We start from the raw sequence: 228,711 nt of genomic DNA, 5'->3' as shown, positions 1-228,711 counted from the left end.
CACCAGATCACCATCTGATGTACCCAACCACCTAGCGTACTCAGTTTCCCCTTACTGAGACGCAGAAGTTTGATCAAGACTTCTCTTCCTCCTAATTAATTGGAGGGCCAAAAATCCCTTTGTGCACTTACCCTTGGTTGGTTCCCTGTTTCCCCCGGTCCGTCGCCGCCAGTGAGCAGGGTATCAGACAGACGAGTCTTCTGCGTTCCCCCTGGAAAAAATTACCAGTGCGCGCTTTGGGTAAGCAGTTGTCCTCTCTCTTGTACCCTGCCCAGTAGGGCGAAGGGGCTGCGTTCCAGCAGACCACTGATCCGAGTCACAGGGCACCATAAAATGTAGCACCCTGCTTGTGGTTAACGCTTAGCTGGAATGAAATATTCAACGCAGCAATAGAGAAATTAAAATAGTAATTTATTTGTCAGACAAATAAATAAGAGGCTCAGTGGTACGTGGTTACCAAGCTCTGGCCTGGCCTCCTGCCATTCTGGCCAGCACTTATATTCCCTTAATCCAGCCCCCTTTGCTCCTCCTGTGGCTGCCTCTGTCCAATCAGCCTGGTTGAAATTCCTATTGGCTGTTTGCTAGAGCCAATCACAAAAGATACACCCACAAAAGATACACCCATTTCCTTGCCCTTATATGGGAGACAAAGAGCTATATATAAATGACAAATAAGTAATAATATATCTTACATGGAATCTTAATTACCAGCTCACCTCTTGCCCTTCTTGCCCTATTGCCTTCTAAAACAAATGGTTTAATCTTACATTTTATGTTCAACAGATGTCAAGGATCTTGAGTTTCACATCAACATTGAAAGATTTCCTTCATTTAATGTTTCTAAACAAAATGCCTGACAACTATATATCAAGACTGCCCGGATGGCGTCTTCTGTCTGGCAGGGGGGGGGGCTGGTGGCTGACTTAATTTCAGGATAAATACAACTCTTACAACCATATGAAATAAGAATCTAGCATTCCTTAAATCCTTTGCATAATTACATTTAAGCCAATATATTTAAGCTAATATATTTCATACATTTATCATAGGTAGCCTCTTAAAAGAATAAAGCTTCTCAAAGTGAAAAGGAAGGAACTCAATAAAACACAGCTTTTAAAAGAAGCCTCTTCAAAAATGTTCTCTTTCCAGCTAAATGTTTCTCCCCATTTGCTCCTGGCCTTTTAACCTTAGAAAGAAGATCTGGCTCATTTTACTGGGAGGCACATTAGTATTATCTTTCCCCATTCCTAATGGTGTTTTCTCAGCCTTGGGGCAGCATATGTAATTCTCCCTTTTTATGACTTTGAGAATTGTTTTTCTACTATAAATCAATGGGGCCCTTCTTGTCTTAGGAGGAAAAACATCTTGCCAAGGTTCTTTTAGGCAGCTGGTCTTTTGCCTGGCATGAAACATTTGAAAATCCTTTTTTTAAGCTCATTTTTAAAATGCAAGCCCTGATTAAACATATAGAAGCTTTGATAAAAATGCAGGCTTATGATTAGATGCCTCACAGCCTCAAGGACCGTAGGTTTAATCCCCACAGTTAAGAGCTGCCCCTCTCCTGGAGTCCATATACATATGAAGTTACATATTCCTCTTGAGCTAGAGGAGCATAGCAAAATTTAGCATTGGAAATTACTTTTATTATTATTTATTAAATTTTGTATATCACCCTCCACCTGCAGATCTCAGGGCAGTTCACAACATTAAATTACAACATAAAAACCGCAAAATACATAGTAAAAATAAGAATAACTTAAAACATAACATAAAACAAAAATATCTAATAAATCTAATGCCACACAGGTACAGTCCAATGAAGTTCTTCAAAGTCTCCTTGGCTAACAAAGAGTTAAGCATGTGCTTGATTGAAATGGCCTGCATATTTGTTTGCTTCCCTGCTCCATCACTGTAAATAATTAGAGGGCCTCAACCCATTCTTGTTTTGGTTCTTCCGATTTCTGATTTGCAATCATGTATTATGGGGTAATCACCTATTTTCTGATAGAACTCATGTGCTGTGAACAACTGCATACAGGCAGAAATTCAGTGGGTTTCTGACACTGTACTGCAATGTCTATTTGTCGTGCAGCTGCTAAAAGTAAAGCAGAGAAGCCTTGCCAAGAAAACAGGTGGCAGCCAGATCCGTTTGCATTACCCAACATGCCCTTTCAATCACAGGGTGCGTGTGGGCTGCTCCTTAGCACTTTCCCTCTGCCCTGCCTCCAATAAGGAAGTGCTTGCTGCAGGCCTCTCCCTATGCACAAACATTCCTTCACACACAGAACGTCCCACCCCACTGGAGCTCAGCTGGCCACCCTCCCTCCCTTTTGCAAGCAGGTAGCATACCTGAGGCTTTCCTTGCCAGGGCCACGTCAGCTTCTTCCCTGAGCAGGCCCACAGGTAAGTCGAAACAAAGCTGGGGGCAGATTATGCAGTGGGCGTCTGCTCCAGAGCCTCATGCAGGAGTTAGAAGTTTTGTGTTTATGGTTTTTTTTAAGGGATGGGAAACTTGCACCTATTCAGGGTCTCTAGCCACAAGATTGCTGTTTTGTGCTGGTGAGAATAGACAGGTCAGCCTATGGCTAGAACCTCATAACTAGGCTGTACTCATCATTGGAGTAGACAGATTTCTTTTCCATATGCGAATATAAGTGGGGATGTGGGGATTTCAATCCATCACAGATTTGTGACTGAGTGCAGAATCAGGGTGGCAGAGATGATGGTTTAAAGGGTGCACACAAAATACACTTGGGTGAGCTTGCATCATTTATAATTTCCTTTCACTACACTTGGACAGCCTAAAAATCACTCTCCTATCTCCCCCTGCCCTGTCTCTGGAACCTGCTCTGTTTATTTACTTTCCCTGATCCAAAGCCTTTCAGCCTGTCCTCTGTCCAAATTCGCAATCCAGTTGAGGTTAGGACTTAACACTGATGACCGGGAAAAACTGTCTGCGGACAAACGTCTGCTCCCTCGGCCAGTAAAGCGAAATGAGCGTCGCAACCCCAGAGTCGTTCGCGACTGGACTTAACTATCAGGGGTCCTTATCAGGGGTCCTTTACCTTTACCTTTTAAGACAGCCAGCCAGGCTGGTGCCAGTGTGTTTGGAGGAGTGTGGTTCCAGCTCTTGATCAGCTATGAGATTCACTGAGTTAGGTTTATCTCTGTATAGCTTGCCCTTTGGGGATTTTGGCAAGGATAAAAAAGGGAAATAATATGCTATTTGATCCACCTACATAGAGGTGATTTGCTTTAAAAATGGAGGTTCCAGAATGCGTGTTTGCCTAGAAGCCACATCATCTGAAGAGAGGGATCACCTTTTCCTGATCCCAGAAATGTTGGGACTGACCATGGTCATCTATAGATGAGAAATGTACTACTTATATATTAAGGTTCCCTGCTTATTGTTACTGTACATGTTTCAAGGCTGTTTGTATAGCCTGCAATTTCATGCTTTCATCATGCAGGCACCAATTTCTTTTTATTTCTTTTCCTAGCCCTTATGGTTACAAATTGTGTGGGCAATACCTGGAAAAAATATTAGAAGCCTTGTGGAGCATTGAGCAGGATTTGCACTGGTAGAGAGGCTCTCTAACCAGCAGAATATGAATATGCAAATGTGCAAATATATGCAAATTTGATTATTCATGTTGTAGAATTCGGGGGGGGGGGTGGCTGGTGAAATCTACCTTAGTGTAGATTTTCATTTTTCACACACAGTACACACAGTCTGCTGATTTTAGACTGGAGTGGTAGCTCTCCTTCTTCCCCTGTTTCTTACTCAACCTGGGTGCAAATTGCAAACAGTTAATAGCCCCAAGTTGTGTTTCTCCTTCACACCATGCACAGGGGTTAGATGTTCTGGAATAGCTGCGCCACAGCAGTGGCAAGTAGATTTCAAGTTTGCAGGATCCACTTTGTTTTTTCCTGGAACCTCAAAGTCCACCAGCTGAGGTGCAAAAGAGTGGCTTAACTGGGGGCTGTGCTGGACATACGCTTGGAATTAAGGGATATGGCACCTCTGAGTGCATGTCTCAGCCCAGGAATAGAGCTCACGGTCCTTTCATTCAACAATCCATTCCTGGTTTCCTACTCACTCCCACTTCACAAGCTTTGTTTCAGCAACCCAGCTTGGTAGAAAGTCATTGCCAGTGCTTTTTTCTGGGGGTGCGTAGGGGTACACATACACCTAAACATTTTGTGAATCTTTGTACTTTTGTCCATTTGCTGTATTTATTTTCCCCGATTTGAACTATAAAATGGTGTTTTTCTTGAGTCAAAAAGAGTACCCATAAACATTTTTTTTTTAAAAAAAAAGCACTGGTCATTGCTATAGTTAAACTACTGAGAATCAGAAATTCTTGGTGATCTGTTTCATGCAAACTACCCAGAAAGCTATTGGTAGATCCTAATTTACCTTCTGCCCTCTCTCACTGTGGGCAAATGACCCTTCTAGCCCCATTGACATTTCTCCCCAGAAAAGGGATGGGGAACTTGGGTCTCTCTACCTGTTGCTAAACTGCAACTCCCATCTTCCCTGACGGGCCAGTGGAGGTTGGAGTCCAGCAACACCTGGAGGGCCACAAGTTCCCCATTCATGCTCCTGAGCCACCTGTCTCAGAAGTGGATTCAACAGGGTAACGTAGATCCTCCTGATGGGGTAACTGGAGCCTCATAAAAAAAAAAATGGCGCAGCACCAGCTCTACAAGGCAGACCATTGTATTCACCACCATGAAAGGGAGGGAGGCTGTTGTCACTATCTCACATCTCCTTTGCCTCCTCAAATGCTGCTTTGCTTCTTATGTCTCCAGGAACTGTGTGGGAAGCTTTGGGGGATCAAAAACCCAGTTCCACCATCTTTAATCTACACCACATATCCTACCTGCGCTGGGCTTGTTTTCAGTTGCCTGCGGCTGATTAATAGGACTCAGGCAGCTAAAGCAAGTCTGGGGCATGAAAGGAGAGCCCTCCATTTGTGAAAGATCAAATGTAGCAAGCTGGAGAAGATGCACTTGAGCCAGGACATGGAGCAGGACATAAAGATGGCACAGCTGTGGAACACGATGGACCAATGGAACACAGGGCAGAGACGGGTGGAACTCCAACTCCCATCAGCCACAGCCAGAAAACCAATTGTCAGGAATGATGGGAGCTGCAGTCCAGCAACATCCGGGGGAAGAGGTGCATAGGTTCCCCATGTCTGCTCAGGGGTGACAGGATGTGAGTGGCTTGTCTGGCTTCTCAAATAGGTGATTTGGAATGACCTGGACAAATGGTTTCTGTATACCTAGAATAGGGAAACTTTTTAAGCCCAAGGGCCACATTCTCTTGTGGACAACCTTCCAGGGGAGGATCCACTTAACTTCCCATTCAGAAGCATCCCATCTCAATGTTTAAGAGGCGAAGTGCCTCTTAACACATAGTAGCAGCAATAACAGATGAAATGGAAACCTTGGAATACGACATCATTGGTTACCCAAGGATATTTGAGCCCTGAACCCCAGACACTTCCAAATGAGTATGTTTCCATGAGGGTCCACAAGCAGAAGAGCTTGTCTGCCTGTGGGACATCCTCTGTGCAGGAAACCCAGCCTAATCTTTTTCTACATACAGAGAGAGGTGAATAGAGGACACTTTGCACATGTTCAGAGGCATGCCACCTCCCAGTCAGCTTGCATGTACAGAAAACCATTAACATGAGATTCCTGAATCTGACAACAGTTTCTTAAAGAGGTTCTGATACTTTATATCAGGCCCCATTTCAACATCTGAAAGGATGTCTCTTGTAAACCACACAGAACCATTAACATAGCTTGCCATGTCTGTTCTGGGGGCGATCTCTGAAGAAAGGCTCCTAGCAAAGGAAGGATGTCCATTATGCCCATATATGGGAAGGGGAAAGGAAATTTTTGCCCTTGACGTATTAAAACATTGCAAGGGAGCCTGAAATAACAAATCTCTTGTCTTACCACATAAACAGCACAGCAGCCTGTTTCCACGCAGCTAAGCTGCCCTGACAAGGTGTCATTTGAACATCGCATTGTTATTTTGAACATCACAGTGTTAATTTGCAAAAACCAGCTAATGGGCCTTGGAATTCAAATGATTAAAGTCCTTCCAGTCCCCAGTAACAGCAACTGGCCCAAAGCTTCTCAGATCTTCTGTGACAGCAAGCAGTTCAAAGCATGCCTCCAGACTGTACCTATTTTCAGGAAGGATTGGAGCCCTCTGCCACCCTAGGACAGCAGATCCACTTTATGCAGTTAGGAAAGTGGCTGAAAAATGCACTGAAAAGTGTGGGATGAACAACAGTAAGATGCATGAGCACCCTGCAAGCAAATTGGGATGAATGCCCACTGTCACGTAACATCTCTACAAACAAATCAAAATGAATGTTCAGTAGAGACTGAACATATTGTAACCTCCATGAAAACTTTGTGTAAACAAATCAGGATGAATGCTCAACAAACAGATTGTGTGGAGGAACCCTAAGCCAATGACCAACAGTGGCGCTGTGACCCCCTCCATTGCATAGGCTGCATTAAGACACCAGAGAAGACCAGCCATCACTGACCCATTGTCCATATGCAGGAATGTCATGAGATTACAGATTAGTGGCCCACCAGCACTGATGTTATATTGCACCAAACACCATATTAAATCAAGCATCCACCTTAGCTTAGCCTGGACTATGAGCATGCTAGCAGTTATACAGTTGTTGTCTTGAACCCCTGACCTACCTAGCAGCAAGTCAGTAGTCCCCAGTCCAGTGTCAATCCACAAGTCCAAAGTCCAAACCTAAGCACAGAAATCCTGGAGCCTTCAAGCTGGGATCCATCAACATGAACAGACACAGCCCTAGAACTCTGCTGCCCTTTGTATGCTGATTGTAGCATCTGGGCTTGATGAGGCATGTGACCCTCATCTTTTTCAAACCTACTCCAGCTGAGGAATCACATGCCTCCTCTCAGAGCTATCAAGCCCCACCTGGCCAGCTAGTCAATTGGGCTGTGGAACCTTGCCTGCCTCAGCCTCCCTGTGCCTCAGAGCCCACCATGTTTGTGGAGCCAGGGGCCCCTCTGACTCTGGTGATGGGTCCTGCTGCTCTGGATCCTGTGCACTGACCCCTATGCCCTTGTCAACCTCCTTCACCCTGTAAGTACTTCCTACACCAAATTCCCCTCCCCCAGCTTGCCCCAGTGTGTCCCAGTTCATGACAGCTGTCCGTTAAGCCTCTAGTTACATTTTGTTGCAGGCTAATGAGAACCTTTGGGTTGGCCTGCAAACTAATTCCTACTTCGGTGAGATTTAACTTGCTTGTAGTGATGGAAGATGGGGAGGGAGATCCTGTGTGCAAAACAACAAGGGCAATTTTCATAGCAAGGGGGCCTGTTGCTATTATTTTTCTGAGATTAAAAGTAAGAACTCAAAAGGGAAAGGCAAGGAAGCAGATAGGCATTGGTCTTTCCAGATTTCTCATCTGCCCACCCCATCTTCTTTCAGCTCTCTGAACAAGAGTGTAGACAACGTGTTGTTTTCTTGCTGCCTTCTGATGCCTTGACAGTGTGAAATACATGCATTTCCCCTTATTTAGCCACTAGATGTCTCTGTTCTGTCTGCTTGCCCAGACAAGGTACAGTATACAGAACCTGGGGGAAATGACAGGACCTAAGGAGGTAATGCCCAACTTTTGTGCATGTGCATGATATGATGATTATTGATTCATAAATATTTTGCCCCCCCCAAAATTAAAGGTAGACTGTGGTTCTGTATTCTAACAGGGGACAGGATAGAGGCTCTTTGGCATTTTGGCAGAGAACATATCAAACTTGCCAACTTGCCAACTCCAGCCTGCATTCGTCAACCACTCTTCTAACCACGTTTCTGTAGAAAACTCTTCCCAACCTGGTGCCCTCCAAATGCTGGCGGACTAGTGCTCTTATCATCCCTGACCTCTGGCTGTGCTGGCTGGGGCTCCTGGGCCTGGAGTCCAACAGCATCTGGAGGGCACCAGGTTAGGATAGAGCCTTGGCAGCCCCTCCCCAGAAGCCAGTGGCAACTGGTGCTCATTGGTACTTGCAGGGCAGAAGACAGGGAGGACAACAGTAGGTAGGACAATTTTCTCACTGTCCTTCTCCCTGCCGAGTTCAGCAAAGGCAAACCTGAGACTAAAGAGGAAGGAAAAGCTGACAGCCATCACCCCTTTCCCTTGGGCTGGTTGTAAGTAAGAAGGCAGGCAGGTGGAGGCTGGCTGAGGGAAGAGGGAAGTTGGTGGGGTGTTGCCCCTTTTGCCCTAGCCTCCACTGCCAAGAGCAACACTGTTTCACCACTATCACCCCAAATCTGCTGTCTTGGATAGACTTCTCACTCGGCTCCATAGTTGTGGCAGTAACCTTAGCACTGACACCACCATCATGTTTGCCTAGGAGGACCCTGTTTCCAAAGAGATCCTTCCATTATCATCATCAATTTATATGCCACCCATCTCCCTACAAAAAACAAATAAAAAAACAAAAACAAACAAATGTAAAAACACAAAACACACACACAAAACTTCAGACTTCTTTTAAAAATCACATCTGCTGGGCGGATGCTCCACAGGGCAGGTGTGACTACTGAGAAGGCCCTCTGCCTGGTTCCCTGTAACCTCTTTCTCTCAGTGAGAGAACCACCAGAAGGCCCTTGATGCTGGACCTCAGTGTCTGGACTGAACAAGGGGTGGAGACACTCCTTCAGGTATACAGGGTCAGAGCTGTTTCGGGCTTTAAAGGTCATCACCAACACTCTGAATTGTACCCAGAAAAGAAGCCGCCCTCAGAAAGGAAAAGAGAGCCCTGCCCTAACCTGGCTCACATAATGCCACTCCCACCCCCACCCCCCACCGTTTTCCTGCTAAACCTCTTTCAAGTAGGCTGAGATGTGGAACTCATTGTGACTGAATGATGCGAGAGGTGGGGAAAGAAATACTACTATAATGCACTATTATAAGAGGGTTATAATACTGTTATATTTTACTGAGATTAAGAAACCCACCATATAATTAGTATTACTGACACATCCAAGAGTGCCCCCTTGAAAGCTATCATGTGTTGGTCTTCAAGATGCAACTATCCAACATGGTTACCCCTTTGGAAATTCATCTACTTACTACTACTGTTGTTTTAAGTTACTAACGTATATACAATTTTGATTCACTATTGTATAGATATTGGGGCAGGTGGAATCGCTTTCCTCCACCAGAGTTATTGAGAGGGATTGGACTGTACATGCAAATACAATTAGTTTATTTCGGGGGGGGGGAGTTAGCAGTAGCAAGTAGTGAATGTACCATCTAAATCTTAGATGAGGTATGTTGTCAGGCCACAACTCCCATGAGCCCCAGTCAACATTGCAGGCAGCCCAAGACCTCTGGTGGCAGGGGTGGCAGCCAATCTGAATAAAATATTGGGGGGGGGGTTTGCAGGTAAACCCCACCCCACATAACTGATCACATGATGCAGTGCATGCACACCATTTGAACGGCAATGCACACGAACTTTCGGAAGGCCTGACCCCCTCAAATATTTTATTGGGGCCAAAGGGACCTTGGCCCCTAAGAGTTGGCTCCTATGTCTGGCGGGCACCAGGTTGCAGAAGGATGGGCGAGTCGATTAACAGATTATCCGATGGTAGCGAAATGGAACCTCTTCATTCAGACATGCTCGACCTCTGAGCATCTGGTACTGAGGACAAATATCAGGGAAGATCGTTGCCTTGCTGTGCTCCCTCTTAGCTTCTGGAAAGCATCTTGCGAGCCACGGTGGGAAACGACAGAAGCCTTTTGGGTGATTCTGCGAGGCTCCAGGGCGAGGAGGAGGATGGGGCACCTTCGCCGCGGCTCCGCTTGTGGGTGGGGGGCGGGGGGGGCACAGAATCACTTTCAGGTTAAAGGCCCATTAGGGCCTCCGTCGGGGCTCGTTTCCTTGTTGGCTCAGAGGCACTGGAGCAGAAGCGCCGCCGAGCGAGGGCTAGGCCAGGCGCTGTGTGTTTGCAAAGAGTTAAGGAGGCGGAAAATGCGAGGGCCGCGGCTGCCTCTCTCCATAGAAACGGCGATCTTTAACGGGGGGAACTTTATTAAAGTCCGATGGGGCGATAAGCGCCCGCGCCGCGCCTTTAATTAAAGCGCAGAGGAAATTGCAGGCGCCCAGGCCCTGCGCCCCTCGCAGGTTGCTTGGAGACTGCCCCCACCCTCGCCGCCGCTCTCCCCATCCCGCGCCCTGCCTCGACGGGTGGGGACCGTAATACATAATAACAACCATCATCTTCCCCAGGCGAAGGCAATAATACCCCCCGCGGGCGCGGGGTGGGCGCAGAGCTGCCATGAGACGCGGCGCGGCCCGGACCCTGCTGCTCAACATGTACCTGCCAGGTAGGGCAGGGACCAAAGGCGAGGGCTGCCCGGCGGCGCCACTGCAGCTTTCCACGTGGTGGATCGGTCCCTTTCCTCCCAGCCCAGACCCGAGGCTCCCACCTCTGCCTCCCGTTTCTTCTCCTGCTCGTTTCCCCTAACTGCCATTTCTCCCCCTCCACGAAGATCGCTCCTTGGCGCTCTTCAGCAGGCGCGCAGAGCCGTCTCTCTCGCCGTCCCTCTTTAAAGCTGCCCCGACGGCTCCCATCGGAAGTCGGATTTCCTTTTTCCTGGACGCGTTTCCTGGCTTCATAGCGGCTTGGCATGGGTGGGGGGGCGAGGCAGAGCGGCAGAGGCGGGCGGCAGGGGGACTTTGAAATACAACCAGGCTCGCTCTGGAGAGAGAGAGGGAGCTTGTCCAACGCGCCCGCCCCCTCCATCAAGTCCCAATTACGGGGAGATTCTTGGGTGGGGACCGGGATCGGTTTGGGTTTGCGCTCATTTTCCCCACCTCTCTTTCTCTCTGTCTCTCTTCTTGCTGATCTTATTTGCAGACCCAGTTGGGGAAACTTTGTTCAAAGAAGGCAAAAGCCAGGCGTGGGGATCACTGGGGCCAGGAGTCCAAAAAGGTAAGACCCTCGCTTCCCCGCCTTTCCGGAAAGTACCGAAAAAGGAGTGCGTGGGGCTACTGGGGCGCCTTTCAAGGCAGTCTGTTGCCAAAGGGCGATCAATTTGTAGGTTCTTTTCGAAGGGCAAATTTGCTAAATATCCAATGGGGGGGGGTTCTTCTCGCATCTTCATCTGCACCTGACGCTAAGCAGAGGATGCGCATCATCCAATGCAACAAAGTCTCCCCTTCAGGGGTTCGGAATCTGCGCCTTATAGGAAGGAGCGCACCCTCTTTTCTCTAGCAAACGCTCTTTAAAGTTGGGTGGGCCCCCAAAACCTTAGAAATAAACGATGGTGTACATGTGTGGTTGCAAAACCACTTCAAAAGCAACGCGGTACCCGAATCAGCTGCGGGTGCAAAATAAGAAGCGCGCCCGGGGCAGGATTTGATCCTGCCTGATATATCTATCATTTCAGTAATAATGCAGTTAGTAGGGTTAGGGTGTGCGCTGGTTGATTTGTACCTCTAAAGCACTTGGAGGCGCAAAGCTCCAAATAATGGTGGAAGAGATCTCTGGCTTTTTTTGAATAAAAAGAGAGAAAAAGGAGGAATTAATATCGACTTCCTTCTCTGAAATCCGATCCTTGGTCTGTCTGGCTCAGTATCGCCTGCCGTGGGTGGCAGCGGCTCTCCGGGGTTTTAGCCAGAGGGTCTTCCTCAGACCTACTTGGAGATGGCAGGAATTGAACTCAGCACCTTCTGTAAGCCAAGCGGAAGTAGCTACAGCCGCTCCAAAACCTCTGCTTTAGCTCCCCATCGCTGTCAAGGGAACCTGCTCCTCAAATGCTTAAGGCGGCGAAGACGTCCTTCATCACCCTGCGCCTCCCGAAATCGGTGCTAGCTTGGATCAAACTGCGCGGAGAGCTGGACCCTGCCTTGGACTTCAGGAGATCTTGACCAGCAGGTTGCCACGGAAAGGAAAAATGGCACCCTTCCTTAAGGCTGCTGGCAGAATAGTAAGCTTTGGTATTGCACCGGGCTCTACTTCAGGCAAGATTGACTACTGCGTTGTTCAAATTCACGGGTTTCAGTGAATTTTTTTTTTTTTAAGAAAAAACACTTTTCGCTTTAGGAGCGTGGAGCGAGGCAAGGATCCCCCCCCCCCCCCAGCTCTGTGTAGCTTGAAAACTTCCTCTTTTAATACACAGTACTGCAATTTTAGTGGCAAGCCCATCTGGGCAAAGAGGGGTCCTATTAAATCTCATTTCTGCCCTCCAAGAACCGGCACCAAACATCCCCAACCCCGCCGCCACCACCAAGCGCCCTTTCCCTTCTTTCGGAGGCTTCCCCAGAAACCAAGCTCTGATCGGCCGGGCAACCCTGTCTAAGGTCGTAGGGACAGAGAGCAAGGGAAAGAATCGAGGGCATATTCGGCAAGGAGCTGCGGGAGACGTCTTGAAAGAAGGTGAGGCTGTTTTCTGGAGCAGAGAACTTAGCCGGAAAGCAGCTCTGAGTTCTGCAGTATCATGGCTGGCTGCCGATTCATTTTTATTCTTATAAGAAGGTGAAAACAAAGTCACAGCCGCACTCCTAAGACTCCTAAGACCCCGAGGAAGCGTTCTGTCCAAATGGCGCTTCCGAGAACTATTTGTATTCCCAACGCCCATCTCTTGCACCACCTCGAAAATTCTCAGTCCCTCCGTTGGACTCTTTCTCTCACCTTGGAGATAAGGAAACAAGAAGCCCAGTTAAGCCCCAGAACTTGGATCCCGTTCTCTCTGAAAGTATTAAATACGCTGAAATACCACTGACTCAAAACACACGTACAGTAACTGTTTAATTGCGTTTCGGGGTTTGGGCCACTTAATTACAAAACAAACAAACGCGGGGAGACTCTCTAGCACCCCAGCCTAACATCAGCCTCGATTCAGCTGCTACTGACCCACGTCCCTCTTGGCTTAATCGGTTCTCACTGATGTGCGCCTCTGGCGCAGTTGGGGACCAGCCTTTGGCATTCGTTTCAGCGGGATCTCTCAGGCAGGTTTTCTAGGAAGTAGTAAATCCCCTGAGTTTAACGACTACAACCGAGGTTGGACTACAACCGAGGAAACCAACTTCTTTCTTAACCTGTTAATGCCAATAGCTGCTACACAAATAATGGCTTAGGAGCGGGGGTGTCGCGTTCATAATTCCCAGGTGGGAGCGTCGGTGGTCCCTGGATCGCGCGGACTGACTGCTTAGAGCAATTTAGGCGCAGTTGGTTAGAGCATTTTTCACACCCCATTTCCTACGGAATCCAGTTTCGCAACAGTAGCAGAAATAATCTATAGCATCTCAAAATCGCAGGTTTGAGGGAAAAGAGGCGCAGAAGTGCCAACTTTTATTTATTTATCATTACCATCACAATTATTCTACCACAATTTTCTTCCATGGAGCTTAAAGTGTCCTACATAGCTCTCCCCTTTTCTCATCTTATTCTTACAACAACCCTGAGAGGTAAGCTAGGCTGAGCGAGAAAGCGACTGGCCCAAGGAGAACCGCTGGCTGAGTAGAGACTTGAATCCTGGCCTCACAGGTCCCAGCGCTCTAACTACGATGCCACACGGGCTAGCGGGTTTGGCAAAAGGGCGAAATGATGAACGAACGCCATAAAGCCAAGGTTATTATTATTATTTAAAATAAATCTGATTTTATTTAACTTAAACGAAGTAACTCGTCGGTGTGCATTTACCAATTTTTATGTACATCTCTTACCCCAAATACAACTCCGAAGGGGGAGAGGAGAGGAATTCACGGTTTGGGGGGGGGGAATTGGCAAGGGATTCAACAAATGTCAAAATCCACAAAACGCGTGTCTTGCGCTGCGGTGCATCGCTGGGCAGATCTCAGTACATCGCGAGTGCAAAATAAATAGTTCCTCTTGAACCGGCCAAGTACCGACTCCGGTAAGAGAGAGTAAATAAATATTTCTAAATTCGGCCAATAGTGCCCAATATATGAATAACGTTAGCGGAACCAATAATTCGTATGCATACAGCACTGTAGAGCGTACAAAATATTTCACGCACCTTATTTTGTGTTGGTGCTATCCATAAAACTGCCCTGCAAAGTAGATCAATATTATTATCCCAGTACAGTAACTGGATTTCCCCCCTCACCAGGGCAGTGTATGTATATTGGATAAAATATATTAAATAACATTACGATATCACTTAAAAGCACCATTAAAACACACAAAAATGCTATAATGCAGAAGGACGGAGGCAAAACCCGATGTAAACAGATTCATCTGCTGAGAAATGTGGAGTGAAGCTTCCTTTAGAGCCGACTCCATCTGCAGTTTATGCATCCTTGCCCAAAAGTAAGGTTGCATTCCTATACTAACTCACCTTGGAGTAAATCCCACGGAACTCAGTGGCTTTCTTCCACGTCAGTGGGTATAGGGCCGAAGCCTACAAAATCGGGTACCGCAGAGGGGAGCCTGAAAAACAAACAAACAAAAAAGCGTGATACTGTACATCAACATCATTATATGTCAAACGTATTTATGAATTGCCTTTCTGCCGCCAAGACAGTAATTACAAGCGCTGCAAGATTAAAAACCCACCAGTTTAAAGCAGAAGAAAACCAGAAAGAAGAATTAAAAAGCCAGGCGAAAGATGTAGGCCACCAGTTTGACCTCCCCAAGGGCGTCCAAGGCAGTCTCTTAGATAAACAATGTTATTTTCTCCGCTTAAGACCGTGGGCTGGAAATAAATGTTGCCCATTTATTGAATCTCGAGGTTGCAGATCAACGAAACACAGCGGATAGGGTTTCTCCTTTCTAAGAGAGAGCGAGAGAGAGCGCTTTTTCGAGAAATAAGATGGGAATAAAGTTTTGGGGTCTTGGGGACATATTTTCCCTCCACAAGGTAGTTTCGTTTGCTGTTGCCTGAACAATGGACTCCGCCCTTCGGTCTATTTGCAAAGTCAGTCTGCCACCAGTTGACAGCGTGCGTAATTTCTAAATAGCTTTGGGCACAATCACGATTTGAGGAGTTGATATCTGAAGTCCGGTTGATCTCAAGAGCGGTGGGGGCGGGAAGCAGGCGAGGTTTTAGGGGGAATCCGATGCACATTTACCCGAACGTAAACTTCACTGACCAGTCAACGACGCTTATTTCTGAGGAGCAGAAATTTGAGCAGGCGTGTTGTAGAGGATTGCAGTGTTAAGGTGAGGCAGTAGTCCCACGGCGATGGGTACGAAGTACTCTGCCTTAGAAGTGCTAAACAACCATGCTCCTTGGGTTTATATCTAGGGCGCACGGGGTTGTACACAAGCATTTGCGTATATGTAACAGTGTGTATTAGCAAGCATACCCACTTTAAGTAAGAGTGCACATTAGAAACCTGACACGTGTTGGAAATCAACTGCGGTTGTCTTGGTTTTTAAACGTTCGATTCCCTTTATAAGAGCGTGCACCCTTACAACATTATAGAGGCTGGTACGTGGTCGCCCTCTCCTAAAAGCAAAAAATGAATCGAACACACTTTTCCGCACCTGGAACTCAGAATTGTGAAGAGGAGGGTTAGCGCTTGGACAAAAGCTCTTTCCTCTTCCGGGTTTCATTTATCTGACTTCAAATGTGCTATAGCCTTCCAGATGTTGAATGGACTACACTTTCCCTTTTCTCTGACCATTGGCCTTGCTGGCTGGGGCTGATGGAATGCAACAACATCTGGAGGACCGGTTTCCTATCCCCTCTGATTCAGCTGTGGTCCTCCCCCCTCAAAAAAAATTGCTGCTTAAGTTACATTTTATATTGGGCGACTGGTTTCCCCAGCAGCAAGTACGAAATACTTGAACTGTGCCTGATCAGGTTAAAACTGTCAGCGCTTTTCCTTGCGGCACCTTAAAGATTAGCAGGTTTTATTATGCCATATATTTTCTTGGGCTAAAATCCACTCAGCGTATGATGAAGTGGGCTGTAGTCAATGAATGTTTGTGCTTGCGTCAGGGTGATAGCCAGCCTTAGTGATACTCCAGCAGCCACATTGAAATCAGTGGACTCCAGTGGCCCCTTGATCTCACTTAGTCTGCTCTGAGTATCACTAACTTTGGATATCACACTCAGTCTTCTAGAGGCTATAAGACCCTTTGTCGATTTTAACTGCCACATATTAACAGGGTTACCCTTCTGGAAATGTTTCATCTTTTATCTGTAGCCTGGCCTACATATGCAGCAGAATAAAGTTTTTGTGGGTAGATGAGGAAAGTCATTTTTTAAAACATTCCCTAAGGAAAACAAAAAAAGCCCTTTGAAAGTAGAAAGCTAGCAGCTCAGGGAGAAAGGTTTTAGCCCAGCCACCTCTCTGCTGTTCTAGTTTTCTACTTGCAAAAGGGTGTGGTGGGTTTCTTGGGGAGGGGGGTTACACAGGGAAAGATTAAGAAATGTGATTTCCCTACCTGGCATCTGAAATGGGTACCATTTATTCTACCATCACCCAGTCTACCACCTCATTCTGTTGCAAGTGTAGAGGAGGCCTCTCTAGACTACAATAAAAAAAGGAAAAGGATTAAGATCAGAAGTTATTTCAGAACCATTTGTTCAGGACAGCAACATCAATAGAGGACATGCATGTGTGAAACTGCTAGCACTGGTTAAATGCTGAACAATATTTTATGTCACTTTATAATAGCACTCAAACCAGTCACTTGTCAATGTTTAAGCTGACACATGTGGCTGTGTGAATCAGCTCTTCTTGTCTTGGAAGAAGTAAAGTTAAAAATTATATCATTAGTAGTGTGAGATTCCATAATTGTACACATACAGAAGGTTGGTTCAGATATTTTATTTATTTAATTAATTAGTTATATGAACTATGTCTATGTTCACTATGCATATTGTAATGTAACCTATCTGAATATCTAGAAACACAGAGAGCATTGATTTTGTTTTTCATTTTCTGACCTCCATTCCTTCAAATTAGTTCAGACAAAGCAACTTCTCAGGTTTACCTGTAGTAAATAAATGTATCAGTTGTATATTTTTTTTACAATTTTTGCTTAAAAACAAAACAAAAATATTTAGCAGGAAGCAACACAATAGGTGTGCCATGCTGTGTAAACCATAATACTCTATAGCGCTTTGTTTGTATCTAATTGGTCACAACAGTCAAAAGAGTGTAAGGCTGTGATCTTCATTGCAAACTAACTTGGGGTATTAAATCCTAGGGTGCTTCTGGATGGGGGCTTAATATTGCAAACAGCTCATTCAGATACAGTAAATGGGGGGGGGGGTGGGCTTTTTTAAAATATCAGATTTTCCAATCCAGATGAAATAGGGGGAAATACGAACTGGTGTTTTTATGCCAATGATGTCATGTGGAAGCTGTGAAAACCTGCACACATAGAGGTAATGATTCTGCAATATACACCCACCTAAAAGCACTGCATCTCATATAGAATGGATTCACTTCCTAGTAAAGGTCTATAGAGAAGAAAGAGAATATGGATACATTTTTTTTAATGAGGTAGGTTTTGGAGTGACTGGGAAAATGCAAAGGATTCAGCTCTGAAGAGTTCAAAGCAGTCAACAGTATGAGCTATTTGGCTTTCTTAACAGACACAGAGGAATAAGAGTATTATTATATATTTGAGGGTGGGACAGTGGTTATGGGAAAGGGATTAAAATATTGTTGTGAGTTTGGGGGAAGGGGTTAGGCTATATAATGCCTAAGTCCCTTCAAATTCCTGGATCCAGCAAGGGTTAAAATCTAATGGAGGATTCTATTGCTGAATTACCAGTAGCCAGGCAAGGGCCATAGTTATCACCTAAGTATGGTCCTTAGTCTGACAAAGAAAGCTGTTCTGTGCCAGAGGGTAAATGGGTGGGCTAGAAGCAGACTGCAGGCAGAAGCCAGGGAGTGAGAGCCATGCTTGATTCCAAGACTGTGTCTATGAAAGAAGCAAGACCACTTGGAGTGTTAATGCTGTAAGCTCCTTCATCTTGAGCTCTGGTTGTATATATGTGTAAATAAGGATACCACAGTCTCCACTGTCCCTCATTCCAAGGAAACGGGACCCTGGGTAAGTTCCTGGAACCCCTGAAATCTTGCACCTCTTTGAGATTGGGGTGGCATGCAACAATATATTTTGAGCTCTTCTAGTGGGAGCCTTAGGTCATAGAAACTTATTGGTTAGTAATTATGGGTAGGGGAAAAATAGGAAAAGAGTTGACACTTCATATTTTGGCTCAGCCAGGAGTCTGATGTACCTTTTGTTTACCTTTAAATGTCCAAATGATAAGGAAGGATGGCAAGGATTTACAGCGAAAGGAACACAGCAGTCAGTGGGTGGACTTCAACATAGCATTAAGTTGGGTATGCAGGAGCAGAACGAGGTTTGCCCTCCCTTCCCCTGTTCTCTCCTCCCCTCCCTTCATGCGTCCCCCTAAGCCTGTTCTGAAGGTTCCCCCAACCCTTTTGTTGCTTGTATTTCCTTTTGTTGTTGCCTTTACTTGTGTTTTAATCTGGAAGTTGCTTTCCAGGCCATTGGGGATAGAAATCTTTTGGGAAAGTGTTACGTTAGACTTGGGCCCCAAATATCTGAAACAAAACCTTCCCTGTACAGCAGCCCTGGAATTAAGATAAAATAAGGAGGGCCTTCTGGTGGTTTTGTTGCTCTCAGTAGTTGTGAGTGGGTTGAGCTCAAGACAAAGCCTTTTTGATGATGGCCCCAAGAGATGCATCTGACACCACTTCTCTACAGCTTCCATTGACCACTGAAGACACATCTCTTTACCCTGGCCTTTGAAATTGGAAGTTTTGATGTTGGTGTCTTTTAACTGGAAGGATTATTGATGTTGAGATTTATTGGGGGTGTTGTTTAGTTTTGACTGTTTTAATATGCTGTAATCTGCCCTGAGCGTTCTGGTGAAGGGCAGCTAAGAAAGAACATTATCATTGTTTACTTATTTAGACTGTCCCGGTAGAGAAGGATCTAGTGGCTAGTTGGTGTCTTCAGCATGTGTTTGGCATAACATTTAGTCTGGCCCTCAGAATTGGCCTGGACAAGCCAAACATAACGCCCTCCTGATGCGGCTGGACTCCAGTTCCTGTCAGCCCCAGTCCACCTGCCCATGGCCAAGAGTCAAAGATCATGGGAGCTTTATTCTAACAACTTCTGTAGCAGCAATCCTGGGCTACAAGAATGTATGGGTCAGCATAAAGGCAGTTTCCTATGTTCATGTGAGGGTGGCAGGTCTGCCCCTTCAAGATGGGCCTTTCTCACTGCCCCTCTTTTGGCTTTTCAGGCAGCGGGCAGATCCAGTTGTGGCAATTTCTGCTGGAGCTGCTTTCTGATCGTGCCAATCTCAACTGCATCGCTTGGGAGGGCACCAATGGAGAGTTCAAACTCCTGGATCCCGATGAGGTGGCCCGGCGCTGGGGGGAGCGCAAGAGCAAGCCCAACATGAACTATGACAAGCTGAGCCGGGCCCTGCGCTACTACTATGACAAGAACATCATGACCAAGGTCCACGGCAAACGCTACGCCTACAAGTTTGACTTCCAGGGCCTGGCCCAAGTCTGCCAGCCAGCAACACCCGACCACACCCTCTACAAATTCCAGGCACCCCTGCCCTTCTCTGGCATTTCCAAACTCAACATCATGGCCTCGGGGGTGACTCCAACCAGCTTCTCCTATTGGCCAGGCTCTACCCCCACTCTGTACCCCAGCCACGGCTTGCAGCCTTCAGCGCCCTTCAGTGCCATGGCAACCTCCCATATCAACAACATGAACAGCCACTACCACTAGGCCTCTCACCACTGCAGGGCAAGGGGGAGGGATGGGGAGAGAAGGGACGGCCCTCAGATTTCATCCTAAGACACTTCCCATTTTGACCAAGGAGGCAACTGTGTGCAGCAGGGAGGGACACTGTATTGAGACAACATTTTAAGATGGGCTGGATCTCAGCAAAGGCGTTGGATGATCTAGGGGGCATTTTGTGGGGGGTAAGCTCCCTCCCCTTTGAATACAGGGCCCTTCATTTTGTAGAGAACATTTCAGGAATGCTCCCAATTTCTCTCTTTCTTTTTTTCTAACCCCTCTCCCACTATATTGAAATGGCTTCAGAACACTCTTGTATGTTTTGAAGTCTGGTCATGGACAGGCGTAAAGACCAGCAAGGGCTCAGCTCAGCAACACACATACAGTCACATATCCTGAGAGGTTGATGATGGAGGTGAGATAGACTTTCAGGTCAAAGTTAGGCATCCTTCTGAGGTGGGGAAATGCTCCTCCTCCTTTTAAAATCCTGCTGGACACGAAGCCCACTCCCTTAGCTTCAGTGTCTTCATCTTCCCTGGATTAGATACATGGACAGGAATCTCATCCTATCAGGAATCCTGTACTGAACAGGAATACATTACATAGCTGCCATCAGATTTAGCTGGCTGATAATACCAACTGAGGGCAGTTGAAATGGACGAATGGACATTTTCACAAAGGGGGAGGGATTTCTTTTCTTTTCTTATTCTTTGCTATTACCCGAAGTGCTGACAAAACCAAGTTTTGGCTCATCCCTATTCAAAATGCAGTTCTGCAGATAGTTCCTTAACCCACAGGAATTAATATTAAAGCAGGAGGACACAAATATTTGAAAAGATGTGGCATGGTGTTCCCCAAGCTCCAAGAATTTAAATGTATCTGCCTGAGCCTGAGGTCTCTGTTCTCACAAACTAGTCTAGGCATCAAATACCCCTCTATGAGCCCCAGCCTAATTCTCAGCCCAGCTGGGCTTCTTCTTTGCCCCCAAACCAAATCCCTTAGTGCTGAACACACACAAGAGTTGCTGCTTCCATGTAGGCAGCACCAAAATACAAGTGTGGTAAAAGTTGTCAATGTATAAAGTTTCATTTTTAAAACATAGCGAGGCAATATAATGGAAATGAAATATTTAATGAAATTCATTCTTTGCCCACTCTAAGTAACTATCAATATCATTATCATCATCATTATTATTAAATGTATTCATATCCCACCTTTCTCCCAAGTTGGGATTCAAGGTGGCTTCCAACATCTAAGAACATCATTATATAATACAAGTAATATAAACTAGTTAAAAACAATACTTAAAACACACTTAGAGCAGCAGTTAAAATAGGGAACTACCATGTATAACATCAGGATCTGTTGCTTTGAACACACTGTAGAGTTTGGGGGTGGGAGCTGTGGCCAAACACATATTTTTATTTATTTATTACATTTGTATACCACCCTAGACCTACAGATCTCAGAGCGGTATACAAATTTAATAAACAAATTTATCAGTACAGCTGTGTCGTCTCACACAATCTCGCACCCAAACTACCCAAGAGAGACACTAAATGGTTACCATTATCAACAGGGCACACATGAAACTTAAAGAGGCTTGTGCTTTAAAAAGTCGAAGCTACATTGGCCAGAAAGTTCATTTGCATTTACAAATGCCTTTCCTCTGTTTTCCATGTGGAAGAGAAATCCACCAGAGGCTCAAATAGTGACATGAGCCTCATGTGTTATTGGCATTTTGACCTCTGAACCCTAAAAGTTATATTGATGACTCCTGTTCAGCATGGAAATGCACTTCAAATGGCATACAGAGATTCTTTTATTTCAATAAGTTATATACCTTTTAATTGCATAATTTCTAAGCAGTGTACAAGAGGGATATGACGGACACCAGAAAACCTGCCAGAAAAACTGAGATGGTAGCTAAAGTCAAGAAAATAGCAATTGTCCTGGAAAACAGACTGCTTCTGCCCCTTCCTTTGCTTTCATGATTTCATCCCCTTTTGTCCCATTCTCAGGTTGATGGACATCATTTCAGGTTTCTGTGTTTGTGTGCGTGACAATGTTCAAAGACCTACTCTTAAATATATTCATGGTAAAATGCAAAAAGAGGGGGAAAAGGAAAAGTGTACTTTAATAGCACTTGTTCTGGTTCCTTTCTGGGGGTTCTTGATTTTTAAAAATGAGAAGAAGACACAAGACATACGGGTGTTCCTGAGGAAAAGTTCCATCGAAAATGAAGCACAGGGGCAGAAAAGCACGCATAGTGCCCTGCACAAGAGGCAACTTGATGGGGTCCTGTTCCAGCCTCGAGGCTTTGCCTATATATGGTAGGGGAAATGTAAACCCTCTTTGAAAATCCCAGGAGAAATGCACAATAGAAATGCAAGCTATTTCATTCATCCAGGGGGAGCTATGTACACACAGAAGCCTAGAGCAGGGGTAGGGAACCTGCAGCCCTCCAGGTGTTGTAGGAATACACCACCTTTCTCAATTCTCCCCTCTCTCGCTCACATTGCCAATGGTCATTTGTTCATTCTCTCTCTCTGGGTCTACAGATCATCACCCAGAGGGAAAGTGCAAGTTGAGCGGAGGAGGATGCCCCATCTTTTCCCGCCAGGCACTTCCTGCATACTTAGAGATGGTAGACAAACAGGCAGTGACAGCAAAAAGGAGAAGGAGACCCTAGGAATCAACAATGAGTCCCCTCTGCAGGGGTGTAGACTTTGGCAGGCACCTGACAATGTCCAACCCTTATTATGGCCTTAGAAGCACACACCTGCTTTCACCAGTGTGGTGCAGTGGTTAAGAGCAGTAGTCTCGTAATCTGGTGAACCGGGTTGGATTCCCCGCTCCTCCACATGCACCTGTTGTGTGACCTTGGGCTAGTCACACTTCTCTGAAGTCTCTCAGCCCCACTCACCTCACAGAGTGTTTGTTGTGGGGGAGGAAGGGAAAGGAGAATGTTAGCCGCTTTGAGACTCCTGAAGGGGAGTGAAAGGCGGGATTACAAATCCAAACTCCTCCTCCTCCAACACCTTTTGAAAGTGCTTCCCCTAAGCAAACACAACCTGGTCCATAATAGTGCTACTGAAAGTGTCTTTGTCTCCCTCACACCAGGCATGTGGCCCCTGGAAGCTTGTGTGGAAGGGAATCAGGACCACAGGCTGCAGAAGGTTCCCCATGCCTGCCCTGCAGTGTTTGTTCGTGTGAGTGTGACACAGGGAGGGAGGGAGGGAGGGAGGGAGGGAGAGAGAGAGACACTGGCCTGCTCAGGCAGCTATCTGCAGCCTCCTAGAAGCCTTCAGGAGAGAACACAGGTCTGGGGTGGGGGATTTAGCTTGCAATCCGTACCACTTACAAATTCTCACACATCTCAGCTGCGCTAAGATATAGTGCAGAATATGGAAGCTGTGCTACTTTCTCCGCTTCTTAACTCTGCCTCCTAAAAACTGCTTTTCTGCCTCTTTTTCCTTAAAGCCTATTTAGGCTTTGCCGCCTGTGTTTATCAGGCAACACCTAGTTTGGCTCAAAATTGCTTGCTATTTCTGTGAAAGAAAGTGCTCTGGTTATGTCCAGCAGGGGGCAGTGGTGAAACACAGATAAGCCACCCCATTGCATATTTGAGAATACTGTTAAACTGTGAACCACTTCCAGGTAGCAGCTATTTTAGTCTACTGGGGCTCCTCCAGACAACCTGTTTACTGAGCATTCATCCTGATCATTCCACACTTTCCTAACCACAAAAAGTTTGTTTGTTTTTAAAGTAGATTTATTGCACTAGGACAACAGGGCAGCTTAATCCGCTTTAGGTGTGCAAACCCAAATTGTGCTTGAATCCATCCTACAACACAGTGACAGTTTGCAGGCACCCTTGAAGTAAAAACAAGCATGAGTCCTGTGGCATTTAAAGGCTTAAAAATGTGCTGCGATCCAGAACCCTCTTCATCAGATGCATGAAGTGTTATCCTCTCTTGGCAGATACATGGATGCAGACAGAAGTGGGAGAAGTTCCGGCAAAGCAAAAAAGAGGTGGATCATATTACTTCTTAGGGCAAAAATGAAAACAAGTATAAAAGATCCCATCAGAGTGGGAGTGACCCACTCCAAACGTGATAAATCAACAAAACAAGGGGACTTCTGATCATCACTATTCTGGAAAATTAAGGTTACGTGATTACAGTTGATTGGGCCAGAGATGTATATAGGCTCCCTTGTGCCCTTAACAAGGAGATGTATTGGTGTGTCCCCCCCCATCCCTTGTGACAGCCCATGCCAATGACAGGATTCTTCCACCAAGGCACACAGAGAAGCCAGTGTGCCTCACCCGGCTGCCCAGAGCAGTGGAGGTGGAGCCCAGGGAGTGTGTGGACAGGCAGGCAGGCTCCTAGCCCCTTCAGTCAGAGTTGAGAGTCCCAATTTTGCAACCACTGGACCTGTCACTTTGGCGAGGGCCAACCTGACCCACCCTTAGGTAGGTACACCCCTGAATTGAAGGGTATTGCACAACACACCCTCTTGCCAAAAAGATTTTTTGCAGTAAGAAAAGTGATGGGGAAAAGGCACTTGAAAGTGTGGAATAACACTTGCTTTGATACAAACATCATCTAATCTCTCCCACAAACAAATCAGGATGAACGCTTGTTAAGTAGCCAACATCATCTACTCTCCCTGCAGTGCAAACTAATTGGGATCAATTCACAATGAACATGTTGACAGGGCTCCTTGAAGAAAGAGCAAAATACATGTGATGCTGCTGTTCAGACGTTACCAATGAAACATCTCATTATTTGTAGCCAGTGCAAGGTTTTGGAGGGGGAATTTCTCATGCTTTGCAAGTACTAAGAGTCACATTGGAACAGGAATCTTAGTCCTGCGGGCCAAATGCGACCTACAGACCTCTCTGTCTGGGACTTTGCCCAGGCCACAGCTCCTCCACCACACTTTCTCTCCAGGCCACACCCTTCACCAGCCTTGGTTCGCACCCTCTGTGTTTGTTTCTGCCTGGCTGGAATGTGCCTTTGCTTTGATAATGACTCTTGCTTGCTTGCTTGCTTGGATGGATGGAGAAAAGAGAGGTGTGTGTGCAGAAACAAGTCTATTATGCAAAGGTAAAATTTACATTAATTGCTCCTCCTTCCACCCCGCCCCCAAGCAGATGACACGTATACACCCAAGTTGCCCAGAAGGGAATGCATCCCTCTAGCTGAGAAAGGTCCCACACCTCTGCAACGGGATACCTGAAATGCTTTATATTCAAAAGGCAATGAAGTAAAATCAAATTTCAGTCTTGCAAAACTTTTCGAATTTCCAGGAAGTGGCAAATCTAGTCTCAGTTTTCCTAAGTACCACGCTTTATGCTTCACATTTTCATTTTTTTTGAATTATAATGTTATCTGTGGCAGTTATCTATGAAAGATAACATTCTGATAAATTTGGGGGTGGGTTGTAATATGTCAGTAAGAAATAATGTTTGTTTGTTTTTTTAATCCAACACTGTAAGCTTTCATTTTTGCCATAAGTGGAGAATAATTTTTGAACTGAAAAATGTTGCACTGTCCTCTGAGCTGGGATGTAATACAAGATCTTACCATAAGGTGTCCCACTACCCCCAGCATCACAGATACAGAAAGAGTCTTGCTGTGGAGTGTGCAATATAGGCAAACAATGGGACTTCTGATGTGTTTTATTATATTACTTGTCCATACAGGGTCCCATGAAGTTACAGGAGTGCTCTTAAACATGATGGCTTCCTCCCCATAGCACAATTTCCTTTTCTCTCCACATATCTAAAGAGTCACCTCACTTATACTGCCCAACTTTTGAATCTCATCACTCTCACGGAGATCCTGTTATATTTCTGCAGGAGCTGACCGTTCATCTCTTCCTATACCCACACCTCTATTTATGTCTCCACACCTGGCTTCAGCTTTCCCCCTTTTTTCAGCAACAAAGAGTCACAGAATTCTAGAGTTGGAAGGGACCCCACAGGTCATATAGTTCAAGCCCCAGCAAGGCAGGAATCCTGCCCACAACTGTCCCTGGGTGGGCTTGAACCACCAACCTTCTGGTTAACAGCCAGACACATTGACCCATTGTGCCATGAATCACCTGGGAGGCTGGTGGTCCATCAACCAACTCATTAAACCTATGGACCTCTCCATACGCTGCATACCCAAGATATCTTTAAAGCACATTCAAAACACACACTTTCTGTCAAACGGTTCTGGGAACTGTAGTTTATCCCTCACAGAATTACAATTCCCAGCAGCCCTCAACAGAACTACAGTGCCCAGAATTCTTTGCAGGAAATAATGCCCTCCAAAGGTGTTTTAAAGGGATAGTGTGTACACAGCTGTAATCCACTGTTGCTGACCTCAGGGGAGACTAATTCATTACCCAGTAAAAACTTAAGTTGACCAAAGAACTAATTCAGAATAATTTCAGGCAGATATTACATTGTGTGTTAAACTTCCATGTTCCCAAAAAAGCTATTCTTAGAAAATACTTCTCATGATTGGCAAATAAATGAGAGAGAGAAGCAATGCGGCCGCTTTCCTAAGTGGCCTTGCTTTTTGAAATGTTGTGCTCTTCACGGCTCCACCCACAGCAGCTGTCACTGTGCAACACCCCCCCACACACACACACTTTCATTGCCCGGATCCTGGCACAGAGCCCCTCCCTGGATTTCCCAGTGCTGACGTCAATTCTCCTTGTGTGCCTTTGTTAAATGGCTATGGCCAGATGCTTCAACTCTATGTGGCTTTGAGCCAAGAACCTCTGAGAGCTAGGGATTATGCTTCAGGGGAGGCAAAGGCAGATTGGGCAGGAGTGGGGAGAGCAGAGACACATTGTCCCTCTAATTGCAGTCACTTTCCAAATTGCTGATTTACAAGTAATCCTGCCCAAGGCCTGATGGGTACCATGGAGACCATTTGAGTAACACCTGGAGCCATGACTTCACCAAAACAGCTAGCGTTGTCAGTCTCCAATCATTACTGTCTGTCTAGCCAGCAGTTACCTGGTAACAGGTGTAGCGGTGGCTAGCTGAGTCAGGTATCCTTTGCTGGTTCTCCAAAATCAATATGCCACTTGGCTGCCCTGGCAGACTCTTTGTTCAAGACAGACTGGTGGCTCTTGGATTTGTCCCTCTCCTCTGGGAACTGAGCCCAAAAAGCAGAGGAAGGCTGTGCAGGCAGGTTGTGAAGCATCCTGTTGAATGGAATCAGGTGTGTGACTTGTCCCAGTCCATCAAAAATGTCTCCCCCATCCCTGCAACTCAAGATCTAGTTTGCCCAATGAGATCTAGCTTGCCAAACCAATAAGCTAAATTCATGGAGAAGAAGGCTATCAGCGATTCCTAACTATGATGTGTATGCTCTGCCTCCATGCTTCTGAATACTAGTTGCTGGAATTCAGCAGTGTATCACTGCTGAAATTCAGCCCCCAGCAAGATACAGTCAGCACCTCCCAGCTGAAGAGGAACACCGTGTATTCATTCTGCTTTCCCTGAGTACATTTCTTGCAGGTAAGAGACGAGCTATGTTGCTTAGCAACTGGGGAGCAGGTTATCTGTTAAGCACCATTCCTTCCTCTTCAAAATGTAAAACATCCCCCTCCCATACACACACACATACTTCACTCTTATTATTAGGGAAGAAGACTATCTGGCAGGAACAAGATCCTTGTTTCGCTATCATACTCTTACCTTTAGAAGAAACCTAGCAACTAGCTGTAATGCCCAAGTTCTACTAAGAGTGTCAGAGGAATACCAGTTGCAGGGAATCTAAAGTAGGAAGAGTCCAGCTGGACTCAGCCTTCTTTCCCATATGCATCTGGCTAGCCAACATGAGAAGGGGATGTTGGACTAGATCAGGCACGTCCAACAGGTAGATTGTTATCTACCACTAGATCACTGGATGTCAGTGGTAGATCACTGGTAGATCACTGGCTCCCCCAAAGAAGCTCAAAACTTTGCCTCTCCTAAAAAAAAGTGGGCTTTCCTTCCTTTCCTCCTCTCTAAAGAAAGCTCAACAGCTTTGACCTGAACCCCAAAAAAGGGGGTAGATCACTGCCAGTTTTTAACTCTGTGAGTAGATCACAGTCTCTTGGGAATTGGCCACCCCTGGACTAGATTAACCCTTTGGCCTGATCTGGCAGGGTTCTTATATGAACTCTGTTCCGGGGGGGGGATCCCATCTGCCTATTTGAATCCAATAAGGATTCTAGGAATCCAATGCATTTTCAGACCCATTTTTCCCCACCTGCCACGTTCCTGGAATTAAACCATGCTGCCATCACTTTGCACCAATGGCCATTAAACACTGGAAACAAAACAGAGCCTCCAGATACAGAGGCAGTATGGTTCTGGGGACAACTGATGGCAAGAGCAATACTCCCTACTGAGTTGTACAAAGGCAACACTGAGACTAGGAGAAGGAAGCTGACAGGCAGCCTCAACCCCAGAGCTAGTTGCAAGTAAGAAGGCAGGCAAGTTGGGACTGACAAAAGCCTGGGTGTAGCCAGGATTTTTGTTGGGGGGGCAGGCCATTTGTTTTAGGGGGGCATAGCCTCAGTTAGCTATGTATTTCTATTGATTTTTATTTATTGGGGTACATCTGCCCCTCCCTGCCCCCCTTGCCTATGCCCATGGACTGAAGGCGGACTGAGGTTGGTGGGGGAGTGCTGCTGCAGCTAGACTGTGTGCATTCTCTCCTTGTACATTACACTGACAAAAGGCATAAGCCACTTCTGTGAAATATGACATGTGGGGGGCAGAGGATAATTTCACATATGAATCAGTGCTTAGGCACAACTGACTTCCTCTAGATTGCACCTTTTGTCTTTTAGCCACTGGAAAGCAAATTAGCACAAACCCCCAGAGAGGAGCTCACCCCCTTCCTGACTTACAATGACTTTTGCCTGGTACGTGGCATCTCTTTCAACAAACTGCCTTCCCTTCTCACCCAGCCCACAATGTGTTTGAAGCTTGCCTGCTGCTCTTGCCCTTGACACTTGCTGTACATCACCCTAGTGATGCGCTGCCTGCTTCTCAGAGGCTCCAGCAATGCACACCTGCTGTGCCCAGGTTGCTTCCTGTATCTGGGGGTGATACACTCTGCATTTCTTTCCAATTATCCGTTGACAGAGGGCAATTGGCATAATGGGGCCAAAGCCATTTGGTGGCTTTACGATAAATGCCTCCTGTCACCTGGTAGACAGGGACACCAGAACATTAGCTCATCATCTGAAAGGAATCTGCAATGCATCACAGGGAGGGGGGCACACTAATTTGAAATATGCTTCTTCGGCTGCTGCTCTACAGCTGCGTGGAAAAAGGATGCTTTGAGCATATTTTATTGTCAGCACCAAAGTCTTCAGAACAGCCTTTGCCAACCTCGTGCCCTCCAGTTATTTTGGACTACGGCTCCCATTAGAAGTTGTAGTCTAAAACTTTTGGAGGGGCATCTCCAATCATTAAGTTGCTGTAGCTCCTTGTTAATATTACCAGAGCTTGCTAAGACTGTTCCAAAAGTTTCCATAGGGATCAATAACCTTGCTTGGCATAAATAAATGAATAACCAGAATCAGACCATTTCCTAGCTTGCTAAGGTAGCCTCCTCTCTGCAGGGGAGCTGTACTCTCTGAAAAGGCCAGCCAGTAGATTAAAGGTGCAAGCCAGATTCCATGATTGCCTCTATCCAAGCTGGCACTGGCAGTGTCAGCTGCTCCCAGCTTCTGTTCATTACCCTCTTGTCCTGCCGCCAACCATCACCTAGTTCTCTGCTCTTTATAATCATCTGTCCTGAAAGGCCAGGCCCCTGCTAACTGTCCATACTTGCATAGTACTTTTTGCATGGTGGCTGTTTTCATCTCAAGGGCTTCTTTCAGGACGCAGCTTCCATTTCCCTCTCCTCCTTCCCCACTTTGTGCTCCAGTTGCCTCCGCTAATGCTCACCATTCTGCCTCATTGACAGGTGTTGCTTTAGTTGGGAATGCTCATTTAAACTTGCTGAAGCTAGAGCTCCGAGCATTATTTCATGCAGCAGATATCTTTGGGGTATTTGTGAAGCAGGGTTTTCCACACCTCTTGTTTTTCTGTATGTTATTAATTTAAATTATTAAATTTATTAAATTATTTTGTACAAGGCAGTGTACAAAATATATAGTAAGGCTAATGCTTACAGAAAAAATAAAATAAGGAGCAAGCATATAAGCCATAAAATACATAGAATTACTCCTATATATTTAGGAGTGAAGAGTTTGGTTCTCATTTTTTGTTGACTTAGTAATATTAATGGAAAGCTGTCTTTTCTACATGAAAGGAAAATGCACTTACAAAACATTTGAAACCAACATCATTTAAAAAATAATAATAATCCATGTTCTGCTCTAGGAAAAGGAAAGCCCCACGAGCTGTACAAGTTGTGCAAGTTAATAAATCATTCCCCCATTAACCATGTTTGAATGGAGAGTGCCTAGCTTTATTAGACCACACAGTCCAGATCACAGTGTGCCACACAGAAAGAAAGAGTTATGTTCAGAACAACAACACTATAGTCACTCTCTCTCCTTCCTTTGAGAAAACCCCATCCTGACTCTAATGCTCTGTGTTTGCTGACATCACTGCTAGCTGCCCTTTCTCTTGGAATCCCTCACCTCCACTCCCCCCACAACACACACACACAATCATCCACACTTGATCCAAGCCAATAAGCTGATTAGGACATAAGCACAGAGCAGCAGATGTTTTTGAAGTTGCCACTTAAAGGGGCAGTCACCATGTTCAGGATAGGCAGCGTGGCTGGGTTGGGGAGTGAAACATGCTTTGAGGGCATGCTGGCCACTTAGCACATGCTGGCATCAGTGCGCACCTCCTTCAGGGGTCTTCATCCTCCAGTTGTAATGTAAGCTGCTTCAGCAATGCTGAGAATAAAAAAAGGTATGTTCTGAGAGACCATGGTTCAAATGATTCAAATACCCTCTCGGTCATCATGTGGGGCGACCTCAGGCCAGTCACCATCTCTCAGCCTGACCTACCTTACAGGGTTATTGTGAGGATGGGGAGAGGGGTACATGTACGCCTCTTTGAGCTCTTTGGAGGAAAGGTGGGCTAGAAATGCTAGAAAAAATATATATTATGGATGGAGACCAAATACTAAGAATTATCCTAGCTAAATCACACAAGACCTTTTGCATTTGTGCAAAAAAAAAAAAAACCTCTTCCAAGGGGGCGGGGGGCAGAGAGAGAGAGAATGTCTTATACCTAGTCAGACTATTGGTCCACCTAGCTCAGTACTGACTACATTGACTGGTCATGGTTCTCCCATGGTTTCAGATAGGAGGTTTCCCCCCTGCCCTACCTGGAGATGCTGGGGATTGAACCTGGGAGGCAAAGCCAGAGCACCACTGAGCAATGACCCTTCCTAGAGAGAGAGAGATCTGTGAGGTGCTTCCCCTTGTTATTATTATCACCCCACATAAGTGGGAAATGTGTAAACACTATAATAACATAGGCAATAATCCAGACAGGTCTTTCCCACCCTGTTTCTTAAAATGTTAGAGGTTAAAGACAATCAGTGGAGGGCCAGAATGATGAAGTGGCTGGAGTGTTGGGTTTATCTATGAGAAACCCAGATTAAAATCTCTGCCTACTAATATGATAAGCCAGTCAAACAGCAGGTGAAAAGATATACATCTTGTAAGGAGATGTGATCACACTGAACTGGAGAGAGAGAGAGAGAGAGAGAGAGAGAGAGAGAGAGAGAGAGGGAGGAAAGGGGTTGTTGGAGGAGCCTCTGCCTTGCTAAAATCAATAAAAGGCTCTTCTTCACTTCAGTGGCGCTAAGATTTTTGCCATCTGTGCAATTTGATTATGCCCTTCCTTGATAGAAGAGACAAGGCACCATTAAGAATCACCTGCTGAGGTTGCTGCAAAAGCAATCAAAACGGTCCACTATTGACTAAAAAAGGTGGGGGGAATACATACTAAAGAAGACCTGGACTTTTAGAAACATTTGCTCTCTTGCACACAAGCTAGCACTGCATGCTAGTAGAGTACAGCTCTGAAGACCTGCACCTTCTTGCTCTTTCTGTCGTCCTGACTGCCTCTGGGTCATGATGGATGCATGAGGGTGATTTGGTCAGACTGGAGTTGCAGGTCCTTGGATACCCCCAACCAGACAATTTGGTCGCTTCCAGACAACTCATTTATTGAGCATTCATCCTGATTTGTTTGCAGGGAGATTAGATGATGCCAGGTATTTGTTGAAATTAATGTTGTAGCACTAAGCAAATGGTATCTCACACTTTCTAGTGCATTTCCCCACCACTTTCCTTATTACACAATGTGGGGGAGGGGATTAGAGGGAGAGCAGGCATGTTGCATAAGACCTCCAAGACAGCTTTAATTGCACAACCTATATTTGCCAACATGTAATGAGAATCTACTGGGGGAGGGGAAGCAACAGTCTGCATGTGCCCCAGTCTGGAATGCAATTGCAACCTTTTAACCATGGGTAGGCAACCTAAGGCCCAGAGAGGGGGGGGGGCAGATGCGGCCCAATCGCCTTCTCAATCCAGCCCACGAACACTCTGGGAATCAGCGTGTTTTTACATGAGTAGAAGGTGTCCTTTTATTTAAAATGCATCTCTGGGTTATTTGTGTGGCATAGGAATTTGTTCATCTCCCCCCCCAAAAAAAATTTAGTCTGGCCCACCAAATGGTCTGAGGGACAGTTGCTGACCCCTGATTTTAACCTTCTTGAATTACTCCCCCAGGCTCTGCCCCATTCCTGTAGACTGGAGAGCTGTAAAAGAGCAGTCCTCCAGCCTAGAATCTCAATCACCTTGTTCCTTGCCTGCACTAGTGAGAGGTCACTAGTGAGCATGAGGCCACTGATATAAAGGGAGGTAGTGACTGAAGAGAATCTGACTTAAAAGGAATTCAGTCTGGAGGCATCTGGCTCACAGGGTTCCTGGCATCAGGGCCCAGGTCTGGATTCAACACCTTGTTCTGCTGAGTCAGAGCCCTGGCTGCAGCTCAGTGTTGAGTCATGACAACAGGTTCTTTCAGGACAACACTTTAAAGGCAGAACTCTTTTATTCTGCCTGGGATTCTCTACACTTTCTCGGATAAGATTGGACTGAGTGACAGATTGATCCAATCCAGTCCAGCCCATGGGCCTAGATCAATCAGGATCTTCTCAGTTGTTTTGACAGGGTTATGAAACACACTCCACAGGGATGTCTGCTTGGTCCCATCTCTGCCCAAGCAGAGGGCATAAAAAACATATCATTTTCAACAGGCTGTGAGTTGACTGATCTGATTTACATTTTTAAAAGAGAGTACTAAGGATGCTTGCTGAATTTTATTCTGTTTGTGTGGGTGTTTTGCACTGTGGTGTTTGAGCTTTAAGCAATCTTTAGTCTATTTTGGTAGTGTTTGATGTCATGTGTGCTGTTATTCCCCTGTTAGGAACTCTGAGTATTTTAAAACAGAAAAGTGAGATTTAAAAGTGCCCTGGTATGTAATAAATAGCCATTACATACCAGCTCTCCTGTGTGTCTGCCCAGGAAAGAAAACGCTTTGCTGAATAAACCACTCGGTGACCTAAGAGTGTCCTGGGATTAAGTGATATGGGTCAGCCAGGACGTCAGCACCATGGACAGGGGCTGGTTTGTTTTACAGCTCTTGGACCCTGCCTTTCGGTGGCACGAGGCTGGCACTTGTGCTTCTAGTAAAGGGAGGTTAGGGTGAGTGGCACTCTCAATTGGTGTCTTGGGGAGCACATCCTCTTGGAGCTGAGGATGCTGAGTAGCTGAGTGCAGTAAATCTTGTAAGCTGGAGAACTTGTAGCAGTGAGAACTGAATTCACACAATAGAGAAGCAGAGTTTGGAGGCTATGAAGCTATTCTGCCATGAAGCCAGGGCTGAAACATAGGAATCATCCTATTGGTCCATCTAGTTCAGTATTGTTTATGCTCACTGGCAATGGCTTTCCAGGGTCTTTCCCATCCCTACTTGGAGTTGCCAGGAATGGAACCTGTGATATTCTTCATGCAAACCAGATAGTTTACCACTGAACTATGGCCCTTCCTTTGTCCGTACTCTGCCCTTCTCCTTGCAAATGAAAGCTTTACACCAGAAAAGAAACCTTCGGACTTAGATAATTAGCTTTACACCAGAAAAAAACCCCTGTGCTTAGATAATTCTAAGTACAGAATTACCTGTACTCAGACCACCAGCCTAAATTACACCATTTTATTTTGTGTTAGTGGTATCTTAAATTCTGAACCAGAAGGCAGATTCCATGTTTTATATTTTGTTACTATGTGTGTGCTCTAGAAATAACCTGTTATGTATGCCAACCCAAGCTTATGCCACGTGCTAGTCTTTAAGGTGCAGAAGAGTCACTGTTGTTTAGAGAGAAGAAGCTATCTAAGGACTCAGGCATGGATACGGAGCTCTGCTCCATGTTGTCTACAAACCCGGAGCAGCTTCCAGCATCCTGCTATCTAGCCCAGCCCCTGGCTCCTTGGGGTGTGTGAAAGAGCTGAAGTACACAGTCTGTTTGCATTATAAGCACCCAGGAGATACCCAGACATTCCAGTGACAGGGGCCAAGGAGATACCCAATTAAAGAGTGATGCCTGGAAATGATACCATGGGGATGTTACTATGGCTACCAGGAATGCTTTAGTTAGAAAATCCTGTTCCTTGGTCTCTGCCTGAATGCAGAGTGCAGCCGTGCACAGATCTGTTCAAGGTTTTAGTTATTCAATGAGGGCTCACTCTCGTTCTCTGTCTCTCTCACACACATATATGCACACACCTTCCTCAGAAAGGGTGCCACAACTGCAGCAGAGGCGCTGTTCTGTTATCCATTAGTCTTTGACCCAGCCCAGCCTCCAAGTGTGGTGCACGTTTCAGTCACTAAACGACAGCTCGGAATAGACTGCAGCAAAATCTAACCAATCAGGAAGCAGGCACTCCCTGGGCCATGTGGAGCATGCCTTATTCACAATTTTTAGAAAGGAATCCCTAATGAGGTTCCCGCCCCACTACAATTAGCTGCTGCAGACTGGAGGAGGAGGAGGGATTCCCCCCTCCCATTTATTTCTCCCTAGCAGAAGAAAATGCAGAATAAATGATTTGATATTAGGGACAGGGGAGGAAGAATGGGATGGAATCCGACACATGCACACCCAATCCCCACATCTGTTTGTTAGATGGTTTGTCTGTTGGGCACACCTGCCTGTCACATCTGGTGGCAAGCTCAGCCAACTGGTTTGATAAGTGATGATGCCGACTTAATCAGAATGACTGGGGCAGAGGAGAAAAAGCTGTCTCCAGTTGCTTCTTGATTGCTCTTGTACTTCATGCTATTATCTAACAAGGAGTTATAATGCTTGAGCCTTTCTAAGGAGGATTTGGAATTTGTTTGTTTTTTTTAAAAGATATAACTTGCATTGTAACCTGAACATTGTAACCTTTACATAATCTGCAGGCTTCATCATCATTTAAAACAGGTTTGTATGATCTAACATAACAAGCACATCTCATTTTTGGTGAAACATAGACCCCTGGACAATGAGAGCGATTAATCACTGGAGAAGGATAACCTGGAGCAAGATAAATTGAGGCCATTCTGCATAAGGAGAAAAAACTAGTTCCTGCTTTATTCACACCCTAGAAAGGGAGGAGGAAAAAGATTAACTATTTGACACAATAAAAACTGATGATATTAGCTGTGCAAAGGATTAGACTGTGAAAAATATGAAAGATCGATGGATTCTGAGGCCCCTTCTATGTTATTCTCCTCTGACTTGACACTCTTTACTTTCTCCTGTCAGTTTGAAGTTCCCCTCCAGAGGGCCTCCTTCAAAGCTAAGTGAAGCATTTCCATGAGGTTTGGCTAAAGCTCATATTGATTCTCTGCACAAAGGCAGAGAAGCAAACTGTATCATTTCAGCCATGAGCCCTGTAATTTTAGGGGTTGAGGGAGGAAAGCCACGAAGAATGAAAGAGCATACACTAGATGTACTGGGTGAATGATGCTATTGTGTTCTGAAACGAGACAAAGGATTTTTAAACACATTATTTGGCTTACCAATTATTTGGCTTACCAATGCCAGAATGTCTGTGTAATCAAAACGTGTTTTATCAAGTATCACTGTTAAGGATGCAGTTGCCACTGTTTGTATTTGACTGCATTTCATTTTCCACTAACCTAACATTTTACAATCCAACACAAATACTTAGGCTAATTGTGGTCCATGAAAGCTTATGCCGTAGTAAATGTGTTAGTCTTCGTTTCTTCGATGGCTTTGCTGCAGAAGACTAACATGGCTATGCCTCACTCCTGCCAGGGTCAAGGGACCGCTAAATGTGATTGTATGTGCAGACTGGGGTCAGTTTTCAAAGAGCCCAACCCCATGCTTTCTTATGTATCAGCAGCAGAACATGGGATCAGAATAAACTGCTGGCACAAAGGGGGCCATTGGCCTATTTAGGAGAAGCTTCTACACAAGGCATGGAGGCCAAATCCAGCCCGCAAGACTTCTTAAATGTCCCCCAGCATTGCCTCTGATCCCAAAGATCCTTCCTCTAGAGTCTAGCATAATGTGTCCATCTACTTAATCCTCTTCTGGGCCACATGGGTATGATCCTTTAAGCCTGCACTCATTCAGTTGTAACAGCAAAAGAGCCTCTTTCAGATTTATACGTCTTTGTTGTTTCTACCATAGGTAAATGGGCTCGAGCCTCTGGGTGCATAATAAGTGGAAAATTCTACCCATACTGCTGATGGGGAAAGGAAGCTGATGGTGAAAGGAGCTCTTTGCCTTTATCTTGGTTTGCATGGAAACAAACTCCGTGGACAGATGAAAAGTTCCTGGCACTTTAGCCCTGGCTTGGTTCTGAATTTCACCCTCCTTAAAAATGAGTCACCAAACCACATTTTCCATGGCACAAAAACCATGATCCTTTTTCAGGATGAAGAGTGCCTGGTAGGGGAGAATGTCCATCATCTGCCCCCTTGAAGCGTCCTGTTGAGGTCCACCATTGGGGTCTTTTGCTCCTAACATCAAGTGTATCTTTATGCTGCACCAGGATCTGAAGTAATGGAGGTTTGCTTCACAATGAACAGCTTGTGGGGTGGGGGGAGAACTGATGATTTGTCTGATTGCGGGTGTTGTTTATAGCTGCTGCACACTGCCAGTAAATGAAATCTGGGGGAATGTAGGAAGTCCTACTACTAATGCAGAAGAAAAAGAAGGCTGTTTTATTTATTTAAAAATCACCAATCACTACAAATGTAGTGTAAATGCTTAGGCATAAGTATGCAAATATTCGGGTGACTTCCTGCCATTTCAAATTCCCACACAATTCAAGGGTGTGGGGACTGCTCAGTCATTACACTTACAGCCCAAACAGATGTGATGTGATGGAGATCCAATCATGGAACTCCCAATCATTATTTTTATTTTAAAATGTAAAGCACCAGAGTTGTCTGTGGAGGGGATACATTGATTGAAAATTTATTGCATTGTAACTGTATTGTAACTTTTGAATAAATGTTGTTGTTGGTTTCTTTAAAATGTAAAGTACACGCAGCATTTGTAAAGTATGGGAACCAGTTTTGACTGGAACAGCAATGCAGGGGGAGGAGGTGTTTTAAGCATCCTTTTGATTGAAATCACTCCACTCAGCTGCTATTAGCTCCACTGGTTGAAAAAAAGATAGGCACTCCCTTTCCTTTAGTGGGGCAGTGTGTGTGTGCGCACACGCACAACTTCAATGGGGGAAATAGTGCAGGGAAAGGGGTTAAACACTCCTTCCCGCAACCAGGGCTCTGATTAAAAACCTACCCCAAGATCTACTGTAGAGTTTAAAAGCTGGGGGGGAGCACCCATCAGATCTCCTGCATTGGATCTGCCTTGATCCTTATCAGCAGCAGAAGCCCAACAAAGCTTACCATGTAAATTCATCAGACCCTAGCAATGATATGAATCTGTCTGATCCTGCCTTAGGGCACTGGGTGGATGATTGGCAGCCTTATAATTCCATGTCTGTGGGTATAGAAATATGAATATAAGTATTTTGTGTGCATTTATGATTCAGAATAAATGGTTCAGAGTCTTTAAAGAATGGCAATCTGCATTATCAAAAGTATGATGTCTGTTGTAAAAACTGGCAGCATCTCCATCTTCCTTACAGTGTGTATTTCTCCCTTTTTTGCATTTGGCTTCATCCCTATTAGAGAACGGGTTCCTACAAATTGCAGGTGAGGATGTAAGGGATTTGCTGTTTTTGCTGTACCACTTCAGAATGCAGACAGAAGGCTGGTCAACACTTCTGCTTGTGCCATAATAAGAATAATAATAATAAATTTTATTTATATCCCGCCCTCCCCAGCCGAAGCCGGGCTCAGGGCGGCTAACAACACTAAAACAGTACAACATTATAAAACATTATAAAAATGAATTAAAATCAAAATTGATGGCAGCCATAAACTAAAGTTTTGTAAAGATTGCCAAAGGAGGGAGTCAGGCTGCGCCCTGACCAAAGGCCAGGTGGAACAGCTCTGTCTTGCAGGCCCTGTGGAAAGATGTCAAGTCCTGCAGGGCCCTTGTCTCTTGTGACAGAGCGTTCCACCAGGTTGGAGCCGCAGCCGAAAAAGCCCTGGCTCTAGTTGAGGCCAGCCTAACCTCTCTGTGGCTTGGGACCTTCAAGGTGTTTTTATTTGAAGATCGTAAGTTCCTCTGTGGGGCATACCAGGAGAGGCGGTCCCGTAGGTACGAGGGCCCTAGGCCGTATAGGGCTTTGAAGGTTAAAACCAGCACCTCAAACCTGATCCTGTACTCCACCGGGAGCCAGTGCAGCTGGTATAGCACCGGATGAATGTGATCTCTAAGCGAAGACCCCGTAAGGAGTCTCGCTGCGGCATTTTGCACCCGCTGGAGTTTCTGGGTCAGTCTCAAGGGCAGCCCCACGTAGAGCGAGTTACAATAATCCAGTCTGGAGGTGACCGTCGCGTGGATCACAGTGGCTAGGTCAGGGCGAGAGAGGTAAGGAGCCAACTGCTTAGCTTGGCGGAGATGAAAAAATGCCGCCTTTGTTATAGCTGCAATCTGCGCCTCCATGGAGAGGGAGGTATCGAAGATTACACCCAAACTCTTAACGGACGGTGCTGGCACTAATTGCACCCCCGCAAGAGATGGGAGTTGCCCCCTCAGTCCCATGTCGTCCCGTCCCAGCCAGAGGACCTCTGTATCCGAAGGATTTAACTTCAACCGGCTCCCACGTAACCATCCAGCCACAGCCTCCAAGCATCTGATCAGTGTGTCTGGGGCCGAGTCCGGGTGGCCGTCCATCAACAGATAGAGTTGGGTGTCATCAGCATACTGATGGCAGCCCAGCCCAAAACTCCAGACAAGCTGGGCGAGGGGGCGCATAAAGATGTTAAAAAGCATCGGGGAGAGTATTGCACCCTGGGGCACACCACACACCAAGGAGTGGCGGGATGACAATTCCCCCCCAAGCGCCACCCTCTGTCCCCGACCGGAGAGAAACGAGCGCAGCCATTGAAGGACTGTGCCCTGGATCCCCACGTCGGCAAGGCGGTGGTCCAGGAGTTCGTGATCGACCATGTCGAAGGCTGCTGACAGGTCTAGAAGAATCAGCAGCCCCGACCCGCCTCGATCCAGCTGCCTGCGGAGATCATCTGTTAGGGCGACCAGAGCCGTCTCGGTCCCATGACCAGCGCGGAAGCCGGACTGGAATGGATCCAGAGCCGATGTTTCATCCAGAAACCTACCAAGCTGTTCAGCAACCGCTCTCTCAATCACCTTACCCAGGAATGGAAGATTCGAAACCGGGCGGTAATTGGATAGATCTAAGGGATCTAATGATGTTTTCTTTAAGAGCGGGCGCACCACTGCCTCCTTCAGTTCCCCTGGGAATGTCCCGGTGCCAAGGGACAGATTGATGATATCCCCCAGGGGGGCCCGCACCTCGTCTGGACACGCTCTAATCAGCCAGGACGGGCACGGGTCGAGAGGACAGGTGGTGGGCTTTCCAGCTCGGAGGAGTCTGTCCACATCGGCTAGGGATATCCAGTCAAAGTGGTCCAATACTGAACCCGAGGACAGTCGAGGGGCCTCCAGTTCCTTTATTGTATCCAAATTGGCAGGGAGGTCATGGCGGAGCAACAAGACCTTCTCCGCAAAAAAGCTCGCAAATGCCTCACAGCTGTGTGTCAAATTGTTATTTAAATTTGGCTGTCCTTCGAGGGACGTTAAAGACCGAATTATACTAAATTATACTAAATAATTGCGCCGGGCGAGAGCTAGCGGATGCAATGGAGGCCGAGAAGTAAGACTTCTTAGCGGCCTTCACTGCCATCTCGTAGGTTTTCATGCCTAGAAACACGGGTCCAAGCAGTTTTCCTCCTTGCTCTGCTTCTTTCCAAGGAAGAACCCACTCATTAGTGATAAATCAGAACAAATGGCAATCTGGGGAAAGCTGCCATTGCCATTTGCTGTGATTGAGCACTACAGCGCAGTCGGGAGCAGTGGGACAAAAGGAAGTGTGGATAAGCCCAGAAGCTCATATGACTGAAAGCTCTTTGTAGCGTGTGAGAAAATGACATAATCCCTGCACATAGAAAATAAGCATAGTGAAGGCCAGTGTAGAACTCTTCACCCTGACACTCTGGCTTTCTATATGCAGGGTGTTCACCACCTGACTGCACTGGGCCTTCATTTGCTAAGGTTGGGCAGCAATGGCACAAATTGCCCTCACACCTGAAGCTTTTTCATACCAAAATTGGTGGATTTGAAACGTAATAGATGGGACCAGACTTCAGCCTGCAGCATCATTCTACTACGCAGTCACTGCACTGGGAAATCCTCTGCTAGGAACCGTTGTTACCCTCCCCACCCCTGAAAAAGGCAGTCTCCATTCACTTCTTTCTCTGAGCATTGCCTAGAACCAGCTAAACACATAAACACACGCACACTAATGCCAGATTAACCACTAATGCAAAGCCATGGCCTCAACAGCTGGGGAGAGTGCAGGTCTTGACAAAGAGCCTTGAGCCTTCCATTTTCAGGGGCAGGGGTGGGGGAAACTTCATTAACAGGAGAGGAAATGATCACTGTGCAGCAAAACATTCAAACCTACTGCTCATTCATTTGTAAACATCCTGAGCCTGTTCTGCCTGGACGGCTCACTTGCTGATTGATTGGGCTCCTGTTGCTGCTGTCTCATGTAAATGTGGAGGCTTCCACACACACTAAGCACCAATTTGTCCTAGGCTTGACCTCTTGCTTACTGTCAGTGGCATGTGAGGAAAAGAATATCCTACTTAGGGTTATTAAGGTGAAAGGCAGAGAGAGCGCGAATTATTTTCTTTAAAGACTACCGGATTGATTATGGCATCAGGGGCGGAGGAAGGGGGTGCGGTGGGGGTGGTCTGCCCCAGGTGTCTTCGCTGAGAGGGGTGACATTTGGCGCACCACCCGCCTGCAATTCCCAAGCCTACCCTGAGCTGTCGGGGGAAGGGGGGAGCTGCACCGCTTTGCTGGCAGTATTCCCCCTTCCCCTGACAGCTGGGGGAGGCTTGGGAGTTGCAGGTGGGTGGCGTGCCGAATGTCTGCCATCAGCAGCTTGCTCTGCCCCCGGCTGCAGGGCACGCATGCCACTCCAGGCACCCAAGCGGCTACCCCACACCCGGGAGGGCACCTGGGCAGTGTGGGCATATGCTCTGCCGCTGTATGGCATAAGGCAGGGGTCAGCAAACTTTTTCAGTGGGAGGGGGGTCCACTGTCCCTCAGACCTTGTGGGGGGGCAGACTATATTTTTGGGGGGGGAAATGAACGAATTCCTATGCCCCACAAATAACCCAGAGATGCATTTTAAATAAAAGGACACATTCTATTCGTGTAAAAACACGCTGGTTCCCAGACTGTCCACGGGCCAGATTTAGAAGGCGATTGGGCCGGATCCGGCCTCTGGTTTGCCTACCCATGGCATAAGCCTTCATGGACTAGAGCCGAACTCACCAGATGCATAACATGTTAACAATGGATAGCAAACAGTCAGAAACACTTTGTTTATTACATTTAGATCCCACCTTTCCTCTAAATTGTTCAAGACAATGTATTTGGTTACTGCTTCTCATTTTTCCTCTCACAACCACCCTGTGGGACAGGTTAGACTGAGAGGTACTGACTGGTCCAAGGCCACCCAAAGAGCTTTATGCTGGGGAGGGGACAATTTCAGGCTCGCTCTAGATAGCGCTATCCAACATTGTAACCACTGCACAATGGTTCTAGACAGACAGACAGACAGACAGACAGACACACACACACACACACACACACACACACATATCAGTGGTCAAATTATTTGGGTATGTGTGTCACAAATGAGGCTCAACTCCTTAACTTTGTGATGAGCCCCTCATCTAATGTTTTAGAAGGATACAGGGGACATGATTTGACTAAGGTGATGAGGTTTAGGTTTCATTAAGCCCTCTATATTTTTGCCATAATTTGAACATTGATACATTCTCATTCTCTCTCTCTCTCTCTCTCTCTCTCTCTCTCACACACACACACACACACGAAAAAAAATGCATACAGGGTAGAAAAGTCATGAAACACTCTAATTCAGATAATTAATAAGGAAACAGGATAAATTCATCAGGGGGGCAGTTTCCTACCAGGGGAGTTGATAGCAAAAGTTTGTGTGCACTTCACATTTCACAGCACAATCTTATACATGTTTACTTGGAAGTAAATCAAACTGTGTTTTGTGACTCTTATTCTCAGGTTAGTAGGCATAGGACTGCAGACTTAATTTCTTCCTTTTTAAAAATAATTTTTATTAAAGATTTTCTTGGTTTTCAAGCCAACCCCTAGTATATGTGTGGTTTTTGTGTCAGTGTCAACTGGGTAGGTTCTCTTTCTATTTGCTTATTACATTTCCTTAGTAGTGAGAGGGATTGGGGGCAGGGTGTGGTTGGTTGTCTGTAGTTGGCTGCAGTGAGGTTTGTTTGCATTTGGAGGCGGGGAGGGATTGTTGTGTCAAGTAAGCCGTATTGATTTGTATGTTTTTGGTGGATTCCTGTTGTTCTCTTGTTGGGCTGTGTATGTAATAAAGGGGAGCCATACTGGGGTGAAGGCATCCTCTTCTATTTGTCCCCATTGTCAGTTTCAGACTGTTAGTTAGCTTTTCTAGTAAGGCTGTTTCCCATGTGATTCGATACCAGTGGTGCATATTCACTTCTGGCAGGTCTCTCCAGTGTTTGGCTATGAGGCTTCTGGCTGCTGAGAGTAGGTGGGTTATAAGCTCTTTATAATGTGAGTGGGCATTATTATCTTGGAAAATGTTCAGTAGGGCCAGTTCTGGGGTGAATTCTAATACCTGATTAGTTATTTTGCATATCTCTTGCAGGACTGCTGTCCAGAAGGGTTGGATTTTGGGGCATCCCCACCACATGTGGAGGTATGTGCCTGTGGAGGTGCAGACTTAATTTATCTTGCCTCAGCATGATAGACATCAAGTGGTCTCTAACAATGCAATTTATACATCATGCACATAGTACAAAGCTCAGGAATGTTTCACTGCTGAGTGCTTGTGAATACAGACAGAAATCTGAGCTGTGCATAAATGACTGCATAATATGAACTAAGATGTTTCTCCATATAGCATTATTAACTTTGTCATGAAGCCCAACTGAATTCAATGGAGCTGCTTTCTCAACAAATGTGTCTAGGGTTGTGCTGTTTGTCTGTTTGCTGGTTATTCCCACTTCCCTGGGGAAGGTAGTTATGTGTGGAGATCTCCAGCAGAGAATCTCCAGCCTCTTCAGCAAACCATCTTTTAGAGCCCTAAAGCAGATGTGGTGTGGTGAACCTGTGGTTGTTTGCCCTCCAGCTCCCATCAGCCTCCAGCAAACATGGTCAATGGTCAGAGATGATGGGAATTGTAGGGCAGCAATATCGGGGGGGGGGGGGGACCAGGCTCCCTATTCCTAACATAAATGACTGAGCCCTGTGTGTCAAGAAGATCATATTCTCTGCATGCAGCCCTCCCTATCCACTGAGGTTGGATGGAGATCATGCCCTTTCATCAGATCAAGTCAATAAATTAGGGGAGGGATTCAGGGACTTCTCAGCAGCGGTTCAGCCAACATTGTGGAACTTCCTTCCTAGCTAGAACCATCTAGTTACTTCCCTCTCTGTCCACCAGCCAGATAAGACTTGCCTGTTTCAGTATCATTTTTGCATCTGTCTTGGGCTGAGATGGAAGTTGCACAGAAACCACACACACACACCTCTATCTTTTTTATGTTCGTTATGTTTTTGTTCTTTTACTTGCTTTATGCATAGCTTCAGGAAAGCACAATGACAAACTGACTGTCAGACAAACAAGAAAGAAAGAAAGAAAGAAAGAAAGAAAGAAAGAAAGAAAGAAAGAAAGAAAGAACGGACATCTCATTGGCTTGTACTTTGCAAATAATTACCCTGACCTTGAACAGTATGGACTTAGGAAGCCAAACTTGGAATCCAAGTATTGCCCCATCTTTTACACTGACAGATCTGGATGTTATCTCAAATGACTCAGTGGGTTTTTTCTGTAATTGGATGTTTTGATATCCGCTTCTTTTTAATTTATTTATGAAAGGATTGTGAGAATGGAATTGCTACAGTTGCTTTCTTTGCAAAAAGCATAAACAAAAGGAAGGGGAGCAGGGAATCACATTGTTTTCATTAGAACCAAACCCAACCCCCATACCAGGCTGGAAACCAAGAGCTGCAATAAACTACTAGAGATCTACACTCTTCTCCTGCACTGAGCTAAAAATACTTACAAACAGGGCTTAATTTGTGGCCGGGAATGACTGGGGCTCAGCATGAGTTTTCAGTGCCATGGTTCAACCCAGGAACAGATGGCAAAACTAGATTAAAATTTCCCTGAGCAGGTGCAGAGTGCATTTCCCAATCAACAGTTACAGAGAGACCCCACATATGGTTGGAGTTTCCAGACAGATTTAACTCTCAGCGTATCTTTCCCCGCCCCCCCCGAAACCAAACATAGTACTTCAAACAAACTACAAATGAATATATCCCCCCCACTCCCCAAAGGTAGGGAATTCCACAATATGACTAGAAGCTTTAGGTGTTGCATCTAATAACTAGAAAATATATCCTCCCCCCACCCCACCCCAACCTAAATCAGCCCTCTGTCCCAGACACATTAACTGATTAGGCAGTCCAAAAAATAAAGCACAGGTTGGAAATAGGGATTGTTGTTTTCTATCCACATCTACACCCACAAGTTTTCCCTGCAACTACCTTTCTTCAAGGTCCAGCATGAAGCAGGACTCCCTGAGGGCTGAGTAAAAGTTGATGACACCTGAGCAGATGAAGAGGGGGGATTTAACCCTTTCTTCTCCTGCTGTGGTCTTGAAGAAAAGCCCTTTCCCTAAAGCAAACATTTGCTTTGGGGAAAATCCCCACTGGTACAACTAGAAAACACTGGGAACCAGATGGGTCAATGGTAACTACACATAACAGTCGGTATCTACCGTAAATCAAACCAAACTATATGGATCCTGGTGCCGTTGCAGTAGCCGATAGATTACCGACATCAATCTATGGACTTACACAATGCTATTTTTCTAGAAAAAGAGGTTCCGGAACTCACTATGAACACCGCCCCCCGTTCTCTTAGAATGGCAATGGCGCCCACCTGAGAGGTGCTGGAACTGAGTTTTGGCTGAAACAAAGTCCTGGACTTACATTGATTTAGACAAAGAGCTTAACACAATTTCCAAAATATTGTATTATTTTTGGTGTTTGTTAATAAAGATAAATTGTTGCCTTTATTAAACGTCCTGAGACTACATATTGGTAACCCATGCTAATTTATTGATTAAGAGCAAGACTCCTAAAAGCACTCAATAACTGGCATCCTTGAACTAAAAAATCATCCCCCTTCTTGTTCTCCTTTAATAGCTAATCTCTGTATATCCATCTGCATACTGCTCTATCTGAAAGGGGCTTAGTAAGCCTGGAGATGTGGAGGTATAACACAGAGGTTTGTCCTTGGACTCTGAATCCTGCTTGTTGGTAGAAAAGCACTAGTTTAGAGACAGATATTTAGAAAACAGGTTGGTGATGCAGCTGACGCCAAGCAAGAAGGCTCTTAGGCCACATTCCTATACTGAAAGCAGTTCAGTATAGCCACCAGTTAGGGGGCTAACCTATAGCCACCAGTTAGGGGGCTATAGGATTTGGTGAAAGCCTCACTGGTCCAAGGAACATGTCAATGTCCCAAACATCGTTGGGCAGCAGGTATGTCTAGGCTGCCATTTTCTCTATATCCTCTTAGGCTCACCTGACATGATGGGCACATCTCTGGGGCAACCCCTGTCCTCAACTGTCCTGGCATGCCCAGAACCATAGTGGCTGGATCTCCATCCTCTGCTGCTCACCACCAGGCATGCACATACCTGGTTGGCATGCCATGGGCTCCCCAACCCACCCAATGACCTTGGCGCAGCAAGCTAACATCCAGCTGCTACATCCTTACTCTAAGACAAGTCCAATAATGCTGTGTCATGGGGCCAGAAGCATTTGGGGTGGGATGACAGTCACTGCAGACCATCAGGATCTTGGCCTTGGTGTGGTGCCGGCCTCCCCTCAGCAACCAGAGTGATCCCAGAAGCATCCTGGCCCAACACTGCAGACATGATGGCCAACCTCCAACTCAGGGTCATGTTGTAGAGGATCATGTGGACCACACACCTCTCTCACACATCCCACAATAAGGAGATACCAGAAATGCAACTTCCACAACCACACATGTTTTCTGGTAGTATTGTCCAGTGAGCCCAGGGCAGCCTGAGTGAGTGTGGCACTGTGTAGGACCTCCTAGCTCCTGCTACTGTGAATGTTCTCCAGTGGCCTCATGAAGTATCTTCTTCCTGTCCGTACACACACCACTTCCTGCAGCTATGGCAATGGATGTCCAGTTGGCTTTTCTTCCCCTGCCCTGGTGCGTCTTCTCTCAGGAAGGTATCTGAAGAAGTGTGCATGCACACGAAAGCTCATACCTAGAACTAACTCAGTTGGTCTTTAAGGTGCTACTGGAAGGAATTTTTTTATTTTTTCTCTCAGGAAGGTCATTGCAAGCAGTTTGCCACTGGTTTTGAGGAGAGTGCCCTAGAATTATTCCCTTGGTTCCTGTGGCTGCTGCCATGTTTTGCTTCCTGGGCATATGGCAATGTAATACATGTCTTTGTTGGCCCTCCAGAGCCTGTGGGCCCTGACAGTCAGATCCTGATGCTGGGCCACCCCCACCCTGATAAAGGTAAAGGTAAATGGACCCCTGACCATTAGGTCCAGTCGTGACCGACTCTGGGGTTGCAGCGCTCATCTCACTTTATTGGCCGAGGGATCCGGCATACAGCTTCCGGGTCATGTGGCCAGCATGACTAAGCCGCTTCTGGCAAACCAGAGCAGCTCACGGAAATGCCGTCTACATTCCCAGCAGAGCGGTACATATTTATCTACTTGCACTTTGACGTGCTTTTGAACTGCTACCCCCACCCTGATATATTGGCCAGTAAAATCCAGGACAACAGAAGAGGGTATAGAAAGCGGGCCCTGGTTGGTGGGCATTGCCAATATTTCCTGAGATGCAGCAGGGGTCTCTGCTGCCATTACAGCATTTTTCTCTTTCCCACATGCATGCCTTCACAATCTCTCCTCCTGGGCTGAGCGCACATTGGATACAGCTGCTATTCTGCCAGTGGAGCAGAGGTGTGCAAAATGTGAGTAAAGAATTCCTCTTTCAATCACTATTCAGGTGCAAGTTGGACAATCAGGCGCCTGAGAAATACTCAGCAAATTCTTTTTTAAAAAAAATTATGAAAATCAGCCCCATGGACAAGGCTTCTTAGATAAAGTAGACCTTCTTGACCGCAGCAGAGACCAAGTTGCCAAGCCCTTATTTGGAGATAACGCCAATACCTTTCATAAATATCTGAGGCAACTGCTGTGACTCCTGCCCAATTCTTTCACCAACCTTTCTGCAATTCTATTATTCTTTCCCAACCTGCTGTAAGCAGTAGAATCCTCCTTCAACCTACAGCAGGTAAATTGAATAAGTAATAATTCCTGCATTGCAGGGTGTTGGACTAGATGACCCTTGTGGTGCCCTCCAATTCTACATTATACTATAAAAAGCAATAAAAGTTTTCCTGCAGTTTCCTGAATTCCACTATTTAAGATTCTCCATGCCTTAAAGTCCAGGGTCAGCAGTGGATGCATCGGTGTCTGGGCATTTGCTTATTTACACATTCATGGGCTATGAAGTAATAGTTGGGCAGCAGCAGGAAGTGCAATGTTCAAGGTAGAACTGGTCCAGGTCCAAGATGCTTCAGCCAAAGCTCGGCTGCCACTACCCAATGCCGTCAACAGCTCAGAACAACAAACCTCCCTCCCTGCACCCCATTCCCAGCCTATTCCTTCAGTTCCTGAGTTGCTTTTCCTATTCAATTTATCTGATGCACAGGGAAGTCTAACTACGGTAGTTTCAGATATTTTCTTGCCTCTCTGCCATGAATGCTTAAGTTGAACTACTCCAAAACAATGGACCCCACCTTGATTTGCTTGGCTCTGAAGGCTCCAAAGGGATGGTGGAACTTCATCAGAGTTGTATGATACTATGAATTACACAAGTTTGCATCACACAATTTCTCCCACACTGCCATTGACTGTGCCAAAAGTCCTCCTTGTCCTGCACTGTGGAACATCAGTGACCCACTATTTTCCGGTTCACAGCAAACATTTTCAGGCAGCATCACAGGTTGCTCCTCACTCAAAAGTAAGTTTTCTAGTCCCTAAACTGGGGTTTTCCAAACTTGGGTCTCCAGCTGTTGTTGGACTACAACTCCCATCATCCCTAGCAAGGAAGACCAGTGGTCAGGAATGATGGGAATTGTAGTCCCAAAACAGCTGAATACCCAAGTCTGGAAAAGCTTACCCTAAACCAGGCATCCCCAACCTGTGGCCCTCCAGATGTTTTGGCCTACAACTCTCATGATCCCTCGCTAACAGAACCAGTGGTCAGGGATGATGGGAATTGTAGTCCAAAACATCTGGAGGGCCAAAGGTTGGGGATGCCTACCCTAAACCATCTGCACCCACAATTTTTCTCATAAACACTCTACAATGCAGGTCACACATCTGGGCACTATGTTGCTGGAGACCCTATGCAAGTCAGAATAAACAATAGTGGACCAGTGGCCTCACTTGGTAAAAGGTCTTTCATATATCCATAGTAATAACTCTATTACGTAGAGTGCAAAGACTTCTGCCTATCCCCAAGAGTTTTGCCATTCTAGATAGCAACTAATTTAAATGATTGAAAAAAGGTCTCTCATACCTTCTCTCCACCCTACTGAGGTAAGCAGTAATACTTGGGAGTCTAGCATGGCTAAACCCTCCTGGGGGGCAGTCTCTGGGCCATAAGTACTATATGAATTGTGGCTCTCGTTTTCTTCCCCGTTGTGGTATTTACTGTTATAGACACCAGCCACTGGAAAGCAAGCATATAAATTGGGGGGAAATAAAATGAACGTTACAAATCGGTCAAAACTTTGCATAGTGCTGAGTTGTATGTGCTTTGGGGGCAGAGCCTATGAGTAGTCCACACACTATTCTAAGAGATCCCATCCAGCGGGACAGGGTCTGCCCAAGATGGAAGCAAACATGGTTTGTGTGGATCTCTTCAACTGAAATCTTCTCTGACATACATGCATAATGAGCTATAGCAAGCAGATAATATACATGGAGCAACATATAAAGTTTCAGAGGTGGATTCAGTTCTCAGAACACAGCTTTCATGGGAAAGATAGTTATAAACATCATGAACTGTAAGCACTGACTTTTCTGAAAGAAGAGGACATTTGCTTACAAAATTAGAATCAGAGATCATGAGTAAGAATGTGTATAGTTATCTCAGTATCATGAGTAACATGTCAGTATTGAGGGTGCCCCAAATAGTCCTTGCTATTTTAAGAATGTGATGAAATTTTAAATTTTCTCCAGCTACATTATTAAAAAATCTATTTTTTTTAAATGGCACCTGCCATTTGGTTGGTTGGTTGGTTGGTTGGTTGGTTGGTTGGCTGGGGGGGGATAGAAATACTTGCCCATTTACCCCCACCCCACCTTGGACCCCAATTAAACCAAACACATGATCTGAGTGGAGTCTTATGTATGCCTACATATGTAGCACCTAGCTTCAAAGTACAGGATTGCAGCCTGCAGCCTTAAACTGTTAGATGCCTATCTGTCTACATAAAGTCTGTTGACTTAAGGAGCGTCCCTATCAGGATGCATACTTTAGACAACAACAACAGCAAAGCAAAAGACACCAGATGCCGTTTGATAAAGACCCCCTGTTTTTGCTTACACAGGAGGTAATTGTCTATGAAAACATAAATAATAAAACACAAAACCAGGCTGCCCCCTTTCAGAACTGCTGTGCTTATTTGCAAATGTATCCAAATTTAAACCAATTAAGATGGATAATCAACTAATATTTAGTTGGCTGTCCTCAGCTATAAGCTTTTATGTGCTTCTCCACTGATTTAAAGCTGTCTGGGGCATTTGAGGCTGAAGGGGAATCCCCCCCCCCCAAATCACACTTGTCGAAAGGTCAAGAGATAATGTAAGCAGATGGAAGGCTATTAAATCACTTTTCTCCATGCTCTCAGAAGCAATGTTTTAAAATTGTCAAGACATAATATTCAAATTATAGAAACATAGGTGTGCTTCAGACAAAACAAGTCTCCACTGAAATTCTAGATCAAATCATGAAACCAGTCCTTAGCAGTTCTAATGCAGCCTTCCCCAGCCTGGTGCCCTCCAGATGTTTTTGACTACAACTCTCATCAGCCCCTGCCAGCACAGCTGATGCTGAAAGGAGTTATTGTCAAAAACATCTGGAGGGCACCAGGCTGGGGAAGGCTGCACTAGTACATGCTAGCTCTCATAGTCAGAATAATAGAAAACCATGCATGAGTAGCATAAACGCCTGTAAAATTGTGGAAGCTATAGGTGCAGTTAGTGGTGGAGTCAATTTGCTAATGCACAAGGCCTGAACTCTGGCCCCCTGAGCATTATGCTGGATCTGGCTGCTTTATCTTGACAGTTTTAAAAAAAGAAGGAATAATGAAGCAGGCATACCTTACAATTCAATCTGTAGTGGCAAGTACTATTGAAACACAGACTGACAGAGCCCATTCTAACATACAGAAAATTGGAGTCTACTGTGAAGTGCATTATTATCATAGTAAGTGTTAATTCTGCATAATCACGAAAACCATCCTTGATCATGCTGGCTCAGGCTGAGATTCTACAACAGTTGGAAGGCACCAGATTGGTTACCTCTCTCATAGACCAGGTGTGGTGGGGAACCTTTGACACTCCAGATGAACTACAACTCCCATCAGCCAGTTTTTTAAATTATTTTTTTATTTGCCCACTTAACAAAAAAGGGAAAAGAAAAAATAAAGTAAGATAAATAAATAAGAAGTGACCAATAAAGCCGCCACCATTTCACAATGTGAATTCAAGAATGCCAATGGCCAGGGTTGATGGGAGTTGTGGTTCAGCAACACATGGTGGGCAACAAGTTCCCCACAGCTGCTGCAGACAGTCAAAAAATGCTTTTGGCACATGACTGCCATAATATATCCAATAAATGTTTGAATTATTCTGCGCCAGAAAAGCAAAACTCAGGTGTCAGATATTGTATCACTCAGTAGAAAACCACCTTCTAAATCTGAATTCATATTCCATAGTTATGAGGGTCTAGTTGACACAACAACAACAAAAAAAGGAATGAAGCTTTAACATGGACTACTCATAGCTCTCATGTCAGAGAAGGTGGTAATACTGCAGCCCTCCATTGTGAATTCCTCACACACACAGTCCAATATCATAGAAAATTGATTGGCTCAGCTTATCTAGTTGCATGTTGCAATTCTGGAATAAAAATCCATTTAATCTGTTCTATTTCAAATTCAAAATCATTATCTCAATTCCTAGCCCATTTCACTAGTAAGGTTAAGGCACAGGCCAAATTACACAAGGGAATTGTATGGCAGTTAATACTTAAAGCTGCCACTGACTTGATCACTGCAATAAAAATCTCCAGTTTTATTTAGTCACATGTCCAAACTACCTTCTAACAAAAAATTTCCCTCTTCAAGTTTCTGTTTATCAACATGTTTTGGACAACTGCAAGGGTGTCTTAATAACTGAAGTGGCATTGTTAGTTCTTTTAAACACCCTCAACCCAGTTCTTTAAATAACCCCCAAAAAAATCCAGGGTGGGTGAGGGGCAGATTGAGGCAACAGAAATAGCCCACAGAATTCAGTACCTTGGACAGCTCAATTTAAAAAATCCATTATGAAATTAAAAATAAAATCTGTATTAAGATGGAGAAGCTGCAAACAGCATCATCACGGCTGTATAAATGCAAGCAGGGAAGAAAATGGTTTTTAAAAATACTAAATAGCGGTGGTGGGGAGATGGAAGGAACAAGACTGCATCCAAAACCATACATGTCTCCTATCCTAATGTAATTAAGGGAATGCAAAGCACAGCATAGGTTGTGGCCCATCAGCATTCTTCAGAGGACTGAGCATTAGGACTGTCAGTCTGCAAACAGACTTCCTGTCTGGAAGAAGCACACAATAAGCTAACAATGTGCTCTTAATATATGCAGCTTTTTTTGTTAGCTGCACTTTGATACATGACAGCCAGGCTGTCTTGTTTGGTCAGCAGGGGACATTCAGGATTGCTTTTAAGAGCTCTCTCTCTCTCTCTCTCTCAAAAGAATGTTAGGCATCCAATCAATTCCTTCTCTGATCTTGTCTGTTTAGAAGATATCAGCCATAGATTATTTATTTTTAAATTCTGCATACTTAAGCAAACAAGACTAATGGCAAGCAATTTCCTTCTTGGTCTTTCTGTACATTTGCAGACATTTTAATTGGAGACTATGCGTGTTTCATTTTAAAATTAGTTCTTGACTAATATTTGCCCGGCCAGATCTCAAGAAAACAGTGTGTGTCCTCATCTAAAAGGGCTCCGGAATAAGATGAACTGCAGTTCGATATCAATTCCCATTAGCAAGTCTGGGATCTCCTGCCAACACAGCCATTTAGGAAATCATCAGCCAAGGGCTAATGCACCATTGATGCTGACCGTAAACCCCCCCAACACAAATTGCCATCCTTTTCTTCCCTCCTCCCTTCTTTGCCAGTCCCAATGCATTCTGCATTCCTCTTCCCATACATCTGCGGTTCTGAATGATCAAAGGATTCCAAAGCTCCGCTTTGACTCATTATTTTTATCTCTTTTAAATATACAATATAAAACAATATGTTATTGTACATTTGAGCAACATTGGCACAGACATCCTGTAAGTCAAACATTGTTCTGTTACATTCAAACACCATGAGACAGCTTGTTTTCAGCTTCAAGAATGTGCAAATGTATGTCGGTCTAAGAGGCTAGCACCCTGGACAGCTCCTAGCCTCTGCTTCAGATGGGAGGGGACTGGGTGGGGGAAAGGAGGAGGCAGGGAGAGAATGGGTCAAATAAGGGCCATTGAAGGATAGCAGCACAGCTTCCCCAGCACTTCCTTTCAGTGTTGGAAGCAGATACACACACCTCACTCTCCCCCATCCCCATCCCCACCACTGCGATGAAGGAGGGAAAGAAATGATGAAAGGCATTTGACTTTGCAGAGGTGGACAGCAGTAGTATATAACCATCATCTACTTTGTAGAACAACCACTATGGCAGAGCCATCAAACAGCAGGAAAGGGCAAAAAACATGCAGGAATTGCTTCACTGGAAAAGTAAAAGTAAAATACAAGACGGAATGCTCTGGGCTGTACTGTGATTCACAGTAGCAGCAAAGAGATCCAAAACCATGGATACACTGGTGGGGCTTCCACAGGTGAGGTCACAGCAGCTGCTTTTTCCTGCAAAAGGCAGAACTTTGTCAATACGTAATGCCTAAGGTTGACCCATTAGTCTAGGAATTCTCCCCATTTGGAAGGAGGAGGAGGGGAAGAACAGCCCCTCCCTCCCAGGATGCACCCACAGGGCCCGAAGTGCACCCAGCTGGGACAAGGTAATAGAGAAGGGGCAAGTTCTGCTCCTAGCCAGAAGGCAACAGTACATCATGGGTCAGACACCATCCCCATCCCCCAATATTCAGGTGCTGCAGTTGTGGGAAGGGGCTGATGTAATTTTGGGTGTGGCCCACAAGATGGAGGGTGAAAGACTGGACTCCAGCAAGTCCTCACCCCCCCCCCAAAAAAAAGCCTGACTGGCTCATGGAGAGCAGCACTCCACCCTGTACGATGGGGTGGGGAAAGGATATGTCCCTAGCAACTCCCCGATCCCAAAACTCCCCAGAGTTTTCCTGCCCCTGTGAAATCCTGGCTGAGAAGAGCTTGGGAGGGGAGAAGAGAGAGAGAACGAGGAGCAGTGCGTCCGGAAAGGTGGAGGGAGGAGATGGCGGGGGTCGGGTGGGGGGTGGTCGGGGCTCTCCTAGCGGTCCAGGCTTATAGTCCAGTGTTTGTTGGAGCCGGAGTCCTTTGTCGGCGCACCCTCGCTCTCGTTCTTGAGGTCCTGGAAGACCTGCGTGAAGAAGTGCGGGTCGGCGTTGATCTGCAGCATCTTGGCGCTCAGGCCCTGGATGATCGCGAGGCAGCGGTCCCAAAAGCGCTCCTTGTCGCCCTCCACCAGAAAGGGCTTGAGCGGGTAGGAGATCTCGTTGCCCATGTAGGAGTAGGCCAGGTAGAGGCAGGTGAGAAAGGAGGCCTGCAGCTCGGCCTGGCTGCCCACCTGGTCGCCCTGCAGCGCCTCGCGGCACAGCAGGTACACGAAGACCAGGTTGGCCGGCGTGATGAAGCCCTGGTCCTGCCAGCCCTGCAGCAGCAGCGAGCGGTCCACGCTGCGGAACCAGCCGATGACCTCGCCGGGACTCAGCTCCTTGAGGCGGTAGCAGCGGCGGCACACGAAGTCCCCCAGGCAGCGGAGCAGCTCGCCCGTCGAAGCCTGCACGATCACCCGCCGCGGGGAGCCGGGGGCGGCGGAGGAGGCGGCGGTGGCGCGGTTGCCGGGCAGCGGCGGGGGTGGCGGCGGCGGTGGCTGCTTGCCGCCCTCCTGGGCGGAGGCGGGCACGGTGGGCACCGGCACGGCCAAGGGCCCCTGCTTGGCGCCGTCGGGCTGGGACTTGCGCGCGTTTTCGCGGTTGCGCTGCTGCACCAAGGGGTCGGGCGCGCCCGCGGAGCCCGGCTTGGGCGTCACCTTCTTGGCGTTCTTCTTCTTTTTGGCCGAGGCGGCCACCAGGCGCTTCCAGGTGAGCGCCGAGATCAGCACGCCCGGCCGCTTCAGGCGGCTCTCGCCCTTGCCGTGCGCCCGGCCCGGAGCCGCCTTCTCGGCCAGCACGCCGCCCTTCCCCGGCGCGCTGGGCGACAGCGACAGCACCGTCCCCATCTTGGCTGCTGCTGCTGCGAGCGAGCGAGCGAGCGGCTGCTTGGCGCCTTTGCTGCGCCGCCCGAGCGCTTACAGCTGCTGCCCAGGCGCGCCCGGCGCACCGGCCATGGGCTGGGGCGGGACGCAGCAGCTGCGCCGGCGCCCTGAGTCGGAGCTTGCGGAGAAACCTCGAGGAGCCGCAGTGAAGCGCGCCAGGACGGACGAGGACTCGGGTCAACCGGCGCTCAGCAGCTCCCCTCTCCGCACTGGCTGCCGCACTAGCCCCGCCGCGCCCCGCCCGGCCTCTCCCCGAGCAGCCAATCCCGTGCCGCGGCTTCCCCGCCCCTCAGCCAATCGCCTCGAGGCATCGACCCCCAGGTGCCTTCCTTTCCCGCTGAGGATGAGAGAGAGAGAGAGAGAGAGAGAGAGAGAGAGAGAGAGAGAGAGAGATCCTTGTGATGATGGTAAGAACAGCTGCACTTCCTGGATCCCAAAATTCAAGAGAAATAATATTGGGGAGGGGAGGGGGGCTTCCAAATAACAACAAAAGAGAGAGCTTGTTTTCCCCACAGTTCCTCCCTGCCAGAGCTTAATCTGAGTCAGCTGAGCATGTGTAGAGTACCTGAGCACCTACTTGTTCCTATGCAGGTTTGATCAGCAAGTAGGTTTACTGTCAGGAGTGTGTTATACAGGCGGATATAAATCCTGGTGTCTCCCTATTAGGAGAAGAACTACAGTATTAGTCTGTCTCTTTTCCTCACTCCTCCAGTAATGGCTTCGAGTTGATGCTTTGTATCTCTTAGGTCTGAGGTTGGCAACTTGCAGCCAGAGGGCCCCCATGTGTCCCCGATTTCAAAAGCTTTATGCAAGTGATCAGTTCAGGCCTCTGGCAACAGCAAGTTGTCCCTTGGCCACCAGCCAGCTGGGCAGCAAGGAAGACAGAGTGGGAGGCAAAAAGAGAAGAAGGTGAGATGTCACCCACACACCCATGATTGGCTTCAGCTGGGCCCACAGTCAGCATGCGGCCCCTGGAGATTACCCATGAGAGGTCCAGTAAGAGGCCTTTCCTGCAGTGGCTCCCCACTTGTGGAATGCTCTCCCCAGGGAGGCTTGCCGATGCCTTCATTACATATCTTCAGGTGCCAGATGAAAATATTTGTTTTTGTTTTTATTGTGTATTTGTGTTCTCATTTTGTATTTTTATGTTGTGAACCACCCTGCGACCTTCAGATGAAGGGCAACGTAGTAATTTAATTTTAATAAATAAGTAATAATAAGGCCTTCATGAGAAAATGGTTGACTACCCTGGCTTAGAAGACATTTCCTAAAGCAGGTGTGGGGAATCTTTGGCCCTCCGTGTGTTGCTTAAATACAGCTCCTATCAGCCCCAGTAAGCATACCCAATGGCCAGGGTTCTCCACACCTGTCCTAAAGAATACAAGGCCTGGTACCTTACACTGAGACCAGAAGTCAGTACAGATTAGCCAAAATGGGTATCATACAAACTTTCCACCCAGCCCCTATCATGATTGATTCCATCCCTATCATGATCTGACTGGCACCTGCAGTCTGCACTTACTGAAGCTTCCAAACTGTCTCCAAGGTGAGGCCCACATAGAACACTATACAGTAGACAATGCATGAATATTGGCAGCCTCAAAGAGCAGGGCTGGGTTCAGGAAGACAGCAAAACTGTGAAATCTAACACAAGAGGAATGCAATCGTGCCCAGAGGCGATAGTCTGACCTCCCCAAGGTTGCCAAAGCTGCCCAACCACAGCAATGGTGTGCGGGTTCAATTTCAATGAACCCCAAGTCTGCCTCTCAACAGGAATTCAGAAGAACCAATGTTGCACCTGAATTGGCTGAGAAAGAAAAGCTGTATGCCATTGATGGCACTTCCCAAATGTTGGACTATCTATTCATGTCAATCATATAGACCCTTGCAGGACTCTTTATAATAAAAATCCAAGGGGGTTAAGCAGAAGCCACTCTTTAAATCAGGGGTGAGATACCCTTTTTCTATCCAAGGGTCACATTAGCTAATGGGCAACCTTCAAAGGTCAGCATTTCAGTGGTGGGGATGGACAGAACAAAAGTGGGAGGAGCAACAGGTTTAAAAGGCAGAAGCTTCCACATACAGTGGTACCTTGGTTCTCAAACTTAATCCGTTCCGGAAGTCCGTTCCAAAACCAAAGCGTTCCAAAACCAAGGTGTGCTTTCCCATAGAGAGTAATGCAAAATGGATTAATCCATTCCAGACTTTTAAAAAAACCCCTAAAACAGCAATTTAACATGAATTTTACTATGTAACAAGACCACTGATCCATAAAATGAAAGCAATAAATAATGTACTGCAGTCACACAATCAATCAATCAATCAGTAGCTGAACTGGGTTCCACACAGTCACACAGAAAAGCTGCAGAAACAAACACACAAAATAAATAGCAAAAATAGACAGACCTCAGTGTAACACTCAAAACAGAAGTGTGGCACTCAAATCGGAGGCATAACACTCAAAATGGAAGTGTGGCACTCAAACTGGAAGTGTAACACTCAAAATGGAGCATGTCTGGCTTCCGAAAAATGTTCGCAAACCGGAACACTTACTTCCAGATTTGCAGTGTTTGGGTTCCAAGTTGTTCGAGTACCAAGGCATTTGAGAACCAAGGTACCACTGTACACACATATAAAATTGTGGTTTTATGTTGTAACCGCCCTGAGACCTACAGATATAGGACAGTATACTACTACTACTACTACTAATAATAATAATAATAATACCCACCACCACCACACACACACCAGATAAGCCAGAGGTGCTATCACAGTTCAAAGATGCATTTCAGCCAGGCAAAAATGCTTGAGAAGGTCATAGAGCAGGGCTGTTGATCTGTATAGCCTGGGGGATGGGCGTGGCTTGTGAAAAGTCCTGGGGGCCAGACAGTAAAGCCTGTAGGGCTACATCCAAATATACCCAGATAGGAAGGAGTAGAACTGCAGTGGAAATCAATCCCTGAACTTTCCAATCTACCAAAGGATTGCACAAAGATTTAGGGGTCAAGAGTACCAAAAGCTGCTGAGAGGTCCGGCAAGGCCAACAAGCTCAAAGTCCCATGTTGATCTCCAGTCAAGATTGCCCAGCAATGGCTGTGGCAGGAACACACTCGGATGTGTCTTGCTCACCCTGCAGCGAAGCAGCTGTAATGACTATGGTAGATACTTGCACAGCGCCAGGCCTTTGCACAACAGCAAAAGGGTGTTTGCTGATAACCTTACAACATGTTTTGGCCTGCCTTGTGTGTTTATCCTATGCTTTACCTTCTCAGTGGCTTTAACAGAGGCTAAGGTCTGTAGTGTTCACACTCATATTGTACCTTTGATGTCTGTTCCACTGCACACCCCAAGGATATTTGTTAATATTTGCTCAACAACCAATTTCTGAGAAAAACATACAAGTCTGGGATTCATCAATCCAAGTAACAGAATTATCACTCTATCCATCTATGCTGTACACATGAGTACAGCAGTTTCTTTACCTCTTTTGCTGGAGAACATGGTAAGAAGGAAGTAGATGGTAATCATTCCCATTTCACAGGCTGAGATGTTTCACGGTGGTCTGTCTTATCAGCTTCAGATTCAGGGAGACTCCCAAGATCATGGCACCTATGCATTACTGTACAAAAGGACCTATCATGAGAAAAATGAAATGCAAAGGATATGTTATTTTACTCTTCATTGGACCTACATAGGTTGGTGTGAGTGCATATGCAACTTTGAGCTTCTCAAAACTCTTAACCAGATAAATGAAACCCATCTGATTAAAGTGCTGTGAGAGTTTAAAAAAGAGCACTCTCCTACACCAGCTTGATAATAAATAATATAATTGTACCTACTTTCCACCATGTATCCTTGGGATCAACATTAGAATAAGTGAATTACTGGGGTACAGGAGAGTATACAAATATTCTAACTCATTCTTCATAAACCAGAGACGGTACTGAAGTAAAGCACTTTAGGTGAATACTAAATGTACTATGTCTTGAACCGGTTTAAACTGGTTAAAAGAATATGTTAGCATGTTTTGTTGGCTGAGAAAAACAAGATGGAACAGCTCAGATCTTATGATAAAGTTAGCAACAAAAAGAGGAAAGGAATTTGTAGGAGAGCCTTGGATGAGGAGGGGTTGTGGCCTCACTGGATGACCCAGAGAAGGCCCCCTGATACAAGAAAAGGAAAAGTGTGCATTTACTACAGATATTACTCAATTCACAGTCAAGTGCCTCAGACAACACTTCACATTGTAGAGCCATTCCGTCACCCCACCTTCGCCCCACTTCTCACAAAGAGTAGTGGTGGTAAGCCTTTGTCTGAACTGTACTATTTCAAATTTTATTCACATGGTAGTTTACCACACAAACACATGAGAGTCCTACAAATTAGGGAGAAGGCAGGCAGACCCTGACATCTAGACCTGCTCTTTTAACAAGGCCTATGCCTAGAGGTTCTTGCTTCAGGAAACTTATCTAGCTCACTGCCACTACTGGGACTGGGAGTTCTTTTCTCCCTTCTCCAGAAGCACAAGAATAATTCATGTATAAGCATGCTGACAACTCTCTCCATCACCAATTAATCCACAAACAATTTCTCCTATTCTAGTGTTTTCCATGCTTTCACAGGTGTTTTCCATCACACTGTAATTCTGTTTCTACTTACTTTAAAGCTCCATTGAAATCAGCAGGATTTACTGCTAAGTAAATGAGAAAAGACTTCTAATTGCATTCCAAATACAAGATCACACACAACAATTTAAATCAAGGAAACACTCACCAGTTAGGTTTCTAAACCACACAAGTTAAAGACTATTCATGTTTTTTGAGTGGGCTTCATCAAACCTAATGTTTGGGATTTTTTGTTCTAACTGAGTTTATGTCAGCCAGTGGCACACAGCAGACACACAAAAGTTCCTTGCAGCTCCCTAAAGACTTACTAGATTTATTATGGTGTTTGCTTTCTTGATTTACACTTCCCTTTATCAGGGATAAAATTGCCCTATCATTTCTTGGCAGGGCCTCTTGTGCCTTTAAAAGCTGCATTCAACAGGTGCTGCTTTTTTTCTCAGACAGTCATGCTGCTGCTACTTTCTGACATGAAAAATTGCACCTCTTGAGACCCTGGCAAGAAAAAAAGTGGCATTCCCTACAGGGGAATTGGGAAGACTGGGGAGGAGGGAATTGTCTGGGCTGGAAGTGAATGACATCAATAAAATGCTGTTTGCATATGAGCTCTGTCTGAAACTGTTATCAGATCCTTGTCCTTCCCTAGTCTTAACTAACCATTTCAAAGGGAATGCAAATACCTGTGTCTTGTGCCTTTGGTGCAATAAAGTAATGTTGCCTCTGTTTTTGTGGTTTTGCGGGCACACGCGCTAAACCCTCTCTGTGGTGCCTACCCCTTTTCCCAAATGATAAGACAAGAGACCAGTGTATGGGTTCAAATTGGCCACAACTTTATTGAACTTCAGAAGTGGGAAACATGGCACAGGCCTTGGCAGGTAACCCTCTCAGCCCGCCTGGCTGAGGATATGCAGGCAGTTGAGGCCCAGTGAGAGGGGACTGCAAAGCGCAAACTTACACAGCATGCCCTTCCACCGACCTCGTCCGGGGAGTTTGACCTACATGCTGCCACTCTAGGGCTAGGGACTCTCGGCTTTGCCCTTTAACGGGCCCTGCAAGCGCCGCCGCATGGGGAGGGAGCATGAATGCACCCCCCAACTTGATGTTAGACTAAAGGCTACCTTGCCAAGGCCTAAAACGGCCAAAGTTGTGACGAAATTGCTACGGGGAAGGCGAAACCTGCCAATGCAGGGAAAATTCCTTCCCAGTTCTGAATACAGCAACCATCTTACGACCGCAGCAGTGCCCGCTGACCTGGAATGCAAGATATTAGCCTGTAAAGAAGGAATCATTAAATTGAAGATCGCTGACCTAAGCTGAAATTAAAAAGGCAAGAAATATTAATTGAGGAGGGTGGGTGGGTGATCCTGGAAGGAAGAAAGGCAAAAGAGGCTTGAGCCCAGGAGTCAGCCTCTTTTCCTTTTGGCCTTAGGCCCGCCCCCGGCCGGCCGTCCATTGTCCTCCCTGGCCGAGGGCAGGTCAAAGGCCAGCTCAGGCAGGTGGGTGCCACCCACCCAGGTGAGCCTCGCTCGGTACCGCAAACCCCGCCCACCTGTGGGGAAGGGAGGGCGGATATTGTCAGGTTGCCCAGCACATAGGTTTTCCTATGCCTTGTTTCAGAAAACAAATAAGTCTTATATTAAATTGATAAGAGCAATGCATCTACGCAGCATTCATTGTTCTTCTAACATATACACTCCACCCTCTAACCCTTCCCATGTTTTCTTAGCCCCAAATTCCATTGACATCAATGGTAGTTACTTCTTGGTTGCAGCACTGTAGCCTGATACTGGAGCAACCTTGCCCTTTAGTCCAGGGATGGAGAACCACTCGACCTCCAGATGCTGTTGGACTACAACTCCCATTTTCCATGACTACTGGCCATGCTACCTAGGGCTGATGAGAGATAGGGCTGGAAGAAGAAGAAGAAGAAGAAGAAGAAGAAGAAGAAGAAGAAGAAGAAGAAGAAGAAACAACTACTCCTTTTCCCTTATGGGTTACAAAAGAGCCCGTATAGAGTCCTCATGTAGGTTTTTTATCAGTAGGAGAAAATAACAGAGGCCAACCAGAGAATATTGAGAAGCAAAGCAGCTAGTAAGCCTGATCTTTATTAAAGCTGTTGCAACATGGTGCTCCCCACACACACAGGAAGGAGGAGGAGACCCAGAACATTGGTGTACAAACTCTTATATAGACATTTGAAATTGCCTCCCCTGTAGCTCAAGACCACCCCCAATACATCATACATACATCACAGAAGGGGCAGTCTACAGCAGAAATCTGAGTGTTGTTTTTCTCCTGTCTGCAGGATACCTAATAATGGACCACTGATTGCATTACCTGGGCCATTTGACCAATATTTTGTGATGATGACTACTTAATTCCTGAATCCAGGTCACAGGCTCACCCTATTCATACACAGACACACCCGTAAGACAGGATTTGTGAACAAAGAGACAGTGGGGAGGCTTTTCCATTTCCTTCCTCCTTTCAGAGAAGTATTTGAGGTGACTGAGTCAAAATGGCTTTAGGACTGTTTTCCTGTCCTGTTTCCAGACATGTGGTTTATATATTTATGTATGTGTTTGCCTTGTACAGTTATGAACATTTATTTTATATATATAAGACCTTAAAATTCCTATAACAGGGTGGTAGTCAACTAATGTGTTCTGTCAGTGCAAGAATTTCCACTTGTGCAAAGGGACTTTTCCTCCCTGTCTTCTCCCTGTGAATGCCCCACACCCAACCCAAATCTGCTGCAAAGGGCTGGGGAAACCCCCAGAGCATATTTGGATGGTGGGGGAAGGAGGTGAGAACTTTCCATTGCAAACAGAAAACCTTTTGCTGATGGAATGTTTGCAGAGTGCTGCTACGCTTGGTACAACTCCTGGAACCCACCAGGGGAGCCCAGCCCATTCTATAGTGGGATTGCAGGCAGGCAGACAGACAGATATTCATTCATTCTCTCTCCTGCAGCCTGAAGAGAAACAGTCCATTCTGCCACTTCAGGACTGTTGCACCTCATCCTCTCTGGATTTTACAGCATGTGCTACTGGTCACTCACTTCTGGTCACTAGCCTGGTTTCTGTGCTTAGCTTGCTTACAACTTCCCTGCTTTGGAGATTTTACTTCCATCTTTTATGCTCTTCTATGGCAGATGGGGGAGAAGGAAACCAGGATGAAGCTCATAGTTGACATTTGAAGAGTTCTGCCAGTGGATATGGTTTGGATAAGCACTCCACTACTGCTGCTGCTTAGCATTTCTGAAGCTTTAGCTGAGTGCTGTGTGCTGTGCTACAGAACACAGAAGTGTTGGTGTGGGTATGGAGGATCAAGCCACGTGAGGCCACGGGGTTCACAAAAGCCTGCCCTGGGGCTTTTTTCCTCCTCTTTGTTCCTGCTTGGACTTGTAGTGTGTGTGTGTGTGTGTGTGTGTGTGTGTGTGCGCGTGCGCGTGCATGCATGTGTATCAGAGACAGAGCGAGAGAAGCATCTGCAAAATGCACTGCAGAGCCCTAGAGATAAGCTATTTCTGTGCTTCCCCTGGTGTGCTCAGCCCTAGAAGCCACTGATGTGTATGTTATGAAGGGCAGCTCGAAGAAAAGGGAGCATGGGGAATGGGAAGGCAACCAAGCTGTACCTCTGGGTGGCAACCAGCATGAAGCGGAGGAGCAACACTTTCAGATGCAAGAGAAGGATGATTGAATCCTTGCCTGCAGCGCCAACATACAGTATACACAGGAGGGGACAGTGTGTTGGCACAGAGGCCATGTCTCCCAGCCTTGGCCTAGTGACCAACAATTAGCTTTCAAGGGTGTTTGTTTCTCCAGCTAAGGGAATACTTTCCACATTGTCAGGACCAAAAAGTCTGAGTCTCTTTGCACCTCACATGGAAACCAGAGGGAGTGAGGCTGTTGGAATGAATAATGCACCTTCTTTCTCTTCTTTCAGCGTCTCATGCAAAGGGAGACTTTGTGAGGTTTCCCTGAAGGGAGAATCCATGTGCTCTTGTTGTGGATATATATCTCCCTCCATGTGTGCATATGTAGATGTGAAAGTTATCCCTTTGCATCAGGCGTCAGAAGGGTGAAAGGGGGAGTGCGGCTCACTTGCACATCCCTTGCTTTGGCCTCACATGTGAGGCCACTTGCAGACACCCACAGGAGCAAAGTGGTCCACGAGATAAAGATCAGCTTAACTCCTGCCACCCCTATGTCAAGTTGCATAGTTACTAGTCACAATGATTATATTCTATCTAGACTGACAGAGGCAATATGTCTCGGAATGCTTATTTTTAACAGGTAAATTTGATTGATTGATTGATTGATTGAATCAAGTGAGTTTGCCAAAGGACTGCATAGTCCTCTTTGAGGGAAAGAGGAAATCTGCTTCATCCATCTATATACTCTCCAAAATTACAAAGCTTATTGTAGCTTCATAGGTATTGCTCTTAGAAGCTTGTGGGACACTGATTTGGTTAAGACTGGGGGAACTCAGGATGTGAGGCTTGAGGGTTTCCAAACTCCCCCAAAACACACCTCATTTCCTATATTCAAGCATTTGTCCACTTTCAAAGCTTAATTTTCTTCCCTATCAATATTTGTAACTGCTACTTTCTCTTTGGAGCCCTCTAGTGTCCATGAGGCTTTATGGCTTTAGGCACTTTCCCCATGAAATTATTACCGTAATATCCTTCAGTTCCTATCATCCCTGACTATTAAAACACCTGCAGCATGTTAGCCTCCTTGCAAAATTTAAGTGCCTTACCACACTACCAATGCTATTGATGGCTACCAGCTACTGGCTTTCACTCTTGTAGGCAGGATGCCCCTGAATGCCAGTGGCTGGCATCACAAGTGTGGAGAGTGCTGTTGCACACAAGTTTTCTTGCGAGCTTCCCATAGGCATTGTGAACACAGAGTACTGGAGAAGTGGACCATTGGCATGATTCAGTAGGGCTTCTCTTATGTCACAGTACTGCTCTATGGATGGAGAAAGAATGATGGGGTCAGCACACCTAAAGACATCAACTCCCAGACTACTGTAATACTCTTCACAGTATCTGACGCTGTTCTGCTTATTATCCTGCACTCCCAGTTTTCTCGTTGCCTACTCAAAGCACCAATTATGCTAAATGTACCAGCATTAGTTCCTGTGTTTCCATCAGGGCTTATCCACATTTGAGCATTATTTAGTTGTTAATCCTTGCTTTCTCAATTAGAATTCAACCAGAGTAATCCAAACCTGCACGTACTTGAATTTATATATGAGGCACAACTTTGGTCTTTCCCGTTCATACCAGTAGGAGTTCCCTTTTGTGTTTGCCCCAGCCTTCTGTTATGTTGCTTTTGTTATGCCAGTTAAGTACCAACAGGGCATGCATGCAGCTAGCTGCTTGAACACATTTTAAATAAACAAATCCCATACAAAAAGTGTGGAAAAGCACGTAGTCAGGCCATTGTAAAATTGCTTGCAGTTTTCTATTTTTTGCAAATCTGAGCGATCAAACGGGGGAGGGGGGCCTTCACTCAAGAGCACACCAAAAATAGTTACATGAGCTCTGCCAAAAAAGAAATGAAAGCACTGAGGAAGCATTGGTCATGGAAGGGGAGTATCAGAAAGCAACAACTGATGCACCCACACAAAAGCACAGAAATAAACTGTCTGCTACCCCCGGTGGAGTAGGTTAAAGCTTGATTTCCCCCCGTTCATTGAATTATCCCTATATTGAGTAAACCCAAATTTACAGGGAAAAGCATTAAAATTTGTGTTTTTTGAGGGTACTGTCATGTGGACTACACAAATTAATCTGTTTGATCAATCTGTTTGACAAGATTGTATGACTGACTAAGGAACTAAAGACCTCACCCACTACCCATTGCTTTATCTTCAGCTAATACTTAAGGTGAAGCTATTGTAGGGTCCATGTTTTCTTCCCCCCTTTTAATTACCTACCGGTATTTACCTTTCTGACTGATGTGCTTCGACTCCATATCCTTGACCAACAAATGTATGTTTTCTGATTGACAAACCGATTAAGATAAATGCATATCTGATAAGTAATCTTACCCATTTTGCTTTCCCTTTCTTATCTCACTCTTAATTGCTTTGTGTGATAAAGATCTAGTTACATCATGCTATTAAGAGTGAGTTATTAATTTTACTCTAGAACATTTTCATGTGTCTTCTGTTACTATAGCAAGTGCTATCAATGTTGTTGCACACTGTATAATTTTGGATTAGGCATGGATGACCTCTCTGTTTTGGGTGGTGTTATATCCTACCTTTCCCCCAAGGAGCTCAAGGTGACAAACAGGTTATCCCTGCTCCTCATTTTATCACTACAACAACCATTTAAAGCAGGTTAGGCTGAGAGGCAGTGACTGGCCCAAGGTCACCTAATTGAATATAATGGTGGCCCTTTGTTTCTATTTAGCACAAGGCAGGGCACCTGATCTTTGTGAATCCCTCTTACTTAATGCATCCCCACTGTACTCCCTAAAAACATTTCCAGAGGGTTTGGAGATCCTCTGAAACAGTCTGGTCTGTGGCACAGAGCACTGCAATTGGTAGGAGGAGATTTGCACACCTAACCCATCAGCCTCACCTTGCACACCTAACCCATCAGGGCTTATTTCTGATTAGAGCTGCCTAGGAAGGAAATTCTTTTTTTATAATTTCTATTGAAATACTTTCTTGGTTTACAAAAGTACATGCATGCTCTCATTTTTTCAGGTTGTAAAATCTTTTCTACAGATCAGTTACATTTGATATGATAAATTAGTGTTGTGTACAGTAGAAGGTTGGGGAAGAAGAGAGTGAGGGAGAGGAGGGGGCTTGTGGTGAAACTGATATTGTTTTACATAGTGTATGTGTGGGGTTTTGTGTCAGCGTCAATTGGATAGATTCTCTTTCTATCCACTTATTACATTTCCCAGGAAGGAAATTCTAATTAGAGGTAAGCATGGTGAAAAATGAAGCAGGGCAGTTTTCACTCTGGATTAGTTAATCCAAAATAGTTTTGTCTGTGGTTTTACCCATCACAGCCTCTAGGTCTGCCAGCTGTCAGTATGTAGACGCAAAGATTACTCTTGAGGAACTGCAGCTCAGGAGATGCCAGGGACTGAGCCTGAGTCCTTCTGCACGCTCTACCACTGAGCTGAGGCCCTTCCCCAATAGAGTGGCGCCCTCTGCTGCACATGAGGACAGCCAGCTTGCTTGAGGAGTAGGTTGCATGGCACATACATACAGCTCTGTCCATGAACCCCCCCCCAACTGCTCCCTGCCCCTCAGCACCTGCCTCAGTTCTGCTAATGGTAGTAGTAGGGTCTCACCTTGCAGTCATAGGTTCATGAGCTATTTCTCTACTCCTGTCACGCTGAGTGTGTTTGCAAAGCTCCTGATTCATCTGGGCTCCCTCGTCTTCAGGCTAACTATATACCGGTACTTGTAAAATCCAATATGCTCAACAGGTGGCGCTGCATCCTCACCATTATTCACACTGAAAAGGTAACACAGAAGCAGCCTTCTGTAGTTATTGCCCAGGTAGTTTATCTCATAGCAACCTTTTCTGGATCTCTTGGGGGCAATTTAAAAGAGCTCGACAAGTAGTCAGATCCCTCAGCAACTACTCTGTTCTTCTGCAGGGCAAACAAACGACACCGTAATGTGGAAACGTTGACTACCTGAAAGATCAGGGATAGCAAATGCAGTGCCCTCCAGAGATGCTTTGGACTACAAGTCTGATTGGCTATGCTGGCTGGGGCTAATGGGAGTTGTAGTCCACAATGTCTGAAGGACACCATGTTGTCTACCCCTGCTGAAGGTATTACTTACATAGAATCACAGAATCATAGTGTTGAAAGGTACCCAAGGGTCATCTAGTCCAACCTCCTGCCACCCAGCCAGATGGGCAGGGTATGAATATGATGATGATAATGATTCAGGGATATACAGAATTCTTGAGTAGGCATGGAAGCCTACCAAACTTAATCATTAAATAGTACTAGTTAATATTATTCACTTTTAAAAAATTAGTAATACAGTGGTACCTTGGGTTAAGTACTTAATTCGTTCTGGAGGTCCGTTCTTAACCTGAAACTGTTCTTAACCTGAAGCACCACGTTAGCTAATGGGGCCTCCTGCTGACGCTGTGCCGCCGCTGCACGATTTCTGTTCTCATCCTGAAGCAAAGTTTTTAACCCAAGGTACTATTTCTGGGTTAGCAGGGTCTGTAACCTCAAGCGTATGTAACCTGGAGCGTATGAAACCCGAGGTACCACAGTAACCATAGAAATATCTTAATGTTAATGTGTTTAAATAAACCGAAACACTTGCTGTAGCATGGAGATATGGGTATATTTGTGAAGACCTAGTTAAAGTGGATGGGGTTTGCTTAAAATAGCATCCGGCTAGAAGCCAGGCTTTTTTTGGCAAAAGTATGGTATGTTAATATTCTTTAGTTACTGTGGATGCATGTTTCCTGAATGGGCGTCTTTCACCCTACAGGGATGGGGCCTACAACAATATGGACCGAGCTGAGAAGTAAAACCATTGGCTGAGTTTGAAGGACAAAAAGGAGACAGAGGGAGGGTGTGAAGAGAGGCAAGGGTAGAACATCAGGTTTTGTTACTTGTCCATATGAGACTTGGGAGCTTGTCTTCCTCTACAAATGAAGCAAACATTACAAAGCTCCTTAAGTCTCCAGTGCCCTTTCAACCAAAGGAAACTAAATCCAGAAGCCCTCACATGTGTGCCATGTAGTGGTAGGAATGTCAGACTAGGACTGGGTTCAAATCCTCACTCAGCCATGGGCCTTCAGCCATTCACATATTAACCTACCTCGCAGGGATGTTGTGAGGACCAACTAGGGGTGGGGAGCCATGTATGGTCTCCTGAACTGCTCAGAGGAAGGGTAGGGTTAAAATGTAACACATAAGTAATAACCATGAATTTTTCACTGCCAAGGGAAGTGGGGTGAGCATGTGTCTGCCTATCTTCTGCTCCCATGAACATGCCCATGACCAGCAATCTTTCCATCCATTCATTTAGAGGACTAATTCCCAAGGATTGCACCAAGGCACATTAGCATGCCATGGAAGAACTCCTGGTATCTAGTTAGAAATACATACATTGGACCATGAAACGCTCCTGCTCTCTCTCTCTCCCCCTCTCCCTCTCTCTTTGGACTCACCTCCTTCCAGTCACCTCAGCTTTGGAACTGAGTAGCTTTGCTGCATCTCTGCATCAGGTTCACCTGATCTTGCAGAGGTGCAACAGAATTACCTGTCCTTGAAGAACTAACTCACCCACAGACATAGGAACTGGCATCTTATGAAGGTGAATGGCTGTTATTCTTGCACTCTAAAAATGAAAAGTGTGTGTGTGAGAGTGTATCTAATTTGGGAAACGGAAGTTTTTGGATAAGAGCCAAGCCAAGCTCCACAGTTCTGATTCTTGCCACCAGAGGGGGACACTAAATCTACGACCAATCCACAACGCTTTTTGTATGTTCTGTTATTGTATGCGGGTCTCTGGTTGCCCATGTACTGTATCTCTTCCCTTCTAGAATGGAGAAAAGCTACCAAGTTTTCCTTGTGCTTGTTATATGAAGGGGACCATGAATTGCCCCAATTCTGCTGCCCCTTCTGAGATCAGGGAACATCCAATCTATGCCAGCACACTGCATAGCAGTGATAAAATTATGGGCCCTGAGGTGTTCTTGGATACAGTGGAGCAAGGCAGGAAAAAATAACAGTAACTGCATGTGTGAACAAAAACAGAAAGACCACCTTAGGCAGCACCTACCTTTTAGGCCCTTACACTCATTTCCCCCCTTCTTGACTCGTTCACAGGAATAATCAGCTGAGGTGCCTAATGATGGGGAAAGGGCTGTGTGAAAGTCTGACTTGCCGTTCACATTGTGGGACAGGGAATCATTAAAGAGCCCTGGCTACAGGGCATAAATGGGGGGTGGGTATTTCAGAGATCCATGGCTGTGCTTGGGGCCAGCTGGGAAGTCTTTGGGTGGGTGTTGATTTTCGACCCCAGCCTCTTCTCCAGTTTTTCTACATACATGCACCAGGGAGAATGAAGAGTCCTTGGAAAGGGCTAGACAGAACCAGCCCTTCTAATATACTACAGGAGCTGCTGGTGTCAGCCTTTCCCAGTTACAGAGTCCACAGCAGGTATGGGGAATCTACTGTGCTCGAGATGTTGTTGGACTCCAACTCCCATCAGCCCCAGCCAGCACAGCCAATAGTCAGGGCTAGTGGGAGTTGTACTCCAATACCTCCTGGAGACCCAGAGCTCCTCCATCTCTGGTTTAGAGGGCATTTTACTGCTGGCATCGACAGCAAGGCTGCTACCTTCAAACAGCTGGGCAGGAATAATTGCCACTTGTTCAGAGATTATTGGCCAGAACATGGAGGGGAATAAAAAGAGGAATCTGTCATTGCAAGGAATATTAAACACTGTGGAGGAGGAGGAAGGGGAGTGGGTGGAGAGAGTTTTATTGCCTCCGTTTTGGAACTGTGTTCAAAGGCCAGTTAGCGCTAGTTCAGTACTACTTTTCACTGAATGGAACTGATCGCTGGGAAGAAAGCTCTGGGATTTGGCCAGGAAATACCTTTGTTTGGATGGTAACATCGGGCTGTGAGTTATCCTGAGTCCGGTGTTGCACTTCCAGCGGCAGCCATTTCTGGCTGTCTTAGAGGAAGAGCAGAGCAGCGCAGTGCAACAACAGGAGCAGAGAAGACAACTGATGATTCACTATCAGCATGAAGTAGTTAATGCTGAGGAACACTTTAACCTGTGTGTATACTAGGCAAGGCTCCTCAAGACACACACACACACACCAAGAGTCCCAGCCAGCCCAGTATATGTCAGCTCCAGAAATGACAGGTACAATATTTTAGCAATCCCACATCATATGCACACACTCAAATCTACTGATCAGGTCTCTTTGTCCGGTGTGTACAAGACATTCACCGCACCCCTCCTTGCTCTTCCCTTACTCATCATGGCACAGAAGGTCTTTGTTTTGCCTGTCTGTTATCAAGGAGACCTGCCATCTCCTCCTTCAGCAGGATGGTTGGTGGGGGCACAGGTGGAGAACTAGTGGAGGCCCAGGGCTGAGAACCATAAAACAACCGGGGCGCAGCTGGGAACAGAGGAGTGAACAGAGAGAGGGAGGGAGGGAGAACAAGAGCAAGATAAGATAGAGAGAGAAATGCAAACTATGTCATGGGAAGAGATGGAGGGTGCATGTGGAAAGCTACCGTAGGCCCATGGGAAAGGAACTCGGGTCCATGGGCTGCCTCCTCCCCCAGCCCCTGGCATCAAAGCCTCCTTGCCTGTCAGTGGGAGAGCTGCCCGCCCATCACCCACACACCTGCAGCTTAAGTGGGGGCTGCGACCAGACAGAATGTTGCTCTGTCACACAGAGGGGGAGCCGGACTAAGTCACCTCCCCCACCCCAGTTTCTGTCTGTGGCTGCCAGAGGAATGTGACACCCGCCCCGAGACCAGACCCACTGGCCTGACACAAAGAGCCAAAGCAGCAGCAATTTTGCGCCACCACCCATCCCAGCCTGAGAATTTAAACAGATACCCAGAATCTGTTTGCAGTGCTACAACATTGCATATCAAATATATACCAGAGCACCCTGAAGCATCTGCAGAGAGACAGCCGGGCCATACAGACATAATATTGGTGGGCAGGAGGCAGGGAAAGAAGCTCCTTAAATCTCTCTCCACTTACCTATCTCAAATCTACCTACCTATCTACCTACCCACCCAACGGCGTAGAGAGGCAGCTGCCCCTCAAATTGAAGTAAATAAATAAAAATAATTAAGTATTTTTCAGTTAACTGACCAATCATATTGCAGATAGCTCAGTTCTGCCCCCTCCCCAACACAACATAAATTCTGGCTATGCCCATTTATCTACCTATTATATTTATATCCCACCTGTCTTCCAAGGAGCCTAATATGATATATATCATTCTCCCCCTCTCCATTTTATCCTCAAAACAACCCCACGAGTTTGTTAAGCTCAGAGGCTGTGTCTGACCCAAGGGTCCCCAGTGAGCTCCATGGCCAAATAGGGACTTGAACTTTGGTCCCACAGCATCCCTTCCACTTTTCCTGAAGAATGGCAGCATTCCTCTACTATGCTACATTTTAAGGATGCAAGCCTATACCTGTGTATCTGGGAGTTAAGCCCCACTGAGCTTCTGAGACAGGTACGATGGTGCCGTGAGCCAGTAATGCTCACCTGGATATTGCCAAAGGCCAGAGAGTACAGTATTTTAATAAAATCTCATCAGCCGGGCAAAACAAAGGAGGGTCTAATCCCAGAGGAATAGGTAATTCAGCCCCTGGAGTACAGAACAGCGGAACAGCCTTTGCCAACCTAGTGCCTGGCTGTGACGGATGGCTGTCATAGTCCGAAACATCTGGGGGGCACCAGTTTGGTGAAAGCTGATGGGGCCTCAGAGCTCATTTTAATGTTGCTGCTGGGTACCACCCCAGAATCTGCCACCAGGAGGCAGGCTTGTTCTTCTCTGGTTTCTTTATTCCCTTCGCCTTGTGGAAGCTGGCTGGTTCCTTTTTGTTAAAGCCCGTGCTTGAAAGATTAGAGCATGCCAGCATATGGCATGAAAGCGACCACTTGCACAGATAACCTGGGATGTGGACTAAGCTTTTTGCCCAATCTGGTTCACAGTTGGCCTGCCCACCTGTGCCTGTTCATGAGCGGAGAGCAGCAAATCCAGCAGAAATCATCCATGAGCAAATGCAACATCCTTGGAATACAGTGACAATGCTAATAGCTCCATTCCCAATGCACTGGGGAAGGGGCTGCCCAAAAGGGGCTGGGAGAATGATGAGACAAAATATAATGCAAATGGGCTCAATCCGGGGGTGGAGGTAGTGTCCTTTGGCTTATCATGGGATGGCTGCCAGACATATCACATTGGTGTGATTGCTTCTGGCAACTGAATCTAACAATTTTGCTGGAACAGAAATTTCCCTGTGGGTGATCCAGGCCAATCAGAGATCATGTAATGAGCAGAACAGCATCAGAACACTACCTGGTCTGTCTCTCACTTCTGCCATGGAGCTCATTTGGTGGCCTTGAGCAAGAATTTCCCCTTCAGCCTCTGTCCCCCTCTGCAACACAGAAATAATAATACTACCTTACAGGGGTAGGTTGTAAAGATTAAAAGAAAATGTAATCCCAGCACTTTGAACACTTATCAAAGCACTATATATGTAAATGCTTATTTGGTATAACATCTGGCATTATGATGTTCTTCGACACCAGTAAATAAAAACATGGGAGTAAAAGCAACCAATTGGATTTGGCTGTATATGCTGGCATCAGTATTGGGAAATGATAGCAATTTTAACCAAAAAGCAAACATTTTTGCATAGTGTCAAAAAAGAAGGCATTTCCCAGCAATGCAAAAAATGATTGCAAAAAGTGATGAGTAACTTTAGTTCAGTGCTGTCCTTAATGAAGTGCTGCTTAGTTCTGGATAAGTTTACATCAGACCTGGATGTGAAAGTTTTCCTAGCTGATTCTACGAACACATTTCAGTCTGGATTGTGTCACCCCTGAGGGCTATTAATGCAGGACAGAAAGTGGAATGAACTGTCTAGCCAATGTAAGTGTTCCATTTGAATTCCAGATGTAGGAAACCTCCCCACAAAAAGAAAGAGGTAAACATACTTTCTGAAAAATAGCATTAGCAAGTACCAGGTTAACCTGAAATGTGGATCCATCAAAAGATGAAACAGGATGAAACACATAAACTGGGTCTGCCTCCTAGTGGGTCTCTTTCTTACCTGCTCAGAGATCCACATGCTTCCACTTATTCTCTTGGTCATCAAATTGACTGCTCAAAGGAATTGTCTTAATCTTCATCTAGATGATAGTTTAAGAAAATTACAAAGCTAAAACACAGGCACCTCCCTGGTTGGTTGGTTGGTTAGTTGGTTGGTGGGTGGGTTGGATGCTTTGTGATGTCATTGTTGCTACATGTCCACACAAGTGAAAATGTCCCTTGCTGGCAGAAGAGCATGGAAAGATAAGAGAGGTAACATCTTGAGTCTAGCAGGGTCACCAAAGCAGCTCATCTGAAAAGAACGACTCTCTACAGCCCTGGTTACAGTAGTGGTGGAAAGACACACTCTTGCTAAAGCATTTGGCAACTCTTTTCTGGTTGGTGGGAAAACATTGATGCTTTGTGAAGTCACCACTGCTGTTATGTGTCCACATAAGTGAGAAGACCACCTGGAGGTAGAAAGAGCATGGAAGATTAAGAGGAGCCAACATCCCAAGTCTGGCCGGGTCATCCAAGCTGCTCAGCTGGAAGAAGAACACTGCACAGCTCTTGATCCATTTCTACTTGTAACTAACAAAGATGGCACAGGAAGTAGACTGGCTCAGCAGCCAGGCTGGTGTGTGCAAGATAAACCTCTACAGCCCTGATACACATAAAGACCAGGAACGTAAAGTGATTTGCTTTGTCGACGTTGCCAACCTGAACTCAAAGGAGAGAGATGGAGCTACTGGTCGATCCAAGAACATCTCTGACCCTGACAATGAGCTGGACTTGGCGAATATGGAAGAGAGAGAGGTCATCATAATCAAGGACAATGAGCAAAACAGCTGCTTTAATACTGAGGGAGCAGTTTGCCTTTTCAAGCAAGGCTCCATTGATGATGACAATGTTGTCAGCTGGCTCAACAATGACCTCCAGAAATATGCAGTTGGATTCCAACATGCGCTGACATCCTTAAGAAAGCCTCGCAAGACTAAGGTACTTGACTTGGCATCCAGGAACAACAACAACACTTCTTCCAGTGCCGGTAGTGAAGGAGGGAACTCAGATGACATTGCCTATTACGCCAATAAGCTCTGCAACTTAGTTGTTGAAATGACACGCAAGGAGATCAAGGAGAAATGGGAAAGCTCAGGGAAATGCACCCGCCATATCATTAGCCCCCACAACAACAGGAACAAGGTGAATATAGCTGAGAATATGGAACGATGCAAGACGCCTCCAGAAATCAAGAGGGACGACCCATTTTCAGGGGACATGGCAAACCACAATGACTTCAAGCAACATGAAGCCATGTATATGGACAAAGACAGGAAAGCAGACGACATGACTTCCATAAGCAAAGGGATGATGGTGTATGCAAATCAGGTTGCTTCAGACATGATGCTGTCTTTCCTGAAGACCATGAGAGTCCAGAAAGGTAGGCACCCTCCGCCAGCATGTGCTGTTTTGAAAGAGGTACTTATGAAGCACACCAAGGAAATCGTATCAGACTTAATAGACTCCTCCATGAAAAACCTGCACAACATCACAGGGGCGCTCATGACAGACTCTGATTTTGTTTGTGGACTGAAGAGGAACCTTTACAAGGCTGGAACCCAGAAGACCGCGGAGGTTTTGGAAGTCATGGTGAAGCGCTTGTTTAAACTCATCTTGGGAGACGATAAGCAGTACAGAGCTCAAAACTTCACCTTTGCAAACTATAAAGCAGGGGGGGCCCGGGGCCATTGCAGTCAGGGCATGCAGTTTGCATCCATGAAAAGGGAGTCTTGTGACTATGGAAAGGAAAGAGCAGGTGGCCCATGCCCAAGGAAACATTTTCCAGCAGGAACCAAGGTGCCGGACAAGCAGTCCCTGGATCTGTATGCCAGAGAGCTTCTGGTCACAGCATTGCAGCAGATACAGCAGCACCTGCTGGAAAAGAACAAAGACTGCAGACCTCGTGAATGCAACACCTCCTCATATGGCTACATTCCCCGTGACTATGACAGGGCGGAGGGGAGCTGTGGCCCCAAATTCTCACACAGGTCATGTGACAGAAAAGCAGACCCCTGCCATTCGGACAGCCTGAAAGATAAAGGACACCTCATAATGTCCATGGTCCAGAAGATTTTGGATGAAGCTGGCTTAAATCTAGACGAGAACTGCGGGGACAAAAACAGGGGATAGAAGCAGAGGCCTTGGTGAGGAAGGAGCTTCCCAAACCAGAACCAACATAGCAACATCAAATGCATATGACAATATGGAGCAAGATGGATTCGAGCACATTTATCGACCAATTGATGGAATCTGTGATGAAGATGATCTCTCTTTTCATAACTAAAGGCATTTGCTCTGGTATTAGCTAATTAGATACCATCATCACAGCCCCACTGCAAGCAGCAGTGGCATGAATTCAAACTGGTTGATAAAACGGTAGCTGGGCAAGATCATCGATTAAAAGCAAACATTAAAAAGTCAGAAGAGGAGAGAGGCCCTGTTATTAATTCCCTCACCCAAGCTTAACAAAAGTAGACCGGTAACAGTCAGCTAGTTGCTAGGTGTTACCCAAAGAAACAATAGTGACTAACAGGACTTCTTCTGGTAGGTGGGACAGGGTTAGAAAGTACACCACCATCCTCTTCTCGATCCTGTACATCTTAGGAAGGCCCCTGTTTCAGCTAGCCCTTCTCAGCTTATCTAAAGCGCATTTGGATTAAATCTACCAGAAACCCAATCAGGTCAATGTTTTGTTTTGCATTAGAGTTTGAAATGCTACCCTTAAGCATGGCAGCAGCCCTTGCAAAACTTGGGGCCTTCCAGATGTTTTGGACTACAACTCCCAATAGTTGCTGGCTGGGGCTAATGGAAGTTGTGGTTCAAAACAGAAGGGCACCAGGGTTGGTGAAGGTTGCATGAGAGGAGCTCTGAATAAATGGGAGATCAGTTAGGGCCCCTCCTGCCCTCCCTCGCTTCTAACACTAATATCCATTTAGCTGGATGATGCTCTTTCCTTCATGGTCTCTCCTTTGTGGCTGGAATTTTGGTGAGCCACAGACATGTCTGAGATCTGTGCCAGGACACACATACCACAGCTGCGGGGGGGGGGGGCAGAGAGTAGGTGTAGGAGCCCCTGCAGAAGCAGCTCCTACAGAGTTTCACGTGCAAAGAGCATAGCAGCCACTGGCATAAAAAAGTGTGCCCCCAAGAAAGTGCCAAGTACATGGATGTGTGTGAATTATAATCAAATGCCATTCAGTGTCAAAGCCTAAAGCGGTCTCTTGAAAGTCAAGGGCAGATCCACACTGTACATGTGAAACACATTCAATGCACATTTAAAGCACATGACAGACACACACACCCAAGAATCCTGGGAACTGTAGTTTTTTAAGGGCGCGTGGAATTGTAGCTCTGTGAGGAAGGAGGGAACTACAGGAAAACACATAAAGTAAATGGGGGAAGGGGCTCTAATTTTATGGGGTGGATTCTTATTTTGTTTGGAGCAGCAGGGCTGGGGAGTTTAATGCTCCTGCCCTTTCCCAGATCTAAACTGCCCCTCCCATATCTGCTTCACATTTAGTTTCACAGCGGGGGGAAATGCAAATGCAACGCAGGCACCTGTATCCTCACACTGCACTTATTTTGGCCCTGAGATGCACACACCATCTATAAATCAGTGCATCACATTCCCTGTGCTACTCATATACATCATAAACACTGCCTCCTACTCATTAAAGAGTTCCAAGGATTCCTTTGTAGACAAACAGAAGGGACGAACTGGGCTGATTGATTCTCTTAATATTTTGTCTTTCAAAGCACTAGTGATTTATTTTCCCCTAATTTAATTAGGAAACAAACTCCCAGAATTCACTGCATCAGCACGTGATGTATCCTGTTCTCCAAGACTTTGGGGGAGCACTAGAGATTTGACAGAGACTTCCTTTTTGTCTCATCCTCTTGCTTTGGGGGGCTGGAGAAGATTTTAAAGTTTCAATCTCAGTTGAGAATTCTGTGTTGACAAATACACATATTTATACAGTCCTGTAGCAGTCAGAAGAAAAGTCATCACTTATGTCAATTTCCACTTGTACGACACAGCACAATTTGGAATGGGGGGAAATATAGGTAGACAAAACAGGCTGGCAGACGTCAGTGTGCGGAAACCGTTTTCCTAAACAGCAGCTGACAATCTTCCTAGAGCACCTATCTCATGAACCATGGCATCTGCATCCACAAAAGGTATGACAAACTATTAAGCGTTGAGGTGTAACAAAGCCAATGGTAACACTTCCAAAGTTACCAACAAATAAACTTCTGGAAGTTCTACAGCAAAGTATCAAAACAGCTTGGTGCCTTCATTATATATCTTTAGACACCAGGTGGAAACATTTCAACCAGGCATTCAGCTGATTAACATTCTCTGGCTTTTTAAATCTGTTTGTGGAGTGGAGTTTTTGTTTTTTGTTTTTATTATGTGTTTTGTATTCTCATTTTGTATTTTTCTTTTGTGAATTGCCCTGAGATCTTCGGCTGAAGGGTGGTGTACTACTCCTACTACTACTACTACTATACAACTACTACTAATAATAATTACAATTAGTATGAAAGGGTGAACTGAAAGCCATGAACCTGGATATCCTATAATATCTATGGTACCTTTCTGGATTAAAATGAGAGGCTGGTCAGTGCAGGGAAGGAAGCAGCCTCCTCCTGGCTGGAAGCCCATATCCAAAGGGCCAGTGACTCAGGGCAGGAGGGAGGGACTAAGTGAGAGGCTGGAAGGGGTGGCACTGCAGCAAAAGCAGCCCCCCCCCAATGCTCCCCGACACTAATGAAGATGAAGTGAGCCAACTCCTTTCTTCTCAAAGGGAAATTTAGTAGCTAAGAGAGAAAAAATGCTTTCAAGTGTATTCATCTAGAACAGGGCCCGGCGGCTAGAGATTCCTGCGGAGTGAGCTGGGCCTGGAGACATGAGTGACACGCTGAAAACAAAACAAAACAAAAACCCAGACATGTAAATGCACACAGCAAAACACAAAGAGATGCATGCAGGTGCATGAGCCCTACAGATATACAAACACCTAGCTTGCCAGCACGCAGAAGGACACAGGACTCTCCTGGCTGGGTCAGTCCACAACCCAGTTAGCCTGGTATTCTGTTTCCAAAAGAGGCCAAGGGAGGTGTCTCTGCAGAGGTGTGTTTGCACGAAAACTAGGGATCGTCACACCAAGCTGCACATCTTGAGTGGATACATGCAAGTGCATGGAAGGTCACAAATACACCAAAATGTAAGCACCTAAATAGGGTTTATGCCTGCATGGCAGTTTTGAAGGGATACCGCCGTGCGTGTGCTGCAGTCTGAGCATGCGCCATGGATTTTGCCCACGCCAGGCTCTCCCTTGTTTCTGATCTGCTATACTGTAATCAGCAGTGAGTACCAGATTGGTGTAGGTCATGATCTCTGAATAGTAGGGTTCATAATACTGTATAAAAAATAAGATACCTGAACATTTGAGCTATCATCATAATGTCAGAGCCTCTGTCTATAATATTTAAGAATGACTGGAGAACAGACTGGAGGTGGGCAAACATTGTTGCCATCTTCAAAGCGGGGTGGGGTGGGGAGTAAGGAAGACCTAGGCAGCTACAGACCGGCCAGCTTGACATTGATACCAGGAAAGGTTGTAGAACTGATAATTAAGCAGCCAGTCTGTGGGCATATAGAAAAGGATGCTGTGATTACTAAGAACCAGCATGGGTTTCTCAAAAACAAGTCAGGTCATCTTTCTTTTGTTAACACAAGTTGGGTGGATCAGGAGAATGCTGTGTATGGTAGGTTAGTATCTACACACACCTCTGTATCTTCCATCTAGGCAAGCAAGAGGCATTATCAGAGTTCAAGGATGCATTCCAGACAGGTAAAAATACTTGGGGTGCAAAGAAGAGCTGGTGAGGGGTGTGGTCTGGGCAGATGGGGGCTTGGCTTGGGCAGAGTTCCAAGGGTCAGATGGAGGCCTGTGGGCCACTCCTGCTCTGTTTGGAAAAACACACAGAGAGAAACCTCTGTGCCCCTCTAGAAATTTGGTCTCATTAATGTACCTCTTCCCACTGCCTTTTGTGATTAGACCATCCTCATGCCAGGTATCCAATAAGATTATTTTATTGTGCCCCACATTTTTGCCAATGTGGAACACCAGCACCAGATAATAGTCATTTGTAGTGCAGTGCCATACAGTTAAATAAATACAATCAGAACAAAAGTAAAAAGGGAAAGGGGGTTTGGTTGAGTTGGGATAGGTCCCAACAGAGTCTGCTGGGCATGTACTTCATGCAAACAAGTACACATCCCAGATGTCTGAGTGTTTATTCTCTTAGTGATGCTAGATGAATATAGCTTTTTCATATGGTGCAAGAGTAGCTCAGCCTCCCAACCACAGAGCAATCAGGGGACACGTACACTCCAGCTTTTGGCCACCAACAGAGCATACAAAATCCAATTACGTAACTCCTCTGTCAAGGCCCACAGTGTTGGAATATAACTCAGTATGGTGTGAGCATCTGAGGATCTTAGGGGTTTCCCCATTAGCAAGTTAATATGGACAATGACTTCCGTCCAAAAAAGTGCCACTATCAGGCATGACCTTTCTGGTCTCATTCTAGCTCCTGATCTCCCAGCCTGCTCCACAAATAATCATTCCGCTCGTGGAATTGTGGGGTTGGAACCAAAGGAGTCCCTCCTCTGTGCCTGAAGATAGGACTATCTACCTCAACAGATTCCTCACTGTGAGCCACAAGCAAAAGGGAGGCATGTTGTAAGGTTTCAGAGCAATAGCAAGTCTAGGCCCCAGCAAAACAATGTCAGTAGTTCATAATAGCTGGAAGAAATTTCTTTCTTGACTTTTGGGGTCTCTAGCTTATCCTTGACAGCCCTTTGGTCAGCAAATGTGACACATATTTGTGAGCCATGCTGTGGATATATGGTGCCACACTGCTCTCATTATCAAAACAAAACAAATTCCTTACAGTAGCACCTTAAAGACCAACTAAGTCAGTTCTTGGTATGAGCTTTCGTGTGCATGCACACTTCTTCAGATACTGTCACTGCTCTCATTATCTTCAGATATCTGTCACTGCTCTCATTATATCACTGTTACATACAAATACAGAGGTTGGACTAGATGATCCCTCTGTCTTTCTCCATCCCTGTATCTCAGGCTTCAGGTTTGTGGCCAAATAGGTAAGAAAGAAATAGTTTTGCCATTAGATCAAAGTGGCTGGGGAAAACCCACTTTCTCTGTTACCCACAAACCACCTCATCTCTCCAAAATGAGAGAGGGTGAACTCTAGAAATTTAGGGTGCTACCTTTACACTGGGTGTGTTTTTTGTGTTGACTCATATTGTACAATGTAAGGAAAGGCAACTAAAACCTGTCAATTTAACATTCCTTGAGCCAAATGTAAGTAAGTGGCATGACCCAGTTCTAAGTGTCCCAGAATCATACTAGGCTGAACACAGATCAGGATAACAATCAGAATGCAAATTTCTCATTTACAAGCTCAAAATATCCAATTTCACATAGGCAGACCCAGCAGGAACCCCAAATCCTGCTGGAATATCTTTGTTATTTTATTTTTTAACTTCAGTTTTTTAAATGATATCTTCCTAAAAGACTGGATCTATTCTGTTCTTGGAAACTACCTTGGATATTGTGGATGAGGCGGACTTTAAATAATAGAAATGAGCATTGTTTGAACAGCAGGGATGGAACTCTGTTTTTATGGCTGCTATCTCAAAGGGGCTTGTGGTGACATTGTCCTGAGGACAAGTGGAAACAATTGAGAGGTGGGCCATGTAGTTATACAAGTTTCCTGCTGAGAGCCAGGGAAGGCTTCCCTGGACTGTGCTGCAAGAATGTGGTGAGATCCACTAACCAAGATGGCTTGAACATGGGAGTGTACAAATTCATGGGAGATAAGGCTATGGGTGGTTGCTAGCAGTGACGGCTGTATAACTGCCTACATGATCAGAGGCAGCATTTCTGGGAAACACAAGTAGGGAGAGCTATTGTGTGCTGGTCCTGCTTGTGAGCTTCCTATGGGCACCAGGGTGGCCACTCTGAGAAACAGGAGGCCTCTGGTATAACCCAGCATGGCTAATACCATTTCAAGCTCAGATGTTGGAGGAGTTGCATGTTGGGATGCTCCATCCCTCTGCCTCATAAAGCCCCCAAACCATACACATAGAAAACTCTCATGACATCTAGGTCTCCTGACATGCCTGCTCTCTGTATGCAGGGAGGTAATTCCCACCTTCCCATGGAGCAGCATCCCATCTGCACTGGTGTTGTGTTTTATCAAAGCCCCAAATGTGGTCCCTTTAGTCAATGTATATGTTTCTGTACTTACATGCTCAGTCCACCAGAGGGCACTCACACTCCAGCTTGCTCCCAGCACCTGTTGGCCAGATGTGTACATGGAAGCCTGGGACTGGTCTTTTTAGAGTTCTCCTGCACAGACTTCCTAGCTGCCTTTTGAATTTCCTACCCCACTTCCACATCTTAGTTACATCCATGTTAGATGTGGACAGGAAGGAAGCTTTGAAGATGACCGTTCAAGATCACAGATTGGATCGCAACCCCACTACTTTGGGTATATACGCAACTCCATAGCTAGCTGGTCAGCTAGCCAAGGGCCATTCAGTGATCACACATCCCTCACTGCTGCTACTCTGCTCCCTTCTAAAGTGTTTTTGCCTGGCTGGAAGGTATCCTTGATCTGTGACAATGCATCTGGCTTGCCTGAATAGAGAATGGATAGGTGATAGTTGGGTGCTGTGGGATGTGCCCTTTTTCTATTATTAGTAATGTGTTTTAAATATTTTTGTGTATTTTAATTTGGTATTCTATGCTTTATTTTTAAAAAGTAAGTCACTGAGAGAATTTTTTGTAGTAAGCAACATAACAACAACAACAACAACAACAACAGAGAGTTGCATGCAGGAGAGGTGTATAGAAACCTCCGACTTTTGCCTGGCCATAAAGTTGTCTCCTGTACAAAGGTAAGAACCACTGCTCTGCCCATTTTTTCCTCTGGCCATGTCAGCCCTCCAGCATGTGGCCCCCAGACAGTTGCCCACCAGGGAATGTGGCCCTCAAGCTAAGAAAGGTCCCCCACCCCGATGCATCATATACAGACAACCACTTCTAGAGTCAGTGCCTGGATCATGTACAGACTGCCAACAAGAGTTAACAGCACCACCAGCATTGTACAACTAAAGACCAACAAACAAAAATGGTTTTGGTATGGAAAGATACTGAAGGGTACAGGAGAAATAGCAGCAATTTCTCACCAGCAATATATGTAATTAGCCATTGCCTGCTACTGAGGAAGACTGTTTTGTTGTTCTTTTAAAGGCAAGGGACAAGATAAGGGGTCTTCTGGTTTCATCACCACCCAACGCCTCAGGGAATCCTCCTGGGTTCTGGGAGAATTTGCCCACTCCTACAATCATGTCAAGATTCCCTGGCTGCTCTTAAATTCATACTCTGCCTATATCTTTCTTTAAAAAGCTTTACCTAGAGCTCTCCTGCCCCAACTTCTCTGTGTCCTACCTTTTCCTCTATGTACCCCAAGATCCCAGAAGCAAGGGGAGGGTGTGCCCTTTTTTCTGTAAGCGATAGGTAACAGACCTACCTTTCAGTGCCTCCAGACTGTCCATGTTTTGTGGGGATTCAAGCACATAGCAGGGAATTTAGCTTTGCCGCCTTAGTGCAACAAATCTACTTTTTGAAAGAAACAGGCCTTTTGTGGTTAAGAAAGTGTGGCATGAACGAATGATGGACAGGGGGCTTGTCAACACAGAAACAAAAAAGGAAATGTAGAAACACTCAACGAGCAAACCAGGACGATTCTCGTTGTCTTATAACCTCCCCTCACAAGCAGATCAAGACAAATGCTCGATAAATGGTCAGAGGTAGTATAATCTCTGTAAATGCACAGACTAAGAGGCAACTTGGACAGGATGGAAATCAGCAAACAAAGTGTGACCCAGTCACACAGCAAGGCTCGCAAACATTGAAATCCTTCCAAACTTGTGGGAGAGGATCTGGGGACAATGAGGCCACATCGGTTAGATCAAGATGATGCATCCAACAACCCCTTTATTCCCCTCTTTTCTTAGCCTCATCAAGATTTTTTTGTTTTGTTCTGTTTGTGGATCCCTCCCTCCCCCAGGGAGAGCTGCCTTGGTCTGCTGGGGAAATGCTCCTGTACACACACACCCCTCGTTCTGTGCCTGCCTCTCTCTCCTTCTCTCCCCAATGTGTGGGAGTGTGGTTTGGGGTCGTGGTGGGGAGGGTGCCACATGTCACCGCTTCACACAGCTCCTGCTGTTTAAACCAGCTGTGCAAGGCACACGCGGTGCTGGCAAAAGCACCCAACTCAAGCCAGGCTGCGCAAGTGACGAAGCCTGTACTTAGGCAGCCACAAAATGGCAGGAGAAAAAAGGGCATTTCTCCTTTGGCAGGGTCACCTGCTTTTGATTACAAGGGAATCTACAGGCCAAGGCTGTTTCTTTCTGATCACTCTTGCCGTCTCTACACGCCCTCTCTCTACCCCACAACACTCATCCCCAAAACATACACACAAATGGAATCCAGACTCAAATCTATTTGCCAGAGGAGAACTCTTGAAAAATTGTCACGATCCATTTCAGAGTTACAGGGAATTGGTCTGATACAGGAATGGGGAAATCGTCCCAGCTCCCCTCCAATCCTTACCCAACCAGCACAGCCAATAGTGAGAGATGGTGGAAGTTGTATCTCTACAACTTCCAGAGGGCTACAGGTTCTCCACCCTTTGGACTGATGGAAATGCTTTAAGAGAAGGCTACAGTCTTTGCTTTCAAATTTGGTCTCTGGAGACCATCATAACGCAGTTCATAACCTTGAAGCTAGTCAACTGCAATACACTCTGTGTGGGGATGCCCTGGGGGACTGATGAGAAACACTTGCTGAGATAGGATCCAGCAGCCCACCTTTGAAGAGGGCCTGATTGCTAGAAGCACATTACACCATTCTTTCAGCATCTGCACTCTCCGACCTCCTGTTGTCTTCTAGGCATAGCTGACGAAATTCTAAAATATTTTTACAGCCAAATTACAAGTTTGGTTATTTCAAAAAGCAAGCTTAAGCTGGTCACTTATTTAGAGAAGAAGGAAGAGGAGGCGGTGGTGGTGGTGGAGGTGAAGAAGCCATGTAGTCCCTATTCAGAACATGTTCCTGATCTAGATTGTGACTCTGTACTCATTTCTTGCTATAATCAAATGCACATTGCTGCTTGCAAACAAGGTAAATAGTTATCAGAGCAAAAATTTGGTCACGAGTCACACTGGAAGCAGATTCCAGACTGGGCTCACATGGCTGCTTTTCCCCTTCAGTATAAAAGTACCCAGTTTAAGCGCCGCCCCCCTCTTTTCTTATTTAAAAAGTGTGAAATACATAATGTGGCCATTGGGCTGCAAAGCTGAGAGTAAGATGCGTGCTTTCAAAATATCAATCTGGATGCACTTATAGGAGGCTGCCACCTTGCTGAATCTAAGCAGGGTTTGGGTGTGGTGTGGTCAGTGCTTGGATGGGTGACCACCTGAGAACCAACAGGTACACAGCCTTAGGTTTCATCGTGGAAGAAAGGTGGGATATAAATGTAAGAAAATACATACATTGCATTACATACATACATACCAAAAGACATCTCCACCCAGGCAGGCAGAGCTAAGCACTTTGAAAGCACAGATCTGGAAAGATCCATTCTTTTAAAGGAAATCCCCTCCGCACTTGGGCAGAGAACAGAGCTCTTTTGATCCACAACCCACACTTCTGAAAGATCTCAAAATGGCATCCCTTTTGTGCGTGGGCTGAATGGATGATTGGTGTGGAACAGTGTTGATCAGATCCCTCAGAAATATCAGCTCTCATCATGCACGTGGCCTCTGTCAGGCTATCTCTAAGAGAATGAGACCTTTAGCAGAAAAATGGTTGCCTACTCCTATCTTAAAGCAGTTAAGCACAGCATTTGTGTAACATATTAGGCAAACAAGGACACACAGAGTGACATTCTTGGTGGTTTCTCCCCAGTTTTAGAATTCCTTGGCTCCAGAGGTTTGCCCAGACCTGGGCGTCTTCTAAAAGCACTATAAGACTTTGGTTTGGGCAGAATGTTAGGACATATTTACACAACAGCCTCAAACTGATCTAATAGTCATTCACTGGGCTTTTGCCAGAGAAACTTTAGAAGTGCAGGTCTGGGGAGCTACAGGGCAGAGTTCAGGGAGAGAAAATTAACAGCACTGTATCAAATTGCATCCCCAAAATTATTGGGGGGAGGGAGCCATGGTTGTTAAAGTGGTACAAAACCTACAAAGTGAGAGGTTTCAAGGGTTTCAGCAGCAGCACACCCCTTGGGTTTGAATGGCTTCTGGAGACTGGAATGAAATGGTCACTGGAGACTTGTGGCGCCTGTGTGATCTATAAGATTTATTTACACATATATACAGACTGAGCATAAGATGGAAGGGTCCATGGCATTAATATATCAACAGATTCTGTCCCCCCATTAGGTTTCTATAAGGGGACAGGTCCTACAAGCATGGCTTTGGATTTTGCACAGAGAACATGTCAGGCCTCTGTGTGCACTTTCCAGCTTCAGTCCCAGTCTTTTTGTCCCGTCCCCCCCCCCCTCTCTCTCTCACACACACATCCCTTGTGCAGACTCAGAGCTATAATATTGCTGGTCTGGCAGGAACCCTGAGAGGGCATCCAGCTCAATCCCAATCCTATAACAAGGCTTGCAGTCTAGGTATATCCTGATGTAACTTCTGTAGGTACTTTTTAGCTCTGCAGAGTATTAGTTTACAGACTGAGAACTCTGAACACAGTACTTTTCTTTTAGAACAGGACCTTGCTAATGCTTTAGGACCCATTTTCTTTGGCAATATATTTAATGAAAATATGTGCTTTCTCCTATTACTAAGTGTACCTGTTATTTTCTCTTTTATGAATATTTGGAGTGTATGGAGGAACTTGGGAAAGGACCATAGTTTAGTGGCAGAGGTCATGCAGAATGTCCTCAGATTAAAAAGAATGAGGTAGATAGTGATGTGAAACTTCTGAAACTCTGTAGAATCACTGCTGTCCAGAGCAGCAGTCAATACTAAGCGAGATGAAGAAAGAGGTTGACCTATGTCCCTAAAGCTTGCTGCTTGGCATGCCTGGAAAACACAAAATAAAGCTATGCATCTTGCTTGTAGTCCAGATCTTTGCCCAATGTCTCCCTCTAGTGGTTGCTAGGGCCAATTCATTACACTTGAATGCCCATACTGTTTTTTAAAAAATATTTAGTTTAATTACTAGCTGTGTCAAAAAAAGAAAAGAATAATTGCTATGCACACAAGAAAACACATACAAGATGCCACAGGCCTGATGGAGGGTGCAAAACAGCACCTGGGAGAAAAGTTTGACCAGCGCACGGGGCTGGGGGGGGGAGCACAAGAATGAGATAAGGGAAGAACTTCTCCCCACTTTTCCAAATGGAGAGTTGGCCTTCTATGACCTCATCCCTTCATTTGTGAAAACACCAGGCTATTGAGTTTTGCAGAAGACTTTCTGACATAATGGCACCATTGCTAGTCTCCCATCCATGTGGATACTGCGCTGAAAAGTCTCCTGCTTCCAATGGCATGAGCCTAACTCTGCTTACCTACTTGGAAGTAAGGAGCATTATTTTCAGTGGGACCAGCTTCCATCTGAGTACACTTGGGGTTGCTGTTCCATTTATTTGCAGAGGTTCACTTGAATGCTTGCTGCCTCCTCCTGCATTCAACTTAAGACTGTGACCAGAGGCAGACTTTCCTGGCTTCAACACCAGCCATTATTTCTTCTTTATTTCTTCTGCCTGAGCTCCTGTTGCTCAGTTTTACCATCTAGCCTGATGAAGAGCTACAGAGAACTCAGAAACTAGCACAGCGGGGGGGGGGGGGGGTCAGTGTGGTGTAGTGGCTAGAGTGTTAGACTAGGACCTGGGAGATCAGAGTTCAAATCCCTACTTAGCCATGAACCTCACTGGGTGACCTTGGGCCAGTCACTGTCTACCTGACAGGGTTGTGGTGAGGAATAAATGGGGGGGGGGGGTAATATCATGTACACCCCTTTGAGATCCTTGGAGGAAAAGGTGCTATATAAATGTATCTAAGATATGAATTTTGGTCAAGATCCACCAGAAAGGAACAACCAAAATGATCAGGGACTGAAGTGACTCCTCCACGAGGAAATCTTACAACATTTGGGGCTTTTAAATTTAGGAAATAGGCAGGCAAGGGAGGAAGGCTCAGGGAACAGGAAGCCCAGGTCCAGGAGCCAAAGTGGCCCTCCAGCCCTTTCTAACTGGCCCTTGAGAGTCTTTCCATGCCACTTCCTGGCCCTGCTCCACCTCCTCCTCCTTTGCCTGGCTGGAATACGTCCTTCAACTGAAATTTGCCTCTTGCTTGCTTGAATGGAAAAATGTGTGCGTATAAACCTCTGGATTTTGCATGGAATGAATGTACCCTGCTGATTGAATGTATAAAGGCAAGAGTCACATATGTCGTGTCATCCATTTTTTATTTTTTTTTTTACTCTGGCCCAACCAACCCCGGGTAGGTGGCCCCCCCAGAAGGCTGACCATGATAGAATGTGGCATTTGGGCTGAAAAAAGTTTCCTGCCCTTGGTTGAGGTTATGAAATTATGCACAATGTAGGCAAAGTGGACAGAGACATTTTTCACCCTCTCTCATAATACTTGAACCTGAAGCCATCCGATGAAGCTGGATGGTGAGAGATTCAGCACATAAACCTATGGATCAAGACACAGTAACAGTCAGCATCTTAAAAGGGAATTGGAAATATTCATGGAGGATATGGCACTCGATGGCCATTAGTCATGATGGTTGTATATCCAGTATCATAGCCAGTATGAATCTGAAACACTAGTTGCTGGAAAGCGCAAGTGGGGAGTGTGCTGCTGTGCTCAGGTCCAGACTGAGGATTTCCCAGAGGTATCTGGTTGGTCCTTCTTATGTTCCTATGCCTTGCTGTTGAGAAAGGTCCCTAGCAGATGTTACACAAAGGGAAGACTATGTTACAGCAGTCCACGGATATGGCTCACAATTATTAACAACCACACCCACAGGGTTCCCAATTTGTAAAGAATTTCAGGGGGATTAGCAAGAACCCACAAATATTAGAGCAGATTTGTTTAGATCCAGTTGCCGCATCTAAGCCTGTTTCTCTTCCCTCCGTGCATCCAGTATCTGCCTTGTTGATAGACATTTCATACAGCGATACAAAAAAACAACAACCCCAAACCCAAGTATCTGCCTTACACCCAACATTTTTAGAAAAGGTCAACAGAGAAAGCAAGATGTGATGGACACAAAGTTTCAAGGAAACCACAAAATACCAGGTTTCAAGCTGTGATTCCTGCATTGCAGGTGGTTTGCTTCAAGGCCCTTTGGGTACCTTTCCACTCTACAACTCTATGATTCTATGAAGCTGTGGAAAAGAAGAGGGAGATTAAATATTTCCAAAGGTCAACCAAAAATAGGGAGAAGAAGGAATTGGTTGTAGCTGAGGCAAGAAGGGGTCCTCCGGCAAACTCATCTCCTTAGCCCAGGAAGCTCTGGAACCATTTCCTACAGAAGCTTTTCGTACAACAGCAATGAGCATCTGTTAGGGGTCAGAATCCTGCCAGGGAAGATAATCTAACAACCACTTGGGGGAGTTTCCAGGAAGCCATGATTTTCTGTTGCTGAGACCTCTGAGGTCCTTTTCCAGAGTTAGCAGTTGGGTCAGATTCTCTTGTGCAACCCCACCCCCACCCAATGGAAATGTCTGATCAGCAGTGCAATGATAGGATGGTACGGGGTGGAGTGCCAGGGAAATGCAGGCTTCAAAGGACAAGGCTTCGTCACCCCCAGATCCGGAGCTGTCCTTGCATCTGAGGGAAGGGCTCCCAGCAGCCAGTCACCCATCCTGAAACCCCATGTGCTCTTCCTCAGCCAGCCGAGATGAAAGCTCTGTTTGGCCACAGCCCTTTCAATAACAACCACCCCCACTCTTAAGCCCTAAAATTAGAGCTTTCTTTGAGCCCGAGGGTGATGCCAGGGAGAAGATAGCACAGCAGTGTTTATATACGCAGGTTTGAATTGTTCTCCCCCCCACCCCAGCCCCACTGTCTATGTTGCAGTAATTACAGAGTTATGGCCTGCCGGAGTTTGGTTGTTTGCAGCCTGGCTAGACATGGCATCGTTCTTGGGCATCTGGCCTCGCCCAAGCGGCAGCTGGGAATGTGCTGGATCATCAAACCGCAGCTCACCTCAGCTCCCAAAGCAAGGTAAGAGCCAACCAACCTGGGGCAGATCAGTGGTCGAGCCACACCAGCCTCTACTGGCATGGGTTCTGCTATGAGCAAGCTACAGAATAGGGTAACCATAGTACACTTCTCAATCCTGCCTACACCACCCAATGATTGCAGCTCAGTGGTCTCAGGTTCAGTCCCTGTCATCTCCACATGGGGCTGGAAGGGACTCCTGTCTGGACCCCTGGAGAGTCGCCCTGCCAGTAAATGGAGGCAGTGCCAGGCTAGAAGGCCCAGTGGTCCGTTCTGGAGGTCTTGTACAACAAACCCACCTCCCACAAAGACTGGACTTTTTGCGGTAAGGAAAGCGATGGGGAAACACACTGGAAAGTGTGGGATAGACAATGTCGATGCAACATTGTCTAACCTTGCTGCAAACAAATTATAGAATCATAAAACTTCTAGAGTTGGAAGGGACCACAAGGGGACACTCACCCCAGTAAATAACAATGGTGAGCTTTCCAGCTGTTGCTCATAATGTTACCAGTTGACCAAAGCAAGGGTGAAAAAAACCTGTTCCAATTTTGTGCTTTTAACAGCAACTTGATATGCAGATGGAAGTTGAGGGTTTTTTGTGAGGTGGTGGTGGTGGCATTTAGGTTACCCTTTTCTATGTCCTCTGATCAAGCTGCAATTCAAGACACAGAATCAGGGTCAGATAATATGTTGACAACATCCAAGGTCTGTTGAGTCTCTGAGCTGTTACTCTTCTCTGAATAAGAAAACCAGTTTTTCAAGTCCTGATTCCTTCTCAGTAACTGGGTTTCTAATTGGGTTTATCTGTCCTGCCATAGTCAACCCAAATCATGCATCCAAATCATGCCTAGGCAGAGACTCACACAGAGAGACCACTAACAACTTCAGCACACCAAATCTACTCAATACAGCACATCTTTGTTTTTGGAGCAATCTGGTGTTCCTCACTGTGGACATATAAATCACCTTGAAATGAATGTAAAAGGGGGTTAGTTAGTTAATTAATTAATTAATAATGATACTGATGAAGATGCTGATGATAACAACAACAGTAAATAATGTTAGGGGCTGGATTTTTATTGTACCAACAATAAATCACTTTGTTCTCCCCCCCCCCCTTTTTTTTAAAGGTTAAACATCTATTTTGCCATGAAGAATTATTCAACCCAGTAAAATGTTCAATGCATTAAGAATGTGCCCATACCACAGACAACGCCTTTCAGATGCAGGTCAGATGTTTTACATCTCCTGATATACAGTTGTTGTTAACCTGCCCTGGGACTGGCTGGCTATAAATACAAATAAAGACATACATAAAACACAAGCAGGGCAGGTCGGATATGCTTTATAGGCACCTCAAATCAGCACTGAATGGCACTAACAACCAGTATGGAAATGCTCTCACGTTTTAGTAATTGAATAAAATAAGTCAATATTCTTATCACCCAATGAATTGAGCTGGTCCTTTAAAAAGAAAAAGAAAAATTCTGACGGGGGCCATAAACCCCAAGCTAAGAACATAAGAAGATCCAGCAGGATAAGGCAGTGGCCCATTTAGTCCAGCATCTTGTTCTTACAGTGCCAGTCAGATGCCTGCAGGAAGCACACAAGCAGCATTCGAGCACAACAGCACTCTTCCCTCCTGTGGGTTCCAGTAATTGGCAATCAGAAGCATACTGTCCCCAACAGTGGAAGTAGCTTTCAGGTTGCTACAGTGCAGCATGGTCAGGGATGGGGAACGTGTGGTCCTCCATCTCCCATCAGCCCCAGCCACTATGGCCAATGGTGCTCAACATCTGGTGGGTCACAGGTTCCCTACACCTGGCTTAAGCAGTGAGAATCATAGAGTTGGAGGAGCCTAGTCAACAACCCTGAAAGGTCAACAACCCTGAAAGGCAGCCCAGTATTAGTGTTCCATTCAGCAAACGAGGGCCAAGAAAAGAATGGCTTGCTTAAAGTGACCTAGTGAGTCTCTGGCTGAGACAATAGTTGAACCATCGATTGACCAGCTCAAGGCCTACACTCTCATCCACTATGTTATACCGGCAATGCACAAGTAAAAATAGAACTTGCCAGGAATCAAGGTGGCCTCTGCCAGCCTATGGCTCATAACATCATCAAGGCATCTCAACTTGCATTGACCTCCAGCCAGGTCTCAGAATGAGGAATTACAAATACTATTTCAGTTGGGCAGGAGCAAAGCAGGAGAGGGAAACCCTGGAAAAGGCAAGATGTCACCGAGATGCTGGATGCTTCAAAGAGAAGGAAGTCACAGGGTCCATCTTTTCCAGCTTTCTGTGTGTTTTCAGAGTAGCATGGCCCACTGCCCCCCCCATCCCCTCACCCAGCACAGAATTGGGCTGAGCTCTCAGAAGCTCAGAGCAGCAGGACATCCACCATCAAAGAGGATTCCTCCCTGGCCAGTTCCAACCTGTTTTCTGCCAGCCCTGCAGTACAGGGGAACTGAAATGGGCTGGGCTCAATGCAAGGCTTGGTCCAAGGCTACCCGGAAGAGCCTGTTGTTTGGGGGGCAGCACAAACACTCACATGCTCAGAGCAAACTGCCCTGTTTGCACTTTATTATTCCTATTAATCATGTACTTGGCATTTGCACACACTTTGAAGTACTATATTATTATCCCTATCAAACAAGGAGAAGGAGGCAATTACTAGGCCCGCTTTACAAAAGGGTAATTGAAGCCTCATCCAACTCCCCCCCCCCCCCGCAACCCCCATCCACTAAGTCTGCGGCTCAGGTGAGTTTTGAATCCAAACCCAGCATGCAATCCAAAGCACCACACTTTCTCTCTTGAGGAGAGGAGGAAAATTGCTCTGTGCAGGTGGAAAAGTTATCTTATCCAGGGCAGCACACTGTGCATTGGAATATTGTTATTGTGGTTGTTTATTAAATTTCTATACTGCCTTTCATCCATATTGCTGTTTGCTCCAAGTGAGCGCTAAAGAGCAGTATTCCTTGGGGGAAAGCAGCAGGACAAGAGGAAGTGTTGATAAGCCTTCTCTCTCATATAGAATTTGGATACAGATAGGTAGCCGTGTTGGTCTGCCATAGTCAAAACAAAACAAATTCCTTCCAGTAGCACCTTAAAGACCAACTAAGTCAGTTCTTGGTATGAGCTTTCGTGTGCATGCACACTTCTTCAGATACGTATCTGAAGGTATCTGAAGAAGTGTGCATGCACACGAAAGCTCATACCAAGAACTGACTTAGTTGGTCTTTAAGGTGCTACTGGAAGGAATAGAATTTGGAATTTGTCTTTTTCAAGATGAAGCTTGCCACCTCGATTTTTATTTCAAGTCTTTGTTTTTATAAGTCATTTAAAAAGAATTCAGATCTGCTATTCAACTACATTTTGAAAGTCTATGGGTAAATGTTTAAAGCTGATTTGTCTTATTAAGTAATAACTGACCTGACATTGCAGCCCTACACTGCACCTGCAATTTTGGATCCACATGTAAATGTCCTGATAGCAAACCACTAGCTTACTGATGTTAGGTGTCATGAAAGGGCAGCAGATTGCTGGTTTACCCCATACACCCAAAGTATTTTTGTTTCGTTTTTACTCCCAGGCAGTCATTTGTAGAATTTGTTATCTCAGATGTGAAAAAGATGGACAGTATGATCAAGCTTGGGTACTATGCACTTTGATTTGGGAGGAGGTGTGCAACTTGCTGCTCCACCTCAGGCAGCAGAATGTTTTGGTCTGGGCCTGGGAAGGTCCCAGGTTCATTCCCTGACATCTCTTGCTAAAGGTGGGCAAGACTCTTATCTGATATCCTGTAGTGATGCTGCCCATCAGTATAGACAAGACTGAGCTGGATAGGTACACGAAAAACTCTGGTAAAAAGCAGCTTAATATAATCTTATGCAAAGCCTATGAAAATAATGCCATCAGAGATGGAATCATCAGTCTCTAGACCCTGTTAGATTAACCTTTTAAATATGTTTTGGGGAAGGGGTTATTGGTTTGCTTTGTTTTTGCTATTATGTACTTTGTGGTTTTATGGTGTATTTTTATGCCGTGAACTCCCCTGAGATCTTTGGACGAAGGGTGGTATAAAAATTCAATAAATAAATAAATAATAAAGATATGCAAAGGCCAGTTTAGTGGGCCTTTCAAGATAAAGATGCATATACATTTACTTTTGTGTAGGTCTCATTGGTTCAACTGGTCTTACCTGCTCCATCAATCTGTGCCTTGCAGGAGTATGTCCCAGGTGGCCTGCAGACTTCCACATGCCATTATTATTGTTACTGATATTATTCACTTGATGTCTATGCTGCCTTTCTTCCCAACCAGGAGCTGTGAGATATTTGTCTCTCCTGTCTTGGTCTGTACAGCCACAGCAGGCTTCCAACAGATTGACTTCACTCCCAAAGGCGCACTCCTCTATTTTCTCCAAAGACGGACACCAACAACAGTCTGGCCCTCAGCTCTAGCATTCCAGCAGAGAACGCTTTCCTTTGTTAACTTGCCTACCAATGATCCCCCTTGCACAATTCTGGGATGTGTTCTTCATCATCTGCAGAGTTCACACAAATTTCTAGGCAGGCCTAGGAGTTTTGCCTTGATTCTTCCCAAGCTGGCTCTTTGGCTCTTGTTCAGGGTACACCAATATCTTGGCACCTCTTAGGCTGCATGGATGGGCCTGGGTGGCATCCCACCTTGTTCCAGGCAGGCAAAACTGTAAGGATCTCTGGGCCACGAGAGCCAAGAAGCCCCAAACCCAGCCACTGTGGACCACCCCCACCAAACACCCCACCTTGCCTCTGCATACTCGCCATCCCTTGGGCTGTAATTAAGCTGCAGCTGGAAAGCCCCAGCACCCAAGAGCTGGGGATGGGGCCGACCGCGGGCAGCTGCAGGCACCCACATGAGAGGGTGGATTAGAGGGTGAGGCCCCACCCAGCCCATTGATCTCCTCCAAGCGGATCAGCCAGAGCAGGCAGAGGCGGTAGTTTTTGACACACACTGCTGCCCCTCCTCAGCCCTAGTTTCCATGGCAACTACAGACACAGTGGCTTTGCTGCCCAGTCAGGCCCAAAGACTTCTAGGCCGAACTTGGATAGGCAAGGCCTGATTCAAACCAGCTGCGGGAGCTGCTTTGCAGCATCAGAACTTCAGCCTGATTGCACAGCTGAGGGAGTTAATGGCACTGGGCATGAATCCATCCATATAGGTATCTCCTGCTCAGCACCAGCAATCTCATGATTCCTTCTTCAGAAATCGTTACTCCTAGGTTATACAGGCAAGGAGCTGGGTAAGGAGCTGAGTAGAGACAAATGCATTTTTATTTTAAGTCTAATTTTAATTTAAATCAGATTTTTGTAATTAAAAATGAGTATAAGTGCCTTGTTCAAAAATAACCAGATTTAAGCAAAATTATTAGTAGCTATAAGCATGTTGAAGACTGCTTTCCACTGTAAAAGAGAGGGGGTGGGGTGGGGGTATCTGATTTTGGAGGTTAAAGGCGGTAAATGCATTCATTTGCCATAAGAATGACTCTTAGGAGAAAGTTATAAGAACACCTAAAGTAAAAGGCATTTTCACCTTGGGCCAGTCACTATCTCTCAGTCTAACTTACCTCACAGGGTTGTTGTGAGGAGAAAATGGGGAGGAAGGAACCATGTACACAACCACCCTGAGCTCCCTGGAGGGAAAGTTGGAATATAAATGCAATAAATAAAAAGAACTAAATCAATTTCACTTGCAATCATAAATCGCAAATCACCAGTTGGACACCTTTGCATTAAAAAAACCCTAGGGTAATGTGATTAAAATTATGAGTAAAATGTGCATCCTGCAAAGATGTGGAATTCTGCTTGGGATGTTCCTCTCACTTTCAGCTTCTTCTTCCAAAACTTCTCACTGTCCCCTTTATATTTTTTGTTTTCCAGAGTAGCTCTCCAGCCATGTTAGAACCTCCTTTGTTACCAAGAGCAGATTTAATCATTATGCTGAGTATGCCGTAAACAGCTAAATTAAGGACCTTGCTATGATACAAAGCACAGCTGGTCTACTCTCTATGCCGAGCAATTTTAAAAATCCCCATATAGGGTGGGATTTTAGGGGGCTCTGGGGAGAATCACAGGCATGGATTTTTATTCACGCCCAGCTGTTCTCCAAGTGCAAAGCCATTCCACGAATTATGTGAGAGAAAGACCCTTCCCACCCACTTTCTCTCTACCCTGTCCACTTTTGGTATGACAGGCACGCCAACTTTACCTTGCACTTTGCAGCTTTAGGGTCTTCAAAGGGGAAAGTGGAGTCAAAGACTGAGATCAGGTTAGCAGGGTAAGAAATAGAAGGTGAGGCTGGAAAATAGTTATATACTTTGAATGAAGATATTAGGAAGTAGAAGTGGGGAACCACAAGTTGGGGCTGGGTGATCCAAGGACCCAGAACATCAAAAGTTTGTGCAGGGTCAGCCCTTAAACATTAGGCAGAGCAAGGCAACCTTGTGATTTTGAATGTCATTGAAAGAGCAGTGAATTCCTAGGTTTTCATTTATTGTTACAGTATTGTGCTTTTATTGCCAGGGAGAGACGTTTCTGGGATTTTCTGCCTTAAGTGCCAAAATAACACAATAATCCCAGAGCTACTATGCACCTTGACTTGGGGCTGGGGTGCTATTTGCTGCTATAACTCAGACAGCAAAATGTATTGGGCCTTGTGAAACAATAATGGAAGGTCTTTCTTTGAGCTACTGATTTATAGCCCTTCTTTTGGAAACACTATTTTCTTCACCTGAGCAAGAGAAGAGAAAGGGTGTCACTGGCCTTCTGGAAGAACTGGGGGACCTTCTTCCTTAGCGCTAGCTTTGCCTGTCACCTCCGACACCAGGAGCAGAGTTGGTTGGGGTGCTGCTGTGATTGCTCCCCCACCTTGTTTCAGATTCCTTTTCAAGCAAGAATGGAATATGTCTGCAGCTGGGCGTTCCCTGTGCATCGCTAGTGCCCCTGGGGGAATACCTCTCCTCTGATGGGTGTTCTGAGCAGGGAATAAATACCAAAAGCCTTACTCAGAGAGAGAGAGGGAGGGAGAGCTCTTACAATTGCTCACTACCTTCCTCCAGGAGATGCAGTGATCTCCAGCAAGGGAAAATCCCAGTGTAATATAAAAATATTTGCTGATCAGTGCTAGAACTTTCCAGAAACTGAAAGGAATTTGGAGTTCAGAAAAATTAGGCCAACCGGAGTTTGGGCTAAGTTTTAAAACTCATAAAGATGTCTGGGGGAAAGAATGGACTAATTGATTATACTTGCAATTTCTGTAGCACACAGACACCCCCTCATAAGATTATTAGCCTGTAACTTCTGCTTTGCAACTTGGAAGTCCACAAGAACGTGCACGCATCAATTAATGTGCCAAGATTCCCCAGTGAGGCTTGTGACAGGCAAGAGCTGATATATAATGACATTTCAGGCTCACCCATTGTCTAGTTTTCTGGGTCTGTAAGCACAGCAGTGGGACAGCCTCGCCACCAGCTCTCTGTTCTTCTCAGGTTGGTCTTAGCCTGGTGCTTATGGAATAGGTTTGCCATCTTTTTTCTGACAAGGTCGGGCTGTCAAAGAAGTCCAACAAAAATGGAAAATGAAATGGAAATTGCTGCAGTTAGTGTGTTTGTCTGTGCTCAGAAATGGAAATCACTAAAATGAATCTGATTGGTCTTCCTTCACATCACTGTTGTTTTTAGGTCCACATATGATGTGTAATGAATGACATTTTTACACTGTTTTGATGCTTCGTTTATATCGAAATGAATTACGTAAGTTACATAAATAGGTAAGTTATATAACTTACATTAAATTTGCAGACTTTGTATTTGGCAGAAACCAAACTGCAGCATAATAGAAACATTGCTGATTGTAAGAAATACAAGTTGAACACAAACTGCCCACCTTCTTATATCCCTAGACTCAGGGCTTGGCAAAGCCTGGGTATAGTGGTTAGAGCAGGGGTCACCAGCCTTTTTGGGCCTGTGGGCACATTTGCAAATTGGATAAATTATTGTGGATACCACATACACATTGCAATCTATTCTATTGGCTACATCAGAAGGCTTATCTGATGCCTAATTTCAGCAAGGGGAGAGGAGCCTGTGGGCACCAGGAAAGGAGGGCACATGTGGTACCTCTGTGTGCACATGTGGCAACCCCTGAGTTAGAATGCCATACTAGCTCTAGGGACATCCGTATTCAAATCCACAGGCAGCCACGACACACACTGGGTCAGTCATCATCTCTCAACCTAACCAACCATGTAGGGTTGTTGCGAGCATAAAAGAGAGGGGAGGAAGTTAACCATGTAAACCAGCATGAGCTCCTTGGATGAAAGGTGAGATATACATGTAATGCAAATAAATAAATATATAAGGACTGAATTTCTACCAGGGCTCAACACTAGAACCCATTTTCAGTAGCAGGAACAAGGCCTTGAACACATGAAGGAATAGTTAACAAAAATGCATCTGAACATGTGAGCATGTACAGAGTACTTTTCTTTCCTCCTGCTGGGCAACAGTTTTCTTGCCACAAAGCATTCACTTTCAGCAAGAGGTTGAAGTATCTAGGCTGAAAGATTCCACAAAAAAGGCCATTCTCCTTTGAGGATCCCGTAGAAAGGAGTTTCAGCAAAGTGTGGCTTGTCCCACTGCTGAAGCACTAGACTGAGAGAAGCTGCACCCGTCAAAATTCACCCCGGGCTCTTGCATTATCAGCTAGAACTTGGTCTGCCCATATGCAAGAGATTTCCTCTCACCCACTGTAACAAAGGATAGCGTTTACTCATGTGCATGTTTGTGTGCCACCAATTTGGTGCTGTCGGATGCAACCAGATGCATGCCTAGTGTCTCCCCACTGTTACCAGTCCAACTAAGTTGTGCCTCCTCCCACATCCTAGCAAAGGTGATGTCAGGGAGACCGCAGCATTGCATGCAAGACCCTTCTATGTCATGCAGTTACTCCAGTGTGCTTGATGTAACATAGCCTAACACTGTGCTAAAACCTCTCATGTGCCCTTCCCAAAGAAGCAGAGACGTTTGGATTTTGCTTGCTGTCTGTTCTGCTCCCACGGCATGTGGCCACTCGCTTCCCTAGGTGGGTGTTTGTTCAAACCTGGGCTTATTGGTAAACAGCATCAAATGGGAAATGGCTTCATTGGAATGCAGAGCTCTTTTTAAACGTGATCAGAAAGAAGCTTTGTTAATGGTTTTGCTGCAAGGTTGCCAGTTTGCAACCTGGAGGTGCCACTTTTACTTTCCTGGGTTCTGTCCCTCACCTTCTTCCCACTGACAAAACTAGAATGCTACTGGCTTTGGCACACAGAGGAGGAAGAGAAAGGAGAAGGCACAGGCCTTTCCACTGTACTGCTAAAGGTAAAATAAACCTCTCCAGTTTACAGCCCAGCAATTTTACTGATGACTTTTCTGACTAACAGCCTCAGACACATCAAAAGACTGCATTGGAGATTGGTCCATTGGGACAAAAGGGCCATTGCAGTCTACCCACAGCCAGCTCCCACTGCCCGCTGTCACAGTTACAGCGGGTGGCTCTACCTCCACCAGCTAGAGAGCTTGTGTGACAAGCTAGGATGCAAGAACTTAGTTTACTGGCCCTTATGTAAGATATGTGTCATGTTCTAGTCTTTAAAATTAAATTGTTCAAAAGGGGAAAAAAAGGCAGGCAGTTCACCCAATGTTTTGTGGAATATGGTGAGATCAGATGGGAGATTTGATCCATTTTGCAGCATTTATTTTGATTTAAGTTGGGGTTCTGATGTTTCATCAGATGAGCCTTTGGTCTGATCCAGCAAGGCTCTTCTCGTGATGTATGTCTGTGCATGTGTTGGCGGGAGGGATTAGTAGAATGCCTGCTGCTGTCCTTCCTCACAAGCTATATCAAGCACCCTCTGGTGTATGTTCCTTGCTGGACAGGTGAGCACTGTGCAGCTGTTGCAGGGGGTGAGCGCTGCGGGATTAGTAGCTTGAGCTAGGGGCAGGGCTGCTTTGGGAACGTGCATTATCATCAGCGGTGGCCAAGCGAGATCACAGGCTCCCAGCCAAACCCCCTTGCTTTGAGCTTGCCAACGGATGCTGAGTTCAAAGGGCTGAGGTGTGATTGATGTGTGAAGATAATTCTCCCCCCTGCTTTCCCCAGCAGCATGCGCGCGCGCACACACACACACACACACACACACACACACTCCTCCTTTCCCCAGCCTGCAAAGTGGTTGTGGAGAATGCTGATGCGAACAGAGGGATCCCATATGGGTTTAGGAAGAGGCCAGAGCATTTAAGGATTGGGGCAGGCAGGATGAAGTGTGTGAGGGCACTGAGCTTAGACCTTACCATGAGGCAACTCTGGCCAACTGGGCTAGATCAGCCCTTCTGAAGAAGGCAAACTGCATGTTTGCTTCAGCATACCCTCCAACATTTCTCCAATGAAAATGGGGACGTCCTAAGGAAAAGTGGGACATTCTGGGGTCAAATCAGAAACTGGGACGGTTTCTGTAAATCCCAGACTTTCTCTGGAAAATAGGGACATTTATAAGAGCTGAAGCAAACATGCAGTTTGTCTCTGTGTGTACATGTACATGCACATATGTTTCTTCTGGTCAGAACAGCAATAAGACCCAGCTGAAGGCAAAACTATTCCTGAGGATAACTTCTTTTTTCTTGACAGAAGCTCTGGGCACTTCCACACAACATTATTTTGTGGCCTCTGTGCAGCATCCACATCTACATGACAGCAGCCTCATCAAAGTGCCACCCCATATTTTCTTGCTATTAGATTAGGATTTCGGTGGAAAATCTGATAAGTAAAACAAACAAAATTTAACAGGCACTCTGCTCCCAAGTTCCCCTTGCAGCCTGAGCACACCTTGAGCACACTGAGAGCTTGTGGAAGGAGGGGCTGGCAAGGTAAGCTTCCAGAGGTGCCAATATTGTAGTGAGCATTGTGGTAGACGTCTCTGCCCTCCCCAGTTCATCCATCTAGAGGCCCTAGAGAATCTCGTGTGCCCCCTCCATAGATAGAAAGGCCTTCCAGGTGCTGAGGTTCCTCCCACAACCTTTGGCTGAGTGCAAATTAAATAAATAAATAAAAGCTGACAGCTCCAGAATGTGAAACCAAGATACCACCCACCACCAACCAACCTGTAGCGCTTTGGAGCCTTATGAAACAAGGTTGCAGGGAGCTCCTCCCTGGCGAGGCCTGTGCACCGTGCCCCTGGCACACTAGACTGGTGCACCCTGCCCACTCTTCCCTTCCCTTCCCGTCTGGTGTTCCTTTTGCAGAGCCTCAGGGCCAACATTATAGGCAGGGTGGGGATTTATCAGACAGCACCAGATACCAATAGGGTGACTCATCGTTACCCAGCCCATGCAGGGCAAAGCGGGCAACAAGGGCTGTTTAGGATGCAACAGCTTGCTTCTCACCAGAATCATCACCACACAAGCACAGGCCCTGAATTCTTTGCACATTCTGCCCATACGTTGGGACCCCAGGCTGCCCACCTAAAAGGGTCATTGGGCATTTGTAGCCAGCAAGCAAGAGCACCCAGTCTCAAGTCATTTCTGTCTTGGAACGATGTAACTTGGGACTCTTTCCAGAGCCTTGCTACTGCCCCATTGACACGCGGGAAGCCTTTCCCTTACTAAATGATCATTCTGCTCCTCTTGTGCTTTTCCAAATTAGGAAATGTTGAGGTCCTCCCCAGTGCCACCCCTGTTCCCCTTTCCTAAGTACAGCAGATTCTTGGACAGGATTAGAGACACCACTGCAGCCTTGATCCAGCAAACATTTTCTGGCTGCAGCAGCAGTCCTCAGAATTTGAAAGTATCGTGGCAAACGCCCCCCACAAATAATCTCAGCAGCCCATGCATGTTGAGACCATAAATACAACATTCCCAGTGTGACGGCTGCCTGATGGATCACCCATCAGAATGAGTGCCATGGAGCTCAACTGCTGAGCTTTGGATGGAGAGACTGGCATGTTTCTTTCCAGGGGGCCCCCATGTGCTCTTTTTCCTGCAGTTCCATTTTGCAGATCTGGCATAAACCAAAGCACCCACGTGTGAGCTATCGTGAGATGCCACGCAAAGCAAGTAGACATCCCTAGGCTTTACCCAACAACAAATCTCATGTCTCCATCATTACACCCTCAGACACACACCATCTCTGATTCACTTTTATTCTCACAATAATAAAATAATTTACCAACCACAGTTACCATCATACTACATGCCTACAGTGCCTGTATGGGACACTGGAGTCAGAGGTCTCTGTGCCCCCACCCTTCAATCTCTTGCTAGAAACATTTATTTTAAACAAACTCAGCATTTTTAATTTTTCTCTCTCTCTCTCTCTCTCCTGAATAACAAAGATACTAACGGCCCAAAACAGGTCTTGAATTGGTCCAACGTGAAATGTGGCAGCTGGTACAGCTCAGTCGGTAGAGCACAAAGCTCTTAATCTCAGTGTCGTGGGTTTGAGCCCCATGTTGGGTGAAAGATTCCTGCATTGCAGGGTGTTAGACTAGATGACCCTCGTGGTCCCTTCCAACTCTACAATTCTATGATTTCAACCCAGGATTTTAAAAAAGAAAAAACAGGTATTTTGTTCTGTAAGGGCTGCCTACCACCTGAATGATCCCAGTGCGGGATTTGTAAGATACATCACGGGGGGAGGACTGAGTGAGGTTCTGCAGAAGGAACCTATGTAGGTGTCTCCTGGGCCTTCGAACCACAGCTGGAGATGCCAGTGGCCAGAAGCAGCTGGAGTTAATGTCTGGGATTCCAGCTAAGCCCACTGGCGTGCAGCTCTTTGTGCTTCAGAGGTGCCAGGCTCGCGACTAACGCCCATGTACAACCGAACCCCTTGAGTGCTCATGCACATGTCAGAAAGGAGGAGAGGAAGTGCCAGGGAGATGATGTGAAACACAAACGTGCCAGGCTGCCCAAGCCGTGCCTCCTGCTTTTTGCAGGGCTCCACTGTGCCCAGTAGAAACCGCAGAGTCTCTGGAGCGTCCAGCAGGGGCCACGGTCTTCATTTGCAGACGCTGACCCACTCCGTGAGCCGGCACTCCTCGCAGGCCACGAAGCAGCACCAATGGAACTTGCAGTTGCATCGCTCGCTGCGTGTCTGCCGCAGGATGTTGTGGCCCCGCCCGCAGCACAGGCTCTCGCAGTTGTCCATGCCCGGGCTGGTCTTGTTGCATAAGCGCCCTTGCGTCCCCATGGAGTCCAGTGCCGGCTCCCGCTCACAGAAGTCCGGTGACTTCTCAAAGTAGATCAGGTCGCTGATGCCGGCCCGGCGCCTCTGGCGGGCGTGGCTCAGCTCCATCTGCCCTGTGTTCCTGTTGTGGGGCCGGATCAGCATGGCCCCATAGAAGCGCTCCTTGAGCAGGGAGCCTACCAGGCGGAACTCAGGAGTCACCTGCCAGCACGTCTTCAGTTGGCAGCTCCCCGAGGTGCCGTGGCACTTGCATTTCCTCCGCATGTTCTCCATCACCACCTGCCAGGGGCACAAGCAGACAGTGGTTAGCAGAATTCAGCTAAAGCTTTGCCTTGCACTGCAGTTTTGTATTCCCCTCTAGCACACCTTGTTCCCAATGGGCAGCTTGGCTTTGCCATCCCTTGGAACCAGTGTATGCTGCTGGGGCAAAGGGCTCTCTATGCAGTTTTGCCCAGTTGAAACAAGTGGCCACACAAAGGGTTCTCCAGTGGCTTGCTTCATCTTGCTGGGCCAAGGAGAGCCACCAGAGCTCAAACTGCTACTTTCATGAAGCCGGATAGCACAATTCTTGAATACAGCAACAGCCCAACTTTCCAGGTGGAAAGAACAGGACTAAAATTGTATATAAAACATGGCTAACATGCAAACTAAAAACAAATATAAACAAAAGCATCATTACAAACAGTGTTAGCATCAATAACTCTTTAACACAAATGTAACTACAGGCTTGTCCACACTTCCGCTTGTGCCGTCCCTAGAAAGCACAGATCCCAGCAGTTTTCCACTTGACCCACTCCTTTCCAAGGAAAAACCCACTCTTTAGCAATAGAATGCAACAAACGGCAATCTGGGGGAAACCCAAATTTCCATTTGCTCCAACTGAGCACTAAAGAGTGGTTTTCCCTAGGGGAAAACAGCAGAACAAGAGGAAGTATGGATTAGCTCTAAATCATGTGTCTGGATGGGCTTGCCAAAACATTTTTTTTCAGACAGGTATCAAAGCGTTTATCCGCACTTCCTTTTCCTTTGCTCTTTCCAATCACACTCTGTGATTTAAAGCTCCATGTCCAAGTGCCCTCTCCCCTGTCCCTTCTGGAGCTTTCCCTGTGAAAACCTACTCTTTAAAGCAAAATTGGAGCAAACATCAATTTGTGGAAAACCCGAATTAATGTTTGCACTGGTTCAACTTTAAACAGTGGGGTTTCATGGGGAAAGCTCAGGGCAAAACAAAAACAAAAAACTACTCGGACACAGAGTGCCTCTGCCTGGAAAGAGCAAGGAAAATGTAAGTGTGGATAAGCCCTTAAGCAGTATAGTAGAGGCACCTGCCTAACGTCAACAGGCAGAGAGTTCCAGAGTCACACTGACACAGATGCCACACCAAAGTGCAGAATTAACATTCTACGGCACTTGTAAAAAGTGCAAGTAACACAGATCAAAGTGATCCAGTAGGCACATAGAGGGAAAGGCTTAGGAAAATTAGTCCCAAGTTGTTAAGGGCTGTAACAGCTTGAACTCAGCCTGGTACATCTGAATTTCAATAATGTGATTAATCATTGTCACCTATAACGGAGGGAGGAGAGGTCCTTCCGCATGTGGGATGTAGGTGTGAGCGGCATTTGCCCTTCCCAGGATTCCATATAAATAGATCCAAACTGTTCCCAGTTGCTATGGTGTTCATTAAGAGGTGGGATGAGGATAGTTTGTTCAGCCCTGTATGGGTGCAGCTGTTGTACCTGGTTACATGCAGCGACGTGCGGTCAGGGATTACACGGCTGCAAGAGGGTAGGGCTGTTTGCAGAGTGAGAATGAAAGATGAAGCTGATGCTCTAAAATTATGCATCAGTAACTCAGATTTAGACAACGTTCATATCACAGGACCTTTTCATTTAAAAAGAAAGAGAAAAAAGCTGGCTTTAAAAAAAGGTACTTATCTCCCCCTCCCCCAACACACTTTATTTTGGAGTCTTGCTGCGAAGTACACAGGGCACAAGTTCCTTTCTGTAACTATAAAGGCAAGAAGTGTAAAAGCTACCTTTCGTGATTTCTGCAGGAAAAAACTAAAGCTAAAATGCATTTTTAAAAAATTGAAGCTGCAAATATGAACAGCACAATGTGTAATCACCCCTCCCTCTCAAATGGAAAGGTGTGTGTGTATACTACTTCCAAGTATTGAGCAACTGCATAGACAAAGGCCGCAGAAGAGACATTTGAGTTTTGTTTTGGATTCCAAATTTCTGGTTCTGCGAGAAGAAATGTAACTTTCAACATCCTGATTTGGTTTCCCAAGCTCTAACTATTGCAACTGTGTTTATTCTGAGTTTTACTTGATCTGAAGCTCCATCTGGGACTCTGGACTGAAATGATTATTGTTATTAAAGTGGGCCCTGCCCAAGTTTATCATCTGAAGATCAAAACGAGACACATTAGGGAGGAAAGAAAAAGAAAAAGGGGAAGGAGCAGGGTCAATCAAGACTCTTCAGAGTAAAAACAGAGAAAATGAGTTGTTTGCCAATGGGATCCATGCAGGGAACAGAGAGTGCAAGTTTAGGACTGATTAAAGGGCTGGAAACTGTAGATAGAAGGGTCTAAGCAGCAATGCAGAGAGAAAGAAGAAAGGTTTGATACAGAAGAGGAGAACATTGAAATATCTGAATATACTCACAAGAGGTTTAAAGCTAAAACAGGGAGAAAGACAGACTGCTGCAAACTCATCAGGATAACCAGCATAAATGATCTCTCTCCAGTACAGGGAAGAGCTGCCTACTCATTGTATGGCCAACCATCTCCAGAATCTTGAGGGAGAATGCTTTTGCCCACCTGCCTAGTACCTATACTGAATGTTCAAATGTGTTCTCGCTACTAGAAAAAAACGTCCTGAAGCTGAGATTCACCAGGTATGGGGGGTGGGAGTGGAATCACCAACTAGAGAAGGGATGGGGGAAACTGGTTCTCCAGCTGCTGCTGAATTACAACGTCCATCATCCTTGACCATTGGCCATGGTGACTGGGGCTGCCAGGAGTTCAGTAACATCTGAAGGGCCAGAGATTCCCTGCCCCTGAGCTAGAGGGTCTGGCCGTAGCATCTATCTCATATTATGTTTGGATCCAGCTAAGATGACTGGTTTGGCACTGGGATGCAGAAGACCTTGGGGCTAATAGAGAATTAGATATATTGTACAACATAAGCTTCCACTTGATTGGCATGTAATGAGGCCCTGAAGGTTAAGTTACCTCTCTGTTTGACCTTGCATGTATGCTTGGAAGGCCTAGGTCAGGTGTGCGGTAACTTTGGCCCTCCAGCTGCTGCCGAACTACAACTGCCATCATCCTTGGCTATGGATCACACATGCTGGGCTGACAGGAGTTGTAGTTCAGCAACATGTGGCAGGCCAAAGGTACCCCATCGCTGGTCCAAGTATATTGGGAGGAGAATGCCTGAAAATAAAGCAACTGGGAGGGAGGGTCAGCAGTGGCTTTGGTGTAAAGGGCAGGGGGCTAAGCCAACACTCATGAGTTCCTCTAGGAATAAAGATGGGCAACTTGGAAAGAAGCACCCAAGGTGTGATTCCCTGCATAAGATCATTTTAAATAAGTGGAACAAGCCTTAGCCTGGGATGACTTAATGCTGGATTCATCCTGGCTCAAGATGCGTGGGTGAAAAGACTCGTGAAGGATGTCCTTTTGCTGGCTTCCTGGGCAGAAGTGCCCTTGTGTGAGGTTGCTTCTACCCAAGGAAAAGCCCATGTGCAAAGGTGGTGGGAGGTGCTGTGGAGAGAGGGAATGTTCTTTATCCAAGTTTGGATAGGTTGCTAGGCAGAGAAGCCTACTTGCTGCTTGAATGCAGCTCGCCCATCACATGCTGGTCCCTCCCTCTAAGATCTGGAGGGTACAGGATTATGGCCCCCTGCCTGTTATGTGTACAGAGGCCTGGAGCAGTGGTGGAGTATGCTTGTACCGCCCCGACTGTCAGGCAGGCATGTTCCAACCAGGGAAGAGGTGACTGCCTCCAGCCTGGGAAATCCCGTCTTCCTAATGGGTGGGCGAAGGCAGGAGAGAGCTGGGACTGACAGAGTAAACTGATGCCACTTAGCCCAGACACCACTATTAAAGGGGCAAAAGCCCTGCCCTCTTTGGCATCTGGCCACCCTACACCATATCTATAGTCTCTGGGGCAGATCCTACAAATGGACCCACATAGTCTCTTTGCCTTTCACTGCTGCTTGATGGCATGCAAGAACACAGCTCCACCTTATGAATTTCTGTCTGCCTCAAATGGCTATTCAAAGCACAACATCAGGAAACAACAATAACTGTTCTATCTTGTGTCTGTTCTTGGAACAACAGGCAAGAGTGGACAAGATGGGGGCCCTGGGAAGCCCAGCTGCAAGTCTGTGCCTATCTATGTAACCTATTTGAGGGGCAATTGGCAACACACCATTTCTCAGCATGATATACCTCACTGGGATGTGTAAGGAAATATAGAACAAATGATGTAAGGCATTTTATACACTGTTCTTGCTACTGGCTTGGACTTACGGCAGTCTTTTCTGCTCTGTTTGCAAGTAGGAAACTATTAATATCAACGCACCTGGGAGGCATTCCAATACATAGTAGATTCTACCACAAGCGAATTAAGAATATTATCAGGAAAACTGCCAATGTCTGTAAGTGTGTGTGTGTGTGTGTGTGTGAATGAAACAGTTTGCTACCCACCAAGCCAAACTCAGTGTACCAGTGAGGTTCACCTACCAGGTGTTTTGACAACCACCTTGCTCCTGCAGTCCCAGGTAAGGGCAAAAACAAGTGTTATCAGGCTCCTAGCAACCTATAGTACACTTTTTATGGCAAGTCACTAAGTGTGCAGACCTGCTCCATTTAGCTATATGCCACCTGCTCCTGCATGCATGCTGTAGTAATTGTCAGGCAAGTGCACGTGTAGAGGGAGTGCTGGTAGCAAGGAATAGGGAGAGGCTAGAGCTTTTTTAGAAGCTTGCCAGGGTGACCTGTCTGGTGACAAGAGGACAGGACCAGATGGGAATTTTGGTCTGATCCAACAAGGCAAGTTATGTCCTTCATGGGTGCAGCTCTAGCCTTGCTAGCTCAGAGTTTTCCTAATGCCACAGCAATGCCAGTTGCCACAGATCCATGTTGTTTCCTGCTTGGCAGGGGGTTGGACTCGATGGCCCTTGTGGTCTCTTCCAACTCTATGATTCTATGATCCCTTAACCAAGCACAGCTGCAGTACAGACTGCCTTGCCAAGCAAGCTCCTCCGTGCCTCTTAGAGAGACAAAAGGGGCCAGGGCAGGCACATGATACCAGCCTGCAGAGCAAGCCAGTGCCATCTCCCCACCAAGTGCTAGCCCCGCTGCTTGCACAGATTTGATGGCAAGATCAGCCACACACACCCCACACACGCCGAAAGCAGCAAGCACCACCCCCTGCTATGCAGGAACACTGTAATAAAGGAAATTAGCACCAAATTACAGAGCACTAATAGGCTGGGAGCCATTATCCCCCTTGCAACCCACCTAGTGGTTTGGAAACCATTTCCTGTGTGCTTTCCCTACTGGGGAAGGGTGCTGAGGAACAAAGTTCCCATCCTGCCCAAGGCAGGGGCTTCCCAAAGAAACCAGCGGGAGGACAATGCTGCTCCCCCTCAGAGAAGCCCTCCAGAGCCATCTTTCCTAAATCAGAGCTCTGTCTATACCATGCAAAGGGGATAACAAAAGGTCATTCATAGCAACCAGGCAGGGGCATGTCTTCCTCTCCCCCACCTCCGCTCACTCTCCAGCCCATTACTCTGAGCTTGAAAGTACAACTGTTCAAAGGACACCTAATCTCAAAGAACAGCTGCACAGTACAATCCTATTGCATGTTTACTTGGATGAAAATCCCACCAAGTTCAATGAAACTTACTTCCAAGTAAGTATATATATAGGATTGCAGCTGTAGTGGGGTTTTTTCTTTTTTCTTTTTAAAGAAACAAACCACGAAGAGTCTTTTCTCTGGCAAGGGATCTACTGCAATTCTGTCAGCAAGGGACAGTTTCTGCAAGTGAGTGGAACACCCACCAGCATGTTCCAGGAAAGGCTTCGTAGGAGAAGCCAGAATGTGGGTCTCCTTGAATAGTGCTGGTAGGAGCCAAGGTTTAGTTTCTTCACTCCCAATATTCTACCCTTTAGGTCACAAAGAAAGCATCCGGTGGAAAACTGGTCCCAGGAGGGAGAAGGGCAGAGGGAATCAAAATGCTTTTTTAAAGAAAAAGATGCTTAACATGGTAAGAAATTGGGGACAAGTATCCCATCATCATGGGCCAGTTCTAAAAAAATCCTATTAGGGCTCCTCAAAATATGCCTAGTTTGTTCATATTAAATAGAACTGCCACTTTATTAAATTAACTTACAACTGAGAGATGTCCCATTCCTCCCTCCCAAGTCTCCCCTCTAAAACCCACCACAAGAACAAGCCCTTTCTATCACCTTGAGAGCCAGGTTACAGGTTTGAAAGGTCTTTTCTGAAGAATGCTCTCAAAGTGCTGCTATCAGCAAAGTGCTGCAATCAGTGCCCACTGGCTAAGTCTGATACACCATTTCAATACACTGTAGAAATACTACATTGGGGCACTGTGGGCAGCGCAGTCCCAGAACCCAGCTGGGGTACCTGGGTGTCAATGTAATGCAAACTGTGCAGCTGCCATGTGTCATTGCCAGGCCCAATCACCATTCTTGGATATATGCCTCTTTGACAGGGCCTTTTGTGGCTCCTGTGCTGCCTGGATCTTACTCTGCCGTCTCCTGGCAGTGACCATAGTCTTCTCATTGCACACCTATCAAACACATTGCTATCATGTACACACAAACACACACACCATCATTCTCCTGCTTCAAAGCAATTTCAGGTTAGTCCTAAGAGATGAAAGAAAGCCACACATTTTGGCTGGATATAGCAGTCAAACACTGTTTTAGCAACAAGGTGAGCCTTTCTGCTCCACAGGAGTAAAATAAGTGCATTATTTTTAACTGCCACTGGTCAAAAGAGCTTCACAAAGTGAAGATCAATGGGCAAGGTGCATTTGTAGCCAGTGTTCAAAACTCCCATTGTTCTAGGCACATTTTGTGACAGAGAATTTCATTAGGGTGAGCAGTTTCTGAGCTCTGGGCGCAGTACTGTGCCTAGATTTCAGAATAAAACTGCAGAGTGGAAGGAAAGGAGGACCTTTTTCTGCCTCCCCACTTCCAGCTACTCTCTGAAGACTGGAGAAGAGACCCTCTTAAGAATATTAGGGGGGTGGGCAGGGGAAGGACTAGACCATGTGAAAAATGAAAGTAGTATTTTAGTTGCAGTTCATTCATTTTCATCTTTGTATTCTTGTTAAAAAAAAAAGGGTGCCTAGACATTCTGTTGTTGCGCCCATAACCTAGGTTTAAGGTGCCATTTAGCTTCTACCTTTCATATCTCAGTTTCTAACACTGTAGCAATCCCTCCTTCCCAGCTGTTGGACCTTCTTTGCCAACCAAGTTTACGCAGCGACTGGGGCGATGGAATAAAAACTTGCCCACAATATCTTTGCTTACTTTATTTTTAAATAATAATCAAACAGCTGCAAAACACCCCTTCTCACTACCATTCATCAACAGCATTCCTTAACAGTATTCTATAACAGTACACACTATACCACTTGATCAACTTAAATACATTTTTCAAATAAACAATTACCCTATCACATCGCTGCATTCAGTGCAGTAGGTAAACTCCCCCCTGCTAATTAGTTAAATTGTTAAGATACCTCAGGTGTGCTAAATTGTGAAAAGCTCACAGATGTGCTGCCATGCAGGTTATAATTACAAACAGACACACCTGAGTAGCACCACTGACCACATCAATATTAAGAAAACCCGACACCAGCTCCTAACACTGATACTGGATCCTAGTATGCAACTCACTCTAACATCTTTTTTATAGAGACACTTTCTGCCTCCTTGTTTCGCTTCCAGTGTTTTGAAAAATGGGTAACCCTTTGGTGAAACACATTCAAGGCTTTCCTTGCTGGTCACTAGAATTAAATTTCTGGCTGCCATTAGCTGTCAGATTTATCGACTCTTGGGGATCCAGCTCCTTTCCTCACTGAAGCATAATATCTTATACGTCATAATATCTTATACATCAAGTATCCCCCCACAGATATTATTTTTTTTTAAAAAAAAAAGGAGATTCCATTATCAGCCTGGGCATATTGTTCCATCCAAGTATCCCATACATAACCTCAATTTCCCTGGATTTGAAAAGCACTGATTCTTGTACCAACCTTGGTGGAACAAAGCAGTGGAATAAATGCACAGATACAAAGCAGTGGCAGAGTGGTCTGACTCTGATGGATTAGGCAGGGCTCCTTCCCCCTTGTCAAGGAGCCAAAAGGTCAGAGTTAGGGCAGGCTTGTTTACAGGAGGAAGGCTTAACCTGTATTAGCAGTCATTAACCTGGATTAGATTTCTCCTATATCAACACAGCAAGGGCATTTGAACTGCAGATTTTACCTTTCCATCTCAAAGGAATGATAGAGAAAGGAAAACACTTCAGGCCAGTGATTTTCAACCAGTGCGCTGTGGCACCCTGGGGTGCCTTGAATGATGGTCGGGGTGCCTGCTTCTGTCCCTCTTTCCTTCCTTCCCTGCTTCCTCTGATGCCCTCTCACATCCCTGCCTCTCAAAGGCTTGTACAGCTGTTTGTTGCAGCAGCCCTTGGCAGTGCTGGCATAAAGTGGTCTTGCTTAACACATATGTCAGTTAGTTCTCAGTGGTATATATCTGTGGGACAGTCACTTGCTTTTCCGATGGGTTCTTAAAACAGTCCTATTGGACCAACTCCCCAGCTCACTGCATACCTGCTTATTGTGTGAGAGGACTCCTGCATGTTTTACGATTTACTCAGAAGGTCAAGCTTCACCATGTATGGCTTTTCACATCAAAGTCATGCAGAGGCAGAAAAGCCACCCATGACCCCTTCTAGAAAATTCTTGTAAGGTACTGGAGCACTTTCAGGATCTGGATGTGCCAGCCTTCAGTACTTGTAATTGATGAACTCATATAAATAGAAGTTGGCCCTATAGGACTGGACATCTTTTGTATACCTTATTTTGAGATTACGTACTTATAAGTAACATGACACAGTTCATGGGCTTCCTTCTATCCTAATGTTATGTATCTCAAGTACTGATGTTCACTGGGGCTGACTTTATAGTTAGGAATGGTGAATCCAAAATAGAGTTCAATTTACCATACATACATTGTGGCCACTTCATGTAATTGGTACTTTAAACATATATCATAAAACAAACTGATGAGCAAAAGACTGAAGGCTGTTATGATGCGTAACAATCCCAAATTACTGCAGATTGTCTTCTGAGTTCAGCGATGCAATTTTTAGGAACATTTCTTTTTAGGATGCAGACTGAGAGGTAATAGAGGAAGTGAATGTGCTGGGAGAAGTCATTTTAAGGTAACAAGCTTTTCTGTCTGCAGTCATGCATCTATATTATTTAATTTGCAATGTTAAGCACTGCTCAGTTTCCACTTGCATATACTACCCTTGAGGATGTCTGGTGCACTAAGCTATAATTAGAACACTATTTCTCTTAAATTACAAAAAAAATGTATTGTTAAGTAATCTCTCTTTCTAAAATATGGAACACATTTTACTAGTGCTTGAACACCTGCACTGGCTTCCTGCTGCTTTCCAGGAACAATTCAAAGTGCTGGTTTTGAATTTTGACCTAAACAACTGAAGTTAAAATGAAATTAAGGTGTCTCCAATGCTTACTTCTACATTTGCATAGAGTGGTCACAGATTACACAGAGCTCTGTTCACAGGTATCAAGTGCAGCCAAAAGCTATTTTTGCTGAAGAACTTTGTCTAGCAATGATAGTAGCCTTAAGTACAGTGGTGTCCAAACTTTTTTCAAAGAGGGCCAGATTTGATGAAGTGAAGGGCCGTGAGGGCTGACCAAAGGGCCAACCAAAGTTGTTGACCTTTTTTTTAGGATTTTACCCCAGGAAATAAAACTGCCACAAGGGCAAGATTAAACAGACTGGTGGGCCGGATTAGGCCCCTGAAATGGACTCTGGACATGCCTGCCTTAAGAGGTCCTCCGATCAATCATCTTGCTGCATAAATTAATCCATCCAAATGCTTGCCTAACACTTCCAGACTGTTGCCATTTTCAGGTGAGATTCAGGTAGGATTCATATACCATCAAATTCAGGTTGTGCAATTATAGTTGATTGGAAAGTCAACTAACAAACCCACCTCCCAAAAGATAAGACTTTTGGAAATAAGGGAAGTGATGGGATAATGCACTGGAAAGTGTGGGAGGTTAACTGACACTGCATCAAAGCAAGTGTGGGATAAACTTGCTTTGATGCAAATGTCATCTAACCTCCCTGAAAACAAATCAGAATGAGTGCTCAATAAACCTATCACCTGGAAGCACCCTGCCTCTAAGAGGCTTCCCCATTCTCTTCAAGGGAGTGGGCAAGTCCATGCAGACATCCCTCTTTTTTCTGATTGCATGATATTAGAAATGGGTGCATCAGATCAGATAGGTGTACCTATACAATGCAGGTGAGCAATCTGCAACTCTTGGCCCAACTTCCTGTGAGTGGCAAATGGGAAAAACAGGTGGAAAGGGACAGGGGGGGGGAGAAGTGGGTGGCAAAAAGACAGAAAGGGAGTAGCTGCACCCACTTCTGACTCTACTGCTGTCTGACAGATTACGCCCACAGGAATGTGACCCTCAAATGTGTCCATCAATAGAAAAAAGTTGGCCCTCCCCAGCTGTACAGCTTAGAGATGACTGCACAATTTTTGCTAGGCTTACTTCCACTGAAAATGTTCAGTGTTTTCTTCCCTTAGCAATTAACTTCTTCATCCATCTTTTGTTATTATAAAACCACTTTCTAGTTGCAGGTAATGAATTAGTAATAGTAACTCTCACTGGATTTTCCTGTAGAACTATTAGTTGTGGGGGAATATAGAGGCTTGAACCTAGCTCAGATCATGGGTGGCCACCCACTCAAACTGTATTTTAGCATTCAAACCTAAATCAGCAGAATGATGTGCCTGACTGAATCAAGCTTTTCTCGAAACCTCACAAATGCTCTTCTCCAAGATGGGGGTTACTGCACTGGCTGATCTACACCTCAGTATGTGACATGCAGGAAAAAATGATTCTTTGACACCTTAAAAACTAAAATATATTGTAGCGTAAGTTTTGATGGGCCAGAATCTACTTTGCCAGATGCATGTACAGATGATATCTCTACTACCTGCAGCTCGACGATTCCTCAGTGAACAACAAATATTCTGAATACAGAGGAATTTCAGAGATGTGCATGCAGATCATTAAGCAGATCAACAGCTTTAATCATCATGAGCTACTTTTGTGCAAGGAGACTGTGTCTGTGTGTTCACAGGGACAGGATTTTAAAAGCATGTTACAAAGGGCTGACTGTGGCAACACCAGCTGCCACTTTACAGGCTCCATTTCACAAGGCAGTTTACACCAGGAAAATATAGTGCTGGAACTGGTCGTTGTACAGTTTGTGCATGTCAGATATGCATACATTTTAGCTAGTAAACTTTAGACAAATTCAGGGCTTCTAGCCATGATGGAGGCTATGCTCTGCCTCCAGTGTTAGAGGCCACATGCTTCTGAATACCAGTTGCTGGAAACTTCAGGAATGGAGTGTTCTTGTCCTCAGGTCCTGCTTGCAGGTTTCCCACAGGCATCTGGTCACCCACAGAGAGAACAGGATGCTGGACCAGAAGGGACATTGGCCTGGTCCAGCAGGCTCTTCTTATGGCAAAAGTGAAAACATGGTCTTCTATATTTACTTTAAGAATTTGCTCCCTTGTGCCACTCATGAAGGTATCAAGGTATGAAAACCATCCCTATTTTGGGCAGCTTGCTGCTGCAATTCTGGAGCCAGATCGATGCTCACTTCTTATGGAAAGCAGAAATCCACTGAGCAGTGTAAGAAAACAGAGAGTCAATCTCTTCCAGCATTCTCATGCACATCGTGTCCAGCCAAATGCCATGTCAGTCTCATAAGCAAAGGATAGCATAATAGTCATTCTAGCCATGGTGGGATAGATAGTCAACAAATAGATGAATACAGTCCATGCCATGTTTGCTCTAAGCATTCAGTGACTAGGAGTAAACTGCTTCTAATCATGGGTGTTCTATTTGCTTTCCAGTGAGCTTGGAATCAGACTTGAGTATGCAGAGTAATGGAGCCTTTTCTTATGGATTAAGTAGTTAAACAGAACAATAAATCTCTTGAATTACCATAATTTTCTTGCACGTTCCGCACTTCTGCTTCATCTAAAATGCAAGTATGAGAAGCTGTGCATCAGGGAAGCAGAGATGAGGATGCCCCTACCATGCTAACATTTCTGCTGGTAAACAAACCACAATTGATGCTCTTGGTTCTCAGATTGCTCCAGGCAGGGATCAAGCACTGGCAGAATGCAAGCACAGTACACTATGGGAGGGCTTATCCACACTTACTTTTCCTCCGCTCTTTCCGTGCATGGTCCATGCTTTAAATCTTCATGTCCAAGCGCCCTTTCTCCCCACCCTTCTGGAGCTTTCCCCATGAAAACCTGCTCTTTAAAGCTTAATCAGAGCAAACAGCAATATGCCCAAACCCCAAACTGATGTTTGTTCCCACTGAATGCTAAACTGTAGGTGAGGGGAACTTGTGCCTGGAAAGAGCAGGGCAAAAGGTAAGTGTGGATAAGCCCTGACTCAAGTCTGCATCTGATTGCATCAGAAGTTGCCATCACATTAAATGCAGACAGCATTTCTCAGTTACGCCAGCCCTGTACAAACCATCTTGGACCAACCAGGTATATGAGTGTCTGAGCTGGAATGATCAGTCTCGTTTATTTCTATAGATCAGGAACTGTCTGGGTTATTGACTCCCTCCCAGAAACCTTTTTCCAAGCCTTGACTCCAACTCCCCACCCAACCCATTGCTGCGCTTTCAGCTCACCTGCCGGCCAACACGGTTGTTGTGCAGTCTCATGCGAGAGTGGATGTCTCGGTAGGTCTCCCGGGAATCTAAGAAGTCCTTGGAAAATTTCTCCCCATAGTCCACATCGGGGCTGCAGCCCCCCCACTCCCAGGAGTCTTGCAGGCCTGGGGCCTCAGCTGGCATGTGTTCCAAGTGCACTCCATGCATCATCCCCTTGCCTCGGTTCATGGCCTCCAGCTGGAGACGGTGCAGCTTGAGGCGGAAAGCTTCCTCATCCCCACGGCGCTTCTGGTCACAGCCACATGCCTGCAGCTTGCCCAGGGAGCATGCATTGGAGACAGCATGTACCACCCCTGCGGCTGCAATGGCATAGGCAAAAGCACTCTCACGGAAACCTGCAAGAAAGAGCACATTTCTCTTAGTCACCATTGCAATGCTCACCACCCACATGAGATCTTCCATTGCATTTGCACAGTACAGTTGTGTGAAGGTTTAACGGCTTGCCCATGAGCTTATTCCAGGGATGGCGAAACCTGAAAGGGATGGCACTTCAGATTTTGCTTGAGTACATCTCCCTTCATCCCACGCTGGCTGGGGTTGATGGGAGTTGGAGTCTAACAACACCTGGAATGTGATAGATTCCCCAGTCCTTGTTGTGGCCCCCTTCCCCCTGCTGTCAGTCACACATAGCAGGGATTCCAACAGGCATGGCCTTTTCAAGTCACAGCAAAAATCACAGCACTTTACACCTTTGGCAATCCTATCCCCTCAAGTAACAGAGGTTTCAGGCAAGAGATTTTGGAGATAGGTGAAGGGTTAACCGGCCCCTCTTCAGCACCACAGCCCTACCCTTTATCCAGCCCCACTCCCCAGCAGCTGCTTTTAACCAAGAAAAAGGCATTTGGAGACCTGATCATAGATCTTCCATATCACACTGTCTTTTGGCCCATAGGAAAACAACAAACTATGTTCCTTGATAAAGATGAGGCGGCAGTTCTGATCCCAGCCCCTCAGGACGACAGATAAGGGACTGGTGTCCTTTTATTTCAGACAGCTGCTCAGCTTCAAAGCTTAAGCACTGCCTGATTGTTCATCCCCTTGTCTGATGGCCTAAGGCCTATGAATGCTATCTTGTCAAACAGTCCCTGTCGCCTCCATGGGTGATTAGCTCCTAGACCTCTATATGTGCACATTGGGAGAGGAGTGTTCTTTGGCTCCTGTACCACAACTCTTGCTTCACATCACATTAGGCCACACTTGTGAAATAGGTGAGTAGAGTTCACCTCCAGATGATTAAGGAAGAATGAGTTTGCAAACTGGAATAAATTTATTCCCCCAACCCCCAAGCCCACTTCACTTGTGTGATCAAGTGAGCTATTAAAATTTGTTCTGCCAGGGGCCAGGCTGGTGACTTTATAGGCAGAGTCTGTACTAGGCAGCATGAGGACTATGGGAGAAGGAGATACAGGGAAAACAGGATCTTGCCTGTGTATTCTTGGCTTCCTCCTGACATGCTTATCTGAACATGGGGGTACAGGTGAGTCAGATCTGAACACAAGCTGTAGCTCCACACTTTCACTGTCCAAATCTGTAGCAATTTCTTGCTCTTGTCACCCGCTTCAGTCTCTGTTGAATGATGCACAATTCCTACTATGCTGAGGTTACTGGACAATAGTGCTGAGTTATGACTACCCCATGGGTGTTAATGCTCTGGGGTGTATTGAGCCTCAGTCTCCACAACACAGTCCTCTTCCCTCTGCTACAAGAGGTCCTTCACTGACCACCTGACCCAGATAGACAGAAACAGAAACATGGAGCAGTTACTGCTTTCCTCTCCTCTGCCAGGATTCAAGGAGGCAAAAGGCAAGACCTTGCAGCTTTGGCTTTAAGACCTTAAGACCTCTTTGGCAGCCATGGTAGTTGCTGCCTTACATTTTCCAGAATGGAGTTCCATCCAACATTCTGGGCTTTGAGCCTGGAAAGCCCTAGAGACCACCATGCCAGGGTCAGAAGATCCTACTAAGGCCCACTATTGCAATGGACAAGGCAAAGAGCTTCCTGTTTAAACCAACATTTGAAAACTAGGTGCAGAGTACGTTGACCACTGGTCTGCTATCTGGGCAATCCGTATTTTAAAGCTGGTTCTAAATGTGTTTTGTTGTATTTTTAACTATTGTTTTTGACCACTTCGTATTTTATAACAACTTGGGGGAAAGGTAAAATATATATTAAATAAACAGGCAGACTAGGCCTATACTTACTTATTACCTTACTTATTAGAAATTATTTCCCCTGTACACAAAGGACCTCACTCCTAAGTTAAAAGAGTGCACAGGGGTGCAGTGTTAAGGTAGTTGTCCTTTAGTCTCCTGTGCTCTGGTGTCATACTATTGCTTGGATCTCAGGCTGCTGCCAGAGGCCAAACTTTGGGGCCAGGAGTTGTACTAGCTGACCTTGGAGATCCATTCAAACCCTCCAGTTACGAGCAATTTGAATGGGAAGGTGAGGATGGGAACTCTTAGGCACCATAGAGTCTCTCACCATGCAAAGCTTGCCAGCTATAATTAGAGCACGTTTCTGGCTTTGGCTTTGTTTATACTCTCTGAGATGCGCTGGAGTCACGCAAGCTCCCACAGCACAAGCTGCAGGCTGCAATCCCCATAGCCCAGCATTGTTTCACTGTGCAGAGGGGAATTTCCAGAACTGAGTTTATCAATGAGAGAAGACAAACTCTGCTCAAAAGTCTGCTGCCAGGGAAGGTTTCATATTACAAGCAGTAACACACATGAACACACACACCCCGTGACAAAATATCCTATGCACGAAGGATTAAGTATGTGTGTTTTATGAAGTATGCAAGTACCCATCAGATAGATAAGATTTGTGATTAAGTGTGTTTATGAGGAGTTGGTGGCTTTTATTTAGGACAATAGAACCAGCCAATAAGCTGATTGCTATCTGGCCTAGTAAATCAGGCTAACCAGTTTCCTAACAATCCAGTATGTTGTTTTGGCTTAGACAGGCATTAATGAGAAGCCTTGGAATTTTAATTTGCACACATTTAGCTCTATTCATATATGCAAGTGAGCAATGACAACTCATCTGCCAGGAGAGGTAGCAATCCTATAAACACCCCAGTTTTCTTAGCAAGATCCAGTGGAACCAGCCAAGAGGATTACATAGGCCCCAATGACACCTGTTTGTTTAATGCAGGCTCCCCAACATTTTGGGAAGTCGGAGATGCATTTGGAAATCTAAGAAATCAAAATGGGCAACACAAAATACCCACGTCACAGAAGAGAAACTGGCAATGCTTAGAAACACCCCCCCCCAAAAAAAACCCACAAACAAAACACCTATACCCCACCAAAACAGGCAACATCTTGCCAGCTAACAGCAACCATGCACCCTCTCACCAAACCTCCCAAAGTAAATATTAAAAAATCACTCAATTAAAAAACAAGAAGAGCAGAAAGCTGTGGCAGGTTCCAAGAGATGTGTCTGAGGGTACTGTGGCACCTACAGACACTACATTAAGGGCCCCAGGTTTAATGTGTCAAAGGGGATTTTTCTGTCTGAAGCCTCTGCTCCCAACTTTTCTCCCAGGTGGGCAACTGTGATTGCTAGTGTGGTATCATGACAGCCTCAAAGGCTAAGGAACCAATAGTGTTACCAAGGCAGCGCTGGGACTAAGCACCACCACTGAACCAGGGGTATCCTAGAATAAGATTCCAGAGATTCTGGGACCAAGAAGACAGAGATCGCTTAACTGGGAACTCCTGAGATTGGACCAGAGACTGCATCACTGCCTATGACCAGCATGCTTACCTCCCAGGGGCCTCATACTATGCACAGAGTTTGTGGGGAAACACAGGCAGCATGTCTGGCATGATCTCCCGTAGGGGCAGCAAAATGCAAGCCTCCAGGCTAAGAGCTGACCCTTTAAGGCCACCCACTTTTCAAGGCTGGGCTGGAACCCAGCATGGGGTTCCCCAACTGCCAAGGCATGAAAGGATTCATTACAGTCTCACACACTGTTGAAACATGTTGCTCACTAGGAGCTCTCCTTGGTGCTGCTTTGCAACCTCCCTGCCCCCCTGCCCCCATGGACTCTTCTTCATGACCTGATTAGGACACCAAAGAAGAAACAACCCAGAGGCCAGAAGTGAGACCAGGTTGCTTCCTCATTGAGCATTTAGTTTCAAATTGCCATGCATTGTTCACTCACATTCTGGAATCCTCTCATGTTTTCCCTAGTGCTGCTTCTGTCTTTTTTTTTTCTTACTGCAGAAGGTCAGATACTTTTGAAAGCAGAAGAGAAGGCAAAATATCTACCAATGTAGATGCTCTTGCCACTACTCTTCTGCCTGTTTTTTGAGGCAGTATCTGATTATCAGGATGGTGAACCTATCACAGTTCAGCACACATTCACTATAACCTTTGTAGCAGGTACCATTTTATAACACCATTCTAGTGCTAAGACAACTTTCTGACTAATCCAGAACAAAGACCACCCTGCTTCAATTTTCATCATGGCTATCTCAATTAGAATTCCCAAACCTATGCAGGTAAGCTCCACTGGGTTTGTTGGAGTTACTCACAAGGAAGTATACAGAGGTGATGTTTATTTTTTCAGTAGTAAAACAGACCAGTGCAGTTTTTGGGTTTTTTGGAAAGCGAGTGAAAGTAATTGCTTTCTCATTTTGCTAGATATACACATGGCAACAGCCTACCAACAAGTTATTAGACAACGTGGGGGGAGGGGGGGTGGCAAGTTCCTTCCCAAGTCAAACAACCAAGCGAAAAGTGAGTAAGTAATGACATTTAGTTGTAGCAAATAAAATACTGCTCTTTTTAATTGCTTTAGAACTATATAGAAAAGGGGAGAAACACTATAAAAAGCCAGGAATTGTAAGAAGGAACTGAAGTAGGACAGAAGACTGCGGCAACTTGGGGAGATATTGGGAGGCTACCAAAAATGAGGTTGGGGCCACCTGTGGCTTAAAATGAAAGAGTGCTATAGCACTAGAACTCTAATTTAGAAAACAGAGGGCGAGAACCCTTTCTGGTCACCACCATTTCAGCAACATGCTTTCTTTCTTAGAAACTGCAAAACAATCCATAACAAACATTTTTTTTGACATTCCATGAATAGCAATGAGCAATCATGCTTAAATGAATGAACTGCTAGCATTCAATAAATTGATTTTATTTTAAAGCATGGCTCACAACTTGTTTTCTAAGTGACCCCTCAGCAAATTTGACCTTCCTTTCCCCCATTATGGCAGCTATGCCCACTGGTATTGATGGAACATAGCAGAATACATACACAAGAAAAACCTGTCTGGAAGCAGCCCTCATTTTGCATCCAAATATTCCTAGCTCCCACCATCATGCTCCCTTCCTCCCTCTCTCCCTCTCTCTCCCTCCCTCTCTCTCTCTCTCTCTCTAGGGTTTCTCTATCTCTGTTCCCAGCTACAGCTTCCTAAATTTCTGGGCTTCAGTTTATGTCCAAACTTTCTAATTCAGCATTCACTGTCCTGCCTATTCCTTGAGCTGTGAATTATTTTCCTTTCCTTTTGATTGAATTATCTGAACTAGGCATGTGACACAGTTTTCTATTGAAGCTATGCAGGTCTGGTCCTGTAAGCTGCCTAGATGGGAAACTTTCTCTGAACCATATGCAAGTCTTTCCCAAGAGCTCTGGAAGGAGGAAATAAATATTTGCTATCAACAGTAGGCTAGGACCTCTCAGTCCCAGAAGCCCAAACACAACATTGTTATTTATTTATTTAACTATTAAACCAGGATTTTCATCCCATCCAAGGAAAGGGAGTGCAGAGAGCAAGTGCTGTAGTTGTGGGATGATAGGTGCTCAGTATGTTGTTCAAAGGCTGCCACAGACAGTATTGCACAAACGATGATCAAAGAGGCCATGGGGTGGTTTGAACAAAAAACAAAAGGGAATATCAAAGTAAATGTGGAAGGGGGGAGGTTTTGCATTCTCTCAGCAAAGGCAAAGTGAAAACCACCTATGTCGAAACTGAGGAAGTTAACTGAAGGGTAGTGATCTTTATTAGCTTCTTCGGGAATACTTATTGCAATGCATACAGGATTGTTGTTGTTTTACGCGTGACACATTCTGCTATTATTACTACTGAACATTGATACGCAATGATTATTGCAATGATTATTTGTTACTAAACAAACCCTATAAAAGTTATCTCACGAACAAAATTATACACTGGGAGAATTGTGATCAGGTCACAGTAGTTTTACAGTGACCGCCAGGAGAGGGTGTGATTAGTTTCAGGGCTACAGTCCTAGATATAGTCAGCAGCAAACAACCCTAAAAACAACACTTCTGGACAGGACAATAGTCAAGGCCAGAATTAAAGGGAAGGAGTGTTATTCCTTTCACAACAGCTACCCTACATCGTAGCTCAGTGGGCAAGAAGCCTGCATGGAAAGGTCCTCTAGAACGAGAGGTCAAGTCCCACAGTGGTCCCAAAGGTTGCACATATGATGTACACAAATCTGTACACAGTACACTTCTGTTGGTTTCAGTGTGAAAGGTACAGGCATTTTGGAAGGGAAAGGAACAGCGGGCAAAGAGACAGGGAAGAATGAACACATCAGCAGCAACTCACAGTAAAGAGACAGTACCTTGAAGAGGCTGTAAATTCAGTGGGAAAGAGTAAAACAATGGGAAACAGAAGTGGGTGAGTTTGTCCCTCATACTTCTAAAATGGAAACGTAGTGACTACAAGCCACTAAAGTCCATCTTTGGGCAACCTGTTGGCAACAATAAGTTTAGATGGGAAAAGGAGACAAAATGTTCAGGTGGAGCTGCAGCACAGGACATACTGTCTCCCCCTGCTGCATTCCCCATCCTAAAGATCTCTGAAATGCATAATTGCTGAGAAGTGCAGCTTACCTATCAGCTGACCAACAGGAAACAGAGACAGGCAGTTGAAACAGTCATCGCTTTTATTGAGCAGCATCAACAGCGAAGGGAGTTCTGACAACCTCTCATAAACATGGGTTTTTTTATTTGCGCAGGACCTCCATGCCTCTTGAGGACTAGATGGCTGGCAGGCAGCCTAGCAGGCAGCCCCCACCACTAAACTTCCACACTGGGTACATCTGCCACCTGCTACAATCCTGTATGCAGCCCACTTCCAAGAGACAGGAAGTCCGGGGTGAAAAAAATGATGGAAACCCCACACTGGAACAGCCAATTCCCCACAGGTCACTGCTGATACAGGCCTTGCTTGTGGTCTACACGGCATGTTGGCATTGGTTGCAGAAACATCTTTGCCTCTGGGAGTGTAGAAGGACCATCTCCACAGAGGTGGAGATAGTATCTAAGAAGGAGCAACAGCTGCCAAGAAGCAATTCCTGTGACTGGGTGTCCATGTACAGCTGGCACATTAAAGTTGCCACCTATCCAGTCCCACTTCCCACTCTCCTATCAGCAGTTCTTCCTGATGTCACCTCTTGGGAAAAATAATGCAATCACTGAGACAATAGTCATCTATTCTGTACAGGAAGCTGCTGTGGAGCTCTGTCTCTGGTTAAAGTTTGTTCTGCTTCGTGTATCCCCAAGTCGGCTCCTACAAAAAAAGAAGTGTCATTAGTGCTTGGGTGGAGGGAAGGGGTCAGTGTTCACTAAACGTGGTTGTGTTCCCTATAGCCTTTCTCAGGACATTGCAGGAACTGATCTACAGAGAGAAGAGGGTTGTGGTCTGCAAAAACTCCCTGGCCTACAGAGTGCATTATTGCCCTGTGTGGGAGACACAGCCACAACCTTTCGGAGCAAGAGTGGGCTGTTAAGCCAGTACACTTTGAGCCACACTGCAAAGGGAGACTTTGTGCTCCTGGGTGCTTTTGAGTGTTCAGGACTTCTTGGGCTGCTCAAGGGAGAGGGGTATATAGGATATTCAGGAGTCATACTCTGAAGCGTAGGCGCCACTTTCCTGACCAAGGTCTTGTCTTGCTTACCTTGCTCTGTTCCTGCAGCCCCAAATGCAGCCTGGGTTTAACAGTTCATCTCTGCAGCAGGAGGACCTGTAACGTTCTGAGGGAGGACAAGTGTCATCATTTGCTCTTTTCATATTTGTCGTTGCCTTGGCTGTTTGTGCAAAAGTGCTCCCCTTAAGAACACAAGAAACACCTGCTGGATCATGCCAATGGCGCATCTAGTCAAGCATCCTGTACTCCCAGTGCTCAACCAAATGCCTGTGGAAAATCTCCACCAAGTTCTCACTTGGCTAACTGCAACCTTCTAGACATGGGGGCAGACTGATGTAGCCCCATGCTACAACATCACATACATGCCATGCAGCTTAATATACAAGCTGAATTCCTTTACGTGTATACTCCTGTGCATGATTTGCTCCCGAATGAATCACAATCCTATCCTCCAGTACATTTTTGCAGGGTGGGCATATAGAGCATAAGTGTCATTACAACATGGTGGAACCAACGTTTGAGGGAGCTCAGAACCAGGTCTCAGCTTCACATATCTTCTTATGCCTGTTTGGCCCAATTTTTGCTCCTTACACCTGCATTTTGTATTGCAGGTGCAAAATGGCATAACTGCATAGGCATAGCACTGTCATCTGCCAGCACAGCAGAATTTAGACCACACTGCACATGTCTCTTTCATAGAATACAGCAGGCCATCTGCCACCATCCCGTTTCCAACAGATCTCACTTTGCAATGGGCTGTAAAGGAGCTTCACCAACATGAACAGCCTGCTAGGAGAGGCTGTTTTTGCAAGTGTCTTTTGTCTGCTAAATATGTAGGTAAGGAAATTCATACTGTGAACATCTTGTTGACACAATGTACAACAATTACAAGAGAATATAATACTGCTGGAAGTTCCCACAGAGCTACAAAAATGCAGAGGAAAAACTACACACCCATAGCTGCATAAATCCTGCAAAATAATGAGATGTTGCTATATGATAAAGTTTTGAGCACGCAAAGGTAAATCTGATTTTCTGTTCCTCTACAACTAATTGCTAAAACGTCTCTCCAATGGAGTTCCTCTTGGTATACAGCATCTGAACTGACTGCAGTGTGCCCTAGTAACAGAGGGCTCCTCAGTTAGTTCTACGGTTCCTCCGGCAATGTCAAAACTTGGATGATTTCCTGCTCAGGGTGCAGGGAGAGTCTGCCATGTCCCAAGTGCTGCTGCCTACTGCTTCCCCCTTCCCAACTCCTCCAAAGGCTATGCAGCCAGCCAGTTGAAACATGCCTCCCTTTCCCTCTCCTCTGCCCCATCTCCCTCGTTCCCTAATTAAACTGCAGGTGAACCCGCCAGGGACTGGCAACACGCCAGACCTTGAGCTCTCTGCTGCGGATCTTAACTTGCCTCCCTCCATCTTCCAAAGCAGCCCCTGAGACCTTGATCGCTCTAGCTGCAGAGGGCTGTGCTAGGGAGGTAAGAGACAGCCTCCTCTTTGCAGGACTTCAACGTTGCTCTTCCAATTTTTCCATCTGCAAAACCGTTCCCCTCTCCTCCCTCAGCATGCCCTTTCTCCAAGCCAATTTCAGGGGCATTGGGGGCATGCAGGGGGAGGGGAGAGTCCCATTATGCAAGCTGATGCAGCTGCTTAGGTGAATCCCAACCACTGTTATCTATACAGTGGTACCTTGGGTTAAGAACTTAATTCATTCTGGAGGTCCGTTCTTAACCTGAAACTGCTCTTCACCTGAGGTACCACTTTAGCTAATGGGGCCTCCCGCTGCAGCCACGCCGGCACCACACAATTTCTGTTCTCATCCTGAAGCAAAGTTCTTAACCCGAGGTACTATTTCTGGATTAGCGGAGTCTGTAACCGAAGTGTCTGTAACCTGAAGTGTCTGTAACCTGGGGTTCCACTGTATATGCCTAAACACTGCCAATGGTCAATTTCTTTCGCATCATAACAAACTTGAGATATATGTAGGTCATAATCAACCCATTTTACAGATAAGGCATTGAGGGTGAGAACCAGTGAATTCTGGATCCATGGCTAGGCAGAAGTTTTAACATTATAAGACTGCAAAAGAGTTCAGGGGAGAATAGCCTAACAATGAGAATCAAGGACAAGCCCTGTGCTGAAACATATTTTGGGAGCCCCTCAGCTCAGCCTAATGGCACTCTTTTTGACCTGGCAGTTTTAACAAAGATGAACACAGACAAATGACACCCCCCTCCTGACACAAAGGTGGGTTTGCATGTGAAAATGAGGTGCTAACAAGATATATACAAGTGGGTTGTGCATATTCTATGGTTCCATTGTCTTGTGTGAAGATACATTTGTGAGTAAGTGTCACTCACTTGCGCATCCTTTTGCACTTGCTTCCATGCCACACAGGAAAGGTCTCATAAGAGCACATTGCATGTTTCAGACTCTTCCATTCTACCCTGTTCCTATCCTTGTGCCTCCCAGAAAGCATTGTGATTGTCAGTGCACTGGCTTTATCACCAACTTCCACAGCTACACTGGGCTTGGAAAGATAGCCACTGCTCCTAAGTCGTGTGGTAACAGCCACCATGTCCTGATTTTCAGAGAATTTTGAGGGAGCGTAATCCCATTTGCAGGCAGCTGGTGGGCACTTTGGGGAGATTCATAATTTAGGATGTTGCAGAGAAGGCCTTGGTTGGCTGGAATCCTGCTCTGTAGAGAGTAATGTAACATTTAAACTGGCACTGGCAAGAGCCCAAGGAATCAAGGAACTATTAAACAGATTCTCTGGACAGGATTTAATAGCAGTAATGTTTTAAGTACCTTAATCAGATAGAAGTATAGCTGGGAGCTGGAAATTGTTAGTTTCTTATGAGAAAAGGTAGAAATGTTAAGAGGAGGAGAATTAATCATAAGCTCCCCCAGGCTGGGGAAAAGGAAGAAAGCAATAGGAGGATTATTCATCTCTTCATGGGCTTCCTAAAAACAAACATTATACAGTTGAATAACTGACAAATCTAAGGTAGATAGGGAGAAAGAGAGCAGAATATTTTGACTGATCTTCCTGTCCTACTCCCACATACGAGGGAATCCATTCTTTCACTATCCCGACTAAGCTTCTGTCAAACTCATGTCCAGCTAATGATCTTCAACATCATGCTGGAGAACATGCCAAGTGATGTGCACCAAAAGACATAGAACTTGAGGGACCCTCTAGACTGGTGGTTTTCTGCAACATACCATTGGCACAATAACAGTACATTAGTGGCAGATTCATCTCTTTCTTTCTTTTTGGAGATCACTCGTAGCTGAGTAAGATTGTCTTTCATGAAAACAGTCTTAACAGTGAGCCCATGACTGTGGAGGCCAATTCTGGATCCACACGTCCTTCCACCATTGGGACATAGGTTTCCGTGTGGGAGTTGATAACGGTGAGGGTTTGCCAAAAGTGCCTTCCTCTTAGCTCGTTTCTCCTTTTCGCCCTGAGTTCATGTTTCTTCAAAGTCCACGACACCTTTGGTAAAGGCTGTTCTCCAATTGAAGCGCAGAGTGTTTGACGACCAGGACATTCACAGGGAAACCAAAATGCTTGTTTAGAAAGCCATTGTACTACAAACTTTACTGTACACTTGCGAAACATGGACCACTTATAAATACCATCTCCAACTCCTCAAAAGATTCCATCAACGGTGTCTCCCAAAAATTGTACACATCACTTGGGAAGACAGGCGAACTAATGTCAGTGTACTGAAAGAAGCAAAGATCACCAGTGTCAAAGCAATGATTCTTCAACGTTAACTTTGTTGGTAGATTCATACTGGCTTGTTCACACACCATTCGGCTTTATTAGTTGTTCTGAGATGCTTCCCCAATACGACTGCCTTCTGAGGCAGTCACCTCACCTTGCCTCATGGGTGGACCAGCCCTGAATAAAGATCTACATTGGGATCTGCTGCCCCTGTGGATTCTGCCACCTGAGGCAGTCGCTTTACCTTGCCTCATGGGTGGACCAGCCCTGCAGATGCTTCATTTAGCACCCCCACCCCCTTTGGGGGTTATTGAAGGAAGGAGAAAGAGAGAGAGAGAGATTTCTGTCCAGAAGTAGTATGCATAATGACAGGTTGAATTAAGAAATGCTTGGCATAAATAGAAGTTGAGGAATCCAGGAAGCAATGCATTAAGAATGGGGGGGGGGTCCATATTTCCATGATGTGCAGTATGCAGTGTATCAGCTTCTATTGTGATTTTTCTGCAACAGTTTACCAGGGAGAAATAATAATCAAGATGCACCCTTATTTTATTAGCTCTGGCAAGACACAAGCATTTATATCAAGCATCTTTGTTCCCACACTACAAAACTGCTTCACATCTACCTTCTACCAAGTCTTCAGAATGTCTTATTACCAGAACTTGAGCACCCATTCAGTTCAGTCCACCTAGCTGAGCCAGGGTTGGAAGGAGACGGGTTTTCTGCAGCCAGTTCTTCAGCCTTGAGAGACTGATGGGGCTTTCTCTCTCTCTCCCTCCCTCCCTCTCTCCCTCCCTCCCTCCCTCCCTCCCTCCCTCTCTCTCACTTGGTTGGAAGAGATGATGAGGCGTAAAAGATCAGGGACTGGTATGGGGAGGAATGGAGTGATCTACAAATTATTTAAAGTGAGGAGCACGCATGGCTGAGCTGATGGCAGCGGATGTGGGAAGAGGCATGAAAGATTCAAGGGATCTGTCACTTTAGGTTACCAAGAACCATCCTCGTAAGCAACAGAAATTCCCAGGTGAGACGCAGCGAGACACAATTCACCCTCACCCTTACAAGCAGCATTAATGCAGGTGACAAGGGACTCGTGTATCTGCCCCTTGCCATCACTCTGCACACGCACATCCTTGTCAAGGTCCAGGGAACGTTATGGAATTCCCCTCAAACAGGCTCTATTTCGACTGAGGAGTCAAATTCTTGTTCCACGATTCAGGCAAAAGCAACAGAAAAGGGCAAAAACTTAGTAGCTTTGTATGGTCCTGATCATTAGGAGGAATGGCTTCATAAGCTTTCTGGAGGGCAATGGAACTGGACAATGGAGGGTAAAGCAGAATAGAGGATGCTGCCCAGCTTTTACAACAGACTGGGGCAGGGCCTGCACAGTCACAATGGATTAGAGAATTTACAGCACAAGCCTACAGCATATTTACTATGAAGTAAGCCCAACAGGCCTTGAGCCCAGATAAATGTGTATAGGGTTACAGTCTTCAGCTGACAGTCGTTCCTTCTCTTAAGAGAAAGCGGGGAATTGGGGGGGGGTGTTCAGGGATAGGGAGCCCTAAGAGACAAGTATCAGAACCTGCAGAAATGTAACATTGCCAGGATTCCTTGGGGGAAGCTATGGCAGTTTAGAACCAATCTACTATATCAGGCATGTCCAGCTCCCAAGAGACTGTGATCTAATCCCAGTATAAAAAAAACCTGGCAGTGATCTACCCATTGTCACTGGAGGGAGGAGGAGCATGCGTGGGGTGGGTGGATTGCCTAGAGTTCTTGAGCTTTCTTTAGGAGGGAAGAGCCCAGTGTTGCTGAGCTTCTAGCAATCTACTGGTTGGACATCCCTGTACTATATATTTTGGAAAGTGGTTTGTCTGTTTGTTTTCTATGCATTGGACACCTCTTGAGATATTGCCACCAAACAAGTTGGAACAAGCATTTCAGAGGTGGAGGTAGAGCTCACTGTTGATGTTTGGATGCTGGTTGCCATTTTGAATCAAATGGTGGACCTAAACATGACATAGTTTTGGCCGCATCTCAAGACAACGTTGCCAAACTCAGGATGAGGCTTCCTGAGGTGGGGTTTATGCCAGTGTTCGGATGCCAAGCACCATTTTGAATCAAGACACGGTGAGCACACAGCAAACAAAGTCTCCCTCCTTTGGGTGATCAGTGTCAATAGTGTGCATGCAAAGCAAATAGTCCTTCTGCACTCCTTTTAATCTTGAATTCTCAGACTATGCATAATATTATGCAGCAGTATGTTCCACCCACTAGTGAAAGCCTGTGTGTGGAAATTGTTTCATTTAGTTAGTAGCGAAATATTTCCTTAGGGCTTTCCATTTGATAACAATCTGAAATTCCTAAGGTCTTCTTACCTTTGTCCTCTGCTATGCAATATTCTGAACAAAGCTTTCATATTGCTTTGTAGCTAAGAATGGGTTTGGTATGTCTTGAGGCTAAAGAAAGAGTGATAGTGCTGAACACCTCTAGGCTTCTATGATTCATCTCATCCCCCTCCATATAGCGCTACCAATCAGCTAGAGTTAGGCAGGGCCACTGCTCCTCAAAACTGTCACAAGCACATTGAAGCTTGCTGTGGGATAACAGGATTCTGGTTTATTCAAGTGCCTTCTAGCAGCTGGGATTCTTGCAAAGAATGCTGAACCTTGATGAAATCCAGCAAGGCAGGTTCAGAAACAGAAGAACATCCACAAGACCAATTCAGTTTAATGTAAACGGATAGTTCCCAAGAACACACCCCTGAATTGTAAATCCAACCACTAAATTGTAGTCAAACAAACAAACAAACAGATGTCAGCCCACCCCTGTCCAAATCTAAATGATTCTTTTTCAATGTGATCAAACTATCAGATTTCCATTTCACAATAAAGCACCTGTGGAAACCTCTGTATAACACGAGCTTGCCTTAAAACCCAGGAACATGGTACCAGATTCAACAAATTCCCTTTCCATCATTTCTTTCATTGCTCTCAGATTTATAGGCAGCCAAGCGCCCACAAGGATGTGATCATTTTTGCCTGCTCAGAGTTTTCACAGAGCCAATGGCAGGAAGAGAACTCTAACCTCTGCTGAAGATGATGCTTTCATAGGGGATCTTGTTCTTGGTCTCCAGGCTCGAGCAATTCCAGCGCTGATCGCGGAACTGGTGTTGGCACTCGTGGATGGCGATCTGGATGCCTTGAATGGCAGAAGCCGTCACATCAGGATTCCGCACGCACACCTCCAGTTGTCGCCGTGTCAGACCAGGCAAGGTCAGGCACACCGTGTTGGCATTAAGCACAGGTTCCAATGGCAACTTCAGGCCCAGAATCTCATTGGATAAGGAGCTGGGAAGAAAACAGACAAGTCAGTGGTGCCATCACCACATACACCAAAGTGACCTTAAAAGCTAACATTTTTTTCTTAGAAAGTAAATGTCAAGATCCAGGATGGGCAACACCCACTGCTGCAACTATCTCTGGAGCTGATACTGCAAACTGCAGAGGAAAAAAGGAAACCTTTTAGCAAGGGAAACTTTGCAATCTCCCTTGAAAGCTGCTTCCAAATCATGATTGTTCTTAGAGCCAGAACATCCCAGGTTGAAGCTACATAAGTATGTTCAATTTGTATTTCACTAGCCAAACTGCTTCCATGTTGGTTATGAAGTTTCCAGTGTATAGTACATTTTTTATGGAAAATAGCCTACTGAACTACCTTGTTTTGTATTTGCATTCTATAAACAAACTTTTCCCTGCGCCTTATGAATATTCTTTTACCCTGAGTTTTTAGAAACTAATCCTTACAAAATAAAAGGAAGACAGTAATCCATATACCGGTAAGTTTCTACCTTTTTGAGACAAATAGCACGATTCAACTAAGTTGTTGCATGTGTGTAGTGAGGCCTGTTCCTGCAATGGGACTCCCCCCCCCCCCCGCACCACAGCCCTAAATCAGCAAATGGTGAAAAAGTGTCATTATGTGAGTGGACCTCATTCTCCGGAAGCATACCCCACATAGGGCTTCGGGCAGATATCCGCAAGCCTGGGGAGACTGGCGCGACTTCCCGCCGGGCTCCCTAGGCTTGCGGATAGCAGCCTGTTCTGGGGGCTGGGGTCGGAGGAAGCTCGGGCTTCCCCCGCGCCTGGGGGGGGGGAATAAATATTTTTTTTCTTTATTTACCCCCCCCCAAAAAAAAAAACCCTAGGTGTGCACTATGGGCCGGTGCGCCCTATGGGGCGAAAAATACGGTACATATTTACCTCTTTTTTAAGAAAGAAAGAAAGAAAGAAAGAAAGAAAGAAAGAAAGAAAGAAAGAAAGAAAGCTGAATTTATCTAAAGACCAGATTCCCAAACCATTTGTGTTGAATGTTGCTGGCAATTATCCATTAGGTTATTGTTCAAATGCTAAGGTCTATATCAGAATTTTCAGGCATAATTTGCCATATTCACACAATATAGGATGAGTTAAAATAAAAAAGGCAGCATAAATATTAAACAAAAGAGTTATAAATATTATACAGCAAGTTACTATTTCTTATTAAAAGTCCAGACAAAAAAAATGTTTGTGCCTGGCAGCAGACTGAAAGCAAACTTGGCACCAGGTGAGTGTCTCAGGGGCATTTCCATGTTGCACAGAAGGGAATCTTATTAGATGTCTGTATCAGGCAGAACTTTCATTTATGTTCTTCTAATTTGGTGACTTGGATGTTTAATAGCTACAGATGTTTCAGATAGCTCAGTCAGTAAAGCATGAGACTTTTAATCTCAGCGTTGTGGGTTTGCGCCCCATACTGGGCAAAAGATTCCTGCATTGCAGGGGGTTGGACTAGATGACCCTCGTGGTCCCTTCCCACTCTACAATTCTGTGATTCTATGAACTGAAAGGTGTTCCCTCAGAATTGTCCATGATCTCTGCATTTTGGACCGTATTTATTTCTTTAAAATATTTCTATATTGCCTTCCATTAAAATAACATCAAGATGGTGTGCAATAAAATAATTCCATGCAAATTCATTTAGCTGTGTTTTTAGATATATTTTTTTCCATTGGATGTCCTTAACTGGTTTTTATGTAAGTTGCTTTGGGTCCCTCTGTGAGAAAAGTGACAAACAAATATAATAAATCAATAATTCAAAAAACAATTCCGTACGCAATAGAAACAATCCAATAAAAATAACACATCTTGAATACAGTAGCCATGAACTGTTCAACTGTTTATAGAGATGAGAGAAAACTTAAGTAAACAGATAGGTTTTTAACAGCTGGCAGAAGCTCACCACAGCAGGTGCCTGCCATATCTTGGTGGGGAGTTCATTTCACAGACTGGGGGCCACCATGGAGAAGGCCCTCCTCCAAGTTGCTGAGAGATGAGCTTCTGTAGGCTGCAGCATAACTAACAGGGGGCCCTCCCAAGATCTCAGTGAATGGGCAGCTCAGTATGGGCAAAGGCATTTTTTCAGATCACCTGGTCCTAAGTTGTCCAGGACTTTATAAGTTAAGAACTGTACTGTACATTTACTGTGACATACACAGTGCCAGGATATTGTTTCCTATAAATAGCTCTCTGCTTTTTTCTTGTCAACACAGCAATCAGCTTTGCAGTTTGATTCAGATCCTCGTTTACCATTTGTCAAAGGGGGAGAGAACCAGCCCATGCTTCTGTGTCTCAATATTCCCAGCCCTCCCACAACCACCTCGATCTGTGAACAGCCTAGCGAGTTACCAGTCCAGGTGAACAGAGGGAGCGAGAGAGACGCAGGTTAATAGACAAGAAGGCTTTAATTACATGGCAAAGTGCTCCCTTTGGCGGTTTTAAAAAACAGGGACTCCCAACTCGAGCCTCTAATGACTCAATTTGAGGGGAGATGCAAAAGGTGCTTATAACTCACTAATGACAGTGCTTGATCAAAGGTGGAGGAGTGAGGTACTGAGTTCTCTACACCAGCTGGGTCATGGGTTTCACATCGGCAATAGAAACTGGCCTGTTCTCCCAGCTGGAGAATTTCCTCTTGCTCAGATCACGGCCATCACTCATATTTGTCTACAAATCATCTGTTTTAGAGCGGGACTACACCATTTCTGTTCAGCCGAGACAAGGCTAGCACAAGCCACGCAAGCCTGTCTTAGAGAATAAGCTCATAAATATGATCAAAATTGCCAGTCACCCACAATCTGCATAATGCAGGTGGCAGCTGCCTGGGAGATTCTGTGTCACTTTTCTAACCGTGTAGCAGCAAAAGCATAGCAAGGTGGTGAGCATGTGTTGCGTAAGGATGAGTGACGATCCCAGATTCCTGTGGAGCATTTTTCCACACCCTGCCACCATTCTCTTGGTGCTGAGGCCAGGGCTACCAGCTTCTGCAGAGGACTGGGCTGCTGTGCATTTAATAGTTGTGTAAGAGGGAGGTTTCCACCTTGTGGGGCTCTTTGTACATCATGCTGTATATCTTCTCTCCACACAACGTGACTCTTCTTTAAACTCCAGGTATTGGGAACCTGTGGACCTCCAGATGTTGCTGAACTACAACTCCCATCAGCCCCAGCCAGCAAGGCCAATGGATGGGAGATGTAGTCTGAGGGGCCAAAGGTTCCTCACACCTGTTCTGCTGAATCTGGCAGCTGTACCAATACCTGACCTCAAAAGGTTCCCCACGCCTTCAGAAAACTCTATTGGCAGTCAGACAATTGGCAGCTCAAGTTTCTCCCATCACCATAACACCTTAGTGCTTACCTGGCAGCTCTCTGCATACAAAAGTTACCTGGGCCCATCTGAACTCAACTCAGTGCTGGTGTCAGGCGTAGTAGGTTTCAATGGACATCTGCTGAAGCCCATATACCGGTACTTGTCCACTCTCTAGAGCCACCTAGTCCTCCTCTCATTGGGGCAGCCTGCTCACCTGCCTTCTCTGAGTATCCAAGCAATGGCAAGTGGAAGGAGAGAGAGCAGAGCCCTCCACTTGCTTTGTCCCAGGGTATGGTCAGAAGATACATGACCTTGCTGAAGCTAAGCAGGTCTGGGTCTGCTGAGTGACTGTATGGATAAAAATGCGCCAAATTAGGACATCTGGTGGTCCCATTTGGCCTAGAGGCCAGTGATTACCCATGCCTGCTTTAGTAAGTGGGCTAGTTAGTATCAGCCTTTTTGCCACCAACACTTGTAGAATGAGTGACCAAGGCAGAAGGGAAAGAAGAGTCAGACAGGGATGGTGGCGGGGTAGGGGTGGGGGGTTGTGATAATGGTGGGAGGGGCTAACAAAGCATCATCAGTGGGACACCCTGCCCCCTAAGGGCATCTTGCCCAGCAGCCCCTCAAACCTGGCCGAGAGACCATCTAAAATAATTCTTAGCCTCTTCAGCAACCATAACATTCTCAGGTTTAGCTATGGAAACCTTCGCAAGTCACAACTCATGTTTATCCACACTTACCTTTTGCCCTGCTCTTTCCAGGCACAGGTCTGTGCTTTAACATGCCATAACCCACTCTTTAAAGCTGGATTGGAGCAACTGTCAATTCAGGTTTTCCATGGATTGACGTTTGCTTCAATTGAGCTCTAAAGAGTGGGTTTCTGTGGAAAAAGCTTGGGGGGCAGGGAGGGAAGAGTAGCTTGAACACGGAGCTTTAAATCATGGATGGTGCCTGGAAAGAGCAGAGGAAAGGCAAGTGTGGATAAGCCTTTGGGCTGTAGACCACACTTCTGTTTATTCTGGATACAGCGTTCTCCCACTGCTGATTTGGGAAGCAGTACACAAATGACATTAGTTACAATCCACCATCTATCCTGTATCTATCCTTTTGTTTCTTATGAAAATGTTGCCTTTAGATGCATCTTCCCATCATGCCAGCTTCATTATGAACTGAGGAAAATGAACGGCCTAGCTGAGTTTTATGCCAGTAATGTGTACACCACCTTAGTTTCCCATTCACTGCACAGGTGTGTCCTCTGCATGATGGAGAGTACCCCACTTCCAACCAGCTGTCAATCCTTTATTTCCCCTCAGCTAATGAAGTTATGCTTTCCTCCTGTGAAGAGGCTTACAGAGCAATTGTATGCACCAGGTACACGGGAGCGGGAGATATGCTGCTGCTACTTTGAGAGCAGAATAGCCCCCGTCCTAGACTTGCCGAGGCCAGGGAAACACATAAACGCAGAAAATTGTGGAACAGCATAAGAAAAGCTGTCATGCTCTCAGCATCCCTGGAAACAGCAGTGGCATTGGCTGGGTAGAGTGTCTAGCCTTTGCCAACAATGGGCTTATCCGCATATGGGGGTGGGCATCTTCCCTGTATGGGGGAAACATCACCCCTCACTGTTGGGGAGGAACAGCAAGAGAGCTCAGATATATGAGTGGCAGTTGCAACAGTTATCTGTTAAAGAACCTGATCCCCTTTCCCTGCGTTTACCTGTGTGGACTGCTGTCTCCTGGCCTCCCCAGGTGCAGAAGTCACTGCTGGATCATGGGCATAGCCAGGGTTTATTTTAGGGGGGCGGGCATTATGTTAGCTGGGGGGTACCAAATTATCTGTGATGTAATTGGTCAGTTAGTTCAGTATTTTTAGCATGTTCTGGAGGTGGGTTGTTTAGTGCAAAATGCTCCCTTTGTGCATCAAGCGCCCTTTCTCCAGAGCTTCCACTCACGAGCGTTCCCCCTTGTGGGCTTTAAATGTCTATGGCATAGGGACAAATTCTATCATAGGGAAACACATCCTATCATCGGAGTTGTGGTCTCTTTGTGCGAGGTTTATATACAGTGGTACCTCTGGTTGTGCACGGGATCCGTTCCGGAGCTCAGGTCGGATCCCGAGGAATTCACAACCGGAGGTGCCGCTTCTGTGCATGTCATGGTAGAGCGCTTCTGCACGTGTGACAAAACCCGGAAAAATACTTCTGGGTTTGCTCAGAGGTGTGTGTATCCAAAGGTACCACAGTACTGGCTGTGACACATATCCATATCCTATGCTCCACTGTGACAACATGATGGGATGGCCACGAGTATCCAGACAGCTTAAAAAACAGAAAACAAAAACCCCTCCCATTAGTTAATAGGAGGGAGATTTCTTACTCCAGGTCTGTGGGGTGTAAAGTTGCACCATCAATAGGAGTGTGATCATGGTCTTGAGGAGACAGTGCAAGTTTGCTCCTCCCCTGTGCCAACCCCATCCTGCCCACGACTCCCCAGTTTCAGTACTTCCACCAGCACAGTCTCACTGGCAGAGCAGAGTTGCAGTGCTCTGTTAATGTATCTCCTGTTTTGTCAGCACAGCAGGAGTTCTGCCAAATCAGTTCTGTCTTAGCAACCAGCAAAGCTGAAGTGCAGGATTGCTCTTTTTTTATATGACTCCAACGCCTACGGTGGTGCTAAACAACTTAACATTCTTTCAACCCTTTCCCACCTCTTCCTTGATTTGTAAGCACTGCTAAGGATATACAGGTGAAGAATCCCCCGTGCTGTTGGTCTACCAGGTATCATAGGTGTGTCGCTCTCACAGAACAGGAGGCACCAAATAGAAAAGCAGATACCTTTTGACCTGTTCAATATTTTTAACAGCAGCCCGACGACGTTTTTCTTCAGACATAGTCAGGTCTCATTTATTGCAACAGTCAAGATTCAACATATATCAAACCAGTGCACTGCGACTTAAGGAGACCTGAGGCTAAGCTGCCAAGAAAAGGCAAATGGTTGACTTCATACTTTACCAGGACCACACACGAAATAAGCTCCACCCTCCTGTCTTATAAAAAGGAAATGCAGTAGCAAATCTACAATATGTCACCCCAACACATCCAGATAGTGTTGAAATCTGATTACCAGGCATCAGACGCCATGTACACAGGATCACACCCTTGTTTAACTAATTGGGAAAAGCTAACATCCTCTGCTTCTGTACTGAGACAATCATTAACACAGGTTGGAATCTGTACTTCATCCATGTAGGCTTACCCTCTTGCCATGGGAACGGTGAAAAACCTGGGATGATTACTAATTGTCCAATGGAAACCAATCCACACTTTGACTACAATCTTATATGTATCTATGCAAAGATTCCTGCATTGAAGGGGGTTAGACCAGATGATCCTTGTGGTCCCTTCTAACTCTAGAATTCTAAGGCTCTATGAAAGAATCTGAAATCCATGGACCTTATTTGCATCTGACCATGCTTAAGAACAGTCACTAGTTTTGCAAATATATTGGGGCAGTTTATGCCTCTTCCAGCTCCTACTCCTGGCTGCATGTAGCATCCCACAGAGAATATTACTCAGGGAACGTTCCACTCCATATTTCCCCACCCCAAAGTAATAAAAAGCTCATCCAATTGGTCTAGTGGGCAGAAATTTGTACTTTAATCCATGGGCCCCAAGTTCAAGTCTCATCCCTATCACCAGCTCTGTATATTACTTATTTCATGCATTTATATCGCACCTTTTTGCCATGGAGCGCTAGTCCTTGTACAAGGTTCTCCCCTTCCTCATTTAATCCCCACAACAACCCTGTGAAGTCTGAGCAGCAGTGACTGGCCCAAGGTCACCCAGTGAGCTTCATGGACAAGTAGGGATCTGAACCCTGGTCTCTCATATCCTAGTAAGACACTCTAATCACTACACCACACTGGCTCTTGGGCATCACTGGACCCTCTGGCCCTTTAATACATCCGTAATGTGGGAACGGCAGAACACTGTAAGAGCAAACACAAGATCAGAAAGTAGGTGCATTTGCAAAGACCTGTTAGAATCGTGAACTCAAGCTCCTCACTCACCATACTCCCTTTTACACCCACACAACCACAGTCCAACACTGCTTGCTTGCGCGCACACACACACACCCCTCACCCACATAAAATACACACACATATACATACTGTATGCCTCCTTACCGGCAACTCCTGCAGCTAAGCTGGTGCCAAACATATTGCTCTGCTTTCCTTTGGGCCACATCAGTGAGCGGGTCTTGTTGTCTGGGCAGCCCAGGACCTCCCTACACACTGCCTAGGCTTGTGGCCCAGGGAGGTCACTTCAATGCTGCTTGGCCCCTGGCTTCAACCCCGGGAGACACAATCCATTGTCTCTCAAGACAGAGGGAGGCCGACAACAAGTCCATCACATTGTCTGTTCTAGCCATACAATTGCATAAGCAGATACTAAGCAGAAACACACTCTGTAGACATTAATCCTTGCATGTACATAACCAATTCTCTCTTTCACCGCCCCCCCACCCCCCCACAGTGGTTTGCCTTACATGCCACTGTGCCTCAGTTCTCCTCTTAGTGTTTCTTATAAGAGATCTGGAATGCATTTTGCCAGACCTTCACCTGGGACATTGGCAATTTTCCCATGGATTAAATGCAACAGGCCTTCTCTCTCCTCTCTCTTCCTCCATTTCATTGAACAGAACCTAAACCACTCACTTGGGGTGGCTCATGATGGGCAAGGGATGGTTGGGTTGGATTCTGAGAGCCCAACCCACTGTCAGATAGAGGGGAGAATGACTGGTTCAATCACACTGGGTACAGAGCCTCCGGGCCCCAGGAGGCATCTCAACTATGATTTAGAATGAAGGGCAAGAGGTTGAGGGGTGCTGAATTTTAGTATCACATGGGGTGCTGCTGAACTTTGAGATCCCAAGATCCGCCACTGCCACTATCATTCCCCACCTACCCTATCCTTAAGCATCCTTCCACTGTTTTAGTGTTGAGAAGCAAGTGTCTGTCAGTCTTAGGAACTGACTGTAGGCTTTTTCACTTATCCTATTTGGCAGGCAAGTCTCTTGTGCTATCCAAGTCTCACCCGAACCGGTGTCCTTTCCTCCCCCTCACATCCTGCCATCCAAATAACTGACATATACACTGACATCGCTCTTACGCCCCTGCGGAGATCATCCCCACCCCCGCAGAAGCAAGACTTCCTTAACCCCCCTTTCTTCATTCTCCCTCCCCAAATAGACATTACAACACACACACATACCACATGCACATGTTCTTGTCTGGCCCAAAAAGCACAAGGACTTTTAGGGGGGTGGATCCCTGCAAAAAGACTCACAGAGTTTGGGGAGAGGAAAGATGGAAGTGTCAAGAAGGGCAGTTTACCATGTCTGCTCTTTGAATCTGACTGACCTGTGCTCCCCCCCCCTCACTCTATAGCACTAAATGAGTTGAAACACGATTTCACAGTGAAAGGCCCGCAGGTCACAGGCTGTGGTTGCTACTGCTTTAATTAATACAAGTTCCAACGGTAATAAATTATATTTTTTGGAGGGGTGGCAGTAGGGGGTGGAGAGAAAAAAACTAACCCAAAAATAACTATTACAAACAAAACAAAGCAAAATGGAGACGGGAGGGGGAAGGAAGTATATCTAATTATTAACCCTTCCCCAGACTCTCAACACAAATGTTTTGTGATGGGGGGGGGGGAGATTCAATCAGGAGGCAGATAGTAGCACACAATGATGAAATGAGGAACATTTCCCATTTATCCCAAAATGGGGGAAGGAGAGAGGGAGCTGTGATACCTATTTGAACTGAGGTAACCTTAAGAAACAGGAGGCTGAGTGCACATTACTCGCTTCAAGTACATTCAAATGACATTTCCTCCCACAAGGAAATCTGGGCACTGTAGTTTCTTAAGAATTACTGGGAATTGCACTGGAGAGATAAACTACAGTGCCCAAAATCCTAAAGGGTGGAAAATGTGTTTCCAGTGTGCTTTAAAGGTACAGAATCATAGAATCGTGGAGTTGGAAGGGAACCCTGAGGATCATCTAGTCCAACCCCCTGCAATGCAGGAATCTCAACTAAAATATCCATGGCAGGTGGCCATCTAACCTCTGCTTAAAAACCTCCAAGGAAGGAGAGTCCACACTTCCCAAGGGAGACCATTCCATTGTCAAACAGCTCTTACTGTCACAAGGTTTTCCCTGATGTTTAGCCAGAATTTCCTTTCTTATAACTTGAATCCATTGGTTCGAGTCCTACCCTCCGGAGTAGGAGAAAACAAGATGATGAGAAAACAAGAAGATACTGGAAGATGGCTATCCTATCTCCTCTCAGTCTCCTCTTTTCCAGGCTAATTATGCACAGACAAGCCTGAGTCTTCCACTTCTTGAGGTGACCTAAGTTCAAACAGGTGTCGTAGCTTCCCCACAATTCAAAATAAATGGGAAATGTTTCTGCATCATCACAAAACAAAATCAGAAGTTTGTTTGAGAACATGTGATTTGACCACCTGTACTCATCCGAGACAGTAGATTCTCCTACCCGGATGCTAGAGCCTCGAGGTGTTTAGGAGAAGGCCTTCCCCGCCACCAGCTCCCTTCCAAGCTCTAGCAACATGTAGGCTCCCAAGCCTTGATCATTGCCTCTGGGCTGCAGACTGTAACGGCTGGCAGAGATGCCAAATTATTTTCTACCTTCAACACCTGTGTGGCAAAAGGCAGAAATGCAGCAGGTGAATTCCCAGCACAGCGCTGCCATCACAAGCAAAAGTTCTGAGGCATTTCTGCTTTTCACCACCTCTGCTGGCACAGCAGAAAAACCCTATCAGGAAAAAGTAAAAGCAGGCAAAGACTGGACAATTCACCCAAGGCAAATGACAGCAAGTAACAATTTTTTAAAAAGTATCCATGTTTTAATCTGAATCAGGTGCATTTGACTATTTTCAAGCACACAGACTGGATGTGCTCTCAGAGCAGGCCTCCCTTCAACCTGGGGCTTATCCACACTTATCTTTTGCCCCATGCTTTCCAGGCACAGGCCCAAACTTTAGCGCTCCATAGCCAAGAGCTCTTCTTTCCCTGCAAAAACCCGCTCTTTAAAACCAATGCACAACAAATGTCAATTTGTGTTTTCAGTGGACTGCCGTTTGCTCCAATTCAGCCGTAAAGAGCAGGTTTCCATGGGGAAAGCTCAAGAGCAAAAAAAAAGTGCTCGGACATAGAGATTTAAAGAGCAGGCAGTGCCCGGAAAGTGCATAGGAAACATAAGTTTGTCCTCCTGTCACTATTGGATCCATCAGCCCCCGCCAACATGGAATTATGGGAGTTGTGGTCCCAAACACAAGACTGGAAAAGGCTACTATAATCCATTCATCATTCCCTTATTTCACTGGTTGTACCTCCTATGTGCCCCCCCCCACCCAAATGTAGCATGGTAATCTGATATCTAAGAGAGAGCAGGACTATGGCTAAACAAAAATGAGCAATGCACTTATTCTTATCAATTCACACTCCCAGGAGGGAAGTGACTGTATCCTAGGTGTCCCCACCAGCTTTAACTGGGCATGACAGTCTGATAGTTATGAGGCCAGTCCGCTGCACTGTTAAAACATGCCCTGTTTCTACTTTGTGTCTGTGCCCCTTCTAACCACAACCAGGAATATTTCCTTTTGAAATCTAACATCACAACCAGAAATCTAGTATCCACTGCCTGACTCTCAGCTGACAGCAGAATTTGCAAGTTCGCTCATGTGCAGAGGGATGTGTGGCTCAGGGTGTTAGGAAGCACTCACTGCCCCCAAAACTCACTCCAAGAGATGACTCCTTCCTTGCACCCATGTACAGGAGCCTGAGAGAGACAGTTACCTTGCATATTATTTACCAAGAGGGAAGGGACTGGCCCAAGGGCTCCCAGGAAGAGCCGGTGTCACGAGTCTGTGCCAAATGCAAGGCTCACTCTGAGCCCCAAAACAACCAGGCCCCAAACTCAGAGGGGAGGCGTTTCTGCTCTTTGGCACGGATCAGGCTCTAGCCCTCAAGGAAGGGACCTGCCCTTCGAAGAAAACGATTAAGACATTGTGTGTCTTTCATAACAAGGCAGCTCAGAACAGCGCGGCATTTCTCCCTAATGAGAGCAGCCTTCTGCATGCCTTGGCGCATGCCTTTCATCCAAGCATCCCCAAGCCTTTTCCAAACATGATGCTGATTGATTGATTAATTAATGAAATCATCACCTCCCCCCATCCTTTTATATAGGCATGTGTATGTATATATGAGAAAATGCTTCCAATCCCACGGGGTCTTTGAGAAACACAAATTACGTAAACATTTTTCTTCTCTGTTTAAATGATTCACAAAGAGGAACAATGTGGCTGCTAATCCCACAGAATGATACAACAGCCAGGACTCCAGAAGCGAACACAGGAATCCAGTTTCTCCACTAGACCCCAAATTCTCTCCTTAAACTGGAAAGGTAATGATCACCCATCCCACATGCTTTGAACGCTGCTTCCTTCCCATTGCTAGAATAGATATTGGTGATTATATCCTCCAAGTTTCCTCTTTTTCTATGAATAGATGTTCATTTTCTGCTGACAACTTCACTGTTAAACCTATTTTGGGTTAACACATTTTCAGTACTAATGCTGCTCCTTGTGGGTAATTATTTATTCACTTTCTATTCCCACATACGCATTTTCCCATTCCCAAAAATCTCAACACGGGCAATCCCAGTTGATCATCAATATAAACCTATACAGAAGGTAAAACGGACAGCGAGATGGGATAGAAACTCAAAGCCACCCAGTGATCTTCATGACTAAGCTGGGGATTTGAACAAAATTTCTCACGCCCAAACTTAGAACTCAAACCATGTGCTTAAACTCCAGTCAGATAATTCGGGGGGGGGGGGGTCTGCAGCACTTCCACATAAAATTGCTAAATTGGGTAGCTGCAATGAAACCAAAAGCCATTCAGCTGAAATCTTGGGACTACAGAAGGAGCCAATGCACCCTAACAGGTTACCCAATCAATAAAGAAGAGAAAAAAGTGAGATCCCTGAGAGACTACCATCAAAATAGAACACAACCTATGATAACACAGAGCAGGACTGTACTGGGTTTATATCCTATACAACACTCTTTATTAAAGCTTAGCTAAGTGTAGTACAACTGCCTTTTGGGAAACAAAGATTTTCACCTGCTCCTGCACACCAGAAGGATCCTGTGCTGGAAAATGAGTAAGGCCCTCTCAGAGAAAAGACTGCCAAATTTCTGAGAGTCTCAAATGAATGAATTCAGCGCAACCAAAAAGAGCTACCCATTGCCTCAAGCAAACTGGTGTTTTGTTCTAGTCATAGATAGTGTCAATCCTACCCAGAGGATAAAACCAGTGGATTTTGCTATATACATGGCATTGGGACTCTTAAATTCCCGGCTCCAAAGCGGGAATTGTGACTGGTAAATGAGAGCAGACATCCAGGAGCCTGATCCCTCAGTTTCTCTAGCACCACTTCCAGGAGAAGAGGCACAGACCCCTAACCCAGAACTCAAAAAGTGACAGAGGAATGGAGGCTCTTCCCCAAAATGTTTTCATGTCAAAGCAAATGCCCATTGGCAAGAATTTCACCATTACGGATGGGGTGAGAGAATATGTCTGTAGAGGGAGATGACAGCCCGGATTATAAGGTGCTGGGGGGTGGGAGAGAGAGGAGGCGTGAAATAATCCTGATGACTAGAACCACTCGTAAAAGAGACAAATCTGCTTCGACACTGCATTCCTGGGAGAGTTGTAATTATAGAAACGGCTCCCAAGTGACATCTCCTCCAAGCCCTTGGGGGTTTCGAGGGGCTGCATTAGGAGGGGATATGTAATTAATCTCCTCTTAGCATGGTGCGTATGCTGGGGGCATTGGAGCGGGGAAGGCTGTCAATTCCGGGCTGCGTGGTAAAGGCCTCGCCAACGAGTGGAGAGGGTTTGGAAAGCGGGGAAGCCAGAGAAAACCAAAAGGAGATGGTCTTACCTTTGGCCCCAGAGACTGAGGAGAAGCAGGGGGCAGAGCCAAAGAAGCAGAGTTTGTCCCATCCTGGCTGCTGGAAGTTTTAGTCTGTCTACCAGCTGGTTCTTCTTGTTTAAGGGCTAGTAGGGTGGGGATGGGGGTAGGTTGTCTCTTCGCTGCTTGCTGCTGCTGCTGCTGTCGTCGATTTGCGCTCTTTCTCTCTACTCCTGTCACTTTCCCCTGCTCTTTTAGGACCTCATTGATCGCCTTGGATTGGAGAGGGAGGTGTTTTTGTTTTTTCGACAGCTCGTTGCAAAGATTTGCAAGCCCAAACTGCAGCGAGCACCTCGGGCCTGTCCTCTCTCTCTCCCTCCCTCTCTCTTCCCCACCCTTCTCGTTCCTTCAGCAGGGCAGCTGGTTTTCGAAGAGGCGTCGAGGGTTAGTCGTCGTCGGTGAAGGTAGCAACGGGCTCCACGGTCGTCCTCGGAGCTCCATGCGGGCAGGTCCTCCTCCTCCTCCTCCTCCTCCTCCACCCCCCCATCCGAGAGCGCTGGGAAGAAAAAGAAGGAGGCTGGCAAAGATCTCTCTCTCTCTCTGCCTCCCTGTCTTATGTACACACCCTCTTTCCTTTGCAACTTTTGAACCCCCCACCCGGCTTGCTGAAGTTGCAAGCAGGGGCTGCAGCGGCTCTATCAGGGCAGGGTAATCTTTCTCCGGGGGGAGGGAGGGGGCAAGGGTGGGGTCAGGCCGGGCCCGGCGGGCACGTGCGGCCCCCGCAGCCCGCCCCTCCACTCATCGCGGCTGCTCCCGCCGGGGCAGTTGGCGACCGAGCCGCGGGGTGGAGGGCGCACGAGGCAGCGCGCCGCGACCGGCGACCACGGCGGAGGCGGATTCTTCTCGACCTGGACGGGACGGGAAAGCAGCAAAGAGCTCTCCACGCGCAGCAAGCAACCGCCGAGCCAGCGCCCCAAGCCCGAGTCCCGACACGCCCGTGCAGGAGCCCTCGGGCGGGCAGGCGGGAAAAGGACGGGCCGGGAAGCGTGTGCCAACCGCACACCCTGAGACATGCACCCTCGCACACACACGCACGCATCTGCAGAGACGCGCACAGCCATCCCGTGCAACCCCGGACACACTTGCGCGCCCACCTCCTTTGCAGAAGTAACGGCTCCTACGCTGCATGCATGCCCACACGTGCACGGCCCAACGCTGAGAACACGCGCACAGGCGCGCATCGCCATGCACACAGCAGGATGCATATCAGGAGAAATGGGCGCACAACACGTTCGCGCAAAACAGGCTCAACACCCAGCAGTCACCAAGACTATTTGCATATATTATTTATATGCTGCAGACTCACTCGATATATATCTTTTGCTAATTATCCACCGGACTTTCCAGCCCGGGCATGCAGCTGCATCACTGTGTGTGGCCGAAACACAACTGCAGCACCTACCGACACCGTTGCAAATGACCACACAAATGCATGCACTGCTCTGCAATCCGATAGCTCAAAGCCCGCATACATATCACCATCATCTGGCCAGTTACGTGCAACCTGTTCGTATGCGTCCTCGTGTAAACAAAGAATCTTGCAAACAGAGTCCATGGATCCTTCTAGGTACACATGTATATACAGCCTTAGCTTTTCCATATTCACACATACAGGTACAGGGTTCATTAGTTACGTTATTGCTGTATCCTGCTCTAATATCAACAGATATAGGGCAGTTTAGGAATATTTTAATTAATAGACAAATTGCCCCATATGTCATTCAATTACACAGCCCTGCTCTTTAATCACTAGATAGCTAGGACTTGTCTGTTCTGGGTAGATGGACTGAGTGGAGGGACGGGCTTGCTGGTCAATGGTTGCTCCTGCCTCTGGGCTCTAGATGGTGTTCCTTATGAGGCCTTGACTATTCGGTAGGTGCTGTAGGATAACCAGAGCTGTTTGGGTTTCTGAAACCTTTAAAAATTATCAGTTCTCATCATGGTAATGAAATAGCTTGGGGGGAAATGGATGGGTTTGTTTACAAAATGTATTTTTATTAGCATTATTTGTACCTACATGTATGACACTCAAGTACCTTTAATGTGCTCCAAATCCCTGTTGAGGGTTTGAGAAATACCTGCATGTCTGCTGCCATTCTTAAGCATTAAGAAATGAAATTATTGGCCTGAAAGGCTTGTTGAAGTTTACAGTCATTGATCAGAATGCAGATAGATAGTGTTAGCTTTAAACTTCCCTTTAGTCCAGGGGTAGGGAACCTATTTCAGCTTGAGGGCAATATTCTCTTCTGTGCAACCTTATGGGCAACCACATGGCAGAGGTGGGTGGGGCAAGAGGCAAAAGTAGGCCGGGCAACAATTGTAAAGTTTACCTTTGTGCAGTAGACTACTTTTCTACACCCTCTCTCACACACACCCTCTCTATTCTCCACCCAAGCAAACTGGAAAGCATTATTTACCCGATTTCTTATTATTATTACTTTATTTATGATTCATCTTACATCCAAAGGTCTCAAGGTGAACTGCATAGCAAACAAGTAAATATTAAAGACGCACATGAAAGTGACCACACGGAACATCCCCCAAGTAAATATTTCCCACCATGAAATTATCAGAAGCAATCACCACAACACAGCAAGCAGCTAAAAACATCCAAAAAGCAAGCAAGGAACAACTATGAACATTCAAATACTTGGGTGCATTCAATAGTCCTTAGCCTGGAGCTGAAAAGGTGTCGGAGCCAGACATACCGTCCTGGGGAGAGCATTACAGAGATGGGGACAAAAAGGTAGGGCACAAAAAGGTAGGGGGGACATTAACAACTGCTTAATTGCATGTCATCCTTATTCGTATATATATTTTTTATTTTTGGAACAGGAGGGAATAGGGAGCAGAAGGCTTCTTCCCCCCACATCTCCAAGGACACATTCCAGCTGGGTAAAAATATGGGGAGGGGCAGCGAGAGTATGGCCTGGAGAGAGTTCCAAGGGCCAGATGGAGAGCTCTGAGATTCCCCACCCCTGCTAGAGATTGCCTTGTCTTCTCTTGCTATATATTGGGCCAAAGTCTGTGAGCCCTCAAGCTGCCAGTTGAGAAGCTGCCACTTGATGCCTATGGAGAAATCAACTGCAAACCACATACGTAGATGTAGACTTTACAAGTAGGGTGAATGTGCCCAAGTGAAGAGGAGCAGCAGAGGCAAGGGTGCTGGCTTCCCTCCCCTCTACCATCATTTCATTTGCCTTCCAACTTAGTAATGGTGACTGAGGAAGCATAGGACCCAACTCCTAGGGGTCGAGGTACCTATGCCCCTCCCTCAATAAAATATTAGAGAGAGCCAGGCCAAGTACACAGGAGAGGCTGCCATGAAGGGGCTGCAAAGCCACCTCCCCAACAGCAGTGTGGCTGCCACTTGGGGCAGGGGTGGCGCAGGACATGGTGAGGATTGATTTCTTGTGCAGCCCCAACCTCAGCGCCCCACCTGCCCTGCACCTCCCCCCACCATCCAGGTAAGGGGCAGTGACACTGCTGTCAGGGGGGCAGCTCAACAGCAGCTTCTGCCAGTATTTCCCCTTACATGTTTACATTACCCAAGTTTTCACTCCTGCACAGGCGTTATCTCTTAGTCTAATCTACTTTACAGGCTTGTGAGGATAAAGTGTGGCAGGGGTGTGGGGTGTGAACCACACGCTGCCACCCTAAGTTCCTTGAAGGAAGGGCAGGGGTTTAAAACTGGAATAAATAATTTGCCTGGTGGATCGATCAGTTAAAGTTCAAATAAATAATGACATTTCTTTTTTCAAAAAACAACAACCCGTAACTACCAACCATGGTAAAAGTGAATACATATTTTTCTGTTTATTTTTCTGAATGCTAGCATGCACCTCTGTAGTCTTCTGTTTCATAATAAACAGCTTTTGATACTTGTGGTTTCACCTGAGAATTCAAGGGTTTTGGCACTGGCATTGCTCACTTTGAGACCTCATGGGCCGAATCCACATAAAGGTTTGGGTGTTGGACAGATGTGCATCCAGTGAACATATATCCCCCCCATCCCCGTCTTACTCCTGCTGTGACTAGATGGCTCTGCTGCTCAATGGATGCACACATAGATGGAGCAAAAGGCAGACTTGGGAAATTGTTAATGTGAATTCTGCTATGAATTCTGTAAATAATAACATGATAATAATAGGGAAAGCTGATGCATTAATATAGAAATTTAGAGTGTCCAAAATGTTTCACACACACTATGCCAGTAATCTAGAGTGTGAAAGGTAGATCAGATCTGTTCATATCGCAGATGGGAAAATGCCTTGATCAGGGCCAGCCCAAGACATTTTTCTGTCTGAGACGAAAGACAAGATGGTGCCTCCTGCCTATTCCAGGTACAGAAGCTGACCGGAGTACAGAGGTGTACCTAGGCTCTCTTGTACCCTTGGCAAGGAGCTGTATCCCTGCCCCATATCCTCGTGCCCTTGGCAATCACTGTCTCTCTCTGTCTTTCTCCACAATTTTTGCACCCTCTTGGGCCAACTTAACCAACTTCTGGGAACGCCCCTGCTAGAGTGAAAATTGAATTTGGCTTCAACTCTGATGGTGGAATAGCACCCTGAGGCAGCAGGCTGGTTCTGGGGTGGACAGGATAGGCTGTACAACAAATGTAATTCTAGAATCATAGAATAGAATCATAGAATCATAGAGTTGGAAGAGAGCACAAGGGCCATCGAGTCCAAGCCCCTGCCAAGCAGGAAACACCATCAGAGCACTCCTGACATATGGTTGTCAAGCCTCTGCTTAAAGACCTCCAAAGAAGGAGACTCCACCACACTCCTTGGCAGCAAATTCCACTGTCAAACAGCTCTTACTGGCAGGAAGTTCTTCCTAATGTTTAGGTGGAATCTTCTTTCTTGTAGTTTGGATCCATTGCTCCGTCTCCGCTTCTCTGGAGCAGCAGAAAACAACCTTTCTCCCTCCTCTATGTGACATCCTTTTATATATTTGAACATGGCTATCATATCACCCCTTAACCTCCTCTTCTCCAGGCTAAACATGCCCAGCTCCCTTAGCCGTTCCTCATAAGGCATCGTTTCCAGGCCTTTGACCATTTTGGTTGCCCTCCTCTGGACACATTCCAGTTTGTCAGTGTCCTTCCTGAACTGTGGTGCCCAGAACTGGACACAGTACTCCAGGTGAGGTCTGACCAGAGCAGAATACAGTGGCACTATTACTTCCCTTGATCTAGATGCTATACTCCTATTGATGCAGCCCAGAATTGCATTGGCTTTTTTAGCTGCCGCGTCACACTGTTGGCTCATGTCAAGTTTGTGGTCAACCAAGACTCCTAGATCCTTTTCACATGTACTGCTCTCAAGCCAGGTGTCACCCATCTTGTATTTGTGCCTCTCATTTTTTTTGCCCAAGTGCAATACTTTACATTTCTCCCTGTTAAAATTCATCTTGTTTGTTTTGGCCCAGTTCTCTAATCTGTCAAGGTCGTTTTGAAGTGTGATTCTGTCCTCTGGGGTGTTAGCCACCCCTCCCAGTTTGGTGTCATCTGCAAATTTGATCAGGATGCCCTTGAGTCCATCATCCAAGTCGTTGATAAAGATGTTGAATAAGACCGGGCCCAAGACAGAACCCTGTGGCACCCCACTAGTCACTCTTCTCCAGGATGAAGAGGAACCATTGATGAGCACCCTTTGGCTTCGGTCAGTCAGCCAGTTACAAATCCACTGAGTGGTAGCATAGTCAAGACCACATTTTATCAGCTTCTTTACAAGAATATCATGGGGCACCTTGTCAAATGCCTTGCTGAAATCTAGGTAGGCTACATCCACTGCGTTCCCTTCATCTACCAGGGTTGTAATTCTGTCAAAAAACGAGATCAGGTTAGTCTGACATGACTTATTTTTCAGAAATCCATGTCTTCCAAAAGAGTGCCGGAGGGAGGGGGAGAGAGAAATAGCCACGTGCTTCCTCTACATCCCCCCCATCATCTGCCACCTAAGGCATTCATCTCATTTTGCCTAATGGTAGGGCCAGCCCTGGTCTTGCCAAAGGGCCTGGCAGTGCAGTCCTCAGCTGAAACTGCTAGCTTGTACAGTGCACTGACTCGTGAGCATTCTGCAAATATCTGCCCATCTGGCTCTGGTACTTTTGACGCTTTCCATCAAATTACCCAACATAGTTTCAGAAATGAAGTCAGCGCTAACTGTAGTCCACAAAATGCTTTTTTGCCATAAGGAACGTGTTTGTTTTTAAGGTGCCACAAGACTCTTTGTTGTTTCTGTTGGACTACACAGCAACCCGGCTACCCCCTCTGGAAATTGTTACAGAGCTATGGAGCAGTGAGAACATTGGGAGGATTCAGTTGAAACTCAGAATGATTTCGATAAAACTTTTTAAGGATTAGCACATTAAGATAAACTTTTGCAAAGACAAATCAGGTACTTAACTACAAAAGGAGAGAAACCTGGCGAGGCAGCAGCACTGAGTTTCTGTTAACCACAACCTGAACTCGAGCCAGCAACTGTGAGGCTCTTGCATAAGAAAAGGTGAAAGAAAAAGGCAGAGATTGGGCTGTGTTACAAAAGGTTGGCGCTTCAGGTATGAAGCCAGTGCTCTGCTTTGCTCAGGTCCTTTTATACCTCTAACTCTGATAAAGAATGTGTTGAGGCTCTGGGCATCCTGTTATGAAAACATCAAGAAGAATCAAATGTAGGAATTGATTGAATAATAACTGGAATTATTAAAAATAACAAATTATTTTAAAAAAAAAAAATTTCATCTTTCATCTTGTTATTTATTATGGCAAATGTAGGAAGTTGCCTTGGTCCAAATCAGAGCATTTATTTATTTCATTTATAGCCCATCTTTTCCTCCAAGGAACTTAAGGGGGCTATGTAGCTCTTCCCCTCTTCACGGAATCCCCATAACGCCCCTGTGAGGTAGATTAGGCTTAGGGTTGCCATATTTCAAAAAGTGAACACTTGGACATAAAAGTTGTTTACCTTTTTCGCAAAATCACAAAGAATTTGGCCATTTTTTAGGAAGATCAGCAAAATTTAGCCAATATCTGCCAGGACACTGCTTCCAGATACAGTATTCCGTGTATGTCTGGGAAATTCCTAGCAACCCTAGTTAGGCTAAGAGGCTTTTATTTTCTCGGTGGGATTTTTCTTCATTGGGAATCTCATGATCCAAGCATGATAAATTCCACTAGGTTGGGGAGTTCTCTGGAATGGAGGATCCTTAAGTGCTTTGGACCACAGTGGATATGGGATTGTGGGGTTTATCTAGAATCATCCGGAACGGCAGTGGGGTTTTCCTCTGCTATTTACAGGTGTTCAAATAATCCCTTTCCTCTCTATAATCACAGCCTTTGTATAAATGGCCTGTGCTGGGTGTTTAAATGTGGTGCACCATGACAGTAGCTGGCTCTGCATTTTTCCACCTAGGCAAAGATCCATGTTTTTCTGTAGTGGAGATGGGAACTGTTATTACTTGGGGCTAGGACTGGGCTATAACCTTATAACTCTACGTTTGACCCTTATGCAGGCAGATGCTAATCTGCCAAGGATGCCCTCATTTTAGAGAATAACCACAAGCCTGCAATTCTGCCTAGTGGATTTTTAAAACAATCCGTCAACCCTGTGTACTCCAGAAGGCTTCCTTCAGGAAGCAGCTTAATCTCTCTACGTGGGACCCTCAGAGAAATAACCACTGAATATTTGTCTCCAAGGAAATTATAGAATCTCTTTATCTGGAGGTTTTCAAAAGAAAATGGGTGATTGGCTGCTGGATGTCATTTAAATATAAGGAATTTGCTGGGTATGACCCACAGGAACTCTTCCGGATACATGATTCTATCGATCTGTGGAAACAGAACATACTATACAGACACCAAGAAACATCACTATGTTGACGGAAGCCTCTCATGCTGACAGCAAAGCCCTTGCATACACAAAACATCTCGCTTAAGACATCTCGTCTTAAGCAAGCATGACTTTGGAGCAAAGCAGATTCTGTACCACTGAGCCACAGCCCTCCCCCTAAATTTCAAGCTCGCTCTTACTATACCTAATAAAGACTAAAATATCTTCAAATATCCAGCCCCTCTGGCAAAACTTTGACATCCTTCTATTTCTAACATGGCAAGGCCCAATGACTATGCTAGATGAAAAGCATCTGCAGTGCCTACTTGGTTTAACTAGCAGAATCTCAACCCCTTTTTTAGTTCTCTTGTTGTAAGCTAACAAAAGCAGGCTCTACAAAGGAACCCAGGAGGCAGCAAGCATAGAAGCATTGCTTCATCTCTTCCACCTGTTGCTCCAAACCAGCATACCTCAGGAAACACACTGCATAACATTCAATCTGAAAATAATAATAATAAAATTATTATTATTATTATTATTATTATTATTATTATTATTATTATTATTATTATTATTTATGGCTGACTGGCAGAAGCTCTCCAGGGTTTCAGACAAGAATCTTTCCCAGCCCAACCTGGAGATGCCAGGGACTGAACCACTGAGCCACAGCTCTTTTGCAATATATAATTGCCCTAAAATGTAATTCATCAACTAAACGCCAGAGACTAATGAAATATTTTAAACTCCTTATTGTTAACAGTTTTGAAGAGGCTTGGCCTTTCCATCAGAAGGTAAAGCAACATTTATATCAGTGATAGGAAGCTGGTTGCCCTCCATGTGTTCTGGACTACAACTCCCATAATCCCATGGGCCTATACTGGCTATGCTGATGGAAGCTGAGAGTCCAGTAATAACTGGATGGCTGCAAGTTCCCTATCTTCGATTTACATACACAGTTACACAGTTTCAGTGAAGTAGCAATCAAGGTGACCCAGGAGAAGTCACTTTTCAATATCAGCCTTCTAGTTACAAGGTAGGGTTTAGGGCAACAAAGATTTGCATATTAGGCCCTTAATGCCTTTCAAGGGTCTCGAGATCCCTGATAAAACCTTAGCAATAAAGGGGCCTTACTCAACAGCACTGGCAGTTGAATCACAGAAAGTGCTGGATTTTCTTCCAGACTCACCAGAGACTTTCTAATCTGATCTCCTTCCATAGAGATGGGGTTGGGCAGGATAAACAATCAACAGTGGAATTAAGAGGAAAATCTTGAGTTCATTCCATTGAGAACAACACCCCTTTAAGTGCCAATCTGCCATGTCCCAGATAAAGTACTAGTCTTTGTCTCCTCGGGAGCAATGAAAGCTGAAAATTAGGCCTCGCCCTCTTCAATCCCTCTCAGTCTGGCCTGTAGCAAGCTTCTTTCACTGTGACACGAATTCAGGCTGGAGGTAGGTGGGAGGAGATAGGAGGTGGTGGCTGCAGACTCATCATACATTTAAAACGCATTCCCCCTCCTCCAAAGAGTCCTGAGGAAGGAAAAAGAGGCGAGGTCCTCTTGTGGATCAGGAATTTGGTAAAGAGGAAGCAGAGAATAGGAAGGAGGACAATTCCCCCAATGGAGCAGGGCTGTCTAATCTGCGAGGCAGGGTGAGGCAGCTGCTTTGGATAACCTTGCCCGCCCTGCTGCCTCTGCTGACAGCAGCACTGGCTTCTGAAATCTTACGAGAGATTTTCAAAACTTTGTGAGATCTCGCATGAGATCTCAAGAGATATTGATGAGATTTCATGAGATCTTGCCAGAACTCGCTGTCCCTTCGCAACCCAGGTCAGGGAGGCTGCAGTGGCGTGTCACGTTCCTGTTTCACCTCAGGCAGTGAAACGGAATGCAACGCCCCTGCCCTGGCTAGGCCCAGAATTGTTTCACTTCAGAGACTGAACTTTATGAGACACCATTTGAATATTATTTGAGCCATAATGTGTTTGTAGCTACATAAGCCGCTACAGGTAACTCGGACATTCATCTGAGTTTCTTTCTCAGATTATGCGTGGCACACCGGGGTCCTATCTTCCAGTAGAAAATCTCTGGATGAAGTACACCTTTCGAAGTGAAATGTGTGTTGTTTTTTGGAGCTGAGGGGGTTGCAGAACATGTGTTGGTCACATTTTTGGTACACACAGACATATGCCTATGCAGACAAGCCTTTTGATATCCCCCAACTGAACACCTGAAGCAGAGGGGTTTTTTAAATTGCTAGTTTATTCACAAGGACCATACGTTATTAATTAAAAACTGGTTTGATCTTGAACAAAATTGATAAACAGATTATATTTATCCTTTTTCTGTTAATAGCCTTTAAAAAAATCACATTTTAGGGAATTTCCACTAAAACAAAATTGCTAGGAAAGTGTGATTCTTCAAACTAAATTTGCTTTTTGGCATTTTCTCCTCCTTCTCCATCACCCATACTTGTTGTAGAAACCACTTAGTCTCTCTGCAGTCTTCAGTGTCTGTCACCTCCTTGCTTGGTACCAACTCCCACCTGAGGACCACACTACCAGGTTAGGCCCACAGCTTCCCCTGCCAGTGGGAGACCACAACAGCTGCTTTGAGAAGTGCAGGTGCTTGTGGGGATCCTAAATACACACATCAATTTCCAGTCAAATATGAAGGGAAGTGCTTTGATCTGTCTCCAAACCTTAATGACATAATTGGTTCCAAGTGAAGGTATCCCCTTCCTGCTGCTGTTTTACTAGAGCCAAAGAGATGATTTCACAGTCACTCGAGCAGCAGGTCTTTCTCTCCACCCCCAGACTCCATTACAATCTCTTCCCTTAAAGTAGCTAATTCACAGAGGACTGGTGTGCCTAAGTACTTGGCAGCTTTTTGTGGCACTACAATGTTGGACATGCCTCCCATTCTGCATCACTGCCTAACTAAATATGTTCATTGTAGGGACATGTGGTTCTGTCTTCGTACGTTGCTGAATGAAGGCATGAACTTGGCCTCACTATTTCGCTCACTTGTGGCCTTACGGTGTTGAGTGTCTGGCTGTGATGTTGCTTGGAGCAATATTGCTCTGTCTCATGAACTCACAAGTTACTCACATGCATTATGCTATTTCCATGTTTAGTACAGCTGACTTATTGCTGCACAGATTCATGTTCTTATCAGTGGAATCACTTCATTTTTGCTGTGCACCCATTGCCACAAATGACCAAACACTTTGGGGCCATTCCTGATTCTGGTGGTACTTTCTCAGTGTTCTACAGGTGGGGAGAGAGGAAGCACTTAAGCTGTTGGTGATTCTTCTGTTGTCACTGACTGTGGTTGTTCCTGGCAACTTGTTCCAGTTCGGCTATTCCAGTAGAAATGGAAGGAAATTCAATTCTGATAAAATACCTACTGAAAGAGATGTATACCAAGACTGTTCGCCAGTTCTCATTTTTGTTTAGGTTTTTTGTAATAATAAGTGAACACGAAGGAGGTGAAATTTTTCCTAGTCTCCATTTTAGAACATAGTTGATTATTTTAATGCATGTTGACAATATGGTTTTGGTTTCACATACATAAATAAACTTGAGAAGGCTAATGAGAGATGTTCAAAGTTTCTGCAAGAAATTACTAAGAATTTAGTCCAAAACAAAAGTTGTAGTGCTTCGTAAAATACAACCACAACCCCTGCCCCAGGTACAGACAGACTATGGATGGGCATGTAATTGAACAGGTCAAAACCTTTACATTTCTGGATATACTTTCCCTGGAAAATGCTCCTGGCTACCCCAGCACATTGTTAAATTTAAAACCTTCAAAACTTCTTAAGCAATGTGGAACTTTACCTGTGGAACAGGTGGAAGCTTAGTAATTCCGGCACTGAATATATTCACAAGAAAGATGACGCCATAGTTCTGTCAACTCTAGGTGTGGGGACGTGAAAGCATTAGTTCCCTTGAAAGCCTTCAAAAAAAATTTTGACGATCATGCCTTGCTCTGCCTCAAGGCATTCCAGTAGCTCAACTGCGAACAGTAGTAGGCTTTAAGATCTGCTAATGAAACCCTCATTCTGCATTGGCTTAAGCCCTACCTTATGAAGAACCCACATTCTTTCTAGCTAGGAAAAAAAAGTTAATGTGAACTGAGTGCAGCAGTGTGTAAGCTTAGATCAGCAGGATGGCCTAGATTTACTTCCTTAAGTAGAAACAGAGGCAAGGCATAGTAAATTTTGGTTAAAAAGAAGAATTAACAATTACATCATTCATCAGGGCATGAAGATGAATCATTATTATTTTTCCATATACAAAAGGGTCCAATATTGTGATACCTTTCTTTTATGCTCTTCTTCAGCGATGGCCTTTGGTAATATTTCATAACATGGTGCCCTGTGCGAGGCCAAAATTTGACGCCCCCAAATGGATCTTCTCAATTATTGATCTTATCCATTTTGTGCCCCCTCAGCTTTGTGCCCTGTGCAGGGGAACTGCCTGCACCACCCTAAATCCAGCATGGCTCTTCCTTACGTATAGCCTTTATTATGGCTCCAAGATTTTCAGACATTGGAGGGACGTTACGGCAAGCTTTCAATTAACCAATGTTTGTGTAGAGGATATTTTTCATGGAGGTGTTTCATTTATACATTCCAGAACACCAATTTTTTTTGTTCCGCCGTCCCAGTTTATAGCCTTGGGAATGAGCTGAACAAAAAATTGTCCTTTACTGAGAGATCAAAAGAAACATGTCTGTCACCCGCCCTGTTTCTTTATTTGCTGTGGCAGTGCAGAAACTAAAATTAACACTGGGAACCGTCATGGTGACACTTGTCATTATCCTAATTTGATTATTTGGTTTACTATTTCAGTATTTTCACCATTTATATTGTTTTAATACAGTTTTATACTGTGCAATTAGGTTTGTAATGACCTATGGTTAAAAAATCATATAAACTTGAACTTAAGGCGGGACAAAACACGAAGCCGCAACCGTACAAGGTCATGTTTGACGTAATTCTGTATTTCTCTGTCTTCTGAATGCTGGTTTGTATCCAACATTAGCCATACTCAGAGTACACCCTGACATAATGAACTTATGCACATTATTTTCAATGGGTCTACTCTCAGTAGAACGTATTGAGAAACAATCCGCAATAATTACATTTCCCCCTGTCTTCTGAAATTGGTGATGTGCCTAAAAACCCTAACAACTCTGCAACAAAGAAGCTGAGGGACTTTAATTTCAGGTGAGGATTTTGCAGTACACACCATACATTTAAAGTATATTACTTCCCTCTAAAGGGTCCTAGGAACTGTGGTATGCACCTCACAAAGCTACTAAGAAACTACATTTACCAGGATTCTTGGAGGGAAGTCATGTGGGAGGAGAGACTTGAAATTCAATAGCACCAGGAACTGAACTGAAGCTGGGGAGGGGAGGGGTGGAATGGGGGGCAGGAAACTGAGGCAAGCTACAAGCAGGTCTGGTCCTATGATACAGGAAGCTGAAAGGACCCACTTGAGGGGGCAACATGGTTGGTGGAGTGATAGATGAAGGCAGAATTTGTGTCTGAATGGCAAGGCAAGACAGCATTGTATTTGAGTCTGTTGCTGCATTACTTGCATCTTATATGGTTTTTATTGTATTTGTAAGTAAGGTCATATGTGATAACTGAAACCCATTGTAGGAAGAGGGAAATTCAGTGATACACAGCAAGGAGACCCTTGCTCTTGGAACTACAGGCATGAGAGTCTGGGAGAGACTTAGAGCAGTAATAACAAAACAAAATAAAGCCCTGCTGGATAAAGCTAATTCACCATCCGGACTTCCGGTCGGCGCCATCGTTTAATGGCGGTTCTAGCCTCGAGCTCCGAGGCAGGACTGCTCCGCAAGTTCGGGTCCGACCCGCTACGGCGAGCGGGGGACTCCTAAAATTACAGGCGCGGAAGCCTGTAAACAAGGAGACTCGGCGGGCACCTTTTGCGCCCCTCGATACTGTAAAGGAGCCTTTTTAAAGGCTCCGGAGCGGCATCGGGGAGAGCGCGGTGCTGAGAGTCGCTACCCAGCTTGTGGAGTGAAGCCGCGTCGCCATGAACGGAGAGCGCCGATTCCTTCCTGAAATAAAGATTTGACTGCAATACCCGTGAGTAAGATTGAGGGACTGAACGGGACATTAAATTTGAAAATTGGCTGAAAACGGGGAAGGCATTAAACAAGGAAGTCTGCCCCCCCGAACTGCATGATTAGCGAAGCAACGAAAATAGCAAGCTGTATTTGAAGGAAAAACCTTTCGCAAACTGTCAAACCTGACATTGGACTTAATATTCCCCCCAATTGGCAGGAGAAGGGGGGAAGATAAAATTGGATATTGTTCCTGCGTGGAAATAATCGTAAAAAAAGACTTTTCACTGCCAAACTCCCCCAGATCGAGCTGCCTGAGCAAGGCACCGGGAAAGGAGAACTGTCAGTTTAAATTGGATACAAAGTAAGGTGTTTTTTTTTTGGAAACTTAGCTGTTGGACTTTTGGACTTTAATAAAGCTGTTGAACTTATGGTTAAACTGAAACATTTGTGGATTTACAGTATTGACTCTTGAACTTTTGGCTCATTGCTCTATGTTTCCCTTGCTTCTTTGTTACTCATTTCCCTTTGGACACAATTGAAAGCTCCCTCTAGAGGGTTTAAAGAGAAACTTTGTACATTGAAAAAAGAAACAGTGGGATTTTCCACTTGCAAGCCTACTCTGTGAGAACGACCTTGAGGCCATGAGTGGCCCTGTGGATGAGATAGTAACTAGACATAAATCAAAACAAGCGCAAGCACAAGCACAGAAGAAAAGGAGCTCAATACCAGATATAACACCAGCTGCACAGGAAAAGACAGTAACAGCTTCTATGGAATCTATGACTCAGGCACTGGTCAAAATAAATCAATCTTTGGAAGCTCTGACCAAGCAATCTATAGAACTGACAAAGCAGTCCACAGAAAATTCTAAAAAATTGACAGAATTGACAGCAAGATTGGACTTGAACACGGCAAGCGTATCATCTAACACAGATTCTATAAATAAATTAATTCAAGAAAGTTCTGAAACAAGAAGGATTGCTGAAAGTGCAAAAAAAACTGCAGAGGAAACAAGGGGAAGATTTGAGCCGATCGAAAAAAAAGTAAATGAACATGATGGAACCCTCTCTTTATGGGAACTACAGAGAAAGGAGAAGAATTTAAAACTTAGATTGGTCCCTGAGAGTGAGGGCGACAACCTTGTGGGATTCCTTAAAAACAACTTTGCAGAATTTTGGCATGAGGAATGGGGAGAAGGAGAAGGAGTTGAGATCGAAATAACAACAGCCTTTCGGCTAGGTAGGAGGCAGACAAAGAAACCAAGGGACTGTTTAATCACATTGGGATCCAAGGAACAGAGAGATAAAATATTGAATCTACATTACCAAAAAGCCTTGGTGATCCAAAATTCTCAGGTACAGATTTTTAAAGATATCCCTAAATACATTTTGGAGGTGAGAAGCCTCTTTAAAGAATTGGTTGATCTGCTCAAGAAAAACGCCATTCCTTTTAGATGGGAATTTCCACAGGGTTTGTCCTTTAACTTCAAAGGAAAGAAGATCAAAATAAGAACAATCCAAGATAAAGAACAGTTTTTGGGGAGACACCGGGAAGACTTGCAGAAAGGAACTGTAGACGAGGAAGAACCAACTGATATTGCTAACCTGTCATTTGGACTTTTGTTACCACCATCAGAAGAAGAACAGAAACTTGGAGCAGTTGGAGGAACAGGTACTTAGTAACAAAATGTCTCTGCAACTTCTTAGCTGGAACTGTAACGGTTTGAACCTTCCCCGAAAAAGACGCCAAGTCTTTCATATTCTAAAGAGAGAGCAGTTAGACTTAATATGCTTGCAAGAAACCCATATTGTCAGGACACACAGGAAATTATTGATAAATAAGAGACTGGGACAGGAATTTATCTCATCAGATAAAGTGAAGAAAAGAGGAGTGGTGATCTATGCAAAAGAAAAATTGGCTCCAAAAATGATATTTGAAGATGAACAAGGAAGATACCTGGCAATTGAAATACAAATCCAAGGAGAAAAAATTTTGATAGTCGGAGTTTACGCACCAAATGAAGGGAAGGCTGAATTTTTTAAGAAGTTGCATGAGACCTTAATGGACTTTCTGGATTATAAAATCGTATTGATGGGAGATATGAATGGAGTCGTCTCCACAAATATGGATAAAGCACAAAGACAAGTGATTTCAAAGGAGGGGAGACTACCAAAGACTTTTTTTGAAATGACTGAAACTATGGACTTGATTGATATCTGGAGAATAAGGAACCCTCTTGAAAGAGAGGGAACCTTCTTTTCTGAAGCAAAAATGACATGGACAAGAATTGACCAAATTTGGATTACTAGCAGCCTGGCGCCAAGAACCAAAAAGATAGAAATCTGCCCAAAAACCTGCTCCGACCATAACGCTGTAAAGATGGAGATAAAATTAACAACAACTGGATCCTTCAGATGGAGAATGAATGACATCCTATTTAAAGATGAAGAGATTTATAAGAAGGCCCAAAAAACATTGAAAGATTATTTTGAGATAAATTTGAGAACAGACGTGGAGAAAAGAACAATTTGGGACGCTAGCAAAGCTGTCATGCGAGGTTTCCTAATTCAACAGAACTCTATAAAAAGGAAAAGACAAAATGAGAGGAAAGAAAAAATTCTAGGAAAAATGAGAGAAGGAGAAAAGAAATTGAGGTCCAAACCAAAGTCCCAAGAGATCTTGAGAGAGATAAAGTATTATCAGACGCAATACATGGAATTGATGAATCAAGAAATAGAATGGAAGATAAAGCAAATGAGACAAAAAACATTTGAATCTGCAGATAAATGTGGGAAACTTTTGTCATGGCAATTAAAAAAGAGACAGAAACTGAATACAGTGACCAGCTTAGAAATGGAGGGAAAGACCATCCACAAACCCAATGAGATAAGTAATTGTTTTCAAAGCTTTTTTAGGAAATTATATGCACAAGGGCCAGTAAATGAACAGGAAATTGAAGAATTCCTTAGAAACTACGGATTACCAAAAATTTCAGAACAGAATAAAAGGATCTTGAATGAGAAAATAACAGAACAAGAGATAGAGGGTGCCATCCAGAATATGCAACTGGGAAAATCACCAGGACCAGACGGCTTGACCGCCAGTTACTACAAGAAGCTGAAGGATTGGTTAATACAACCTCTAAAGGAAGTTTGCAATGAAATTATGGAGGGGAAAAAGGCACCTGAATCGTGGAAAGAAGCTTTCATCTCACTTATACCGAAATCAGAGACTGAAAAAAACCAGGTTAAAAACTACCGCCCTATATCTTTACTCAATGTGGATTATAAAATTTTTGCAGACATTTTGGCAAAAAGATTGAAGCGAGTGTTACTAGGGGAGATTCATAAGGACCAAACTGGCTTTCTCCCAGGGAGACATATGTCAGACAATGTGAGGAACATTATCGATATTTTGGAGCTGTTAGAAGTTGACATTAATAGAAAGGCTGTTTTGATTTTTGTGGATGCGGAGAAAGCCTTTGACAACATTTGTTGGAGCTTTATGAAAAAGAATCTCCAAGGGATGGGGGTAGGCCAAGGTTTTGAAAACGGTATAGGTGCAATATATTCAGAACAAAAAGCAAAGTTAATTGTAAATAATGTGGTAACGGAAGAAATACCTATAGAAAAAGGTACACGACAGGGTTGCCCAATATCTCCTCTACTTTTTATATCATTCCTGGAGGTTTTGTTAAATATGATTAGAAAGGACCAGTTGGTTAAAGGAGTTCAGGTCGGAGCTAGACATTATAAACTAAGAGCATTTGCAGATGACCTAGTTTTGACTTTACAACAGCCAGACATTAGTACCAAAAGAGTGTTGGAATTAATTGAAATATTTGGTCAAGTAGCAGGATTTAAATTGAATAAACAGAAAACAAAGGTTTTGGAGAAAAATTTAACAATGGAAGAAAGAGAGAGGTTTCAGAGTGAAACAGGTTTGGAAATAATGAAAAAAGTGAAATACCTGGGGGTAAATTTAACATCTAAGAATCTGAATTTATTTAAAGACAATTATGAAAAATGTTGGTCAGAAGTAAAGAAAGATTTAGAAACATGGTCAAGGTTGAAATTGTCCTTGTTAGGTCGAATTGCTACTATTAAGATGAATGTATTGCCTAGAATGCTTTTTTTGTTTCAGAACTTACAAATTCTGGACAAGATGGATTGTTTCAAGAGGTGGCAGAAAGATATATCAAAATTTGTCTGGCAGGGCAAAAAGCCCAGAATTAAGTTTAAGATTTTAACTGATGCAAAGGATAGAGGGGGATTTGCCCTGCCGGACTTAAGATTATACTACGAAGCAGCAGCTTTCTGCTGGCTGAAAGACTGGCTACTTCTTGAGAACACAGACATCTTAGATTTGGAAGGATATGATAATTGTTTTGGTTGGCATGCATACTTATGGTATAACAAGGCAATGGTGTACAAAGGTTTTAAAAATCATACTGTTAGAAAAGCATTATATAATGTCTGGAGCAGATACAAAGATCTACTGGAAACTAAAACTCCCAGGTGGTTGTCACCAATGGAAGCCAAGGGGGTGAAAAAACTTAATATGGATTCTAAATGGCCAAAATATTGTGAAATCTTAGAATATGAAGGTGAAAGGGTAAAGCTTCAGAGTTACGAAAAACTAAAGTCCAAAGTTCGAGATTGGCTGCATTACTATCAGATAAATGAGACTTTTAAAGAGGACAGGAAAATAGGATTTCAGAAGGAGAGGTCAAAGTTAGAAACGGAACTGTTAGAACCCAATACTAAGAATCTGTCAAGAATGTATAATTTGCTGCTTAAATGGAATACACAGGAGGAAACGGTGAAATCAGCTATGATTAAATGGGCACAGGATATCGGTCATGACATTATGTTTGCTGACTGGGAACAGTTGTGGACCACTGGTGTTAAGTTTACGGCATGTAATGCCTTAAAAGAAAATATAATGAAAATGATTTACAGGTGGTACATGACCCCAGTCAAGCTTGCAAAAATTTACCATTTGCCCAATAATAAATGTTGGAAATGTAATGAGAATGATGGTACCTTTTATCACCTATGGTGGACCTGCCCGAGGGTGAAAGCATTCTGGGAAATGATCTATAATGAAATTAAGAAAGTCCTTAAATGGACATTTACTAAGAAACCAGAGGCTTTTCTCCTGGGCATGGTTGGCCAACTGGTGCCAAAGAAGGATAGGACTTTCTTTATGTATGCTACTACTGCAGCAAGAATTCTTCTGGCAAAGTATTGTAAGATGCAAGAACTACCTACTCTTGAAGAATGGCAGACAAAGGTGATTGACTACATGGGACTGGCAGAGATGACCGGCAGAATTCGTGACCAGGGGAAAGAGGCAGTGGAAGAAGACTGGAAGAAATTTAAAATATATCTTAAAAACTGTTGTAAAATTGAGGAGTGTTAAGATGTCAAGGGGTAAGAAGCAGAGAACTACAGCTGTAATTAACAAATTTATGGGAATTTAATGAAGGGAACTAAATGGATAAATTGACTAAAGGGTTGCTAAAAAATTTTAAAATAAGGATGCAGCGAAAGGGAGGTAAGGGGAAGTCGATTGAAAGAAGTTACAAGAAAATAAGATTATGAATTTATTTATGTTTGAGTTGTTTATGTTTGTTTGTATTTTGTGATGTTTTTGTTTTTTTAATTATGTGTTTTAAAAATTTGAATAAAAATTATTATATATATATAAAAAAAAGCTAATTCACCATCCATTTCTCACAGTGGCCAACCAGTTGCCTACAAGCAGGACCCGAATGCAAAAACATGCTCCTCCCTTGCAATTCCCAGCAACTGGAAAAGGGCAGATTGAATACTTCTAGGTGGGGGGAAGATCCTACAAAAAGAAAACCCCATCCTAAACCCAGCTGACTGCTGCTTCTGTGTGCACCTTCCTGCCCAGTGTCAGGGAGCAGTTTGAAAACCACAATTCAAGCCGCATGATGATGATGATAGCAGGGAAGTTCCATTGTGACCTGCAATGAACCCTCTAGTAACGCCTGGGGCAAGAAAGCCCAGAGGAACCCCTTTTGCTGCTCCCACCATGCTGGGAGAAACCTCTCATTATCTGCCTGTGTTGTGGTGAAGCTGACACATGGCTTCACTTTGGAAGAATCAGATGTTCCTATCCCCGTCATGGTACACTGAGCTACCCGCTCTACACATCCCAGCTGCAGCACAGGGGGAAGCAATGAACCAACAGAGGGCAAGTAGAGGTCTGTGTGTAAAGGTCTGCCCATATGCAAACAAGCAGCATGTATGGCCTCATGTGTGATTGCATGTCCACAGCTTCCCACCTGACCAGAAGCCATACAATACTAGGCTTCTTTCTTTGGTGTGGGGGTCTTTTTTCAGTTTGAATTGGCATATAGATTTGGTATATCTTTCTTCATCTGAGGCTGCTGAGCAATCAATATGCACTGACAAAATGCTGCTTGGAAGCCTGTGTTCCACTGACATAAATTGTATAGATGCTGGCGCTCAGAATCTGAGGTCTTCCAAGTTTTATCTCTGCTCCCCTCCAGCACTAAGGTTCCCAAGGCCAAGGCTGTCACACCTCTCATGAGATCATAGTGTGTAAGCCAGTAACAGATGCAGGTGCATGATTAATCTGCATGACTTCTAGGGTCAGTGCAACATCAGAGGAGATCGCAATCAAGAAAAAGGCATAGAAAGACGACTCAAAGGCAGTGATTACAAAATTGCAAGGGAAGTTTAACAAGAAACAATTCCTCATGCTGACAGGTCCTTAATACTCCCCCAAATCCCACTTCTGATCTCATCAAAACCAGGCCAAATACTATTGCTTCCAGTTTTTGGTAGATTCTACACCTTTCCTCATTAGTAGAATCTTTGCACCTGGTAGACCCATCAGCATAAATCTGATGCACAGCTAATCAGTCCAAAGAGGCTTCATCCTTAAGATGGGAGTAGGAGCTGCAAACAGGAGTAGGAGAAAGCAAACAGACCATGCACCCTATTGGACTATGTTGACCCACTCTGCTAGGGTACACACACCTGGAAGTTCACAATAGCAATGCTGTCTAACCCAGAATGCTTCTTTCTCAGCAACATGCAATGCTACATTAAGCGCTTGGCGCCCTCTGGTGGGAAAAAGGTTCTTCAAGCTGCCATCAGTAAGTTAATTTGGGAAGAATTCTGTGTTTCGTGTCTCCATGCATGAAAGAGAATGAGGGTTCTGGCATTAATTTATTCTTACGAGGCAGCTTAGGAGGGGAAAAAGAGAAAGAATTTATGAAATAATAATAATAATAATACTAATAATAATAATAATAATAATACCTCCCCCAAATTGACACACCTAAAAAAAGGCTGATGAATTCTTGTGTGTGAAGACTCCTTGATGAGTGTGTGTGACCTACCTGCACATGTCACTTACCTGCTGGGAGCCTCACTTGTTCATCTGCACAGGTGAAGTGCTAGAGGTTTTCCACAAGTGACTTTGACAGTGTAAATAAGGAACAATGTTGCAAAGCTACAAAACATATAGGACATGCCTTTCATACCAAATCAGTCCAAATCGTAACTGAGTGGTCTTGACATCAAATACATCACCATTCAATCCCAGCATCTCTAACTCCACAGGAGCTCTTGACCTGCAAGAGACATAATCTCTCAACACTCTTGGACATGCTCCCAAGGTCACTTAACAGCAATGCATTCATGTTAGGCAAAGTCACCTTCATGCCACTCTAAATGCTCTGATTAGATAAGAACATAATAAAACCCTGTTGCTAGTTCAGACCAAAGGCCCAACCAGCCCAACATCCTATTCTTACAGTGGAGCAACCAGATGCCTATGGGATGAACAAGAAAATAGTTTAAACTTCTAGTTAAATTACTCATCTGTATTAAGTGCACTTGTGAACACTTCCTTTTGCAACAATGGATTAAGACACTGTTAGTTTAAATAGCTTTATTAATGCAGAGAGAAACAGCAGCCCCAGCTGAAGGGGGGCAAGGAAGCCATGGGAGTGAGCAGTCAAGCTCAGGGAAACCTCTGCTGTTCTCTCAAACACAGGAAAGATCCATTAATAAATGAGGCACAACACTTCCCTCCAGGGAAACTGTGCATGGCCTATAGTCAGAGACCCACATAGGACCAAGATGCTGGGGATGATGATGGGAGAATGTCAGATGACACCAGTCTCCCGTCTTCAGGAGTGTATGTCCAGTCAATGAGTAATGGAGGCACAGGGCCTGCCACAAAGGAGGTTATAGCCAACAAGTGCTGGAAACTGCAGGGAACCAAGGTTTCAGAAACAATCCATTTCCATGCTCTGGGGATCCAAGGCAGTCCAGAATGATCCATGTTCCCTCAAACCCATAGCAGGTGTGATTATGCTCCCTGTCTTTGGATTCTGTGGCAAATCATCCTTGCCCTCATGCTCTGGGCCATCCCTGCCCAGTGTCCTTTCTGTACCCACTCAAATGCATAAGCTGTGCTCCTTGCGTACCGTGCACTTCCGGCACTGCACCACACAGCACCAATGGAAGCGGCAAAGGCAGTTCTCTTCCAGGAGAAGTGTTTCGTCGTGGTGGCCGCGCCCACAACATAGCAGGTCGCAGCCACTCATGTCCATGGCGGTGCTGTTGCACACTCGTCCACGCGTGCCCAGCGAACCCGTCTTGCGGTTAGCCACGCAGAAGTCAGGTGAGTCGGCAGAGTAGATGAGGTCCTGCCGGTCCGGGGGCTTGATATTCCGTCCCACAGGGATGAGTGTCTTGCCATCGTTGCCGCCCATCACTTTAAAGGCCCCATTAAAGCGTTCAAGGAGGCGGTCTCCCACCTCCCGGAAAGGGGGCATCTTCTTCCAGCAGGTGCGTAATGCACAGGAACCCGAAAGTCCATGACACTTGCACTCTGTCCGCATGTGGTTCTTCACTGCCTGGAAAGAGGAAAAGAAACAGCCATTGGAAAAAACAATTCATACCTCCAAGAACACACTGCAATGGTGGAAGTGGCAAAATCAAAATCAGCTCACCATAGAGCTGAACTACAACTACCATCAGCCTATGCTGCCTGGGGCTGATGGGAGCTGTAGCCCAAGACAACTGGAGGGCACTAGGTTGGCAAAGGCTGCTTTCAACTACAAGAAAAGGTGGGGTGGAAGAAAGCTCATTTTGAGCCTAAAAGAGAAAATGAAAATGCATGTCATCCACAGAGATTACTGTGTTCTGGCCCTCAGACCCTGAGAATGACATTGCCTATTAGTGCCTTACATTCACAAAAGAGGAGGGAGGTGATGTCAACAGCACCATGCTTTAGAAGCCAGATTATGAAGGAGATAATATCTCAGGAGAACTAGGTTCCCTGTCCCCACCTCCTTCCCATATTCTGAATATGGACCAAAAGACTCTGACTGGGTTACCCTCAATATTTAGCATTTATGTGATACAGTCCTGGAACGTTTGGAACACTTTACATATGCTATATCAAGAATTCTACAACAACCCTGCAGTGTAGGCCAGTATTATTATTCCCATATTGAGGGTGGTGGGTTGAAATTGCCAGTTGCCTAAATCTACCCCTACAGAGCTTGCTGCTACTGGATTTGATCCAGGCTCATGCACCTCCCACATTTCAGTACTACATCACATGAGCTCTCTATGCATGTAAGTGCATAGATCTGTCTGCTTTGCATACCTGTTCATAAACTGTCTAACTGTCCCCTCTGGCCTTGTGTATTATTATCCATTGATAAATTGATGTTTCTGATGGGGATCATGAAATCTTCTTGTTCTGCCAGCCAGTATGTTTTTGGTGGTAATCCAGGATGAGCCCCAGGAATGATTGAGGGGATGGAAAAGACAGGCAGAGGCAGGAGGAGGAAGAGGATACCTAAAGATTACAGAGGGAAATTCAGGTGGCAGGCAATGAAGGCAGGTTGAAAGAGGCATCTAGCCTATCAAGGGAACATGCTTTGGTTATAGGGCATACAGGGTTGAATCATGAAGTTAGAAGCAAGCTTGCAGAAAGGGAGGGGAAATACAAAGAGTTTGATGTGGGTGGGTAAGAGAGAGAGTGCATGCTTGGGATGGAGAGTTGGGAATGAACACTTCATCCAACTCTAGCATTTTTGCACCATTAAAAATGATGGCCAACTAAAGTTAAGGAACAACAGCTTAAAGCAGGCCTGATCAGCTAAAGGATTATTTTTAGATATGAATTTGAGGTGGGTATAAATACTTTTGATAATCAGTTATTACTCTGATGTGTGGGATTTTATGATACAGCTGTGTACGGATCCTCTGGCAGGGAAGTGTTCCTCCAACTCCCAATAGTAAAAAGTGTCCAAATTGTTCGACACATATTTCAAATGAATTAACAGTTGGGGCAGGAACTCTGGCTTGCTGTGCCATGGAAATGAGGCCCAGTGAGGCAGGGATGGCCAAATACCTGGCAATGGCACTTGTGCCCTATATTGCCACCCACTGCAGGCTGCAGCCCTTGATCTAATTTTATGTGGCCTTTGGCCAAATTTTTAATCCCTCTGCAAGCGCTGAATTCAGCCCTCTGGAATGAGCAATCTACCCAATTTCTGGGAGCCTGCAGGGCAGTGAGTAAGGGGGCAGGGGAAGAGAGGGAGAGGAAATTGAGGGTGTGTGTGTGAGAGAGAGGGGGGGGGGGTCAGAAAGAATGGGGAGAAAAGAGGTGGAACCTTCCACTTTTGGCTCTGGGCCACTGCTGGCTTTCTCCTCACTCACCAACAGATTACCCCAAGAAAATATGCCCAACAGAAAAACCTACACTGACTTTCTCCACTTGTTGGTCCTAAAGCCCCTACCTCCAGCTTTATGTGCACATATAGATGTGCCTGTACAGTATTAGCAGATAACATGGTAGCAGTAGTGACAGTGTCTGCAAGCACAAGGGACTACAGCATGCTGCTGTAGCCACAGGATACTCTGCCCCATTACTGCATGGAACAGAGCATGGCCAAATGCACATGTATATCAGCAATCCTTAGCCCTAGAACCGGATGAGGGCTCAAGCTGTGTGAGAGCAGTTGGGGTGATGACCTTGACCATAGAAATAGGTCTCAACACAAGGCAGGGCTGCGCCACTGGAGTGGAAGTGAGGATGTGACGGGCAGCCAAGTTAAGCCTAAGCAGGCCATGTTCTGGCAAGTAATGGGGCAGTCACGGTTCTCTCCACCCACCAAGGAAGAAGGCAGGGTTGCCTGTGGAAGGAGGATTCCAGATACCCAAGTAGTGAGGGGAGGCTGCCCTTACCAGGCGTCCCGCTTCGTTGTTGTGCAGGTCAATGAGAGTTCGAATGTCGCTCTTGCCACGCTTGCGCTTAGCGTCCATGAACTGGCGGGATTTCTCATAGCCAAAGTCAACATCATCCCCGCAGCCGCCCCACTCCCAAGCGGAGCCCTCTGACCCTGTGATGGCGGGGGGCAGAGGAGGCGACCGGCTCCGAGTCGCCTCACAACCGCATGGCAGCAACTCGCCCATGCTGCAGGCCTGGGTGACGGCATGGCTCACGCCGGCCGCTGTGATGGCATAGACAAAGGCTGTCTCCCGGATATCTATATAAGAGAGTGAGAGGGCAGAGCAGGGAAAGAAGAAAGAAATGGAGAACATCAAATGGAGTCAGGTTTAAACAAACAAACAAGCCACTAGTTCATGGGCCTGCCAGGGGTGAGTCTGGCAAAAAGCACGGCCTTTAAAAAAGCATAACAAGCAGAAATCCAAACAGTGAAGATTCCCCCACTGCAGTTCCAGGTGGGGTGGGTGCACCTGTTCAGTTTCTGCCTCCCCGTTGTTAAACACATTATAAAAGTAGGGCGAAAGGAAGTAAACTCTGCTCCTTAGTAGAACTATTTGCCAGGCTTAAGAACCTCTTGGCCCTGCCTCCAATCAGCTATCACCCAAAGAGGCCTATCTCGGCCTCCAATGTTAATTTCCAACTCCAGCTATCTGTACAAGTCTAACGTTGCAGCCTTATGCTGGGAGTAAGGCCCACTGTAATCAGTAGGCCCGCTGGTGACATTTTAAAACTAGTGAACGCACTTCCCCACCCCCCACCCCAAAATACTGGGAATTGTAATTTATTAAGAGTTTTAGGAATTGTAGCTCCGTAAAGGGTAAACTACAGTCCCCAGGATTCTTTGGAGCGATATGCTTGAAATGTCTGCCTACGGCTGCGTGGGACTGGACTACACCGGAAGTACTGCAGCTTTCCCCGCGGCGGGGACACGAGGGCTGGCTGACTGGGCAAGAGGCTGTCGCTCGAGTGGCGACCACGGGCTGTTTTTGTTCGTTTGTTTTTAACCCGAGTTAGGCAGCAGCTTGGGGTGCCATGCAAAGGGCGGCAGAGCGGGAGGCGGTCATAGTTGCCTCACCCGGCACAGTCCGGCGGGAGATTATCCCGCGCAAATCTCAGCGGGCAGCTACGGACGAGAATTGCGCGGCCCCGGTCAAGCTCTTCTTGCTCAGCAGCCCGTCGGAAAACGCGGCGGGTGGAAAAATAAATCAACTCCAATAAGGAATTGCTTTGCTGCCCGAGCCCGGCAACCAGGAGGGCAAGGCCGGGTTGGAATGCCCCCCGCTCTCCTCCTCCTCCTCCTCCTTCTCCACCCCAATAACCTGGATTCTTATTGACAGCGGGGCGCCAGTCGCCCCTCCGCCGCGGGACACGAGTTCCAGGCATCCCTCGCCATGCCGGGACCTGCCACAGCCAAAGGGGGATTCTCCTTTTGCTTGCCCCGGCACCAGGCGCCGCACCCGCCGGGGGCTCAGTCTCTCCCGTCCGCCCGCCCGCCCTCCTCCTCTCACTTTGCCACCAGTCGCCCGGCTTCTTACAAACCCGGAGCCGCCCGCCGAGCTGAGATACCAGGAGCGAAGGACACGGAGGGAGGACAGGATGAAAACGCGCGGGCTTCTCTCTCTGCGTTGCAGGAGGGCATTCCTTTACGCGGCCGGCTACCCGGCTCGGCAGCAACAAGCTCCCATGCATTTTGCCCGCAGCATCTTCGCGCATACCTTCCTGCGTTGCACAAATAACACCACCCCCGATCCAGTTTCTATCCATGCTCCGCTGCCACCAAGGTTCACTTGCTTAGTCCCTTGGACTCTAATCGTCGCCTTAAGACATATAAATGTCCAAGGGAGAAGCGCGGGTGGAAACACAATGCTGCAGCTTGCTAATTAGGGAGTGAAATGACCGACAAGGGAAAGAGCCTTCCATTCTTTTACTTCCGTAGGTTTCGAACTACACCTGATGGGCTTCTGCTCTGGCTGAAAAGGGCTCTGAAGATCAAATATCTAAGGGAAATAGTGTCATCGTCAGCATTTGCTCTCAATAGAAATGTCAGCCACTGTGTATAAGCCCCTATAGACTGGTGAGGGTTTTTTTTGGGGGGGGGTTGCGTTTTGCAACATGTTATTATTAATGCAATAATAGGGCATTGGTGGTGGGTTTATATTGGATCATCCCTGTACCATTCTGCTTTATTAGTTGCATTGTAATGCTTCCCCAGTATTACTGTATTATTGCCATCTGAAAGGGCACAACAAAATCAAGAAAAACAACAGCATGAGTGGTTTAAAGTTATAGGATTTCAGTAGGAAGTTATGGGACATGAACTGATTGGAAGCAGAGCAGTATGTCTACCCTGAAACTTTTGCAGGTATTGGGAGTGGGATGTGTAGAGCCACTTGTTTTATATTCCAGTAGATAGAAATTATAACACTGACCTCCCAAGTTGGTGTCCAAAATGTCCCATGAAATTTTCCTCAAAAAGGTGGCTCTTATTTTTACAAACCCTTTTTATGAGCCTGACAACATTAGTCGTGCCCATTGTGTGCCTGTTGCTGGCCCTAGGGCAGTGCACCAGGATCCTGCCATGTCCTTTTGACCTGCCTGTCCTCTTACATTTGGGGAAGGGCTGAAAAAAAAGACACCATCCAGTATTGTGGCAAGGGGGCTTCCTGGAGTGTGTGTTATTTATTGCCCAGGCCCCTATTCTGTCAGGTTGCTGGGAAGCCTGGAGGAAGCTATAAGGACATGTAGGAGCACAGTCTAATTTGGGGGGGGGCGGAATGGGGGGGCAGTAAATCACTCCCAGACACGGATACATTCTTGGGCTTTATTAAAAGCTGCTGTATTGTCTGGGAGCACCCATAATTGCTTCATTACAAGGACAGTGAGACATGTCATAGCAGTAAACCTTCGGCCTGTAGCAATAACCTGTGCCGCCCTGAGGACCCAGCAATTCCCTTTCCTCACATACTCTAATGCAGTGTTGTCCCGTGCCTTCTGTGGGAGCGATGGGAGGGGAGACACAAAGCAAACCCCCCCACCTAGGAAAATGTAACAGATCCTTCTGCTCCCAGAAAGGTCCTAGTCCAACATCTAATTCCCGTACCACACTGGCTATTGCATCCAGCCACAGTGCAGAAAATATTTGGACAGGGAAAGTGTTGTTTTTTCCATGATTGACCTTGATTTCATGCACAAAGCAATGAAAGGCAGCACCCAGTTTCATTTTGAGGACTGTCCCCAGATTAAAGAAATCTTAGTCAGTAAATCAAGTGTTTAAATCAATCACTTAAATTTGTGTGCATTTGCATATGAATAAATCGGTAGCTATACATAAAATGCATATTTCCTTTGTCTTTCAGTGATCTATGCACATGTCACAACAGGCATCTTAAAAGAGCCATTTCTTCCTTTGGATGAGAAAAGGAGGGCTGCTTCTGAGAAGAGCCTGCTACTGTGGTTTTGTAAGTTTTTGTAAGTACCTAGCAATTAAAATAATTACAAATTGTTTTTAAATATCTGCTGCCTGGAGGAACATTTTTAATTGATCAGAAAGGTTTCGATCAATTAATCAATCATGTTGCAGCCCTTCAGAAAAATGGATAACCCTTCTTCCCTTATAAATGATATAAATGAAATTAGTTGTAGGGCTTGGAGCATATAAAGGTTTCTTCCCAATATTTTCCAACATGGAAACCACTTCGGTGCTGGAAATGATTTGAAACCCTTGTGTGTATCATTACATGCAACAGCTGCAGAGACATGTACGTTTCATGCAAATTATGAAATGCATGTGGCAACTGACATGCAGAATGCAGACTACTTCGCACCTTGACATATTTTCTGTGTACACACAAAGTTGGAGCTGGTGATGTGTGAAGTTTTTGCAGGCTGACTGAAAAATATGGTTGCTGTCTGGAGGCCTCAGTACTTTTCAGCATATCACAGTGGGGGGGGGCGGGGGCGGATGCTTCTCTTCATGGATACACTTCAGCATTCAGGCATAGACAGAAGGTCACACACACACACACACCAGGTCTCCTATTCCACTTTAACTATCATAGAGAATTATGGGAACTGCAGTTTGTTAAGGGCTCTGGGAACCGCAGCTCTGTGTGGTCAGCACTTTTAATAAACGGCACTTCCCTGGATTCTTTGGGGGAAGCCATGACTGCTTAGTAGGATACTGCTTTAGATGTATGGTGTCGATGTGGCCAGACAGAAAAGCATTTCTGCTGATTCTGCATCACTTTGCCCAGTGGTAGAGCTAGACCTGCCTTCTAGTCTCTGGGAAAATCCCAAAGGCAGAAATTGCCTCCCCAAACAACAGCTCACCCTGCTGTAGGATCTTGCCGAAATATTTGCTGTGGCTGGTGCAGTTCCAGCGACGAAAGCGGAATTGGTACTGGCACTCCCGCACGCCCAGCCTGGCCCCCTTGGCCACCTCCTGCATGATCTCAGGCTCCGTCTGGCACAGCTCAGCCTGCTTCCCAGCCAGCCGCTTGGTCTTCCGGCAGATGCTGTTGGGATCCATGACCAATGGGCTGCCCACTGCCCTGGAGAGGTTGGAGGGAAAAGAAAAGGAAAAACACTCTAGCTACATAGAAATGGTTAGGCCTAGGATAGGCATCAAAGATATTGGGTGTTTTCCAGGGGACATTTTCATTGAGCATTAATCCTGATTTGTTTGCAGGGAGTTTAGATGATGTTGGCTTAATAGCATTCATTCTGATCTTATGCAGGGAAGCTAGACAATGTAGCATCAAGGGAAGTGTTATTCCACACCTCCCAGTGCATGGGCGTAGCCAGCTTTTGTTGGGAGATTGGATTTTGTTTGGGAGTCAGGCTTCTGCTGGGTGGGGGGAGCAGAACCTCAGTTAATTGAGTATTTTCAATGCTTTTCAATGCTTTTTGAGGATTTGGGGGGACGGGCTACACCCCTTGGCTACGCCCATGTTCCAGTGCATTTTTCTATCACTTTCCTTCTCTCAAAAAGTCTGTCTTTTGCGGAAGCAGGTTTGTTGCGCAAGACCTTCCAATCAGCTTTAATTGTGCAACCTTAATTTGTCAGCAGGTGATTGAATCCTACCTGCAAATAGCAACCATCTGGGAAAGCCCCAAAATGATAAAATTATTCACTGAACCCAGATGTCTATGCAAAGCCAGTCTAGAAACAAGAAGACTTTTTTTTAATTTCCCCTCTGATTTTAAGTAAATTTGTTGCAATTTTATTACTTTTAATAGTGGCGCAGTTATTAGGGGTTTTGAGTCCACATCTTCCAGCTGACAATTGTTCTTTATTGGGGTTGTTGTTTTGGACAGGGAGGCTCCCCCTACATAACTTTGGGTTGGGTTATTGATGTTCCTTTTTAAGTCCATCATATTTATGGGCTTTATTTCCTATTTTGTTCATAGTAATGCCTTGAGGTTTTAGAGTAGGTGACACTCAAATAACTTACACTGATCTAATGAGAAAATGGAGGCAGAGTAGAATGCCGTCTTCTAAAAGGATGCAAAGCCAACTTTAAAAAGCATTGGGGTTGAGTATTTTACAATACAAATGCTCTTATAAGTAATTAAAAAAGCACTTTATTGTATTCAAAGTTTGACAGTATGTATTTTCAAGGAATATGGATGACTGATGTAAATCCTAGCTAAAGTCCCAGGAATAAGCGTAAACCTCATTCTCTGAAGAGCATCCTAAGTGCATATTGTTTCTGCTCCTACTTGGTGACTTTACTGTACTTTGAATTATATATATTTTTGTATTGTTTTGTTTTAATATTTATTCTCTGCTCTGGGCCCTTTAGGTGAAGAATGGATTACAAAAGTTCTAAAATACCTAACTACTACAACACCTGCTGTTCTAGGTCAGACTGAAGCATACTTGCTGTCTGTAACAATGGCAAACCAGATGCCCTGGGAATACTCACTAACAGGGCAAAAAGCACTCATTGCCTGTGGTTTGTCCTCAGCTTAAGTACCGGTGCATAGGAATTGCTATGCTGGCTCACACCAAAGGACCCTCCAGCTCTGAATTGTGCTTGGCCAATGAAATTACTTCCGGTATATACAGAACCGGCATCCACACAAACAGTGAGGATTGGGACTGTTACATCTACCTCCCTGAAGCTTAGCAATGGCACCCCACAGGGATGTGTGCTAAGTCCCTACCTGTACTCATTGTACACATATGACTGCATATCATCTGATCCATCCACAGTAACTATTAAGTTTGCAGATGATACTACCATAATGGGCCTAATTGCAGGCGGAGATGAAACAGCGTACAGGGGGGAGGTTCAAAAAGTATCTACATGGTGCTTAGAGAATAACTTGCACCTAAATATTAGTAAGACAAAGGAGATGGTGTTGGACTTCCGGAGGAAGAGAGGGGAACCTGCCCTGTTGTATATCGGGGGGGGGGGGGGCGGCGGCTGTGTGGAGACAGTCTCCTCCTTTAAATTCCTGGGAGTTTACATTAGTGAGGACCTCACTTGGAAAATCAACATAACTCAGGTGGTCAGAAAGGCCCAACAGAGACTCCATTTCCTCAGGGTCTTGCAAAAGAATAATGTTAAACAACAGTTGATGAACAGCTAGATGACATTGCAAGGGATCGTTGCCTTAGGAGAGTGAAAAAATTCTCAGGGATGACTCACACCCGGCTATCACCTCTTTAATCTTCTACCCTCGGGTAGGAGATATAGAAGTATATTTAATCAGCCGTACCAATAGGCTAAAAAATAGCTTCTATCCGTGGGCTGTTAGGCTGTTGAATGGAAAATAACAGCGAAATTGACTTGCGAGATGGTGTGTTGTTTGAAAAGGGATTGAGTGTTTGGGGGCAGAGGCTTGTTTAATGTCATTGTACACAGGTTGTACAATGACAATAAAGGTATTATTATTATTATTATTATTATTATTATTATTATTATTTATTTTCCTAGCTGCCACTTTCTCAATCTGACAGCTGTTTCACATGACTCCCCCCCCCCCCAAAAAAAACCACCGCCAGTTGACTTTTAGGTGGGCTTTTAGTGAATTGCTCTGACATAACTTGAGACTTGTTTTCCCCCTTAGGTCAGGGCAGGGTGATCTTCACTTGTCACTGGGAAGCTGTTCTACACACTGGGAACCATTCTACACAGAATAGAACGGGAGACTTGGGGTTGTAGAATTCTGCGCTGTACTTCAGACTATATCTTTGAATACTTCCCCATATTTTTGTTTAATTCCCTGAATGTAGTAACCTTAAGGAAAGGGTTACACTAAATCTCTTCTTCAGCCATGCTTGTTTTCTATAAACAGAGTGGGTTTTTAAAAATAAAAATAAATACTCTTATCTGCAGTCTGATATGGTATAGTCTAAGAACAGGTCGTCTCACTATCACTTTATTCTATGCAGAATGGTTCATAATCCTAAGCAAGTCCATAAAACACAGTGGGTTGTATTTTACCAAGTCATACCCCAGAGCAAACCAATAGAAATCAATTGACTTAATTTATGCATAAATAATAACTGTTCTCAATAGGTCCACCCTGTGTATTAATTAAGTTGGATACAACTTCATGAATTCTAGAAATGTTGCTTGTTCTGGGGTAGGGAACCGCACAAGCCAGAGAAACAGGGGAAACATCTTTCTTTGTGAGGAAACAGCTGACTGGCCTTGAAAAATGATAAAGGCCAGTAAACAAGCTCTGGGTTTATGCCAACTTTCCTCCTTGGTTTACTAGGCGATTCTCAGTGCAGGGGTTTTACTCATCACACTTAAGAATGTGTCTGTTGTCAACTTTTTGGGGAGGCTAGTCCCAGGAATCTCCTCACCCTAGAATCCAAGGGGCTTCAATTCTCCTGGGAGAAACTTACAAACCTGTTTCATGTCAGATGGAGTCACATGCAACATCCAGATACTGTAATCTCAATGTTCATTTCTAAAAAGAACAATTTTGCTGCTTTCATGGTCATGGATAGGAACTTGAAAATAAGCCATGTTTCTGCTAAATTTCAAAGGCCAGAGAGGGGGTTTGGTGAGGCTCCCTGTGCTCAGGCACTTGGTGTAGCCCACATGCTTCCTTGTGCATCAACTCCTGAACATTTTCCTCCATCATATTTACTACCCATCAAAGAAACATGCAACTTTTTCAGTCTGCAACATGAAATACAATGCATTTTAGATATCTGAGACAGGGCTATGGGCTAGGAAGGGATGGATTGATACCAGGAAGGCAAAGAATAACATTAATCTGCTGTGCCCAGTGTTTCATTATTGTCCATTCTTTGTCTAGTGGCAGGCAGCTTAACAGTGCATGATACCTGATGGTGGTATATAAAATAGCAGCTTATTTCAGGGGAAACTTCAGCATTGCAACACTTAAAATTCAGAAGGCTGTCAGCCTGTTCAGAGTCCCAGATAGTGGAGCTAACAGATCTTACAGGGGATTTCCCCACTTGGATGTCTGCCTATCTTGTTGGATAAGAGGGCACAAAAAGGCTCCTTACTGCCTGGCTCATCTTCTGCCATTCTCAGCAAGTTCTGGAGGAATCAAAATGAAGAAGATGAGTCACTAGAGAAGCTGAGGCAGCCAGGGGATTTCCAGCAATGGTTCAACCCAACTCAGTGACCTGGGTACATGTCCAGAGAGGAAGTTATAAAGCACAGGGTTTAAGGAATCCATGTGCACCACCCATGAACTTTGAAGGCAATGACTGTGCCTGTGAATGAGACCACACAGGCAGCGCTGCACTTTCTATTTGTCCTATCTTCATAGTCATCCATTATGATCCAGTCATGAGCTGCTTCTGCTCTGCATCATACTGGCAATAGTTCTAGAATGAGGCAACCCTTGTGTAACGGGGTGTGGTACAAAAACATGCCACCTCTTCATAACATAGGGAGAGCCTTGCTGGATCAGACCAAAGGTCCATCTAATTCAGTGTCCTGGTTCCCACAGCAACCAACCTGATGCCTCTGTGAAACCCAAGACAGCAACAGCCCTGCCTAGATCTTGCTCCTTAGCAGCAGGTATCCAGAGGCCTAACCTCATACCATATATGAGACATATATAAGACCCATCTTGCACTTAATGGAATCCTGAGTACCAGTGAGTACTGACTGGAAATGCAGAAGGGTCATCATACTTCAGTAAGGCTAAGGAAATGGAAGGACTGCAAACAGGCACTGTTCTCATAAGCACAGCAAAGAAGCAGAAACCAGGAAGAGCATTCTGGTGCAAATACTGCATGCTAACCTGGACGTCCCCCAGCTCTACCACACATCCTGTCTGCTTTGCCGCCCCCCGCATTTCTACCTCATCACCATCTCTACTGTTTGGCCGTCTCCACAGAATCACTGACAGCTTCCAAGTTGTACTTTTCTCTTTATTCAGGAGTATGTACGTTGGGTTGCAGAGCTGTGCAAAGTCAGCTCTGAGCTGTTTCCCATTTGGAATGTGTGCTCAGCATTATGTAATCCCACATGCAGATTAGAGTGGGTAATCTGCATCATCTGGTTTTGACAACGTCCCCAAAGTGTTGTTCACACACACAGCTATAGCCATAGAGATGATGCATTATATGTTTTCCTCGCCATGGGAAACATCATGGTGTGTCCTGAGTTCAACAGATCAAGAAGAGTAAACAGTTCATTTGCCATTTATTGGTACATGTTAAAAATGCCTTCATAAATCAATTTTGTAATTTTGCTGGGTCTGGCTAAGTATGAGCCAATCTACACGTTCTGAAGAATCAAACCATATGGCTCTGTTGAGACTATATTTTTCAGATTGCAACAAAACTAGGGGCAAACTGACAGCAGGCCGAGCTGGCGCTTTGTTGAACCATGGGACAAACTAGATATTTGCTAGATATATGCCATAGCTGATACAACGTCACAAGTACAGGATGTGTAACTTCTGTGCAAAGAAAAGAGGGGATGAGGAGCTTGATAAGGTACCAAAGAAACCCAAATGCTAGTCTCATGATAACTAATGCACATCATTAATTGATTACAAACTATTGCATTTTTACAGATTTTGGAGCAGCAGTCCCATGCAGCCATGAATAAGAGTAGTCAATGGGCACTGAAAGATGGAGAAGGGTTGAAGCTGAATAAGCACCATGGAGAGAGGCAGTCACCTGCTCAGGACATTGAAGCTCCACTCCTTGTGCACTGAATGCATTGTCCAGTCTATATGTTTAAGGCAGCATCGGACAAAGCTACCCAACCATTCTCAAAACTTTTCTCTTCAGCCACAAGGGCTGGACATGCAATCCTTTGAGATCTTAGTCAAATGTATAGGGACAGCAGGGCTCCTTTCAAATAGATCTCATTGGTTTGCACTCAGTAAAACAGGAGAAAACAGCCATTTTAAAAAATGTGGGCTACAGGTGCCCCTTATATAGAATCATAGACATATAGGAGTCAATTCCTAGGGACTGAGGTTCCTTCAACCACAATAAAATATTTGAGGGGGCTGCCGCCCAAGTTGATGAGCATTGCCATTCAAATATTGTGCTGCATCTTGTGATCGAATGTGCAGGGCAGAGATTACCTCCCCCCCATATTTTATTCAAACTGGCACCCCTGATCATAGAATTGTAGAGCTAGGCATGTTACAGCTGCAGCATGGGAGCAGTTTTGGGGGGTTAAGTGCATGCTGCTACTGTAACTTTTACAGGCCCAGCTGTATCGGAGTCCATTGCTCCCTCTGTTCTTAGCCAAGTGACAATAGGGTGGGAAGAACCTATGCAGCTGGCCTTTTCCAGAAGACACTGGGCCTTTAAATCTTAAGGCAAAAGTGTGGGGCGATACCACAAACAAGCAGCTCCTGTGCTGCTGTGTTAACAAGGGGTACCATACAGATGTAAGTCAAAGCAAAGGGAAACAGAGATACATATATCACAATGGAACTGCATGGGAAAATACCACAATATCTGAACAAATAATACTCAGTCACCACAGAAATAGAATTAGGACTAAAAGCAGCTTATACTAACTCATTCTGATTGTCATATACAAAAGAAAACTTAAGTCTGTAGGGATAATAAATCTACCTTTTGTGATGTTCAGTTTGTGTCCATTTTGGGGGTGGAGTGTTGTTTGCCAATACAAAAAGTGTAAAATATGTAAGGCCAGACCTCTGGTGTGTGTGCAATATGTGAAAGCAAAAACAAGCTTTATATTATCAATTTGCTAGGTTATCTCTTAACTTTAGGATCAAGTACAGTGGTACCTCGGGTTACATACGCTTCAGGTTACATATGCTTCAGGTTACAGACTCTGCTAACCCAGAAATAGTACCTCAGGTTAAGAACCTTGCTTCAGGATGAGAACAGAAATCATGCTCCGGCGGTGCAGCAGCAGCAGGAGGCCCCATTAGCTAAAGTGGTGCTTCAGGTTAAGTATAGTTTCAGGTTAAGAACTGACCTCCGGAACGAATTAAGTACTTAACCCGAGGTACCACTGTAATATAAGTCAAGCTAAAGGGAATTGCATAGGCTCTAGAATCATGAGAGCAACTATGGTAACAACTAGGAGGGCTGAGGTGACATGGGGGGATTATCAAAACTCCCTCTATTCCTCCAGCAACACACACATACTGCAAGTTGCAGCATGAGGTGCTAGGGTTTATGTATGCCTGAAAATCTCTCCTTCATGGATACACACAAGCATATATATTCCTCCTTCCCAATATTTCTAATCTTCAAGGCAGCTCACAACTAGAATCCAAAACAATATACAACAAGCTCCAGGAGAACTAGCCAGAAGGCACCCCTTAAAAGCATATAAAAAGATAACAAACTCTAAAACAGCCCAAGCTGTTGTAATAAGCTTGTTGGGAAAGGACGGCCTGGTATCTGAAATGTAACAAAGGCTGAACCAGGCATACAAGTCTGAGAGGGTGCTTCCATAATCAGGGCACCACTGCAAAGATGGCCCTTTCCCCTGTAGCCATCTGCCTAACTTTTGAAGGTAGGGATTCCCAGAAAAGGGTACTTGACAAAGGACCTAAGTGAGCCCATCAGATATGGAGGGACCTACCTGGTTGCAGTTATATTCAGTTGCGGAGGAAAATTGCTTTGTGGCAGCTCAAAGCAGCTTTAATTTATTACATACATCCTGCATACATACGTTTTCTTGGTCTGCTAAATAAAATTTACATTGGTTGCTCCATCCACTTTTGCCTGTGGCCTCGCCCACCACCCACATGTGCCCTCCCTTGAATAAAAAGTTGCCCAGTGTGGAGTGCATCCTTCCATCTTGAAAAGGATCCCCAGTCCAAGCATGGGTTGTTCTATCACCCCCGCATTTTATCATCACAACAACCCTGCTAGGTGAAATAGACTGAGGGGCTGCAGCTGGCTCAAGGTCACCCACTGAACTTTGTGACTGAGCCGAGAGTCCGAGCAGGGTCCCAGTCCTTCGAGGCCAGAGTCTTTCATCACCAGATCCACCCCATATTTCCCATCTGACCGCTGCTGCCATAGGAAGCAGGTTCTAGACCTGGGCGTAAAGAGCCCGGGCGATCTGGAGCTGAGACTTTACTGCGTCGGGGGTGGAGTGGGGTGGGATGGGGGGTCGCTCCGCTGCGCGCCACACCGGAGTTTTGGCCTGGGCAAGGGTATCATTAAGCAGGGACAATTTGTCCTCCTTTTAAACATAACGATCAAGCCCCGGGGCGGAGGATCAAACGCTGAACTGTGGTTCACCCCGGCGAGATCCGACGGGGAAGCGCCCAGCCAGCGGCCCTCCTCTCCCTCCCACCCCCGGTGGTCCTCCTCGGAGAGCGCCAAGGGCCCGCCCCCCGGCCCAGCTCGGCTGCGCCCGTTGCGCGCTGACCAGGACGCACGGCGCGCCGAGGGCACGGGCAGAGAGAAAAATGCGGGCGCCCCACCGCAGCTCTCTCTCTCTTTTTTATTAACCTACGGCGCGGGGGTGGAAAAATAGAAGACAACAGGAAGCTGTCAGCTCTCGTCCGTCCCCCACCCCCGGGAAGGCGGCGAGGGTAGAAAAATGCTGCCAAACTGCTACTGCTTTGGTGGGGGAAGCCGACAGCTCCCGCGGGGCCCTGCCTGAGCTTGTCCCCGGCGCAAACCTCGCCTGGGTCTGCAATTACCGCGCCCTCGGCCCCGCCTGCGCCCAGAAAGCGGCCCCCGAGAGCGGAGCGGGGCCTCTCTGGGGCCGAGGTGCTGGGAAGGCGAGCAAGCGGCGAGGGGGGGGGCGGGTGTGGATCAGGGTGGTGGACCCAAGCCCCCCCCCCCCAATCGAAGGTTTTCCCCTCCGGAGACTTTTCAGGGCACAAGTATAGAAAACATGCACGCGCGCATCTGCATGCTCACCGACGGGGCGCCCCGCAGAAAAGTCAAACTCTGCATCTGAAATGAAAGGTGTTGATTGTGTTGTTTTTAATGCCGCGGCGTCTGTAATAAGGGACTCCTGTGATGCTTTGTAAACAAGGGCTCCGTTTGAGCCAGGGGTCACTGGCACTTAGTCCCGGAAATTGCTCGGTAAGCCATTGCGGCGCAGTGGTGAGCGTTCCTGGGGAGGGTTTCAGTCCTTGGATCAGGGAAAGTGGAGTTCGAATCCCTAATCAGCTACCAATCTGACTGGGTGGTTGTGGGCCTGCCACACTCTCTCATTCTAAGCTACCTTGTGGGGATAATAAGGACACCAGTGCGGTTAAATCTTTTTAGAAGGTTGTTTTTAAACTGTTTTCAGCTGTCGTTTATTATTGACCCTGGACTCTTTCTGGAGGAAGGGCAGAATAGATAAGTTTAATACTGTAAATAAATAGGATAAGACCAAAAGTCCATCTAGTCCTGGTGGGCAACTAGAAGCGGAATTAGCTACTCCCCCCAGTTTGGAGTCATCTGCAAATTTGATGAGTATCCCCTCAATTCCTTCAATCAAGTCATTTATAAAGATGTTGAACAACAATGAGCCCAGGCACCCCATTTGTCACTTTTTTCCAGGATGACGAAGAACCATTAATTAATACTCTTTGGGTTTGTTCCAGTAGCACCTTAAAGACCAACTGAGTTAGTTCTAGGTATGAGCTTTCGTGTGCATGCACACTTCTTCAGATACCTGAAGAAGTATTCAGGTATGAGCTTTCGTGTGCATGCACACGAAAGCTCATACCTAGAACTAACTCAGTTGGTCTTTAAGGTGCTACTGGAAGGAATTTTTTTATTTTGTTTTGACCATGGCAGACCAACACGGCTACCTATCTGTAACTGGATCTTTGGGTTTGGTCAGTCAACCAGCTACAAATCCACCTAAGAGTTACCTCTTTCAACCCACATTTTACCAGCTTCCTCATGAGAATATCATGGGGGACATTGTCAAAAGCCTTACTGAAATCAAAATACACTATGTCCACAGCATTTCCCTGATCCACCAAGTTTGTAATTCCATCAAAAAAAGAAATCAGATTGGTCTGGCATGACTTATTTTTGAGAAACTCATGCTGGGTCTTAGTAATCACAGCTTCCTTTTCTAAATGCTCACAGACCAACTGTTGAATTATCTGTTCTAGGACCTTCCCTGGTATCGATGCCAAGCTCACTGGTCGGTAGTTATCTGGGTCTTCCTTTTTCCCCTTTTTGAAGAAGAGGAAAACATTTGCCCGCCTCTAGTCTGCAGAGACCTCACCTGTTCTCCAATAATTCTCAAAAATAATAGTCTCTGAAATTAAATAAGTCTCTGAAATTACACCCACAAGCTCCTTTAGTACCCTTGGTTGCAGTTCATCAGGCCCTGGAAATTTTAATTCATTTAAAGTAGCTAGGTGTTCCCTTACTACCTCTTTTCATATCTTGGGCTGCAGCTCCCTCCTTACATCATTTATTCTGTTATCACCAGGTTGGGCATCACTTTCCTTTTGAGTAAAGACAGAGGCAAAGTAGGTGTTGAGTAGTTCCACCTTTTCTCTGTCACCCAATAGCATTTCTCTGTCTTCCCCATGCAGAGGACCCAACACTTGCTTGTTATTCCTCTTACTTTGGACATAGCCGAATAAACCTTTTAGTATTTTTAACCTCTCTTGCAAACCTAAGCTCATTCTGAGCTTTAGCCAGCCTGACTTTCCATCTGCAACTGTTGGCGACTCATGTATACTCCTCCTTTGTGATTTCCCCTTTCTTCCATTTCTTATACATGCCCTTCTTAACTCTCAGTTCATCTGTAAGCTCCTTATGCAGCCACACCGGTTTCTTTAGATGCCTTTTCATTCTTGTTGGTATTGTCTGCATTTGGGCTTTCTAAAAGGAGAAACTCCCATCCTTATTGGACTCCCTTCTCATAGAGTATTTCTGACCATGGAATCACACCCAGTAGCTCCTTCAGCTTTTCAAAATTGGCCTTCTTAAAGTCCAGAGTGTGTGTCTGACTACACTCAGTTTTCCCTTGCCTCTGTATCTTCCAACCCAGGAGAGCATGATCATTTCCTCCCAAGTTTCCAAGCACTTCCACTTCATCAATCAGTTCCTCCCTATTGGTGAGGACCAGGTCAAAGATAGATGATCCCCTTGTTGGTTCTTCCACCTTCTGGGAAATGAAATTGTCAGCGACGCAAAGGAGGAATTTGTCAGACCTTACACTCTTGGTGGAGTCTGAGTTCCAACAGATATCGGGGAAGTTGAAGTCCCCCATGATTACTACCTAGGATTATTTGCCTGGGCATAAACTCCACTCAATTAAATAGGCCTTGAGTTTATATGGTTAGGATTGTGCTGTAAAACTGTAATCCAAAAACACACTTATGAGTGAATCAAGTTTTATTGAACACAGCGGGACTTGTTTCTGAGTGAACTGGATGATGCTACATGACTTTCATGAGACAGTGCTGGCTTGGGCTGCATACACACAATACATTTAAACCACACACACAGCCAAAGATTCCTGGGAACTAGTTTGTTAGAGGTGCTGGGTATTGCAGCTTTTTGAAGGGTACACTAAAGTTCCTATAATTATTGGAGCTGCTCTTTAAATGTATGGTGTCTTTACATTATTTCCAGAGGTGTTGTTAAGGCGCGGGGGGACGGACGGCTGAGCTACCGGTCTTTTTTTGCCAGACCTTCAACACCTTCTCATCCTTTTAAAAACTTGATTTAAAAAAACCTCTTTGCTTAAAGGGAGGCTGGATATGCTGTAAAACACAGTGCTGGTGAGCCCCAGACACTCACCATCCTATTTTGCCCAGAGGCACATGCAATAGCTGAATGGGGTGGGGAAGAAGGAGACATGTCACGTGTGGGAAAGGGGGAGGTGGGGGGGGAGGAAGAGAGAGGTTATGTTAGATGTTGGACAATAATTATCATTTTAATATGTACATAGGCAGCAGTTCTTAACAACAGATCGTGAGTGTAGTGGACAGCTCAATCCACATACAGTGCACTGTGTCCAAAAATAAATAAGTATTGTTGACACCCCTTGACAATAACAGCCACAGGATTTCCCATCTTCTGAGTCAAACTGAATTTACATCTATGCATATTATGTGAAAAATTCTTTGGGCTTTTGCCCCAAGTCTTTTAAAGTAGGTAGCAACACTCTCAGTTACTTCTCTGATAAAATACATGCTGTTTCAAGGTTGGTTTTCAAAGGAGCATTTTGAGGGAATCTATCACATCATTAAGGGACGCGGGTGGCGCTGTGGGTCAAACCACAGAGCCTAGGGCTTGCCGATCAGAAGGTCAGTGGTTTGAATCCCCGCGATGGCATGAGCTCCCGTTGCTCAGTCCCTGCTCCTGCCAACCTAGCAGTTCGAAAGCATGTCAAAGTGCAAGTAGATAAATAGGTACCTTTCTGGCGGGAAGGTAAACGGTGTTTCCGTGTGCTGCTCTGGTTCACCAGAAGCGGCTTAGTCATGCTGGCCACATGACCCGGAAGCTGTACACCAGCTCCTTCAGCCAATAAAGTGAGATGAGCTCCGCAACCCCAGAGTCATCCGCGACTGAACCTGTCGCGGGGATTCAAACCGCTGACCTTCTGATCGGCAAGTCCTAGGCTCTGTGGTTTAACCCACAGCGCCACCCGCGTCCCATTTTGTAACTTAGATAATAGTTATAAACCTGCCTTCATTTTGCCACTGTAATTGCTGCTTCGTGGCCTAGATTATATAAGTTAATACTGCTTTTATTTCTTCACAAACCAATGTGTATGTGATTGTTGTCTTTAAGGAGGAGAAAAATGGTGATACCAGGAATATCCAATCTGCTTTAAAGCATCCTGAATTATTGTTTCTAGAAGGTTAAATCAACCTTGTCTTAGCTTCCAAGTTTAAGCTGCAAAGAATGGTATTCTGCTGATATCACTAATGTGAGCAAAGAAAGATATAACAGCATATCCTCTCCTAGTTTCAAAATAAATTTCTACAAAGGCATGGCCCCACCAACATGTGCCTGTTCTCAGCCACCCCACCAGCCTGACTTCTTTCTTACAAACTGGGTGTGGGGGCACTGCCTGTCAGTTTCCTCCTCTTAAGTCTCAGGGTTGCCTTAGTAGAACCTGGAATGGAGGAGGATGGGGACAGAACTGGAATTAGTTGGCTCTAGAGTCAGATGCAGGTCAGCAGAAAAAGCTATGCTTGTCATTGCTTCTGTCTCCACCAATCATTGGCTCTGACTCCACCTACTGTTGGCCTCCGTGCCTTGCACCTTACCTGTTCCAATGGGGAACAGTCATCACTGCCTTCTCTAGAGCTACAATCCTATTCACAATTACACAGAAGTTAATACTAGTGAACTCAGCAGGACAAACTTCCAAGCAAGCCTGCCCATCCTTCTGCAGATCCAAAAATCTACATTTAAAAAACAACATATGTGAATGAAATCCCCAGTATCCAGGCCCCTGTAGCTGGGGAGTTCTCTCTTGGGCTGTGTCAGACTACTCTGCAGTCTGTGGAAAAAGTCCCTGGCAGGATGCTTGCTTGCTTGCTTTCTCCCAGGATATCAACCCAGCAGTAGCAGCTCCTCTCCCACCTCAGTATAAACCTGAAGCTGGCCTAGTAGGGTGAATTAATCAGCTGTCAGTGTGCAGGAACTGAGAAAAGAATTTGCTGCCTCACTTTGGTGCCTCACTTCACCAAACATTCCTGTCAAGAGCTGAGTGGTCCAGGCTTTGCATGCAAATGGGTTTGTGTGCAAAATGCAAAAAAACTATAGGGAGACTAAAGGGGGGGGGGCAATGGGCAGAGGAAGAAAAACATGACATACTAAAAAATGCATGCAGCTTTTGAGTTTTGTTTTTTCACAATGTGCTGTTATTATTATAAACATTATGCCCAGAGATCCCTGCTTGGCACTAGGAAGAAATAATAGTTCCACCCCAGAAAGATGAGGGATTCCTGGGCACTGACAAATCACCAGGAGGGCTTCATGCTTGCATGTTCTGAGAGTGTGATATATTTTCATTGGATGGGATTATGTAATTAAGAACTGGGAACACCATCAAAGAGGCAGAGCTAAGGTTACATGTTGCAAACTTCACTGTGGTATTTGTTCCCTTGAGTGCTACCTTAATAAAGAGTGTGTGTGTGTGTGTGTGTGTGTGTGTGTGTGTGTGTGCGTGTGTGTGTGTACACTTTACACTGCATACAATTAAGGAAGGGGGAAAACCAAATGCAATGTGAGTTGGGCAGTGAAAACAAACAAAACTTTTTGGTGTGCAACCTCTGAAGTAAAAACAACTGCCCTTTAACTTGGAAAAGAAGCAACCAAAGGGTATTTTTGACGTGTTGTGTGACGGGGCTCTTTCTCTCCTGAGAAACAGAGAGAAATCACTGAATTACCCACTTCCACATAATTATACAATTGGGATGGGGAAGCTCCCTGATGTCCCACATTTAATTTTTATTTCCTGCAATGTGTATCTGAATTGTGGAACTCTCTAGCTTGTGGACATGACACTGATGACTAATAGAATAATAAACACAAGATGGGACAAATCAATGAAAGATAGAAATATCAATAGCTCTTAATTTAGGGTCTCTGCTCATGTTATTGCTTACACTTCGAGACAGCTGCAAGTAATTCCAGCAATGAAAACTGAACCATTGCAAGAACTTATATGCCCATGTCTTTTGTCAAGTCATAGAAGAGGAGGCTGAGAATATTGGCAGCAATCTGACATTCCTTAAAACAGGGGTGGCTAACCTCCAAACTGCGGGCCTCATTTGCCCACCCACCCCCAAGCAAATTTTCTTACCCTTTCCAGTGCCACTGATCTTAGCAGGGTGTGTGTGCATGCGAGAATGTGGGTGACTGTGCCCACACACCACTGGCATTCAGCATCAAGAGGGTTGGCCAGGGGTGAATGCCACCCTCAGGCCAAAAAAGCTTCGCCACCCCATCTTATAAGAACATAAAAGGAGCACACAACAGTGGTAGGCCTTGGGGTCTCAAATTTCAGTGGCGCCCTGTGTGACACCAACATTTGGTGTGTGTGTGTCCCCTGCCTCTCACCTTCCATTCTACATCATAACTGTGGCACCCCTGAGGTGCCCCTAAGGCTCTGTGCCCAGTGCAATCAAACTGGTTTTACTTCCCTAATTCTGCCTCTGCACACAAGCAGGACAGGAAGGCAAAAGCCCTTTCCTGTTGTTGCTGCCAAGCAACTGGTATTGAGAGCAATGCTGCCCCTGAAACTTGGAGGCTCGGGCTGCTTATGGTTATTAGCCATTGCCAAACGGGTACACTGGAAACTAGTCCCTGAGGGCAAATGAGGCACTGCCTCACTAACCTCAATCTGCCCTCCTGTATGCCTGCTTTCTTAAAATCAGTCTAGGGAGTGGCACTGCCTGTCACCCTCCTCCTCCCAAGTCTCAGTGTTGCCCTTGTAAAATAGGTAAAAAGTAAGGGTAAAGGACCCCTGGACGGTTAGGTTCAGTCAAAGGCGACTATGGGGTCGCGGCACTCATCTTGCTTTCAGGCCAAAGGAGCCAGTGATTGTCCACAGACAGCTTTCCGGGTCATGTGGCCAGCATGACTAAACCACTTCTGGTGCAACGGAACACCGTGACGGAAACCAAAGCGCATGGAAATGCCGTTTACCTTCCTGCTGCAGCAGTACCTATTTATCTACTTGCATTGGCATGCTTTCGAACTGCTAGGTTGGCAGGAGCTGGGACAGAGCAATGGGGATTCGAACCACCATCCTTCCGATCGGCAAGCCTAAGAGGCTCAGTGGTTTAGACCACAGCGCCACCCGTGTCCCTTCCTTGTAAAATACAGCAGGGAGAATGGGGACAAAACCAGAATGAGTTGGTTCAGCCTATCATTGTCTCTGTCTATTATTGCTCTCCCTGCTTTCCGCCATACCACTTGGCTATGCCCATGCTCTGGGAGATGTTCATATCTTTCTCATCCTCACTAGCAGGGCTTTTTTTTTAGCTGGAACTCACTGGAACTCAGTTCTGGCACATCTTGGGCAGCTACAATGCCATTCTAAAAGTACAAGGGAGATGTTCATGGTGTGTTCCAGCACTTTCCCCCCTAGAAAAACAGCACTTTTCACTAGTGATATTTATTTTGCTGTGAGGTGTTTCACACATGAGCTATCACACACTCCTGACAGTATATATGTGGTTTTCCCACACAGAAAGGAATGCCCACATAGGAAGTCATCCTATATGACTTGACCTCAGGCAAGCTCTGAGATGGTCAGGGTACATAAACATATGGTGTCCCTAGACCTCAGGCTGCAGAAAACTAGGAATGAACATGATATTATTAACATCCTTTGTTATTTATTTATTTTGCTTTCATGACTTTTCTCTATACTAGCATTCAATACTGTTGGTTGGTCCTAAGCACTTTTGACACCTTAGAGAACTATTAAGATTGCTGTGCGCACATAGGCCCTGAGATCTTCAGATGAAGGGTATATAAATTTATTCAACAACAACAACAGGCTCCAGAGCCTATTTAACAGCTGCATTCAACAAGGAATTTCTTGCATCACTGCATTCCCAGTGGCACCAAAAAGAAAGGTGCATGCTGAATTTCTGCTGATTAAAGACAGAGACAATTCATATGAGGGGAAATGATGCCAACTCTACTGGCCAATGGTTTTGACTGATTTCCACTATAGTGCAATTCATTGGTCATAATAAAATAAAATGGCCAAACAGTTACAAAACATAAAATCTCCGAGCAATAAATTAATAGAAATGCAAGTTCCAGGATCATGAAAGGCTTGTAAGAAAGATTTTTTACTAGTTGCCTAAAATTGTCAACAGATTGGACCTGATGAATCTCCCTTGGGAGGGATTTCTCTAACAGTGTGACTGCTGCCTATCACAAATAGTTTGCCTGTCTGCCCTGCCTTTCCTGTATATGGTTCAGCCTTGCTCCTTCTCCAGACTGGATCCTGCCAAGGTTTACTTTCCTGGTTCTAGTCCTGATCCTGTAAACACTATTCAAACCCAAGCTAGTCCTTGGCATCCAATGGTAAGGCTATTCAGGCTAGTCTTGAAGTAACAAAAAATGTCAGAACCATGAACTGAACTCAAGCAGATCTGATCTTATCTTTCAATCTCAATGAACTCTGTCTGACTTTGAATAATTGCATAGTTCTCAGTCATTAATATGTAACTTGGGGATGAATACTTTGCCATTAGTGGTAACATTTACAGTGCAACTGTTATTAGAGGTGCCTAAAATAGCCATTACAATGTCACAATTTGTTTAAGTCATTTGATACACTTCCCAGAGGGTTAGGTCTGCTGCAGCAAACACAATCAAGGTGCCAAAGCCTCTGTTTTTGTGTTTGCTTTGCTTTGTGAGTTTCAAGCACAGATGGGAGGCAACAGTGTGTTTGCATTTGTGTGATGTGGTCCATTCCAACTTCATTCTGAGTCATTAAAATTAATAATGGGAGTATGCTGGGTTGGCCAGGTGCAAAGGACAGGACTCGTGCACCTTTAATAGAAGCAACAGCTGTCCTGTCTTCCACAGGACTATTAAAGATGCAGGAGACCTGAGCTCTTAACATCTGACTACCCTAAAGCATGCAAAATCTTGGCTTGCCAATTACATAAACAAAGAAAATGACATATTGGGCTTTGGTAGCCAGCACTACTGGATAGACACTTGCTGAATATGAAAAGACAATATTTTTGAATAAAGATTACTTTCTTGAAAAATTAATATCATAAAAAGATTCCTGAGAGGCAGGTTGCTCAATTTTAACACTTCACCCACAATACTTGATAAACATAATGAATGAATGCTGATGATATCCAACATCTAAAATAAAAATGGAGTTGTTACAGTTTATACTCCACCTTTATGTCTTAAGCTCACACACCCAAAATTTGTGAGATACAGGCAGAAGTTCAACAGCATAACCTTTTCCTGTCATGGAGAGGCAGTGAAAAGAAAATCTGTTAAATGAGAAGCACCAAAGTTTGCCATAAAACAAGAAAAGAGCAGCCACCCACCTGACACTTGCACAGTATCATACCCACTGAGACACTTCCTGAACATTATTGACCAAGAAACTCCTTTGTCCCCAGTGGGGAATCCTTTCCTGTTCAGCATCATCATGCCCTGGCTGATGTCTGCCTTAATGAGTCACACCATTGCTCTGTCTAGACCAGTATTGTCTACACTGACTGGCAGCAGCTCCCCAGGGTTTCAGAAGGGAGGCTTTCCTAGAATCACCTGGAGCTGTCAGGGATTGAGCATGGGACCTCCTGCATGCAAAACAGGAGCCCTGCCACTTAACCACAGCCCTTCCCTTGTATCTAAGCCCTTGCCGGGTAGCCATAGGCAATGATGAATCACATGCAGCTGAGTGAATGGGCTGTTGCAGAAGCGACAGTCCTCCATCCTTCCTCTGCACCCAATGTAGAAGCTAAGACAGCTGCCAGAGGAGACAGGCTGGTAGACATTTTTGCAACCCTGGTAGCAAACTGTGCAGGTCACTCAATCGTCACTGCACTCGTCAAAGACACATTACCAGCTTAAGAAGCAGAGAGATAGGTCATTCTTTTGCTTGTTTTGGATGAAAGCTGGTTGTGTGGTGGGATGGAATGCATCAAAATGTGGTATTTTATAAGAAGCAACAGGATATATATGGATTGTGGCTAACATCATCTATACACTGCTTCCCAGACCATTAGTGGGAGTGCACTAGATGCAGAATGAATGGGTGTGTGTACATAGCCACACTGTGAAGGAGCCATATATCCAGTATAAAAGATAAATATGTGAAGCATAAGAACCATTGTTCTGATGTGCCAATTGGTGACAGAAAACTTCTAATACTTCTATGGGAAGTTCAATATACAAGATTACAGATGGTAGATACAGGCAAACCTGTTGTGGGGTTACCAGCATCACCCCAGAGGGGCCATTAATACTAGGAGTGTATCAGACTCAGATTATTCTCTTAGCAATCCTCTCTCTGCAAAACTAAGGATCTATTTGACATTGGTCCTACTGGTACAGGTGAGTCTCCAAGGTAGTCCCATTTCTTTCTGAAGTGGCAGTGTGTTTGACCCAGTACATGCACCTGCCAGGAGTGGTTATTTCTGCCTAAAATATTATAAATTAAGATCTTGGTCACAAATATATGTGAATGCTCCTTATGAAAAACAGTGTTTGCAACAAATGTATAAGCATTTTCACGATTTGTGTGTAACAGAAAGAAAAATGAGCATTTATTATGAGAAAGATGGCCGGACAAATGCAGACAAACAGGAAGCATGTTACTCAAGATCCCCCAGAGAGTCGCTGACAGATCTGGGAACCAAACCCAGATCTTTCACCAGCATCCCGGGCCTTAGCCACAGGTTTTCCTCCTCCCACAGCTTTGCAGTGGAAAGATGGTAAATAAATACACACAGAGCCATAAAAGCATTTGTGATTCTCTTAGAAGTGGGCAGTCTATGGCTCCACAGCAAAGCCCATAGGTGGAACAGGCAAAGTGACAAAGGGATTTGGGGCTAAAGGAATTATTATAACCACACAACTGGACTCCAGCACCCCCAGGGCAGAGAGTCTTCACTCCAGTGCTTTGGGTTAAACAATTTCCTGGACGTCACTCATGTGCTTGACTCATCTCTGCCTTTGCAACTGAGTAATTAACCAGCCCAAATGTTACACTGATAAAACCTCAATCCCACGGTCCAGCATCTAAAGTTGGGGGGCAGATCATAAACAGAGATGTATTAGTTAAAATGAGCTCTGAATTTTCAGCATCTTGGTACAAATTCAAAGGCATTTGATGGCGTTCCTTACAGCTCCACCATCTTAAATTTAAGGGAGAACCTTGGGGCATTTCTGAGAGTCACCTTAAACTTTGTAAAGTAGCAATTGATACTCGTTCTAGCATCAATGTCTGAAATGGCTCCTCCATGACAAAATGTTTGACTGCAAGTTCTGCCAGGTCCCTTTCTTAACAAGATGTCCCACAGAAATATATTTGAGTTGTGGGATGTAAACACAGGAGCAGTCAATGACAACATTCCTAGAGTGTACATGTTAGAACATGGGGAGGGATGTCTGTCCAGCAAGCAGGTAAACTTCCTGGGGACGGACTTCCTCCACATGTGACCAGAGGTGGGTGTGGCCTCACCTGTGCAGGTAATGATAAAAGCACAGGGCAGGCAGCCACTCTCTCTCTTGCCTCTTGCCTCTTGCCTCTTGCCTCTCTGCCATCTTCATCTTCTGAAGGAGCAACATGCCCTCTTGGCTCCCAGCCAAGAGAGGACCGTACTATCTTGCTACAAGATAGATTCTAACTGCATGTAACCTTTTTAAGCCTGCCTACCTTCTGGGATCATATTGTGAACAGAACGTGAGTAAACTCTTTTATACTTTTATAAAGACTGTGTCGTGTCTTGTATTTTAAGAGGGAACAAAGGGGAAATTACCAGAGTAATTATTATAGAGGTTCTAGCGAACCTGTGCAAGCGTTACCGTTGCGAACTTAAAGGGGAATGTCTATAAACTCTGCTGATATTTTGGGAACTTGTTAGTACAAGTTGGATAAGGATATAATTAGTCAATATATCCTCTCCTGCACCCCAGAACATTCCCACAAAGGGTTATTGGCCCCAGTATTGCATATTTCTGCGTATTTTTGAAGGATTGCGTTGGATTGTGATTTTGAGTTGAGTAGTATTTTTCTGAGTTAACTTCCTGGTAAGCACATGGTCCTTTGTTCCATTGTGCAGTGGGGATTAAGCACCCCCCCCTTCCCTCAGAGTTCACAGTGACCCAAGGCAGTGAAGAATTGTTTTGTATTTTGAGATTTTTGAGATTTTGATTTTGAAATTTTGAGAAATTTTGAAATTTTGAAGAATTTTCAAATTTTTGGATTTTAAGATGGCTAGAGCAGCTTTTGATAGTGATGCAAAGCTAGGAATACCTGTGCTGAATGAACACAATTTCATACACTGGAAGCAGCGCTTGATAGCATGTTTAGATTATAAGCACATTTTGGAAGCTTTAAACCCTCAACCTACGGGATCGTCTGAGGAAGCTTTAGCCAAGATAAGTGCTTGGAAACGCATGAACAGCGAAGCTAGACACATAATTTTGAGTGGACTTCGTGATGAGCAGCTATCATTAATAAATAGTACAGATGATGCATCTCAAATCTTAAGAGATATTGAGCGCGTGTATGGAGAATCTAGCATAAACTGCTTCAGAAACTTGGTGTGTAAATTAACCAGAGTGAGGATGAATTCAAAAGAGGAATTCACAGAGCACATCAACAAGTTTACTGAGATTATTCAAAGAATTGATTTGACTCCCAAAGCTTTTGATGAAGATACAAAGATAGCATTTTTGTTATCATCACTTGGACCACGCTTTAGCGCATTTGTAAGTTTGATGGATCATAGACAAGGTCTGACTTTTAAAGACTTGATTGGTTATTTAAAAGAAGAATGCAGAGATAGAGCTGAATCTCCAGTGAGAAATGCTAGAAGCAAAGACAGTAGTTATGCATCTAGGCAATGTACAAAGTCCAAAGAGATGCCTAAGAAAGTGATTTGTTTCAATTGTAACAAAGAAGGACACATTGCAAAGAATTGCAGGGCTCCTAAAGCCAAGAAACCCCACCCCTTTGAGCCAAAAGGAGAAAAGAAGGGGAAATGTGAATGCACATGGCTACTGCAAGAAAGGAATTTAACTGTCCAGAATCGTGAGAATAGACGTAATAAATGGATAATTGATTCAGGTGCCAGCTCACATTTTTCATATAAAAGGGACTATTTTAATGAGATAAATGATGAAGAAGGATCTGAAATTGAAATTGCAGATGGGAACATTGTTAAAGCAAAAGGTGCAGGTTCCATGAGTCTGAAATGCAATATAAACAATGAATGCATTGAGAACACAATCTCTAGAGTTTTGTATGTACCAGAGCTGAGCTGCAATTTAATCAGCGTGTCCACATTGGACAAGAAAGGTTTCCAGATCACATTTGGAAATGGAGAATGCAAAGTGACTAGAAATGGCAAAGTGTTTGCTCAAGCAAAGCTAATCAATGGTGTATATGAGCTTGATGTTTCAGAGAATCAGTCTGCAAAAGTGGCACATTCCAGCCAGAAGGATGAAGCAGATCTGGACCTGTGGCACAGAAGGCTTGGACATAGAGACACCAACGTCATTCTGGATCTACAGAAAAGAGATCTTGTAAGAGGTTTGCAGGTAAAGCAGAGCAACAAAGCTCCAGCAAAGTGCATAAGCTGTATTACTGAGAAGGCTGTAAAACCTTCATTTCCACGTTGTGCAGAACAAAGAAGCAACAAAGTGCTTGACATAGTGCACACTGACATATGTGGACCCATGAGTGTTCCCTCACTGGGAAAGAATAGATATATTTTAATATTTCTGGATGACTTTTCAAGATTTTGTGTTGTATATTTCCTCAAAGAGAAGAGTGAGACAGTGGACAAGCTCCAGGAATACATTGCCATGGTCAAGAACAAATTCCAGAGAGCTCCAACTGTGTTAATGAGCGACAATGGAGGTGAGTACTGCTCAAATGAAATGCAGGCTCTCCTGGCCAAGGAAGGAATTGCACACGTAACCACAATTCCTTACACTCCACAGCAGAATGCCATAGCTGAGAGAAAGTTTAGGTCCATTATGGACATGACAAGGTGCATGCTAAAGGATGCATGTTTGCCACAGAAGCTGTGGGCCGAAGGAGTGTACACATCGGTCTATTTGCAGAATAGACTGCCAACTAAAGGTGCAGAGCGCACACCATTTGAACTTTGGCATGGGAAAGCTCCCAATCTGTCGCACATACGTGTGTTTGGAAGTCCGTGTTATTTCCACGTGCCCAAGGAACACAGACACAAGCTTGACTCCAGGGCAAAAGCAGGTATCCTGGTGGGATACGCCTCTGGAGGCAAAGGATATAGAATTATGGACTTACAAACTGGTAAGACAAATGCATACCATGCGGTTTATTTTGATGAATATGGAAAAGTAGACACTAAGAACACTGTTGTGGATTCTTCTGATGAGTCAGAAAGGACTCAAGAATTTGTATATTTCCCTTTTGAGACCCCACAAAGTACTAATCTGCCTTCGAGTGTTACAGCACCCCCTACAGGCGACACAGAGGACCAGAACCCTGGCAGCACCAGAGACGAAGATGAGGACTCAGATGGGGACATGCCTGCGTTGGAGGAGGATGAGGAAGCTGATGCGGTCCCAGAACCAGAGGTCAGACGCTCGTCCAGAACCAACAAAGGTGTCCCACCATTACGGTTGTCCTACTTTGCAGGGTCGGCGTTTCCACAGGAACCTTCCACTTGGGAAGAGATACAGGAGATGCCAGCTGCAGAAGCCAGTCTCTGGAGGAAGGCCGCGCAGGAGGAGATGGATGCACTGCATCAGAACAAGACCTGGACACTCACTGAGCTGCCTCCCGGTAAGAAGGCCATTGGCAGTAAATGGGTTTTCAAGGTTAAGAAGGGGTCAGAAGGAGAAGTGCAGCGCTACAAAGCTAGACTTGTAGCACAGGGATTTTCACAGCGTTTTGGTGAAGACTATGATGAAGTTTTTGCACCAACCGTGAGGTACAGCAGCGTAAGAATGCTTTTAAGCATTGCAGCCTCCAAGAAAATGAGAGTGAAACACATAGACATTGCAACCGCTTTTCTACATGGGCAGATTTCTGAGGAAATTTATATGAAACAGCCTAAAGGTTTTGTGAAACCACATGAGGCACATTTAGTGTGCAAACTGCAGAAAGGACTTTATGGACTTAAACAGGCTGCTAGAGCCTGGAACCAGAAGTTGCATAAAATGCTGACGCAACTTGGGTACAAGCAAGGCGACGCTGACAAGTGCTTGTACAGTAAATCAAATAATGGACAATTCTCATATATCTTAGCTTTTGTTGATGACCTGATTATTGCCACAGCAAGTGAGAAAGACTATACACAGATAGTAAAACACCTTAGCAAAGAGGTGGAGGTCAAGGAGCTAGGAGATGTCCAGTACTACCTCGGGATCCAGGTGGAAAGAGAAGAGGACGGCTCATTTCTTCTCAGCCAAAGACAGAAGATCCACGAGCTAATTGAGCACATGCAGATGCAAGACGCACATCCAGTTGCTACACCGATGGCTACTGACTTCCTGAAGAATCAGCAGGATTCGAAGCAGTTGCCAGACAACAATGACTACAGGTCGGCGATTGGTAAACTTTTGTATTTAGTTACCACATGTAGACCTGACTTAGCTAATGCTGTGGGGATTCTTAGCAGAAAAGTGAATTCTCCCACTGAGCATGATTGGGCAGGTGTAAAGAGGGTGGTGCGATATTTGAAGGGTACCATGAATTGTAAATTAAGGTTACCAGCCGTCAGAGACCCTAAGTTGGTTGGGTATACTGATGCGGATTGGGCTGGGGATAATGCTGATTATAAATCAACAAGTGGTCATGTTTTCATGTTTGGTGATGGACCTGTTTCATGGGGCAGTTATAAACAGAGCTGTGTAGCATTATCTTCCACAGAATCAGAATACGTTGCAGCAACAGAAGCCTGCAGAGAGATCGCCTGGCTTGATCAACTCATAAAGGACTTTGGGTTGGTGAGAAAAGGGCCTGTCAGCTTGCTAGAGGACAATCAAAGTTGCCTGAAGCTGACGCAGAGTGAGAAGTTCCTGGCCAGAACAAAACACATTGGGGTTAAGTACCACTACATACGCCAGATGATCCAGGATGGACTTGTGGAACTATCCTACTGCAGCACCCAAGAGATGACTGCTGACATCCTGACGAAACCCCTACCAAGAGAGAGTTTCCAGAATCTACGTGTCAAGCTGGGACTCTGGGTGGTTGAATAAAGTTGTTTATGTTTTGTATAATGTTGTATTGCCTGAGAAGGGGTATGTGGGATGTAAACACAGGAGCAGTCAATGACAACATTCCTAGAGTGTACATGTTAGAACATGGGGAGGGATGTCTGTCCAGCAAGCAGGTAAACTTCCTGGGGACGGACTTCCTCCACATGTGACCAGAGGTGGGTGTGGCCTCACCTGTGCAGGTAATGATAAAAGCACAGGGCAGGCAGCCACTCTCTCTCTTGCCTCTTGCCTCTTGCCTCTTGCCTCTCTGCCATCTTCATCTTCTGAAGGAGCAACATGCCCTCTTGGCTCCCAGCCAAGAGAGGACCGTACTATCTTGCTACAAGATAGATTCTAACTGCATGTAACCTTTTTAAGCCTGCCTACCTTCTGGGATCATATTGTGAACAGAACGTGAGTAAACTCTTTTATACTTTTATAAAGACTGTGTCGTGTCTTGTATTTTAAGAGGGAACAAAGGGGAAATTACCAGAGTAATTATTATAGAGGTTCTAGCGAACCTGTGCAAGCGTTACCGTTGCGAACTTAAAGGGGAATGTCTATAAACTCTGCTGATATTTTGGGAACTTGTTAGTACAAGTTGGATAAGGATATAATTAGTCAATATATCCTCTCCTGCACCCCAGAACATTCCCACATGAGTAAGATGAGAATCTAAGGTCAAGGAGCAACATGAGGCATACTAAGAAGTAAGCCTCACAGAGTTCAGTGGTATTCCTGTAAGTGAAGACAGGATTGCCACATTAGCATCTCTGGGTTTCCCCCTAAGGTATGAAGCTAGGCTCTCTGTCTGTGGGAGACAAGGGTAGCCTTTAGAAGAGATGGTCATGCCTCCATGATTCCCACTCCCGAATCTGGTGCTGTCATCTGCTGTATCTTATTACATTACCATGACGCAACAGGCCAAACTACCCTCCGTCATACCCCATCCTGCCTTCTCCACCTGTGTAAAAGGTATCCATGTGGCTCCACATTTTTTTCTGATAATCACTAGGTCAACTGGGTAGGTGCAATAGATACATAGATATGCAAGCCAGTGATATGCTCACATGTTGCGATTCAAACAGCCCAGCTTTCCCTTTTATCTTGAACTCCCTGCTCCAAAGCCCATCACACAAGATAAGCTCTCACACAAACACACATGCGCTGTCCCAAGACATTTTGCTACTTGTGGTGAAGCACAAGATGGCACCATGCCACTTACTTCAACACTGACAATGGGATGGCATCTTAAACCACACCTGAGGGCAGGAGGCTGCCTCAGGAAATCGCTTGTTGCACAGCCCACCCAGCTTTGTTTTCCAACAGAGAATAATGCACAGGGGGGAGTGCAGTCACTGTCCCCACACCCCACACCCCAGCATCAGAGGCTATGTCCATGCTATACCTTTAAGTCACATTCTTTCCCTCAAATAATCTCAGGCACTGTAGTTTCTTAAGGGTTGCTGGGACTTGTAACTCTGGGGAGATTAAACTACACTGCCCAGAATTATTTGAAGCAAAGGATGTGGCAGAAATATGTATTAAAAGTATAGTGTTTATACAGCTCAAGGCCTCGCTCTGCCTAATGGTGTGGCCTGCACACTCTTTCTCTCATCTTCTGTCTCAGCAAGTTTAGGCCTTTGGAAACATGGTCCTGAAATGCCACAAAGTAAGCTAGCAACTCCAAGATTCTGTTAAGTATTTAGTGTAAAGCTGGGTTGACAAAAGACTTTATATTTTAGCTTGTTCTAGGAGGTCTGATTTTATCTTCCTTTTATGCAAAGGCTTGTAAAATTTTTGTCTTCCTGAAGTTAACAGAGAAGCAATCCTTGTACAAGGACAAGATGGCAGTGGGAATAGTTTACAAGTCCTAAAATATATACAGAGAGGTTTTTCTTTTTAAGAAGAACCCAGAATTGTTTTGGAAAGAAGCCTCAGGGGTGGTTTTGCTCATTTGCACCTTCATGATTGTTAAGAACATTAGAAAGTACTTTCTTAACTGCTTCATCCACACACCAGGTTCCAACAACAAGGAGCTCATGTAGAGAGGCAATGGGTGAGGGGATAATCAGGACCACATGTGCCCACAGCAATGGAAAATTAATGGGTGTACAGGAAGCCCACTGTCCACCCTAAACAGTAGGGATGATCCCTCAGTTTCTTAAGCTAATAGAATCACAGACCAGGTAGGATCCAGAACTGGCTCAAGACGTATCACTGCCTAAGGCAAAGGACAAGATTGTACCACCACCCCCACCCCCCACTCCAGAAACAAAAATTGGCAAGAGTTTTATTTCAACACTTGGAGATGGGACAGCATCCTCCCGGGGCAGCAGGCTGCTCTAGAGGACACAGGAGAGGCTTCCAGACCTACACTGCTCCAACATCTTGCCACTGCTCCCCACTGCCTGACATTACTGCCTGACGCAGCCACCTTGCTTTGCCTAATGTTAGGACCAGCTCTGGTGGGATGAGAAAAGTGCTCATGTTTTTCCTTACAGTTGACTATAGTTCCTTCTAGGGGGTCACGGGGCCTTATTTTGCTGACATTGCAGACTGTTGCACTATGCCAGGGATGGCCAGCTTCTCTATTCTCAGGGGCCATGCTACACTCCAGACAGTGTTCTGGAGGCCAGAAGTATATTTTGACACACATAGCCTGACCCCTTCCTGGGTGGTAGGTCGGGCTTTACAATTGGGCCTCACAGCTATGGAGCATGCACACACATCCAGGCATGGCTGAGGCATTGCATATGAAGCCCTCAAAAAGGTGTAACATTAAAACACAGCTTCAAATAGCTGTCTCACACACAAAAATTGAACACAATTTTCTTTTCTTTCCGTGGAAACAGTGGGCAAAATGTGTGCCATGCCTTTATCTGCCACAGACCAGATAAATTTGCTTCTTGTGTTGCATCTGCCTGTGAGTCAGCAATTGGCTAAATAAACCAATAAACTCATGTCATCTAGATTACAAAATGCCAGAAGCACAGACCAAGAGGGGGCTATAAGAGAAGGAATACATTCATTAAACCAAAATCTATGTGGTTCAAACGATTTGACATGATTCTATTGGGGGGGGGATGACTGTTGGGAGGATTCAGATTGGAGGGTGTTCAGGATCCATTGGCAAGGGAGAAGAGGAAAGTGAGGCTTTGTCTAGACTGAAAAATTCTATGCTTTTAAAATACTTGTTTCACTAGATCAGAGATCTGGTGTAGTGCAGTGGCTAAGACAATGAGTTGTGAATCCTTGGTTTGAAATTTGCCTTTCCTGTGTCTTCTTGACAGCCTTAGGTAGATCTCTCTCTCTCTCAATCTACCCATCTACAACCTGGAGATAATAATACTGACTGCTATATTGATGTGGTAAGGATACACTACCACCAAAATCCATAGAGCAAGGCTGTGCAAGCTGTGGCCCTCCAGATGGTTGGACTGCAACTCCCATCAGCCCCAGCCAGCATGGCCAATAGTCAGGGATGATGGAAGTTGTAGTCCAGCAACATCTGGAGGGCTGCAGGTTTCCTCGCCCCTACCACTGAACATTATAATATAGATGCGTTCTCAGCATACGCATCAGTGAGTATAATACTTCCCGTATGTGGTAGGGGGGTTAAATTATGGGACTCACCCCTGCCAGACACAGTGATGGCCACTGACTGGGATGGCTAAAAGATAGACAAGGCTATAACTAGCTGCTAGCCACAATGGCCCTGCTCTGTCTTCACAGTCGGAGGCAGTGATGCTTCTGAATGCCGGTTGCTGGGAATCACAGGTGGGCAGAGTGCAGCTGCATTCATGTCCAGCTTGCAGACTTCTCACAGTCATCTGGCTGGCCACTATGAGAGCAGTACACTAGACTTGGTGGGCCATTGGCCTGATCTAACAGGCACAAAGGGGTGAGCTCCCGCTGTCCCAGCTTCTGCCAACCTAGCAGTTGGAAAGCACACCAGTGCAAGTAGATAAGTATGTACCGCTGCGGCAGGAAGGTAAAAGGTGTTTCCATGTGCTCTGGCTTCCAGCACGGTGTTCTGTTACACCAGAAGCGGTTTAGTCATGCTGGCCACATGACCCGAAAAGTTGTCTGTGGACAAACGCTGGATCCCTCGGCCTGAAGCGAAATAAGTGTCACACCCTATAGTTGCCTTTGACAGGACTTAACCATCCAAGGGTCCTTTATGTTTACCTTTTTTATTGGGGGGTAGGAGCAGTTTTGAACTGGTTTTTTTTAATATGCTACATTAAATGGCAGTTTGGGCACAAGCAAGAATGCCTAAAATGAGAATCTCTATCGGTGACTGTTTACAATGGTACTCTCTCCAATTCCAGTCATTGGGGAACAACAATGGGAGGTTATGGCCCTCGTGTCTGCTGGAGTAGACAGGCCTTTCGTTTGATTCAACAGGGTTGTTCTTAATGGTGATTGAGCAGTCTGGATCATCCTCAGCCAGCAATTGTGAATTTCCTGGCAGTTCCCTTCCTTCTGCCTTGCATTTTGTGGGTGTAGGTGGTGTGTGTGAGAGAGAATTCTCTCTCCCAAGATGGCTGTCCCAAGATAGCTTTTAAAGTTGGTTGTGCTACAGACTCAGTACTCTGCTACAGAATCAATGGCTGACTTGAACAAGTCTTCTCTGTGTCAGTATTCCCACCTGTAAAATGGGTTGCTGCTGTCTAAAGGGTCTTTGAAATGCTTAACCTTTTGCTGGATATAAACATTATATATGGGACTTCATTGTAATTGCATTCAGCGGCTGCGTTTCACTTGCAAGGAGAACAGGTTCTGGAGTTTACCTACTTAGGATTGGGAAGGACCATGCCTTAGTGGTAGAGCACATGTTTTGCATGTAGAATATCCTGGATCTCCAGTTTGTAGGAGCTACCACCTTTACCCCAGGTAGGCAATACTAGGCCTTGTATAAGGAAGCTTCCACTGCTCCTACTCCTACAGTTAGACTAAATGCATCTCCCCTCCTTCAGCATTAACCTATTGCTCATTGCTACGTACTCGAAACTACCGTTTTTAAACAAAATCCCTTTAGACAAGCAGTTAAGTGAGAGTCCTTCTGTTCCCAAAGAGGACCCAGCACTGTCCAATGAGGCTTCAAGGGGAGGGACATAACAGAAGAAGGCGTGGCTTAACAAATCCTACACAGCTGGCCTGCTTCAGAACCTGGAATGATACTCTTTGCCACCCATTGCCTCTTTTGCTGCCCCCTGCTGGCTACTGATAAATTCTGTATAGATGCTTCCTTCCTCTATTCAAATCATGTCCCTGTAAAGAAGGACTTCAGAGACTGTGGGCCCCTTTCGGGATCCAGAGCGCAGCCTCCTGGGACAATCCTGTGGCTATTAAATCTCAGTCTGCATTCCCACAAGCCCCAGTGCTGACTGTCCAAGGCGTTAATCTCTGCAGCTATACGATCCATTATTACTCAGATCAAGGGGTCGGTTTCCTTTGCCAAGTTGTCTGTGGTGGGAATAAGTACATCTTGTCAGATCTGAGATGACGCAATTAGGGTTTTCTTGTCCCCCAAGGAGCATGATAATGTCAAAACCACTGGATGAGATCAATCATATATTGTGCCCAGAGTCCACAGTAACCGTGGCCAAGCTTTTTACGAGTGATTAGATTACTCCAGGAAAAGCCAGATCCTGAGGAACTGAGCACCTTTCCATTTCTTTACACCAACAGAGAGTCTGGCGGAGAGTGTGAAGGTTCATACACTTTTCTCCACTAAAATCTGATAGAGCTAAATGAAATATATTCCTAATACATTTGTTTTGTGTCTCACACCCCACAACCCGAAGGACAGCACACCAGAGAGTCAGCTGAACTAGATGGACTAATGGTCTAGTTCAGTATGTTAAGAATCCAGAGTCTTCTGGATCAGACCAATGGCTCATCTCACAGTGGCCAACCAGATGCAGGTGGGGAGCCCACAATAAAGCCCGGAGCACATCAACACTCTCCCTTCTTGCAGTTTCCAGCAACTGGTATTCGGAAGTGTTGCTGCCTCTGACAGTGGAGTGTTCAGCTTAGTGTATTAAGGTTATCAGGTAAGATTCTGATTTGAATGCTAGGACTGTTCAAAGTTAGGTTGCCTGGCACAAGATGCAGCCCATCTTGACACTTGCACCACTACTGTGGAAGTCCCTCCTTGGAGAAGCTTAGCAGAGCTGCTCACCTATGATCTTCAGGAAACAAGTGAAGACCATTTTAACTCAGTGAGCATATTTTAATTTTTAAAATGTATCCAGCTCTCTTACTGTCAGTGGCGTAGCGTGGGTTGTCAGCACCCGGGGCAAGGCAAGTAATTTGCGCCCCCTAACCCGTGGATTTGCCCTAACCCCAAATGTTGCGCCCGGTGTGGCCGGCCCCCCCTGCACCCCCCACACTACGCCACTGCTTACTGTTTCTTTTTGTTGAGAGATGTTATGGCTGCTTTGACTTCATAGTATGATAACAGCTACTTGGCTTGTTTTTTTGAAGGTGTACAACTATTATTATTATTACTATTATTATTAATTGCTGTATATTTCCCTCATTTCATCATTAGTGCTTTTTCATGTCAAACTGGTGGGGTGCAAATTTAATCTATAATCAAACAGCATTATTTTACATGGTTACATACCCCACAGGGCCACTTTTACCAGAAGCTACATTGAAAGGCCCAGCCCTATGGGGGAAGTAGTCATATCCACATTAGGAGGTGGGTGTCAGTGCAAAGCCCAAAATGGCTACCACTGAATTCATTTTTTTGGATTTTTTTTTAAAAACTAGGAGAGAGTTTGTTATTTGGATTTTCTGCTGCAGATACAGAAACGTATTGGGCTATTTCTGACTAAGTGCCTATGGTCTTGCCAGGGACTGCAGTTTTTGTTTTACGCAGTTCTGCATCTGAGTCACCTCTGGAAAACGGAAATAAATCAGAGGCAGAAACAATCTCAGGGGTTGTGGTCCCAGGAGTACCCTACAGTGTGAACTAGGGATAGGAAATCTGTGTCCCCACCAGATGTTGCTGAACCACAACTCCCATCATCCCTGACTATTGGCCATGCTACCTGCAGCTGATGGGAGCTGGAGTTCCAAGAACATTTGAAGGGCCACAGCTTCTCCATCCCTAGTTTAAGCAGTTCCTCAAGAGGGCAAGTTTCCATAGGTCCCAGTGAGTGGCTGCTGCCCACACATACTTCTCACTAAGCGTGGGGACCCACTCTACAGCTCACCCGCTCTCCGCTACACAGCCACAGGTGCTCTATCTGTTGCAGGCATCACAGTGTGCTTTACTTCACCAAAGTGAAAAGCTTGCACTGAATCAATCAATAGCATAACACCAAGGTTGTGAGCCGTTTAGGCTGTTAATAATACAGTAATAATTAGGGCTTTTTGCCCTTCTAAGAGAACAAGGGAGGTGTTCATGGTGAGTTTCAGCACCTATTTTTCTAGAAAAATAGCACTAATAATAATAATAATAAACCTGTGTTGCAATGTAACTTTAATTATTCACTAAGAAAATCTCAGTTCTGAGGCCTGGATAAAATTAAACAACATAGGAAGCTGCCTTATACTGAGTTAGTCAACAGGTCTGTCTAACTCAGTATTGTCTATGCTCATTGGCAGCAGGGTTTCAGACAGGTATCTCTTCCAGTCCTGCTTGGAGATGCCACTTACTGAACCTGCAACACTCTGGAAGCAAAGCAGTTGCTCTGCCACTGAGCTATGGCCCGTCCCCTACTTAGGTATTTGATTCTTTGGAGCAATTCCTTCCACTAATCATAGCAAGGGCAAATATTTAGTAAGGGTGTAAGGGACATTCGGCCCTTCAGATGTTGCTGAACTATAACTCCCATCAGCCCTAACAATCACTGCCAACAGCCAGGGATGATGGGAATGGTTGTTTAGCAACATCTAACTGACCAAAGGTTCAACACACCTGTTTTCTAGATGGGCAAACACTGGACCTCATCTCTGGACCAATTCTTTTGAGCGTTCACCCAATGTTACCTACACGTTACCCATGTTAAAAACCTTTCATCACATTCTTCTTAACTAGAAAGCTGGTGTTTCTTTCACACATCTTGGGGGGTCTTGGGGTGCTGAACTGAATTCAGCATGCAGCTGCCTTTGTTTGCATTGTCCAGGAGCAGGACACACACAGACACAGCGCTGTCAGTACACTCCCAGCACTAACTGCTGCTCGCCTCTTCCTTGCAACAGGAGCACACCAACACCGATAAGCCAAAGCTAAAGTGCTAAGACCTATCCGTTCTCTTGGATCGATTTAGCCTTCCTGATCAAGAACTGAAGTCGACAAGCATAGCCTGGACAGACTCTTTGTGCAATGTGTTTTTGCATCCAGGCTTGTTTTCTTCACTGTTTTGCAGCTGGGTTATTTTTTAAAATTAATTTTAAACAAAAGCCAAGAAGAAGCCAACCCATGCTGAACCTCTGCCCTCCTCTGCATTATCCCCTTAAGCTTCCAGCTCGATCTCTGCCAATACACACAAGACGGTCACAGTTTCTCCTTCCAGATGAGTCTCCAGCTCTCTTTTGCCATCCAAGATCCCAACTGCTTTAATCCTGAGCATCCTGGTCAAGTTCCAGCTCTGGGTCTTTTGCATCCTTGCTTGTAGCTGTCCATTCCACTCTCCCCTGTCTTCAGCTGCCAAAATGTTCCTGCAACCAACAACAACTACAACCCCAGGCCTAGCTCCATCACTGTCAGAATTCGGGGGGGGGGGGGAATGAGCAAAAGAAAGCACTTAGGAGTGTAAATGTATGTGTTAAAATAGCAAACATTTTGGTATGAGAGAGGAAAGGGGGGACATGGCAAGGATGGAACAAAAATGTCTAGAAATGGTCTGCAGCAGAACGCCACACTTGTCACTCAGTGGGAGAAAGAGTAGCTCCAGGGAGTTAGCAATTGTGCCTAGTTTTGACATGCATTGAGTATTCATGCAATACTCCCAGCTCCTTCCCTGCTGCAACTCCTCCTGATGTTACTGGTGCCAAAAGAGAAATCCCAGTGTGATCCTCCTGGTGTGTATTAAATTTAATATCAATTCACAAATCTCCACAGCAGGGGTTCTCAAACCTTTGGTGTCGTGATCCTGCCTAAGTCAAGAAAACAACGGTCCAGGCCTCCCCCGAGTGCAACAAAGGCCTTCTCACGAGATGGCCACTGTGCAGAGACAGCTCAAAGAGGCAGGGCAAGCTCTTTGGTGTGTACCAGCAGCAGGCACCAGGCAAGAAAACTGGGCCCTCTACATGTTGCTTGCTTGTTTCCCGTGCTGTCCTAGGATGCTGCTGGGGGTGTCTGGTGGCATGTCTTGGGAATTGGCTGAGCTATGAGGCAAAGCAGTAGTAGCTGGGGTGTCCTTAAGAGGAGCTCATGTGGGAGACAAAGAAATATGGCAGACCAGCTCCAGTTGTTGTTATTTTAGAGGGTCTTGGCAAGAGGCCCTTTGTGCCCATCCCTTCCCATTCTTGTCCTCCCTCAGGGCTCCTTCTGGAGAGCACCTGTCCTAATGCTGCCTTGACATGACAGTGGCAAGCACTCTTCAAGTGGCTTTAAACGATACTTGCTACTGTCATAGCAGCGTGACAGCGATCCTTCACTCTCTGGGGCAAGCTCTCCCACAATGCCTCACTCTGAAGGAAGGCCCATTCCTTGGAAAGCAGCATTGAGCTTGCCAGGGTTGCTGCTGGAGGAGGAGGACATGATGGAAGGAGATGGCAGCATGGTCTGTCCACCCATCTCAGGCAGTATAATGTATTGTACCAGTCCTGTGAAAGTCAGTCCTTTCTTAGTGCATTGGCTCAGTAGCTGTCCAACAATGCCAGCTTCTGACACTAGCCTTGATAAGGAGGCACTATCCACTAGGACTCCTGTGTAGGCCCGACTGAAATGACTAAGAGCTGCACAAGATGCACTCTGGTGCAGCTCCTATTCATTTCAATGGGCTTGAACAGGATAAGGTCTCCTGTGGATTGTTTCCCATGTTATTTAAAGGGGAAGGATGGTGCCATTTGTATTTTCTAATGCAGGTGCCAAAACATATTGAGCCAGCCATAGGAGGTGTTGAGTGGGTACACTCCAGCCCACTGTCTGGAGCAGCTACTGTGTGGATGTGAATGGCTTCCTTGCAAGATCAACATTGCAGGAAGAAGCAGCCCTTAGACGCTAGAACAATAGTCTTCCACCTTTGGTCTCTAGGAGTTGTTGGACTAAAAAACCCATCATCCCCAACAACCATAGCTAATGGTCAGTGGTGACTGGAGTTGTGGGGCTCCACTGCTCTAAAGGATAATCTTTAATCTTTTCAGACCTAGGACCCACCCTTAACTCAAACATGCATTTGGGGACTCATTTACTTATTTTTTTTGTAGAACTGCGGCTGTTGTGACCCACCTTAGATCAGGCCATGATCTGATTTTGGGTTCCGACCCACCAGTTGAAGACCAGTAGAGAATGCAAAGGCAAGCACCCCAAATAAAGGAGTTTGCTCCTAAACTTAGCCTGGGATCAAGAAAGGCAGAAGCAAACAGAAGCACCCACTATGGGGGAACAAGGGATTCAAAGGGCAAGCAAATAAACCCTACCCTTGCTCAGTAGCCCCAGTGCTAAGGGAAAGGTGCATCTCCCACCTAAAGGGGACACCAAACTGTTGATTCTCTATGCAGAAAAGCCATCTATTGCTGTAATTTTAAAACCAAGCTCTTTTCTCTTGCTGCAGCAAACTCAAGCAAGGTGCACCTCTGGAAGAGAAAAACTGGGGCACGAACTGGCAGAACTGGGGATCAAATGAGTGAATGAGGACTTCGGCCCTAGGTCCTATGGGTGAAGGATCACTTGGTATTTCTGCTTTCATGCTGGCTGCCAAGGTCTGAAGACCAGGAACAATTCTCTGATTGAGAGGGTTAGGTTGTCCCTCTGCTTTGACTTCTCTTTGACTATGACTGCACAAAAGTCTGATTTTATGTATATGAACATACGTGCAAGGACCTTTTTGATCATTTTAGGTTCACCATACTTGCCTAGATATTTTTCAGTAGAATGCAATTAGTATTTGTCTGTGCACAGCTGCTGAAGCTCCTGTTTATTTGGTGAGAACTCACACACATACATAGCAAAAAAGGTGCCACCATTGGTCATCTGTCGATGGCTGCAACATCAAGTAATTTGCGCATGTGAATAGGTCGTCCAAAATTAACTGCTGATGAGCAGAACTTTCATATGGCTTGGCATCACCTCAAACCCAGTGCTTTTCAATGAAGTCATTTCACATTTTAAGTGACCAGCCTCTAAGTTTTGGATACATGCATACATTAACAGGAACATAGGATGCTACCTTATACCAAATCATACTGTTGGTCCATTTAGCTCAGTGTTGTCTACATGGACTGACAGTAGCTCTCAAGATTTCAGATGGGAGATGCCCTCCCCTACTTGGAGATGTTTGAGATTGAACCTGGGGCAGTCTACAGGCAAAGCAGAAGCTCCAGCACAGAGCTACCACCCTTACCCCATATAGGAGAACCAAGCCTATGTGTGGCAAGCACACCTGCAAGTCAAGCCTACTTCTTCAGGACCTGCAAAGACACATGCATGGAGAGATCAGGAGATGGTAGTTGTAGCCCCTGTACACAAGAAGAGCTATGCTAGATCAGGCCAATGGCATGTCGAGTCCAGCATCCTGGTCTCACAGTGGCCAACCAGATACCTGCGGGAAACCTACAAGCAAAAGCACCCTTCCCTCCTGTGATTAAAGAGACCCAGTTCCCCTATCATTCACACCAGTAAAAGCTCAGTAAAAGGTGACAACTGGCTTGGGCTTTCAGCTAGATAAATGGCCCTGGGTTCCTCTGGAGGAGATGCTTATGATGGAGCAATTGTTGGTTGGTGATGCATGGGACTGAACCTGGGACCTTCTGCATGCCAAGCAGATCCCACCCTTTTACTCTAAAAGCCTTCAAAACTTGTTAAGGGTCCATATCTCATGGGTTAAAGCTCCTCCAACTTCTGAAGGCTCCAGGAAGGAGCTGGCTGAGACAACCAGGCAATGAAGGAAGGAAACAAGTTCCCTCAGGAAAAGAGGTGTGAAAGGGAGGCAGGGAAAGGGTTATCCTTTCAGGGCTTGATTTTGGAGGTCAGGCAAGTGTGACAACGTCGAGATGAATCACCTTAGCTAATGAATTATGTCCCGGATTGCATGGAAGGAAGCGAGCCTGGAAAGCACTTAAAAAGGGATCAGGACAGGTTGGGTGAAATTCTTAATAGATTTAAATAGGTCATGTTTCGACAGATACCTGGGCTTTTCCGAGGCTGGGTCCCAGCTCCGGGCTCGTTCGTGTAATGAACCCCCCTTCGCCTCCCCCTTCCCTCTGTCTCCCTGGCTTACCTCCCCCGCACACTTAGATGAAGGCCCCACACAACAAGGGGGGGCAGAACCGGGGGTGGGCGTTCTCCGAGTCACCTTGCGTTTTCCTTGCTCCTGTCTTTTTAATTAAAGTTGACTTACTGGAGGGGGAGGGAAAGGCAAAGTGCCCCCCGCCCGCCTCTCCAGAAGGATCCGGAGGCTTTTCGACAAGGGGTCGGTCTCCTCGCCTTCGACATCCAGCCAGCCACCCACCCCGCCGCGCTCCTTCCCTGCTTGCCTTCTCCAGGAATGTAGCCCGAGGACAACTCAGCGCTCGCCGGGCGTCTGCTGCCCCATCCCAACAGGAGCGACTCGCGTTTACCTGAAGATCCCTGGGGACTTGGACGGGGCGGGGAAAGCAGACGAGGGTCGGGCTGCAGAAAGAAGGGGCGCCCCAAGCTGGAGGGCTTTTCGGTGGGACTCGAAGGGAGAGAGATTCGGAAAAGTGAAGAGGTGGGTGGGAACGAGACAGCTCTGTGGAGATCCGTCAATGTTCTAAGATCTCAAGCTAAGGCAGAGAAATCTTTTGGGAGGGGAGGCGCTCTCTGAGGTCTCTGGGAATACCTGCATATACCGTAACTTCAATTCAGTTGGGTTCTTGAGGGAGGTCTCTCTGTCCTCCTCACACTATAAAGTTTCTGAAGCCCAGAGTACTACTGATTCCATGGGACCCTGTGGAACTTGAGGAGTGGTGGTGGAGTCTGCTCCTTAAGACCCTGTGCATCTATAGAGCTGAGATACTGCCTGCCCCGTCGCGGATTCTCACATCCAACACGACCTCTCTACAAGCAGCCCCAGTTTGAAAGCCAGTTCTGGCCAAAGATCGCGTTCCCCACGGGATTCGTAAACACCTCTCCTCTTCGGACATCCCAGCTCCCCAGAACTGCCCCCGCAGCCCTCCGAGCCTCTCCAGTCTAGAATCGGTTCGTGGGGCTGACTGCTGCCCCGACGGCACTCCTCTGGGGCTCTCTCCCTGCGCGAGTGCAGCGCGCAGAGCAAACAGCCCTCCCTTGGCCCGCGTTCCATCTTCTCCTCGTTCTTCTCCTTCCCCTTTGGAGAGCCCCTTCCTTCCCGGGACTCGCCCTCGGGGCGCTGCGGCTCAGCTACTCACCACCACAGCCCGATGATGTTGGCCGGGCAGAGCAGGATGAAGAAAAGCCCCAGCTGGGTCCGGGACGGGGGCAGCATCCTGGGTGGGGGCAGGCAGCAACGCGGAGCTGGAAGGCGGCCGGCAGTTCCAGCGCCGGTCCCTTCTCCAGCGCGGCGCACCGTGCGCCCTCGGAGGCGCAGCGAGACCCGGAGCGAGAGCGCACAGGGCGAGCGGGCTCCGGCGAGCGGCTGCTCCTCAGCCCCGTCCCGGGCGGAGGAGGAGAGCCAGGCTGGGAGGGAGGGACAGACGGACGAGGCTGCTTCCCCCTGACAGGCAAAGCGGAGCGCGGGGAGGGGACGGCGAAAGACAGAGAGAGGGAGAGGGCGGAGGGGGAGGGGGCTGAGTGAGTGCCAAGCGGCGCATTCCGAGCGCACCGATTGCCATCTCCCTCCGGCAGCCCGGACAGAGGGACCGGGCCGGGGAGGCAGGGGGAGGCGGAAGGGAAGCGCTCCAAAGGAGCCGACCCTGAGAAAAGGCAGGGTTCGCTTACCCACCAGTCCTGCTAAGGCCATTTACTTAGCCTGGCACAAACTGCTCGCCGAGTGCCCTCACCGAGATCCCAGATTCCGGTCAGGGTTTTAAAGCTGCCTCCTGGGGTTCTGCTAGCAAAGCGGCTGATTGTACCCCGTCGGGGCTCCTTCTGGGGTTGCTTTCGTCTGAATGCTAAAAATAAAACCCTAGGCCATTGTAGTGCCCGTGGCGAGGGGGGCGGGGAGCAAGCGCCCAGCTGCTCTCTCTAGTTAGGCCCCCAAAGGCTTTCTTTCCTCTCATTTTGGAAGCAAGGGCTCGGTTTCTATTCTTCTTTGTCATATGTATTCTATCAACAACAACAACACTGTTTCACTTTATATTCCACTCATTCAGCTTAAGCTCTGGATTCAACCCAGACATTTCACTCAAGTACTAGCATGAGCCTCTGAGCATGTGTAGAATGCCCATCATATAACCATCAACACCCACCCACACCCACACACCCTTCAATAAATACATACACATGAGAGAGACAAAGAACTGTTCGGGAATAAAACAAGCTTTGGAGATAGTCTTGACATCTCCACCCTGTGAAAGCAGTATTTTCTTCTATGTAATATCAGGATTGTTTAACAACAGAGTTGGCTCCGGACAAAACCTAAAAGAAGTGGCACAATCCCTACTCACAGGTTTTGCAATCCACAAAAGCCTGCAATCAGTTTTACATATTCAGCATACTGGGATCCAGGTTTGACACAACCTTGCCTAGTCAGGCTATTCTACCTTTCTTCCCCAGGCTGCCAAAGCTGCACTTCACCATCTCTGTATAGCATCTGTCATGGTCAGCCAAGCTGGCCTCTGTATTTTTAAACGCATGGAGATGTTGCTCTCAGCCTGGCAGTCGAACATTTCTAACAGGCTAGACCATATCTAGGCCTGATACCAGAAAGAAATGCCCAGACTGTGCAGGTGTCGCAGAGAGAATTGGCAGTAAATCACACCGTTCAAAGTTGGAGTTAACTCTTTATTAGCAAAAACACGATCTTCACAGACTTGGCTGAGTGTCAGGCCTAATGAGCACAGCAGCTCATACCCGGTAGGTCTTGCCCCATGAATCAGTTGCCGAGACTGAAAGCCCCCTCCTCTCTAGGGCTTTTCCCAAGCAATTGGAGACTGCACCTGCATACAGCTGGTCACTGCTCTGACTGTTTCAGCCTTCTTCTGGTTTTGGGAGACAGTGTGTGTGTGTGTGTGTGTGTGAGGGGAGTTTGTCGCAGCAGGAGGGAGCGACACCCATGACTCTTCACCAGCCTGACTCATCTCTGCCCCTTGGTCTCCCTCCTCCCACTTCAGCTTCTGCCTCTGATTCTGGACTTCCCTCTGCCACAGACTCTCCCAGCTCACTAAGCCCTGTTACCCCTTCAGCTTCCGACACCTCTTCTTCCCAGTCTTCTCACTCTAACCACTCATCGTCATCCCACCACCAATTCCCAGGCTCTGAGCCTTTTTCCCTAGGTGGCTCCCCAGCTGGTTCCTTCCACCATTCCTCTGCATCCACCCAGTCCATGACCACAGGTGTGCATGGACATCAGAAGTTGCCCACGTGCGTCAATGTGCCTGTCATGGCCTCTTATTGCACCTGTGAAAGGTCTCAGTAAATATCCATGCATGAGAGACTTTTGCTCTCTCTGCTCAGTCCCTGTTTAAACTGCCTTGGCCTCTGCTACAAACACCACATGGCAGCCAATTTGTGTTATGCCACAATCCCAAGGCAGCCATGTTGTGACTGGCCCCCATGACACTTTTTCAAAATTCCAGATGTATCCACTAGCCCAAAAAGCTTGGTGCCCCTGCTGTAGATCCTCCCAGAATCTCTTATGCTTTGTGTTATAAGGAAGTGCAGGTGAGCTAGTGTACCACAGCAGTCAAGGGCACCAGCTATGAGCCAAATTACCACCCGCCCGCATAACTCTTCTAGGCCTCTTGCTCACTTGGTAGGCATGGGCCAGCTTCACCCTTTGATCTGTACTATGTGGGTGATAATACCTGCCCAGTCTGTCCACTGCTCTAAAGATTGTTGAACCGTGTTGCATGAAGTGCTTTATTTATTCCTGTTGTTAAAAAACGTATATCCTACCCAATTTTCAAAAGAAACTCAAGACAGCTAGCAAAACCAACATCACAATCATGTTAAAATATCTAACAATCCCCATGCCAACCCCAATCGTAAGATGAAAATATTCACATCAAAAACCAAATCCACAAAAACAAATTCCAGTGTGCTTTGAGCACTTAGAACAATAATAAAAATACTTTTTCTTTCCCAAGAACAGTGTTAGGATTTGGAGTACTCTGATTCTGAAAGCATTTTTATTATTAAAAACATATCAAAAGACCTTCTGCAGCGCACAAGGGTACAGTATCCTGAGGAGGCAGTGCTGCCTACAACATAAGTTCTTTACAAACAAAAAGCATAAAGAGAAGTACTGTAGATAAATTCCTGTTGCTGGGTGCATGATACTAAATAGGAAATTTACTCCTGCATGTAACTTCCCCCAAAGGGATTGTAGTTTGTACAGTGTGCTGGGAATTGTAGTTCTGTGAGGGGGTAAACTAGAGTTTCCAGGATTCTGTGGGGGAAGTTGTGAGCTTTAAATGTATGCAGCCACACAACTGTGGAACAGTAGACTGAAATCCTCTGCATACTTATCGATGTGAACACTGAGGGACTTACTTCTGAGTAAATGCATAGGATTGCATTGTGAGGCTGTAGTCCTATACTCTTACATGTGAACAAATCTTACTGAACAATGGCACTTACCTCTCTGAGTAAACATGCAGAACTCAGACTGCAGGACTTTGCAGCAAGATCTTAAGATGATTGGAGATCACTGTTCACAAGCACTGCCTGCAACACAGATCACCACTGTGCCCATTTTACAGAGGGACATAAAGGGAGCCTCCAGACATTCATCTGCCTTGATGGAAGAGCTGGCAAACTGAACTCCTGTCTCCCAGGCTCAAGCCCCAGTTTGCAATGTACGGGTATTTGTCAATCAACTCATCTACATTTGTCTCCTTTGAAGTTTTCCCGCCTTGGCATAAAAAGCAAGGGAGAGGGAAACTATGCATGAGTCATATGAAATGAAACCCTTCTTGGTGACAAAATTTTATGACTGAAGGATGATTGCTTTGCTTTTGTTTTCCCTTTTCTTTTTAAAGAGCTCCAGCTCTTTCTATAAATAAACAGAATTTCTTCCACGCTGGATATTATTTCCTCAGCAGCATTCCTCCTCCAGGTCCCCAAACCTGGCTTCATTAAAACAAAAACCAGATCAAATTGGGAGGAGGCAGGAAGACACACTTTGCCTGTCATTCTTTCCCTTCTTTCTTCTTCCCCTTTCCTTTTCTCGCCTCTTACTTTAGCCACAGACTCCCTCATGGGCATCGGTGCCCCATTGGTACAAACGGGGGGGGAGGACGGGGGACCCCTCAAAACGAACCCCCAATGATAAACGATCCTGTGGACGGGGCGGAGCGAGCCTGGACTCCTTGGTGTTAGTACAACGGGGGCAGGAAGGCTGGGGCTGTCCATGAGGGCAGGCCTCAGAAAGGGCGAGGAAGGAGAGCAGGCGCTTCGAGCCGCCTAGGCCCAACCCCGACGAGAACTCTTCCCCGCGCCCTCCTCCCGCGCTGCTGCCTGCGCCACGCCCCCCTCCCGTTTTAGCCAAGGGGCCAGCGGGGCAGGTGAAGCCCCTTTATCTGATTTCCTAACCGCCCAAAAATCCCTTTGATGCCCCTTGTCCCGGGGAGTTCAAAGCGGGAAGAAAGCGAAACTCTGTTTGACGCAGCAGCAGGTGCGTCCAACGGCAAATCTCCATTCATCATCGCGGCTGCGTTGGGGTGGGAGGACCGCGGGGCGGGGGCGAAAGCAGACAGGCCGGCTGGCGGGCCCGTGCAAGAGCCCTTTGCCTTGCAGCCCGGGACACATACACACACGCACACAGAGCGAGAGCGCGAGAGCGCTACAGACACCCACAGACACCCCCACCCCTAGGTGCGGAGTGTCCGGATCCCACCAGCATCGCCTCGAGAGCCACCACCCGCGGTCAGAAATGCCATTCGTTATCATTGTTTTTATTGTTGGGTTGGAAGGATTCGAGCGCGATTATTGCATGATGATGTGGTCGGAGGCATAGCTGGATAGTTCAATCAGTAGCATAGGAGCCAACTCCTAGGAGCCGAGGAGTCTTCGCCCTCCCCCAATAAAATATTTGAGGGGGCTGCCCCACCACACGTTGATGGGCATTGCCATTCAAATAGTGTGCGTATATGATCCATTGTGCGGGGCAGGGCTTACCCCCTCCCCCACGATGTTTTATTTAAATTGGCAACCCGATCAATCTCTTAATCTCAGGGCCGTGGGTTGAGCTCCACGTTGGGCAAAAGATTCTTGCATTGTAGGGGGTAGGACTAGATGTCCCTTGGGGTCCCTTCCAACTCTACAGTTCTAGGATTCTCGTCCCCCTCAACCCCCCTCAACGCACACATGTTCAATTTTTTGCACATAAGAGAGAACTCTCTGAGAGCTGGTGACTTGCCCAAGGCCATCCAAGAAGAGCTGGATGTGAGCCGGGGACTCAACAAGGCTTAGCCCAGGAAAACAAACTCTTTTGGAATACCAGAACTTTCAACTCCAGATCGACTTGTCACCCCCCAGGCTACGGGGCGGGGCTTGTAGGGCGAAAGGCGTGGCCTAGGCGGTGCAGCGCTGCTCAGACATTTTAACAGGCTATGGACCCCGGCCAGATTGGTGTTTTGTTGCGAGCGGTAGCAATGTGCCATAGTTGGTGGATTTATTCCTGTTCCACGATGCTTCCCCAATGCTGCCTCATTAATGCTGCCTGGAGAAGCAGTGTAGTACAAGAGAAGCAGAACAATCCCCGGCCCCGACATTTGTGGTATAAAAAGTTGGGAAATTTCAGAAGGTTAGTGGATACACACTGATGGGAAATGGTGGTGTGGCCACTCCAAACCTTTTGAAGGTGCAAATATTATTGAAAGGGGGATCACGTATCATTTTCCTGGTAGCCTCATGAGCTCAAACAATCATACATTGCAATGAAAAAGATGGGGGGGGGCTTCTGATTACATTGGGAGGGGCAGCTCCACGATTAGACAAACAGAGGTGGTTGCCTCAGCCAGGCTAGCCAGCTTTTTTTGAGTGTCATGAAAGAACCAAAGATTTGTTTGTCATTTTATGTATTGTTATTACTGAATTTTTAATTCCTCAGAAAAATGCTTCTGGGATTTTCTGAGGTATCAAAACAACTTGGCTGACCTAGGCTACTTTATGCACCTTGACATGGACAGGGGTGTTTGCTACAGCACCTGAGGCAGTAAAAGGTCTTGGGTTGTCCCTGTTTCGGACACCAAGAAAAAGACCGACACAAAAGTGCAAAAAGGTAGACTGCCTCCCAAAATACATTTTCTTCTGCATGTGCTAGCATGAGGAACCTGTGATCATCCAGGTACTGCTGGACTTCATTCCCATCATCCCTAACCATTGGCCTGAGGGTGATGGGAGCTGAATCCAAAAACAGTACAAGCCAGACTTAATTTGAGACAGAAACCTGGGTTTCTCGACCCGATTGTTTGTAACATAAGAAGTCACAATAAATTCATGTGTCAACAGAATATCAGCAGAATATCATTCTCTCTATAAAGACACTCCTGGGATTAGGAAGCAGGGGTTCCAGGCAGGCTCCAGCACAGCACTTCTTGCTAGAAACAAACCACTGCCCTGCAGGTATTTCAACTCTGCCATCAGAATAAAGTTTTTTTAAAAAATTTCTGAAACAGCCTTAGGGGGAAATCCTGGGTTACTCAGTGAAGGAAATGCATGACAGCAAAATCCCCTTGATATTGGTGGGAATCAGGAATGGTTGCCTGTAAAGAAGCTATGAATAATCTTTGGTCCTCCTGATTTTATTGAACTGCTTCTTCCATCATGTCTGACCACTGGCAATGCTAGCTGGGGCTGATAGATTGAATCCAACATCTAGACTGGAGAGCCACAGGTTCCCCATCTCCGCTTTAAAGGGACAAAAAAAGAGGCTTACTGCACCACATTGTGTCCATCAAGTCCAGCATCCTTTTTCCCACAATGGCATTTCAGGGAAGGCAGCACATTCCCCATTCCTTGTTCCTCACAACTGGTATTCAGTGATACACTGTCTCTGAATGTGGAGTTTCTATTAAGTTATCACAAGTAATGGCCACTGATAGAGGAATTCTCCATGGATTTATTTAATCCGCTTTTAAAGCTGTGGATTAAACCACAGAGCCTAGGGTTTGCCGATCAGAAGGTTGGCGGTTTGAATCCCCGCGACGGGGTGAGCTCCAGTTGCTTGGTCCCTGCTCTTGCCAACCTAGCAGTTCGAAAGCACATCAAAGTGCAAGTAGATAAATAGGTACCACTCCAGCGGGAAAGTAAACGGTGTTTCCGTGCGCTGCTCTGGTTCGCCAGAAGCGGCTTAGTCATGCTGGCCACATGACCTGGAAGCTGTATGCTGGCTCCCTCGGCCTGTAAAGTGAGATGAGCGCCGCAACCCCAGAGTCGTCTGCGACTGGACCTAATGGTCAGTGGTCCCTTTACCTTTACCTTTAAGCTCAAAGCCAGCATCTTTTATGGGGGCAAATTCTGTATGGGTTTTTTGGTCTACCATGTGGGTAGGCAACTTAAGGCCTGGGGGTCGGATGCGGCCCAACTGCCTTCTAAATCCGGCCCATGGATGGTCCAGGAATCAGCATGTTTTTACATGAACAGAATGTGTGCTTTTATTTAAAATGCATCTCTGGGTTATTTGTGGGGCATAGGAACTCAGTCATTCCCCCCCAAAAAAATACAGTCCGGCCCCCCACAAGGTCTATGGGCCAGTGGACCGGCCCCCTGCTGAAAAAGTTTGCTGACCCCTGGATGAATCTCTGCTGCCAGTCAATTTAATTGCGTAACTCCAAGCTCAAATATGATGAAAGGAAATCTGTTCCAGGGTCCTTGACTCTATTTATTTCTTGAAGTGGGACATAATTTCCCCCCAATATTGTGCCCATCAGAAAAGCAGCTGAGTTATCACTATAATAGTGATTCAGGCATTCATGTGATGGTATAATTATGGTGATGTACTCCAACTTTAACTCCTGCCCCCCCCCAATGCTCTACATCAGATGCCAATCAAACATATCCCTCCCTGCTGCCATAGAACCTTCTGTACCTGTCCACTCTCCCTTTTTTGTGATGGGGATGACATTATGACATCAGAGACAAATGTTCTAGTATGTGAAGTGTTTTTGGTGCACGTGCTTGCCTAAGTCACAACATAGGGTTACAGCTGCACTAAAGTTCAATCAACTTTCTTTCTCCTGTCCTTTCTCCCTAAAGTTAGGTATCAAGCATCGTTTTTATTCTACATGATCCCTCACATATGTGCATTTACTAAAAGTGTTAAGAGTATCTAAAGAAGAGGCCTTCTAAATCCATCATTGCTAACAGGTGCTCATAATATGTAGACAATTCCTTTTTGAGAGAAGCGAACTCTCCCTTGTCCTGACCAAAGCAACTTTGAAATATTTACATGTCTCCTCTCTCACACACTTTTATGAACTGAGCATATCCACTCCCTCCAGTATAGCTTACAACAATTTTAACCCTTTAGACTGCTCTCCAGTTGCTGTTTCCAGACAACCTTGACCTCTGACAACTTCTTTTAGAAATTAAGCAGGGATGATGAACAACAACAACAAGGACTGTACTCTACTCCCATGTTTCACATCCGATTACAACTCCTGGTGAGTCATTTGAATCCCGGTTGCTTTTCTTTTTTTATATATATATAACTTTTATTAAAGTTTCTCTTTTACAATTCATTTTTCTGTTTTACAATTGTTGCATCCTTGAGATATCAATGACTTCCCTTCTTCTCTTTCCATGGTTCATTTGAATATCATAAATCCCTGCATATTTTACAAAAACTATGCCATTCAGTATTCCATTATTGTTGTTGTTTAGTCGTTTAGTCGTGTCTGACTCTTCGTGACCCCATGGACCAGAGCACGCCAGGCACTTCTGTCTTCCACTGCCTCCCGCAGTTTGGTCAGACTCATGTTTGTAGCTTCGAAGACACTATCCAACCATCTTGTCCTCTGTCGTCCCCTTCTCCTTGTGCCCTCCATCTTTCCCAACATCAGGGTCTTTTCCAGGGAGTCTTCTCTTCTCATGAGGTGGCCAAAGTATTGGAGCCTCAGCTTCACGATCTGTCCTTCCAGTGAGCACTCAGGGCTGATTTCCTTAAGAATGGATCGGTTTGTTCTTCTTGCAGTCCATGGGACTCTCAAGAGTCTCCTCCAGCACCATAATTCAAAAGCATCAATTCTTCAGCGATCTGCCTTCTTTATGGTCCAGCTCTCACTTCCATACATCACTACTGGGAAAATTCCATTATTACATCCATCAAAACTTAATTACACTGTTGAATTTATCTTAATGCTGCCAGCGTTTTCAGCTGTACAGTTATTTCCCATATATTCAATAAACGTTTTCCAATCTTCTCTAAATGTATGTTCTCTTATTCTATATGTTAAGTTTGCAAGCTGCGCCTATTCTGTCAATTTAAGCTGCCTAATCCCGGTTGCTTTTCAGTGCAATCCACCGGATCAAGGTGGGCAACTTAAAAAAAACAAAAAACAGTCGATCCCGTTGTTCCTCATGCCTAGGACTGGGGATCACCCCGCCGCCCCAATTTCTTTCTTAAATAATAGACAGCCGGGGAAGGCCTCCCCGCCTGGAACCTTCGCCTGGCTCCGCTTGATGGAGCACAGCGACCCCTAGCAGCCAGCCTGCCAGCTTGCAAGAGCAGCCTGAGGGGCGGCGGCGTAGTCCGGAGGGCCGTGCCACCTGCCGCCCCTCCGGCGCGCTCCCTCGTTGCAGCGCCGCCTCTCTCCCCGCGAGGCGCCGGTCTTCGCGGCTGCGCCTCGGCCCCCGCCTGGAGGCCGAGAAGCTCTTGGCTTCTTCGCCGAGGCTCCGCTGTTGACAGAGGACCGCCCTCCTCCCCGGCCGCTCCGCCGACCCAGGGAGGGGCGGGAAGGGCCGGCCCCGCTGCGGGGAACGCTCGCCCGACTCCAAGTCAAACAGCCGCCCGCTCCGCGGCCGCATACTTTCCCATCGCCCAGGCCGGCGCTGATGGAAGGCCGGTGGGCCCGGCGTCCCGCCGTGAGGTCATCGAGGCATGTTTGTGACATCCCCGGCCGTCTCCATAGCAGCACGCTGTGATGTCATCAGCACGGGGTCGCGACCTCGCGGCGGGCGGAGGGGATGATCTGATTGGAATAACAAAAGGCCCGGCAGAGAAGGTGGCGGCGCGGGGAGGAAGCTCCGCGCGGAGGCCGCTGGTGGGCCCGCCGGGGTCGGCGGGGTTTGCCAGGAGTCGCCCACTCCAGCCGCACACGTCCAGCAGGGCGAGGGATTGGCTGGTTCGAGGCCTGGACTCCCATCGCCCTGCCTACCTCCCGAGTTTTTAGGGCATGTGTGTGCAGCGCTGGCTCGCCATTCTACCCTTTCCCTGCAACCGAATAGCTAGGGATTAATTAAAAGTCAATTGGCAGTAAGAGGCTGTGTTCTCACTTCAGCCCAGGACTCTTTTTTAACTCCATCAATACTAGACTCGCCATATTGACAGAATCGGTGAATCCCTCAAGTGTTGTAATTCCTATTTGCACCTTGTCCACAATGGCCAGCATTGGCTGAATGTTATTGGATGGGGAAAGGCAGTAAGACAAAAAACGAGGCGTCTGTGGCCCTCCAGATGTTGTAGGACTGCAGCTCCCATCAGTCCCAACCAGCATTTTCAGCGGGCAGGAATGCAGGGAATTCTAGTCCAGCACCATCTGTGAACCCACAAGGTTCCTTGTCCCTGCTGTAAGAGAATTTCTTCAGTTTTTCCTCTTCCAAGAGGTCTTTTTGACCCTCCAGTGGTTGTTTGATTAAAATCCCATCATACATAAACATTGGTCTTGCTAGCTTGGGATGATGGGAACTGGAGTTCAGGAACATCTACAGAGCCATGGGTTCTCCATCTTTGCTTTTTCTACTGGGAAAGCAAGGTCACAAAACAGTAGCACACACATATACCTCCTCCTCCTCCAAAGCCCTTCTGCAGGGTGATGCCAGTAGAGCCTTGGAAGGTTTTCAGATGAGACAATTTTTTTGCACAGATCCTCTGCTGCTGTGGGCCTATTTTATATAGGGGGGACTTCCAGATGTTGCTGGGCTCAAAGTTCCATTGGCCCCAGCGAGCAGAGATGATGGGAGCTGTAGCTCAGCACAGATTCCCCATCACCTAATCAGAATACATCAAGAAAGGCGAGGAGCCTTATATATGTGCTGAGTATGGTCACAACCATAATTCTCTGCCTTGATTTTGAAAGGCAGAAGACGACCAACATCTTTGAACTCTGCTTGGAAGATGGAATGAAGGACAGGGTTATTCAACCTTTGGATCTCCAGATGTTGTTGGACTGCAGCTCCCATCATCCCCAACCAGCTTAGTCAGTGATCAGGGATCTGGAGATGATCAGATGGAGACCCAAGGCTGAAGAAGGCTGGCGTAGGCTATACTGCACTAGATGGGACAATGGTCAGACTTAGTATAAGGCAGCTTCGTATGTTCCTAACTACAGCACTGAGGTTGAAGGAGCAATTACACTTCCATTCCATACCCAATTGCCACCCACCTTGAGTGACAGGAGCTAGTAAGTCACTGCAAGCTGTCAGTTGATCTCATGAAAGGAGGGCAAAATAACTGCTTCAGATAGCAGAATTTTGCCATCATAAAAGGGCAACAAATAACCAATTCACTTATTTTGTTTCTTAATTACAACTGGGAGCACCATTTGGATCCCCCCCCCCTTGTGCATCAAAAGATATTGGGTTGGCCCTGATGCTCAGAATAGATTCACGCTCAAGTCTTAGCATGAATGAAAGTGTAGCCTACACAGTGTTATAACTGGCACAAATTCCTCCATTTATCTTTTTCTCCCTAATAATGGACTTGTACTCTCATCGTTACTTAAAGCACCATTCCTGTGGCGAAGGAGCAATTTCTTATTGCGTCTTTGTGCCCCATGGGACTAAGTTCAGAATGAGCCAGCAGGCATTAATAATACCAATAATACTAAGAGTACAGTGCATTTTGGAGTGTTCAAAGCACTCCGCATACATAATCTTATTATAATCCTTAAAGGAAACCTGTAAAATTGGGCAGCATTATTATCCCCATTCTGCAGATTAAGCAAGGCTGAGGCTTAAGAGAGAGCCGTTTGCCTGTGGCTACTAAATGATTTACCGGCAGAGACAAGATTTTATTCAAGGGGCCTCCTGATTCATGACTGTTAGCCACTATGATAGTGTCACAGTTTTAGCAGCTGGTAAAAGCTGAATGACACACAGATACTGTGACATGTTGTAAAGGGCTGTCACGTAATATCTAGATGAGTAAAATGGGGCATTTCTGTGATGGTGGAATATTTGCAATGGTGGAATATTTGCACTGCAAGGCAAGATAATACCATATTTTCTCAAATCTAATGCTCACTTTTTTTGGCCAAATTGCGAGAATTAAGGTGCACATTATATGTGATGGTGCATTTACATTCACCAAGAAATACTTTCTTTGGTTTCAAGGTTCTGAAAATGTGAGGTGCACGTTAGATTTGATGGCGCATTAGACTTCAGTAAATACGGTATATCCTGCTGGATCACCAGTCATACTGCCCCGCATAGATCTGTCACTGCTGAGATTCTGGAGTTCAGCATATGTTATTTTCCTATGATGATTATTGTTATTTATTTATTTAAAATACTTATATACTGCTATTCATTAAAAAATGTCCAAAACAGTTATCAGATGTTACTTGATTACTGCAAGGAAGGGGAATCTTAGTAACAAGGGCCAAATGTGCTTCCCCCAGGCATCCATGTCTGGCCCTTGGGACCCCCAGGCCACACCCCTTTCTCCAAGCCACACGCATTACCAGCACTGCTTTGCACCCTCCTTGAGTGTTGTTACCTGGCTGGAATGTGGCCTTGAACTCTCATGATGCATCTGGCTTGTCTAGATGGGGGAGAGGAGGGGGTTTGAGTGTGCATAGAAACTAGTACTCTACTGTGTAAAGGTAACTTTTGCATTTGTTGCTCTGTCCACTAACGTGGCTCCTGGAAGACCACCCAGAAGGGTATGTGGCCCTTGGGCTGAGAGAAGGTCCCTTTTTGCAAGATTACAGAGAAACTAAGCCCAAACTGGCATGGGGGAAGGAGTTGCTCCCCTTGGTCTCAATTCCTAACCTGTTTTAAAGGGCAGGGTCATTGGGCATCGATGGGCCGCTCTGAACCTGCTTAAAATAGCCACCTGTCCTGCAGGTCCATAGCATTTCCACACTGGAGGCAACCATTCAAACCAGCTGCCTGCTCTGCTTCAAGGGGCAGTCTGAACTAGACTCGGGCGGAGGCACAGTTCTCAAGCCCAGGGTGAAATGGCGCAACCTTTCAGGACTGTCAGGCTCCCCACAATCTCCCTTTTCAGGGGTTGCTGGTGTGCTGACTGCAGCGCTGTGGGCTGCGCAGTCTCTGGACGCAGCCACCTCCGGGCCTCTGCAGCTGGGAGCTTATCAAAGCAGGAGGCCCTTTCATGTCCTGCCGGCCCAGACAGGCAGATGAGCTGCCAGCAGGGGAGGGGGGCTGGCTGGCTGCTGAGCCAAAGCCTGTCCACAGATGACTGTAGGCTCCTGGCTGTGTGTACTTGAGGGGCTCTTGCATCAGACAAGTGGTCTGTAGCATAGGCTAGGGTTGCCACATTTCAAAAAGGAAAAGCCAAGGCATTCCGAAAGTTGTTGAGCTTTTCTTAGAGCTCCTTTTTTACGTGATTTTTTTATTGACTTGTCTAAGATCCAGGACAGAGTGCTAGACGTATGGCAACCCTAGCATACACACCTTCCTTGCAACAACCCCAGCTCCTCGTGCTTGATGGGGGGCCTGTGAGTTAGAGGAATCTTGCATAAGGCTCTCAACCAACTGAAAACTTACATGCTTAATCTCGGTTCTAACCAGTTCACTGATAGGGTTTAAATTCCTTTACGGATTACAAAATGGTTACTACCCACTGTTGGAGGCAGCATGCCTCTGAATGCCAATTGCTGGGAACCACAGATGTGCTCAGGGGCTTCATCTGCCCCTCAGCCGAATCTCAAAAGCTGCCTGCATGGATCAAATCAGACCTGGCAAAAGTGATATTTTCCTTCTCCAGCAACCCAAATGGTGGGGCGGGGGGGGGGGGGAGAGGTGCCAAAGTGAAGGAAAGAAAGTGGCAGGCAGAGAGCGAAGGAGAGGCTGTGTACACACCAGAAATTTAAAGCACATGGCCTCCCCCCAAGAATTTGGGGAGCTGTTGCTTACCCCTCACAGAGCTATGCTTCCTACCACCTTTCAGAAACTACAGTTCTCAGGATTCTTTGGGAAGACTAATGTGTTTTCAATGTATAGTGTGCATGCAGCCAGAGAAAAGGAGATGGTAGAGAGAGGGGGGTAGAAAAGGTTACCTATCCTTACAGTAAGGAGACAGCAACAAATCACAGCTTAGGTCCTACCAAAGCATAGGGCACAGACCCAACTAGGATTGTTGAAAGGGTGGCATGAGGTTTCTGAGTCCTTAAATCTGGGCAGCCCACTTGCCAGCTTCAGGCAAGGTGGAATGTGGCAACTGTTGTGTGTGAGAGAGAGTGTGCAGGAGTTGCTTAAGCGAATGAAGCAGGAAAAGAGAGGCAGAGTGTAGGAACCAGCAGAGATGGGGGAAAATATAAGTTAAGGCAATGGAGGAAGCAACCAAGTATACTCAATGAAAGCAGGACACCAGTGGTGGTGGTTACAGAAAATCTAATAAGTTCCAAAGGAAGCATGATCTCACAATGTTTGAGAAAACTCTGGCATAGGAAAGATCTATAGCTGAGGAGTGCATTACTCAGATAACAGGGTTAATTTCTTAAATAATCAGAAAGGCCCACACTGCTAGATTAACCGTGGATGAGCATTTCTGTAGGCATATCATGAAAATGATGGTGTGCACAACAGGCTTGGGGAATAGTCTCACAAAACTACACACAAATCGCACCAGTCTTTGAGTTGGACATGTTTTTTCCAAGTTTTGCTTGCATTTCCAGACATAGGTTAGGCTCATGAGAACACATTTCTGCATTTCACACGGGAATGTTTTGAGGTTCTGAGGATCTCCAGGTCTTCTCCTACGGTCTTCCTTTCTCAAACAACTTGAAGCGTTGGCAAAGCCTACAGAGTCAAGTGGCAGCAGTGTGGTCGAATGGGCAGAGCACAGCAACAGGTCAGGAGGTGCAGCTGAGTCCCTGTTGCGCTCTCTCTCTCTCTCTCTCTCTCGCTCTCCTCCCTTCAGGACAGGTCAACAGAGGGTAGCCTCAGCCACCTTCTCCCTCAGCCTCAATGGGATGCTTTGTGGGAGCCCTGCAGTTCCTTCAGGCATCAGCAAGGCTTTGCAAACCAACCGCCCCAGCTTCCTTGTCCCTGATTGTGTTTTACAGTTATGAGCCTCGCCTGCGTAGGAGGCATCTAGCAAGGGAAGGCGGCCAACTCCGACTGGAGACGGAGATAAAAATCAGGTTTGCTTAGGGCTGAAGGCAAGCAGCCATATGCAACAGGGGCAGGGACGCTGCTGCCTCCTTGGCTCTGCAAATTCACTCCCCACCCCCACCCAAGAGGGTTTTTAAAAGAATGAGCTAGAAAGTCTGTAGGATGCACAGTGTGTGTGTGCTTTCTTACAGCTGGGGAGGCCCCCCTTTGCAACTCTCCACCAGACAGGACATATCTCGACTGCGATGTGGCTGCAGAGCACGGGGTCAAGGGCCAGG

At 45.7% G+C, this 228,711-nt stretch overlaps 4 protein-coding genes, 3 long non-coding RNA genes and 1 pseudogene across 16 annotated transcripts; 4 read left to right on the top strand and 4 right to left on the bottom strand.

Moving 5' to 3' along the window:
* Positions 1 to 9,881: 9,881 nt before the first annotated feature.
* On the top strand, positions 9,882 to 22,119 carry FEV (FEV transcription factor, ETS family member). Its single transcript, XM_081853472.1, has 3 exons — positions 9,882 to 10,412; positions 10,946 to 11,020; positions 19,296 to 22,119. Exons 1-3 carry the CDS (start codon positions 10,364 to 10,366, stop codon positions 19,796 to 19,798), a joined length of 627 nt encoding a protein of 208 aa, XP_081709598.1. The 5' UTR covers positions 9,882 to 10,363; the 3' UTR covers positions 19,799 to 22,119.
* On the bottom strand, positions 12,512 to 44,766 carry LOC309337079. 2 transcript variants are annotated; one of them, XR_014154105.1, is made up of 4 exons: positions 44,697 to 44,734; positions 16,448 to 16,534; positions 14,391 to 14,482; positions 12,512 to 12,721 (listed from the first exon to the last, which is right to left on the bottom strand). It is a non-coding gene; the product is annotated as an uncharacterized lncRNA (long non-coding RNA). The 2 variants fall into 2 exon arrangements; XR_014154104.1 differs by lacking the exon at positions 16,448 to 16,534 and having other exon boundaries at positions 44,697 to 44,766.
* An 8,475-nt stretch (positions 44,767 to 53,241) lies between these two features.
* On the bottom strand, positions 53,242 to 94,792 carry CDK5R2 (cyclin dependent kinase 5 regulatory subunit 2). 4 transcript variants are annotated; one of them, XM_081853236.1, is made up of 4 exons: positions 73,932 to 74,021; positions 67,416 to 67,582; positions 58,945 to 59,095; positions 53,242 to 55,799 (listed from the first exon to the last, which is right to left on the bottom strand). In XM_081853236.1, the coding sequence occupies exon 4, from the start codon at positions 55,424 to 55,426 to the stop codon at positions 54,476 to 54,478; it is 951 nt and encodes a 316-aa protein (XP_081709362.1). In that variant the 5' UTR covers positions 55,427 to 55,799; positions 58,945 to 59,095; positions 67,416 to 67,582; positions 73,932 to 74,021; the 3' UTR covers positions 53,242 to 54,475. The 4 variants fall into 4 exon arrangements, with proteins under 4 accessions (XP_081709362.1, XP_081709363.1, XP_081709361.1 ...); XM_081853237.1 differs by lacking the exons at positions 67,416 to 67,582; positions 73,932 to 74,021 and adding an exon at positions 94,532 to 94,792; XM_081853235.1 differs by lacking the exon at positions 67,416 to 67,582 and having other exon boundaries at positions 58,945 to 59,081; positions 73,932 to 74,072.
* On the top strand, positions 74,161 to 76,393 carry LOC309336737 (A-kinase anchor protein 4 pseudogene; annotated as a pseudogene). The gene has a single exon. The product of its transcript is annotated as an A-kinase anchor protein 4 pseudogene (transcript).
* A 435-nt stretch (positions 94,793 to 95,227) lies between the features above and the next one.
* LOC309337154 lies at positions 95,228 to 128,413 on the top strand. 2 transcript variants are annotated; one of them, XR_014154127.1, is made up of 4 exons: positions 95,434 to 95,614; positions 113,033 to 113,088; positions 121,338 to 121,433; positions 124,650 to 128,413. It is a non-coding gene; the product is annotated as an uncharacterized lncRNA (long non-coding RNA). The 2 variants fall into 2 exon arrangements; XR_014154126.1 differs by lacking the exon at positions 113,033 to 113,088 and having other exon boundaries at positions 95,228 to 95,614.
* On the bottom strand, positions 102,528 to 145,729 carry WNT10A (Wnt family member 10A). The gene is made up of 4 exons (XM_081853171.1): positions 145,068 to 145,729; positions 131,428 to 131,690; positions 116,646 to 117,022; positions 102,528 to 103,868 (listed from the first exon to the last, which is right to left on the bottom strand). Exons 1-4 carry the CDS (start codon positions 145,127 to 145,129, stop codon positions 103,401 to 103,403), a joined length of 1,170 nt encoding a protein of 389 aa, XP_081709297.1. The 5' UTR covers positions 145,130 to 145,729; the 3' UTR covers positions 102,528 to 103,400.
* A 21,253-nt stretch (positions 145,730 to 166,982) lies between these two features.
* Positions 166,983 to 217,363, bottom strand: WNT6 (Wnt family member 6; the record flags this gene model as incomplete). Of its 4 annotated transcripts, none has more annotated exons than XM_081876917.1 (4): positions 166,983 to 167,970; positions 170,318 to 170,619; positions 174,690 to 174,910; positions 216,551 to 217,363. In XM_081876917.1, the coding sequence occupies 3 exons, from the start codon at positions 174,886 to 174,888 to the stop codon at positions 167,509 to 167,511; spliced, it is 963 nt and encodes a 320-aa protein (XP_081733043.1). In that variant the 3' UTR covers positions 166,983 to 167,508. The 4 variants fall into 4 exon arrangements, with proteins under 4 accessions (XP_081733043.1, XP_081733042.1, XP_081733041.1 ...); XM_081876916.1 differs by having other exon boundaries at positions 174,690 to 174,905; XM_081876915.1 differs by lacking the exon at positions 216,551 to 217,363 and adding an exon at positions 213,220 to 213,770.
* Positions 170,831 to 182,373, top strand: LOC309350185. The gene is made up of 3 exons (XR_014160300.1): positions 170,831 to 171,625; positions 173,717 to 173,828; positions 180,396 to 182,373. It is a non-coding gene; the product is annotated as an uncharacterized lncRNA (long non-coding RNA).
* Positions 217,364 to 228,711: the final 11,348 nt, after the last annotated feature.

Source organism: Podarcis erhardii (assembly GCF_964252035.2).
Source record: "Podarcis erhardii genome assembly, chromosome: 1".
In the NCBI taxonomy this organism is placed as follows: domain Eukaryota; kingdom Metazoa; phylum Chordata; class Lepidosauria; order Squamata; family Lacertidae; genus Podarcis; species Podarcis erhardii.
The sequence above is the reverse complement of the archived record's forward strand: the minus strand, read 5'-3'. Positions and strand labels throughout refer to the sequence as shown.

Coding starts and splice junctions, on each gene's coding strand:
- FEV (XM_081853472.1), top strand. CDS start 10,364: ATGAGACGCGGCGCGGCCCGGACCCTGCTGCTCAACATGTACCTGCCA. Junction 10,413..10,945: donor GCTCAACATGTACCTGCCAG/GTAGGGCAGGGA, acceptor TCTTATTTGCAG/ACCCAGTTGGGGAAACTTTG. Junction 11,021..19,295: donor GGGGCCAGGAGTCCAAAAAG/GTAAGACCCTCG, acceptor TTGGCTTTTCAG/GCAGCGGGCAGATCCAGTTG.
- CDK5R2 (XM_081853237.1), bottom strand. CDS start 55,426: ATGGGGACGGTGCTGTCGCTGTCGCCCAGCGCGCCGGGGAAGGGCGGC.
- WNT10A (XM_081853171.1), bottom strand. CDS start 145,129: ATGGGACAAACTCTGCTTCTTTGGCTCTGCCCCCTGCTTCTCCTCAGT. Junction 131,691..145,067: donor CTCAGTCTCTGGGGCCAAAG/GTAAGACCATCT, acceptor TTTTCTTCCCAG/CTCCTTATCCAATGAGATTC. Junction 103,869..116,645: donor ACAACCGTGTTGGCCGGCAG/GTGAGCTGAAAG, acceptor TGCCCCTGGCAG/GTGGTGATGGAGAACATGCG.